Genomic DNA, 247,930 nt, shown 5'->3' with positions numbered 1-247,930 from the left:
AATTGTGAAAAGACGTGGACATCAGCACTTTTTCGGCACATTGAGACAGACGTGCAGAGGAATTCCGCGCGTCGTGGTGGTGCCGCATGGCGCACAGCAACGCCGTGATGAAGCCTCACGGGACATGTTCTGGCATGTCCAGGCACATCCACAATTTCTTGGATAATCACTCGATGGAAAAACCACTGACAGCTGTCTGAACGCCATCTCAAAGCCATCCTGTGAGACCAAAACGGAGGTGGTTTTGTCTCGCTCCAGTAGCGAATCCATCGTGATGCGCGAAGCCTCCGCTCGGCTTTCCATGACAAAATCTCTTGTTAAAAATGAAATCTGCCGGAAAATGGTTGATGTCCAGCTCTTGTGATAACCAGAGAAATGGCACACGATGGTCACGGATCCAGACAGCCATCCGTTTAGAAATGAAATGGTTGTTCAGCCTGTTGATGGCGGCTTCGGAGCGCGGCGCACCCCACAGCCGCTGGGGGCTGTCCTTAAAGCGAGAGTAACACTCCTTATTCTCTACCAAGCCCGTAACATTTTCACAGAAAGCCAGATAAATTTTTCTAATGGTTTCCAGCTGCCAGTCTCTAACAGTTTCTGAAAAAATTCTGATGGAAAAAAAGCCCAAATCATTCCGCCATTTCCTGACAATGAAAATCCGAGGAGGGGGCTGGACCACTCCTCACTCAAAGCCTGCTCACAGGCAAATGATGCAACTGACAGGCGTGGAAAAACTCACGCATGCGCACGAGGGTTCAAGCTTGTCTGACGCAATCACACATGATTCAAATCCATATGCTTTTTGAAAAAACTAATAAGGTCGGATACTTTTCTAATAGACCTCGTATATATATATATATATACTCAACAAAAATATAAACGCAACACTTTTGGTTTTGCTCCCATTTTGTATGAGATGAACTCAAAGATCTAAAACTTTTTCCACATACACAATATCACCATTTCCCTCAAATATTGTTCACAAACCAGTCTAAATCTGTGATAGTGAGCACTTCTCCTTTGCTGAGATAATCCATCCCACCTCACAGGTGTGCCATATCAAGATGCTGATTAGACACCATGATTAGTGCACAGGTGTGCCTTAGACTGCCCACAATAAAAGGCCACTCTGAAAGGTGCAGTTTTATCACACAGCACAATGCCACAGATGTTGCAAGATTTGAGGGATCGTGCATTTGGCATGCTGACAGCAGGAATGTCAACCAGAGCTGTTGCTCGTGTATTGAATGTTCATTTCTCTACCATAAGCCGTCTCCAAAGGCATTTCAGAGAATTTGGCAGTACATCCAACCAGCCTCACAACCGCAGACCACGTGTAACCACACCAGCCCAGGACCTCCACATCCAACATGTTCACCTCCAAGATCATCTGAGACCAGCCACTCGGACAGCTGCTGAAACAATCGGTTTGCATAACCAAAGAATTTCTGCACAAACTGTCAGAAACCGTCTCAGGGAAGCTCATCTGCATGCTCGTCATCCTCATCGGGGTCTCGACCTGACTCCAGTTCGTCGTCGTAACCGACTTGAGTGGGCAAATGCTCACATTCGCTGGTGTTTGGCACGTTGGAGAGGTGTTCTCTTCACGAATGAATCCCGGTTCACACTGTCCAGGGCAGATGGCAGACAGCGTGTGTGGCGTCGTGTGGGTAAGCGGTTTTCTGATGTCAATGTTGTGGATCGAGTGGCCCATGGTGGCAGTGGGGTTATGGTATGGGCAGGCGTCTGTTATGGACGAAGAACACAGGTGCATTTTATTGATGGCATTTTGAATGCACAGAGATACCGTGACGAGATCCTGAGGCCCATTGTTGTGCCATACATCCAAGAACATCACCTCATGTTGCAGCAGGATAATGCACAGCCCCATGTTGCAAGGATCTGTACACAATTCTTGGAAGCTGAAAATGTCCCAGTTCTTGCATGGCCAGCATACTCACCGGACATGTCACCCATTGAGCATGTTTGGGATGCTCTGGACCGGCGTATACGACAGCGTGTACCAGTTCCTGCCAATATCCAGCAACTTTGCACAGCCATTGAAGAGGAGTGGACCAACATTCCACAGGCCACAATTGACAACCTGATCAACTCTATGCGAAGGAGATGTGTTGCACTGCATGAGGCAAATAGTGGTCACACCAGATACTGACTGGTATCCCCCCCCCCCCCCCCCCAATAAAACAAAACTGCACCTTTCAGAGTGGCCTTTTATTGTGGACAGTCTAAGGCACACCTGTGCACTAATCATGGTGTCTAATCAGCATCTTGATATGGCACACCTGTGAGGTGGGATGGATTATCTCAGCAAAGGAGAAGTGCTCACTATCAGCAAAACCAAAAGTGTTGCGTTTATATTTTTGTTGAGTGTATATATACGAGGGCTGTCAATAAAGTAACGGTCTTTTTTATTTTTTTCAAAAACTATATGGATTTCATTCATATGTTTTTACGTCAGACATGCTTGAACCCTCGTGCGCATGCGTGAGTTATTCCACGCCTGTCGGTGACGTCATTCGCCTGTAAGCACTCCTTGTGGGAGGAGTCGTCCAGCCCCTCGTCGGAATTCCTTTGTCTGAGAAGCTGCTGAGAGACTGGCGCTTTGTTTGATCAAAATTTTTTCTAAACCTGTGAGACACATCGAAGTGGACACGGTTCGAAAAATTAAGCTGGTTTTCAGTGAAATTTTTAACGGCTGATGAGAGATTTTGAGGTGATTCTGTCGCTTTAAGGACTTCCCACGGTGCGAGACGTCGCTCAGCGCTCTCAGGCGGCGTCATCAGCCTGTTTCAAGCTGAAAACCTCCACATTTCAGGTTCTATTGATCCAGGACGTCGTGAGAGAACAGAGAAGTTTCAGAAGAAGTCGGTTTCAGCATTTTATCCGGATATTCCACTGTTAAAGGAGATTTTTTTAATGAAAGACGTGCGGACGGCTCTTCTCTCGCCAGACGTCTTCTATCGTCGAGCCTGCCCACACGTCACCTTGTGTATAATTGACGTTCCACCATATTGTTATTGTCTGTACTTCGTTGTGCGATTCACAACATTAAATTGCTGTAAAAGAGAGCTTTAAATCAGAAGTGCCTGACTTCGTGGTATAACTCACAAACTCGTAGCTTAAAGCAGATAACCCGTAAGTTGGAGAGGAAATGGCATCTCACTAATTTAGAAGATCTTCACTTAGCCTGTAAAAAGAGTCTGTTGCTCTATAAAAAAGCCCTCCGTAAAGCTAGGACATCTTTCTACTCATCACTAATTGAAGAAAATAAGAACAACCCCAGGTTTCTTTTCAGCACTGTAGCCAGGCTGACAAAGAGTCAGAGCTCTATTGAGCTGAGTATTCCATTAACTTTAACTAGTAATGACTTCATGACTTTCTTTGCTAACAAAATTTTAACTATTAGAGAAAAAATTACTCATAACCATCCCAAAGACGTATCGTTATCTTTGGCTGCTTTCAGTGATGCCGGTATTTGGTTAGACTCTTTCTCTCCGATTGTTCTGTCTGAGTTATTTTCATTAGTTACTTCATCCAAACCATCAACATGTTTATTAGACCCCATTCCTACCAGGCTGCTCAAGGAAGCCCTACCATTATTTAATGCTTCGATCTTAAATATGATCAATCTATCTTTGTTAGTTGGCTATGTACCACAGGCTTTTAAGGTGGCAGTAATTAAACCATTACTTAAAAAGCCATCACTTGACCCAGCTATCTTAGCTAATTATAGGCCAATCTCCAACCTTCCTTTTCTCTCAAAAATTCTTGAAAGGGTAGTTGTAAAACAGCTAACTGATCATCTGCAGAGGAATGGTCTATTTGAAGAGTTTCAGTCAGGTTTTAGAATTCATCATAGTACAGAAACAGCATTAGTGAAGGTTACAAATGATCTTCTTATGGCCTCGGACAGTGGACTCATCTCTGTGCTTGTTCTGTTAGACCTCAGTGCTGCTTTTGATACTGTTGACCATAAAATTTTATTACAGAGATTAGAGCATGCCATAGGTATTAAAGGCACTGCGCTGCGGTGGTTTGAATCATATTTGTCTAATAGATTACAATTTGTTCATGTAAATGGGGAATCTTCTTCACAGACTAGGGTTAATTATGGAGTTCCACAAGGTTCTGTGCTAGGACCAATTTTATTCACTTTATACATGCTTCCCTTAGGTAGTATTATTAGACGGTATTGCTTAAATTTTCATTGTTACGCAGATGATAACCAGCTTTATCTATCCATGAAGCCAGAGGACACACACCAATTAGCTAAACTGCAGGATTGTCTTACAGACATAAACACATGGATAACCTCTAATTTCCTGCTTTTAAACTCAGATAAAACTGAAGTTATTGTACTTGGCCCCACAAATCTTAGAAACATGGTGTCTAACCAGATCCTTACTCTGGATGGCATTGCCCTGGCCTCTAGTAATACTGTGAGAAATCTTGGAGTCATTTTTGATCAGGATATGTCATTCAAAGCGCATATTAAACAAATATGTAGGACTGCTTTTTTGCATTTACGCAATATCTCTAAAATCAGAAAGGTCTTGTCTCAGAGTGATGCTGAAAAACTAATTCATGCATTTATTTCCTCTAGGCTGGACTATTGTAATTCATTATTATCAGGTTGTCCTAAAAGTTCCCTAAAAAGCCTTCAGTTAATTCAAAATGCTGCAGCTAGAGTACTGACGGGGACTAGAAGGAGAGAGCATATCTCACCCATATTGGCCTCTCTTCATTGGCATCCTGTTAATTCTAGAATAGAATTTAAAATTCTTCTTCTTACTTATAAGGTTTTGAATAATCAGGTCCCATCTTATCTTAGGGACCTCATAGTACCATATCACCCCAATAGAGCGCTTCGCTCTCAGACTGCAGGCTTACTTGTAGTTCCTAGGGTTTGTAAGAGTAGAATGGGAGGCAGAGCCTTCAGCTTTCAGGCTCCTCTCCTGTGGAACCAGCTCCCAATTCAGATCAGGGAGACAGACACCCTCTCTACTTTTAAGATTAGGCTTAAAACTTTCCTTTTTGCTAAAGCTTATAGTTAGGGCTGGATCGGGTGACCCTGAACCATCCCTTAGTTATGCTGCTATAGACGTAGACTGCTGGGGGGTTCCCATGATGCACTGTTTCTTTCTCTTTTTGCTCTGTATGCACCACTCTGCATTTAATCATTAGTGATCGATCTCTGCTCCCCTCCACAGCATGTCTTTTTCCTGGTTCTCTCCCTCAGCCCCAACCAGTCCCAGCAGAAGACTGCCCCTCCCTGAGCCTGGTTCTGCTGGAGGTTTCTTCCTGTTAAAAGGGAGTTTTTCCTTCCCACTGTAGCCAAGTGCTTTCTCACAGGGGGTCGTTTTGACCGTTGGGGTTTTACATAATTATTGTATGGCCTTGCCGTACAATATAAAGTGCCTTGGGGCAACTGTTTGTTGTGATTTGACGCTACAGAAAAAAATTGATTGATTGATTGATTGATTGATTGATTGATTGATTGATTGGCCGTCTGGGGTTGTAACGCAGTGGAGCGAAACATGCCACCGGGAATGTTTAGGATCCTCGGTTCCACCCGGTGTACTAGCCAAGGAGGAGGTTCAAGTCCCCCCCAATCTCGCGGCGGTGCCTGCTGAGTACCATGATCTTGCTGACGTCTTCAGCAAGGATCTGGCACACATGCTGCCCCTGCACCGTCCGTACGATTGTGCCATAGATTTGGTACCGGGCGCTGAGTACCTGTCCAGCAGGTTGTACAACCTCTCATGTCCGGAACACGAATCAATGGAGACCTACATCCGGGACTCTTTGGCTGCCGGGTTGATCCGGAACTCCACATCCCCGATGGGGGCTGGTTTCTTTTTTGTGGGTAAGAAGGAAAGCGGACTCCGTCCATGCATTGATTACAGAGGGCTGAACGAGATCACGGTTCGCAACTGATACCCGTTACCTCTGCTGGATTCGGTGTTCACGCTCCTGCATGGAGCCCAAATTTTCACAAAGTTGGATCTTAGAAATGCGTATCACCTGGTTCGGATCCGGAAGGGAGACGAGTGGAAGACGGCATTTAACACCCCCTTAGGGCACTTTGAGTACCTGGTCATGCCGTTCGGTCTCACCAATGCGCCCGCGACATTCCAAGCCTTGGTTAATGACGTCTTGCGGGACTTCCTGCATCGGTTCGTCTTCGTGTATCTGGACGATATTCTCATCTTCTCCCCGGATCCTGAGACCCATGTTAAGCATGTACGTCAGGTCCTGCAGCGGTTGTTGGAGAACCGGCTGTTTGTGAAGGGCGAGAAGTGTGAGTTCCACTGCGCTTCTTTGTCCTTCCTGGGGTTCATAATCTCCTCCAACTCCGTCGCCCCTGATCCAGCCAAGGTTGCGGCGGTGAGAGATTGGCCCCAACCAACAAGCCGTAGGAAGCTGCAACAGTTCCTCGGTTTTGCAAACTTCTATCAGAGGTTCATTAAGGGCTACAGTCAGGTTGTTAGCCCCCTGACAGCCCTGACCTCCACTAAAATCCCCTTCACCTGGGCGGATCGGTGCGAAGCCGCGTTTAAGGAGTTGAAACGTCGGTTCTCGACTGCACCAGTTGTGGTGCAGCCTGACCCTGATCACCAGTTTATTGTCGAAGTGGATGCCTCTGACTCAGGGATAGGAGCCGTGCTGTCCCAGAGTGGGGAGTCCGATAAGGTACTCCATCCTTGTGCCTACTATTCCCGCAGGTTGACCCCGGCTGAGAGGAACTATGACGTTGGCAATCGGGAACTTCTGGCGGTGAAAGAGGCTCTTGAGGAGTGGAGACACCTTCTGGAGGGAGCCACGGTTCCCTTCATGGTTTCCATGTGTCCCGGATAAAACCGTGTCACTCCTCCAACCTCTGCACTCCCGGACCAGCGCCGCCTCTTGCCTGGATCATCGATGGAGAGCCTGCGTGGACCATCCGCAGGCTTCTGGACGTCCGTCGACGGGGCCGGGGGTTCCAATATCTGGTGGAATGGGAGGGGTACGGACCCGAAGAATGCTCCTGGGTGAAGCGGAGCTTCATTCTGGACCCGGCCCTCCTGGCCGATTTCTACCAACGACATCCCGACAAGCCTGGTTGAGGGGGGGTCCTGTTGTGTGGGTACTCGAAGAGGAGGTACTGCTGGCCAACACCAGAGGGCGCCCTGCCTGTAGACGGGCTTCAGGCACCAGAGGGCGCAGTTCGCCGCCAGGAGCTTCAGGAACTCTGACAGCTGTCACTCATCACCTCATCATGCCATCCATAAAAGCCTGGAGAAGACACCACACCCCTGCCGAGAAATCGTCTGAAGTATTCAGGTAAAACGACTCAAACGTCTTGTGCAGTTTGCACACATTAAGCTTGCAGCTAAGCGTAGTTGTAACGTCCTTTGCATCTAGGCTTGGAGAGTTGTTTAATTATCTATTCTGAGTTTGCAGACGTAACCCATTACACTTGCAGCTGGAGCTGAGGTTGTAGAAGTTAGGAGGAGTTGGCGTTCCCGCTCCTCAGCTGTTAAGTGTAAATTGGGATCTGCACGAACTGTGGATATTGTGAGAGTGGGAGGTGGTGTTTTCTCCCTTTATCATGCTGACTGTTTACAGGGTGTGTGCTCACACACCCACTCTTGACTGTTTCTGCTTCCTGCCAGCAGTACCTGATCTGACAGCTGGAGACGGTGGCCACCTGGTGACTCGGGACTTGGCGGCTCCGGTGTGTTCCAGATCCGTTGGCGGTGGAAATCGTGTGGGTCCCGACTCTTCTCTGGACAGGCATCTCCTATCCTCGAGCCTGCCCACACGACACCAACTTCATAACTGACCGTAGTATTGAATTGTATCTGTATCCGTTGTGCACATTTCACAACATTAAAAGTGTTACTTCTTATTTCCATTGACTGTTCATTTACGCCCCCTGTTGTGGGTCCGTGTCATTACACTTTTCACAACAAGAATAGAATTTAAAATTCTTCTTCTTACTTATAAGGTTTTGAATAATCAGGTCCCATCTTATCTTAGGGACCTAATAGTACCATATCACCCCAATAGAGCACTTCGCTCTCAGACTGCAGGCTTACTTGTAGTTCCTAGGGTTTGTAAGAGTAGAATGGGAGGCAGAGCCTTCTGCTTTCAGGCTCCTCTCCTGTGGAACCAGCTCCCAATTTGGATTAGGGAGACAGACACCCTGTCTACTTTTAAGATTAAGCTTAAAACTTTCCTTTTTGAAAAAGCTTATAGTTAGGGCTGGATCAGGTGACCCTGAACCATCCCTTAGTTATGCTGCTATAGACTTAGACTGCTGGGGGGTTTCCCATGATGCACCCAGTGTTTCTTTTTTTTTCACCTCTTTTTGCTCTGTATGCACCACTCTGCTTTTAATCATTGGTGATTGATCGCTGCTGTCTTCCACAGCATGTCTTTTTCCTGGTTCTCTCCCTCAGCCCCAACCAGTCCCAGCAGAAGACCGCCCCTCCCTGAGCTTGGTTCTGCTGGAGGTTTCTTACTGTTAAAAGGGAGTTTTTCCTTCCCACTGTCGCCAAGTGCTTGCTCATTGGGGGTCGTTTTGACCGTTGGGGTTTTTCTGTAATTATTGTATGGCTTTTGCCTTACAATATAAAGGGCCTTGTGGCGACTGTTTGTTGTGATTTGGCGCTATATAAGTAAAATTGATTTGATTTGATATATATATATATATATATATATATATATATATATATATACATACACACACACACACAATTAGGAAATGAAACTAGTTGAAGGTTCTTTTTTTTTTCTTTTTTTTTTTAATTTTGAAGTTTGGTTTTTTTTTTTGTTTTTTTTACATTTTGAAGTTCGGTGAATCCAAATCACGTCAGTTGATGTAAGAGGCGCACGCGCTGTGTCAACCTGCACAAGTCGTCCATGTGACCTGTTCTGTGATTGGCTGTTCAGCGCAGAGGCGGAGTGTAGCGGTAACGGGGTCTCTGCTGATTGGTCGGCGGGTCAGGCTCCGAGCAGTGATAAAAAGCATGTACGCAGCCGCAGCGCACTGCGGAAAGAAGAGGACAGACGGAGCTGAAGATAAACGTGCACAAGAGAAACGTGAGAGTCGGGTTGCGGGACCGTTTGGAATCTTATGTTGGGTCGTCGAGACGTTTCTTCAGGAAATAATCTGTGAGTTAAAAAAAAAAAAAAACTGCAGCGACGCTGAAGGGGCGTGATCTACACGCCCCTTCAGCCTTTTACGTCGTTGACGTTGTATGGAGTAGAATTTCTGCCAAAAAAAATCCAAACTCCGTTTAAAAAAAATAATAATAATAAATTAAGGTTGTTTTTGAGACATCCAAATGTTTAAGAAAATCTTCTTAAAGTAGAAAGTTAGATTTCTGATGTTTAACCAGTGAAATAACTCAAACTTGCAGAATCAACATTTAAACCTTGCCCTGTTTGACTTGTTTTCTTTTATTTCTCTATGTAGTAAATAGTTTTTTTTATATAATCCATGGCATCACAGAATTGAGTTAAAGTTTGACTGTTCCAATTTGATGGAGAGTCATTAAAAACTATAATTTGCAGTCAGTTTTAAAGTAGACCTGCATTGAAATAAATGTGGTCAGATTTCAGAAAGAAATAGCTGATATGTATTTATAAGACCCTTGTGAATGCAGTAAAGTAAATCTGTAAGCCCAAATTTGTAATTCAGCGGAGAAATCTTTGTTTAAAAATGACAAATTTGCAGCTAAAATTTAGCCCTCGGTGAAAACAGTTTGCACAGCCGTATCATTTCCATGATGTCAGGGACAAGACGACGCGCTCCCGCCTTCAGTCCGATCCGCATTGAAATTGATTTTATCTGTTAGTAATGTTACTTATATACGTCCTGGTTTCAACACCCAAAAGTAAGCTGCAATGAATGTGAGATACAGATCTGTGTGCTCAGATCAGCAAGGACATCGACAGCGGGCGCCGTTCTTCCTCTCCCGCTCTCTGCCTCCGCTACGCTCGCTGTTTTAATGTGAAGCGGCCGGTACACCTGTTGCTGCAAGGACAGACTTCTTGTGGCAAAATCCACAGCACCGCACGTCTCGGCAATCGGAGCCCCAGAGCTCCATGGACGCTGAGAGAGGTTTATATATTTTTAACGACTGGGATTCTTTGCGGGTCTCGCCTCCATATCCCGCGATGGTACCGGAGGCGAAAGACTAGATTTTCATTGCGACACCACTCAATCAAACGGGCGTATGAAAAAGTCCCCCAAAATAATTTTCAAGCACAAATAAAAGAAATGTGTACTCACCAAACGTGCCGCAAGACAATATGAAGTTTTAAAAAAAGTAGATCCTTCCGTATAAGACAAGAAAAAGGTGCAGATGCAAACTGACGTAAATCCACAAATTACAATTGGCGCAATGCATGCTGGGAGAGAGGGTCTTGTCCGTGACGTCTCGGCAGCGTCCATGATGAGAGGGACAATTTGCGGAGGGCTAAATGTTAGCTGTAAATTTGTCATTTTCAAATGAAGATTTCTCCGTTGAATGACAGATCTGGGTTTACAGATTTACTTTACTACATTCAGAAGGATCTCATGTATAAATGTAAGTCATTTTTTTGTTCAAAAAAATCTGACTGCATTTTTTTCAATGCAGGTCTCCTTTAAAAACTCACAACATTGGCAGTTACTGTTCATAATATTAAAATAGGACTTTTTTTTAATGGACATTTATAAGTTCACTGAGTTGGCATGTCATATTGCATGTTATGTTTATTTAAAAATAAACATTAGATTTGTTGTAGGTGTCATTTTTTTAAATATTTTTCACTTTACTAGATGGCATGTACACACACACACATATCTATCTATTATAAAACAATATTTGTTCAAGATACTCTAGTTCACTTTCAGAAAACAGATTTCTTACATTTTAAATTCACTTATTAAGGCCAAATTAGACTGAAAAAAGAATAGTTGAACCAGTTTAAATCAATTGTTTCAGTTGGTAACATCTAAATGAATTAAGTTGTTAAGTTAGTCAGAGTTGATGTAACTGACTAACTTCAAACAACTTAATTCATTTCGATGTTATCAATTGAAACAGTTTTTTTTAAGTTGGTTCTTTTTTTTTCAGTGTAATATATTGCACTGGGGAAAATCTAAGGTGGCAGTCATGGTCAGTTTTTCAAATTTAACTATTTGAAATTCAAATTAAAGGTAACACAAGTTATTTTAAAGGGTCCCTGCCACACTATGACGTTTTTACATATTCTTGAAGAAGAAAAAAAGCTTTTTCCACATGTTGTCTTTGTTTTTTTTAACCATAAAATTACACCGAACAAGGATTTAGATGTTTCGTTACCCATCTGAGAATTTGATTTTTCCGCCTCTGAGTTGACCTACTTTTTTGCTGCGACGGATGTGACGTCATTCGAGTAGCTGTGTCGCAGCGCGGCTCTGTTTACCAACATGGCAGACACGGCCAGGGAAGGCATAGTGCGCGATTATAGCGAAGATTTAAGTGACACATCGATTGTTTCTGATGAAGATATTGACGGTGTAAATTATGAGCGGTTCCAAACCGTGTGTTCCAGCCGAACGCGACAGAAAGAGGATGAAGCTGCAGTTGTCAGCTGACAGCAGCAGCATTGAGGAGGACGATATAAGCTGCTGAATGGTTTGTTCACTCACCACTTTCTTATAAATGATCATTTATTCCTGGCACAGTGTGTTTGTGTATGAAAAAATTATTTGAGCAGCACAGCGTGCTTAAATTCAGGAGTTTCTTCTAAAATCACTGAAAATAAAGTTTCTGTATATATTTAATCATTTATGTCAGTTTCTTGTGATTGCTAATTCTTCACTTTTTATTCAAAGCAAATGATTGCAAATCTTTATCTGAAAAGCTGTAGACCCAAATGGGATGGGGGGGAGAAGATTTCTAAATAAGTAAATTTTACTTCTATATCTGTCAAATTTTATCAGGCATAATATTGTAGAAAAATGTTTATGCTAAATAGAAACTTACCTGTCTAAAATACACATACAGAACATCTGTAATAAATTGTATCACATCTACTTTGAATGAACATAAGTCTGAACAAAAAACAGGCTGTTCAGTTTACATGCTTATGTATATTTAGAGAACATAAAAATGTCAGGGTTTTTTTTTTTTTTTTTTCTTTTCAGGTGTTCATGTGAACACAGTCAGCCGATGCCACTCGTGATCGAGTCTTGCTGTTGCAGGGAAATTTCTGCAGTCTTGGTGGAGATGCAATGTGATGGCGAAAATCCTCAATGTGTCACACAGCTGGCTATTTTCTCGATTGTGTGTTTGGATGCAGATGTCCTCAGTGGCACACTATGCCTACATGATGCTCCACAGTATGAGTAAGCACATGAAATAGTTAGAAAGTTTCATTTACATGGTTTATAGAAAAAAGTAAAAAAAAAAAAATTCAAATACAAAAAGAATGAACTGTTTTGAACATCAATCCATGCTATTTTTTGTTGCAGAAAGTATCATCATATCATATATCGGCAGTTTGTACGGTTGTGCTGGGGGCACTTGGGAAGGCACAGAAGGGTGCCACTACCAGCTTGTGTTGTATCCAAAATAAGGAGTACTTTTCCATCACCATCATTCGACTACACTGGCTTCCAGTTTCCTCCTCTGGAGTGAGGGGTTGGGTCATCGGTGGTACCTGGTCCGCTTGGCAGCATCAGCCTCAGCTTTGTCCGTTCACGTTGGCTGCTCATTGGAGGAGGATCATTGGTGGGGATTTCTGATCAGTTTGGTGTTTTGCAGTTCTGAAGAACCTCTCTTGCTAAGTCGCTCACAGACTGAAAATGTTTTTTTAACAAATTGTAAAACACTTCTCATTTGAATGAAACAATGTGAAACTTATGTGTAATTGTAGTTTTATTCATTTTATCATGCTATATAAAAATATACAAACCTTTTTTTTTTTTCCCCTCCCATTTTCCACATATCACATGTTGGACATGTGGCTAACTTTCTCACTGTGAATCCTCCTCTAAAAGTATATTCTGAGCCGTGGTCTCTCTTGCTTTGTCTGCTTTTGTTGTCTCCCTGCATTTTCATTCAAATGAAGGGTTGCCACCAAAGTCCTAAAACAGAAGTTAAAATGACATTAATAAAAACATTGCTTCTATACACTAAAAAATGCTGTTTGAAAGTTAGGGTATTATTGAGATAACATAGACAACTTACCTGCAAAGCTGACCCTGATATGAGGAGACTCTATCACGAGTGGCATCGGCTGACTGTGTTCACATGAGCAACTGAAAAAAACAGAACATTGACATTTTTGTGTTTTCCAAATATACATATGCATGTAAACTGAACAGCCTGTTTTTTTTGTTCTGACATCTGTTCATTCAAAGTAGATTAGATGTTATACAATTTATGATTACAGATGTTCTGTATGTGTATTTTAGACAGGAAAGTCTCCATTTAGCATTAACATTTTTCTACAGTATTATGCCTGATAAAATTTGACAACAGATATAGAAGTAAAACTTTCTTTTATTTAGAAATCTTTTTCCCCCATCCCATGTGGGTCTACAGCTTTTCAGATAAAGATTTGCAATCATTTGCTTTGAATAAAAAGTGAAGAATTAGCAATCACAAGAAACTGACTTATAAATGATTAAATATATACAGAATGTACTGAAACTTTTTCAGTGATTTTAGAACAAACTCCTGAATTTAAGCATGCTGTGCTGCTCAAATAATTTTTTCATACACAGACACACTGTGCCAGGAATAAATGATCATTTATAATAGTGGTGAGTGAACAAACCATTCAGCAGCTTATATCGTCCTCCTCAATGCTGCTGCTGACAGCTGCAGCTTCATCCTCTTTCTGTCGCGTTCAGCTGGAACATACACGGTTGAGCCGCTCATAATTTACACCGTCAATATCTTCATCAGAAACTTCCTCATCTTCTTCAAAAACAATCTCACTTAAATCTTCGCTATAATTGCGCACTATGCCTTCGCTGTCCATGTCTGCCATATAGGTAAACAGAGCGGCGCTGCGACACAGATACTCGAATGATGTCACAGCGAAAAAGTAGGTCAACTCAGAGGCGGAAAATTCAAATTCTCCGATGGGTAACGAAACGTCTAAATCCTTGTTCAGTGTAATTTTATGGTTAAAAAAAAGACATGTGGAAAAACTTTTTTTTTTTTTATCCTTCAAGAATATGTAAAAACGTCATAGCGTGGCAGGGACACTTTAAGTAGTTATAATTTTGAGTATGATATCGTGTGTGTGTGTGTGTGTGTGTGTGTTTTCACCAGTTGCATTACAATGATGAATTGATGAAATCTACAGTTTCATAAAGTCGATGTTTAGTTTCCATGGAAAATAGTTTTGGAAAAACCCAGATTTTGTTTTCCAGACATCATTGCGGCGGTGAGTTTTGAGGGTGAGAATTCAGTGGGTGGTCCCGAGGCCCCTCTGAATCTGTGTGTCTGTTCTGTTTTTGGCTGTGGACTCTCTTGGAAATGTCACACGAAGACTTTGATTTCTAGGTTTGACTGCGTGTGGCTCCTCAGCTTTCAGGATTTGCAGAAATTCTCTTTAGTGAATCTTTAATATGCTGCTGCATGTGTTCTGTGCTGTTGAAGCAAAAAATTGAAAGACGTCACTGTAGATATTTTACGTCTTTGAAATCGAGACGAGAACTCGCATATTTGTTGCAGAGAAGTGGAAAAAGCAGAATTGTAAGTTTGATTAAATTGGATACTATGAAAAGGAAAATTTACTTTTAATTTTTTGTGCATGTAAAGTGTTGGTGCATTTTGTTTTTGTGTTTTCAGTATAAGTCACACCTGACAAACTGCCGCTTGAAGAGGGGAAAAAAGTAAAAACCATATACAAGTTGTGCTGGAGTATAAGTTGCACCTTTTTCTGTGTTCATTAATTTGCGGTTTTTGTGCATTGTTTTACTCTTTATAGTTGTCATTTATTTATTTTTTTATTATTGAAGTTTTCAACATGCAGATCCACCTCTGATTTGCTGTGATGACCTGAGTACAACAAGGCAGGAACCAAAGGGACTTACTATAATTAATATTAAGAAAAAAAACACGTATTATTTTTACGTTTTACAAGTTGCAAGGCTTCCAAAACTAGTTGGGGGTGGACTTATACTCCAGAAAATGCAGTATGGATGGGGGATGCTACTCTGTTGCTGGTTAGTGACTCGAACCCTGGTCTGTATGCTGGTTGTCTGACTCCAGAACGTTATCCAGGCAGGTTGTGGAGGTTCTACACCCCAAATAGTCGGCCGGGTCCACGGTGGGTGAATTGCATTTGCCGTCTGAAGGCGCGTATAAACACAAGGACTAACTGGCAAATGAAGGCCTTGGGAATCTAACTGGGTTGATCTCTTATGGAAGTTTGCGCTCTATTTGGTGTTGTTCTAAGGTGGCTAATTTAAATTAAATATGGTCACAAACATGATCTGCTGCACTGAGCAGCTTGTTGTCACACAGCTGTTTTCTGCAGGACAAAGAACTCTTATTATTGTTTGAATTTGTTGGTGTCTTGGGGGGGTTACATATTGTCTGATTTCCCCCCCCCCGAACATGAAGCCATGTGTTTTTATGTGCACGTGTGATTGATTTGGTTGACTCCTACATCAGGCACACGTTCAGGCACACGTGTGTACATGCAGCACCAAGAAGTGTTGTGTAATTGTTGTGGTGGGCGTGGCAGAGCGCTAACGGCAGCTTTGTCACCTCCGTTGGGGAGATTGGATTCTGCTTTTTATTCAACGTGCACCAAAAATGAACAAACATTCATATTTATTCAAGAAGCACTTTCAGAGTGCTTGAAACACCCACATGCAAAACGGAATCAGAACTCAGAAGTAGTTGCAGAACAGGTAGATGAGCGGAGAGATATGTAGACTTGGTTTTGATTCCTGGTCGCACCGTGTCATTGGAGGACGTCGTCCTCTCAGTCAATCCTGCTGCACTGTTGTGATGACAGTCTGTTTCTATGTCAGTTTGGACATGGTAACTCAAAAACAGCAGGTTGGATTTCCTTCAAACGTGGCAGGAATGTCACTCAGGTGGATAGCTAGAGGTGATTAGCTTTTGGAGTCATTTGGTCAAAGTTGGGAGAACAGGGTCCAGAAACAACTTAATTGTGCATTGGTCATCTGATGTTTCTGGAAGTGCATGACTTGCTAGTTGGGTTGTACTTGATGTTGCTCTCTCTTGGTTTAGTAGTCTTGTTTAAAAAAAAAAAAACACGTTTAACCGGGTAAACATAAGTGGTCTCCGGTAGAGCTGAGAGACATTTAAAGAATTCAATTTCCTGTTTGCTGTGTTTTTTGTTTTTCCTTTCATTAATGGAATAGTTTTTTCTGTTTGTTGGACATTAGGAGACATTGGCAGGTGTTAATTTGGACCCTGTGTGGGAGAGGAGGGAAACCTAATAACACCAGCATGTTGTGTGTTTGAAACCATGTTTGCCAGGTTGAGTTGTTGAACCTGTAATTCTGCATGTTGGCTGATTTGTCTTTTAAATGTCGGTCAGTGCCACATGTTAATAGTTTTATTTACAAAACGCTGATATCAGATCTCACAATGAAACTCAAATTAAGACTACAAAATAAACAAAACGATGAGAAAATTAAAAGGGCACGGAACAGACGAAACACCAAAACAAACCTTTGTGGGTCAGATCACAGGACGATGTGCTGGCAGAGCGGTTGGTTCACTTGTTCCCGGTTCAAGACCACCTGTTCTGTCTGGCATGTAATGTGGAGTTGTGTCCAGAAGAGCATCCAGTGTAAAACATGTGCCAAATCAACATGGTGACCTCCCTCTCAGATCTGGTCAAAACTTGAACAGCAGCTTTTGATTTTTTTATTATTATTATTTAATGGAGGAGTTGTACTACTTTGAATAACAGGAATATACCACAGGGTGCCATTCTACTATGATCTCCCATGATCTGAAAAACAGGATGAACAGGATGGCTTTCTTATAAAGTGCAGATTTGGCAACCTGCCTGAAAACAAAAGAAAGGGGCTCAAGCTGTTCAGCTTTGAACAAAAACCACAACAAACGCTGCTCCGGCGTCACATTTTTACCACGATGGACAACAATTGAACAAGTATTGAGTCGTCGCGACGAATACCCCGTTTAAAGACATCCAGTTACGACTACGAATACCCGCAAGTTACTGCGTACTGTCATTGATTCCGAGAATCAGGATGAAAATTTGAACCGTTAAAAAAAAAAAAAAAAAAAAAAAAAAAAAAAAAAAAAAAAAATTGGATCCTGGTTTTGAATGTGCTGCCAATGATGGCCGTAACTACGATACATGCTGAGATCATTCAAGTTTTACAGAGGTGCATCAAGAAGTGGCGATGATTTGTCAAATCATGCCTGGATTTGCTGTACAGGTTTAAACGGGAAGAAGCGGCGCTCTGTGGGACAGAACCATAAGCTGGTCCTATCCAGGCTCTGAGGTCCACGGATGCACATGTCCCGGGTACCGTAGCAACAGGACGCCCAGTCTGAGGCAGGCTACCTCCCCAGTCTGGATTCAGACCATGCTGAAGAAGGGGCGTGTCCAAAGACACGGACAGGTGGCATCACCAGGAATCAAACCCTGGTCTGCATATGTGAAGAAGAACCAGAAAATGACTCTGGTCCGGTGTTTTTCTCTGAACTCAGTCCACAGGGTCAAGTCAGTGGTCTAGTTCTATTTCGACGTCAGAAATAAACTCATCAACTCTACATAGCCTGGAGTCCAAGTCTCCGTTAAACCCAAAGCCACCACAGCCTCAGGCTTCAGGTCGGATCAGATTGGATAAAAAAAAGTGTCTCGTCGTCATGACGATGTGTGGATTTTATGTTCCTGCTGTTTGGTTAAGAAAGTAAAATGAAGGAATTTTAGTTTCTTCAGATGTGAGAGCAACATGTTGACCGGACGGTGACCCGCTGAGTCAGCGCCGGCCCACATAGACATGCTCTAACCCCTTTGTCTCATTGCTTCCTGTTCTTCTCCTGCTGCGCTCTTGTTTTACCCGTCCTTCAGTGTAAGCATGACTCAGCAGATTCTTTAAAGTTGCAGTGTCACTCTCGGGTGCGTTTGTGTGAGAGCTCACAGTGGTCTGTGCTGCTAAGACCCGCCCACAACGTTAATCTCAGTGTCACGCTACTCTTGAAACATTTTAGTCACTGATTACCAGTATAGTTTAGGTGCATTAACTCGCTGTTTTCTGCGGAACACTCAGGTGGATTCCAGGTGCAGAAGAAAACGTGGCAACAATGAGTTTTCTGTATAAAGACAAACTTTTATTTAGGGGTCCATAAACTATATTCACTTTAAATTATTACACAGGGTTTTTGTTCTGATTGCTTTTTTATTATAGTCTATAAAGTATAAAGCCATAATTTTGCACATTTTTCAAGTAACTTTTTAAAATCTGAAATATGAGCTGCTGATAATTCAGATTTTGCTTGTTTCTTTTGGTTAACAACTTTTATGTGATTCTGTACGATACAGCAAAATACACAAATGTGAAAGGAAAAATGACAGAAATAGCACAGAAATAAAAACAAACATGCTCATAAGAATAGAATAAAAAATTAACCATAAGGAAACACAACATGATTAAAACAGAAGTAAACACTAATTTTAAATGATAGGGAGTAAAGTTGTTTTTAGTCCCATAATTATTGTAGTTCTGGGATTCAGATTTGTTTCTGTATGTTCTTCTGCTCAAACATTAAATCATAAAAATCTAAATTCTTTATTTTTATTTAATAATCAAACATTTTTGTTGATTTTGGACCAGCGAGTTTAACTTGTGAAGTATGCTTCATTTGTTTAACCTGTTTTACATGACAGTTTTACCGTCTTTAATGAAACTTGCACATATTGACTTTCCCTCACACTGAAACCATTCTCAGATGTCATAAAAGTAATACTAACCCTGTGGTGTGGACTCTGCGGGACTCGTGTTTCTTGGTTTCATTCGGCTGTTGATCTCTAAATTATTCACTGTAACCTGAGCAGGTGTCACTTTAAGTGACTCTGGCCAACGTGCCCAAAATCTCAAAACACACTAAAAGCGTCACGTGCACTTTGATGTGACCAGTTTAGGGCTTCTGGTAAATTTCCTTTTTGAAACTCAAAATTCAGTTTTAAAAAAAGGAATTTATAACTAACAGAAGTTTGTGGGTTTGTTTTTTTTTTTAATATATAATGATAAAGGCCCCATCTTGATTTAATTAATGAGGTTAACCCCAGTCAGTTTACCTGAATTAATGGCTGGAGGATGGTGATAATGATATTTTCTCTCTCAGGCGTGATGGACCGTCCTGAGAAAGAGGTTGTGTGTGCCGATGTTCTCCCAGTGGTCATAATCGGTAAACACTCTTCAAATCTTTTTTTTTTCTTTTTCTTCTTTTTTGCCTCTTTCACTTTGACGCTCACACTCTGAAATTACACCTCCCTGTTTCCAAGGTAACGGCCCATCTGGGATCTGTCTGTCCTACCTCTTGTCCGGTTACACCCCCTACCTGTCAGCTGGGGCATCGCACCCGAACCCAGTGCTACAGAGCAAATTGAGGGAGTGCACTCAGCTGTCGCTGCTGGAGCAGGTAACACACAGTCATCCTGTCTGTGACATCATCAACGGTCATCGCTGTCAGCGGCCCCTGATGACGTCACTCTCCGTCTCTCTTGCCAGGACCTGGAGTACCTGTGTGAGGGCTTGGAAGGACGATCATCCAATCCTGTGGCTGTTCTCTTTGATTCGCTGCTGCTGCCCGACAGTGACTTTGGATTGGACTGCACCTCGCCACTGGAATGGCGATACGAGCCAGCGCGTGCCATCCCGCACCTGGTACTGGGGAAGGGTCCACCTGGGGGAGCCTGGCACGTACGTAACCAGCAGCGCCACTTCTTTAGAGCTGAGTGCACAGAAACGCCATCGTACAGGGCTTTGCTTCCCCTTAAGTTTGACTTTTTGTTGTTTCCAGATGATGGAGGGCTCCATGCTAACGCTCAGCCTGGCTAACTGGATGGAGCTTCCTGGCCTCAAACTGAAGGACTGGATGCGAGACAAATTCAGGTCAGTGCACAACTCCATTTGCAGCTTTAAAGAGGCACTGTGCAACCTTTTTTTTTTTTTTTTTTTTCATTCTTCTCTGCAGCGTGCCCCCTACAGCTCAGTACATGTGTCACAAAATTTAAAAAAAAAAAAAAAAAAAACTCACTGCTGGGCCTTGGCGGTGTCCATGTGCATTTGTTTTCAGTGTCTTATTTTCAATGAGACGCATTGCTTTTTTTGACGCCGCAGAAGCCAAAACCAAGCTAAAGCCACGCCTCTGCCGGGAGCGCACATTGCCGCTTGTTGTCAGGGTGCCGTGGTTAAAGTTAAACGCAATCCAACTTTTGCTGATCTACGCTGTGACGTAGCTTTGCGCTGTCCAATAGAAACAAGGAACAAGAAACAAGACTGCAGTGCAAAAACCACTGTGTATAAAACACTTGTATAGATAGATAGATATGGACGGAGGGAAATCTGTATACAAGTGTTTTATACAGATCAGTGGCATAAACGTGTCACAGAACTGCTCATTTATAGTTTTTTTTTTACCTCAAAATTAATTCGATTACTGTAAAAAAAAACAAAAAAAAACCTTCTTACTTTAGAATAGTTGTAAATAAAATAGTAAAAAAAAGATTCTTTAGAAACCTTTTTTCATCTGTAAATTAAAACCATATCTTACCTATTATTTCTGATTAGATGATTTCTTGTTTAACATAAGGAACCTTGGACATTTATTTTTAGACAAACACAATAACATGGAAATGTGTACATTTTTAAGTCTGGTAGATTATTCATATGTCATTTCAAACCAGAAAAACAGACACCGTAAATAAATACAAATATTTATTCTAAATGCAACAGGTGATTTAACAATGACTGCAGTGTGATTGCAAAGTAGGATTTCTTAATGTGACATATACCTCGTGATGAGATATATGTATGTATATATGTATATGTGTGTGTGTATGAGTCATTTCAACTTGTAATTACAACAGAATATGTGATCGCCTTTAATGTTGTGATCAGGACAAAGTAATTTCTAAAATATGAATTTGACGATTGTGAATGTTGTGTACAATAGGGTGGGGCATCTACTTGTGCAAATGTCTTTTGACTTAACTTTGATTTTGTGGACATTTTTAATGATCCATTCATTTATTGCTAAAATCTAAAATGAAACAGCTTTAAAAAATAAAATAGTTGTTTAAAGAGCTTTTTAGAGCTTTTTAAGTGTAGAAGCAGGTGATGTTTTGCTGGATTCTCGGGACATTTAAACAGATGAAGGTCTCCTCTGCAGCTTTGACCTCTGGAGTTGTTGAAGACACTTTTGTCCCATTTTCAAGAGCAGAGATGTTTTCTTCTGGCTGGACTTCATGGTGTTCAGCTGGAGGTTTTTGAAGTGTCTGAATTTAGGTTGCCTGCACAGCAAATGTTCCAGATTGTAGGAAAAATAAAAAAAATATTTCTTAAAATACAAAAACAGTTACAGTGAGGAAAACAAGTATTTGAACACCCTGCGATTTTGACCCCCTACCAACCAGCAAGAATTGTGGCTCTCACAGACCTGTTAATTTTTCTTTAAGAAGCCCTCTTATTCTGCACTCTTTACCTGTATTAGTTGCACCTGTTTGAAATTCTTGCCTGTATAAAAGACACCTGTTCATACACTCAATCAGTCACACTCCAACCTGTCCACCATAGCCAAGACCAAAGAGCTGTCTAAGGACACCAGGGACAAAACTGTAGACCTGCACAAGGCTGGGATGGACTACAGGACAACAGGGAAGCAGCTTAGTAGAAGACAACAGCTGTTATGATTATTTATTAGAAAGTGGAAGAAACACAAGATGACTGTCAATCTCCCTTGGTCTGGGATTCCATGCAAGATCTCACTTTGTGGGGTATGGATGATTCTGAGAAAGCTCAGAACTACACAGGAGGACCTGGTCAATGACCTGAGAGAGAGCTGGGACCACATTCACAAAGATTACATTAGTAACACATGATGCTGTCATGGTTTAAAATCCTGCAGGGCAGCAAGGTCCCCCTGCTCAAGCCAGCACATGTCTAGGCCCGTTTGAAGTTCACCAGTGACCATCTGGATGATCCAGAGGAGGCATGGGAGAAGGTCGTGGTCAGATGAGACCAGAATAGAGCTTTTTGGAATCAACTCCACTTACCAAGTTTTGAGGATGAGATCAACCCCAAGAAAACCATCCCAACCATGAAGCATGGGGGTGGAGACATCATACTCTGGGGGTGCTCTTCTGCAAAGGGGATAGGACGACTGCACCATATTGAAGGGAGGCTGGATGGGGTCATGTATTGCGAGATTTTGGCAAACAACCTCCTTCCCTCAGTAAGAGCACTGAAGATGCGTCATGGCTGGGTCTTCCAGCATGACAATGACCCCAAACACAGCCAGGGCAAGTAAGGAGGGGCTCCGTAAGAAGCATTTCAAGGTCCTGGAGTGGCCTGGCCAGTCTCCAGACCTGAACTCAATAGAAAATCTTTGGAGGGTGCTGAAACTCCAAACCTGAAAGATCAAGAGATCTGTATGGAGGAGTGGACCAAAATCCCTGCTGCAGCGTGTGCAATCCTAGTGAAAAACTACAGGAAACGTTTGACCTCTGTAATTGCAAACAAAGGCTACTGTACCAAATATTAACATTGATTTTCACAGGTGTTGATATACTTATTTGCAGCAGTAACATACAAATAAATGATTTTAAAAAATCATACATTGTGATTTCCAGATTTTTTTTTTTTTTAAGATTGTCTCTCACAGTGGACATGCACCTAAGATGAAAATTGCAGCCCCCCCCCCCCCCCCCCCCCCCCATGATTTCTAAGTGGGATAACTTGCAAAGTCGCAGGGTGTTCAAATACTTATTTTCCTCACTGTATATTAAAAAAGGAACAAATACCCCCCAAAAATCTTAAGTTATTTAAAGTTGACCTTTTTGTGTTCTCAGGAGGAATGAAAAAAAGCTGTAGCTTTATTTGGTAAAAATAAAAATGGACCCAAGCCAGTTGAGAGATGTAGTCCCTCCAGCATGTTCTGGGTCTTCCCGGGGCCTCCTCCCAATGGTACGTGCCCGGAACACCTCTCCAGCGAGGCGTCCAGGGGGCATCCGGAAAAGATACCCGAGCCACTTCAACTGACTCCTTTCGATGTGGAGGAGCAGCGGCTCGACTCCGAGCTCCTCCCGAGTGACCAAGCTCCTCACCCTAGCTCTAAGGGAGCGCCCAGCCACCCTGCGGAGGAAACTCATCTCGGCCGCTTGTACTCGCGATCTCGTTCTTTCGGTCATGAGCCAAATCTCATGACCATAGGTGAGGATCGGAACGTAGATCGGTAAATCGAGAGCTTTGCCCCCCTACTCAGCTCTCTCTTCACCACGACGGTCCGATACAGCGACGGCATCACTGCAGATGCTGCACCGATCCGTCTATCGATCTCACGCTCTATCCGTCCCTCACTCGTGAACAAGACCCCGAGATACTTAAACTCCTCCACTTGAGGCAAGGACACTACACCGACCTGAAGAGGACAAAGCACCTTTTTCCGATCGAGAACCATGGTCTCGGATTTGGAGGTGCTGATTCTCATCCCGGACGTTTCACACTCGGCTGCAAACCGCCCCAGTGCACGCTGAAGGTCCTTATATGATGAAGCCAACAGGACCACATCGTCCGCAAACAGCAGAGACGAGATTCTGTGGTTCCCAAACCAGACCCCCTCTACACCCTGGCTGCGCCTAGAAATTCTGTCCATAAAAATAATGAACAGAACCGGTGACAAAGGGCAGCCCTGCCGGAGGCCATCGTGCACTGGAAACAGGTTTGACTTACTACTGGCAATGCGAACCAAGCTCCTGCTGTGGTCGTACAGGGACCGGATAGCCCTTAGCAAAGGACCCCGTACTCCCGGCGCACCCCCCACAGGGTGCCCCGAGGGACACGGTCAAACGCCTTCTCCAGATCCACAAAACACATGTGGACTTGGGCAAACTCCCATGAACCCTCGAGCACCCGATGGAGCGTGCAGAGCTGGTCCAGTGTACCGCGACCAGGACGAAAACCACACTGCTCCTTCTGAATCTGAAGTTCGACCATCGGACGAATTCTCCTCTCCAGGACTCTGGATTAGACCTTACTGGGGAGGCTGAGGAGTGTGATCCCCCTATAGTTGGAACACACCCTCCGGTCCCCCTTCTTAAACAGAGGGACCACCACCCCGGTCTGCCAGTCCAGAGGCACTGTCCCCGATCGCCATGCAATGTTGCAGAGGCATGTCAGCCAAGACAGTCCCACAACATCCAGAGACTTAAGGTACTCAGGACGGATTTCATCCACCCCAGGAGCCTTGCCACCGAGGAGCTTTCTAACCACCTTGGTGACTTCGGCCTTGGTAATGGATGAGTCCGCCTCTGAGTCCCCAGTCTCTGCTGCCTCTTTGGAAGACGTGACGATGGGATTGAGGAGATCCTCGAAGTATTCCTTCCACCGCCCGACAGCATCCCCCGTCAACAGCTCCCCACCCGCACCGTAAACGGTGCGGGTGGAGAGCTGCTTCCGCCTCCTGAGGTGCCGGACGGTTTGCCAGAATCTCTTTGACGCCAACCGATAGTCCTCCTCCATGGCCTCCCTGAACTCCTCCCAGACCCGAGTTTTTGCCTCTGCGACCTCACGGGTTGCAGCACGCTTGGCCTGCCGGTACCTGACAGCTGCCTCCGGGGTCCCACCTACCAACAAAGATAAGTAGGACTCCTTCTTCAGCTTGACGGCATCCCTTACTTCCGGCGTCCACCACCGGATTCGGGGATTGCCGCCGCGACAGGCACCAGAGACCTTGTGACCACAGCTACGAGCGGCCGCATCAACAAAGGAGGTGGAGAACATGGCCCACTCAGACTCCATGTCTCCAACCTCCCCCGGGATCTGGGAGAAGCTCTCCCGGAGGTAGGAGTTGAAGACCTCGCTGTCAGAGGGTTCTGCCAGTCACTCCTAGCAGACCCTCACGATAAGTTTGGGCCTGCCAGGTCTGATCAGCTTCCTCCCCTCCCAGCGGATCCAACTCACCACCAGGTGGTGATCGGTCGACAGCTCTGCCCCTCTCTTCACTCGAGTGTCCGAGACACATGGCCGAAGGTCAGATGATACGACTACAAAGTCTATCATCGACCTCCGGCTCAGTGTGTCCTGGTGCTACGTGCACTTATGGACACCCTTGTGCTCAAACATGGTGTTTGTGATGGACAAACTGTGACTAGCACAGAAGTCCAACAACTGAACACCACTCGGGTTCAGATCGGGGAGGCCATGCTTCCCAATCACCCCCCTCCAGGTCTCGCCGCCCACATGGGCGTTGAAATCCCCCAGGAGAACAATGGAGTCCCCAGTCAGAGCACTATCTAGTACCCCTCCCAGGGACTCCAAGAAGGTTGGGTACTCTGCACTGCTGCTCGGCCCGTAGGCTGAGACAACGGTGAGACCTGTTCCCAACCCGAAGGCGTAGGGACGCGACCCTCTCGTTCACTGGAGTAAACTCCAACACATGGCGACTGAGCTGGGGAGCAATAAGCAATGCGACCCCAGCTCTCTGCCTCTCCCCATGGGCAACGCCAGATGAAGCGTCCAGCCCCTCTCCAGGAGTTGGGTACCAGAGCCCAAGCTGTGAGTGGAGGTGAGCCCGACTATCTCTAGTCGGTATCTCTCAACCTCCCGCCCAAGCTCAGGCTCCTTCCCCCCCAGCGAGGTGACATTCCACGTCCCAACAGCCAGGGGCTGTGAGCATGGACCGGGCCACCCGCCCTCGACTGCCACCCAATCCTCTCTGCACCCGACCCCCATGGCCCCCTCTGCAGGTGGTGAACCCACAGGAGGGTGGGCCCACGTTGCTCTTTCGGGCTGAACCCGGCTGGGCCCCATGGGCTAAGGCCCGACCCCCAGGCACTCGCGTGCGAGCCCCAACCCCAGGCCTGGCTCCAGGGTGGGGCCCCGGCTCCGCCATACTGGGCGACGTCTCGGTCCTTGTTTGTTTACTGGTCATGGAGGTTCTGAGCCCTTAGTCTGACCCATCACCTAGGACATGTTTTTCTTGGGAGACCCTACAAGGGGCACAAAGCCCCTGACAACATAGCTCCTAGGATCATCCGGGTACACAGTGTACCCAGTGCGGTAACATCACGTTTTATTTTTAAACTATTCTCACCTCGAGTAAGCTGCAGAACTAAGCTCAGTTAGTGAAACTGGATGTTTGTGTATAGCCAAGTGATGAATTTTGGCTCGAGTCAGTCTGCTCCATCATCCCAGCTGCCTGCCTTGCTCTCCCCTAGAATGAAGCCTGAACTCCGGCTCCTCTGTGCTGTCACGGTTTGATCGATACTCCACCAAGTCGTCAGTCCTCCCTCGGCTCGGCGTCCCTCCAAAAAGTAGCTGGGGAAAAAGCTCCTCCCAGCAGGATGATGGGAGAATCGTCCGACTGCTGGTGTGTGTGTGTGTGTGTGTGTGTGGGATTTTTTTTTTTTTTAAGCTTTTTCGTGGTTCATACGCAAATCCAAGATGGCAATCATTCAGCTTTTTTTGGGTTGTGGTGGAAACAGTCAGTGTGAGGTAGCAGTCCCCCCGTGCTTCTGAAGCGACACATCTTGACGTCAGACATGTTGACACGTCGGCTGCTGCTTCCAATGTGAAAGGCCTTTGAGTTCAGGACCTTCAGTTATCTTTGTGCTTTTACACCAACACTTCAGAGTCAGCCTTTACTGCTCTTTTATTTTCTACTGTAACGATGTATCTGCACCAGCATCTTTACTATGATTAGTAGTTTTACCTTTAAAAAGTGTTTAAACCTCAGTCTGTAAAAGCTTAGTGGGTCAGTAAAAGGTAAATGAACACACACACACACACACATTCGGCACATCGTTGGTTGCTGTCAGAGCGTTTCGTTAGTGGCATGATGAAACTGAACGATGTAGAAATATGAGCGAGCAGGAAATGTTTTTGTTTTGCAAATGACTTCAGAAGAAGTGGCCTAATGTGCCACCGGATTTAAATTCCTTCCTGTAATCCAGTAGGTTCTAACCTGTGGGGTGAGGCCCCCGAGGTGGGCGTGGCGGTGCTGTATAGCATAAATGATGTCCAAGACGCATTCAGTGACTTGGAAATGTTCATTTATCCATCCCGACGTGTCCAAAGAACTGGCTGTAAAAGTGATGATTTGCTGTAAATTCATGTGCCAGTAACTGTTAAACATACATTTATTATTATTTTTTTACCCACTTTATGAAAGCATTTTGTTTGTTCTTTGGACGTATTTTGATTAAACAAATTGGTTTGTTTGCCTTTTATTTCTGACCATATATTAAATTGTGTACATGTAATAAAGGGGTACCAACAATTACTGGACGTGAAATAATCCAGAAGTTTTCTGAAGAACAGTTTAGTTCCAAAGAACAACGTTAAGAGCTGTACTACGTAGTACTACGAAGCGGGGTTACTGGCTTATCAGGGTAACTTCGGGAGTAAGTTGACGTGTGGAGTAACTTCCTGGTTAACCCGTACTACGAAAGGTGGATAGGTTTTGATCGAGGTATGCTGCCATGACAATTTATGCTGTGCCAAACCTGTTGCGAGCAGGTTATGCTCTCGGTTAGCTTGAGGTTTTCGCTTAACCACTTCCTTTATAAGTACCGTCCATCCACCTTCAATCACTTCGAAGACAATGCCGGCCTATCTGGATGATCCGTTTGATATTGGGGCACTAATTGTGAGGGGCTCTGTTCGCAGGGCGAGGGTTTTTAAAGACCGCCAGAATCCGCTGACATACCCGGACGATATTCTCTATGAAAGATATAGATTCTCAGCCGAGGGAATTCGTTATCTTTGTCAGCTGATCGGGCCAGAAGTCTGTAACATCACCCATCGTACACTGTGAAAAAAGACTGTTTTTACAGGAAGACACTGGCAGCTGTGGTTACCATGGAATTCCTGTAAAAAAAATAAAAAAATACAGCAGTTAAATGTACAAAAAAAGACAGCTCTTGTTTGTAGATTTAACAGTTCTTTTGAGTCAGCCGTGGTTCATTCACTGTAAATCCATATACATATTATGTCTGTAATGTTATCTACTGTGCTGCTGTATGTTTTACAGGAATTCCCTTGTAACCACAGCTGCCAGCGTTTTCCTGTAAAAACAAGTCATTTTTTACAGTGTAGCAATGCCCCGACGATCGAGCAGATAATGTGCCTTGTGCCTATTTTGCCAGTGGACAATTTATGTATTCCATCGGTGATGCTGAACGTCTGAGCAAGAACACTGTATGTCATATGATTCGCAAGGTAATACTTGCGCTGTCTAAACTGTTGGATGCATTTGTCGTTTTCCCTGGCCATTTATCCGCAATGCAAATCAAAGAAGGGTTTTATGCAATCGCGGGTAATTACTAATATCAAAATAGGTCTAATGCATGTCCATTAATTAGGCGAAGTGGGGCTTATCAAGCTCTGAATATAAACCTACCGTTCTGAAGGATGTTTTTATATTTCATCTTCACATGCTGCCAGGTGCGTTTGGCACTGCTATTGCATCTGAAATATTGACAGGATTAGGAATAGCAATCATACAGTCAAGGTAGCCTATTTAGGAAACATTAAATTAACCTAACATTTATTAGTAGGCCTATGCCCACTTCTGAATCGTGTTGCATCTGGGCGTAATTAATGAAAGGTCTTTTTTTTTTTTTTTTTTTTTTTACACATATTAGACATTCCACAGGTTAATCATCTGTAACAGATTTGGGGAACAATTGAATTGTACTTACGCGTTTACCCGATCAGCAATATGTTGCCAACAAGCCTGTCTTGCTTTATTGGCAGACGATGTGTTCGATTTCCCCCTTAACATTAATTTAAATTCCTCATAGCTCCGCATAATAATCGTGTATTCTTCTTCGGTAAAGTAAGGTGACCGTGCCATCATTGAAAAATGGTGACGTGTGCTGCAACCTGCCCCTTTTATGTGAACGCACACAAACTCCAATTAGGCTAACACAGGTTCAACAGATCATCTTATTCAGCATTGTAGTACCGATTAACACCGGTTTTGAGAAAACCAGGTTTTGTCAACCCCTGTTTAAGAGGTTGACGCTGGGTTACATCTGAGTAAGTTAACCCCGCTTCGTAGTACAGGCCCCTGATCTGGGCGTTGCCATGTCGGTAGTGCTTATTACTCCTGCGGCCGTCCCTGTTGCTTGTGTGTCTTTTCCAACCACACTTTCCCTTCTAGTCATCTTTCCATGGATACACTTTGATCCAGCCCTCCATGACTAGCTTGTGTGAGGGGGGGGGGGGTTTGTTTATAGTCCTCGTGGAGGATGTCAGCGAGCGTCTTCTGGACAGCTATCAACTTGGCGTTTTTATATTGAACCCCAGTTAGATTTATCCTGTATGTACTGCAGAAGTGGTGACCAAATTAAATATTTTGAGATGCACAATTTTTTTTTTTTTTTTTTAAGCTGTAGGCCATAATTATGTATATACATAAATTTTAAAAAGCTAGGAACATTTTAGCTTGTGTAATGTGTTGACAATATATAAAATTGTAATGTTTTGAAATACCTGACAAAAAATACTGAACTTTCACGATATTCCAACTTTTTGAGACGCACCTGTAGATTCTGTGAAAGACATAAATTGCCTTAACAGTTAATTTAAAAAATGTATGTTGGAAAATCAGCTGATTTAAACATTAATAGTAATACATATAATTTTTCAGGAATTTCAGTTATTACCGTAAATAAAAAAAATTATGCACTGTACAAAACTGTCAGTTTTGTAGGTTAATGTGGTTTTCTGTAACTTCACGCTGTTAGGATTTTTTTTTTTTTAAGATTCTTGAGTGTGAAAGTTTGTGCATAAATCATAATTTGAAAAGAAAAGAGATAAAATATTGTAACTTTAAAATGTGTATCAGTTCAGTATTTGTTTTACTTTAAGCGTTTCTCTCATGCTGCTTCTTAAAATCTAAACGCATGTTTGTGTTCAATTCTTTGTTGCAGAAATGTGCGTAACAACCGTGCGACACCCACAGAGATCGCGTCTTACTACCAACACTATGTTTCCCAGATGTCCTTGGAGCAGAGCTTTACCTGTGGAACCACCGTCACCTCGGTAACCAGGAAGCCCAGCCACCAGGAAGGGTCGCCGCCCTGCTGGAGAGTGACGGGACTGCAGCGAAGAGAGGTGGAGGAGCTAGCAGGTAGAGTTTAAAGCATCTTGTCTGACCGATGAGAGTTGGTCAATTGCTTAAATCAGGGAAAGTTCGCACACTGACATGTTTTCATTGAACAGAGCTGAAATTTAAAAACAACAAAAAAAACCTCTGTACTTCTCCTCATCTTTCTCTTTATCCCAGATGGCTCCTGCATTTCAGAGGAGGTGCCTTTTTCACTGTTGGCGCACCACGTAGTTTTGGCGACTGGCACCCACGACATCCCGGCCAGGCTTGGCGTGGAGGGTGAGTCGCTCCCCTTCGTCTGCCACTCTTTTTGGGAGCTGGAGGGGGCCATCTCACGAGGGGAGCTCAACCAGTCATCAGACCCCGTGCTGATTGTGGGCGCAGGACTTACGGCAGCCGACGCGGTACTTGCGGCGCACCACCTGAACACGCCGGTGTACCACGTCTTCCGGCGCTCTGTCTCAGACCCCGGCCTCATCTTCAACCAGCTGCCCAAACTTCTTTACCCAGAATACCACAAGGTGAGGAGCAGCAACTACCCAGTTAACCTTTTGGTTAGTGATGCCAGGTCTGCCCAATGTGGGGCTCATGGGCTGCCTTTGGCCCGCAATCCGGCAATTAACAAGGCCTCTAGAAATTAACTGTTAAGCCATTAAAAGCCAAAGGTTTTTAAAATTATTCTGAAATATTTAATTTTCTTTTAATTAAAAATTTTATTTTATTGTCTTCTAATTCAGATATTAGCATTTATTTGTGGCCCTCCATTCAAAGGAAAGAATTTGACCTGTTTAAACAATTGGTTTTCGAAATATTTCTAATTCAGGTCATAACTCAACTAAACTCATTTTGCGCATCTTAAAAGCGCACCGTCGATCACTGGTGAAAAATTGATTGAAATATTTTCTGCTGAAGCTTTGAAATTCTGCTGTTCCTGCATTATTGGTAAATGTCCACCAGGTGGTGATACTGCGCCACTTAAAGAATCTTGAACACACCACTGTGCTACACAGCGATGGCCAACCTGTTGCTTATTGTGGTACATAACCACATGTGAAGCCATTTAAAGGCTTCAGGAGAGAAATTTTAAAAATTAAGTGGTTTTAAATGTCTGAAACATAATTGATTTTATACCATATTCTCTTCAACTTATAAATTTAGCCAGTATAATACTTTAAAATCAGAATATGGAGTAGAACCAGTTCAGTAAAGATTCCACCTGGTTTTAATCCAGTTTAATGATCCTTTGTTGACTTAAAACCAGTTTATCTCGTATCAGATGTAAAATGGTGTTTAAAAAAAGCCAGACGATGAAAGGTTTTCTGGGGTAAATGACTTGAGTGATCTTAAATGGTCTTTCTGCTGATTGATTAGTAATTGTTTAATTTCTGACCTCGATCTAGTTGAGTAGTGACTTACTATGTATATGTGTATTATGCATTTCTTTCAGTGATGATGTCATCGTTTGCTATATTTCAGTGAAGTTTATTTTCGTAAGAAAATATTGACTTTATTTCAGAACAGCATCTCTGAAGCTCATCTTGTGTTTTGGTGTCCAGGTTCATCAGATGATGACTCTGCAGCAACACAGACCCAACGTGCCGTCTCAGCACCCGTCCTCCTCTTATCCAGGTTACCTCAGCTTCCCTCGTCACAGGGTCGTGGCATTCCGGCCTGAGGGTAAGTGCGTGTTGGAGTCCGAATCTGGCCAGCAGACGGTCCTCCAGGTCTCCATGGCCCTGGTCCTCATTGGCGCCCACCCGAATCTTTCATTCCTGCCTGACGACGGGCGTCTCTTGGGTATCAACCCCGACGAACCAATCACATGCCGGCGGAACCCAATCGATGTGGATCCGTTCACTCACAAGGTGGTTGCAGCAGAATGCCCGGACATGTACGCCATGGGGCCGCTGGTAGGTGAGAACTTTGTCCGGTTTCTGAAGGGCGGTGCGCTGGCTATTGTTAGTGACCTAGCTAAGCGACAGAGGGAAGGAGGGGCACTGTAGGATCTGTGATGTGGTCTCGCAGACTTCCTCCTGGAATTGGACCGTCCGTTGGTCTTGACCACAAATGGATCGAGGTAAATGGCTTTGGACCCTGGAACGGTCCAGAAGATCCGAAACAAGGAGATGCTTCCCAGAAATCTGAGTCTGCAAACGAAATGTTTCAGGGCACAAAACGGGCAACAAGCAATTTATGGTCACGATCACAGCCTGGACGCCTGCAGCCACGGGGCGAGCAGGAAGAGGGCAACACCCGCGAACCGATGCTTTGACATGATCCGCCGTAACTGAGACCAAACGACAATAAGAACCCTGCTCTACCGCTTGGTCACCCAAACCTTTATCCCAGCGAGTACCTGCACTGAAGCGATGTATTCTGGGTAACCAAAAATTAAACACGAGCATGTTTTAAAAGCAAAAGCACTGATCTGTGGTCATTTACCAGCTGTTAAGTGTTTTTGAAGAGTCTAAAACCCCCAAAAATCTAAATGTCATCATGTTGACATCTCATAAATGGAGTTAAAGTGAAAATGTCTCTTTAAAGAGAAAAATTTTGCATAACAATGACATTAAATGTGTTGGTAGGAAAAGTTTATATATTTAAAGACTTTTGATTAAAATGTCGTTAATTTGAACATAAATGTTTGTTCATCATGACATAAATCTGACAGATTTTGGGTAAATTCTTCTTTTCTCGTGTCCGTGTGGGTCCAATGGACTCGGTTCTCTGTATCCAGTCCTGAAGCTCGTTTGCCTTCTAGTCTTCTGTCTGTCAAATGTCCTTTTAACCGGGTGCACAGGAATGACTCGTCATTGGTCCAAATCATGTATTGGGAACCAATATTTGGAACTCAGTCACATTACAACTTTCCAACTTAACGTCCCAAATGGATGCAGAGAAGAAAAACAAAAAAACAGAGGCATCAAACGGGGACAAGAATGAGACCTCCTGGAAGGGGGGTCTGGAGCCCCTGTAGGAGCTCCTGGGTTTTAGGCAAAATGACACCCTGCAAAGCAGACGCTAGGGGGAAAAAAAAGTCCGGAATACTTCCTCCAGATCTTCCTGAACATTCCTGATCAAAACAAGAAAAAGGAAAAAAAAAAAGTGACGCTCTGTTTCCCAGAGCCAAAACTCTGTGTCCAGGCTCAAATTTAAATATATTTATATATTTTTTAATAAATTATTTGTCAAAACCAGCTACAAATGCAGTCATTTAAAGTAACTGTTTATTTTTAATACTGATGAATATTTCAGTTTCTGCTGTAAGTTTGTTGTCGTCCATTCGGCTGCTCCCATTTTAAGATTATGAAAATATTTTTAAAGTAATAAAATTATTTTGCTCTCGGCACTGGAATTGTTCATTTCATAACGTGAGATTTGTCCTTCACTCTGAATATTTCTGTATTTCTCAAAGTGTTAATACTTTATTATATCAAATAATTTTATTGTTTTCTCATGTTTTGTTTTTGTTTTTTTCTGCCGCTTATCTGGGTCACGGTGGCAGTAGACAGTGGCGCCTCCCACACTTCCCTGTCCTGTAAGTCTCTGGGGGATCCTGAGATGTCCCCAAGCCAGCGATTATGTTATCAACTTAAATTCCTAAATACACTTAAATCTGGATTGTGTCCTGTTTGTGATTTGTTTATTTTTAAGTTCATTATAACGCTTGTTTTGTGGCTGGTCAGCGCTCAGATGTTTTTTTTTTTTTTTTCTTCCCCATGCAGTGAATGCTCAGTTAAACTGGAGACGATGATGCGTGCAGGCGCCTGTTATTCATGTGTCCGTTCACAGTTGTACAATAATGTCAAAGCAACCAGAGAGAATGTTAAATGTTCATTATTGCCAAAAGATGACCGATGATCTGTTCTCCCGGGATCCTGAGACCACCGGGTGGTACCTGTGTCACGATGTGACAGTTTTAAATTTAAACATTTCTGAGTTGTGTTTTTTTTGTTTGTTTTTTTGAGGAACACTAATGCATGTTTTTGTGCACTAATGAACCAGATGTGCTTTGAGACAATTTATTGACAATAGTTCATATGTAATAAAATGCAGTTTTCTTAATTTGCCATCATCTGTATCCACAAATTAGTTTCTCTTATCTTATTTTCCATTAAAAGACTGTTTGATCAAATGTTTTGTGCTTATTATATTAAACTGTGGGTTTGTGCTGAAAGATGGTTTGTGGTTGTTTTAACTTTTACCTGAAGCCAAAATATGTCCATCAGGTGTTGTGAAGACTTTGCCTCAGTCCATCCATCTGTCTGTCTGCTCAGCATAAGTCCAGTTCAAATTCACAGGGAGCATTCTTGGGACACAGACCTTGAGTGCAGAGATGGCTGGGCCTATTTTAAGAGGTCAAAAGGTCACATCCGCTTTCTTAGGGGGCGGTGTCCAGGATCAGTTGGTGTACAAAGGCCCTGTGACTTTACTGCCTGGTCTCTAGGTGCTAATCCAACATGGTGGAATCCACTCCCAAAGCGCTGTGTAACTGAGATGTTCCTCATATATTGTGTAACAGCTAGCAAGTAATAAATACTTACAAAACTGAAGACACTTTTTGTAACCTGATAACACCTCTGGAGTGATTTACAAGACGTCTTGCGGACCTCAACGTGCATGTGCATCACATAGGGTTCCGCCCTTTCCAAAAGCTTGTGTATGCACACATGCACATCCTCCTGCAGCCGTCAAATGGCACATGATCATATCTGTTTATAGTCGCCTTAAAAATCACTGTGCCCCCCCCCCCCCCAAGAAAGGTCTTTCTCACACAATCGTCATTTTGCTTTTAAAAAAAAAAAAGGGACAGCTATCAAACCCGTCACCCAGGGCACACCTTCAAATTCAACGGAATGGGAAAATGTGTCTGAAGATGGATATAAACAAAACCTGAAATGTTTGCTTTGACCCTAAATGTCTGGTTTATTAATGTGGTGAAGTGCAACAGATTAGTGAGGAAGAGAGGACATCGGTGAAACTCGAGTAGGCGTGACTGACTGACCGCCCACTGTGTTCAGCGTGGCACTGCATCAGGCTCGAAGCCCATCAGGTGTTGGGGTCTACGACAGCTCTGAGTGTGTGAATTAAGGCCCACTGACATGAGCATGTCTTTGATTCATGCATTAGCACGCCCGTCGTCCTGATGATCCCACCCACTGTGATCCCAGCTGGATACCGTTCTTTGTTCTACCGGCTGCCATGCACTCTGCGCTGGACACTGTGTATATAAAATAATTTTGTGTTGGATTAATCATTTTCTCTGCAAATTGGCCATTGAAAATAGCCCTAATCGCTTTCTGAATCACAGGACCGCTCCTGCTTCAGCTGTTCGCACACACACCTAATGAGCTGCAGAAAGCAGTTTGAGCCGTCGAAAAAGTCATGTTTACATTGTCATGGCTTGCTAAAACAGTTGTGTGTTCTTTCCTTCTTGTGTGCAGCTATTAAAGTATGTTTATAACAGATTTAACTTCTTGTTATAATCCTTCAGACGAGCTGCGCTGTGATGTGATACGCTGACGTCACCACTCACCATGTTCACTTCTTTACTCCACTTGACGAGCTGCACGTCGTGTTGGCGATTAGATTGCGCCACGTAGCACGACATTTATGGGTGAAAGATTTTTTGAGCATTTCAAAATTCTCTGTGAGCTACTGCACGCACCGGCGCCCCTCTCCTGTCTGCACCAGTTAAAGATGAGTTTACCCTCCAGCACGACAGTTCGTGCTAGTGTGTGAGTCACAGGCATGTTCTTGTCAGTGCACCTAATGGGCCTTTCACATTGAAAGTGTCAGAAGCTTCAGGCAATGCCTACCGATGCTTTAACGCGTCTGACGTTTCTGACGCTTTCAGTGTGAAAGGCCCATTAGACTTCAGCATGACCTCCTCACCTCCTCTGGAGATGTACTGAGACTGTAGTGCCCTCTGTCTGTCGGTAGATGTATAATAGTCTAATTTAGTTTGTAGTTTTAATTTCTTCTGGGATATTCTTCAGCTACAGGCTGAAACATTAAACATCATTCGTTCGTTCATTCATTCATTCATGTCATTGCTGTCTGTTGTTTCTCAGATGCAATCAGCCTCTTCATACAGATAGAAATGCTCTTATTGGATAAATCTGCAGACCTGCAAATCACAAGATACGCTTTTCTTTTTTTTCATTATTACAAACATCATTTGCTCAGCTTTGGATGAAATTCGGCAGCTACATGTCATAAGAAGAAAAACGTCATCACAAATCTCCAGAGGAGATTCAGAAAGTAAAAGTCCAGCCACATATTTGTTCCATCTTCCCAGTAAACCAGCTGATTGTAATTAGTTCAGCTCTTCAGGCAGGTGGATGAGCTAATTATTGAGATCACCTGTTTTAGGTGCACAGGTAGAAGCAACTCATGGGAGGGTTTTGACTTTCTGAAGGCCGATTTGACACCTCTGCAAATCTCAGTATTCACCAATTCCTCCACGATTATAAGATCGTATCTCAGCGTTCCAGCTGTGAGTGTCACATGATCAGCAGCCACGGGGAGGGGGAGGCTGGTTTGGACTGTAATCTGCAGGAAGGTGGTGGCGAGTTTGGAGCTGTTAGCTTAAACGTTCACGTAAACACAGGTGGCGGAACAATGTTATGTCTGTGTGTACCCGGCGGCAGTGACATCAGAATTTACAACCACAGACAGAAGCTGCACTGTGCCAAAGAAACCTACAGCCCCACCTGGGTGTCTTGGTGGCTTCCCTGACTCGTCCTCAAATCTTGTTGTAATGCAAATTACAATGACAATAAAGGCAATTCTGATTCTGTACAGTTACTGCAGACAGTGTCCCAGCTGCAGCTAGCTAATGTGATAACATTGCCATACAATGTTGCTGTTTCAAGTTGTGATTCAGCAACAGTGCAAATGTGCAGGTCAAAGGTCAGCACGTTTAAACTCTAAACTGATTTGTGCTTGTAGCTGTTTGCAGCATTATGCTCTCGCAGCGCTGTGATGGGCCGGGAAGCAGAACTGGATGAACCTGTTCTTTAACCGTGTGCGCTGGGACCACTGCTGAGAAACCAATTTCATAATCATGAGGTAGAAAAAAATCTGCTGTAGTTAATGTTGCCTCAGCAGATTGCTGCCTTTTCTCACAAGCAGCAACGTAACAGCAAGTCCAGCAGCTCAGCTCAGAGCCCAGAGGTCCCGCCTTCACAGCCAAACACGCTTTCTCACCACTGGAGCGCCAACTCTGCTGTGCTTATCTCATCGTGTCTTTGTAATGTCATAGAGTACGGACGGATGACAAAGAGATCAAAGAAATCCAGTCATAAAATGCCAGATGACACCGAGGGTCTGCCCCCCCCCCCCCCGCCAGCTGTGCACGTGTGTTAGTGCACGCTGATGTTGGTGTTTTATCGGACTTGGTGTCGACTTTCGGACCATCACGGGTTTGTTTTTCTGTACATATTTGTGCAGCTGTGTGGCGCCCGCACACTCAGACGTCAGTGTCCATCAGTGACACGGACAGCTCCGTTAATCCAGAGACATGACTTTGGTCCAATCCAACCAGGATTTGGACATTATAGATGTTTATACAAAGAAACAAACCTCAGCGCCGGAAATGTCTGTGTTCTAGAATTGTTCTTTAACTGTTGTGTATCCATCAGCAACATCTTCACGTTACCTACTAGTGGTGTCCTTCAGTCTGTTTTTCACGTCCAGATCTTTGAACCGTTATGTGGATGTGACCAAGACCATCCAAGACAAACTGAAGTTTATGTTCAGTTCACCAGAGACCAAACGTCTGCTTCAGGGTCAACCAGACCACTTAAAACGGATGTCTGTTTGGTCTCAGACCAAACTCATGAATATAGAAGACATTAGGGACCAGCCAAAACCGACCCAAAGACCTATGTGATGATGATTGTAGGATGATGATGATTTTGGACCGTTCTTGTAATAGTTATAGATTTTTTTAAAATTATTATGCCTGATCCTGTTGTTGTTCTTCCATCCATTTTTATTATAATTTTTACTGAAATATCAATTTGTTATCTAGTAGTCTTGTCATGGGTCCCAGAATTAAGTGGAAGATTCATGGACACCTCTTATTTTGGTATTTGGTATTTTGGCACTGTAGGGTGGTCACTTGTTCCTCAAAACAACTCATTAAATTGACACCAATCTATTTTTTTGTTTCTGAATTTTCTTGGTGTTTATCTAAAGTGGTGAGATCACTTGTGACCCAACCGGTGTTCTTCTCTGGACCTGCTCGACCAGCCAACTGCCAGTCTGAAAGTCACCAAGACCACTCAAAAAGAACTTTAGTCCTGGGGTGGTCTTAATTTGGTGAAGGCTTCGGGTGATCTGTGAAAACCCTCATTACCCATCCAGGTTAAAATTCACATTAAATTGTCTGAAGCGTACCGCCATTATCGTCATCATGTGCCAGTGCTGAGATCTTTGGGATTCAACACCAACAGTATCGTAACAGTGGTCAAATATTATGGTATCGAGTCTGACTGAGCTCAGGGTGAACGTTCACTCCATCAGCTGTCTCACTGTGGCATGTTCATTGGTACTATCTTCAACGGGACGGTATTCCCAGGAAACAGTCTCTCTGTGAAGATCTGTGTGAGTGGGCCTCATGTATCAACGTTGTGTACGGCGATATTTGAGCGTATATGGGGTGTACGCCAAAACGGCTACGCTACTTGACATTTATCAATGTGGTCGTTGGTGTACGCTGCACTGAAAATATACACCAGGTCGAGAGGTGGCGTAAATTATACACCAAAATGAACCAGCGCTGGAATCCACATAAAAATGAAGATGATCAACATGATAAACAGTGCCATTATACAAATCAATGCATATGTTACATAAATAACACTTTCCTAATTATACTACATAATAATCAATACAAATCCCGCCTTTGCGGGATTGTTATGGAGCACGATCCGTGGCCACAGTGCTGACTGCAAAGACAGCGCTGCTCGCCTTTTTCTCCAGACTTCGAGCCTGGAGCCAGAGCAGCGCTGAGCTTAACTTCATGTGGTGTGATTGTTTTAGACAATGAAACTGATAACAACAACTGTAGTTTCGTCATTCCCTTAATTCGCCCGTGCTGCAACCAGGTTTTGTCATCTCCATTCGGTTGTCACAATAAAATAAATACAGAAATACATTTAAAAAATAAAGAAATCTGACAGATTAGGCGTGTCTTATTAATTGAGCGAGCAAATATCCACGTCAAGAATTATTGACGTGAAAAGAGAATACAGTGGTCCCTCGCTATAACGCCGTTCACCTGTCGTGGCCTCGGAGTCTCGCGGAGTATTTAGTCCAATTTTGCATGCCTTTTTTACAGTGTTCTGTGTTCTGCATATCTGTTTATAAGAATCTTGTTGCCCAGAAGAGAAAAGAGCGCCAACAACTACTCATAACTGTGTTTGTCACACGGAAACAAACACCTGCAGCCAGGTGTGAGTGGAAAAAGGTGCAGCGTCAGGACGCAGAGGCCCGATCTGTGAAATACTGGTGAGTCACTATTAATAATTTCTTATGTGTCCGACATCGTTCGTTGATCGTTAAAATTAATTCATTAGTTCTAAATGCCATCATAATTATTTATAGGAAAACGTTCTATTTTTATTTCTCAAACAAATGTTTGAGCCTGAAAACAGTTTGGTATTATTTTCCTACTAAGGTTTGAACTTTGAGTGTTTACACACGAGAGAAAAGTGAGAAAATGTTCATGCCTGATTGAGAAAGTGTATAAAGTGTGTAGTGAGGGGTTTTACAGCTTTGAAACGTCTATAATAATTGTAAAAAATAACACTGACTACGTCGCGGTTTCGCGTATTACGGGCTATTTTTTAGAACTTCTTCTTCTTCTTCTTCTTCTTGTGTGTGCGTTCCCAGGTCTGCTGGGGGCTCCCCTACCGTTCTGAGGGAGGAGCAGCACATTTGTCGATCCGTGTAAGAGCTTTTGCAGTTTCTCTTAATGTGGTTGTATCTTCTTCAAAGATATCCTCCGTTGTTACTTTCGGGCATTCTTGCCTATTGACTTGCTGGCATTCCTCTAGTATATGTTTTTGTTTCCTCCTCAGCATTGCAGAACCTACAGGATACATTGGCATATTTATTCCTATAGTTGCATTTTACTGCCAGCATTCTTGTTCTTGCCATCATGATGCTATGTGCTTCCATCCTGTTTAGTTTGTCCAGGTAGGGTTTCCTTTTTCCTACTTCCAACGTTTTTACGTTTTCAATGTAATGTTTTACCTTTGATTTGATCTCTCCTTGTTCTTTGATATCCTTCTTTAGCTGTTCGCCTATTTTCCTTTTTATATCTCCTTTGCTTGTTTGATCCGTTATCTGCAGTTTTTCCTTAATCCTGTTGACTTCCCTTTTCCATGGTTTACTATTGTTGTTGATTATTCTTTTCATTAGGTCTGATCCTACTGTATTTATCCTTTTTTGGAAGTTGATCTTGTTTTTTTGTATTATATGGTCTATATCCCAGAGCCCTGTTCCTGCATACATGATTTCTCTCGGTGTTGTTGTTGGTAGTATTAGGAGCCTTTTTAATATATTGTCCAAGATTTGGTTCCTCATTTTCCCCTCCTTTTTTGTTGTTACCACTGACTCTCCTGCGTACACAATTATTGGGATTATGCATGATTCCACTAGTTGCCAGATAACTTTCATTTCTGTTCCTCTTAGATCCGGGCTTCCTGCTATTTGTAGGATGGTTTGTAAGGCTCCTTCTGCTTTCTTTTTTGCTTCTTCTATTTGGTCGGCTTGGTTGTTGTTATTGTTGATTATTTTCCCTAGGTATTTGTAATTTACACATTTTTCCATTTTTTTTGGGTCCTGTGTAGAAATTTGTATCATCTTTTGGTTTCCCTATCGTCATAACTTTACTTTTTTCTTCCCCAAATTCTATGTGGTACCTATTTGCCAGATCATTTGTTATATTTAGCATTATTTGCATTTCCTTGGCCGTCTCTGCTATGAGAGCTATGTCGTCCATCCATAGTAGGCATCCTATTTTTTTCCCTGTACCTGTCTCTATTCCAAGGTTGCTATTCAGGATCTCTTTGCCTATTTTGTCTATTAGTAGTGCGTACATTATGACTGACAGGACTCCTCCTTGTCTAATGCTGTGTCTTTGATCTGTATTTGTCTTGTAAGTCCATATCTGGTCATTATTGAGGCTTTCAGGTTTTCGTTGAGCTCCTTTATTTTTAGCCATATTTTATCTCTTAGTCCATTTTTGTAGAGCGTGTACATCAGAGCATCTGCCCAGGCTTTATCATATGCTTTGGTCACATCCAGGAACGTTATATATTTTTGTTGTCAATCAGGTGGTTTAATAGTAAGATATGGTCTGCAGTTCCTATGTTTTCCTTACCACCTCCCTGTAGTTCACTAATTTGTATCAGGGGTTTTGTTGTGTGGGCCGCCAGAAGAGGAGGTACTGCTGGCCCACCACCAGAGGGCGCCCTGCCTGAAGTGCGGGCTTCAGGCACGAGAGGGCGCTGCTGCCTCACAGGAACAGCCGAGGTGACAGCTGTCACTCATCAACTATGACAGCTGTCACCGATCATCTGCACTTCACCCCAGATAAAAGCAGGATGACACCTCCACCACGTCGCCGAGATATCGTTCTTCTAAGGAGGTAATATTCTCAGCCATAAACTAAACTGTATCTTAGTCTGACCTCTTTTTGCAGCCGCTTTCCTGTGGAGCCTTGTCCGCTGATTGGTGGTTTGTGAGAGTGCCGACGTCTTCGCCTCTCATTCTTTCCAGATAAGTGCTGAAACAGGAGCTGCACGAGTGTGTGATTTGAGGTGGAGGTGGAATTCCCACCGTTGTTGTTACTGGGTGTACACACACCCACACTTGACTGTCGTTGCTCTTCGCCAGCAGTACCAGATCCGACACGCGGAGACGGTGGCCACCTGGGGATTTGGGACCTGGCGGCTCCAGTATCCTTCGGGTTCGGTGGCGGAGGAAATCGTGTGGTTCCGGTTCTTCTTTAGACGGACGTCTCCTATCGCTGAGCCTGCCCACACGACACCTTTATCCATTGACTTTGTATCATTCTATAATCTGCTGTGTATGGTTGTGGCATTCACAACAGTAAAGTGTTCAAATTTGACTCCTTCTATTGTCCATTCATTTGCGCCCCCTGTTGTGGGTCCGTGTCACTACACTTTCACAACAGGATATCTCGGCCAGCGTCATGGACTCCGAGGGGCGTCACCCAGCGATTGAACGGCCAATGGGAGAGCAGTGTGCACAGGCGTCTGCAGGAGACGTGATTGGTGAGTTGCAGCACATCCTCACCGCCTTTACGGCTCGGTTGGATCAGATGACCGAGCAAAACATCCTCCTGAACCGCAGGGTGGAGGCTTTCTCCGCACAGGTGGCAGCGAGCGCTCAGGGCGCTGCTGCGGCTCCTCCTCCTGCCGACCCTGTGCAAGATATGAATGTTCCAGTGGTCGTTCAACAACCCCTCCCACCATCCCCTGAAGCATACATAAGCCCCCCAGAGCCGTACAGAGGTTGTGTGGAGATGTGCGCTGACTTTCTGATGCAGTGTTCGCTTGTCTTTGCACAACGTCCCGTCATGTATGCGTCTGACGCCAGCAAGGTGGCTTATGTTATTAACTTGCTTCGTGGTGAGCCACGCGCTTGGGCTACAGCGCTTTGGGAGCAAAACTCACAGCTCCTTACCTCTTATACTGGGTTTGTGAGGGAGTTCAGAACAGTGTTTGATCACCCTAACAGAGGAGACACCGCTTCAACAGTGCTGCTGTCAATGCGACGGGGCGCCGGCGCGCAGCCGAATATGCAGTCGACTTCCACATCGCAGCTGCGAGGTCCGGCTGGAATAACGTTGCGCTCCGCGCCGCCTTCATAAACGGACTGTCGTCGGTCCTGAAGGAGCACCTGGTAGCTAAGGAAGAACCGCGGGATTTAGATGGGCTTATTGATCTCGTTATATGGTTAGACAATCGGTTGGAGGAACGCCGTCGGGAGCGAGGTGAAGGACGTGGCCGGGCACGCGCCGTCCCTCTCCCTTCCAAGTTCAAAAAGGTTCCGCCCTCCCCACGCTCCACAGCCGCAGCGCTCCGTGGGGCAACAGCTCCCCCTGCTGACGTTGCTAGGGAAACGCACAGGGCCAAAATGAGAACAGCTGACAGAATGAGGAGGCTGGTCCGCGGGGAGTGTTTTCTCTGCAGCTCAAAAGAGCACATACAGAAAAACTGCCCCAAACGGCCAAAACGACAACACCCGCCCTTACAGACTGGGCTAAGGGGGGGTCATAACATTCACGTGGGACACACACATATTGCCACACGACTCCCAGTTACAATCCTGAGTGGGGATTTAACCCTTCAAGCCCCAGCACTGGTGGACATGGGGTCCGAAGGGAATCTGCTAGACAGCAGATGGGCAAGGGAGGTAAGGCTCCCTCTGGTGGCGCTTCCTTCGCCATTGCAGGTGCGGGCACTAGATGGCACCCTTCTCCCTTTAATCATGCACAAGACACAACCTGTAACTCTGGTGGTGTCTGGGAATCATCGGGAGGAGATCGAGTTTTTTGTGACTCCTTCTACCTCCCGCGTGATTTGGGCTTCCCGTGGATGTTGAAACACAATCCCCGGATTGATTGGCCGTCTGGGGTGGTGGTTCAGTGGAGCGAAACCTGCCATCGGGCGTGTTTAGGATCCTCGGTTCCTCCCGGTTTACATGCTAAGGAGGAGGTCAAAGTCCCTCCCAATCTGACGGCGGTGCCGGTTGAGTACCACGATCTTGCTGATGTCTTCAGCAAGGATCTGGCACTCGCCCTTCCCCTGCACCGTCCGTACGATTGTGCCATTGATCTGATTCCAGGCGTTGAGTTCCCGTCCAGCAGGCTGTACAACCTCTCACGACCTGAGCGCGAATCAATGGAGACCTACATCCAGGACTCATTAGCTGCTGGGCTGATCCGGAATTCCACCTCCCCGATGGGTGCAGGTTTCTTTTTTGTGGGCAAGAAAGATGGCGGACTCCGTCCATGCATTGATTACAGGGGGCTGAATGAAATCACGGTTCGCAACCGATACCCGTTGCCGTTGTTAGATTCCATGTTCACCCCCCTGCATGGAGCCAAAATCTTTACTAAGCTGGATCTTAGGAATGCGTATCACCTGGTTCGGATCCGGAAGGGAGACGAATGGAAGACGGCATTTAACACCCCGTTAGGTCACTGTGAGTACCTGGTCATGCCATTTGGCCTCACCAACGCCCCCGCGACGTTCCAAGCCTTGGTTAACAACGTCTTGCGGGACTTCCTGCACCGATTCGTCTTCGTATATCTGGACGATAATACTCATCTTTTCTCCGGATCCTGAGACCCATGTCCGGCATGTACGTCAGGTCCTGCAGCGGTTGTTGGAGAACCGGCTGTTTGTGAAGGGCGAGAAGTGTGAGTTTCATCACACCTCTTTGTCCTTCCTGGGGTTTATCATCTCCTCCAACTCCGTCGCCCCGGATCCGGCCAAGGTCGCGGCGGTGAGAGACTGGCCCCAACCTACGAGCCGTAGGAAGCTGCAACAGTTCCTCGGCTTCGCCAATTTTTACAGGAGGTTCATTAAAGGGTATAGTCAGGTAGTTAGCCCCCTGACAGCCCTGACCTCTCCAAAAGTCCCCTTCACCTGGTCGGATCGGTGCGAAGCCTCGTTCAGGGAGTTGAAACAGCGCTTCTCGACTGCACCCGTCTTGGTGCAGCCCGATCCAAGTCGCCAGTTTGTGGTTGAAGTGGACGCCTCTGACTCAGGGATAGGAGCCGTGCTATCCCAGAGCGGAGAGACCGATAAGGTTCTTCACCCGTGTGCCTATTTCTCCCGCAGGTTGACCCCAGCAGAACGGAACTATGACATGGGCAATCGAGAACTCCTAGCGGTGAAAGAGGCTCTTGAGTGGAGACACCTGTTGGAGGGAGCGTCCGTGCCATTCACGGTTTTCACTGACCACCGGAACCTGGAGTATATCAGGACCGCCAGGCGGCTGAACCCAGGAAAGCCCGCTGGTCACTGTTCTTCGGCCGTTTTGACTTTCCGAATCACCTACCGCCCGGGACCAAGAACCAGAGGTCGGATGCCTTGTCCCGGGTGCATGAACATGAAGTCAAAACCGAGCTGTCGGATCCACCGGAACCCATCGTACCGGAGTCCACTATCGTGGCCACCCTTACCTGGGACGTGGAGAAGACCGTCCGGGAGGCCCTGGCACGGAGCCCGGATCCTGGAACAGGGCCAAAGAACAGACTATATGTCCCACCAGAAGCAGGGCTGCCGTCCTGGACTTCTGTCACGGGTCCAAGCTCTCCTGCCACCCAGGGGTGCGTAGGACCGTGGCAGTGGTCGGCAGCGCTTCTGGTGGGCGTCCCTGGAGGCTGACGTCCGGGCTTACATCCAGGCCTGTCACCACCTGCGCCAGGGCAAGGCGGACCACCAAAAGGCACAGGGACGCCTTCAGCCGCTTCCTGTGCCTCATCGCCCCTGGTCCCACATTGGTCTGGATTTCGTCACGGGCCTCCCGCCGTCCCGGAGGCACACCACCATCCTCACGATAGTGGACCGGTTCTCCAAGGCGGCCCACTTCGTGGCCCTCCCGAAGCTCCCGTCGGCCCAGGAGACAGCGGATCTCCTGGTCCACCATGTTGTACGTCTGCATGGGATACCAACAGACATCGTCTCAGATCGTGGTCCCCAGTTTTCCTCGCAGGTTTGGAGAAGTTTCTGCCGGGAGCTGGGGGCCACCGTGAGCCTCTCGTCTGGGTATCACCCTCAGACCAACGGACAGGCTGAACGGGCTAACCAAGAGCTGGAGCAGGTCCTGCGATGTACCACATCCGCACACCCGACGGCTTGGAGTGAACACCTGGCCTGGATCGAGTATGCACATAACAGCCAAGTGTCCTCTGCCACCGGCCTCTCCCCGTTCGAGGTGTGTCTGGGGTACCAGCCCCCTTTGTTTCCTGTGGTGGAGGGAGAGGTCGTGTACCCTCGATCCAGGCCCACCTGCAGAGATGCCGTCGGGTGTGGCGCACCGCCCGTTCAGCCTTGTTGAGGGCCCGGACGAGGGCAAAGACCCATGCAGACCGTCGACAGTCCCCGGCCCCCGCATATCGGCCCGGGCAGGAGGTGTGGCTATCCACAAGGGACATTCCCCTCCAGGTGGATTCCCCCAAACTGAAGGACCGGTACATCGGGCCCTTCAAGATCCTCAAGGTCCTCAGTCCCGCCGCAGTGAGGCTCCAACTCCCGGCCTCACTGCGGATTCATCCAGTATTCCACGTTTCAAGGTTGAAACCATGTATCACCTCACCCCTCTGTGCACCCGGTCCGGCGCCGCCTCCTGCCCGTATCATCGATGGGGAGCCAGCTTGGACAGTGCGCCGGCTCCTGGACGTCCGTCGGGGGCCGGGGTTTCCAATATTTGGTGGACTGGGAGGGGTATGGACCCGAAGAATGCTCCTGGGTGAAGAGGAGCTTCATCCTGGACCCGGCCCTCCTGGCCGATTTTTACCGTCGCCACCCGGACAAGCCTGGTCGGGCGCCAGGAGGCGCCCGTTGAGGAGGGGGTCCTGTTGTGTGGGCCGCCAGAAGAGGAGGTACTGCTGGCCCACCACCAGAGGGCGCCCTGCCTGAAGTGCGGGCTTCAGGCACGAGAGGGCGCTGCCGCCTCACAGGAACAGCCGAGGTGACAGCTGTCACTCATCAACTATGACAGCTGTCACCGATCATCTGCACTTCACCCCAGATAAAAGCAGGATGACACCTCCACCACGTCGCCGAGATATCGTTCTTCTAAGGAGGTAATATTCTCATCCATAAACTAAACTGTATCTTAGTCTGACCTCTTTTTGCAGCCGCTTTCCTGTGGAGCCTTGTCCGCTGATTGGTGGTTTCTGAGAGTGCCGACGTCTTCGCCTCTCACTCTTTCCAGATAAGTGCTGAAACAGGAGCTGCACGAGTGTGTGATTTGAGGTGGAATTCCCACCGTTGTTGTTATTGGGTGTACACACACCCACACTTGACTGTCTTTGCTCCTCGCCAGCAGTACCACATCCGACACGCGGAGACGGTGGCCACCTGGGGGATTCGGGACCTGGTGGCTCCAGTATCCTTCGGGTTCGGTGGCGGAGGAAATCGCGTGGTTCCGGTTCTTCTTTAGACGGACGTCTCCTATCGTCGAGCCTGCCCACACGACACCTTTATCCATTGACTTTGTATCATTCTATAATCTGCTGTGTATGGTTGTGGCATTCACAACAGTAAAGTGTTCAAATTTGACTCCTTCTATTGTCCGTTCATTTGCGCCCCCTGTTGTGGGTCCGTGTCACTACACTTTCACAACAGGTTTTATTCTATGATGTAGGATTCTTTCATAAAATTTCCCTATGTTGCTGCTGAGGGTAATTCCCCTTTCAATGGCACATTTGCCTTTTTTTCCTTTACCTTTGTATATACTTACAATGTGGCCGTTCCTCCATTCATCAGGGATTTGTTTGTATGTGCCGTTTGATTAAACATTGTACAATATATTTTCATAGTGCCATTTGTTGCATTTATCAATCAATTTTATTTATATAGCGCCAAATCACAACAAACAGTTGCCCCAAGGCGCTTTATATTGTAAGGCAAGGCCATACAATAATTATGTAAAACCCCAACGGTCAAAACGACCCCCTGTGAGCAAGCACTTGGCAACAGTGGGAAGGAAAAACTCCCTTTAACAGGAAGAAACCTCCAGCAGAACCAGGCTCAGGGAGGGGCATTCTTTTGCTGGGACTGGTTGGGGCTGAGGGAGAGAACCAGGAAAAAGACATGCTGTGGAGGGGAGCAGAGATCAATCACTAATGATTAAATGCAGAGTGGTGCATACAGAGCAAAAAGAGAAAGAAACACTCAGTGCATCATGGGAACCCCCCAGCAGTCTAAGTCTATAGCAGCATAACTAAGGGATGGTTCAGGGTCAACTGATCCAGCCCTAACTATAAGCTTTAGCAAAAAGGAAAGTTTTAAGCCTAATCTTAAAAGTAGAGAGGGTGTCTGTCTCCCTGATCTGAATTGGGAGCTGGTTCCACAGGAGAGGAGCCTGAAAGCTGAAGGCTCTGCCTCCCATTCTACTCTTAAAAACCCTAGGAACTACAAGTAAGCCTGCAGTCTGAGAGCGAAGCGCTCTATTGGGGTGATATGGTACTATGAGGTCCCTAAGATAAGATGGGACCTGATTATTCAAAACCTTATAAGTAAGAAGAAGAATTTTAAATTCTATTCTAGAATTAACAGGAAGCCAATGAAGAGAGGCCGATATGGGTGAGATATGCTCTCTCCTTCTAGTCCCTGTTAGTACTCTAGCTGCAGCATTCAGTTTTATCTGAGTTTAAAAGCAAGAAATTAGAGGTCATCCATGTCTTTATGTCTGTAAGACAATCCTGCAGTTTAGCTAATTGGTGTGTGTCCTCTGGCTTCATGGATAGATAAAGCTGGGTATCATCTGCGTAACAATGAAAATTTAAGCAATGCCGTCTAATAATACTGCCTAAGGGAAACATGTATAAAGTGAATAAAATTGGTCCTAGCACAGAACCTTGTGGAACTCCATAATTAACATTAGTCTGTGAAGAAGATTCCCCATTTACATGAACAAACTGTAATCTATTAGATAAATATGATTCAAACCACCGCAGCGCAGTGCCTTTAATACCTATGGCATGCTCTAATCTCTGTAATAAAATTTTATGGTCAACAGTATCAAAAGCAGCACTAAATTCTAACAGAACAAGCACAGAGATGAGTCCATTGTCTGAGGCCATAAGAAGATCATTTGTAACCTTCACTAATGCTGTTTCTGTACTATGATGAATTCTAAAACCTGACTGAAACTCTTCAAATAGACCATTCCTCTGCAGATGATCAGTTAGCTGTTTTACAACTACCCTTTCAAGAATTTTTGAGAGAAAAGGAAGGTTGGAGATTGGCCTATAATTAGCTAAGATAGCTGGGTCAAGTGATGGCTTTTTAAGTAATGGTTTAATTACTGCCACCTTAAAAGCCTGTGGTACATAGCCAACTAATAAAGATAGATTGATCATATTTAAGATCGAAGCATTAATTAACGGTAGGGCTTCCTTGAGCAGCCTGGTAGGAATGGGGTCTAATAGACATGTTGATGGTTTGGAGGAAGTGACTAATGAAAGTAACTCAGACAGAACAATCGGAGAGAAAGAGTCTAACCAAATACCAGCATTACTGAAAGCAGTCGAACATAAAGATATGTCTTTGGGATGGTTATAATAATTTTTTCTCTAATAGTTAAAATTTTATTTGCAAAGAAAGTCATGAAGTCATTACTTGTTAAACTTAAAGGAATACTCGGCTCAATAGAGCTCTGACTCTTTGTCAGCCTGGCTACAGTGCTGAAAAGAAACCTGGGGTTGTTCTTATTTTCTTCAATTAGTGATGAGTAGTAAGATGTCCTAGCTTTATGGAGGGCTTTTTTATACAGCAACAGACTCTTTTTCCAGGCTAAGTGAAGATCTTCTAAATTAGTGAGACGCCATTTCCTCTCCAACTTACGGGTTATCTGCTTTAAGCTGCCAGTTTGTGAGTTATACCACGGAGTCAGGCACTTCTGATTTAAAGCTCTCTTTTTCAGAGGAGCTACAGCATCCAAAGTTGTCTTCAATGAGGATGTAAACCTATTGACGAGATACTCTATCTCACTTACAGAGTTTAGGTAGCTACTCTGCACTGTGTTGGTAGATGGCATTAGAGAACATAAAGAAGGAATCATATCCTTAAACCTAGTTACAGCGCTTTCTGAAAGACTTCTACTGTAATGAAACTTATTCCCCACTGCTGGGTAGTCCATCAGAGTAAATGTAAATGTTATTAAGAAATGATCAGACAGAAGGGAGTTTTCAGTGGAATACTGTTAAGTCTTCAATTTCCATACCATAAGTCAGAACAAGATCTAAGATATGATTAAAGTGGTGGGTGGACTCATTTACATTTTGAGCAAAGCCAATTGAGTCTAATAATAGATTAAATGCAGTGTTGAGGCTGTCATTCTCAGCATCTGTGTGGATGTTAAAATCGCCCACTATAATTATCTTATCTGAGCTAAGCACTAAGTCAGACAAAAGGTCTGAAAATTCACAGAGAAACTCACAGTAACGACCAGGTGGACGATAGATAATAACAAATAAAACTGGTTTTTGGGACTTCCAATTTGGATGGACAAGACTAAGAGTCAAGCTTTCAAATGAATTAAAGCTCTGTCTGGGTTTTTGATTAATTAATAAGCTGGAATGGAAGATTGCTGCTAATCCTCCGCCTCGGCCCGTGCTGCGAGCGTTCTGGCAGTTAGTGTGACTCGGGGGTGTTGACTCATTTAAACTAACATATTCATCCTGCTGTAACCAGGTTTCTGTAAGGCAGAATAAATCAATATGTTGATCAATTATTATATCATTTACTAACAGGGACTTAGAAGAGAGAGACCTAATGTTTAATAGACCACATTAACTGTTTTAGTCTGTGGTGCAGTGAAGGTGCTATATTATTTTTTCTTTTTGAATTTTTATGCTTAAATAGATTTTACTGGTTATTGGTGGTCTGGGAGCAGGCACCGTCTCTACGGGGATGGGGTAATGAGGGGGATGGCAGGGGGAGAGAAGCTGCAGAGAGGTGTGTAAGACTACAACTCTGCTTCCTGGTCCCAACCCTGGATAGTCACGGTTTGGAGGATTTAAGAAAACTGGCCAGATTTCTAGAAATGAGAGCTGCTCCATCCAAAGTGGGATGGATGCTGTCTCTCTTAACAAGACCAGGTTTTCCCCAGAAGCTTTGCCAATTATCTATGAAGCCCACCTCATTTTTTGGACACCACACAGACAGACAGCAATTCAAGGAGAACATGCGGCTAAACATGTCACTCCTGGTCCGATTGGGGAGGGGCCCAGAGAAAACTACAGAGTCCGACATTGTTTTTGCAAAGTTACACACCGATTCAATGTTAATTTTAGTGACCTCCTATTGGCGTAACCGGGTGTCATTATTGCCGACGTGAATTACAATCTTACCAAATTTACGCTTAGTCTTAGCCAGCAGTTTCAAATTTCCTTCAATGTCACCTGCTCTGGCCCCCGGAAGACAACTGACTATGGTTGCTGGTGTCGCTAACTTCACATTTCTCAAAACAGAGTCGCCAATAACCAGAGTTTGATCCTCGGCGGGTGTGTCGCCGAGTGGGGAAAAACGGTTAGAAATGTGAACGGGTTGGCGGTGTACACGGGGCTTGTGTTTATGGCCTCCTCACATTCACCCAGTCGGCCTGCTTTCCCGGCTGCTCGGGATCTGCTGGAAGGGAACTAACGGCGGCTAAGCTACCTTGGTCCGCACTGACTACAGGGGCCTGGCTAGCTGTAGAATTTTCCACGGTGCAGAGCCGAGTCTCCAATTCGCCCAGCCTGGCCTCCAAAGCTACGAATAAGCTACACTTATTACAAGTACCATTACTGCTAAAGGAGGCCAAGGAATAACTAAACATTTCACACCCAGAGTAGAAAAGTGCGGGAGAGACAGGAGAAGCCGCCATGCTAAATCGGCTAAGAGCTAGTAGCTGCGCTAAGCTAGCGGATTCCTAAAAACACACATAGTGAATAATGTGTAAATAATTTCGAGGTGATTCACCAGAGGGAGTGCTTTAGTTAAGGCAAGTGAAGATTACACTGTGAAACAAATCGTTATCTAGATCAATCTAACTGCGCAGATTAAACAGCTAACAGATACAGCAAAACACCGCTGTGCTCCGGAACAGGAAGTGATACAATACCGCAGTGAGAGCCAACCACCAGTAGAGGCGATGAATGATTTATGAATATTTCGTTTGGTATGTTGTCTGGTCCCGTTGCCTTTTTCCGTTTTAGTTTCCTCTTTACCCGCAGCATCTCTTCGAGGTCTATTTGTGGTATGTTTTGCGGTCTTAGTTGGTTTGTAACTTTCTCAACCTCTGCCGATATTCTATTGGTCCATGCCTCACACTCCGGTTTACCTTCTCTTGCTCGGTATAGGTCCTCGTAGTAGTTTGCTATGTGGGATTTGATTTCTTCCTCATCAGTCATTTCTCTATTGTCCTCTGTGATGTAGTTGTATTCTGCCTGTCCCTTCTTGGCTAACTTTTTCCTCATTTTCCATATCTCATTTCTTGGGTCTCTGCTGGTGATAATTTTGTTCAGGTTCTCTTGAACTTCTTTTTTATATTTTTCATCCGTTGCCTTTCTTAATTTCCTTTGTGCCTCGTAGTAGCTCTCTAGAGCTTCCTTTTTTTCCTCTTTGCCGGCCTTCTGGAACATTTTCCTTTTCTCTCTCACTTTCTCCCACAGGCCTTTTGTTTCTGGGTCTTTTCTGTTGGTTTATGCTTATTGTTCTCTGTCCTATTGTCTCTTTTAGGGCTTCCTTTATTACTGTTTCATATTCTTTGTATTCACTAGGTTTTTTCATTTGTAATTTTTTTGGACAGTACTTTGTTGTATTCCTTCCAACCTTCTTCATTTTCTTTGTATTCACTAGGTTTTTTCATTTGTAATTTTTTTGGACAGTACTTTGTTGTATTCCTTCCAACCTTCTTCATTTTCTAGGTTCCATCTTTTAATTCTTTTTGTTCTTCTGCTGGTCTCTGGTATTTGGTTGCAAGCTGCTATCGTGTTGTGATCTGACTCCCCATGTTTACTTTTGGGTCTGAGGGTTCCTGCTTCATCAACTTCTACTCTTGTTGTTCTTTGTTCCATTTCGTCACATGCTATTATGTAGTCTATTACAGATTTTTCATCGTGTCTGTTCTCTCTTGTCCACAGGCCTGTTTCAGATTTGAGGTTAATTGCCTTGCAGTCTGCTTCTTTTAGTAGGTTTTTTAGGATTCTCCCATTTCTACTTTCTTTTTGTTGGTATTGTCCTGCTCTAATTTCCAGTTTTGCATTGAAGTCTCCTGCTAGTAGTACATTTCCTTCCTGTTTGTAGCATTGGATTTGTGTTCTGATTATGGCGTACTGCCTTTCCACCTCATCCTTATAGCATGTCTCTTGTGGTCCGTAGTAGCATTCTATGAAGTCTGGTTTATGTTTTGGGTTTTCTATTTTTAGCCAGAGTATTTCCATTGTGCTGTGTTCTAGGTTTTCTTGGGCTGTTGTGTGCTTTGCTATTTCATTCGTTATAGAAATTGCTATGCCTCCTCCTGTTCTGTTTAGTCTTTGCTTGGAGTACCATGTGTAGTTGGGTATTATTGGTGGCTCTCCTTTTGTTTCTGTTACTATTACTATATCTGTGTTGTTAGTTCGTATTATCTCAGATAAGCTGTGTATTTTCCCTCTAATGCCGTTGATGTTTGTGTATATGATGTTTACCTTCCCTTGGTTATGCTTTTTTTTCCCCTCTTTTGTGTTTGGTTCTTTTCTCCCTTATTGTTCCTATCCATGGTATCGTATATTTTTGTACTTCATTATTGAATGTTACTTTTCTTTTCGTATTTCTTTCTCCAAGTCTTTTTATTCTTTTTTTCAGGGCTCTGGGTGTTGTCCTATTTAATTTTTTCGATGTTTATCCTGTTGGGTGTCCTTTCATTTTCCTCATATCTTGATATGCCTCATTGTCTGGTCATTTTCCTTGTCCATGTTTGTTCTTCTCTGTTTGGTGTTTGGTCTTGGACGTGTTTGTAGAAACATCTAGTGCCTCTGTTGCATATACCTTTTATGTAGTAGCGGCATACCACATCCTTTGCTTGCTCTCTTGTGTCTCTGTTTCTCTCCGTCGATTCGGTTTTTTCTTCAATTATTGCCCTTAACTCTTTTTCTGCCTTTTCAGTGCTCCTTTGTTCTCCTCGGATTTTGATTGTGGTTGGTTTTTCGTGATCTACTATGATTTTGACTTTGTGTTTCTTTTCCATGTCTTGTATCCTCCATCCATTTTTCCCAATTATTTGCGGTACATCCTCGCTTTGGTTGGCTGTCAGCCTAATTGTACGTTTGCAATCCTCTCTTTTCTGCAGCTTTCTTCCTTGAGCGGCCTCTACACATTTGACTATGTGATTGGCGTATTCAGCTGCAACTTCTTTGGTCAGGTGGAGGTCATCGTCGAGTAGGTCCTCTGTAGGCGTTCTGCTTACCACCGCTGGTGTCCTTATTATATTCATGTCGCTTGGTATGTATCTTGTCAAGTGGGAATTGAACTTCTCTCGTTCAGATTTACCTGTCCTTCTCCCTATCGGGGGAATTTCTACAACATATAATGCAGTTTCTTGGTTTGTCTTTCCTTTTAGTTCTTCCAGTAGGTGTATGTATTCTGTTGCTTCTCTTTTTCCGTCCAGTCCGTCCTTTATGTTGTTTGTTCCCAGGAGGACGACCAGGTTATCAAATTCCTCTATATCTTTTCTCTGTATCCTCCTCAGATCCTCCGTTTTGTAAATGGTGGTTTCAGCATGCCATTCTTTGCAGTCTGTTTCTAGCAGGTGCTGGACTATGTGCCTTCTGTTAGAGTCCGCTATCAAAAGGTTTTTTCCAGTTTCTTTGATGTTGTCTCTTGATCTGATGTTATTGGCGATTTCTTGTTAAATTGTTCTAACAGGTCTTTGTTAACTTCCTCAAGCTCATCGCAGTATTTTTCTAATCTCACTTTTTCCTTTTTATTCTCTTTTAGGTCTTTTTCTACCTGGTGGATGGTCCTCTCATTTTCTCTCAATTTATCTTTGAGGGTGGTGTTTTCTTTTGTTAGTCTGTCAATTTTATGTGTCCTCCTGGTGTTGCATTCTCTTGTTGCGCAGGTCCTCCTTTAATTTCTCTATTTCCGTTTGGTTTGACTGTTGCTTTTTGTTACTTTTTTCCCTTTCCAGCAGTTTTTTCTGCCACTCAGTTATCATTCTTTCTTTCTCCTCTGATTTTACTTCTCTTTCTTCAACTTTTTCTTCCCTTTTTTTTATCCTGTCCTCCTTGTCCTGCATTTTTTTCTGCTTGTCCTGGAGTTTTTTCTCCAAAAGCTCTTCGCATTCTTCTCTCGCTTTTGCGTCTCTCGTCCGGGTCTCTTCTTCTCTCTGTAGCATCATTTCTTCTTGCTGTTTAAGTTGGTGTTCTTTGTCGCTTAAGCTATTTTCCCACTCTATAAGTTTTGTTTCTTTGTGTAGCAGTGTTTCCATATTAGCCTGGGCTAGGTGTTGCTGCTGGTCTGTGTTTTTCCCTATCTTTTTTGCTCCCCTTTTTCTCCCATCTTATGTACTTCTCTCTTCTTTTTTCCTTCACTAAATGCTTTGTAGTCGAGGGTATGGTGTCTCCTTAGTTCTCTCCTGTTGAGGGAGGTTGTTGTTCCTAATTCTTCCTTACTTATTCCCTCAGTGTCTGCATCAGTGGTTTCTGTTGGCCCACTGTCATTGGCTGTCTCGTTCTGGCTAAGCCCAGCCTCGTCATAATCCAAGTCCGTGTCTTCAAGTTCAGGTTCCGTATTTAGTTTGGCTTTTTTGGCTGGTTGTTTGTCACTGTCTATATCCGTGCTGTCCTTGTTTGATTTTTCCTGCATCAGATCTTCATGTTTTTTTTACTTGCTGCCATATTTGTTTGGGGGTCGCCGAGTCGTCTCCGTTCTTTGCCTTGTTTATCTGTTTTCTGTTCGTTGTTGGGAGGCTGTTCGTGGTCAGAATGGTCCAGTGGCTCTTGGTTTGTGTTGTATGATGGGTCTATGGCTGAAAAAGTTAGATTGTCTGCTGTTTTTGGTGTTTTTCCTCCGTTGTCGTGAAGAATGCGTCATGTAACACCCAGGTCATCTCCCAACCCGAGTTAGCACGCTACTGTTTCCTTTAATGCTGGTCAGCTGCAGTATCCGCTGCTAGCTGCAATTTGTAAGCACAGTCACCAAAAGCCAACAAAGAAAGGAAGCTGGCTGCTGGGCTCTTTCGAGCTGACGTAACGTAACGTAACTCCAGTGATTAATGAGGGACCACTGTAACACTTTATTGATTATATACTACAAAACAATTGATACGACGGCCGCTTTTGACGCTCTATTGGCAAGCGTTGTGATTGGTGGAGTTCTTTTTCATTGCCGTCTTCCTGGCTTCCATGTCATAAAATGAGGGTGTGTCTGAAGCGGAGTCTGAATATTTATGGGCGTGTTTATTATTATTACGATCGTTTCCACCCGCCGCATTTATCAAGATCACGTCAGGCGTACGCCAGAAATGGGTAGGTGCGCACTGCTTGATACATGTCACGGTGACTTTGGTGTATTTCAAGTTTACGCCGTAAATTTATGCCACAAGTGTGCATCATTGATACATGAGGCCCAATGTGTGAATGTGTTTGTTGGAATCCGGATCTGAGGAGGACAGTTTCCCTCTGTTCCAGTCCAGATGGACTCTGATCCTCCAAAGCTTATTCTCCAGTGGGAGGACAGTGGAGGGACGTGATGGGCAGAATGCTGTGTGTACACCATCATAGAACCCAACCGCCCAAGATCCAGACTGTAGGTCAACGTGGCCCTTCCTCTGGACGGACTCGGCTAACACACCCAGAAACCACACCGCGTTGTCTCCGACCTCCACATCCCAGCAGTGAGTCCCGAGTTAAAGCCCTCAGAGCCGAGGACAAGGGGGTAGTAATCAAACCTCTCTGGGTTTTCTGGAAGCTTCTGCCTCACAGTGGTCAGAGCTTCAGACAGGATCAGTTCTGGATTAGCAGAATTTGGATCCAGAACCACAGGAGTGTAGGAGACCATCTTCTTCATCTTGTTCCAGATGTTGAAGGTCAGGTTGCCCAGATGTTGGCCACATCTATCAGAGCTCCTGAGTGCAGCTTTGGGTCATCCAGCAGGGGGCACTGCTGGACTCTTTCCACTGCAGTCTTGTAGTTGAGCAGGAATGAGGCATCTTCAGCTCTCAGCACTTCTGTGCTTCTGATGGTGTCTGAAAGAGCTGCTGTCTCTCTGCTCAGAGCTTCAATCCTCTCCTTCATCTTCTGACTCTTCTGCTCCTCTTCCTCCTTCAGAGCAGCCATCCTGACCTCCTCTTCCTCTTTCAGGAACTGATGAAGCTTCTCAAACTGCTCCTTAATATGCCGCTCTGTGAGTCGGGTTTGGACCTGAATGTGTTCTGCTGTTTGAACAAACTTTCCTTTAACTTCTTCAATGAGCTTCAGTTTCTCCTGCAAAGGCTTCAGGGATTCCTGAAGCTCCTCTTTCAGATTATTGATGGATCTGAATTTGTGACTGCAGACAGACTCAGATCTTGATGAAGATCTTGAATCGTTATGCTTGATGAAATCCTCACCGTGCTCCTTTGATCTGAAATTAAGAGGATATTCCATTGAGGATCTTCTTCTGCAAACAGGGCACTCGTGTATTTGTCTGCCTTTCCACCATGTCTTCAGACAGTCCTCACAGAAGCTGTGGCTGCATGACAGAGAAACAGGGTCCCTCAGGACGTCCTGACAGATTGGAGAGCAGGGTTTGGACAGCTCTGCATTTGAAGCCATTTTCTCTGAAAACAAGAGTCCACTGAAAGTGCACCTGGAGTCTCAACAGGTTGGAGCAGCTCGTCCTCTCAGCTTTCCAGTGTTTCTTCTTGTAAAGATCCCCGTTAAAGTTTCTGGTATAAATCTGATGGTGAATGTTGTTGTGAATCCGTCCTCCTGATGGAATGACAGGCCTCCCGTCTCACCTGTTTGGCTCCGCTCCTTTACCTAGCCAAAGGGAAAAATTTTTGGCAGGAGCTTGTTGGTGTGACACGTCATTATCATCAACATGTCGTCATCATCAGTAATAATAAGAAACTCAAAGTGAGACGTAGATAAAATCAGAGTGAGCAAAAAACATGAAAAGTTATGTGACTTCGAGCATAAAAAAGCCAATTAAATGAAATTTTGTTCTGCAAAGTGAGAAGTAAAAGGTTTTTCTTGTTTGTTCTTTGTTAACCCTGAACTTTGCCACAAGATCTCAACGTTGCCCGTGTTTCAGGAATATTTCAGTCTTCACGTAAGGAGATGTGGGAAGTCATTTTTCCCCATAAAGTATCCTGACAGCAGACACATTTTTTCCCACTCAGAGTTCAAAGGTTAAGATGAAACTCTTCCAAAACACCAGCCGTTTAAAAACAAACCACCTCTGACATCACAGAGGGATTATCTGCTGTTTAACGCTGACGAGCAAAAACTGGCTTCAGTGTTGTGTGTTGGGGGGTGTGGCTGGACATTTTGGTGTTCTTTTCTTTTCTTTGCTCTCCAAGTGGCATGAAAACTGATTTGTCTGTGGAGAAGGTGCTGGCTGAAGAGTCCTTCACCCTCATCAACATCATGTGCAGCACCTGTGAATGGTGCTCACGTGCAGCCTTAAAGACTTTCAGCTGAAGCAGATAATTGGATGGCGTTCTGCATTTAAGTCATGTGTGATTCAAGCAGAATTGCCGGGAACTCGACCTTGTGATGTTTGTTTGTGAGACGCTGAGGACCGCGCCTGGGTTTGACACATCGAGCCTGTGAAGCAGGAAGGGTGAGGGACACATGCTGTCAGCACACATCAGAGGTGATTAATTGTTTGACTACTTGTTGATAGTAACTTGGTATTTTGTTACGCAGTATATTTGAATTGTGATGAGAATTGTGCAGCTTGCTTCTCACTGCTGTGGCGTGCGGACAAGTGATCCTCCACCTGTTGTGAGAAGCTGCTCATTTGCATAAAGCTTAAAATACAGACCTGAATGTGTTGCTGATGGTGTGTGTCTTTTGAAGGATATTAGTTGTAACTGCTGACTTACCTCACCTCTTCTATCCTTCGCAGAGAGTCGGTTTGTCGTGTCCACCTGGGGGGTGTTTGGCGGTAATTGTGAGTCCAGAAGCGCCGGGCTTCGATCCTTTTGGGCGCTGGAGAGCGTGCCAGCCTTCACTCCACCAGAATGACGCTATTTTAGTTTTTACACTTTATTATGCACCAGAGGGTGAATAAATAAATTGTTTTTGTTATTGGAACCGCTTTCTGGTTATTTTAGCGCTGGGTTCCGTCAGACGCAGGTCCGCTCCTCAACCCGCGTCGACACATAACAGTAGTTCCCGGCCATTCCATAATGGACCCAGCGGCAGAGGCGGTTCCTTTTGCCGAAAAAGTTCAAGAACACTTGGAGAAAATATGGGAGCAATTACAGCTTCTCGCAAACCAAATTAAACAAACAGACGCCCATGTTACGGAGCTTGCAGCGCAAGCCGTTCCGCTTCCTGCTGCTCCAGCTGCGGCACCATCGATACCGGTGCAGATAACTCCATCACCCAGAGATTCGGCGTCCGAACCGATTATTTGTCATCCGGAGCCTTATGCGGGAGACGTTGAAGCCTGTGCTTCGTTTTTGATGCAATGTTCTCTGGTTTTTGCTCAGCGACCGGCTTCCTTCTCTTCTGATGGGAGCCGTGTTTCATATGTGACAAATTTGCTCCGAGGTGACGCCTTAGCTTGGGTCACAGCGTTGTGGAGTAACAACTCGCCATTGTTAGGATCCTTTAAGGATTTCTCCCGGGAGTTCCGACTGGTTTTTGACCATCCGGTGAAAACGAATACCGTTGCCCAACGGTTGCTGAAGCTCAGGCAGGGGAGGCGGAGTGCGGCAGAGTATTCCGTGGACTTCCGGATTTTTTCTGCTCAGTCAGGTTGGAATGCCGCAGCTTTACGAGGAGTGTTTGTAGATGGGTTAAATGAGTCATTAAAAGATGAGCTGGCAGTCCGTGACAAGCCAAACGATTTAGATGAGCTAATATCGTTGGTGATTCGTCTAGATGATCGGATGAAGGAGCGTGGACGCGAGAGAGGGCGGCCATCAGAGCGGGTTTGGGCCGCCTCTTCTTCGGCCCATTGAGGCTCCTCCGACGGGACCTCTGGCTCCTCTTGCTGACGAGCCCATGCAGCTCGGACGAGCGGAGACCACTGTATTGCCCCAACATATAAGCGTCAAGAAAAATAATGGTGACATATCTCCAGGTGTTCTGGGACAGACAAAATAACACACACAAAAAAAAAAAAAAAAAAAAAAAAAAAAAAAAAAAAAAAAAAAAAAAACCTTGTACGGGTTAATGTTTTGTTTTCTTTGAATAGGGGTTATAATTTGTTTGGGGAGTCAGAGGCGTGTCTGGTGGAGTGAATGTTAGGCGGTTAGAAGCCCGTCTGGGCTCACTTGAGTGTTATTTTTTATGTGTTTTTAGGTATTTTCTGTTTGGGTTGTTGGGTCGTTTTATTTTGTTGTTTTTTATTTCCCTACATCCCTAACCCCAACCTCACTTGCCCCAAGACCGTTCGTCTTGTGGGTTGTGGGGTGGTGCAGGTTGGTCACGCTGAGCGTTCTCAGAAGACCTCTGCACCTAGGGGGGGGGGGGGGGGGGTGTTAGGGGCGTTTTTCTTGGTTTGGTTAGGGCCCGGTTCCACTCCAGCCTCGGTGAGCCTTTGTACCGTTTGTCATTGGTGTTGCCGGGGTGTGGTGCAGCGGAAACATACCTCAGTCGAAGGGGTGGGCCGATCTGTTGCCGTTCGCCATTTCGGTAGTTCCACCCCTCCCGAGAGGCTGGGATATGGTCGAGTTGGGGCACCGGGCGTATTTCCGGTTTTCCGCTGCGCCTTGGGGTTGGGGCTGGGTTAGTTTTTCCTGTTCCCTTCCCCGGCTTAATGTTTTGAGCCGTTCGCCAAAATTGAGCCGCCGAGGGGCTCTGGGAGGGACCTGGGGTCTTTCGGGGTGCCGGGGAAGGTAACAGGGTTTACGGTTGTTTTATTTGCCCCCGGGGTTGTTTCTGGTAGTCCTCCGGGGGTTGGATTTTGATTTTGTTTTGTTTCCTTCCGGGTTCCACCTCCAGGGTTGATGGGACGGTCCTCTGGGGGGGAAATTGACTTGTGGGGCCAACTAGCCAGGTGTGGCCGGGTCTGGGGTTCCGGGGTTGTGGGGAGGGTGCCTCCTGGGGTTTGATGGTACGGTCCTCTGGGGGGCGCCGTTTGCTCCATGTATACCTGGGGACCTTTGTGGGATTCCGGTTCTGGATATTCCTCCTGGAACCGGCGGTAAAGGCCTTCTGGGGGGGTTGGGCTCTGCAGGTCGTTCTGGGGGGTTGTTTGTTATTTTTCTTTTATGCATTTGTGTTTGTATTGTGTTTGTGGGGCTGTGTTGGGTTTTTGCGTTTGGGAGTTTTTCTTTTCTTCCCGGGGTTAGATGGGACGGTCCCCTGGGGAGGTTTTGGGTGGGTTTTATGTTTTTTCTTGTGTGTTGGATTATACTAGGGACTGTTTTGGGGTTTTTGTTGATGCCAGCCTGCCTTCCAGCTGCGGTGCCCTGTCCTGCTGTCTGTGGTGGACCTTGGGAGCGTTGTGCTGTCTGCTTCCTGACGAGGACCCCGGAGGGAGGTGCTGTTCTCGGGCCTGGTCTGTTCGGTCGCCGGGAGGCTTCCCGTTAAAGGGTGTTGGGGGGTGTGGCTGGACATTTTGGTGTTCTTTTCTTTTCTTTGCTCTCCAGGTGGCATGAAAACTGATTTATCTGTGGAGAAGGTGCTGGCTGAAGAGTCCTTCACCCTCATCAACATCATGTGCAGCACCTGTGAATGGTGCTCACGTGCAGCCTTAAAGACTTTCAGCTGAAGCAGATAATTGGATGGCGTTCTGCATTTAAGTCATGTGTGATTCAAGCAGAATTGCCGGGAACTCGACCTTGTGATGTTCGTTTGTGAGATGCTGAGGACCGCGCCTGGGTTTGACACATCGAGCCTGTGAAGCAGGAAGGGTGAGGGACACATGCTGTCAGCACACATCAGAGGTGATTAATTGTTTGACTACTTGTTGATAGTAACTTGGTATTTTGTTACGCAGTATATTTGAATTGTGATGAGAATTGTGCAGCTTGCTTCTCACTGCTGTGGCGTGCGGACAAGTGATCCTCCACCTGTTGTGAGAAGCTGCTCATTTGCATAAAGCTTAAAATACAGACCTGAATGTGTTGCTGATGGTGTGTGTCTTTTGAAGGATATTAGTTGTAACTGCTGACTTACCTCACCTCTTCTATTTGTCGTGTCCACCTGGGGGGTGTTCGGTAATTGTGAGTCCAGAAGCGCCGGGCTTCGATCCTTTTGGGTGCTGGAGAGCATGCCAGCCTTCACTCCACCAGAATGACGCTATTTTAGTTTTTACACTTTATTATGCACCAGAGGGTGAATAAATAAATTGTTTTTGTTATTGGAACCGCTTTCTGGTTATTTTAGCGCTGGGTTCCGTCAGACGCAGGTCCGCTCCTCAACCCGCGTCGACACATAACATTCAGACTTGCACCAGTACTATTCATGTATTTCAATTTCATAAATGCAAACTTAAAAGAAAATCTTTGCAAACATTGCAGATAATATAAACTGAAGATACTTCATGCTTTGTGCAGCAAGCTTCATTTCATTTGCTACTATCCATTCCTGCTTTTCAGGCCTGCAGCACATTCGAAAAGAAATTGGAACGAGAGCCATTTACGGCGAGCAATGAAGTTAAAAACTAGTCAAGTTATATCAAACGTGATTATTATAACTAAGGTGCCCTTAAGCTCGGTGACACAGCTGTCAGTTGATTTTTGGCTGTCAGTCCGTCTTATTTTTGCCAAAAGTTAACTTCTCAAATGAATAAACAGTTATTTAAGCAGCTTTTGTCACCATCAAGTGGCCGATGTGAGCATTTCAGGGCTTCTGTACATTTCTAACTTCAAACCCTTGTGTGTGTGTGGGGGGGGGGGGGGCTCTGTTTGTCAGATTGGCCTCAGCTTTCGGATGTGGCTTGCACATGGCACAATGTTGTGCATCCTTTATTATGAACATTTTTGAGAATAATGTTCAAAACCTTTATTTTGAAGTCATCATCATTATTGGCACAAGGTGGAACGTTCTTACGCACCAGCTTCAGCAAAGATGAGTCACTCTCTGCCTTAAACAGATGCCTATCACTAACGCATTCATGGAGCAGAGACAGAAGAAATAAATCAAAGAAATAAATAATACAAAAACACTGTGAGAGATATGTGAGCCACAGACACACAGACGCTTCTTGCTTTATTATCACTAGGTGGAACGTTCTCGCGCACCAGCTTCGACGAAGATTGTCAACAAAGCTCCCACTTCTCTATAGGAATACATACTTGCTATGGGCACTGCACTAGTTCAGTAAAAAAAAAAAAGGCATTTATAAATATCAGAAATGCACGATTGTTTTGGCAGGCAGAGCTTTGACTTCGCAGGATTAAAGTATAAACATTTTGATTTTGAGAGTTTTACGGTTTTTGAGTTTTAACATGTGGAAGGTTTTGTCAGATGAACAATAGTTTCTCTTGACAAGCACTATAGTATTTAGTCTCTTAAATAATCTTGAGTGTGTTTTGAGGGTAAAATGGATTTATATAATCCAGTGGTTATCAAACCGACGTTCTCCTGATCTACACTGTTTCTGTCAGATGTTGCACGTGGCATGGTTGCTGCAGGAAGCTTCTGCCAGTAAGGATCTTCCTCTCTCTCCTTCCTCTTTGTCTTCTTCTCCTCGAAGACTTCCACTCCTCTGTGGATCATTGCTCGCCCAACCCAGTGTCACAAGTTTTTTTCGTGCTCCTGTCACAAAATGAGTCGCATTTTCAAATTTTTCTGAAATTTGCTGCGGACCTTCGTTGGGGGAACTTTCTGGTCAGGGTAAAAGGACTTTCTGACTGGATCTCTGTGGGCCCCCTGTGGGCCTTTCCACAACAAATGTTCAATTTGCAGAAAATCTGTTAAATAAATTTCTTTTCTTTTCTCTAATTTAACATGAAGATTTGTTCAGAGGGGCAGGCAGGAAAAAAGTTATTGTCCCTGAATCATTCTAAGCCACCCCAAAGTGAAACTAACGTTTTGCACTTCTCAATTTGTTGCTGTAAAAGTGCTTTTCCAATAAATCCACATGTAGATTCATTGAGTCATTGCTGAAAGATTTTCATTTACCTTGAATCATTTTCAACCTCTCCCCCCTAGACCCCTTAATTGAGAGACTGGTGTCAACTCAGAACATGGTGCCATTTTGGTTCCAACTGCGCTGAACTACTGAATGAAACTTTAATGTTTTCAACATTTAAAAAAAAATCATTTAACCACATACAGCAAGACATCCAGTTCCTGGTGCTATCAAAATAAATATAAAAATAGTTAAGCTATCAAATTTACATAAATTGACAATTTATGATCATTTATTTAATTAATTTAAAGCCTGATTTAGGAAGCTGTAGCTCTGTAACGCCGTGTCATGCAATGACGTGCGTGACAGTTTTAAAGTTCTCTGTCTCTGGATTATGCTTTGTTCTGGATTAATTTGACCCACAACAAGCTTTTCTTTCTATAATCATCACCTCAAAATCAAAGGTAAACTTTGCAATTTCTCCTTTTTTCTGACTTTGTGCTGTAAAGTTGCGGACTTTTCTGATACATTTTTAATCAGCGTGGGCACTATAAAAACTATTACTTGTATAATATGATGGCAGATGGAGTGAAACCAGAAAAATGTCAAATCACAGCCGTTTGTGTCTGATTTAACAGGTGCACGTCAGGCTGCGGCTCCAAATCTGAACACGGTTTGAAAAAACAAAATGGTCTGGCTTTTAATCACGGAAATGACTACGGTCCCACTTTCCTCAAATCGGGGAGTGTCAGAGCTGAACTTTAATTTGTACCTCTGTTACTGTGCATGTCCAGACTGCTTGGGGTTTTTAATGAAATAAATTGTGATCGCACGGGACATTTTATCCAACGTGAGCAAAAATCCATTATACAAAATCTATTATATACAGTGTTTATTAGATATAGAGGTGTAAAATACTGACTTCAGAAAGTAAAAGTCCAGCCACATATTTGTTCCATCTTCCAAATAAACCAGCTGATTGTAATTAGTTCAGCTCTTCAGGCAGGTGGATGAGCTAATTGTTGAGATCACCTGTTTTAGGTGCACAGGTAGAAGCAACACCTTAGGAGGGTTTTTACTTTCTGAAGCCAGAGTTTTACACCTCTGATTACATGGAAAACAATACAAAAACTTTGGGACATTTTTGTCCAGTGACTGTGAATATCTGGTTTATACGATGATGGTTAGGTGAGTTTTACTGTACATTGGACTGAACAATAAATTTACCTTGCAAAGCTTTGATGGTGAAGTCACTTCCATCCCACACAGCTGCCTTTAAGATAAGATAAGATAGAACTTTATTGATCTCACAGAGGAGAAATTCACATATTCCGTCAGCTCTTAAAAAACACACAAGATGGGTGCAAGTAGAGGAAAAAGTTCATCAAACAGCATGTGAAAGGATAAGTAATAATAATAATAATACTTGTAACAGTACAATAAAATAAGAAAATGAGGTAGAAATAGAATATATATATATAAAATCTAATATATCCACAGACACACACACACACACACACACATACATGCATATATATATATATATATATATATATATATATATATATATATATATATATATATATATATATATATATATACCAGGTCTATTAGAAATGTATCCGACCTTATTATTTTTTCAAAAACCATATGGATTTGAATCACGTGTGATTACATCAGACATGCTTGAACCCTCGTGGGCAGTTTTTCACGCCTGTCGGTTACGTCATTCGCCTGTGGGCAGTCTTTGAGTGAGGAGTCGTCCACCCGCTAGTCGATTTTTTTCATTGTTTAGGAATGGCTCAGAGACTGCTGCTTTGTTTGATCAAATTTTTTTCAAAACTGTAAGGCACAACTGAGTGGACACCATTCAATAAATTCAGCTGGTTTTCGGTAAAAATTTTAACGGCTGATGAGAGATTTTGGTCTGGTAGTGTCGCTTTAAGGACGGTCCACGGCGCCTGACGGTGATCTGCGCTCTGAGGCGGCAGCGTCTCGCCGTTTCAAGTTGAAAACTTCCACATTTCAGGCTCTGTTGACGCAGTAAGTCGTCAGAGAACAGAGAACTTTCAGAAGAAGTCGGCATGAGGAGTTTATTCGGACATTCCATTGTTAACGGTCATTTTGTAATGAAAGAACGTGCGGGCAGAGTCGCATGTCGGGCCGGACCCGACCGCGGGGGGTCGCGGCAGGAAAAACACCTCCGTTGGAAACCTTAACGGGCAAGTTGGAACATGCCCAAGCTGTTAAACAATTTCTCAGTTACTCACTTGTTGAAAGCCATCAAAAGCCGCCTGAATTTTACAAATGGTCTTCAACACGGAGGTGTTTTTCCTGTCGCGGCGCACACAGATTTGCGTCGTCACGGAAACGACTCGGCGAATTTGCGCGCACGTTCTTTCATTACAAAATGACCTTTAACAGTGGAATGTCCACATAAACTCCTCATGCCGGCCTCTTCTGAATCTTCTCTGTTCTCTCACGACGTCCTGGGTCAACAGAACCTTAAATTAGGATGATTTCAGCTCGAAACAGCCAGACAACGTCGCCTGGGAGCGCTGCGCGACGTCCCGCTCCGTGGGAAGTCCTTACACCGACAGAAACACCGCATAATCTCTCATCAGCCGTTAAACTTTTCACAGAAAACCATCTTAATTTCTCGAATAGTGTCCACTCGGATATTCCTCACAGGTCCAGAAAAAATTCTGATAAAGCAACGCGCGCCGTCTCGAGCAGCGTGTGAAACAAAGGAATTCAGCCGAGAGGGCGGGACCACATCTCACTCAAGGCCTGCCCACAGGGAAATGACGTCACCGACACGCGTGAAAAAAACTCACGCATGCGCACGAGGGTTCAAGCATGATTGGCGTAATCGCATGTCATTCAAATCCATATCTACTCAACAAAAATATAAACGCAACACTTTTGGTTTTGCTCCCATTTTGTATGAGATGAACTCAAAGATCTAAAACTTTTTCCACATACATAATATCACCATTTCCCTCAAATATTGTTCACAAACCAGTCTAAATCTGTGATAGTGAGCACTTCTCCTTTGCTGAGATAATCCATCCCACCTCACAGGTGTGCCATATCAAGATGCTGATTAGACACCATGATTAGTGCACAGGTGTGCCTTAGACTGTCCACAATAAAAGGCCACTCTGAAAGGTGCAGTTTTGTTTTATTGGGGGGGGATACCAGTCAGTATCTGGTGTGACCACCATTTGCCTCATGCAGTGCAACACATCTTCGCATCATCCGTGAAGAGAACACCTCTCCAACGTGACAAACGCCAGTGAATGTGAGCATTTGCCCACTCAAGTCGGTTACGACGACGAACTGGAGTCAGGTCGAGACCCCGATGAGGACGACGAGCATGCAGATGAGCTTCCCTGAGACGGTTTCTGACAGTTTGTGCAGAAATTCTTTGGTTATGCAAACCGATTGTTCCAGCAGCTGTCCGAGTGGCTGGTCTCAGACGATCTTGGAGGTGAACATGCTGGATGTGGAGGTCCTGGGCTGGTGTGGTTACATGTGGTCTGCGGTTGTGAGGCTGGTTGGATGTACTGCCAAATTCTCTGAAACGCCTTTGGAGACGGCTTATGGTAGAGACATGAACATTCAATACACGAGCAACAGCTCTGGTTGACATTCCTGCTGTCAGCATGCCAATTGCACGCTCCCTCAAATCTTGCGACATCTGTGGCAAAGTGCTGTGTGATAAAACTGCACCTTTCAGAGTGGCCTTTTATTGTGGACAGTCTAAGGCACACCTGTGCACTAATCATGGTGTCTAATCAGCATCTTGGTATGGCACACCTGTGAGGTGGGATGGATTATCTCAGCAAAGGAGAAGTGCTCACTATCACAGATTTAAACTGGTTTGTGAACAATATTTGAGGGAAATGGTGATATTGTGTATGTGGAAAAAGTTTTAGATCTTTGAGTTCATCTCATACAAAATGGGAGCAAAACCAAAAGTGTTGCGTTTATATTTTTGTTGAGTGTAGTTAAAAAAAAAATAAAAGGGTCGGTTTATTATCTAAGAGACCTCGTATATATGTGTGTGTGTGTGTGTTTACAAAAAAGAGATAAGAGCATCTTATTTACAATATGTGAAGTGGAATTTAGATGTGATAAGGTGACATTAGTGCAGGGATTTGTAAACGAGTTGTTATTGCACATGATTTGTGCACATATTATTACATGTGGTTATTTCACAGTGTTATTGTACAGCCTGACAGCAGCAGGGAGGAACGACCTGCGGTATCGTTCCTTCTTGCACTGAGGGTGCCTCAGTCTGTCACTGAAGGAGCTGCTCAGCTCCACTACAGTCCGGTGCAGAGGGTGAGAGGAGTTGTTCATGATGGATTTGAACTTGTTTAACACCCTCCTCTCAGCCACCTCCTCCAGAGAGTCCAGAGGACAGCCCAGGACAGAGCTGGACTTCCTGACCAGCTTATTCAGTCTCTTTCTCTCCCGTTCTGTGCTGCCCGGGGCCCAACAGATGACAGCATAGAGGAGAGCTGAGGCTACAACAGAGTTGTAGAAGGTCTTAGGCAGAGGCCTGCTCACTCCAAAGGATCTCAGTTTTCTCAGTAGGTGGAGGCGAGGCACGACAGGGCCTGTAGGCGAACTGCAGTGGGTCCAGGATGTCGCTCACCACGGTGCGGAGGTGAGACAGGACGAGCCGTTCCATGGTCTTCATGAGGTGGGAGGTCAGGGCAACTGGTCTGTAGTGAGCTGGTTCCTTGGCGTGCGGTGTTTTGGGAACCGGGACCACACAGGAGGTCTTCCAGAGGGTGGGGATTATTTTCCCAAATTTTTCTTCTGTTCGGATCTGAAGGGAATCTGTACATCTTGAAGCCCTTGTTGTGTCTATTTGTGCATCCAAATGCACAGCAACCCATCATTTTCAGTGAATAAATAAATAAAAGAGCTGGGATTACATGCAGACAGATTAACAGCCAGTGCTATTTTGAACCCAAGATGGCACCATGAGTCACGTGACTGTTTTTTTTTTTTTTTTTCCAACTAGTCATATCGCCACTCTCTCTATCAAGGGACTCTACCCCCCCCCCCCCCTGCCCAAAAGGGTGAAGAAAACCTAAAAACAAAACAAAAAATAACAAAAACAATAATTTTTGTCCACTGATTTTCCTAAAAAAAAAAAAAACTATTCCATGGCAGAGAGAAAACTGACCCACCTTTCGTCAAAAAGTGACAGCTGCCAATCAAAATCGGCCACGTCACTAAGCCCCGCCCCCTCTATGACGTCATAGCCAATCAGAATTGATGACGTCACTATGTCCCGCCCCTAAGCCCCTCCCCTAGTCCCGCCTCCAAGCCCCGCCCCTTATGACGTCACAGCCAATCATAATCAATGACATCATTATGCCCCGCCCCTAAGCCCCGCCCCTAGTCCCGCTTCCGAGCCCCCGCCCCTTATGACGTCACATCCAATCAGAGTCGATGACGTCAGTATGTCCCGCCCCTAAGCCCCGCCCCCGGCTCCTCCCCTAGTTCCGCCCCTGGCTCCTCCCCTAGCCCCACCCCCAAGCTCCTCCCCTAACCCCGGCCAAGCACCGCCTCCAAGCCATACCTCCCCTCCCACCCAGGGTCTAATATTTTAATGTCATTTTATTTCATGAATTAAAGAACGATTAAAAATACCTAGATCTTTTTAATGTATTAAAGAATTAACTAATTCTGAAATAATTAAACATAAATCACTGTCTATTATTTAATGACCCTTTAATATCTTTAATTCTTAAATTATTACGTTTCCTTTTCTGTTTTTTAATTCGTAAATTAAAGAAGGGGAACAAATACCCGTCTCTCTCGGCTGTAAGTCTTTGCAGCAAGACGGTCAAATACCCACGCATAGAGCCGCTCGCGGAAACATGACCCCACGGCTGTAAAACCTGTTGCAGACGCTGTGTCTGTGTGAGTGCGTGTGTGTGTGCGTGTGTGTGTGTGTGTGTGTGTGTGTGTGTGTGTGTGTGTGTGTGTGTGTGTGTGGCGGGACACCCGCTGAGCGGAGATGCTGCCCCGAGGTGATGAACCCGAAGAACAATAAACAATGCTCCTTATCACTCACGCCAGATGATGTTTTCTTTTAAGATATTAGCCGATCGATCATGGGGCGCGGGACACCCGCTGAGCGGAGATGCTGCCCCGAGCCCGAACAATAAACAATGCTCCTTATCACTTACGCCAAACGGTGTTTTTAGAGCAAAAGGTAAGGAATTACGCCCCGCGGACGAAGAAGGGTTTAAAAATCCCCTTTCGACGATAGAGTGACATACAGCATTCACCATGGCGAGACGAACTCCGATCCTCCGCTACATCTGCGAGACCCCGGTTAACATCACCATGACAACAGAAGGCTCGCTTGCCCCAAAAAAAGCGAGAATGTACGTCAGCCGTCTGAGCCAGCCGATACCGGAGGAAGATCTGACGTACAGCCTGGAGGGGCACGAACGTTTAACTTACACGTTCGACCCGTATTATGCCTAAGTAAGTTTCTTCACTCTGGCCGAGGGTGAGACTGCCACTCGAGGAACCCCACGGGTGGCGCTTACTTCCGCCGATTGGGGTGTCTTCTCCGCGGCGGCGGGCTCGATGATTCGCGACACGGTCAACCCTGAACCTCCAGGAGATCGGACGCCGGAAAAGAAGAAAACACGCTTCCAACTCACCTGGCTCAGCGCCCAGGGGCCTCGCTATAGGGTGATATTCCAGCGTGGACCTCCTGACACTGTCTCTGAGGGTGAAATTAAGTTGGAGCGGGTTAGTGCCAGCGGCCACGTCAGAAGCGTCACAGCTGCGGCTGAGAGCTGGCATGAGATGTTCAACACCTGCAACGACAGGATTACGGGCCTCTTTACAAGGTGCCTGGCCTGGAGGGACGTTATCGAAGTCCGAAAAAACTTGGCCCCTCTTTTTACTTAAAAAAAATAAATAAAAAAATAAAATAAAAAAATAAAAAAAACTCTGACGTAGCTCCTCCCCGCATGCACGGGGATTTCTATAAAAACCAGGGGACCACATCTCATTCAAGCATCGGAGGACGAACCAGCATGAGCTCCTCAACCTCTCCCATTGCAGCGGCCGACGGCATCGCTTGTGACTGCGCGCTCGACTGTGGAAGAGACCAGCCCTCTCTGAGCCAGGCTTCACGGACCCGCGGTGGGTACGAGAGCCCGTGGGGAGTTCAGCTCGAGGCGGTCTGGGGCGAGATCCATCCTTCTCACGCGCTTTCCAGCCCGGGAGGCGTGGGGTCTCTTCCCGCTGTCACGGAGGCCGCGAGTCCGCGGGAGGTACAAGACCTCGAGCCGGCTGAGAAATACGCCACATCTTTCGCATCTGACCGGCCTGACGGGTTCCTGTCAGAGGAATTCCTGAAAACGGTGAAAGTCGGCGTGGCACACTTACTTTTGGCTGTGATCAAAAGTTACAGACAAAAACTCTGTTACGGGTGTGAGATCGATCACCCCAGCCAGCGCCAGCACGAGTGCCTGGACCCGTTAAATGAATATTTCTTTACCGGACATTTTGAGAGATTAATGGTGAGACTCTGGAGACCGACCTTCATCCCGGCTGTGGTAAAGCTCCTAGCCCAGCGCTTCCTCAACCCATCGGCTGCGAGGGTTCAGGGGGTGGTAGAAAACATCCTCACTGAGCTGAAATACACTGATACTTTTGAAGCAAAGATCAACGAACTGTACACATGTTTCGGTGAAGACGCAGATCTCGACCTGGAGGGGATGGTAGCCGTCTATAACCCAGACGACTGAAGAAAAACCTGCTTTTTTTTTTTTTTTTTTTTTTTTTTTTAAATATCATTATATTGTTTTACAGTCATGGGTAATTGTGTGATGATTCTCTTTCAAAGCTTGCGGGAAGTTTATATTATACGTGGACTCTCGTATAAGCTGGAGCGGGTAGTCATTCGCAGGCTGGAGACCCCAGACGCACCGCCTTCATGCGTTATGGAGAGGGTTTTCGACGTTATCAGACGTCGCCCCGGGCCCGGAGTCTGGACAGATCATATCTACAGCGCGGCTCTCCATTCATCTGAAAAATCTCTGTACAACGTATTACTGAAAATCTCTGTTTTGACCACTGACGATTTTACACGGTGTAATACGATGCATCTGCTTACATTATACACTCTGTTTGTGGATGTGATAGCGTGCCGGGTGAAACAGATGGGGGTGTCCAGAGGGGAGATTGTTCCTACACTTTTACAGCTGAATACTGAAATAAACCGTAAATGCGGGGGAGATGTATTACTGAGAGTTTTCCAGTTTTGTACGTGAACGTATACTTTTTTCCTTCACGTATGCTGTGTTTAATAAACATGAACAATTGTTTTTTCTCTGTGTGTGACTTTAATGAATGTAATAAAGCACATATTCTAAACCTTATACAGCCTGTGTTCTTTCCTATAATATTGTTGAAAAAGGGTGAAATGTTTTTCATATTGCAAGACAGAGTCATACAAACGAGGTTTTGGTGGAAAAAAGGTGCTCGTATGAATTAATGAGGGGTTTTAACACGGTCTCATTAAAAGCTCGAGGCTGCTCTGTGAGCGCTCTCCGCGGTGCTGAATCAGAGTTCAATTTAACGTTTCCAAGAGCTCCTATTTAAAACGTATACTTTTTTCCTTCACACATGTTGTGTTTAATAAACATGAACAATTGCTTTTTTCTCTGTGCGTGACTTTAATGAATGTAATAAAGCATATATTCTAAACCTTATACGGCCTGTGTTCTTTCCTATAATATTGTTGAAAAAGGGTGAAATGTTTTACAAATCAAATTTATATAGTGCCAAAACCACAACAAAACAGTTGCCTCAAGGCGCTTCATATTGCAAGACAGAGTCATACAAACGAGGTTTTGGTGGAAAAAAGGTGCTCGTATGAATTAATGAGGGGTTTTAACACGGTCTTATTAAAAGCTCGAGGCTGCTCTGTGAGCGCTCTCCACGGTGCTGAATCAGAGTTCAATTTAAAACAAAAGACTAATATTTATGGTCGCTAAAACATATAAAAATGCAAAAGGACTATCCGGTTCATCATTCTGAAGAGATCCGTCTTAAAAGATGGGTGATGAGGGTTTAATGAAGGATGTATATTATAGTCCGGTAAATCCGGGGAGTTTTGGAGGGCCGGAGCGTTTACGCAGGGCTCTGCATGATCAACACAGCTCTAAAATTCGTATGAAGCATATCAGAGATTTCCTGTCGGGGGAAGATGCATACACATTACACAAACCTGCCAGGACGCATTTTCCAAGAAATAGAGTATTTGTCACAAACCCGCTTAACCAATTTCAGACGGATTTATGCGACATGCAGGGGTTATCAGATTTTAACGACGGGTACAAGTACCTGCTGACCGTTATCGATATCTTCTCAAAAAAAGCGTATGCCAGACCTCTGAAGTCAAAGCAAGGGCGCGAAGTCTCACAGGCCTTTGCCTCACTCTTAAAGCAGAGCGGGGTGCCTCTGAAGATGCAGACTGATGCCGGGAAAGAGTTTTTTAACAAACCGTTCAAGGATTTAATGAAAAAACACCGGATTCTACATTTTGCCACCGCAAGTGATCTGAAAGCCTCGGTTGTCGAGAGGTTTAATCGCACGCTAAAGACGAGAATGTGGAGATATTTTACTGCTAAAAACACGAGAAGATACATCGACGTCCTACCGTCTTTACTCACGGCTTATAACGAGAGTTATCATAAAAGCATTAAGATGAGGCCGAATGAGGTTAATGATCGAAATGTCGATCAAGTGTTTCAAAATTTGTATGGGGCATCCACCCTACGCAGGAGGCCTGTGAAGTGTAAATATAAGGTCGGAGATATAGTCAGGGTCTCCAAGCTCAGGGGAGTTTTTGATAAAAAATATGAACAAAGTTTTACGGATGAAATGTTCACGGTGTCAGAATGTATACAACGTACGCCGCCCGTTTATAAATTGAAAGATTATGACGGTGAGATCATTGAAGGCTCATTCTATGAACCGGAATTGCAGAAGGTTAAAATAGCAAAAGACAGACCGTATCAGGTTCAAGAAATTATTCGTGAACGTTTTACCAAGGGAAAGAAATTTGTATTTGTCAGATGGAAAAATTGGCCCGAGAAATTTAACTCCTGGGTTCCCGCGGACCAGCTGATGGCCGTATAAATATGAGAACTTCCATCTTCAACCGACATATGAGAAATGGATCGGGATCTGAAACACGGATTTTATATGACTCTGCCTTCAAACGCCAGCCTAAAAGTATTCCCGGACAACACAATTTCATGCTACCAGGTGGACTTGGCTCGACACCTGGATCTAGAGGGTGACTGGGATGTGGCGCTGACGGAAATTTGTTATCCGCACACCTGGTTAAATATCCCGGAAAAGCCTTCCTGTACGTTCCAGGTGATGAAAATTACGGGCAAGAACAAACTCGCCGTTCACTCGCGATATTTTGACACGGGATATTATGATAACTTTGAGGTTATTGCAGGGCTGATAAACCCTCGTTTGAAGACTATAGATCCGAATCTGACTTTAAAATATGACGATATCCAGAAAAAGTTTCTGTGGGAAGGAGACGGTACCAGCCAGGTATATTTTGAAGCCCCGACGGCGTACATGCTGGGGATGCACCCTAATCAATGGCTGAGATGCGGACCCGGGGTCACGAGCTGTCCCCGCTACCCCGATATAAAAGCAGGGATGTATCACCTGTTCTGTTATACAGACGTTGTACAGCCTCAGGCGGTGGGTGACGCTTTTGCTCCTCTCCTCCGAGCGTTCGAAATTGGAGGTCGTTTCGGGGAAATAATTACAAAGAAATTCAACCCCGCTTATTACATCCCGGTCTCCAAAAGACATATTGAGACAATACGCATCGAAATCAAAAGCGATCAAGATCAAACGGTGGATTTCAGATACGGTAAAGTGGTTGTGACATTACATTTTAAACCGGCGGGATAAAAAAAAATGGCTGGGGCAGCGCACAAAGCCGACATTTATAGATTTGTGCCTTACTATGAAAATCAAGTCGGGAATGGCCTTCACGGCTTCCACGGCGCTCCTGTTATGTACGGGCGCGGGCTCGGGAACATATTTTCGAAACTGTTCAAATTTGTGTCGCCGCTGATTAAACAAGGATACACGATCGCCAAACCTCACCTGAAAAACGCAGCCCGAAGCATCGCTTCCGACGTAGTGAGCCGCGTTGTTGAGAGGGCCGGACGGAGTCAGGAGCCCGAGCAGCAGCGGGGGTCCGGGATCATGGTGCTCTCAAGAAGGCCCCAGAAACGCCCCCCGGGGAAACGGGTCAAAACAGTTAAAAAGCGAAAGACCCCCGGAAAAAGCAGAACAGTTCGAAGGAAGCATAAGAAGAGGAGGTTGTCCGGGGATATTTTCTCTTAAACAATGTCTCTTTTGCAAAATAATTCCCCCGAATGCACCATGAGCGAATTGGATTTATTCGCCGTCCCCGGGACCCAGCTGTCCATCGAGCAAAGCCAATACGTTGAAGTCAGCCCGTTATCAGCCCTGACGGACATGGGCCCTATCGAGTTTTTTATCCCCGGAGACGGTGAGAGGTATTTAGACCTCAATAATACGCTGCTTTATCTGCGAATGAAAATTGCAAACGCCGACGGGACTGACCTGGCTAATGACGCCCGCGTGGGCGTCATAAATTATCCTCTCAATACGATTTTCTCACAAGTCGACGTGACTCTGGGTGACCGGCTGATTTCCCAGTCCAGCGCGACGCACCCGTACAGGGCAATGATTGAGACGCTGCTGAACTTTTCCCCCGCTTCATTGAAATCGCAGTTCACGGGCAGTTTGTTTTACAAGGACACCCCGGGTCAGCACAATTCGACCGCTGTGGATGACGCGGGCCCGAATAAAGGCCTCGTGAGCAGAGCGCGCTTTAGCGCCGAATCGCGTGAATTTCAAGTTCAGGGTCCGCTGCACGCGGACATATTTTTCTGCGAGAGGCTTCTTCTGAATAACATTGATCTAAGAGTTAAATTAATTCGAGCCAGCGATGCTTTCTGCCTGATGGGGCTGGCGGCCTCCACTTTCAAGCTGAAAATTCTGGGCGCGTCCCTATTCGTTAAGAAAGTCACCGTATCCCCTGCAGTGAGATTGGGCCACTCCGCGGCTCTCATGAAAGGGAACGCCGTGTACCCGTTATCACGAATCAACGTTAAGACTTACGTGATCCCCAGCCATTCCAGGATATGCAACCAGGAGAACCTGTTTTTAGGAACCATGCCCAAATATGTGGTTCTGGGTATGGTGAATCACAATGCATTCAGTGGGAGAAGAGATCTGTCCCCGTTTGAATTTGCACACTATGACCTGGAGTACCTCGCACTCAGTCAAAACGGGAGACAGCTGCCGGCTAAAGCTTTCCAGCCTGAATTTAACAACGAACTCTCTGTCAGGGAGTTTTACAATCTCTACACCGCGACCGGACGACACCTCAAAGACCAGCCTCTCTGTATAGACCGGGAGGATTTTGCGCGCGGCTACGCGCTGTACGTCTTCAATTTAAACCCGGAGGAGGACAGCGGCGCTCTGAGCCCCGTCTCCACAGGCACCCTGCGACTTGAAATGAGATTCAGAGTCGCGACTCCGCATACCACCACGCTGATAGTGTACGCGTGTTATGATTCTCTCCTGGAGATTAATTCCAAGCGACAGGTCCTTGTGGATTTTTACTGATGAACACCCTGGAATTGGACGCAGTTATGAGGGGCTTAATAGGAGACCTGTTTGCCGGTGTTTTTGCGTCTGACGAGTTATTCCGGATCAAGCCGCGCCCTCCCGTATATTTCATTGTAAACACCCACCCTAGACATTTACCGGGAGAACACTGGTTAGCGCTCACCGTTGAAAAAAATGGTCGAGCCACATTTTTTGACTCGTTCGGCCTCAGCCCTGACTTTGATTACTACCCTAAAAGCATCCTGCAATATCTGGAGAATCTCCCAGATGTTAAAAACATTCTGTATCACAACAAGCAGCTTCAGCACGAGTTATCCGACGTATGCGGACAACACTGCGTGTATTATCTGTATAACAGAGCCAGTGGGAAGTCGTACCGGGACGTGGTGTCTTTATACTCCGAAAATACTATCGCGAACGATGATTTGGTTTCTGATTTTGTGAAAAGATATCGTTATTGCCTTAAGAAAAGCTGCAATACCTCCTGTAACCAGCTAGCAGGGCCTCTGCATGAGTTTAAATATTGTCACGGCTTGTGTTAACCGGCGTTCCTATTTTTTTATGTTTTTCCGTGTGAAAATGTAACCCCCGTCTTAGAACGCTCTCCCGATCATACCTTTAAAGTTTTATTGCGTTTGGAAAATTTAAACCCCCGTTTTTTAAACGTAGAAAGAAGCCTTGACCTTTGACCTTTGATTTTTGTATGTGTTTTTTTCGCCTGAAAACGGGGTGGATGTGTGAGAGCGGCCTTCCGATCATACCTTTAAAGTTTTAACGCGTTTGCATAATGTAAACCCCCGTTTTTAAACGTAGAAAGAAGCTTTGACCTTTGACCTTTGATTTTTTTTATGTGTTTTTTTTTCGCCTGAAAACGGGGTGGATGTGTGAGAGTGGCCTTCCGATCATACCTTTAAAGTTTTAACGCGTTTGCATAATGTAAACCTCCGTTTTTAAACGTAGAAAGAAGCTTTGACCTTTGACCTTTGATTTTTTGTATGTGTTTTTTTTCGCCTGAAAACGGGGTGGATGTGTGAGAGCGGCCTTCCGATCATACCTTTAAAGTTTTAACGCGTTTGCATAATGTAAACCTCCGTTTTTAAACGTAGAAAGAAGCTTTGACCTTTGACCTTTGATTTTTTGTATGTGTTTTTTTTTGCCTGAAAACGGGGTGGATGTGTGAGAGCGGCCTTCCGATCATACCTTTAAAGTTTTAACGCGTTTGCATAATGTAAGCCTCCGTTTTTAAACGTAGAAAGAAGCTTTGACCTTTGACCTTTGATTTTTTGTATGTGTTTTTTTTTCGCCTGAAAACGGGGTGGATGTGTGAGAGCGGCCTTCCGAACATACCTTTAAAGTTTTAACGCGTTTGCATAATGTAAACCCCCGTTTTTAAACGTAGAAAGAAGCTTTGACCTTTGACCTTTGATTTTTTGTATGTGTTTTTTTTTCGCCTGAAAACGGGGTGGATGTGTGAGAGCGGCCTTCCGAACATACCTTTAAAGTTTTAACGCGTTTGCATAATGTAAACCCCCGTTTTTAAACGTAGAAAGAAGCTTTGACCTTTGACCTTTGATTTTTTTTATGTGTTTTTTTTTCGCCTGAAAACGGGGTGGATGTGTGAGAGCGGCCTTCCGAACATACCTTTAAAGTTTTATCGCGTTTGCACGCTTTAAAACATTGTTATTAAGTACAGAAAGAAGTGTTAATCTTTGATCCTAAATTTTTTTTATGTTTTTTTTCGCCTGAAAACGGGGTGGATGTGTGAGAGCGGCCTTCCGATCATACCTTTAAAGTTTTATCGCGTTTGCATGATGTAAACCCCCGTTTTTAAACGTAGAAAGAAGCTTTGACCTTTGACCTTTGATTTTTTTTATGTGTTTTTTGTGAAAAATGTTCCGAATGTGTAGAAAATGCACCCCCGATCATACCTTTAATGTTTTTGCATCGTTGTTATTAAGTAGAGAAGTGTTGAAAGTTGTTTTTTAAACCGTATACCGAATAAAAGTGATGAAGGCCGGAGATGAGTTTCAGTCTGTGTTTTATTAGTAACAATATACAAAAACGTGACTGACTGCGATGTATTTTAAAGAATCTTGATCATAATATCCAGTCAGTTTTTAATTCGATACCCTCCTTTTATGGTGAGAAACCTTCCCAGCGTTGGAAGTCTTTTTTTTTTTTCTTAAGTTTCTTCCTGGCCGGCGAATCGGTTAAAAGAAGGGATTCATCCGGCGAGCTGCTCCGGCCTTTTTTAAGCTTCTGAAGCTGCTCGCGGGCTTGCGGGTTTGATACGCACGCCACCGGGATGTTCCGCTCCTGTAAAATATTGAGGAACTTCACCCAGCCTGTAGGAGGGCTCGATTTCTTGAACGAGGATCCGAGATGTTTCATAAGATCTATGGCGTGAGACCCCCTCACGACTTTCCCCTTGTAAATAAATTCCCCCGACGGACTCCAGCGCGTATCACCCTTCGATAATTTCCTCATAATATATTCAGCGTTTCTACGCTCTCTGGAGGGGATATTCTTCAGGACCTCTGTGACAGTCTCATCCTCCTCCTCCTCCTCCTCCACCCCCTCCTCCTCAGGTTGCTTAGCGACGCGAGTCTCTTGCGGGGGTGAAACGCGTGATTCGAGTTCCCCCTGCTTGATCAGGGTTAAATAGCGCTGCAGCAGAGCCTCATACTTTTTAATTTTTTCATAAGGAGAGTGAGTACGTTCTTCCAGTATACCTCGCATTCGCGAGTCTAAATCATTTTCCGCCGTTTGTCTGATGTTATTTCCGCTCGGCGGAACGGAATGACTGAGTTGAAGCATCTGCTGTGGAGTGAGTAAAAACATCTTTTGCGCCGCTTTGAACGCCATTATCCTCTGGGTACTATTAGACTCGTTATAACGGGCAGGGCCGCGGCGAGCAGAGGCAGGAGAAAGCCGCCCGTCTGAATCAGCGCTCCCCGCTTCTTTTTATAACTGGTTTTTCTGTCGGCCAGAAGACGTAAAACTCTTTTTCGTTTTTTCAAGGCCCGGAATTGAGAGTCGCTCAAGGCGATATTCCCCTTTAATATATTCAAAGCGATCTCGGATAAAGTTTTCAGAAGCTCCGGCCTGCAGGTCTTCAGGCTGTAGTGACGCTCCCTCGCCCCGGCTCTGATTAGCGCTTTAAGAGCGGGGGCGTTCCTTTTTAAAAGAGAGCTCATATCTGTTTATCTTTCTGTAAATAAACTGTGGGCCACTCGTGCGGGAGTAATCCCGATCTCAGTCTGAACTGATCTGGACACTCCTGCGTGCAATCCAGTAATAAATACCCGTAAGGTACGCTCGTAGCATCATCAAGTGCCTCCAAAAAAAATTTTTTCTGCCGGGAAACATTTGCTGAGCCAGAATGTTCATCTGTAACTTGTCTCTGGGATTTTTAAACAGCACCATATAATTACAATTCAAACTGATGGTTCGACTGTATTTCCCTTTATGAAACACGTTCTGTGTGATCATGATGACGCTCATATTCCGGTGATGTCTGTACTGGGTGAAAATTCTTACAACTTCAGGATGATCCGTTGCTTGAAAGATGAGATCGTCCAAAATAACCAGATGGCTCTGACCTTCAGGGAAAAGGCTGTCGTCCAGAAATGAGTCAGGGAGTCCTCTTACAAATTTAATATTTTTATTCTTCAGTTCAGAATACAGAGGTTGTTCAGACGTATACAGCCATACAATGTTGTCAGGCACATATCTCATAGCGTGGCTACAATTTTCCAGCAATGTTTTCACAAACACAGTCTTTCCCGAACCACTCGGTCCAACGATGAGACAGGAGAATGGGAGCTGAAGTCTGGGGTCAATCTCCACCGTATTTCCAGAGTGAGACATGTTTCAAAATCCGAACGGTTCGGTTTCCCCGTCCTTTAAAAGACGCCGCTTGTCATACACCACCCTGAAGGATTTTTGAAATGACACGTTTGTCAAACTGAAACTGCTTTTATGACGTTTAATTCCCTGCTGCGGCGTTATGATAGATGCAGCGAGGGCGGGATCTTTTATATAACCCTCGACCAGATCTTTGACGCTGTCAAAGTTTATTTTCTGACAGCTTTCGTGGGTTTGAGTGATCCCCTTCACACGCATGACCGTTTTACCTCGTGCGGTTTTATATGCGTAACTTTTAGGTCCCGCCGCTGCAAACTCTGTGATGACGTCGCCGTTCAACTCGTCGGTGAGCTGCCCCAGATAATTACCGGTAGGCAGCGGGGTTTCACCCCGCCTACAAACGTAAATCAGGCTATCGGTATCATAATACAGAATCCTGTCAGGATTTGCCACAGCCTCCATAAAACCGTACAAGGTCAAACGCGCGTACGCCGTTGTAAACGCCGCGATGAAAATATTGACGGTTTTACCCGGTCGGCTGACGTGCCGCGGGCCGTACCTCCATTGAACCATAGCCGCCTGACTGCTGAGGAATGTTAGATATGTGACCTCGTACTCTTCAGAAAACAGATACCTGAACAGATCGTCAGCATTTTTAACGAGCGCGGTCTGCGTCAGATTTGCCCTCTGGGCGAATTTCCCCCAGAAGGAGTTGAGGCAGATCTTAGCCATCTGTCGTTTTGCCGGATTGTGACTGATTTTTTCTGGGTCTAAACGAATCTTCTGATTCAGCCAGTAGTCCGTGATGTATTTTTCTCTGCTCTCGGAGTCTTTATCAAATTCGGGAGGGAAACCAGAGGCTTCTTGCTTGTGTTTTAAGAAGGTGTTTATGTACCCCTCAAAGATTTTATCACTTTTTTCCTCAAAATGCCAGACTTCAAAAATCTTAGCTACAGCATAGCCTGTATCCAGAGCTTTGTGGAATTCCGGGGTCGTCCAAGTCCCAGACAGAGCTCTCTGCTGCTGACTGTGTGTGCACGCTGCAGCTTGATTATTTTCATCAGCGCAGGTGCGACACAGAGTAAACACCAGTTTACCGTGAGGAGTTCTGTGTGGGAGGACGGGGAATTTTAGCCCCTGGGGCGGGTACACGATGGCTTTGATGAGCCCGAAATAAGTCCTGGGGTCTCTGAAATTTCTCTCGATAATTTCCGGATGCCCCGTGGGATATGTGAAATTTACGTTAACGTAAGGATACAGCGAGGTCACGTCGACGTAATAGACCGTCTCATCTTGCTCAGCCGTGTACCTCAGACGGGACGCGCAAGTCCGACCGCCGTATAAAGCGTCGCGAGGTTCGAGGGGCGGCGGTAACCCCCTGCGGGCGAGGAAACACTGAACGCTCTCATCCCTCAGCCTCATTTCAAGCCATTGATGCTCCCAAATTACGTTGAGGGTGACGCCCGGCATAGCCCGCAGAAAGGCTATTTTTTTCTGACACGCTGCGTGGAGCTCTCCAAATGAGGTGTTTGTGAGAGGGTTTATTTCATGCTGTGTAAAACACCTTGCACACCCGTGGTAAAAACATCCGAGAAACTCCCACACTTTTATCCGGCCGTCAATCTGAGCATACCCATCAACATAATAACCTCCTATTTTTTTCTCGCCCCTGTTTAGAGCATGATCGATGATAATGTTTTGCGTCTCAGCAACCCATTCTAACCATTGCACGGCCACGTCCGAATATTTTTTATGCCTCGTTCTATAATTGTCGGCGGAGGGGATCGCCAGCGTTTTTGGAGCAAGAAAGTTAGTTTGGAAGACTTTCATACACGCTGAGGCGATTGTAACGCAGGTAAAAGGATCCACGAGTGTTTCAGCGATGAATTCAGACATAAATTTGGAGCAGGCTGCAGCCAAGATTTTTGTGTCGTTATCACAATACATAACGGCCTCGGCTTTAAAATCAAAAATTGCGTTTTTTTTCCGCACGTACCATGCGTTAAATTCCTCTCTTTCTCCCTCTGACATATTTGCGACCCCGTAAGCCGCTGAGTCAGGGTACGGACCGACATAGTTCAGATTTTTTTCTGAACTGAACAGGTGCAGAAAGTAACCTTTGCGGATGATTTCGTCTTTCAGCCGGATCCCCAGGGCTTTAGGCATCTGAGATAAGCGCATTGTAAGGAAAGATAACGAATCTATATATTTCTGTTTAAAGGCGGCGTCTGTCATGAGTAATAGTTTACTCCCGGTCATAATCACAGCGGGGGTTACGCCCTGCTGGACTAAATACTTTAGAAGCAAATAGCCGTCAAAACCTTTTGAGTTGTGAGCGATGAACACGTATTCTTTGAATTTTCTCGTTCTAAAATGTTTAAAGAAGCGGGCTACGCAGTCTGTCCCCCATGCGCTCCAAAAATCACCCGTCTTTGTTACAGCGCTGACGTAAAACGGTACGTGTTCCCCGTTATTATCGACATACGTTTCAAAATCATAAAAAACATATTTCTCTGAATGCGTCTCTTCAGCTTTGAGTGGGGTCATATAGCAGAGGTGACCCTCGCTCGGCTCCTGGAGAGCCTCGCTGCATATATGACACCTCTTCTGCTTACACACGTGCGGAGCGCTGTTTTTAGAAAACGCTATGTAATACTCACGTTTACATCGAGAGCATTTTTTTCTGTTATCACACACATTAACGAACTTACCGGCGGAAGGACGATACTTCGGCTGTTTATGCAGGCTGTAACAGGTGGGAGAGCGACACTCCTTGTTACATTCGCTGCAGAATACAGGGTTATTTTTCTCATAACACTGCGTGGATTCACAAATTTTACAATATGACGGACAATTATGGGAGGCGTGGTTATTGTACCCCTCAAAGCAAAACTTACATACATATTTCACTCCCAAAAATCTCTTTAAATCGATGATTCCGTAAAAATGATTATTAAACAGAAAAACGAAAAGAGTTTTCTGCTGCGCCGGTATTCCTGTCTGGAATTTTGTCAGCTTTCTCTCCCCTTCGGCTCTGAAAAACACCACAATTTTACAACCCAGAGCGTTTTCAAATTTTCCCACCTGCTCTAAAGATACCGGCGTAGCTTCCGTTAATCCGACGCTATTTTGTAACGCCAGTCCGCGCTGCTCCGCCTCGTGCGTACTCAGATGAGGATTCAATAACTGAACGAGGTTTATCGCGAAACATAAACTGTTGTCAGGATTATACACGATATTAAGGCATTTGGATTTTTTCCTCAGAACCTCGTGATGGAGGAGGTCATCTATTCTGCGCTTCCCCGCGCCGTTCTGGTTGCGGATGACTTGAACCACTAATTCCAGAGACTTGTCGGCTAAAACGTTGGAATTTGATTGTATCAATCGTTCTAACAGATTTTGGAAGCCCGTCACATCGCCAGCGTCGTTATATGAGCTGATCAAAGCGGCCTCGTTGTAGACTGAGTCCCCACGAATCTCCATTTGGATAAAGTCCCCGGCCCTGGCGTGTGTTAAAGCCTTTTCGACCGAGTTATGAAGAGCCCCTACGACGTTACGGTAAAATTCCGCGTAGTCGGGAATTTCGTCGGCGCGCTGGAAATTGAGAGGCAGCCTGATTTCGATATTGTTAAAAGCAGGTCTCCTGATGACGTTAGCAGCCCCACCACCCGTCATGGGAGAGTGTCGGCTGGGTCCCGGTCGTGCATCATCTCCGTCTTCCATCAAAACAGAGATCGCCGCGTTTATCGGGGTTAAACGAGCTCTGTTTAAAATCTCTTCTCCGCGCGCATTGCGCGGGGAGGGACTTCTTAAAGGTGAAAAAGCGCGAGCGTCGTTAGGCGTTTGATTTAATTCATCCACCGCGGATTGGACGTGAGGATTAACTTCACACGCGAGGAGGTTTACGGCGTTATTTAACGGAGTCAGACGTACCTGGTTCAACGCCGCGGGACCGGACTCGTCTGGAGGTGAGGTGTGCGGGGGGTTAGGGGGCTCTTCAGTATCAGACTGGACCGTCGAATTTATAGCGTTAATCGCAGAAATGATGTAGGGGTTAATTTCTTCCGATTCTCGTTCAGCAGCTAAATTGTTAAGAGCCTCATTTAACGGTGTTAAACGAACACGGCTTAAAAGTCTCTCTCCGGACTCGATGTTATTTTGAGGCGGCGAATTTAACGCCTCGGGGAATGGACCATCTGCTCCAGGAGCGCTCCCCGCTGAGTCGATTATTGAAGCGTTTAAATCCAATACACGTCCGAAGTTATTTTCCCGATGTGAATTCTCTCCTTCCATCTTTTAAAATCTGTAGCAGGAAGAATCTACCTCAAGAAATTCAGTTAATATACCTCTTCAAATGAATTCTCCCGTTCCATCGAAATAAGAGAAAAAATAAAAAAATAAAAACAGACTACACATTTTCAAGAAAGTTGCGTGATGAGGTTAATCCCAGCTCAGAATATCTTCGAGCCTTGCGTCTCTGTGGAAAATAGACGGTCTCCCTCCACCGCGTGCTGAAAAAAGAGAAAATCGTTAGTTATTAAATATTTAAAATAAATAAATACATAAACTCCGACTCCTTACCGTGTACATCCGCGGATCGTTTTACGGGTCTCTCCCACTGACCCGCTTCTCCATGGGCTGTGACAGAAAAAATCGGGTTATTCCAGAGTTTTAACCGTGATTTAATCTCGATCGCTGTACTTACATCTGCGTGGTGAAGTTGGGGCTTCCAGCCTTCGAACTTCTTCAGGGGGCTCTGACTTGATTTCTAGAATTAACATAAATAAATGAATACAAAGCATCACCCTCGCAAGCGGATATTCTGTACTATTTCAAATATATTACCGAGGACGGGTCCGAACGCGCTCTGGACCGTCTGCGTGGTTTTGTCTAAAAAAAAAAAAAAAAAAAAAAAAAGACAGTTTCAGACGGCATGCATCATTTAAAAACACTCATTTCTATCAAAACAGATTACTTAAATCACTTACCCTGAAAGCTGATGCGGTTTTCGCACTCTGCTCGAAGACAAGAAAACTTAATTAAACAACATGGTTTTCCAGGATTTTTTCCGCAAATTTATTCTATTTTATACCCATAGCTGGGGGTCCAGGCATCTTCACTCTTCACCGGTCGTAGTGGAAATGCTCGCTGACTCGTTCCCAGGGACGTAAGTGATAAGGAGCATTGTTTATTGTTCGGGCTCGGGGCAGCATCTCCGCTCAGCGGGTGTCCCGCGCCCCATGATCGATCGGCTAATATCTTAAAAGAAAACATCATCTGGCGTGAGTGATAAGGAGCATTGTTTATTGTTCTTCGGGTTCATCACCTCGGGGCAGCATCTCCGCTCAGCGGGTGTCCCGCCACACACACACACACACACACACACACACACACACACACACACACACACGCACACACACACGCACTCACACAGACACAGCGTCTGCAACAGGTTTTACAGCCGTGGGGTCATGTTTCCGCGAGCGGCTCTATGCGTGGGTATTTGACCGTCTTGCTGCAAAGACTTACAGCCGAGAGAGACGGGTATTTGTTCCCCTTCTTTAATTTACGAATTAAAAAACAGAAAAGGAAACGTAATAATTTAAGAATTAAAGATATTAAAGGGTCATTAAATAATAGACAGTGATTTATGTTTAATTATTTCAGAATTAGTTAATTCTTTAATACATTAAAAAGATCTAGGTATTTTTAATCGTTCTTTAATTCATGAAATAAAATGACATTAAAATATTAGACCCTGGGTGGGAGGGGAGGTATGGCTTGGAGGCGGTGCTTGGCCGGGGTTAGGGGAGGAGCTTGGGGGTGGGGCTAGGGGAGGAGCCAGGGGCGGAACTAGGGGAGGAGCCGGGGGCGGGGCTTAGGGGCGGGACATACTGACGTCATCGACTCTGATTGGATGTGACGTCATAAGGGGCGGGGGCTCGGAAGCGGGACTAGGGGCGGGGCTTAGGGGCGGGGCATAATGACGTCATCGATTATGATTGGCTGTGACGTCATAAGGGGCGGGGCTTGGAGGCGGGACTAGGGGAGGGGCTTAGGGGCGGGACATAGTGACGTCATCAATTCTGATTGGCTATGACGTCATAGAGGGGGCGGGGCTTAGTGACGTGGCCGATTTTGATTGGCAGCTGTCACTTTTTTGACGAAAGGTGGGTCAGTTTTCTCTCTCATGGCATTTTCTGAAATTTGTTACAGATGCTCTTTCGGGGCCTGACCGGGCAGGATAAGTTGGACATTCTGATTGGATCCCTGTGGGCTCCCCAGGACCCCCCAGAAGAGTAAACAACTTCAGGTGAATACATACAAATTAGAGGTGGGTGGATCGATCCTAATATCGACAATATCGATACCAACGCTGGTATTGATTTTGAGCGATCCTTGTGTAAAAGGTTCGATAATCAAGCTTTTTTTCTCTCCCGCACACACTGACTGCTGCGCACGCAGATTCATCAAAGTCTACTCTCTGTCTGTAAGAGCAGCGCTGCATTGCGCTGTGTCACACAACACGGAGCAGCGCACCCTTGTATTGTGGTTTGTCAGCCCTCTACCTCAGGAGATTTTGTTTTAAGTTGTGTTGTGATATTTTTTTAAACAAAAATGTTGATTGTGAGAATAAAGTATTTTGCTGTCACGTACAATGTTTGGTGAAATTCTATCCTAGGTCTTTTGGATCCTTTGGATCTATGAAGCTTAAATATGAAAAAGTATCGGTATGGGTATCGATATTGGCGATACTGGGCCTGTATTGAATTGGTATCGGACCAATACCAAAATTACTGGTATCGCCCACCTCTAATACAAATGACTATAACTTAATGCCACTTTACCTGTATGTGGACAAAATGACTTTCTTTGTTCAAAGGACTTCAGGGTCTTTAGACTCTTTTTTTTTTTTTTTTTTAATCAAATTAATTTATATTTAGTGCTATTCATGTATTTATTTTGTGATTTTGCGCTTCTTGGCGATGGCGGATGGTTCCACGTGGCAGCGTTTGGAACAAAATTACATGTTGATAGACAGACATCGGTACATGATTAACATGAGGAGGTGGGTTTGCATCTGGCACAGCTCAATCCAACCAACATCAACGACAGGAAATGGAAAGTTTATTCTTATTTTTAAAAACAGTGTGGCAGCAGAGCTCTCTGTATGACGTCATACGCTTTGGTTAAAATGGAGATGAGCGTTTCGCGGGCAGCCGCTCCGCAGCCAAACGGATACGATGAGACATGCTGGTTGCTATGGTGACGACAGTGCCATGACTCAGCAGACACACGCACGCGTGCTGAAGCATATGGGTTGCTATGGTAATGGGGCTGGTAGCCATGACACTGGTAAAGTGGTTGATTCAGAATAAAAATTTTAAAAAAGCAATGTCTGGATAATGAAACCAGTGAACTCTGAATAAAGACTGAGCTGTTGAAAGATAATATTAAACTCCGCTCCGCTGGGCTGCCACCTCATTACCTTCCAACAAGCCCCGACCATCCAGGGACACGTATCCAGGTCAAGTTACCCACACTAACACCTGACCGGAAATAATCAGCCTCCAAGTATGTATGTATGTACATATATATATATATATAGAGAGAGAGAGAGAGAGAGAGAGAGAGAGAGAGAGAGAGAGAGAGAGAGAGAGAGAGAGAGAGAGAGAGAGAGAGAGAGAGAGAGAGAGATTTGGGAAAGTGGAGATTGGTTTTGTGGAATTGTATTTTTTTTAAATGCTCAAGAGTTTACAGACATCTAAAGTTAAAAGGATATTATGCAGGTTACAGCATCATCTACTGGTGAATATATGCACATGCACACTTACGAGTATTCTGATATTGCTGAAATAGAGATGTGACTATAGATGTGGCTATAGAAAAAGTAGCAGAAACACATGAAGAACTTGCTAACAGATGATCCGGTCATTACCTGGTAAACTTTTAATCTGTGTGTTTTTTCCAATGCTGTTTACATATTTATGGAGTATGTTCATGTCCGACTTGGTTTCTAATCATGTTTTTTGCTTTCTGGTTTGTAACAAATGTGATAAGTGATCCGGACCGATTGTCATGGTAACAATCTGACATGGGAAAATATCAGACCGGAAATTAGCTAATCAGAGCGTGTGTAGCGTCACACCCACATTATATTATATTATATTGTATTATATTATATTATATAAGAATAACTCAACTCAGGGTGTGTTTTGATCCCCAAAATCAAATATAGATCTGTCTTATTTGTTGTGTGTTGGGGGTTTGGCTGGACATTTTGGTGTTCTTTTCTTTTCTTTGCTCTCCAGGCGGTATGCAAACTGATTTATTGTCTGTGGAGAAGGTGCTGGCAGAAGAGTCCTTCACCCTCATCAACGTGATGTACAGCACCTGTGGATGGTGCTCACGTGCAACCTTAAAGACTTTCAGCTGAAGCAGATAATGAGATGGCGTTCTGCATTTAAGCCATGTGTGATTCAAGCAGAATTGCCGGGAACTCGACCTTGTGATGTTCGTTTGTGAGACGCTGAGGACCGCGCCTGGGTTTGACACATCGTGCCTGTGAAGGAGGACGGGTGAGGGACACATGCTGTCAGCACACATCAGAGGTGATTTGATTGTCTGAATAATTGTTAACAGTAACTTGGTATTTTGTTATGCAGTATATGTGAACATTGATGAGAATTGTGCAGCTCGCTTCTCACTGCCGTGGCGTGCGGACTGATGATCCTCCACCTGTTGTGAGAAGCTGCTCATTTATATAAAGCTTAAATTCAGACCTGAATGTGTTGCTGATAGTGTGTGTGTGGGTGGGTGTGTCTTTGACCAGGTGGAATGTGGGCATGTCTTTAACCAGGTGAAGTGTGGGCGTGTCTTTGTTCAGGTGGAATGTGGGCATGTCTTTGACCAGGTGAAGTGTGGGTGTGTCTTTTTGTCAGATGGAATGTGGACATGTCTTTTACCAGGTGAAGTGTGGGCATGTCTTTGGTCAGATGGAATGTGGACATGTCTTTAACCAGGTAAAGTATGAGTGTGTCTTTGTTCAGGTGGAATGTGGGCATGTCTTTGACCAGGTAAAGTATGAGTGTGTCTTTGTTCAGGTGGAATGTGGGCATGTCTTTGACCAGGTAAAGTATGAGTGTGTCTTTGTTCAGGTGGAATGTGGACATGTCTTTGACCAGGTAAAGTATGAGTGTGTCTTTGTTCAGGTGGAATGTGGGCATGTCTTTGACCAGGTAAAGTATGAGTGTGTCTTTGTTCAGATGGAATGTGGGCATGTCTTTGACCAGGTGAAGTGTGGGCGTGTCTTTGGTCAGATGGAATGTGGACATGTCCTTAACCAGGTGAAGTGTGGGCATGTCTTTGTTAAGGTGGAATGTGGACATGTAGTTAACCAGGTGAAGTGTGGGCGTGCCTTTTAACCAGGTGATGTGTGGGCATACCTTTTGACCAGGTGATGTGTGGGCGTGCCTTTGGTCAGATGGAATGTGGATGTGTCTTCAACCAGGTGAAGTGTGGGCGTGTCTTTGTTAAGGTGGAATGTGGGTGTACCTTTGACCAGGTGAAGTGTGGGTGTGTCCTTGTTATTTTTGTTCTTTGACATTTTTGTGCATGAACGACATGCACATCCCCACATTCATATGAAATAAAATAATTCTGAATATCAGTTTTCTTCTTTTAAAAAAAGAGAACAACAAGATTTTATTAATTTGCCAGAATGTGAATATATTTCATTTGAGTTGAATATACATCCCACACACAATTAGTCTTAAAAATGCTCACAGCTTTGTTGTGTGTACAAGTCCTTTTATAAGTATGCGTCAAGTTCTGTCTTTACTGGAACTATTCGTATCAACACTCATTCATAAATGGTGTGTGCAAGCTAACAAAGAGAACTCACATTCACCAGAAACCATTTACCAAATGAACCTGAAGTCAGAGGCGTGTGCAAATTATCTGCTGTCATCCAAACCAAAGTTGTCAGTGAATAAATCAATATTTTAATGCATTAAAAGCAGTTTTAGACAGAAAAACTGACATAAATTGCACTCATTATCCTGTTTAACCTTACAAATCATTTTAATGACGTTAACCATTTAAAATACAATATTACTTTAATGTCCCCACAACAGGAATATTTGTAATTTGGAAGCCCACGTTGGTGAAGTCAGGTTAAAGCGGCAGACTCAGAAACAAGTCAGTTCTCACTCATCTTCAACTGCTTATTGGAGTTACTGGAGCATTTTGAGGAGAGATTTTTTGACTAAACACTCTGATATCTGTTTGTAAGATACCTGGTGATCAACCTTCTGAAAAGGTGTGTATAATATAACCCCTTTAAATCAAAGTTCAGTATTTTATTTTGAAAGGCCGGAGCGGATGTGGTGTTTGGAGTACGGGCGAATCTGTTCTACACTCTCCTTCGGGACTCCTGTCGGAGTAACTGGGATTCCTCTTATTTCTGTCGTTGTAACTGTTAACTCTCACGTAAACAGCGTGAAGTCTGTGATTCGCTCCTGGAGGTGTGAACGGGAAGACTGAAGTCTGGACAGCGTTATTTTAGTGAAGTAATCGGCCTTTTTTTTAATCTACAGGTTGCTCGCGGATTTGAGGCTAGCTTAGCGGCGTTAGCAGCGCTAGTTGCCGTTTTCTTGGAGTCTGGACTAAAAGTAGGCCGGATTCTGGACTCCGGACTGGACTTGGTGAAGCCGCCAAGTCCAAGTTTCTAACCGTCTCCTGGATGATTCAGACAGGATGTGGTGTTTTTTATCGGGCTGGCCGGCTGGACGTATCGGCTGAGTGGATTTTGGCTGAGAGACCATCACCTCGCCTTCTCTCTTTTTCACGTTGCTGATTTTTGACAATTTTTTTAATCTGCTGTTTTTGGAAGTTCTGTGAGCTGGACCTCCCCATGTCGGTGTGATATCCGTCCCTGCTGTCAATAAAAGGCCTCTTGATTTTTGGCAGCTGTATTCCAGAGATCTGTTTTTTTCTCTTGGGAGCAAAAACTTTGGAATTTTAGTTTTTCCGTGTGGAAGAATGGATTCGGGAATGGAGAAGGAATGCGGCGCTCTGGGAGGCCTGTTCCAGCTCATCATGAGCGACATGAAGGTAAATCCTTCATCACATCCACTTAAAACCACATTAAAACACATCAAATCCCTCAGAAAACATCCAGTCACCTGTTTTTTTTTTTTTTGTTTGTTTTGACAAACGTGTCTCCAAACGCTGTTTTACTTTGACACTTTCTTTGAAACATTCTAACACTTTCTTTATTTTAATATCCACGTTTCAGACACTATGAAAGTCTTTTATTCATTTCAATCCAGTCTGCCTGTGGTGCGGAAATGTCTAAACACAATTTTAAAGCGTGCTTTAAAAAAACTGTAAATTATTTCAAACCCGCGTAGAATCGTTTTAAATCTAATTTAGAGTGGTTTAACTGTCTTTAGGTCTGGACCTTCTGTTTGTCCGGTTCTTGGGGTCATTGTCCGTCAGCACTGACAGGACGTGGGAGTTGGACCTTATCGGAATTCCGATACTGCGCAAGACATCCACAAGTGCTCAAAGCTGTTGCACAATTCTGGGGTTGGCAGCTGGCAAATTCAGAAGCTGCCTGTGTTTATATTTCAAACTGTCCAAATATTAGACCCTTTTTTGTGCATTTCATAGGAATTAAACTCTTAAGTCATTGAAGAGATGGATTTATAAGGTTATAAACATTCTTCCAAAAGTGCTGGCCAGGTTTGGAAGCACATATTGTGTGGAGCAATAATATAGGTTTCAGTGGAGTTTAAGTCTGGTTTGTATGCCTGTGTAAAGCCTCTGGATGTGTGGAAGAACAGCTGGATGTGCTGGAGGTTCAGTTCATAGTGAAGTCACCCCACTGCGAACTCGCCCCAGTTGAAGTCACCCCACTCTAGTAACACAATATTTAAATTCTTATGTTCACGTAATACATTATTTATACACACCGGTGGCATAATACACTGTTCTTACTTAAGTTTTGTTATTGAGATGATGTTTTAAGGTCGGGGAATGTAATTGTCAGGTAAAAAGCCCATTGATGGGAGAAGCAGGGCACATTGCCCAGTTCTATACGTCACACTGGCAAGGTCCCAAATATTAAACTAGTCATTCTTAATTGTTTAAAAAAAAAAAGTATAGATACCTGTAAGACTCAGTGTGAGTCTGAGGGAAACACAGAAGAAAGAGTGGACTTCTGCTGTTTGTCAGTGTAGCCAGGGACAGAGCTGTGACTCGCCTGGTCTGAGAGCCCCTCACACTGGGTAGAGAGAGACAGCAGCCGGCCACCGGGTCCGTGTGTTTTTTAAAAATACACAAACACACTGCTTCGCTTTAAATGTACAGTAAGTCTATTTCAGATGATCAGCGTGGACCATCTTTCTCTTAAAAGACTTTATTTTACTCTATGTGTCACTTTGGAAAGCGGTAGCTATCGTTGCTATTTGATTAGCTGTTATGCTTCAGTCTTCTTCTGTTCTTTTTTCCTGCGGCCGTTGCAGCGCCACACACAGGCCTGGCATATGTACTACAACGTTAAATGAAGCTTCGAGGCACAGAATTTGCCTCAAACATTTTTTGTAATCAAATTATTCGAGTTACTCGATTAATCGTTTCAGCCCTAATCTTGTGGTCTTCTTATAAAATGTTCAGATGGGAGGTGTAGTCATTCCTGCTGACGTGGTACTTGACAGTGTCTTCAGTTGGAAAGAAGCTTCTCTACCTTTGTTTTGTTGTCCTGTTATAAATATCAGTGTAGCTGTATCCCTCGGTTAGATCAGCCTCTTTGTCAACACTTTCCTCAGCTTTAGAGGATGACGTGAGTCCACTTAGACAGCACCCCCCCACCCCCAGGAACAGTACGTTTTGAGAGTAGATGGGGGTGGCCTTGGATGTACAAGCCAAAAACTGCAGACGATGGTCTCATATTTTTTCCTGCTGTGTAGCAGGTTGTTGTATCAGTTTGTATTCAGTATAAATGTCCACAGCTTGTCATTGCTACCAACATGAATTTTATCTCTGTTACAGTGACTGTTTTATCATCCAGCCCTTTTATTTTTCTGAAGATCAAATGTAACACCTGTTTTTCTATCTTTGTTTCCTGGTTGTTTTCATGGATGCCTCTTCCTTTCCTCTCTAAGTGACCTGATCGGCTGGCACTGTACGGCCTCTGACCTCTGTCAGTCCAGAAGCATCACACTTAAGTTCAGGACACTTATCTTATTTTGAATTAGCCTTGAACTCTTCAGGCGATTGTTGTGCATTGTTTGTCTGTCCTAACTGACATGTGGTTGACAGGACTTATCAGACGCTGTGTCGTCACTGTACCATGACATTCTTACTTCAAAACAAAAAGATCTTATACTCGCTGACACAGCCACAAGAGATATACTTCAGACTTTTATTTTTGTCCTAACAGATGGGAGGGGAGGAGGTTATGGGACTGACACTGTTTACTTAGAGCAGCATGTCCAACAGTTTTTTTAAAGGTTAATGTCAGATTTGGGGAAAAAATTCCATCCATCTTCAAGTGTTGTTTATCTTTGAAAGCTCTTGACAGGGCTGGTATGATTTGAATCAGGTGATTTAAATTGCTGTAAAAAAAAAAATCTAAAAATCATCAAATTATTTTTTTTAGAAATCAGTACTTTAAACATCACAGAAATATGGAATCAGCACCATTAATTAATGGTACTTGTACATGTTGTATCTGCACCTTTATGTTTTAAGAGCCAAAATCTGTAACTTTCAAATGGGTGGTGATATATCATGTTTCAGTAGGCCACTGAAGTTTTTTTTAAGGGAAGATATATTGTCCAAACGGACAGAAATTACGCTTTTTATCCAAAAATCCCTTTGGGAGGAAAATTATGGCCCTTTTTAGGGTTGGGGTTAAAGGGGCCAAAACAGTGACATAGTCAAAATGTGGATTTTGACCTTTTGAATATGTTTATGTGCCCTAAGTAATTCTCATTGATCTTATGGTATATGAATGTATGGATGGAGTTCTCCCATTTAGCGTTATATTTTTCAAGGCTAAATGAGGGTGCCGCCTATAGGTGGTGCTTCAAGTCACAACTTTTGGCATTTTGGGCTACATTTATATTTATATAAGCCTTGCTCATTTATGCATATTTGAATACACTGGGACAAGTTCTTTCCAAAGTTGCATAAATGGCAGTGGCTTAGTTAGGGCGCTTTTGCATAGGTGGCGCTCTTTATGTTAAGAAGGCGATATTTGGCGATTTTCATTTGGCCATATTTCGGTGTGCCCCCTATGGATTTCAGTGAAACTTGTTTTATGTTTCTCTATATCTCTGCTATTCGGGATAAAGATATTTGCCTCATTAACCTTCCTTGTCTATTTATTTATTGATTTTTTTTTTTTTTTTTTTTTTTTAAACCAGCCCTGGCTCTTGACAATCAAGCAAATTCGTGGGAATTTTTATTGGAATTCCAATGATTTCCTCAAAGGACAAAATGTTCCAATAGTTCACATCTATTTTCCACGTTGAAACCAATTTAAAAGCTTTTCAAAAAAGACTGAAAGTTGAAAGCTCAAAATAGCTCCCAGATTGTTGTCTTTTTGATGCAGTATGGCAGCATGCAATCTGGCAACATTGTTAATCTCCAGCCATGAGCGATTGGCTAGGGCTGATTGAAGTCATAGCCTTGATCCAATGAAAGCGTGTCTTAGATGAATGTGGTGCTACAGTTATTCATGGTGTGCTCAACAGTTGCGGCACATGCGAGCGAGAAGAAAAATCTTCTTTACCCTAAATTTGTGTGGAATTTGGATGATGAGTGTTAAATGAAGGATGGCATGTAGACCCGTCAGACAAATCGGATGTAAAGCTATCAATGCAAGCTGTCGGGATAAGTGGAACTGGAAATTTAGACTGCACTCTTGTATGTGACCAAGAAAAACAAGGATAAGAAGAAACTGAGACAATCTCATTTCTTTCTCGTAACAGGAAATCCTCACAAAAGTGACTCACGATGTGGACAGCCTAAGGCACACCTGTGCACTAATCATGGTGTCTAATCAGCATCTTGGTATGACTTAGACTTAGACAACTTTATTCATCCCACCAGGGGCAATTAATTTCAGCAGCCTGCATACCGGCACATCACAAAACAAAACAAAACAACAACAAAAAAATGGCACACCTATGAGGTGGGATGGATTATCTCAGCAAAGGAGAAGTGCTCACTATCACAGATTTAGACTGGTTTGTGAACAATATTTGAGGGAAATGGTGATATTGTGTATGTGGAAAAAGTTTTAGATCTTTGTGTTCATCTCATACAAAATGGGAGCAAAACCAAAAGTGTTGCATTTATATTTTTGTTGAGTGTATTTTCTGTTGTGTTATTTATCAGGTTCTTTTTTCTCTTTCTCTAAAATTGTATTGTAGCATTATTAATTATTACTATTACTGTTGTTGCTATTATTATTATTAATATATAAACAAAAATAAATAAAAAAATATTACAATTTGTAATACATTTGACTCTTTTATGACAACAAATGCTGAGCCATTAATTATTATACAGAAAACAAATGCAAACAAACGTGCTGAGATGCGAACAGCTTAATGCAAACTTTAAGACATGCTAACGCGTGAGCATCGGTCCCGTTTTTCAGTTATAAAATGCATCTATCAACTGTTTCAGAACATTTTACACAATGTCCAAACTTCATTGGAATTGGAGTTGTGATCTCTCCACCTAGTCCTGGGTCTTGCAAATCATTGTATTCTGTTTTTCCATCCATCCATCCATTTTCTTCCGCTTTATCCGGAGTCGGGTCGCGGGGGCAGCAGCTCAAGCAAAGCCGCCCAGACCTCCCGATCCACACACACCTCCCCCAGCTCCTCCGGGGGAACCCCAAGGCGTTCCCAAGCCAGCCGAGAGATGTAATCCTTCCAGCTTGTCCTGGGTCTTCCCCGGGGCCTCCTCCCAATGGGACGTGCCCGGAACGTGTTTTTATGACTGCAAATCTCTTCAAAATAAGGTAAATAATAATAAAAACTAGGACTGCAAGCAGTCATATACAGGCCCTCGTTCCGCGCGACCGCCTTCCCAGGCCAGTGGGTGCCCTTGTGACCACATGTGGGCATGTGCATGCAGGATCAACCACTCATCACACAGTTAAAATTTTAAACAAATCATACAATGCATCAAGGAGTTATGACATGTTGATTGTTCATCCACTAGGGGGCACTCAGTGTACAAACAGAGGGGCTGGGTGTGTTCAGGAGCCAACCGTCATCATACATGTGAAGTTTCAAGTCAATCAGACAAAGCATGAAGGAGTTATCATGACTTGATGTTCCATGGCAAAGGGTCAAAATGGCGGCACCATAGCAGCCACACCCTTCAACATAGAGAAAAGCTTTCGATAACTTTTGGTCAGTGTCATCTCTGGATGCTGTCAAAGAAATTTGAAGTGCATTGGACAATATCCCTAGGAGGAGTTCGTGGAAATCATTGCATAATGAGAAGAAAATTCAAAATGGCCGACTTCCTGTTTGGAGTAGAGTGATGGTGCAAGAGACTTTTTTTGTACGTCTATGCAAGTCACACATGTGTACCAATTTTCATCTCCCTACTCCAAAAAACCCCTATGGGGAGGGTTTTTTTGAAATTTTCAAGGGGGCGCTATTGAGGCACTTTGCTCCGCCCATGGGTGAGGCCGCTATGAATTGTAAGAGGTTGTCATGCTTGACCTGTGTATCAATTTTCATGATGATGTGACAAAATTAAAGCCGTCAAAAGGAAGAACGTAATTTCATGGCGAATGGGCAATATTCGGTACGCCACCACACAGAAGCCGTTACTCGTAAGTTCACGGCGATCATCGCCTACCTTCACCAACTTGTTCTGCATGTTTTAGAAGTGGAAGGAAGTTGATGGTGTTAAGTATGTGACATCAGTGCTTGTTTAAGTATAATGTTCCATGGCGAAGGGTCAAAATGGCGGCGCCATAGCGGCCACACCCTTCGACATAAAGAAAAGCTTTCGATAACTTTTGGTCAGTATCGGCTGTGGGTGATGTGGAAGAAATTTGAAGTGCATTGGACAAAATCCCTAGGAGGAGTTCGTTCAAATACAACATGTGGAAATCACGCCAAAATGAGAAGAAAATTCAAAATGGCCGACTTCCTGTTTGGAGTAGACCCATGGTGCAAGAGACTTTTTTGTACATCTATGCAAGTCACACATGTGTACCAATTTTCATCTCCCAACTCCAAAAAAACCCCTATGTGGAGGTGTTTTTGAATGTTTCAAGGGGGCGCTATTGAGGCATTTTGCCCCGCCCATGGGCGACGCACCTATGAATTGTAAGAGGTCGTCGTGCTCGACCTGTGTATCAATTTTCATGATGATGTGACAAAATTAAAGCCGTCAAAAGGAAGAACGTAATTTCATGGCGAATGGGCAATATTCGGTACGCTCGCGATTTTTCTGCGACCATGTGCGACGCCCCCAAAATATCGAATTTCGGATCCGGCCGGACGACTTTGGAAAGTTTGGTGAGTTTTTGAGCATGGGAAAAGGCCGAAATTTCGATTTCAAGAGTGAGAATAATAATAATAATAATGATAATAATAATAATAATAAATAATAATAATAATAAATGGTAAATGGACTGCATTTATATAGCGCTTTTCCATCTGCATCAGACGCTCAAAGCGCTTTACAATTATGCCTCACAGTCACCCCGATGTCACCCCGATAATAATAAACAGCACAATTACAATAGGGTCCTCGTAGGATGTTGCCTACTCGGGCCCTAATAATAAACAGCGCGATTACAATAGGGTCCTCGTAGGACGTTGCCTACTCGGGCCCTAATAATAATAATAATAATAATAATAATAATAAACAGCGCAATTACAATAGGGTCCTCGTAGGACGTTGCCTACTCGGGCCCTAATAATAATAATAATAATAATAAACAGCGCAATTACAATAGGGTCCTCATAGGACGTTGCCTACTTGGGCCCTAATAATAATAATAATATGTGCCCCCTACAGTGGCCTGCATATGACCACATGCAGTAGGGAGAATTAACAAACTGGTCAACCTCTGTATATGTAACTGACAACAAAAGTCCAAATACCTCCCCATGAAGACTGTGGATCAGAATTATTTGACTTGATATGCGTTTCCAGATGGTGTTCTACTGTTGCGGGAGGTTTCACTGAAATCCAACACATGGTTAGGTTGGAGTTGAACATTCTTCGACAGACAAAGTGAATCCAAACTCTCAAATCACCCCAATTTGTGTTCACGGGGGCATCAAAATTAAAAAGTCATCAGAGTTCAGCTAAGTGTGAATAAGAAATAAATACACCACAGCAGCACCACAAAAACAATGCATGACTGGAACTTAACAACTCATGGGTTTTTTTTTTCTTTCGTTTGTTTTTTTTTTTAGGTTCCAACATAATTACAGTTCTGACACACACGCACACAAAAAAACTTATTTTCAGTGGTAGTCTTCCAAATGTGATGTAGACCTTGGAGAAAGTAGGTCATTTAAAATAAATAACAGTTGCAGAGAAAATACATCTGAACATTTTGGGTGTTGTTTGGATCATCTGGAAAACTTATACCCCTGTCACGCATAGCCAGAATCAGGCAGAGTGGCGTCGGACTTATGAATTGGCGCACATCTGAAAGGTGTCGGATTTCAGTTCCAAAACCTTCTGACAGCCATCTGCGGAAGTGGACACAGTTGGTCAAAATTTGACGGAACCTTGAGATAGATCTGGCACGGTATGCCTGCTGTATGACCTGCACGTGCCTGTATAATCATGTCCATCTCCCTCCCCCTTCCCCCAGAGCACAAGTGATCTGTTGAAATGTATGTGTCAGCTTCATCATGGTAATAATTATGAATTATTATCATGTACAGTGAATGTGAACAGCGGCTATCAAACTGAAAGCTCCTGAACAGGCTGTTATATCCACAGTAGACGTTACAGTACAGATATTTGTCCATTCCATCCCATGGGGGACATAAATAATGTGAACTATTATCTCCATCATAAAACAGGCAGCTGCCCCTCACCGTGGTGCGCAGTAACGTGTCATTGCGCATGTCAGGCTCAGAGCTGAATAGGGATGGGTATTGATAAGATTTTATTGATATCGATGCCATTAGCGATTCTGCTTATCGATCTGATTCCTTATCGATTCCCTTATCAATACCTCTTGTGAATTTTCTATGTACTAAAAGTAGGCTTTACAAGTTTTCTATGTCAACAACATTTTATTGAGTCTTAAAGTAAATAAATATGAAATTGGTCACTGTATCCTTGATCTCTGGACATAAATAAAAATAAACAAAATCTGTAGTTTTTGTCAAAGACATTTTGGCATGAATGTCTCTCTGTACCTCTGAGCTGAGCTCAGCCGGCTGATGCACATCAGTGCAGGACGTCTCATTTTGGGAAAAAAAAACAACAACATTTTGATCGTTGCAGTTTGTATGTATTATATCATTTGGAAAGAGGTGTCATTTGACAGCGTTTCCCTTTGAACTCCGACTGGACTCTATCGTTCGAACTTGACTGGGCAGAGAGCCGCGCAGCGAAAGACTGGGAAAGGTGATGAATGCTCAAAGAACACCTGTTTGGAACATTCCACAGGTGACCAGGTTAATTGGAAACAGGCGAGTGTCATGATTAGGTATAAAAGGAGCATCCCCAAAAGGCTGAGCTGTTCACAAGCAAAGATGGGGCAAGGATCACCACTTTGTGAACAGCTGTGTGAAAAAATAGTCCAACAGTTTAAGAACAATGTTTCTCAACGTTCCGTTACAATGAATTTAGGGTTTCCATCATCTACAGTCCATAATATAATCAGAAGATTCAGAGAATCTGGAGAACTTTCTACACATAAGTGGCAAGGCCGCAAAACCAACATTGAATGCCTGTGACCTTCCATCCCTCAGGTGGCACTGTATTAAAAACTGACATTGTGTAAAGGATCTTGCCACGTGGGCTCAGGAACACTTCAGAAAACCATTGTTGGTTAGCAGAGTTCTTCACTACATCTACAAGTGCAAGTTTAAACTCTACCATGCAAAGCGAAAGCCATACATCAACAACATCCAGAAACGCCGTCGCCTTCTCTGGGCCAGAGCTCATTTGAAATGGACAGACGCAAAGTGGAAAAGTGTGCTGTGGTCTGATGAGTCCACATTTCAAATTGTTTTTGAAACTCATGGATGTCGTGTTCTCTGGACAAAAGAGGAAAAAGACCATCCAGATTGTTACCAGCGCAAAGTTCAAAAGCCAGCATCTGTGGGCACTAACACACCCCATACCATCACAGATGTGTAAGTTGCCCATGTCATGGGCAACTTACACATCTGTAATGGCACCGTCAATGCTGAAAGTTACATCCAGGTTTTGGAGCAACACATGCTGCCATCCAAGCAACATCTTTTTCAGGGATGTCCCTTCTTATTTCAGCAAGACAATGCCAAGCCACATTCTGCACGTGTTACAACAGTGTGGCTTCGTAGTAAAAGAGTGCGGGTACAAGACTGGCCTGCCTGCAGTCCAGACCTGTTGCCCATTTAAGATGTGTGGCCCATTATGAAGTGCAAAATACGACAACGGAGACCCCGGACTGTTGAACAACTGAAGTCATACATCAAGCAAGAATGGGAAAGATTTCCACCTACAAAGCTTCAACAGTTAGTGTCCTCAGTTCCCAAACGCTAATTGAGTGTTGTTAGAAGGAAAGGTGATGTAACACAGTGGTAAACATACCACTGTCCCAGCTTTTTTGAAAGGCATCCATTTCAAAATGAGCAAATATTTGCACACAAACAATAAAGTTTATCAGTTTGAACATTAAATATCTTGTCTTTGTGGTGTATTCAATTGAATATAGGTTGAAAAGGATTTGCAAATCATTGTATTCTGTTTTTATTTATGTTTTACACAACATCCCAACTTCATTGGAATTGGGGTTGTACATCCAATAAGTGTAAACTACATTGGACAAACTAAGTAACAGATAATAATAAATCCATACTTTGCAACATGTCAAGGTGCCCGTTGGCTTAGTGGTTCACACTTTCGCTTCAGAGCAAGAAGGTCATAGGATTGTTTCCTGCCTGGTCCTTTCTGTGGGGTCTGGTCCTGTGTCCTTGCATCTGTGTGGATTTCTTTTGGGCACTACGGGTTTCTTCCTTGCCCAAGGGCCCTTCCTTAATCCCCTAGTTGCTCCCGGTATGTAGTGAGCGCCTTGCATGGCAACACCCTGACATCAGTGCGTGAGTGTGTCTGTGTGAATGGGTGAATTTGAGGCATAACTGTAAACTGCTTTGAGATTCTGATGCAGATGGAAAAGTGCTATATAAATGCAGTCCGTTTGCCATTTACCACTATCAGCAACATGCTTATTTAGGGTCTTTTCCTTTCTCTAGCTCTGATCAAGGTAGAGTCTCTACATCTGGAGTTTGTGTCCGGGCGCCGGACCATGGCTGCCCACTTCTCCCAGTGGTTGGATTGTGTCTGCCTGTAGTTAGGATGGTTAAATGCAGAGGACAAATTTTGTTCTATGTATTAACACAACCGCTGATTTTTCTTCACCTAAAGCAGCACACAGCAGTCACTCAGAATATTGTTGTGCTGCTTCAGGTTTCATAGGGCTTCGGAATCTTCAATATTTCAAAGTTCCATGTGATGGTCTTTAAACATTCGATCCCCATCGTCACATTTGTGCCTTTTGATTCTCTGATTTGTCCAGCCACAGACAATAAGGTAGTAAGACATCGCTGACTGCTAGCCGTACTAACTGCTTCACAGTCCACACCCCAGCTGTCCCCTTGATATCGCTAACCTGATGTATTTTCCTTTCCAAGCTTCCACAGTCACATTTTTGCAAATCAAATAAACTTGCGTGTCTTTCTTGTAGGTGTGTGTTTTCCCCTCCTGCGGTAGAGAGAATTCAGGTGTTTCATCACAAGAGAATATTTGTAGTTGTGCTTGAACACAGCAGCACAATGTTTGTGGCAGTAAATTTGAGAAGTGTCCAATTATAAAAGGTCAAAATTCACTTATTTTTCTGTCGGGGACACAAACCTCAGAATGGAAAACTACAAAGGGAAAACCAGGATGTGCTGAGCTGATTGCGAAGTCACGTATAACAGGGATAAGGTTTGCGTCCTTTTGTTCTGATCCAGATGGACCTGCCTTTTTGACTAGAAGGCCGTTCTGCTGACCTTTTTTTGTGTGAAATTAGACACAAAATCACTTTGGATGGGACATGATGGAACATGTAGACGTCTTGTGGTGAGAGCAGTGAGCAGTGCGTGAGTCACTTCTGCTGTGAGATAAGATGTTACGGTGGATTTGTGTCAGAATCGGAGCGTGTGCCATCATATCCTGACACTTTACCAACATGGAAGAAAGCCAGCAGGGACTTATGCCATCTGAAACAGCCACACGGTGGTCATTTCTAATTAATCACAGCTGCTGTTCAGATCGATTTTTCCTCAGTGCTTCATCACACGCTGGGAAAGAGCTCAGTGTTCACTAAATGTGACAGCAGAGTTCTGCTGAATTTTAACTCTGAATATCGAGGTCACTTTCTGTTAAGAAAAACAAATTGCCTGATTGTAGCGCCTTAAGCCTCTGGTGGAATGTGGAAGTGTGCGAAGCGTTTCGTCAAGGATCGACTGACTACATTTAAGTTTATTTGTGTCTGTAATGGGGCTGTTCCATCGAGTGCCGTTCCATCCCGCTTAATCCAAAATAGCAAATCGGGGTGCATTTCAAAGCGTCATAGCAACTTCTTGATCAATCTTAGTCCATCTTGAACAAACTTGTATTCAATTTGTCATCAGTTCATTGATACAATAGATAGATAGACCTTGGTTCCTGCCTGGAATATATTAAAATGCCACAGTTATTCACAAAAGTTCCTACACTGTAGTTACGCTGCTCTTACTCACTGGAAGGATGGCAGTTTTACCACCTACTCATTTATTACAGATGTTATATGTTAAAGTTATGGAATTGCTCGTAGCCAGAAGCAGGCCAGCAACATTGACGAAGTTTCAGTTGAGTCTGTCTCAGTGTTTAGCAAGCATGTGGGAATTCAGCAGATTAAAAAAAAGGAATTCAGCAGATTTGCAGATTTCAAGGGATCGCTTGGATCGCTTGTCCAGAAGGCAGCATAGGAATTTCACATCGGCCATGACGGCCCTACACTGTGAGCATAATGTCCTCAAAAATTACTGTGCGCCTACAACCACTGTGACCTTTGTGTTCCAAGTCCAATTTTCATCTACTTTCATATTATTTTGTTTGTGAACTTTTGTCAACGTTACATTAGTAGCACTGAGCAATCTTTGGAAGTTTTAGAAGTGCTTGCTTTGAAGAACACTCAAAGCTACTCACAGGAGTTCAGAACAAGCTAGCTATGGATTAACTAATCTACCATACAAGAGTATGGATTGATGTTTTAAATGTATATGACCTATCAGAGTTCTCGCCAGGATTTTTTTCACAGCATAGGGGGGAACTTGAGCATTAAAGGCACGAGTATTGCAAGATGGTCTGGGGGCATCCCCATGGCCCCAGAAAATTTGGAAATTTATAACTCACTATTTCCTGCATTTTGAGGACCACTTTGTTTGCTAAAAAACAAAACAAAAAAAAAAACAGAAAAGCCCCCTATGCTGGTTAAATCACAGCATAGGGGCCCCCTATGCTCTACTGTGCTTGCAAGAACCCTGCCTGTAAAATATGAATTTATGACACATGTAGGAAGTTAAATCTTTTCCTCCCAGGCAAAATTCTCTTTTTTTTTTTTTTTTTTTACATATTTTACAAACTTCACGTCTTGACAGTAGCAAGGCTCCCATTTTGACTTAAATGGGAATTGGTCGGTAATTCATGCAGATACAGTTTGTCCACAGTAGGTTCTGTGATGAATGATATGTGCGCAACATAATCATCGGTCTTATCAGACGGTTTTACCCTGCAGCAAAGTACAGAAGAGTTGGGAGGGAGAGGATTTTAAATGACCAGAAAATGTAAGAGAACTTTATTGTCATTACACGTATATACAAAAACGAAACGTGTCCTCTGCATTTAACCCATCCTAATTACAGTTAGACACAATCTAATCACTGGTTGCAGTGGGCAGCCACAGTCTGGTGCCCGGTGACCAACTCCAGATGTAGAGACGCTGCCTTGGTCAGGGGCGGAGAACGGAGCTAAATAAGCATGTTATTTTATTTTATTTTTTTGATTGTGGGAGGAAACCGGAGTGCCCGGAGGAAACCCACACAGACACGGGGAGGCTGGGAAACGATCCCACAACCTTCTCGCTGTGCGTCACCAGTGCTAACCACTAATCCACTGTGCCGCTCCTCCTGGAGGATCCAGGAGTTTCTTGTTTTCCTCTTTTCCCACCTTCTCCACCCGCATCCCTTATTTAGCTTTTAGCATTTAGCATCAAACTCAAAACAGCACGTTGTTGGAGTTCTTTTTAAAGAATGTATCGTCCGTTGCAGTAATGCCGAGCTGTGTACGTACTTCTGTTGACTCCGCTGTTATCTTGTAGATATAAACATTGTCTGCCTTCAGCTCTTTGTCAACCAATTATGCAGCAAATTGTTTGACTAAGTTGTGTTTATTGTGTAATGTCATTAAGTTAATGGGTTTTGTAAATGATGTAATTCTGTAGTTGTGACATTAAATGCGTGTGCTTGATTAAGTCTACATTTTTTAGAAACAACAGCCTGTGGCAGGCGAGGAGCCATTTTCTTTTCAAACTGCAGTTCCTCTGAAAAATGAACGGAATGTCATATGACAGAGATGATCGGGATGCAGGCACAGCCCTCAGCTTTTTCTTTTTTTTTGACACTTAGTTTTGAATTGAATGAATTTTTCACTTAATTATACACACACCACAAAACAATATAACAATAACAATATAACAGTCGGCTACTAAAATCAAATTCAGTCCTATAATAAGCATTAAAAGTAAACAGGTATAAACATGATCATATTCAAAACAATTTTAAGAGCAGCAATGAATTTAATATTCAGAGGGAACTTGAGACCAGCCACACATCAGTTTCCTGTAAATTTAGTCCATTTCCCCCATTTTGTTACATAAAGATCTGGCTGCAGTCTGAGCATAAATGTTAATCTCTCCATTTTGTGAGTTTCTTCAAGTCTTTTCAGCCAGTCCTCCAGCTTTGGAGGGTCTGGCAGAAGCCATTTTTGGGGTAATTGTTTTTTTGGCTGCAGCACCAAAGATTTTAAGTAAGTATCTATCATTTATTGACATTTCCTCAGGGAGATCTCCTAGCAATAATGTCAAAATTGGTTGCTGCAATTCTAAACCCAAAATCCGTTCTATTTCCACTTTAACACCACTCCAAAATCCAGTAATTTTTGGACAGGACCAGAAAATGTGAGTGTGGTTGGCCTCTTTGTCCCCGCAACCTCTCCAACACTTAACAGCACCCAAGTTTCTCCCTTGTTGTTTTGGAGTTATGAAAAATCAGACCAAACTTTTCCAACAAAACTCTCTCCAGTAATTTGAGGAAGACGTTGACATTGCAGATTCACACATATTGTCCCACTGTTCATCTGAAATATCCATATTTAATTCTTTCTCCCATCTTTTTTTAATATAATCTGTTGACTTGCAGTTGCCATTCAACAAGCCTTGATAGAGTTTAGAAATGATCGATTTACATTGATTATGGTAAGCTTGTATAACCAGATGAATTATCCCATTATTTTCTGACACCTTCACTACTTTTGAAAATATATATTGACGTAATTGTAAATACCTAAAAAAAAATCTCTGTTTTCTATATTAAATTTCTGCTGCAGGTTTTGGAAACTCGGCATGGCATTCTTATTTAATAGTTTACAATATGCAGTTATACCTTTATATGACCAGTTTTTAAAAGCTGAATCCATTTGATTAGGTTTGAACTCTGAGTCAAATGCAGCCCATCTTAAAACTCTTATCTGGTCGCTCATATTTAGTTTTTTCAGCACCCCAAACCAAGTCGATAGTGTAAAGTAAACCAGTGGATTTAACTCCTTTTGACATGCCTCTGTTAGTTTCTGATCACCAATCAAAGCTTGTACTGGAATATTTCCACATTTTCTTTCTATTTCCTTCCATCTAGCCTCACAAGCATCATCACACCACTGTATAACTGTTTTAAGTTGAGCCGCAAGATAGTAGTCATATAGACTTGGGAGGGAAAATCCTCCTCTTTCTTTTTTGATCATCAGTGTACTGTATTTAACTCTAGGTTTTTGTTTCTGTGTAGGCTCTCAGTTGTCCAGGTGGTTTCCATAGTAGAGAAGCTTGAATCTTCGACTTCTAGGTTTTTGTCCTTTCCAAACAAATCTGGATATTTATTTGTCCCATTCATGAAACTGCGAGTGAGGAATTTTAACAGGCAATGACATAAATAAGTATAATAACCTAGGCAACACTGACATCTTTATCACCTCAATTCTTGCACTAAAATCAAATATATATGTTGCCCATTGTGTGAACTCTTCTTTAATCCTCCTATTTACGTTGTCAAAGTTTTTCCTATACAAGTCACCTGGGTTGTGGGTGAGCCACACCCCCAAATATCTAATTGCTTTCTTAGACCAGTCAACGGTGATTTTATTTTTAATCTCTTTTGAAGGGGAATAATTAAGTCATAATTTGGGTTTTACCTATATTTAATTTATATCCTGAATAAGTACCAAATATGTCTAGTAAGTCTAGAAGGGCCCGAATGGATTGTTCTGGATTACAGAGGTATAAAAAGAACATCATCAGCGTATAACGCTATTTTGTGTTCTCTTGAATTTATTTCTATGCCTTGAATATTATTATTTCCTCTTATAGCCTGGGCTAGTGGCTCTATGTATAGGGCGAATAAACTAGGGGATAATGGACAGCCCTGATGGGTAGATCTCTCCAGATTTATTCGGTCTGTTAAACGTCCATTTATCTTAATTCTTGCTGTAGGTGCTGAGTATAGTGTCCTAATACTATTAATTGAACTTTATGAAAAAACAAATCGCTTCAAGACTAAGAATAAATATTCCCAGCTAACACAGTCAAATGGCTTTTTCAGCATCTAAACTAACCAGTACTGCTTTCTCCTTTTTTGCCTGAATATTGTGAATTATATGAAGAGAACGTCTTATGTTATCTTGAGTTTGTCGGCCACTGACAAAACCGGTCTGATCCTCCTCAATTAAGTCTGGGACAAATGAGTTCAGTCTGCTGGATATTATAAATGCATATAATTTGTAATCTTGGTTTAGAATTGATATTGGCCTATACGAGCTGCACAGTATTTTATCCTTGCCTTCCTTTGGTATTACTGTTATAATCGCCTCTGTCCATGATGGTGGTGTGGTCATTTTCACTAGCGTCCAATTCAGTGATTTTAATAATACCGGTAATATTTCTTCTTCAAACATTTTATACCACTTGGCTGGCAGGCCGTCTGTACCTGGTGTTTTATTGTTTTTTAGTTTTCTTAACATCATCTTCAGTTCCTTCATATCTATTGGTTTAGTTAAACTTTCATTGAGTTTCTCCAATTGATGGTAAATCTAATGAATTTAAAAATATTTTAACATCTTCTAGATTACTTTGTTCAGGTTGTGTATATAATATCTTATAATATGTTTGAAATGCTTTATCGAGTCCTTCTAAATTGTTTTCTAGTTTCCCTGTTTTGGGGTCAACTATTGCGCATACTGATTGCTGCATTTGTTTTTTACAAATTTTCCTAGCAAGTAATTTTGTTGCCTTTGGTCCTGTTTCGTAATATGTCTGTTTCAAAAATTTATATTTCTTTTCTTCCTCTTCTTTATGAATATCTAAAATTTTTGTCCTTACATGTCGAATTAATTCAAGGGTCTGACTAGATTGATTCCTAATATGTTCACTTTCCAAGCTTTTTAATGTATTTTCCAGATCATTAAGTTGTTTTTCTTTTGCTCTCTTAATAGCTGTACTCAGTGATATAAATTTCCCTCTTATAACAGCTTTCAGAGTGTCCCATAAAATATTAGGATTGACTTGTTCATTGTCATTTAATTGCAAAAAGTTTTCTATTTCTGCTTTAACCTCTTTTATAACATTTTTATTATTTAATAAACTTGTATTTAGTCTTTAGTCTTCTATCCAAATGAAGCGTTAAATAGATTGGTGAATGGTCTGATATATCCCTAGTACCTATATCACAGCTTTCTATTCTATGTCTATCATTCCTGAATACCAGGAAGAGATCTATCCGTGAGTATACTGCGTGAGGGGGGGAAAAGTAGGTAAAATCTTTTTCCGTTGGATGCATCTCCCGCCATACATCCAGTAAATGTAGGTCATCCATGCCCTTCCTTAACAATTTACTTTGTGGTGTGACTATCCTCTTATTATTAGATGTATCATTTTTATTCAATATTGTATTAAAGTCACCTGCGCATATTAATATACCCTGTGACTCTGAAGATATTATTTCTAGAACTTTTTCCAAAAAATGCCGATCATAGTGTGGTGGAAAATAAACGGAGAGAAAAGTAGTCAATTTACCCTCTATTTTCCCCTGAACCAATATATACCTGCCTTCACTGTCCCGTTTTTGTTTAATAAATTCAAAATGTAGGGAATTATGTATTAGCACCGCAACCCCTCTTTTGTGACCTGATTTAAAAGAACTGTAATAAGTATTTCTAAATCCAAATTTTTTTAATTTCTCTTGTTCTGTTTGGGACAAATGAGTCTCCTGAAAAAACATAATTTGAATTTTCTCCCTTTTTATTTTGGACATTCCTCTACTTCTCTTAACAGGGTTGTTCATGCCGTTTATGTTCCATGAAGCTGCTCTAAAATTATTATTAGTCATACCAGTATGCCTGTTTACCTACGCCGACATCACAATAAGAACAAGAACCATTAGAACATAGAACAAATAAAAGTAAAAAAAAAAGACTTCCAACCTTAGGGCTTCGTTCTGCCCTATCCACCCACTACGTCCTTTCCAACCTTGTAGGAGGAACAGTCCTATCCAAGATAGGGACTCCTTCTCCACCTGAAGCAAAGCTCCTTCTCCTTTGAGCATAACAAACAATTGTCCATTAGTCCTAATCACATGAATGAGTTTAATTGATAGGGAGTCAAAAAAATAAACCTCAAATTAATAAAAAAAAAAAAAAAAGGAAAAAAAAAAGGCCTCATTATAAAATAAATTATACTTGCTGTCGTTGAAATTCACGGAGCTTCTCACGGGCGCGTTCGGTGTGCGAGCTGTTCACTTTATTCCAGTGTGCGCCTCGGGAAAGCGGAGGCTCGTCCTCAGCACCAGAGCGCGGCACCTGCACGGAGTATCCCCTCTTCTTCATGTCCTCAGCTGCCTCTGCCGCATCCTTGTACACGCGTGGACCTTCTTCCCAATGGATCCTCATCTTAGCCAGGGTACGGTGTTTGAAAACAAATCTTTTCCTCTTTAAGGATCGTCTTGATGTGTTTGTATTCTTTAAGCTTGTTGTTTACCTCCGTCGGCAAGTCCTGCGCGAATGAGATCGTGTTGCCCTCAAATGTTATCTTTTTTCCCCATGCCGCTTTTAATATCTTCTCTTTCATGTCGTACCTGAGAAAATTAACGAGGATAGATCTTGTTATCGTGTTATCTCGGGGTTTCGGGCCAAGTGACCGGTGTGCTCTCTGTATCTGCAGATCCATGTCTTCCTTAAAAGAAAGTTGCTCTTTTAAAAAAGCTGTAATGAACGCTAGCATAGCGCTCCCTTCGGCCCCTTCTTTAACACCGTAAATACGGATATTATTGCGACAAGATCTCCCTTCTAAATCAGTGACTTTCTCCTGGAGAATTTTTTGTTGTTTTAGACATTAAAGCAGTGTGTCTCTCAGATCCACGTTCACTGTCTCGAGCTCGTCCACTCGCTGTTCAGTCTCAGTGAGCCTTGTACTCTGGTTACGAATATCCGCACTGACTTCCTCCAGCTTCTGGTTCACTTCAGGCTTAAAATTGTTCAAGTCTTGTTTGATATCCCTTTTCATTGCGTTGATGTCGTTTTACATTTCTTTTATACTGCCGCATAAGTTCTGTATGGCTTTAGCGGTAGATAGCTCGCTTCCCTCGTCTGGCTCTGTGGCCTGCATCACGCTACTTTGGTCCTCAGCGTTTGTAGAATTAGTGTTCTCTTGACTGTCGCTTTTTGGACCCCCTTGTCTCTTCTTTGATCTAATTCCACGCATAATATGTCATTTTGGACACATACATAATCAATTTATCGAGTTTTGTGGAGTTTTTTTCACATCTGATCAGGACTACCAAAACATTAGACCGCCATCTTGAAACGCTCACCCGGAAGTCCCAGCCCTCAGCTTTTTCACGTCTGTGGACATGGGGTCAAACCAGGGAACCCCTGTGATCAGTTTTGCTTCCCGTGGGGGAAATCTGTGTGAGGAAAAGCTAACAATAGCCACGCAGTCATGGTGTAAGTCCAGCGCGTTTTTGAGGAAGAAACCTCAAGCAGATCAGAGTTCAGAGTTCTCATGGGGTTTATTTTCCTCTGTTAAAAACACATTACGGATGCTGATTCGTGATGACACCTTCATCATGTATGAACTTAACTTTGAACTTATTTAACTTTGAACTTATTTATTTGGCACACAACTCGTCAGTGACAAAAACTGATATACAAGACAATTCCACAGTGACGTGTGACCAAAAAGGGGGTGAGCAGAAGCAAAGCTTATAGACGCCCACCCCGTATATACATACATACATATATACACCTTACCTACCCCCAGAGCAAGCACACAGGCGACAGTGGTTAGGAAAAACTCCCTCTGATGTATTGAGGAAGAAACCTCAAGCAGACCACACTCTAAGGGGTGACCCTCTGCTTGGGTCATGCTACAAACACATTTAACAACACAAACTCAAATCCCATTATCATAACCATATCAAGTGAACACAGTGTCTTTGTCTACATACATATTTACATACATATACAAAATCAAATCAAATCAATTTTATTTATATAGCACCAAATCACAACAAACAGTTGCCCCAAGGCGCTTTATATTGTAAGGCAAAGCCATACAATAATTACGAAAAAACCCCAACGGTCAAAACGACCCCCTGTGAGCAAGCACTTGGCGACAGTGGGAAGGAAAAACTCCCTTTTAACAGGAAGAGGAACATACACCTACACATAGATACATAATTACACACACACACACACACACGCATATATATACACATATACATACATACATACACAAATGAATGTTACTGAACAAGTTCACAATTACAACTGACAACATAAAACTCATCGTACTTCATTAGATACATATCTTGAAAACATCATTTTTTTATATTGATTTTTAAACTGATTGATATTTGGACATTGTTTGAGTTCATCCGTCAGGTTATTCCATAATCCAGGGCCACACATAGAGACACAGAAACCTTTCCTGGTCGTCCAAGCGCCAGCAATTTTAAAATGATACAAGCCCCGGAAATTATATTTTCCTTCTCTCTCAGTAAAATATTCTTGAATTCTAAATGGCACTTCTTTATTTTTCACTTTGTGCATTAATTGAACAGTCTTGAACGAATCATATCATTAAGTTTTTTAATATTTGAGATTTAATGAACACTGGGTTGGTGTGGTCTCGATAACCTGCATTATAAATTGTCCTTAATGCTGTTTTTTGAAGAATGAATAATGGTTGCAATGTAGTTTTGTAATTGTTGCCCAAAACTTCAGCGCAATAAGTCAAGTAGGGTGCAACCAAAGAACAATAGAAAGTATGTAGTGCTCTGCAATCAAGAACATGCTTTACTTTATTTAATACTGCAATACTTTTTGATACCTTCATTTGAATATGCTGAATATGAGCTTTCCAATTAATTTTTTCATCAGTAATGACACCTAAAAACTCATTCTCTTTGACACGTTCTATGTTTACCCCATGTATATTTAACTGAATTTGTATGTTTTTTTATAATTTCCAAATAACGTCAATTTAGTTTTAGACAAATTTAATGATAATTTGTTAATATCAAACCATTTCTTTAACTTCATCATTTCTGTTCCTAAATCAGATAATAATTGCAGATTTTGCGTGACCCATTGTACATTATCAATCGGGGAAGTAACAAGCATCCAATCTTAAGCCTCTTTCACACCGGGCCTGTGTTGAGTTGCATTATGCTGCATATCTAGTTTGCAGGAATGGCGCTGTAAAGTTCGCACAGGGGGGAAGCTTGGCCCGCCTTTTCTTCTCCTGTGGTTTTGAAGCTTTACTGCCAGCAAAGTTCAGCAGAGTCCAGCCGGATCAATGAAATCTATCAATGCAGGTATGTACTGATTAAAAAAACCTAAAAGGATTTTTTGCCGGACTGGTGTAGGGTTGCGTACAATTGTGGAGGCATGGTGTACAGTAGTGTTGTGTAGATTTACATACAGTAGCGGAGTGTTGTGTAGTCTTACCGAGAGCACTGCATCCGGTGCTCTACACTGAAAGCCCATGTTAAATTTTTTCCATCCATTTCGCAGACCCCTTTGTGTCTCTCAGCGTATTGCCACGTAGGGCTGCATAAACTCAGCATAGTCTGTACACTGCATTACGCAACTCTATGTTGGGCCGGTGTGAAATGGGCTTTAGTCCAAACATAACGTGATCAGGCAGAGGATCACCAGGTGTGTGTTTGTGTGTGAGACAACTATTACTTGACACACATTTACACATACATGGTGCAGAAAGACACCTGAAAACAATTGCGGTGTGATCCTTTACACTTCCTGGTAATTGTAGTAATAGTCGTTTGAGTAGTTTGTTTCAGAGAAGCAGCGCAACTAACAGGAAACCAGTCAGCCCCAGGTGAATGTTGGAGGAACCAACCCTACAGTAGTGCCAAACCCAGGTTACACAGACACGTGTGGAGGTGTCCCGTCTCTCTGTGCTCACACTCAGGTGTTTCTGTATTGTGTCATGTTCTTCTTATGCAGTAGAGAGTAAATCAGTGTTATCCCAGCGGGCCGCACTTCCACACAGAGATACTTGGTATAGTTGGAGAGTCCATAACTTCTAAGCATGTAGTTAACTGTGCCAGTGGACTGTCAGAAAACAGTGTAGTGAGAGGGAAGATGAGGGAACAAGAGACGTTTTATGGTGTGCAGCAGCTTGGAGATAAGTGATTTAAATGTAAATAATATAAAGTCTGCATGCTGTTTATTTCTGGTTGGCATCCTGTGGACACTGTCTCAGCTGTGGGTCCACTACAGAGCACATGGAGGCTGAAGGTCTGCTGTGATTTTATGAACCAAAAGTCACTGCAGTGAGTGCTGGTTTCCAGAGCTGGCAACACCAGAGCCCCCCCCCCCCCCCCCCCCCCCGGACCTTCCAAATGAGGAGTGGTAGGAAGTGTTTGGACACCACTGCTGCAGAGGCTGCTGGGGATCTAGTAAATAGTAGCATTAGTCATAAGGGTTGCTCAACTTTGCACCATTGCACAACTTGAGAATTTTATTTAATGTACTTCTCTGTTTTTTTTTTTCCACACACCCATGTTGTAGTTCTGAGGTAACAATTTCATGCGCTTTGTCACATGGTCACAAAGCTAAACGTTGGCTTCAGCTATACAGTAGCACTCTAGTTGGGACTTTTTCAGTCAGCTGTCCATCTATGCTGCACAGATGACATTGTTTTTAGAAAGTAATATATTCATGGAAATACAACATTTTCTTGCTATTCATTTTGTCCATTTACTAATCTTAGAGCACAACACCACATGGATTTTTTCGGAAACTGGAATGTGTTTTATTGCCTATGGACACTACATATGCCCAGTGGTGGAATATATCAAAAAGAATTTTGGTAATATAATCACATGAACCTGTTCCTAACATCCTTATTTTAAAACCCACTTGTGTGTGTGTGTGTGTGTGTGTGTGTGTGTGTGTGTGTGTGTGTGTGTGTGTGTGTGTGTGTGTGTGTGTGTGTGTGTAATTGTATGCCGCGCTCTGATTGGCTAGCTGTTGCCAGTAAGCTCTAATGCTATTGTTCAGTGGGAACCGATCCAATATAACTTTTGGTCCTAGCCTTCTTGGATCCCTTTGGATCCAACATAACTTTCTGGTGCCAAGCATGCCAAAATACAGGTAAATGATGGACAGAAAGGCTAATCTGTGATTGGCTATTGCAATCTGAGTGGAGAACACACACACACACACACACACATACATACATACATACATACACATATATATATATATATATATATATATATATATATATACGTATATATATATATATACGTATATATATGCACTTCTCTACAGCATTATAACAACTTGCCTGAAAAATTACGTTGCAGTTGGGCCATTACGTTGTTTCTGAGGGTGGGTAGTGGGAATGATCATTTCTCTACATTAATTGTGGATGCACTGGTTCTGATTTAGAAGCAGCACATCCACAGTGTATTCATTAACCCCTCACCAAAACTCTGTTGTTGCGGGCAAGAAAAGAGAATCGTCCGCCGTTTAATTCACACATAGTTTTTTTTTTTTTTCCCTCATCACATGCCATTTCCGTGGAACAGTGCACAAAGGTTCTCTAGTGTGGATTGTGGGAGAACTTTTCCCATAACAGCATGCTGCGCAGCAAGCGCTGCAGGTGCGAGGGGAGACCGGGAACTTTCTCCCCCGGAAAAATTTATAACTCTCTGATATACTATTACCTGCCTTTTGAGGGCAAAATTTTGTGAAGAAGTATTTTATGTTGCATAACTAGACAATCGGGTAACAGCTCAAAAAGATGGTTTTAATAACATTAACCCAAATCGATATCGAATCGAATCAAATCGAAAGAATCGATTCTGAATCTTAAGAATCGGAATCAAATTGATTCTTGAGATTTGAATCGATATCCAGCCCTAATATATATTACAACCCCAATTCCAATGAAGTTGGGACATGGTGTAAAATGTAAATAAAAACAGAATACAATGATTTGCAAATCCTTTTCAACCTATATTCAACTGAATACACCACAAAGACAAGATATTTAATGTTCAAACTGATAGACTTTGTTGTTTTTGTGCAAATATTTGCTCATTTTGAAATGGATGCCTGCAACACATTTCAAAAAAGTTGGGATGGGGCAACAAAAGACTGGGAAAGTTGATGAATGCTCAAAGAACACCTAATTGGAAACAGGTGAGTGTCATGATTAAGTATAAAAGGAGCATCTCCAAAAGGCTCAGCCATGCGCAAGCAAAGATGGGGCGAGGCGCACCACTTTGTGAACAACTGCATGAAACAATAGTCCAACAGTTTACGAACAGTGTTTCTCAACGTTCAATTGCAAGGAATTTAAGGATTCCATCATCTACAGTCCATAATATAATCAGAAGATTCAGAGAATCTGGAGAGGTTTCCACACGTAAGCGGCAAGGTTATGTAAAAACCAACATTGAATACCCGTGATGTTCGGTCCCTCAGGCAGCACTGCATTAAAAACCATCATCATTGTGTAAAGGATCTTACTGCATGGGCTCAGGAACACTTCAGAAAACCATTGTCAGTTAACATAGTTCGTCGCTACATCTGCAAGTGCAAGTTAAAACTACCATGCAAAGTGAAAGCCATACATCAACAACATCCAGAAACATCGCCGCCTTCTCTGGGCCTGAGCTCATTTGAAATGGACAGACATAAAGTGGAAAAGTGTGCTGTGGTCTGATGAGTCCACATTTCAAATTGTTTTTGGAAATCATGGATGTTGTGTCCTCCGCAGAAAAAAGGAAAAAGACCATCCAGATTGTTACCAGCGCAAAGTTCAAAAGCCAGCATCTGTGATGGTATAGGGGTGTGTTAGTGCCCATGGTATGGGCAACTTACACATCTGTGATGGCACCATCAATGCTGAAAGGTACATCCATGTTAGTAGTTGGAGTCTTACTGATTGTGTGGGGTGGACAGGTGTCTTTATGCAGCTAACGACCTCAAATAGGTGCTTCTAATTTGGAATAATAAGTGGAGTGGAGGTGGACTTTTTAGAGGCGGACTAACAGGTCTTTGAGGGCCAGAATTTCTGCTGATTTGCAGGTGTTGAAATACTTATTTGCAGCAGTTACATGCAAATAAATTATTAAAAAGTCATACATTGTGATTTCTGGATTTTTTTTGGATTCTGTCTCTCACAGTGGACATGCACCTAAGATGAAAATTTCAAACCCCTCCATGATTTCTAATTCAAATACTTATTTTCCTCACTATATATATATATATATATATATATATATATATATATATATATATATATATATATATATATATATATATATATATATATATATATATATATATATATATATATATGACATGGGCCGATAACCGGTTTCACAGTATACCGCGGTATGAAAAAGTCACAGTATCAAAACCACTAAAATTTGTCTGTTATACTGTTCCTACAGTATGAGCAGGTTATGAGAATTCTTGACAGGCGGAGCGGAGGCAGCCACTGCCGCCCTTCCCCCTGGCACACACCTTTGTTTCTGTTTACAATCAGGCAGCTAATGTTAGCTAGCTCTGCATCATGGCTGAAGGAGGTGAAGCCCGCACTGAACTTTTCCCTCCATCTAAAAGGACCAAGTCGGCTTTTTCATTTTATTTTCCGCAGAATAGCCCTTCAAGCCAAAAATGGTGGCAACAAAGCACCGTACCTATGACTTGTGTCGGACACGGTGCGATTCAAGATACCCGCAAAGGATTACATGGAAGGAGTAAACTTTATCCCATCTTTGAAACCACTGAGAAGTACAAGTGGTGGATTTGAGTCGTGCTTGTGGTCGACCAAATTTCTCCCACAAACATATCAAGGACAAATACATCTATTCCAAGTACTTTGTTGGTGAAGCTGGGCCAAGTATTGAGCATCCGGAGTTCTGGACCTTATTCCAGCTACGTTTTCTCCCTAAGCAAGTAAGTCATGTTTCTCACGGGGCAGATGCTACATGTCTAAAAGAGTGACTATTATTTTGGTATTTTCTCTAAAGTTATCAGTGGTATAGTGCTTGTAGCGGTAGACATTGCGTCAATTATTGTGCCTGAATCATGCGCGCTTCATATGCAAATAGCCATAATGTTAAAGCACATTTTAAAGCTATACATAATACTGTGAAGCCATGGTATTTTTGCCCACAATTATCATACCGTCCAAATCTCATATCGGCCCATGCTTAAAAAAAAAAAAAAAAAAAAAAAAATATATATATATATATATATATATATATATATATATATATATATATATATATATATATATACACACGAGGTATATATACATTCCACTGTTAAAGGAGATTTTGAGACGCGCGAATCCGTCCGCACGTCTTTCATTACAAAATCTCCTTTAACAGTGGAATGTGCCGATAAAGTGCTGATTCCGACCTCTTATGAAATTTCTCTGCTAGTTATACGACGTCCTGCATCAACAGAGCCTTAAATTTGGAAGTGATCAGCTCGTTTCAGCCTGTCGATCGCGGCTAGGAGCGCGGCGCGCCCTCTGGCGCTGTGGGCTGTCCTTAAAGCGGCAGTAACACTCCTTAATCTCTCTGAAGCCCATAAAATTTTCACCGAAAGCTAACCGAATCTTTGAAATGGTTTCCAGGTGGTTGTCTGGCAGAGTTCCTGAAAAAATTTTAATGCAACAAAACGGCAGCCCTTCAGACATTCTTTTGACAATGAAAAAACGACGAGAGGGGTGGACCAGTGCTCACACAAAGCCTGCTCACAGGCAAATGACGCAACCGACAGGCGTGAAAAAACTCACGCATGCGCATGAAGGTTCAAGCTTGGCTGATGCAATCACACGTGATTCAAATCCATATGGTTTTTGAAAAAAAATAAAAAGGTCCGATACTTTTCTAACAGACCTCGTGTATATATATATATATATATATATATATATATATATATATATATTTTTTTTTTTTTTTTTTCTTTCTTTCTTTCTTTGTTGAAGTTTTTTTAAGAAAACGATGCACTTAATTGGTGTGTTTACTCGATAACAGTGGTTGGACAGAGATATTCTTTATTGGTGAGTGGAGGAAAGGAGATAAGGATTCACAAATGGTATGCAAAGAGCCAGCAAAACACAAATAGTTACAAAGTCACATGGAGATCAGCTGCTGTTTCCTTCCTTTTCTCCATGCCAACCAGAAACCATGGCAACTCTGCCAAGGAGGGAGACACAATCACATATAGACATTTATCTTTTTCCTCATGGTGATTCTGGCTGCATCTCAGAAGTATCACTTTATACCCAGAGAATATCTGTGCTCCTGCATTTGAACACCAAAATGTACACAATATGAGCACTCAGTCAGTCACACCAGATCATCTGTGATTAGATTAAATTATAGTGTAATACTACAGGGTGCTGGAAATGTGTTTAACTTTTACATAAACTATACACTTGTTTTTGTTCAATCAAGGTTTTTTTTGCCCTGCTGATAGAGAGTTCAGCCAGATACTTGTATTTTTGTCAATACCAAACTGCACGCATATAAAGTCAAAAGAAAAAAACTACCTTCAATCCAAGCTGCTTCTCAGAGATGTTCCTGAGCAAAAATGCCAGTGCACCAAAGGCTGACTCATCATAAAACATGGGCCAGCAGTGCGTGTGCAGCCAGTCTCCATGCCTGTTGTAAACAGTGAACGATTACAATTGTGTAGTTTTCTTTGGCGGTATTACAACCCCTGTATATGTGTGTGTATATATGTATGTGTGTATATATTGTTGTTATTATTTGGACCTTCACCCCTCTGGCTCCACACCTGCACAGTCTGTGTGATCATCAGGAACAGACATGAAGAGTGCTGGCTGTTTTTGTTGGTGTTATCAGCTCTGTGCTGTCAAACAGAGAGGTTGACGTGCACTTTTAATAATCAGTGTGAGTAAAGTACACTTATTGTGTATTTAAAGCGAACCAATGTGTTTATGTGCTTTTAAAATGTGCACCGCTCTCTGTCAGTATCAGCACTGACTGACTAAGACGAAGCAAAAAGGAAACGCACATTTTTTAGGTTTAATTTATCCCATATTGACCAATCAAAAAATGACTTATCTAAGCCAATTCTGATTGGGTACAATCAGAATGGGACATTCTGAGTTTGATTTAACCAGTTCTGATCCACGCATCAACAAGGCGCATGGGTGATTTATTGTTGAGTCTTTTGAGGGACTTGATGTGGAAAAGGCACAGGAACATCACTGGTTCTTATTGTTTTTGTTTATTTGTTTGTAAAATAAAGTAAACAAACAGTTTTTTCAATGACTCTTATCAAATTCACTTGGTCCTTGATTGTGCAGTCACTTTAAACGTTTACTTCAGCTCTGGGATTTTTTATTTTTATTTAGTTACCTTCTCTTTCTTGTCCTTGTTTTATTTTTGATAAGTCTCCAAACTAAAACTAAATGATTGATTACAACAGCAATTAGTCACAGACAAATGTCAACACTTAGCATATAAATAGTTTTGGATCCTGTTGGACAAGATTCTCATTGGAATGAAATTTCAAAAGATCAGATACAAAACTTTAATCACACATTCTCAGAACACAATGAAAATCTCTGCTGCTTGTTTTTCTAAATAAGTGTTCAGGGATTTATTTAACAACTGCTCCAAAACACAAATACATATAATCATAAACAAAGCGTTGGCAGAAAACCCTCATTGACTTCACCAACAAATCATTTTCCGAAGGTTGAGCTCTGAAGCCAGTTGACTGTTTTCTTTGATGAAAAGTCCTCTCACCTGTCCAAACTGCTATCTGATTACCTGGAATGCAGCACAGCAGTTAATGTGGCGTGCCAGCTGCAGGCATACCGATGGAACCCAACACGCGTTTTTCAAACTCAAGCACGTGTAGCGCCGCATCAGAAATCCTGAAGCCACACAGAACCTCTTCGAAGGTTTGAATTCTGTGTAATAATGTTGCCATATTTTAAACGATGAAAGAAAACTTGTATAAATACATAGAGAAATGAACACAGTCACAAATAAGAGACTTTTTAAGCAACAGTAAACGCTGGTGCCTTTCAATTTATTAAGTCATTATTAATCACGCAAAATTGCCTCGTCTCATATTGTCATTGTGATTCTGCTGTGTCAGCACTGTGAGGTCCCTCGAACCACCCTGTATGCTGTGGGACGTGTATGAACTCATACCATTTAAGCTGACTGGGGGGGGGCAGTGCTAGGGGCTAGTACCTGCAGTCTGTATCCACAAATGTTGTTAACCAGCACTTTGTGTCAAAACACTTTAGCTGTTAGATTTTTGGAGTAGATGTCGCACAGAGGAAATGATTTTCTGTCTTTGCTGGTTTTGGCCCAGTCCCGGTACTCTTCCTTCATCTTGCACAGTCGTGAAGATCTTGTAGCACTCCACTGTAACAGTTGCATTGTTTTTAGTGGTCCCAGCGTCTGCTTTTAAAAGCTTCTTTCTACTTATTAATCAATGGGAGCAGATAAAATATTGTTCTGCTGTGTACATAGTTAAACTGGACTGTACTGGGGGAATGGGATGTGGTCCCACTCTTAGCTGGTGTGTTTGGTCTTTCATCCTGTCAGTGTTGGTCAGTAGAGCGAGTCGGCATTGTGGTGGTGGGATTAGACACCCGTGCGGTGGAAACTGTACACTTGGCCACGCCGGCTGAATGAGCAGATAGAATAACAGCTCTGTACGTCTTATAAACACGGACAACTGGGCTTTGTGAATAGAGGTCACTGTGTCACTGCCACTGCAGCATGGAGACATTTTTTCCACAATAGAAGTGCATTTTAAAATGTTTTACTTTGCTTTGTTAACACACAAAACCACAAAGTCCAAAATAATAAAAACGGAGCTCTGGAAAGTTGTAATTGTTTGGTTTGTATGAAGGTTAGAGTCCCTCATGGTTCTTCAGTGATTGACTTGTTGTCCTGGTGTCCACACCCATGGAGTCCCTCACACGTTCCATTATTCATTTTCTGACAGTTGAGTTGTGGGAAAAAACTTTTTGTCATCTTCTGAGTGGTTTTCTTTTTTTTCTGTGAGCTGTACAAGTTACTTATTAACGGTATCAAAACAAAACCTTTAGCCTAAAATATGGTTGCCATGGCAATGATGGGATCAGTGACCTCAAGAGAAAACTGTCCATTACAAGATAAAAAAAGACAAAGTTACAGAAAATAGTCATTCAGAGACGCATCAGTGGGTTTATATCTGTCACTGTGGATGTGTAAATGACTGTTAGAGCATGTTTGTTCGTCAGTTTCCATTGTCATGAAGAATTTGTACAGTGTGACTTTATGTATTATTTGATTAAAACAGGCGTGAGTTTTCAAAATGATGTTTTTGTAGGCTACCATGCCCTGAAAGTTAACAGACTTGAATCTTTATTATTATTAGTAGTATTATGGTTATATTAATTGCTGTGGAACACAGTGGGCTAACTGGTTAGCTCAGCCATGCCTTGTTCTCCATGTACATCTGCAGTTGTGTTAGGAAACATATCTGACATAAATGTTAAGCCAAATCAATGTGTATCCACTCTGGTGACTGTGAGCAAAAACATGAGAAGCCAGAATTTGGGTTTGTCTTTTGTCCACTTTGTAACTCAGTGGCTGTCAGATATAAAGATGTGTATTTCATCTCAGAAGCTTCAGGACTAAACGGACCAGAGGACCTTAAAGCCGTGTCTTATTTTAAACTCCGCCTGCTGCTAAACTGCTGCTTGAATATTTTGTCTGCGACTGCCTGTGACATTCCTGCCAGTCACAGCAAATCCAGGGAGAATTTAGGATTCAGACGTGAAGTGCTGAGGGAACAGGGAGGGTTTTCTTCCCAAAGTCTTCCCACAATAACGCACAGTTTGTGTGTTTGCTGCTCTACAGTCATATCCAGAGTGACCTTCTGGGTTTTACAGGGGCCCTATTATGCACCTTTCAACAAGCTAGTATGGACTGCACACATACGGTGCCACAGAATCAGTCACCTGTTCTTTGAGGTTTTTCCCCTAAGTAATTTGCATTACAGCTCACATATTGGACTCCTTTCAATGGGTTTACACAGATCTCAGGGGGACTTAATAAAAATCCACACCCCTCCCTGAAAGTGGCTGTGAGTTGGGTTTTCCAGTATGTGGATGCAGGTAGAACTCGGCATAACGCCGCCATTTGTGGGGCAGACTTAGTGGGTCAGGGTCTTATTCCCACAGGTGACATCATCTAGGGAGCTCTGTTATTAGCCTACGTGAACACACATTTTACTGAAAGGTGAAGCAGGGATTGTTTGAAAGTGTCATTTTGTGTTGTGGTGATTTGTTTTTAAATTGATAACTCTGTAAATTTCAATGTAAATTTCCTACAAAATTAAACAACTGAATGAACATCCTCCGAGGCCGGTGATTCCATAATTTTTGCCAGGGGTTGTAGTTATTTTAAGAAGGGGAAAGGGTGTTGTATTGTTATACATAGGTATCAGCAGATACTGAAGGGGTTCCACTATCGGTATAGTATTAGACATAAAAAGTGATATCTTTCTCTCAGCAGTATAAACTGTAACATAGTTTATATCTAAGTTAGTAGCTTGTGTGTCACTTCAGTTGACTTTATTACCCTCATATAACCAGCAGAGATTTAATGCTTCAATAATGGATCAGTGACATTTTATAAAATAAAAGGTAAAGCGTTGGGGTTAATGTTTTAGCTCATGATCTCCACCCGCTGTATAATCGCTATCGCTGATGTTTGGTTTTTTTTTCTTTCTCCTTCTTCTCCCGACAGGCCAGTTATCCTACATGGGAGGATTTTGTCAGTAAAGGAGCCAAATTACAATCACAGCTCAGGTAGTGCACACGTCCACAAATCTGAAGTCATGTTTTTGAATAGCAGGCATGCAATATCGGGTCAGCATTGCAACCAGTGTCGTCATAAAGGTCAGAGGTTGCTCAGAATCTGTGAGTTTAATGGCTCATTTCTGTGTGTTGTTATATGTGACTCAGGACGACCATCCTGGTGACCGGAGCCTTTTTGGATGCTTTTCAGAAGGTGGCTGATATGGCGACAGGAACCAGAGGTAAACACGGCACACGTACACCCGCACAGAAACGCGCAGTTACCAGACCTATCAAACAGAGAATCATCTGTCCATGAAGCTGTCGTCTCCATTCCAAATGTGCTCTTTGTCGAAGGACAAAGAGAAGAGATTATCTTACCATTGTCATCTTTTTGACCTCGACGTGGATATAAAGCCTTTTCTGATAAAGTAATTGAGTAGCATGTAGCTAATACACAGTGTGTGCACGAGCAGTGCGTTTTTTTTTTTTTGTTTTTTTTTTTGTTATAATTGTACTGTCAGCTACTGCGTGCTTAGAGTGTGATTTACAGAAAAAAAAAATGGAACAACAAAAAATGTTTATTTCAGGTGGTCTGAACGAGAATAGAATAGAAGTCCCTTCGGCTGCTCCCTTGTTTGCACTTGGGGTCGCCACAGCAAATCCAAGGTGGATCTGCTTGTTGAATTGGCACAAGTTTTATGCCGGATGCCCTTCCTGACGCAACTCCACATTACATGGAGAAATGTGGCAGGGGTGGGATTTGAACCCGGAACCTTCTGAACTGAAACCAAGTGCATTAACCACTTGGCCACCACCATATTTTCTACAGTATAAGTTGCACCTGAGTATAAGTCACAGGACCTCCCAAACTAGTAAAAAAAAAAAGAAAAAAGAAAAAAAAAAGCTATTTATACTCCAGAAAATTGGGGCAGCTCTGTGAAAAGTGGGATGTTTTGAAGACTTTTTAAAGTTTTTGAGGTGGTGCATGTTACTGCAAGCAAAGTTCACTAGCACTGATGTCTAAATTGGACCAGTGGTCCAGCTACAAATCCACTTGTGTTTGACGGAACCCACTAAACACTAACTCTGCAGGATGACATATTTTGAACCTTATCAGGAGCTTGCACACTAATAAGTGCTCTTCTGGAGTAAATGTCCCCCATTATTATAATTTATTCATTTATTTTTAGTCAAGATTGCTTAGACTGTTTTTTTTAATCTGTTTAAGATCCAAGTATTAAAAATGGTTGACTGCAGCTGTAGTTTACAATGTTGTTATTTTTAATTTATTTTAACCAAATGTGTAAGATAATTATTAGGGCTGCACCGATACCACTTTTTCCCAGACTGAGTACGAGTACTTACATTTGGGTACTCATCGATACAGAGTACCGATACGAATACTTAATGATACCATTACAGTTATGATGACTTTGAAAACATGTTTTATTCATCAGTTGTTCCTTACTTTTTGACTGTAAGTGCTACCAATATCATTAGCTTTGTTTGTTTATTTACAAACATTTCACTTAAATCATGTAACTTCACTTTTTGTCTACAACAAATTGTCTTTTTACATTAATCATGTGTTTCTTAACAAACCAGGCATTGACATTAAGCTTTTTAGTGTACTTGTCCATAGGACAAGTAAACCTGGCAGTTTACTTGTCCTATAGGAAAAGCTGGTTGTCTGGACAACCCGTGAGTGAGCTTCAAATTAAATATTTATCACGCATACTTTGCTCTGACTTGTCACTTAATTAAAACCTGTCATACTTCTTTTGTTTGTAAATACTTTAACTTTAATATTCCAACATAAGAATTGCAGCTGAAATAGAAAAATCATTAAATTTCAACATTTTCTGGGACTAAGATTCATGGTATTTATCACATCTACTTTCCTTCTTTTAGTTTTTATGCTTTAGTGTTCTGCAGTTTTATTTCAGAAGATGTGTCAACAGAAACAGTTCATCTGTGGTAATACAGGGAGACACTTATTGCCTTAATCCAAATTAAAAAAAAAAACAAAACTTCACATTTTAAGGAATTTTGACCAATTTATTTCATCTCATAATTTCAGTATAACTGTCACAGACACGTGCACACGGTGTGAACAGGACGCACCGTCAGAACAGTCCAGAAAGAAATAAAGGCAGTGCCACAGTTTAGTTTGTGTTGTTTTTCACTCTGTGCTCAGTGCCCCTGCTCCCCCCTCGCAGCCAGCCGACTCGCGCGCGCGCGCGCGCACACACACACACAGACGGCTGCAGCGATTGGACCCAGTCTTAATTTTAGACGGCTTTAAGCAAAGCTGCCCGCTATTTTTTCTGCGTCTTTTTCGAAAATTGACCGCTCAAATGACGGCAGGACGGCTCGCTGCCTAAAACCTTGGTTCCCGCTCCCGTCTGGTCCTGTGAATTTTTAATCGCATACCGTCCCAATCACGTGATAAATAGCAAAGTTGACTACCATCCCTTGGGAATCCCATGGGAATTCCGTGACCCGTGGGATTCTCGAAAAAATGTCAGCCTCTACTACGAACACACACTATACAGTGGTCTCTCACACACATTGACATCATGTTTTCCAATTGTCCGCTGCGTGGAGAGTGGCGGGAAAAACCTAAGACGCTTTCTCGCAAGGTGTGAGACAAGACGTGATGTAAATGAGAAAACAAAAAGGCGGTGGTCAGGTATTTTGGTTCCGAGCGATGCATATAAAGAATTTAAATGTTTTAAACCAAAAAAATGCCACTTGTCTGGTCAGACAACGATTTCGAGCATATTCCTTGTCCGATCACATTTTACACTTGGCCCGGACAATTGGACAAGCATTAATGTCGATGCCTGCAAACATGACACTGCCAGACATCTCACTGAAATGCAACCTGTGGACTTCAGCACTACAAAATATACAACACCAATAACTGAACTGAAACTGTCCATCAATAACTTTACTTATGTGTGTGAGCACCAGTGTTGCCATATTTACTTTGAAAAAGTAATCCAATTACTGATTACTCCTTGAAAGTAACTTATTTAAGTAACTTATTTACTTTACTGATTACTCAATTTTAAAAGTAACTGTTATTTTAGTAGTTACTTTATTAGTTACTTTCAGCAGCTGCTGACAACACCCCCCCCCCCCGCCACCTCAACATGAAAATGATAACCAGTTTTGCCAGTACTCACTTTATAGTCACCCTTTGTTGACTTCAGTGAACATAAATACTTGTTTTATAAAAAATAAAATAGACATCTTTCTTGACCTCATATTTAAATGTTGACAGCACCGTAACAGTAAAACTTACAATTTAAAATCTACATTGTTTATAAATGTAACTGTTAAATTCTTTCTAACATTTAAATTCTTTCTCAACATTTTAATTGTTAAAATTATTATTATTATTATTATTATTAGTAGTAGTAGTGTGAAAAATTGCCTCCAAACGTGGACCTTTAATCTAGGGGTGTGGAAGGGGAATGTTTTCCAACATTTTTTTTACGTCATGTCATCCTCAGAAAGAGACTTTAGGCACATTTGGGTGGAAAAAACAAGTGTTTATTAGTGCATGCAGATCAGCTGTTTTTAGTGAGGACACACACGGAGCGGCACAGAGTTTTAAAGAAAAAAAAAATTAAAAGTGTCTTAGTAAAGTTCAGTGCAGGTGTGCTGCCATCACTGCACTTTGAGACAACAACTGCTTTCAACTCAGAGCTGCAGGTGAAAAGCTCATCAAACGCTTTGTGGGCGAAGTGGGCAGTTCCGTTGAACCGCGGCCTCCGTCTGCCCATGGGCTGCTGCAATCAACCCACAATACAAATATCACGCTGCTGTAAAGGGGTATCGGGTGTCTAGTTTCGGAGCAGTTTTATGATTACAAGTACGAGTAAAGACATGGGATTGAGCCAATACCCGATACTGGTATCGGGATTAGTGCATCCCTAATTATTATTACCATAATTATTACCATAATTCTCCCTACTGCATATAGTCACATCCTGGCCACTGTGGGGGGTGTGTAATTATAATAAATACATACCTGCAACACAACTGCATCCTGCTGATTTTGCGTCTCCTGAAGCGGCACATAGTAATCACAGCGATTATCGTTGTGCTGTTCGGCACTGCTTTCTGGTTCATGGGGTTTTGTAACCTTAAATATCTGAAAGTTCAACTAATTTAATGTGACTGTTATTGAACAACCAATTGCCATTGTCACCTGTGTATGTTTGGTTCTTTTTGTCCAGCCGCAGCCAGTAAGGCAGTAAACATGGACATTGCTAGCAGCTAGCGGTGCTAACCGCTTCAGGTGTGTGCACCACAGACTGTCTTGTTGAGATTCCAAACACAATGTCACTTCCTGCCCAAGTCTTGATGGTCACACACTCGCAAAATCGGATAAACTTGCGGAGCTTACGTAAAAATAAAATGTACATGCCGAGCATTGAAAACAGTGGGACCAGGAATTCATCTGACTGGGGTAAAAGACCTGGATATTGACAAAGCAGTGCATTCTGGGTCGATTTCTTATGCACAGTACAATATTTATACTTTTTTTATTTACTTCCTGCCATTTTCTTTAATTTATTATTATTATTTTTTTTTTTTTGGTGAGCATGTACCTTCAGCCATTGAGGTGGGGTGTGTCTCTAAACCTGAGGTGTGACGCATGCTTTAGTCCAGCTGGTGGCAGTAATGCAGTGACTCCAGCCATGAAGAAGAAGAACACGTGTCCTTTAGTGTGTTTGAATGTTGCAATAATGATGATGATCATAAGAGAGCAAGAGTTGCTGAAGAACAAAAATTCTCTGCTGGTTGCTGCTAAGATTGCTTCTGTTGACTGCAGGGGATTTGTGTGTAAATAAAACATCAGAAGATGTTGCATGTCGGCGTGTGTGTGTTTTTTCTTGCTGGGTGCAGTGCTTGCTGGTCATTGTATGTTTTCTGTCATCATAGTGCATCAGTTTTAATTCTGCTTAATTTACTGACTAAACGTGACTGTGGGTTCAGATGACCCGCTGAGGACTCGCACACAAACACAGCTCAATGTGACTTTTCTTTTTTTTTTTTTTTTTTTTTTTTTTTGAAGTAGCCACTTGCTGTGTGATTCTTCAAAGGAAATCCAGTAATGTCTGGGTGTGTGAGGTGAATCACTGCCACGCCCCTCCGCAGACGTCTGCCACAGCAGACCTGCTCTGTCATGTTTATTTACCACAGCAGCAGCAACGCACACTTAAAACCAAACACAAACCGTTCTGGAGCGCGCTGGCTTTAGATGCCTTTAGGTGAGGAACTCAGAGTACAGGCCTTTCAAAATAAAGTGTGTGAGTGCTGCAAAACACAGGTGGTGTTTCGCAGCACATGTGACCTGTAGCAGAACACCGCACCGAAGTGCCTCATGGGACTGTGCATTCTGTTTTAGCGTTAGTGTGTTAGCAGCACAGCCATGTCACAAACATGTACACACAAGCCCTGTCACACCTGTACAGTCTGTATGTGAATCAGTGTGTTTCAGCACACGGGCACGTTCACGTTAAAGGGGACCCAAAACCTGTCGCAGGGGGTCAAAAATAAAATGTATCCTATTTATAAAATATCTTACTTGTCAAAGAAACAAATCCCGAACAAAAGCAGAAATGTATACGTCAGCAGACTCCAAAAATCCCATCTTAATCTGTCCCGACACTTTGTTGTCTTGGAGAGGACAAAATTTTTAACAGACAAGTCACGTTATGCAACATCAACAACACTATACCTCATTTTAACCCTTTTAAACACAAGTCAGGCATTTTGTAAAGTAACTGTAATTAATCTGTTCTATCTTTTTTTTAAATGTTTTTTGGTGCCTTGTATTGGACTTTTTTTTTAATGAACTTTCCAAGTTTCCAAGGGTGATTTAAAAAGTACATTATCTCCACCAACAATAAATGAATGCATGAATGAAAGAATGATATGTATATGAAATAACTATGCAAGTTGAAATATACACATACTTTTTTCACACACATTTACCCACAGAAGAGGCAGATTTCCAGCCATAACATTTTAAGAAATCGTGGTTGAGCTCAGATTTGTGGTGTGATTATTCGCCATGTGAGCCTGATGTACAAGAAACTAATACTGAGATAAATTGAATCTTGTCACAGTTTCACTGTTAACCCGTTTATGCCCAGAGTTGTTTTTATAAGTGGAAAAAGTTGCATTAGTACCTTTGAGATTTATTTATTGTGAGCAGAAAATGACAGTGACACACTTCGACAATTGTTGCCAGTGGGGCAAAACAGATTAATACCCATTTATCACTAGGTACCCTTTAATGTGAAAGTGTTCATGTTAAACAGGTCTACTAAAGGACTCTTTTGTTTATCTTACTCAGATCTTAGTCCAGGTCTAGTGTATCTGTACCTGCCTGACCTTGGATGCAATTTACCTCTTTTTTCACAGATGCTGGCTTTTGAACTTTGTGCTGGTAACACAATCTGGATGGTCTTTTTCTTCTTTTGTCCTGAGGACACGACGTCTGTGATTTTCAAAAACAATTTGAAATGTGGACTCATCAGACCACAGCACACTTTTCCACTTTGAGTCTATCCATTTCAAATGAGCTCGGGCCCAGAGAAGGCGGAGGTGTTTCTGGATTTTGCTGATGTATGGCTTTCACTTTTCATGGTAGAGTTTTAACTTTCTCTAGCAGATGTAGGGATGAACTGTGTTAACTGACAATGGTTTTCTGAAGTGTTCCTGAGCCCACGTGGTAAGATCCTATACACAATGATGTCACTTTTTAATGCAGTGCCGGGTGAGGGATCGAAGGTCATTCATTGTTGGTTTTCGGCCTTGCCGCTTACATGTAGAAAGTTCTCCAGATTCTCTGAATCTTCTGATTATATTATGGACTGTAGATGATGGAATCCCTAAATTCCTTGCAATTGAACGTTGAGAAACATTGTTCTTAAACTGTTGGACTATTTCTTCATGCAGTTGTTCACAAAGTGGTGATCCTCGCCCCATCTTTGCTTGTGAATGGCTGAGACTTTTGGGGATGCTCCTTTTATACCTAATCACGACGCTCACCTGTTTCCAATTAGGTGTTCTTTGAACATTCATCAACTTTCCCAGTCTTTTGTTGCCCCGTTCCAACTTTTTTGAAATGTGTTGCAGGCATCCATTTCAAAATGAGCAAATATTTGCACAGAAACAAAAAAAAGTCTATCAGTTTGAACATTAAATATCTTGTCTTTGTGGTGTATTCAGTTGAATATAGGTTGAAGAGGATTTGCAAATCATTGTATTCTTATTTACATTTTACACAATATCCAAACTTCACTGGAATTGGGGTTGTGATCTCTCCACCTAGTCCTGGGTTTTCCCCGTGGTCTCTTCCCAGATGGACGTGCCTGGAACACTTGTCTAGGGAGGTGCCCAGGAGGGCCCGAACCACCTCAGCTGGCTCCTTTCAACACGAAGGAGCAGCGGCTCTACTCCAAGCTCCCCACAGATGACTGAGTTTCTCACCGTATCTCTAAGGGAGACTAACAACCACCCTCCTAAGGAAGCCCATTTCGGCTACTTGTACCCGTGATCTAGTTCTTGGTTGCTTAGTCTAAAGGTTGCTTTGACTAAGCAACCTTTACACAAAAGGCTAGTGCTAGGGCGCCAGTGGACCTCAGTCTGCAGTTCATCTCCACCTTAAAGACACTAACCACATGTTTGAGGACAAGGAAGTTAAAATATTAGCCAGAGAGAAGAAATGGTTTGAGAGAGGGGTCAAGGAGGCATTCTTTGTGAAATGTTTGAAACCCAGCCTTAACCGGGGAGGGGGTCTGAGACACGCTTTATCCCCTGTTTACAATGGGGTACTCAGGTCAAAGCAGTTTCAGTCTTTTGTTCATGGTAATGAGTCATTCACATCATCAGCAGAGTCATCAAGGGAGCCATCAGGAGAGGGTCCGTCCCATCATTAGGAGGGACAGCTGCCATGTCATTAGGAGGGTGCTACCTAGAGCACAATAGGTGCTAATTAGAGCTATTGTTTAGTCACTAGCCTATAGCAGTCTGCCTCTCGGTTGGAGGGGTCTGGTTAGGTTTAAAACTCCAGCTTTTGTGACTTCTTGATTATTATTCTCTACAAGAGTCAAGACAGAAGTCAGACCACCAGAGCAAGAATTTTAGCTGAGGAAGCTTCTGCGATTTGAAGCGAAACGTCCTCGCGTCAAGCAACCCAGTCCAGTCGAAGATTCAAGCTTCTGTACTATGGAAACCACCTGGACAACTGAGAGCCTACACAGAAAGATCCAGTGAGTGTTGGAGGTCACAGGCTGATGAAGCCAACAGGACCTCATCATCTGCAAAAAACAGCGATGAGACCCTGAGCCCACCAAACTGAAACCCTCCTCTGCCCGACTGGTGACAAGGCGCAGCCCTGACGGAGGCCAAGCCCCACCGGAAACGAGTCTGACTTACTGCCTAGTACCTGAACACAGCTCTCACTTTGTGAGTACAGAGATTGGATGGCTCTGAGAAGGGACCCCCTCATTCTGTACTTCTGCAGCACCTCCCACAGTGTCTCCTGGGGAAACCGATCATACACCTTCTACAAGTCCACAAAACACATGTGGACTGGATGGGCATACTCCCAGACACCCTCCAGGATCCTTGTGAGAGTGAAGAGCTTATTGGTTACTCCATGACCAGGACGGAACCCGCATTGTTCCTCTTCAATCAGAGGTTCGACTATCGGCCGAACGCTCCTTTCCAGCACCCTGGAGTAGACTTTACCAGGGAGTTGCAATGTTTCTGTGAAGGCTGTCAGTTGTCCAGGTGGCTTCCATAGTAGAGAAGCTTGAATCTTCGACTCTTTTGTAAAGAGTTTGTTCTTCTCTACAAGAGTCAAGACAGAAAGACTACCAGAACAAGAAATTTAGCTGATGAAGCTTCTGCAATTAGAAGCGAAACGTTCTCGCATCAAGCAACCCAGTCCAGTCGAAGATTCAAGCTTCTCTACTATTTACCAGGGAGGCTGAGTTGTGTGAGGCCCATGTAACTTCCACCAGGGAAATTGTTGAAAATCCTCCATCAGCTTCCAGCTGTGCCCCTACTGTAGAGGTCGCTCCGGTCTGATGAAGAAATTCCTTAAACTGTTCCTTCCAGTGCCAGGTTTCATCCTCAGTTGAGGTCAACAGAGTCCCATCCTTACAATAGACAGCTTGGATGGTTCCCTGTTTTCCCCTCCTGATCTGCCTCACGGTCCGCCAGAAGCACCTTGGTGCCGACCAAAAGTCCTTCTCCATGGTTGCTCTGAACTCCTCTCACACCCGCTGCTTTGTCTCCCCCACAGCAGAGGCTGCTGCCCTTCGGGCCTGTTGGTCCCTTGCAACTTCCTGCAGAGTCCTCTGAGATAACATATCCCGGAAGGACTCCTCCTTCAGTTGGATGGCTTCCCTGACCACCTGTGTCCACCACAGTGTTCGAGGGTTGCTGCCCCTTGAGGCACCTAAGACTCTCAGGCCACAGCTCCCGCTGCAGCTTCAGCAGTGGAATCTTTGAACATTACCCATTCTGGTTCAATGCCCCAACCTCCACAGGGATGCTAGAAAAGTTCCGCTGGAGGTGTGAGTTGAAGATCTGTCGGAGAGTGGGCAACTCCAGACGTTCCCAGTTCACCCGCACTATCCGTTTGGGCTTACCAGGTCTGTCCAGAGTCCTCCCCCACCCTCTGATCCAACTCATCACCAGATGGTGATCAGTTGACAGCTCTGCCCCTCTCTTCACCCAAGTGTCCAAAACATATGGCTTCAGATCAAATTATACAATCACAAATTCGATCATTGATCTTTGGCCTACGGTGCTCTGGTACCATGTACACTTATGAGCATCCTTATGTTCGAACATGGTGTTCGTTATGGACAGTCCATGATGAGCACAGAAGTCCAATAACAAACGACCATTCGGGTTTAGATCAGGGAGGCCATTCCTCCCTGTCATTCAGGGACTCCAAGAAGGCTGAATGCTCCAAACTGCTTTTTGGTGCATACACACAAACAACAGTCAAAGTCCCCCCGCCACCCGAAGGCGCAGGAAGGCGACACTCTCATCTACCACTGCAGCGCTCAGCCAGGGACTCATGAGTATCCCCAAACCCGCCCGGTGCCTCACACCCTTGGGCAACACCAAAGAAGAATAAGGTCCAACATCTATCAAGGAGAATGGTTCTGGAACCGAGGCTGTGCATGGAGGTGAGGCCCACCAGATCTAACTGGTATCGCTCCACCTCCTGCACATGCTCTGGCTCCTTCCCCCACAGCGAGGTGATGTTCCACACCCCCAGAGCTATTCCCTGCTACTCAGGTCTGGTCCGCCGAAGCCCTCGACTTTCACTGCCACCCATGGGACAGCGCACCTGACACCAGCAGTTCCCCCTCCGGGTGGTGAGCCCACAGGGTGGAGATGGGAGGTCCACGTTGCCTTTTTGGCTGTGCCTGACTGGCGCCTGGCAAGCCCAGCCACGAGGCGCTCACTGACGAGCCCTACATCCAGGCCTGGCTCCAGTCAGAAGCCCCGGGCTTCCTCCGGTCTGGGTCACATTTCCTCTGTCTTATTCTGGCAACCATGAACAAAAACCCCAAATCAGAGACCTGATAATACAGAAAAAAGGTGTGATTTATACTGGGGGGGGGGGGAATGATAAAATACACACGACAATGTGGTGTGATTCTGCTGTTCCTTTTATTAAGATAAAATATCTCCTGTTGTTGCTTGAGCAGCAAAATAACATCATGGGTCCATTTTTTTACATTAAAATTTGAGTTTACAACAAAAACAGTTGCTTTGTGAACATCAGAATAAATGAACAGATTGTTTTGACTGACGGACATAAATGTATGCATCTATCTGATAATTTTTATTACATTCACAGAAATGATACAGATCACGGTTGGTATCCATTTCAGTTAAAATCCTTCTTGTGAACTCGTGAGAGGTGTGATGAGACGGCGGTGTCTGTGGTTTCTTCTTATGATTTTTGGCTGATTGCAGCAGATAACGGACACGGGTGACTGGCGTAGGATGTGACGGCGGCTGAGGTTTGTTGAGTCAGCGCTTGTGCGTACTGAAATACTCAGAGTAGTGATGTGAGGTTTCGTTGACGGAGCTCAGCCAGAGATAATTCTCTCTGGCAGCTGCCGTTATGTCAGTTCCATTCAATTAAATCACACCTGATTATCTCGTTAAACAGAGATGGCGGCTTTGCACTGTGGCCATTTCCAGCCATCTGTTCCTTTCTTTCCTTGTATCTGGTTTCTTTTTCTTCCCTCTTCATCCCCGTTTACACCAAATGTTTTAATGATTAAACCCTCACATAGGCCTGAATTCTTTTTAAGATAAAGTAGTTTGTTTTTATTTTAACTGAAAAAAATCACAAAGAATGAACACAGAAAATTGCTAGTTTCAGTCAGCTGATTTTTTTCAGTGTTCCTCTTTTTCTCTGTTCTTGTGATTCCTCTTGCCTCGTTACCATGGCACCCAAAGGCATTGTCATCTTTTTGGCATCCTCTGGTTTTTCTTCATGTGCGTCCACACACACACACACACACACACACACACACACACACACACACACACACACACACACACACACACACACACACACACACACACACACACACACACACACACACACACACACACACACACACAAACCCAGATCATGCAATGACCCGAGGAGTGCTGAGTCGCCCTGATAGCGCTTCCCTAAGGTGTCGACACCCGATTGGCTGATATATGTCATCAATAACTTGATCAATACACACACTTAAAAAAGAGGATTACTGTGAAAGGATTCAGGATCGGGCTGTTGCCATGGGGACCGATCATCTAATGATACAGGATGTGATTATTATGTTTGGCAGAAATTCATTATGAAGAAGTATTTTTTTCTTTTACTGTAACTTGTGCAGTTTATTGTAACAAAACACACAAAAAAAAAAACAGGCAAAAGTTAGACGTTTTCAGCCTGTAAATAGTCAAATGCTGTCGTCGTTCAGCTGCTGTGTTTTCTCAGTTCCAGAAGCTGCTAAAATACTGAAAGTGTTAACTGTCCTGAATTTTAAACAGTGGTTTACAATAAATGGGCGACCGGCAACATGAGTCCAGCCGGCAACGAGTCATATGCTACACGAAAACCACTGGTAAAGCTGTCGATTTTCTAGCTTTGGTTCCATTATTCCTTTGGATTTTACAAAGCAACTGAAAATGTAAATTACAAAAAAACAAAACAAACAAACTCTTGCCTTGAGATAATTTGAATGTAAAACAACAACAAATATTCCCACAAAACCTTTTTGAACCCCTATCTTGGTATGCAGAGGTTAAGATCAGATTGGTGCATTCAGATATTTGACCCAAGAATTTTGCCGTTTCAAACGGAAACATTGGGGGCGGTTTGCCCGTTGGTGGGTTCAGGAGGAACGTTTGTTCTGCTAGAGTGACACAAGTACTCAGTCAGCAGAAACTATGACTGGAGTTTGTGGAACAACCTGAGAACCAATGGAATTTTACACACTGGCATCCCTGAAAGGTCCACATTATGAACAGCGAGGAACACGAGCTGGAAAATCTGGGTTGGGGGGGTGAATACTTCTCTGTCTGCTGAGGAGTCTGTGGAAAATGGACGCAACTCAGACACTTTTGTCTCCACTCTTTCCGTAGCTTCATTCAAGACGAACTGTCAGCATCACCATACCGTAAAACATGAATATATATATATATATATATATATATATATATATATATATATATATATATACACTCAACAAAAATATAAATGCAACACTTTTGGTTTTGCTCCCATTTTGTATGAGATGAACTCAAAGATCTAAAACCTTTTCCACATACACAATATCACCGTTTCCCTCAAATATTGTTCACAAACCAGTCTAAATCTGTGATAGTGAGCACTTCTCCTTTGCTGAGATAATCCATCCCACCTCACAGGTGTGCCATATCAAGATGCTGATTAGACACCATGATTAGTGCACAGGTGTGCCTTAGACTGCCCACAATAAAAGGCCACTCTGAAAGGTGCAGTTTTATCACACAGCACAATGCCACAGATGTCGCAAGATTTGAGGGAGCCTGCAGTTGGCATGCTGACAGCAGGAATGTCAACCAGAGCTGTTGCTCGTGTATTGAATGTTCATTTCTCTACCATAAGCCGTCTCCAAAGGTGTTTCAGAGAATTTGGCAGTACATCCAACCAGCCTCACAACCGCAGACCACGTTTAACCACACCAGCCCAGGACCTCCACATCCAGCATGTTCACCTCCAAGATCATCTGAGACCAGCCACTCGGACAACTGCTGGAACAATCGGTTTGCATAACCAAAGAATTTCTGCACAAATTGTCAGAAACCGTCTCAGGGAAGCTCATCTGCATGCTCGTCGTCCTTATCGGGGTCTCGACCTGACTCCAGTTCGTCGTCGTAACCGACTTGAGTGGGCAAATGCTCACATTCACTGGCATTTGGCACGTTGGAGAGGTGTTCTCTTCACAGATGATGCGAAGGAGATGTGTTGCACTGCATGAGGCAAATGGTGGTCACACCAGATACTGACTGGTATCCCCCCCCCAATAAAACAAAACTGCACCTTTCAGAGTAGCCTTTTACTGTGGGCAGTCTAAGGCACACCTGTGCACTAATCATGGTGTCTAATCAGCATCTTGATATGGCACACCTGTGAGGTGGGATGGATTATCTCAGCAAAGGAGAAGTGCTCACTATCACAGATTTAGACTGGTTTGTGAACAATATTTGAGGGAAATGGTGATATTGTGTATGTGGAAAAAGTTTTAGATCTTTGAGTTCATCTCATACAAAATGGGAGCAAAACCAAAAGTGTTGCGTTTATATTTTTGTTGAGTATATATAATATGTCTGTAAATATCCAGATTTACCCCAGAGTGTCATTCTGTCTTTTCCCAAACAAAACCAACATACTTAGCTACTTTTAAGGAAATTTTCATTTTACAATTTTAAGAAGTTACACAATTACACACATTTACCAAAGAGAAGTAAATAACTGTTTGGATTTAGGGGTGGTTCCAGAGTAGCATATATAAGATGCCTAGAAGTAGGTTCAGGTTTGAGACATTCCACGCGCATTGTAGGTAGCAGACACGAAATCTTTGCTAATGCTGGAACAACCACTGGGCCATCCTCAATTTCAACATCATCCAGTGTACTAATGGTTATTAATTTTGCAAAGCATATCCCTCTGTGATTTTTATGATTAAAAGACAGATGGCTGGACCTTGTCTCATAAGATGAAACATGCGAAATAAAAATAGATTTAAGGTAATCAGGTGCCAAATCATGAACGACATTAAATACGTGGTTCAGTTTAAGCTGATCTACCCTCTTTTCAACTGGCAGCATATTAACCCTTACAAACTGGTCAACTCCAATGTGAGTCATTGGAAAGGCATTTAACAAGTATCTAATCATTTTATTCTGAACCACCCGAAGGCGTAATTTATCACATTTGGTGAGACCACTATGGATGACAAGAATGACATTGGATCAGTGAAGATACTAACAGTTTTTTATTTCTGAGGTTAAAGTCCTTTGTATTACAGTACAAAAACTTTAATCCAGTCGAACATAGTGCCACAATTTTCAACACAATTGCATTCCCAGATAAAAACTGATCCAGAGTTATGCCAAGATATGTAACCTGGGCTCAGGATTCAATGGCAGCACCGTTACATTGTACCTGTAGCCTTTGGGCGTTAGTTATTTTATGTTTCGAGCCAAATAATATCTACTCCATTTTACCGAGCTGGATTGACCACTTGTCGACTAGCCAATCACATACAGACTCCAGCTCAACAGTGAGAGTTTGTTCAATACCAGGTACATTTTTACCAGTAGCTAACAGTGCCGAATCATCTGCATATAACAGTAACTTGCAATTTGTGGGTCCTGACATATCATTCACATACAAAAGAAACAACAAAGGACCCAGGATGGACCCCTGAGGAATGCCACATGATATGTGTTGCTGTGCTGACAGAGTACTTTGTATGTCAACCACTTGCTTCCTGTTCGTGTGATAGGATTCAAACCATGCCACTGCATCCACACGGAAACCAATGGCTTTCAGTTTGGTTATCAATATGGCGTGGTCGACGGTGTCAAAGGCCTTTTGCAGGTCTAATAACTCCATGCCAGTTAGATTATCCTGATCCAACTGATGATAAAATCAGTCAAATGGATCAGGCAGGTGTCAGTTGAATATGCAGACCGGAACCACGAATGTAGTTCGTAAATCAAATTATTACAGAAACATACTGGTTAACTTGTTCATACACTATCTTTTCCAAAATTTTGGAAACGACAGATAATCCACCAGTTTTAAAAAGAAAACAGAAATTGTACATAAATAGGCCTCACTTGTCTATAGGATGTGGGTCTCTATGTTGTAACATGAGATATTTAAACAGAAAGATGTTAGACAGAAAGATTTTTTTAACTTTTAATTAAATACGTACCGTAAATGCTTTTTTCCCCTGAAGTGTTACACGTAAATATTGATGCGCACATCATCCAGCGCGCGCATGATGTCGCACTGAGAACTGAGTAATTTTAACTTTTTCTAACTTTCATCGCGTGCAGCCAGGATCAGATGGAGTCTGTGGTAAATGAGACGTTAATGAGGCACTGCGACTTTTTTGACTTGTTGTGCCAAGACAGAGAACTGGTTTGGAAGGGTGGGGGGAGAAGGCTCTACTCCGCTAACTGATCTGACGGTGCAACACTGGCGCAAAGTGCTGGAGAGGGAGTTTTCTTCAATAAAACGAACGGGTAAGACCTTCTAGTTACACTGGGCCTCATGTATCAAAGTTGCGCACTTGTGGCGTAAATTTGAAGTACACCAAAGTTGCCGTGACATGTATCAAGCAGTGCGCACCTGCCCATTTCCAGAGTACGCCTGACGTGACCTTGATAAATGCGGCGGGTGAAAACAATCGTAATTATAATAAACACGCCCATAAATATTCAGACTCCGCTTCAGACACACCCTCATTTATGACATGGAAGCCAGGAAGACGGCAAAGAAAAAGAACTCCACCAATCACGACGCGTGCCAATAGTGCATCAAAAGCGGCCGTCGTATCAGTTGTTTTGTAGTATAATCAAAAAAGTGTTACAGTGGTCCCTCGTTTATCGCGGGAGTTATGTTCTAAAAAATAGCCCGTAATACGCGAAACTGCGACGTAGTCAGCGTTATTTTTTACAATTATTATAGATGTTTCAAAGCTGTAAAACCACTTTATACACTTTCTCAATCAGGCATGAACATTTTCTCACTTTTCTCTCGTGTGTAAACACTCTCAAAGTTCAAACCCTATTAGAAAAATAAGACCAACCTGTTTTCAGGCCCAAACATTTGTTTGAGAAATAAAAATAGAACGTTTTCCTATAAATAATTATGATGGCTTTTAGAACTAACAAATTTAATTTTAACGATCAACGTACGAGGTTGGACACATAAGACGCCGCGCCTTTTTCCACTCACACCTGGCTGCAGGTGTCTGTTTCCGAGTGACAAACACAGTTATGGGTAGTTGTTGGCGCTCTTTTTTCTTCTGGGCGAGAAGATTCTTATAAACAGACACACAGACCACAATGCACTGTAAAAAAAAAAAAAAAAAAAGCATGCAAAATTGGACTAAAGAAATCCGCGAAACGACGAGGCCGCGAAAGGTGAACCGCGTTATAGCGAGGGACCACTGTATTCTCTTTTCACGTCAGTAATTCTTGACGTGGATATTTGCTCGCTCAATTAATAAGACGCCTAATTTTTCAGATTTCTTTATTTTTAAAATGTATTTCTTTATTTTATTGTGACAAAAGAATGGAGACAACAAAACCTGATTGCAGTACGGGCGAAGGGAATGACAACACTACAGTTGTAATTATCAGTTTCATTGTCTAAAACGATCACACCACATAAAGTTAAGCTCAGCGCTGCTCTGGCTCCAGGCTGTGGAGGTAAAGGCGAGCAGTGCTTTCTTTGCAGTCAGCGCTGTGGCCACGGATCGTGCTCGATAGACCAGCAATCCCGCAAAAGCGGGATTTGTATTGATTATTATGTAGTATAATCAGGAAAGTGTTATTTATGTAACATATGCATTGATTTGTATAATGGCACTGTTTATCATGTTGATCATTTACATTTTTATGTGGATTCCAGCGCTGGTTCATTTTGGTGTATAATTTACGCCACCTCTCGACCTGGTGTATATTTTCAGCGCAGCGTACGCCAACAACCACATTGATAAATGCCAAGCAGCGCAGCCGTTTTGGCGTACACCCCATATACGCTCAAATATGGCCATATGCACGTTGATATGAGGCCCACTGTGTGTGAATTTACACTGCATGAGGAGCACAGCTTTCAGGAAATCAACTGACAGCATCAACTGGCGTATTTTGACTTATGAAAAAGCCTGTAAAATTCCATTAATTAGCTGCATCATTGTAAAAGCTGCAGTGTTCAAAGCGTGTGGAAAAAGTAGCCGCTTATAGTCTGTAAATTAGGATACTAGCAGATGTGCCTGGGAATGTAATCTCCTCCCCCCTCCCCATGAGCAGTTTTATAACTTGTTTGCTCTGTTGCATTCAAAAATAAATAATTAAACCTTGGTATTTGAGTAAATCAGGACATTTTGAACTGATTTGTGTTTATGAAAAGTCATTGATTAGTAAAACGGCCTGTCTTGTAAGCTTAAAAAAATAAAATAAATAAAATCTTTAAAATGTTGTGACTCCTGGCCACTCCCTTTTATTCAAATTTACCACCACATTAACAGTTTTCTGGGCATTTGTTTTAGTTTGCTCTGTCACATTAATAAATAAATAAATGATTCCACAAACCTGGGTAACTGCAGGGTTTTTTAAAAAAAATGTCTTTTTTTTTTTTTTTTTTATGAAAAGTGGTGTCAGATTTTAAGTCCGGGATATTATGCACTTTTAGTGTTTAATGCACATTAATTTAGTTTTGAGTCAGTTTTGCTTTTATTTATTCAGAATTTTCTGTTCAGTGGATCAGAAACATTTGTTACTGTTAATAAAACTGTTTTTTGTTGTTTTTTTAACACTGTTGATGTGTGTAACTGAGTGATGGAAGCAGAATGACCTGAGAGATGTACAGGTGGAGTGTTGAATGTAAAATCTGTGTGCCACTGCTCTGCTGTGAGCGCTGCATCACCTGCAGAGCTGTGACGGGGATTGCCACACTGTTGGCGGTGTACGTCCCACCCACATTCCTGCAGCACACCTGCACTGCAGGTGGGGCCTTACTAAAACACAGGACTGAAACGTTCCTCCAGCAGCAGTTGAAGCCTTAAATCCCTCTGAGCCCAGAGTTGGAACTGCAGCCAGGAGACACAGGTCAATAAAACAAACACACCTTGATGCCACACCTTAACGATGAATCCGCACGGCCAATCACTAAAGTAACAAGAGACTTTATGTAGCTGGAATAGAAGACAAGAAGGGAAATGTGGGGGAAGATGTGTCCAAAAAGGAGACAACTGAGATGGAGGTGTAGTAAAACAGTTTTACAGCAGGAGGCGGGGCACCCACATCAGAAACTACAAAGAGATCATGTTTATAAAAAAAAAAGGGGGAAAAAAGCAGATGCTGTCTTTTCAGTCTTTCTTTTTAAAAAAAACAAAAAAAAAACTGATAAGACTTTGAGTTAAAAATAGACATCGCCTACCCTGCTCCTGGAGGTCACCTGACCTGTATGTGTTCCACCTCCACCTGCTCCGCCCACTAGTTGCATCATTCAGGTGTGCTCAGCCAATCAAGAAGAGGAAAGACCACACCAGCTGTGGTTGCAGCAGGTAAACATGGGAAACATGCACCATAGGTGACCTCCAGGGGGCAGCACAGGTGACCTGTGTTTGAAAGTACAATCTGATCTCAGACCTGTGGGGCACTGCAGACCTGATCCAGCCTCCATGTTTGTACTAACTCCTACTTCGACCTATTTGAAATCCCAGTGAAGATCTGGTCCGTCTGTGATGTCTCTTTTTTTTTTTAAAGTGCCAGAGTTAAAGAGAGTAACTCCAGGTAGCCTCTGTTCATGTCTCTCATTAGCTGCTCCTCCCACTGCAGCTTTTTTGGCTTTTTTTTTTTTTTTTTGGTGAATGTACACGGCGTTAAACAGCAGCATGAAGAACATAACGCGTTTATTCGCACGGCAGCTGCAGTACAATATACAGAAGACATGTCTTCAGCAGTATGGGCGCCCCCTGCTGTACACTTACAAGTGCTGAAGCAGCATCGTTAATAGACGCTTCGCCACCCCCCATTTTGCGTCATACATCCCGCTGTGCTGCTGCTGCTACGTTTAGAGTGGACACGAGAACGGGGCTTCTGGCTGAAACTGGATCGCCGACGGTGAGCTCGAACCGCAAGCTTAAGTTTTGATGTGACCTGGCCGTGACTCAGCGCAGCAGCTTGCGTGTGCCGTCACATTTGTCCATCCAAATGGGAGTGAGTCAGTGTGAGCGCGCCACAGTTCACACTATTTGTGTTCTCACTGGGTTTGTTCTTCACCCGACAGAACTGAGTGATCAGATCAGATCTTTGACCAGGCCAAAAAAAAAGTCAATCAAAATTAAAGGCAGTCGTTCACACAAAACTATTTTAATTCCTTAGGCTGTTTTCTGTTTGTATTGATCCTGAGCTGTGGTTTGCTCTGTTTTCCAGACTATATGCTGTACCAGCGTATTAATCACATCCGTACAAAAATGTGTCGTGAAGAGGACGTCACACCGGTCTTTAAGTCGCATTTAATTTTGAAATGTGCCACAACCACTTCATGTCACAGAAAAAAAAAAGAATTTTGTCAGTGTTTAATTTATTGATAACCCAAACACCACATTAGCAAGCAGAAGCTAATTAATGTTATTGTGCAAGGAACAAAACACAGGTAAAATAGTTCTTGTCAATACTGACTAGACTTTCATAAAATGTGCAGTGTAATTAAATGTTTGATAGCGCATTATTTCTTTAAAACACAAACACCATGTCAGCGAGCAGAAGCTAACAAGCTAATTAATGTTACTGGATGAGGCACAAAATACATGTGAACTGCTTCTTATGGTCCCTCAACAGCAACCATGGGTGAGGCAGGGCCACGTATAGACAAACAAACTCATTCACCTTCACCTGTGGTCAATTTAGAGTCACCAATCCACCTAACCTGCATGTCTTAAAGTGGGAGGAAGCTGGAGCACCCAGAGGAAACCCACGTAAACACAGGAAGTGATCCAAGGCTTTCTTGCTGTGAGGCAACAGTGCCAACCACTTAAGCCATTGTGCTGCTCTATGAACTATGTTTCCTGTTTATTCCAGGAGTAGTCCTTTAGTTTGAGAGCCTGATTTCTTAAATCTACTTCTAAGACACTGTTTTACAGTGGTTGGCACACAACTTATTGGTTCCTTACTGCCACCTTTTTCTCGGGGGTGTGTATCACAGTACCATATTCAGCATGTCACACATGTAGACAGTGCCATCCTGTGGCCATTTGTGACACTGTAGTTTATTTTCCAAATACAAGTCGTTTCAGAGAAGTTGTTTAGGACTTCTCAAACTAATAATAATAATAATACTAAAACAAACTTATAGTCCAGAAAATGCAGTACTTTATTTCACCACATTCTAAGTTTGTTATTAAAAGACTTGAACAAACTTACTTTTTTTCATCAACACAACCAACAATACAAATCTTTGGTACTTGTAACTATAGTCGAGTATTAAAGGGTTCAGGGTTACAGTAGGTGTTTTGAGCTGTGTGTGACATCACTCCCTCACAGCTTAATTACATTTTCTCTCCATACCATATGCTCAGTAACTCTCTTTGTGTTGTCAAGTAATAGAAAATTAATAAAACAGTAACAGTCACCACATGGCAACAAATGACATTATTGTTTCCTGTATGACTCGGTGGAGTTCAGGTTCCTGGTGGGTATCGGTCTCCTTGTGTAGGTTCTCAGTCCTGGTGAGGACATCGGTTCTGATCAGACTGAAAGACACTGAGTGCTGCTCTAGTTTTAAACTAAAATTGTGTTCTTTGGTTTTCAAGGAGCCACCAAAGAGATCGGCACAGCGCTGACCAGGATGTGCATGAGACACCGCAGCATCGAGTCCAAACTCAAACTCTTCACCACGTAAGGCTGGCACACATTCACTGTCATCAAGAGTACAGGTGAAGGTGTGAAAAGTGCCTGAGCGTATGGGATGTGTGCGTGCTGCCCTAACCTGTCGTCTAATATTACCGTCACATAATGAATTTTTGCTCTTTGTGCAGTCCTGCTTTTGGAATGATTCTTTTGTAATGTCTCTATCTTGCTGTCAGAACTCTGTCAGAAAGTCTGATCGCACCACTGGAGATGAAGATGGAGGAGTGGAAGAAAGTGGCCTGTCAGCTGGACAAAGACCACACTAAAGGTTTGAAATGTCAAAGTCCAAGTCTGAAAATCCACATTTGGCATCTGAAAACTTTTTAAATGATTGAATGTGCTTCAGAATAAAAATATTTTAAAGTTTAAGCGGTGGTAGATGCACAGCCGAGAGCTATATTTTGAAAAGATGAAAAGTGGTTTTGATTTAAAATAGAATCAAAGGAAGCTCATAAGCTGTACCAGCCCAAAATATAGGTTTCTTTGCATTATTATGAGAGCAATAGATTTTTTTTATTTTTTTTTTGTAATTCTGCCACCCCCAGCTCCCATAAACCAGCTGTTACCATGGTAACCGTGCTGTCAGTTGGTTTGGTTTGTCATCTTGGTCTGACATGTACTGAGACGGCTGAGTGTAGTTTGAAAAACACATGCTGCATAGAGATACAGTTGTATGCAAAGTTTGGGCATCCCTGATAATTTTCATGATTTTCCTTTATAAATCATTGGTTGTCTGGATCAGAAATTTCAGTTAAATATATCATATAGCAGACAAACACAGTGATATTTGAGAAGTGAAATGAAGTTTCTAGTATTTACAGAAAGTGTGCAATAATTATTGAAACAAAATTAGGCAGGTGCGTAAATATGGGCACCCTTTTTATTTTATTGATTTGAATACATTTAGCACTAATTATTGGAACACAAAATTGGTTTGGTAAGCTCATTGACCCTTGACCTCCTTACACAGGTGAATCCAATCATGAGAAAGGGTATTTAAGGTGGCCATTTGCAAATGTTTCCCCTCTTTGCATCTCTTCTAATGAGTGGCAACATGGGAGCCTCTAAACAACTCTAATGACCTGAAAACAAAGACTGTTCAACACCATGGTTTAAGGGAAGGATCCAGAAAGCTTCTCAGAGAATTTAGCTGTCAGTTTCCACTGTGAGGAACATAGTGAGTAAATGGAAGACCGCAGGCACAGTACTAGTTAAGGCCTGAAGTGGCAGGCCAAGAAAAATCTCAGATAAGCTGAAGTGAAGGATGGTGAGAACAGTCATAGTCAACCCACAGACCTGCTCCAAAGATGATCTTGCTGCAGATGGTGTCTCTGTGCATCGTTCAACTACACAGCGCACTTTGCACACAAAGATGCTGTATGATGCTGTAATGCAGAGGAAGCCTTTTCTGTGTACACACCACAGACAGAGTCGCTTGAGGTATGCTAAAGCACATTTGGACAAGCCAGCTTATGAAACTAAAATTGAGTTATTTGGACATAAGGGGCGGTTTGCATAGCTGAAAAAGAACGCAGCAATCCAAGAAAAACGCTTGGTACCTACATTAAAATTTGGAGGTGGTTCCATCATGCTGTGTGGCTGTGTGGCCAGAGCAGGTACTGGGAATCTTGTTAAAGTTGAGGGTCACATGGATTCCAGTCAATATCAGCAAATTCTTGAGAACAATATTCATGAATCAGTGACAAAGTTGAAGTTGGATCTTTCAACAAGACAACGACCCTAAACACTGCTCAAAATCTACTAAGGCATTCATGCAGAGGAACAAGTACAACATTCTAGAATGGCCATCTCAGTCCACAGACCTGAATATTATTGAAAATCTGTGGTGTGATTTTAAGCGGGCTGTCCATGCTCAGAAATCAACAAACCTGAGATGTTTTGTAAAGAAGAATGGTCCAAAATACCTTCAGCTAGAATCCAGACTCTCATTGGAAGCTATAGGAAGCATTTAGAGGCCGTTATTTCTGCAAAAGGAGGATCTACTAAATAGTGATGTATTTTTTTCTGTTGGGGTGCCCAAATTTATGCACCTGCCTAATTTTGTTGAAAGACTTTTACATACAACTGTATAGCTAAACTGTCACTGACCTTTGACCTCTTCTGACTGTGTAGAATACAAGAAGGCCAGAGCGGACATCAAGAAGAAATCCTTGGACACCATCAAACTGCAGAAAAAAGTGAAGAAAGGTGAGACGGCCCTGATGTGATGGCTGTAAAATGATCAGTCACAACGTGTTGTTCCATCAGTCACGTAATCCTCCACAGAGGACATGATGAGACTCGTGCCGAGAAAAGTGTTTTTATATCTGTACTGCATTATGTCACATCCTTATTCCTGCCAATCAACTCGTACCTCGAGGGAATAAAATTGGCACAAAATAGTCCCTCAGAAAAAAATAACATTGCTCAATTCATGTTATCAATGATTAAACCTGATTTTAAATATATTTAAGTGATTTATGTCCCAAAGCAGCACTTCACTGTTCTGAGCTTATTGGGTTTGTAGGGTCACTGTGCACGGTACAGATGGGTTTAATGAAAAAATGAGGTCCTTTACATTTGAGGAATTGATGCTTATGTAAACAAGCTGTCAGTCACAGCGTCAGACAACTTTCTTAGCTGGCTGTCGTTTTACACCCAGTTTTTGCTGCAGTTCTGCTCACCTCTGTCGATATAGTTGTTTCTGTTGAGGAGGAAGTTGTATTTGATGTTGTTGAATCCTCCATGCATCTCTATATAGAGATCTCTAGAGATGTAAAGAGGTCTCTCTATATTTCTAGTGATATATCTTTATATAGAGAAGTAGAAATGTACTGTACGTCCGGAAAGTATTCACAGCGCTTCACTTTTTCCAAATTTTATGTTACAGCCTTATTCCAAAATGGAGTAAAATATTTTTTTCCCTCAAAATTCTACTCACAACATCTCATAATGACAACATGATAAAAGGTTATGTATTTTTTTTTTCAAATTTATAAAAAAAAAAACAAAGAAATCACATGTACGGGAAATGTAAATGAAAACATAATACAGTGATTTGCAAATCCTCTTCAACCTATATTCAATTGAAAACACCACAAAGACAAGATATTTAATGTTCAAACTGTTAGACTTTTTTTGTTTTTGTGCAAATGTTTGCTCATTTTGAAATGGATGCCTGCAACACATTTCAAAAAAGCTGGGACAGGGCAGGAAACATGAACACAGAAAGGAATTCATACCGAGTGTGAGCTACAGATGACTGGACATGACGTGTAGACATGCAGGGATAGTGTATTTGGTACCCTTGCAAATGGAATAAAAATGAAATGGGAAAAATGTTAGTGGGAGTGTATGTGAGGCTGTAAACGCTGTTGGCTCAGAGCAGCACACACAGAAGTTAAAAGAAATTCGGTGCCCAGGCTGACAGTGTGACATTCACAACTTTACACACACGTTTATGGACAAATACTGAACACAGGGAGACAATGGGGCCTGTTAAGAATCTGCAGCTCTAGTTTCACTATCAAGAAAAAGAAAACACATTAATAATAACAACAAAAACATATTTGGCCATATTTGCACATGCCTAAATGTGCCCGTGCTGGTTTTCATTTGGAACAATTATATGAATAAACTATTTACCCAAGCAGTCACCCATCGTGCACCATGCCAGCCTATATCCTGTTCCCAACCCAACCCAATGCATTTGCACATCACATATGATTTGACCATTGATGGAATGAAATGTTTCCTCTTAAAAACAAATTGTCATGTAATGGCGCCTTTATAGCAATATGGGTGCAGTTAATAGCTCCAATTACATCAGGGAAACCGGCTCTTGCTGCAAATTGTGTTTTAATGTTCATTGTTCTCCCTAGAAATTTTTAGTATAGCGGTGCTGCTGGCAATTATCACCCAAGGCGGTACACGTTGCAAGTCATTTTGGCTGGTTTTAGATGCATTGAAAGCAAGAATAATAAACAAAAATGACACTTATGTTATAATATCAAAGTTCTTTTTTTTGCATGTTTCTGTCTAAGTTAATAAAATAAATAACATTGTAAAGTTTAAAAACACATTAATGTTTGATGGACATAACATTTGCTCTCTTCTTCAAAACTTACACACTACCTTTAATCCAGTAAGACAGGCAGAGTTTTTCTGTCATGTTGACAGTTTAGTTTTTTTTTCTTTTTAACATTTTTAAGTGGGATTGCATACTTTTTTAAAACAATGTAACCCCTAATTATCTTGTTTGAACAAGAGCTAAACATGCTTTGATTGTCAAATCAGAATCTAATTTATTGCAAAGTATGTTCTCACATAATGTAATTTGAACAATAATAATTTTGAGGAAAAAAACAACTCCATTTTGGAATAAGGGTGAACATAAAATGTGGAAAAAGTGTGAGTGCTGTCAGTACCTTTTGCATGCACACACACACACACACACACACACACACAGTGTGCTAAAGCCATATTTTTTTTCACTTTATCTCAGTTATCTTCAAAATTCTGCCTACTGTATATAGTCGTATGTCATGGCCACCGTAGGGGGCACATAATTATTATTAGCCTTATTTTGAAGAGTTTTCCAGTCAGATGTTTGTCCTGTTGTGTTCTAACTGTAGCAGCCAACATTAAAATACATCCAGTAAGTATAAACTAGACTGGACAAACTAAGTAACAAATACTAAATACATACCTGCAACACAACCGCATCCTGCTGATTTTACTGAAGCAGCACATGGTAGTCACAGAGAAGATGGTTCTGCTGTCTGACGCCGCTTCCAGCTTCACAGCACAGTGTGGTGGCACGTCACGGCTTCAGACAGGAAAACATGAAAATCATGAAAGCAGCTACTCCAAACATGCATATCTGCCTGTTACACCACAAACTTTAATCTCCCCATGTTTTTTTTTTCTCAACATGTTTGAGAAGAGTGGAGGAGTCTGTAGTCAGACCGTCCACCTGATGGTTTTGTGTTTGTAGGAAAAATGCACACAGGCTGAATGTGGCGCCCTCTGTCTGCAGGCAGAGGTAATGAGCTCTGACTGCTCTTCTAGTTTTTTGTCATGTGGTTTAGGTGTCATCACTCCCTACGTGGTAGATGGCGTTTCATCGTTGGTAAATGAGTAGAGTCCAGATGCTTGTGTGAAATCTTTAATCCTTTTGTAAAAAAAAAAAAGTTACATTCTCTGTTGCTCGGTTTTATTCTGTCATATGTAAATTGATGGTTTCACACATTTTAATCTCGTGATGTTGCATCAAAACACAAACTATGAAGTCAAGACAGAGACGGACTGTCACGCTGTGGTGGTGATGATGATGATGGGCTGACATGGCTCTGTGGTTTGGTGCTGCTTTGCTGACCTCTACTGGTGGGATTGTGCACACCACCATTTCTGACAATAATTTACAGGCTGGACTTTATTTTATTTATTTGTTGTGGATGGATTTAAACCACAAATAGGAATTTTGTAAATTGTTAGAAATAGACATGGACAGAAGTCAGCAATCAATTAATTTTTTTTCTGTTTAAACATTTTAAATTCATTTGGAACTTACATTTTCTAATTACACAGTTTTTTGTCACTTTTTGGATTTTTTTAAATTAAAAGTTTTTTTTTTTAATTTCACATTTGTTCTTTGCCTGTCATGTTGAAATACAATAAACATGGAATACTTGTTTCTCTCTCTCTCTCTCTCACACTCTCTCACTCACACACACAGACACAAGTTGTAACGACACTAGGATTCCTGTTGTCCACGTTGTGTCCCTGTGATGTCCATCGCAGTCCTTCAGCACACTAGGGGAGGTGATGGTCTACTGGTTAAGCGTTGGGCTAGGGACCAGAAGAGCCTCAGTTCAAATCCTAGCTGTACTGGAAAATCACTAAGGGCCCTTGGGCAAGGTCCTTAATGCCTTAGTTGCTCCTGGTGTGTAGTGAGCATCTTGTATGGCAGCACCCTCACATCGGGATGAATGTGAGGCATTATTGTAAAGCGCTTTGAGCGTCTGATGCATACCATTCCATTTACACTTTGCAGAAGCTTTTCTTCTCTCACATGATTCTAAAGTTTAACGTTGTTCGTTCTCAGTGATGAAGGTTGTACTTCCGACCAGCTGTTGAATTTTAGGGCACGACGTCTCTTTCCTGCCTTCCTGCTGCTTAATTGTGTTTTGTCCCACGCTGTGATGTCCAATGACTGTACACTGAGTCCTGTTTGTGTTTTGTGAAGGGAAGGGCGAGGCGCGAGAACAGCTGGACAGCGCGCTGCAGGATGTCAACATGCGTTACGCCGTCCTGGAGGAGACAGAGAAGCGGGCGGTGTGCAGAGCGCTCATAGAGGAACGAGCTCGGTACTGCACCTTTGTCACCATGCTGAAGCCGGTTCTGGTCAGTACCGCCATCAGTGTTGGGATCTGCTAACTGTATTTAACATGCCACCGCCGTCCGCAGCTGCTTGCATATTAAGAAAAATAAAACGTTAACTTTGGGGTGTGTGTGTGTGTGTGTGTCAAGGACCATGAGATCAACATGCTGGGTGAGGTGACCCACCTGCAGACCATCCTGGAAGATCTGACCAGCCTGACAGCTGAACCCACCAAACTGCCACCAGCTAGTGAGCAGGTAACATCCTGTCCGCCACGCTCTGTCTCTGTTTTCCTCATGCCACAGCAGACTGGATATCACTGTGTGCGGGGTGTGAGTCTATCAGTCATGCAACGTTTCACTTGAGCGAAATAACTTCACTTGTACAGGTCTGATTGGCAGCAAACGTAGTATGTGTCTTAGGTATCCTGACCCAAAGAAGCCTATTGATTTTGGGGGTCAAAAGCTCAAGGTCACTGTTGCATACTTAATATAAAATAAAACTTGTGAGCTCACTAACTTCTTTCATAATTGCCTGATTGTCACCAAACACAGTATGTGGGTTAAAGCACAGTGACTCTGAGAAGCCTATTGATTTTTTTTTTTAGGGTCAAAAGGTCAAAATCATTAAACTTTACTTTGTTAAAAAAAACCTGCAGAAAAGCGTCACTTGTCAACAGTAAGCATACATATCAACGTTTGGCCCGTGCACCATGGGTTAGTGCCGACTGTGTGCATCTTTTCCTCTACTGCCAACTTCAGGAAGAATACTGTTTTTTTCCTCTATCAAAGTTTGTACTTTGTAAAATTTTTGTTTCTTTTTAACTGGTTTATTTTTTTGTACTTGCCAGGTGATTTTGGACCTGAAAAGTTCTGATTTCAGCTACACTTACCAGACACCTCCAGCTTCTCCCAGCAGCACCATGTCCAGAAAGAGTAGCATCAACAGGTAACACCAGATGCGGTTTTTGGCATGGGCGAGGCGGGCAGTCGGCCGTGGTGCATTTTTTCATGACACATATAGGGGCGGCACAAGTACTTAAAAAAAATAATTCCGCGTCGCAAAGCAGTTATCATAGCACTGTGTGAGGAAGTGGCAAATTGACGTCCTGCAGCTGCAAGCAGGTCCCTGTGCGTACTGACGTGCACAGAACTTGTGACAAAGGTTTGGCAGTTGTATCCTGCATAAAGACGCGCTTTTCCTCAGCCCGTGTGCTCTGCTCCGCAGCTCCGGGTGGATAATCATGCTCTCCGCTGCTCCGCCTCCACAGCATCTCTGCTCTGGCAGAGCGAAGTCCATTAGGATGCAGCAGAGCAGAACCAGAACTCCAGCGATCGATGCAGGCAGCTAGATTATGAAATACTAGGCATTTGAAAGCGGATAGACAGGGTGGAACAACGGGTTTGAATCTCAGTGGAGAGGACAGGTGCTCCGTTCACATTACTAGCTGAAGTGACTTGAATCTGACCCTTTTTGTGTGCATGCAAGAGTGTGTGTTATCCAATTTTTATATTAATTTTCCAGCAGCTGGAAAATCTCTTTTTATCGTCATGTACATTGACAAAATATAATAATAATAATAATAATAATAATAACAACTTTTAAAATGAGGCTTATCTTCATAATTAATTGGTTTATTTGATGGAGAAAAAGAATCACATTTGATTTTATTGGCATGGGAACATTTCAGTTTAGATTTTCTTTTGACCCTCAAATGAAGACCAAAAATTAGAGAGAAAAAAGGCAAACACTGCATGATCAAATTTTTGTCAAACCTAAAACTATTGCAGATTCATTAATGCAAAATATTTACATATTTTGCCTAATATAAACATGCCAAACATCAAGCTAAAAGTTGAGACAAGTATGCACCTTAATAAAAGAACTAACTGTTCCTCCCTGAAAGACAGATTAATAAAGAATCTAATGACAGACATTTAGCCTGTAAGCACGTCTTTATTCAGAATTGCAGTTCATGGATATTTTGTGCAAGCGTTATATTGTAGCTTGAAGTCTTTTGATGTTAATTTCAATTGCAAATTCACGGGCACTTGTAAAATATATAAATAAAATAATTAAAAAATGGCTGTTGTGAAAAAAAAAATGGAGGATGGAGAGGGTGCTTGGAGAGGGTCTCACCCGGGGAGTAATTCAGTGTGGAACCACCACTGGGTAAGATACACACACACACTCTTTGCTGCTTGGATTGTTGTTATAATTCATATTATGTGTTACATTCTGAATTGTCTGCACATAATCTGACAAAATAAAGTTGTCACTTATCGAGTTTGTCATTTTCATATAGATTGATAGAGGGATGGGGCAGGTACTAAAAGGAACTGGATAGATGTTTGAAATTTTGGTAATACACTCGTTTAGTGGTGCACTGGTTTAGTGGTGCACTCGTTTAGTCATGCGCCTGTTTTGTGATGTACTCGTGTAGTGATGCGCCTGTTTTGTGGTGCACTCGTTTAGTGGTGCACGTGTTTAGTCATGCACCTGTTTAGTCATGCAATAGTTTAGTGATGCATGCATTTAGTGGTGCACTGCTTCAGTGGTGCATTGGTTTAGTGATGTACTGGTTTAGTAATACACATTTTTACTGGTGCACCTGTTTAGTCGTGCACTGGTTTAGCGGTGCACCTGTTTAGTGATGCACGCATTTATTTGTGCACCTGTTTAGTGGTGCACCTGTTTAGTGGTGCACTGGTTCTTTGATGCACCTGTTCAGTAGTTCGCCAGTTTAGTGGTGCACTGGTTTAGTGATGCACTCGTTTAGTGGTGCACCCGTTGAGTGGTGTGCCCGTTTAGTGGTGCACTGCTTTAGTGATGCACTCATTTAGTGGTGCACCCGTTGAGTGGTGTGCACATTTAGTAGCACTGGTTTAGTGGTGCGCCTGTTTCATGGTGCGCCTGTTTCATGGTGCGCCTGTTTCATGGTGCGCCTGTTTCATGGTGCGCCTGTTTCATGGTGCGCCTGTTTCATGGTGCGCCTGTTTCATGGTGCGCCTGTTTCATGGTGCGCCTGTTTCATGGTGCGCCTGTTTCATGGTGCGCCTGTTTCATGGTGCGCCTGTTTCATGGTGCACTCGTTTAGTGGTGCACCTGTTTAGTGGTGCGCTGGTTTAGTGGTGCACATGTTTCGTGATTCACTGGTTTAGTGGTGCACCTGTTTAGTGATGCACCTGTTCAGTGTTGCATTGGCTTAGTGGTGCACTGATTTAGTGGTGCACTGGTTTAGTGGTGCACTGGTTCAGTGATGCACCTGTTCAGTGGTGCGCTGGTTTAGCAGTGCACTGATTTAGTGATGCACCAGTTTAGTGGTGCACTCGTTGCACTTTTGTTGCTCTTCCAGCTGATTTTCTCTGTTTTCTCAGTACCTACCAGTCTGGGTCCGTTAGATCAGTGCCCTCGTTGGACTCCATCACCTGTGCTGTGGACGGAATAAACATCCAGGTAACACACACACACACACACACACACAGAGAACTGGCCGGTTTTCCGGGAGATAATAATGTTAAGACGGTGCAGAGTGACAGACATCAGCCACCATCAGATTTTCAGCTGAGTTTGTGCTGATGTGAAAGGAATATGATCACTTCCTGTTTGCTGATATGAAGCCATCGTTACCTGCAAAATAAAAGCCTTTTTCTTTGATACACATGCACCACTCTAACCCTTTCCTGTTTGTTAGCATTGCACCTCCCCCTATCGCCCGATTGGCTGTGATGAAACTGGGCGGTCACTCAGTGAAGGGAACTCCCCCTCTTGCCGTGGTCATCAGGCTAGCCATGGTCGCTATGGTTACACCACCGGCCCCACCCACCACCTTGTGCTGACCCGCCGCGTTAGCCGCAGGGATAAAACTGTGAGCGAAGACAGAAAAATAATCTACCGGATGACCTTCAGCGTTTGTCTTCCATTGGTCAAAGTGTGACTCATCACATTAATCCCTGTCATTGTCGTTGTTGTAGCGTTTTTATTCTGCGTGTTTTTCATCAGTTTCCATATTTGTGCAGTCACGTGTTTGTGCATCAGTACCATAAAATGACTAACTCAGCTTTGCATAATTTTACTGATAAATTCACTCAATTGTGGCATTTTTATTTTCCTGTTTCTGGTTTGTTTCTCAAATTTTACATTATTTATGCTGATAAACATCATTAAAGTCATAAGTTTTGCTTTAGATTTTATGTTTGTTGCTTTACTGTGATATACTGACAGTATTGGTTTTAAGTTATTAGGCAGGGGTGGTGGCCAAGTGGTTAAAGCGCTTGGTTTCAGTGCAGAAGGTTCTGGGTTCAAATCCCACCCTTGCCACATTTCTCCATGTAATGTGGAGTTGCGTCAGGAAGGGCATCCGGCGTAAAACCTGTGCCAACCCCCCCCCTTCCGCTTCGCTGCGAGTAGTTGCTGTCTTTTAATTTACCAAGACTTTGGATTGCTGTGTTTTGTTTTTTTTTTCATCCTAAGCATCCATGCATGCCAAAACTTATGGGTGGAAACTTGTTGCAGCCCGTCCTCTCTGAGGGGGCATGGCGCGGCGCTTTGAACCACACTTTTTTGTTGATGATGAGCTTGTGGAAAATTGCCTTCATGCTGGATGTTTGGTTTTAATATTTCAGTCACTGGTGTCTATTGTTCACGTGACACTGGAAATGAAGCAGTTCCATACTTTTACAACCCCAATTCCAATGAAGTTGGGATGTTGTGTGAAATGTAAAACAGAATACAATGATTTGCAAATCCTCTTCAACCTATATTAAATTGAATACACCACAAAGACAAGATATTTAATGTTCAAACTGATAAACTTTATTGTTTTTGTGCGAATATTTGCTCATGTTGAAATGGATGCCTGCAACACATTTCATAAAAGCTGGGACAGGGGCAACAACAGACTGGGAAAGTTGATGAATGCTCAAAGAACACCTGTTTGGAACATTCCACAGGTGAACAGGTTAATTGGAAACAGGTGAGTGTCATGATTGGGTATAAAAGGAGCATCCCCAAACGTCTCAGCTGTTCACAAGCAAAGATGGGGCGAGGATCACCACTTTGTGAACAACTGCGTGAAACAATAGTCCAACAGTTTAAGAACAATATTTCTCAACGTTCAGTTGCAACGAATCTTTTCTACTTTTTTTTTACTAATAGCCCAATTTCATAGCCTTAAGAGTGTGCATATCATCAATCAATCAATCAACTTTTTTCTTGTATAGCGCCAAATCACAACAAACAGTTGCCCCAAGGCGCTCCACATTGCAAGGCAAGGCCATACAATAATTATGAAACACAGTCTACGTCTAAAGCAACATAACCAAGGGATGGTCCAGGGTCACCCGATCCAGCCCTAACTATAAGCCTTAGCGAAAAGGAAAGTTTTAAGCCTAATCTTAAAAGTAGAGAGGGTATCTGTCTCCCTGATCTGAATTGGGAGCTGGTTCCACAGGAGAGGAGCCTGAAAGCTGAAGGCTCTGCCTCCCATTCTACTCTTACAAACCCTAGGAACTACAAGTAAGCCCGCAGTCTGAGAGCGAAGCGCTCTAATGGGGTAATATGGTACTACGAGGTCCCTAAGACCATATCATGAATGCTTGGTCTTGTTGGATTTGTGAGAATCTACTGAATCTACTGCTACCTTGTTTCCTATGTAACAATAAGAAATATACTCAAAACCTGGATTAATCTTTTTAGTCACATAGCACTACTATTATTCTGAACACTCTGTACATCCAGGTTTTGGAGCAACACATGCTGCCATCCAAGCAACGTCTTTTTCATTGATGTCTGCTTATTTCAGCAAGACAGTGCCAAGCCACATTCTGTATGTGTTACAACAGTGTGGCTTCATAGTAAAAGAGTGCGGGTACTAGACTGGCCTGCCTGCAGTCCAGACCTGTTGCCCATTGAAAATTTGTGGCACATTATGAAGTGCAAAATACGACAACGGAGACCCCGGACTGTTGAACAACTGAAGTTGTACATCAAGCAAGAATGGGAAAGAATTTCACGTACAAAGCTTATTGAGTGTTGTTAGACGGAAAGGTGATGTAACACAGTGGTAAACATACCACTGTCTCAGCTTTTTTGAAATGTGTTGCAGGCATCCATTTCAAAATGAGCACATATTTGCACAAAAACAAAGTTTATCAATTTGAACATTAAATATCTTGTCTCTGTAGTGTATTCAGTTGAATATAGGTTGAAGAGGATTTGCAAATCATTCTATTCTGTTTTTATTTACATTTTACCCAACGTCCCAACTTAATTGGAATTGGGGTTGTAATTTAAAGTTTAGATTTGGAGGGTCAGGGGCACGTCACACTGTTTTGTTTTGTTTTTTTCCCATTACATCAGATATATTCTGTAAATTATAAAGATTTCCAGACTATAATTGCCACCATTGTATAAAGCAAAAAGTAACAATCAGCACATTATTAATTTATAATGCAAACCCCACATTAACAAGCAGAAGCTAATGAGCTAATTAATGTTCTTGTACTGGGCACAAAGCATGAGTGAACAGCTTCCTTTGGTCACTGAACAGACGATCATATGTGAGACAAATGTGCAGCATAATTAAACATAAAAACCCTGAAATTGACACATTATTTATTTATAATGCAGTGGAAACTATCAAGTTATTGTTAATGAAGTGAAGATCATAGGTGAAGTTAATTGTATGAAAACATTTCTCAAATGTTTGTAAGAGAAAACAGCCTTAGTTTAGCTGATGTACTGTTGCGGTTCTTATTGTCTCACACGGGTATAAAAGTTATATTCCCTGTTTTTATTTCCAAAGCGCAGACTGCAGCATTTTACCATTTTCAATTTCAATTTATTTACAACCCCTGGCAAAAATTATGGAATCACCGGCCTCAGAGGATGTTCATTCAGTTGTTTAATTTTGTAGGAAAAAAGCAGATCACAGACATGACACAAAACTAAAGTCATTTCAAATGGCAACTTTCTGGCTTTAAGAAACACTAGAAGAAATCAAGAAAAAAAGATTGTGGCAGTCAGTAATGGTTACTTTTTTAGACCAAGCAGAGGAAAAAAAAATATGGAATCACTCAATTCTGAGGAAAAAATTATGGAATCACCCTGTAAATTTTCATCCCCCAAATTAACACCTGCATCAAATCAGATCTGCTCATTGACATTGACCCTATGCCATGACATTGACCCTGTGTCTTTTTGCAAGGAATGTTTTTGCAGTTTTTGCTCTATGGCAAGATGCATTATCATCTTGAAAAATGATTTCATCATCCCCAAACATCCTTTCAATTGTCCAAAATATCAACATAAACCTGTGCATTTATTGATGATGTAATGACAGCCATCTCCCCAGTGCCTTTACCTGACATGCAGCCCCATATCATCAATGACTGTGGAAATTTACATGTTCTCTTCAGGCAGTCAACTTTATAAATCTCATTGGAAAGGCACCAAACAAAAGTTCCAGCATCATCACCTTGCCCAATGCAGATTCGAGATTCATCACTGAATATGACTTTCATCCAGTCATCCACAGTCCACAATTGCTTTTCCTAAGCCCATTGTAACCTTGTTTTTTTTTCTGTTTAGGTGTTAATGATGCCTTTCGTTTAGCTTTTCTGTATGTAAATCCCATTTCCTTTAGGCGGTTTCTTACAGTTCGGTCACAGACGTTGACTCCAGTTTCCTCCCATTCGTTCCTCATTTGTTTTGTTGTACATTTTTCGATTTTTGAGACATATGCTTTAAGTTTTCTGTCTTGACGCTTTGATGTCTTCCTTGGTCTACCAGTATGTTTGCCTTTAACAACCTTCCATGTTGTTTGTATTTGGTCCAGAGTTTAGACACAGCTGACTGTGAACAACCAACATCTTTTGCAACATTGCATGATGATTTACTCTCTTTTAAGAGTTTGATAATCCTCTCCTTTGTTTCAATTGACATCTCTCGTGTTGGAGCCATGATTCATGTCAGTCCACTTGGTGCAACAGCTCTCCAAGGTGTGTTCACTCCTTCTTAGATGCAGACTAACGAGCAGATCTGATATGATTTAGGTGTTAGTTTTGGGGGTGAAAATTTACAGGGTGATTCCATAATTTTTTCCTCAGAATTGAGTGATTCCATATTTTTTTCCTCTGCTTGGTCTAAAAAAGTAACCGTTACTGACTGCCACAGTCTTTTTTTCTTGATTTCTTATAGTGTTTCTTAAAGCCAGAAAGTTGCCATTTGAAATGACTTTAGTTTTGTGTCATGTCTGTGATCTGCTTTTTTTTCTACAAAATTAAACAACTGAATGAACATCGTCCGAGGCTGGTGATTCCATAATTTTTGCCAGGGGTTGTACATTTATGTAGCTCCAAATCACAACAAAGTTGCCTCAAGACGCTTCACACAAGTAAGGTCTAACCTTATCAGTGGTGGGCACAGCTAATCAATAACTTCGATAACCACTATTCCGCTAACTGAAAAGTTAACTTTTCTAACACTGAACCGATAAACCGCTAAAAATTTTAGAGGAAGTTACACCTAACTGCTAACTTTTAGTATTGACTCAGTACGCAGTCGGCTAAGCCAGTTTCAAGTTTAAGCACCGCAAGTACTGCTGTTAAATTCAAAGGCAATCACAAACTGAAAACAAAAAGCCAGGGCTTCTGTCTTTGTGTACCTGGCTCGCCGCTACACAAAAAAGAAACATCATTTACTTTCAACATGTATCCACTCAGACAGTGGGCAAGAGACAAAGCATGTTTCACTCATGGCTTCATTTAAAACCATCTAATTCCGGACAGTTTATCGAAATTAATGCCAACTCTGTCATTTTTACAAAGTGAAAATATGATATTACACATATTGTTATTAAAGTAATGCACTAATTCCTGAAGGTTTGAGCGTTAAACAGACATATGCTAAAAGGCATGATCTGCTCTCCCTTGCTCTTACTTCCTCCCTCCCTCCCTCCCCTGTCAAAATGCAGAGAACCCTGTCATCTACTGGATGTGAGTGTGAATAGACCAACTGTATTTTGTGTGTGGTATTGAGGTTTAAAATCCTGCAAAATGTCATAAAATTTTGGAGAGTTCGCATTGAGACTGTCTGATATATAAAATGTTTGAAATCTGGTTTGTGTTTATAAAGTTCCATGCAGGTTAAACATAGCAGACACAGAATATTTGGAATATTTGTTTTAGCAAGTTTTCAAGGTCTCATGTTATGAAAGGCATAAAACTTACATTTTGGCTGTATAATATTCATTTGCAGTTGTCATATGGTTTCTGTTAGGAAAATTGCCTAAAAACACTGACACAGACAACAAATGAAACACCAGGGGAAACAGGTTTAAGTTTCTAAGCTCTTTCTTCATTTAATGCTTTAAGGTAGATGCCATACAGAGAGTAAGTCTGGAAGACAAATATGAGGACATTCAGTTTTCATGCCACTCATATAGAGTCCCAAGGTGTTACAAAGTCCATTCAGTGAAATCATTTGATTGCATAAGACAGTCAGTTTCAAAAGTCTGTTCTTTGGTCGTTCATCATACACTGATGAAACATCGTCTCACCTCATTATATACCATGAGACAATCAAACAAAATCATAATTTCCTTCTTGCTCATCATGCACTGATTGCAAATTGTATTGCAAAGCACACAGCAGGATTTAAGGATTTTAGGTTTTAAAGATGTTTCTGACCATTAAGCTTTCCTCACTGTGCCAGCAAAAAATGTTAGTGGAGTGAAAGTTAGCAGAACTAAATTTAGTGGAAGCTAATTGGTCCGCTGATGGTTTTCAAAGTTAGCTGAAATCTAATTGGCTAACAGAAATGTTAGCTTCGCTAATTAGCGGTTAGCAGATTAGCGGAACTGTTCCTACCACTGAACCTAACCAACATTTTCTCTTCAGAGCTGCTGCTTCTTCTTCTGCGCCCATATGAATTAGCTATACTGTGCCACCGTGTGGCCATAGATGACAATGTGGTAATTTCTCATAAAAGTCGCTTTTGTTATAGGACCTCCCAGTTTCTTAAAAAATTTTAAAAAACCCTCAGACACATTACTCCAGAAAATACAGTACATTAAATTAGTTTTGTTATTGCATTGATAAATAATATTTACGTTGGATGTGGTTCTTTGTGTAGTTGGATTACATGTTTGTGTGCTGAGGTCATTGGTTCAGTCATTTTCTTTAACAGTTTGTATTTGTATTGTTTGGTTGTGATATATTTTATTTATTTATTTTTTGGTAGGATGCAGTTGGCTCCTCCAATCATTTGGCCTCTGGGGGGAGCAGCGGGGCAGAGAATGACCTGTTGGCCGTCCCTCACAATGCTTACACGGACCACACGTCTGGGAAGGTGAGACACCAGCTGTAAAAACGAGAATCAACACCATCATATATCGTTACACGATGAGTGTATGTGATTAGAAAGGCTGGAATCAGATATTTCTGAGCAGCGCTGTCCAGGGTGCTGAATCCCTGATGTGAACTGAGGGACATTTATTAAACAATGTCCCACTGACAGCAATGTGTGTCTTTGAGAAGTTTCATTTGTTAAAATGCAATTTTCTACACTGTCTCTCATCTCTGAGAGGAGACATTTTTTCTCGTGTGTGTGTCTGTGAGACAGTGCAGATAAGGACATAAAATCAAACAAAATGACTTTTTAAGCCATTGCAAAAAAATGTTACTCATATACATATTTAATTTTTGCTCAAGGTCACCTTAGTTGTGACAGTGAGGATGTGATTTGTTGAAGGAATGTGGAAAGGGCCTAAAATCATCTGGTCACAAGGCTGCTGCTTTGCTGACAGACCAGTCTGTCAGTACATTTAAGATGTATACAGCCCCAGTCAGAAGTTTTTGAATGGGAACATGTGAGTGCCCCATTGACTGCACCGGATTGTAGTGGCACTTCAGCCACTAGTGGGCAGTATAACATCAGAGGAGGAGTTCTCCCACCCTTTTTGTTCTAGTTTGTTTCTGTTTGTAAAGTGCAGTATTTTTCTGGACTAATTGTTTTTGGTTTTTGATAGTCTTGCTCTGCCAGGGACCAGCTGGCACTGACTTTGGGGACGATGAACTCAGACGCCCCGAGGAGCAGCAGGGACTCACTTCACTGCTCCAGCGGCTACAGCACCCAGACCACCACACCATCATGCTCCGAGGACACCATCCACACACACAGTGAGTGGAACGTGCAAACGCACACACATGGCAAGCATGCACCGTATATACACACACACACTGAGTGGAGTGTGCACCATACACGAACGTGGACGTTGCATGGTGCACACAGCGAGATTGGCGGCACAGATGTCAACATCCTGTAATGTGTTTCATCTTCATGCCGTCTGCAGTAGTTGAAGTTGTGTCATGTATAAACTCTTTATCGATCATTTACTCAAACTACTGTTAATTTTTTTCATATTGTTTAGTTTCTGGTTCTGGTTTTCATTATTTATCTCACTTGTCTTGTTACTGAACAAAACTCAGAAAACTCTGGGATTTTATTTATTTATCATTCTGTAGAAATGTGTCACCTGAACATGTGGAGTGAAACTTCCTTTTTTGTTTCTGATTTCGTTTTGTTGTTGCCAGTGAAGCAACAGTTAAAAAAATCGAAGATAATCATGAAAAACAATCAAAATAAACCAGGCTCTTTCTTAATTGCACTCTGATAGTTTCTTCTTCTCTTTCATGCTGAACCTGTTGTTTGTTCAACTCACTGTACTGATGTTAATCTGGTTCAAGGGGTCATATTTTTACCACACCGGATCTGACTAGCTCTGACATCCTCAAATTTCCACAATTCAAAGTTTGTGTCTGCAGAAAAACAAATACTTTGAGCAAAAACATAAACTGCATGTTTTTAGGTGTGTGAAAGTGTCCTGAAAGTCTCTAGGTGCTGTGTGTCTTGGAGTCTCAGGCTCCAGTCTTTGAGCAGTGGATAATATGACCCCTTTAAATCCTCTCCACCATGTGGGTTTTGTTGTCCTGTTGTATCTTAACTCTCGCTTGCCTCTTTGTGTTGTTCTTGTGCATCTTGTGGGGCGTTTCTGTTTCTGTGCTCATTTTCTCAGTTAAAAGTCCTTCCTTCTCTTCCAGCTGTGAAGAGCGAGGCTCGTCTCTCTGGTACGTCTGTGCACGCCTGCATGTGGTCACAGCTTTATTCATGTTAGAGAATTTAAAAACCTGCGCATTTCATCCATTTACACCAAGAAAGAGAACAAACTGGACCAGTGCATACAACACATACACTCACTGGCCACTTTATTAGGTACACCTTGCTCGTAGCAGGTTAGACCCCTTTTTGCCTTAATTCTTTGTGGCATTGATTCAACAAGGTGTTAGAAACGTTCCTCAGAGAAATTTGTCTATATTGACACGATGGCATCACACGCTCACCCATTCAATCAGTCTGCCCATCATCCTCTGGTCTCTGACATCAACAAGTCATTTTCGTCCACACAGCTGCCACTCACTGGAAATCTTCTCTTGGTTTCGGATCGTTCTCTGTAAACCCTAGAGATGGCTGTGCATGAAAATCCCAGTAGATCAGCAGTTTCTGAAATACTCAGACCAGCCTAACTGCCAATAACAGCCATGCCATGTTTAATGTCTCTTAAATCTCTCTTCTTCCCCATTCTGATGCTTGGTTTGAACTTCAGCAAGTTGTATTCAGCAAGTCCTCTTCACAATGTTTAAATGCATCGAGTTGCTGCCATGTGATTGACTAATTAGCTATTTGTAACAAGCAGTTGAACAGGTGTACCTAATAAAGTGGCCGGTGGTGTGTGTGTGTGTGTGTGTGTGTGTGTGTGTGTGTGTGTGTGTGTGTGTGTGTGTGTGTGCTGTGTGTGTGTGTGTGTGCGTGTGTGTGGTGTGTGTGTGTGTGTGTGCGCGTGTGTGTGCGTGTGTGTGTGTGTGTGTGTGCGCGTGTGTGTGTGTGTGTGTGTGTGTGCGCGTGTGTGTGTGTGTGCGCGCGTGTGTGTGTGCGCGTGTGTGTGTATGTATGTATGTGTGTAACACTGGTCAACATGATTTTTCATGCATGGAGTTTTCAACAGAATTTGGGGCGCCGAATCTGGTGTTAGTTTTTGCCAATCACATCATGTTTTTGAGATATGAAAACATATTTCTCGTATCAAGCATTGAAGTAAAAGCTGCCGTCTCACACACTTCTTCAGCACCACAAATGATATTACGGCTCTTGTTCATTTTTCACCACTAATCAGGCTTTTGTGTGATTAGTGGTGTCAGACTCATCAATGAATGAGCAACTTTTATGTTATCTATCAATACGGAACATTCAGATTGCAACAAAATGTGATGTGATACAGGAAACCTGAGCTCAGATTCAGCACCCTGAAATTACATGAAATCAGTTCTCAAAGTCCATGCAAGAAATTTTTTTTTTTTTTTACCAGTGTAATACATATTTTAACTGTCCCAGTAGATTTGGGTGCCATTTAACACAACAAACAACTACAGCAACAAACCAAATTCATTGAATAATGGTCTTTATTGACCAAGAGTTAACCTAGATGTCATTTTTGAATCTGCTCCTTCAAAGTTGAAATTTCATTGAAAAATGTTGTGAATCAAAGATTTTTACAGTGTTACGTAACAAAATCAAATCTGTGTCTTTGTTTGATGAAGGATTGTTGAGTCTTAAACAAACCATCAGTGCAAACATTTACTGGTTCACACAACAGAATCACATTTTAACGCATAAATTCATGACAGTTAAATTATGTTTTCATCTGCAGTCAGTCAGTCACATCTATTAAAAAACACATGTATTATGGGAAAAAGTGATTTCTCAGTGTTGGTGACACGGCGTGTTCTATATCCTGGCACGCTCTCACACCAGGACTGACTGACGGCGGTGTAGCGCTCACGGCTAAGATGAATTACTCTCACCTGTACAGCTAACATTTCCAACAAACTTCATAAAATTCATTCATGATTTATTTATTTTTTAATTACAGTCAAGCACTTATTTTCTCTCTCTGTCTGTCTGTCTCTTTTTCTCTGTCTTTCTGTCTGTCTCCGTCTCTCACTAGTTGACTATGAGTCCATCTCGCTCCACGGAGACATCGACTCCTTCTCCCTGCATCACCTTTCTCATGCCAACAATCAGTCCGACTTTGATAAGTCCTCAACCATCCCCAGGAATTCTGACCTTTGTCTCCAGTACAGGAAGTTTGCTCAGTCCAAACGCCCCGCCTCCACCGTCAGCCTAGTGGCTGAGCCAGAATTGATTGGCGGGCCCACCCACCAATTCCTGCCCCACACGGCAACCATCAGGCGCAAGCCACTGACCAAACCAGCATATCGAAGAGGTACAATCAGTGGGGGGGTTCCCATCCCCATCTGCACACCGCAGGTTCCCCTCAAAGCTTTTGGAGGCAGTGGCGGGAGCGAGGAGAATGTTTTCACTCCGCCTTCTGCCGGAGGAGCGCCGCTCACAGGAGGCTTTAGTCACAATAAGCTGTGCACGTCCTCGCAGAGCCTCAGCGCCTTGTCTCAGTCCTCCTCAACATCTCCATACTACCAGCTGGTCCCGGGTCAGATGCCCATCCCAGTGCCCATTCCCACTGTTCCCTCCCTGCCAGCAGAGGGCAGCACCAACACACAACAAATGAGCCAGCAGCAGCAACTCGGCCAAGTGCAGCATACCCAGCAGCTTCAGAATCGCCACCACCAACTGCAACAACATGGTCAAGTGTTGCATCAGCAAAGTCATCAGCAATATAACCAGCAGCAACAGCCCCACATCAACCAGCAACTGCTGCAGCAACAGCCCCACATCAACCAGCAACTGCTGCAGCAACAGCCCCACATCAACCAGCAACTGCTGCAGCAACAGCCCCACATCAACCAGCAACTGCTGACCCAGCAGAAACAGAAGGTGTCCCAGCGGCAGTACCAGGTCCAGCATCCGGTGCAGCCAGAAGCCTCCACGCCAGTCCACGACGCCCGATACCAGCCCCAGCCTCCGCCCTCCACACAGGACACATCCCCAGAACAGACGCCTCAGGACAGAGGAGCAGGAGACATGCTGACCCTCATCAGACGAGTCACGCTAAGAAGGACTGTGACCAATGACCGCTCTGCCCCCATGCTGCCCCCTCCGACCAATCATAAGTGAGGCCGCCAAAGACGGCGCTTAGACAGAGATGAAAGAAACGCACAATTCTTCTCCACGCTTTGGTGAACTGCAGAGTTCAATCTTGACAGACTCTTCTTCTCCTCCATGATTTGAAGTTCTTCTTCCTCAGATGCTGGTTAGATGTTAGTGAGTCATTGGGTGAGGTGACCTTTTGACATTTGTTTTTTGGGGGAAGGTCGTCCTCTTTGGATTTTGATTCTCAATGCTGTTTTTACTTTGACCCAGACAGAATGTGCTGATGGTTAAGTTCTTCTCAATGCTGGATGCGTTTGATTTATGTTCTCCTTTGAACCCCAGGAGGGTAGGGCCATTAGCTCCGCCCACTGGGCCACTGCTTGAATGTGCCATTCACAGCTGGTACTGGAACCAGACCGGACCTCATGAAACTGTTTATGGACTCCACCTGGAGAACTGTCAAAATAATCTAAGAGTGAAGGACGCGCAGGGTGACAGAGGGCGGGGCCTGTGACTGGAATAATTATTTTTTTTAAACAAGGTTCATTTACATAATTCAGGGAAAAGCGCCTGCCGTCGCACAAGGGTGGACTGACGCATCACACCCTCAGACACCCCCAGGTGACCAACTGTCAGTGCGCGAGACTATCGCATGCTGCTCAGTAAAAAAAAAAAAAACAGTCATGTGGGTGGAGCCTAACGTTAACCAAAGATGACGAGAAGAATTCACCATTTGCCCGAATAAAAAGTTCACTTCTCAAAGTGAACGTGCTCACGAATGTGAAGTGAACCAAAATTTCCTCTGAAGTGCCAAAATCCTGCTGTGAGCGCCCACTCAGACCAAAAAAAAAAAGCCAACCCCCCCCCCAAAAAAAACCCCACAGAGCAGCTCAAAATGTACCGTGGAAAAGAAAACACATTTTTATCTGCTGTGGGCCAACATATGGCAGGAATGGCTTCAAAGAGCTGCTGTTTTTTGGTGTTTTTATTTCCTAACTTGGCTCCTTCATGTGGAAGCACCGTAATATATATATATATATAATATATATATATTTTTTTCTGTTTTTTTTGTTTTCTTTTGTTTTGTTTTGGTGAGTTTTGTAAAAATAAGCTTGTGAATCTTCGTAATCACAAATGACAGAAAGTCACTGTCCAGAATAACTGACGCGACGGGCTGCAAACATAAACAAACCTCGTCCGTTATTTACCTCTGCGGCATTTGATGGTGATCTCATTCTGTTTGTTTCACCGCGCCGGTCTTTTCTGTGTGGGTGGATCTTAAAGTGCGGTACATTAGCAGTTTTTGGGCCAGTAAAGCAGTTAATGCTGGAGCGGTACAGTTAGTTTGAACTGTTTTATTTTCTCTGAATTAATGTTTTATATATTTTTTATTATCTGTAAATGGAGATAAAATGCTGAGTTCATGAGTTAGAATTTTTATTTTATAGATGGCACCAGTTTGTGGAAGAACAACATGCGGGTTTACGTACTTTTACAGTGTAAATATTTACCCAGTATTGGGAATCGGCGCAGTGTCTCAAACTTTTAGAGGCAATGTTGATTTAATATTAATTAGCAGGTTGTTGCTGATAAACACAGCAGGCTGTGACCAAGCTCCGAACACACGCCACGCGCTGCCATGTTGTTACGGGAACGTCATCCACAGACGCACTACACTTTTACTGCTTGAACTCTTGGACACAACAGAAAATAAAAATCGTAATTCTTGATTTTGGGGTAACAAATGTAGTTTTTCAAATGAAGAAATCTAAATATTACTTACAAGTTTGTTTCAGTAAAAGTCGGAACCAGAACACGTTCCACTCAGATGGACCCGCGTAACAACTCTGCTGCAGGCGGCCGGAGTCAAGGATTTACTTCTGTTTGTAGTACATGATGCTGTCCGCTGGACGGACACATTTAAACCCAAGTAGCGTGTCCCGGTAGCCGTTACATGTTGTTTGCACGTACGTTTCCCAGGTTTATTCACGTGATGCTTCCCGGCTACAAAAACCTCCATTGTATGCAACAGTTTCCCCTAAATGTGGAAATGTGCAGAGACAGGCTAACTTTAGTAACCTCACGTTAGCTACATGCTAACAACTATGTATACATTTGATGTAGTGGACAAGCTAACTTTAGCAAGCGTATTGTTACGGGACCTCACATTAGCTACATTCTAACAGCTACTTTTACATTTGATGCAATGGACATAAGAAAGTCAATGTGAAAAAACAGTTTCAAAATGCGATTTAAAAAAAATACAAACTTCCACCTTCTATGATTATCTGAACATTATTTTTTTATGAGGCGATGTTCCGCCTGCTCAGTTTTTATTTGAGGGTAAAGGTGCAATAGTACTTCCTGTGCAGGCAGGAAGTTAAAACAGCGTGAGCTCGTCTTTAAAATAGAGTATATTTAGTAATACAGGAGTTTGGTTTCGCTTCCAAAATTAAACCAAAGTGTCAACTTCTAGAGATGAAAACGTAACCAAGCCGTCGCCTTTGATCTGTTCTCAGCTTCCAGGTTCTTTCGGTTTCTGTCGCGCACTGTGTCGCGTGCTTTGAGGCTTTTATTAGGAATATCTGCAGGTTTACATCTGAAACATTAAATTATTTATGAGGACTTTTATTTTTTAAAGGGAAACTTTAAGGTGCAAGCAGTCCACATTCCCCACGTCAACACAAAAAAATGACCCCACGGACTATTTTTATGTGGTCTCCCTTAAAGCAGTTTGAATGGCACAGCAGCAGGACTGTGGACGGGATTCCAGCTATAAAAAATCCACTTGAACCCCAAACCTCCAGGAGGAACAAAAAAAAAAACTGCAGTAGTATTAAAAGGTCAAAGGTCACATTGCCATTGACCTCTCGCTGGTCGTATTTGCATTGCTTTGCCTCTAAAAGTTGTCATTTGAGTGTTGCATCTACACGAGTTGCATGCTGGGAATCGGAGTCTTTGTTAGTGGAACGATGTTTGTGTTCTTCCACAGAGACTTAAGATTCTGATCAGTTTCCGATTGATTGATTGATTGGAACAGATAAGCCTAGAGGATCTATGTGTGTGTGTATATATTAGTGCTTCTGTTTCTGGGGGAGGTGAAAATCTATGAACTGTTACTGTGATTGTATTTTATTGATTATTGATCAGATGACGTGATATGTGCAATTTGTCACTCGTCATATTTTTGTAGAAAAGCTTTAATCTTTGCGAACCTCTGACCTTTTAGGACCTAAAAATATTTTTTTTTTGTCTGTTGAACAAATAAACAGCAGAAGAGAACACAGAACTCTTGTTTTTATCCCGATCACCAATAATCATAATGGATTTTTCCTTTGTGCTTTTTCTGACTTTTCTTTTAGGTTTAAAAACAAAACCTCGCAAACGTATTCACAGAGTAACTAAGAAAAACGTTTTTACCAGAATGTTTTAAATTTCAGCCTGTGAGCTGCCCCGTTACAGTTGAGTCCCATTTGAAAGTAGAGTGTCGTCACCATACGTCATCATCGTCACTCCACTAACCCAGTTTATGCTATTCCGTAGCCACGCAGAGTGCTCTGCATTCTTTCGAAACCTCTCCATAGTGTGACGTGCACCTCCCAGAAACTGGAAGTGACCCCTTGCTGGGTTTTAGGTGACGCCCAGCAGGCGGAGCTCCTGGATTTAGTCCAGACTTCACTTTCTGAAGGCCACATGCCAGAAAGTTTTAAAAGCATCTCCAAGTTAATAAAGCACAGCTCAGTGATGATCCGGACAGTTTGGCTTCAGACTTCATGTTTGCTGGGAATCGAACACGCAGCCCTCAGGGGTGGTCTTGAGGTCAGATTGTGAGTCACAGTGATGATGTCACCACAGTGAGTCAGACATGGCAGCAATGATAAACACTCTCCATTTGATGACGTCACAGTGACTGCACAAATCTTTATTACACTGGTGTTACGCCAGCTGCACTTTCATCTTGATACCACCGGGGGCGCTGCAGCCTAGCAAAACAACGTCACACAAACTTTTCCTGTCGTTCTAATTTCCTCTGCTTGCTTTATTTTTATTTTCCCATTTGTTTTTGTTTTTTTATTTTCTTGTCCGTTCCTTTTATTTCAGTATTTTTCTTTTCATTTTACATTTTGTACATTTTTTCTCTTTTCAACTTCAAATTAAAAAGGGGTGATGGTTATAAAAAAAAAAAAAAAAATGAAAAACCCAATATGCTATATATAAAAAGATATCAGTTTTGAAGATATAATGAAACAAAAATGTGTGAAATTTGAAAACTGACAGCTACATCTAAATGTATTAATCTGAAATGTGAATATTCAAAAATTAATAATGACAGATTTTAATGAAGAAATGGATTTGCAGAGGTGATGCCTTTTATGGGCTTTAAAATGTTAAAATGAATTATAAATGGTTATTTTGAAAAAAAAAATGGGGTAAAAAGCTAAAATAAAACATTAAAAGACGTAACGAGAGCTGAGAACATCAATTTCGTTTTGCCCATAAAAATTGAGAAAGTTTGAAGATTTTTTTAGGTTGAATGTTTATGAAAAATATTTTTGATGAGTCATATTAACAGGTGTGGTCACTGCTATGGCTTGGGAACTGCTGAGTCATCCTTAGTGAAGCTCACATCAACAAATCAGATTCTCTTTGCTGGACTTTATTCACATGGTTTGCTCCACATACGAGGTCTGTCAATAAAGTAGCAGTCCTTTTTATTTTTTTCAAAAACTACATGGATTTCATTCATATGTTTTTACGCCAGCCATGCTTGAACCCTCGTGCGCATGTGTGAGTTTTTCCACGCCTGTCGGTGACGTCATTCGCCTGTGAGCACGCCTTGGGAAGGAGCGGTCCCGCGCGTAAAGACCGATTTGCTTTGGAAGCGAGACAAAGGAACACCTCCGTTTCGGCGTGTCAGAGGACAAGTTTGGACATGTCCAGCTCTCCACAATTTCACTGATACTTACTGGACTGGTAAGCATTGAAAGCCGAGATAGACATGTCCAAACTTGTCCTCTGACACGCCGAAATGGAGATGTTCCTTTGTCTTGCATCCAAAGCGAATCGGTCTTTACACGCAAAGCCTCCGCGCGGCTTTCCATGACAAAATCTCTTGTTAAAAGTGAAATCTGCTGGAAAATGGCTGATGTCCAGCTCTTGTGATAACCAGAGAAAGAGCACACGACGGTCTCGTATCCACAGAGCCATCCGTTTAGAAATGGTCCGGTGGCTTGTGCCGCATCGTCGCAGCTCGGAGCGCGGCGTGCCGAGTGTCCTTAAAGGGGTCCTTAAAGCTGTAGTAACAGACCTTATTCTCTGTGAAGCCTGTAAAATTTTCACCGAAAGCCAGATAAATTTTTCGAATGGTTTCCAGGTGCCAGTCTCTAACAGCTTCTGAAAAAATTCTGATGGAAAAAAGTCCTTTTCATTCCGCCATTTCCAGACAATGAAAATCCGACGAGGGGGCGGGACCACTCCTTGCCACAAGCTTGCCACAACACACAAAGGGGGTAAAATGCTGAACACGCCAGACTCACTGTGTTATAGAATTAATTCCAAATGTAAAACTCCACACGATCTAAGAAACATGCGCAATCGCTGGCTGCAGCTTCGCCTCTCACGATCATAACACATTAAATAATGTCCATTAACTCCTGGAAATAATGTATTCTGACTTCTTCCAATGTAACAAATCCACCTCCATGTCCAGACAGTCTGTTAAGAACAGTATCAGATGTTCCATGTCTACAGCTTCAGTAAACCAGCATCCACACAAAGAGCACGTCCCACACTTTAGGCTCCAAAATCCACCACTCTGAAAGAGTTAAGAGTTTCAGGGTGAAGTGTGTCGTCTCCTGTCTGTAAATCCAAGCATCACTTTCGAACGGCAGCTCAGAAGCTTCATTTTCAGATGGAGCAGGTTCGTTTCCTTCTGTCTGTCAGTCATCAGGATGTTTCTGTTTGCTAATAAGGACATCACACGCTTGGGTGATTCTTTAACTACGGGCACTATTGGCCTTGTAAATGTAATTTCCACCACACCATTGCCTTACAATATAAAGTGTCTTGGGGCAACTGTTTGTTGTGATTTGGCGCTATATACATGTGCTCTGATGTCACTGTTTATCTCCATAGAAACTACCCAAACAATCTTTCATACAAACTGTTTAAAGGGACATTACAGTGTTGTGGTGGAAATTACGGCAATAGTGTGGGACAACTACATTTTATTTAAAAAAAATCACAACAGTTGTATGACATTAAATACCCCAATTATGTTTTGATTATATTACTGATATTTTATTCAGAGATATTTTAAAACATTAGAAAAAACGTTTATCATTCATTTTTATCATTGAAGATCAAAAGTCTGGGTGTGGGACAAGCACAAAACGGCAATATTTGCATATAATGATGCTGAAAAAGTGAAAAAGTCATCATAGAACAAACTTCTTAACACACTTTCATTGTAAAGATAACTATAAAGGTGTGAAATTTCCCCTTTTTTCTGTTTTTCATACAGTATGATCAAAGGACATAATAAGCCCGTAGTTTAAGAATCACCCGCTTATAAATGCAGAGAATTGCTGAGTGAAATGTTTTCCGGAAATGCACCTGTGAACGCTCAGAGTGAGAGTGCAAAGACACTTTGTCATGTGCTGGCTATTAAACAAACCCCTCCTATTTCAGACATCAAATTTTTGTTCCGTCCACAGTTTTTACACTAACTGGTGAACAATTATGCTGCATTCTGTCAGTAGAACACTGAGAACTGTGTGAGCACGCACAGCTGTCTGTATTCCACTGGCAGATTTATTTATTTATTTCAAGTGTGGGATCACGTTCAGTTATTGTGCAGAGTTTATGTGAAATGATGCACAGAGTGCACAGCTGTAAGTCAGTGAATTTCATTCTGTGCTTATGGTCAATGCAGAAAGTGCTCATTTACATACTGCTGTTTATGTCACAATACCACCTGCTGTCAATTGCGCTGTCTAAATAACCTGGAAAACTCTCCAAACATGCAATGGCCTGCACAGTGGAGGACTGAGCTCACTAAATTAGGTCCGAGGTGTTTAGCCCAAGAACACAATCGGGTACCACTGGTAGGATTTGAACCCGGGTCTACACATTGGCAGGGGAGCTCCTTATCCACTGAGGTACCTGCTCTACTTTCAATTCAATTCAATACTTTATTGTCATTGCCATAATAACAACAGTTATAAATGACACGAAATTTCGATGGAGCCTCAAACAACGGCATAGTAGCTTATTCATGACATAATAACTTATTCGTGGGTATGAATATGTTTGTAAACCATTATTAAGTAAGGCACAGAGAGACAGTAAGGCACAGAGAGACAAAGTTCGTGTTTTGATGATATTGCCATGGCGCCCATGTTTGACCTCGCTGTGGCAGATAGGGGACATGTGGTTGGACCAGTTGGCTGCCTCTGTGGTTGGCATCAGGACATGATCAATAATTCCAAGATGCTGAACCGTGCGATCAGTCCAGTGTATCTAAAATGATAACAATAATAATCCAAAGTTAAATGTGCCAGTAATGTGTCAGAGAACACTGATCCAGGATCTGTCATTACCTTCCAATCATGTGTCTCCTGTGGTGCGGTTAGCCTCGTACTGCATGGCGCTCTGCATTCACAACGGTAAGTTTGAAGTTATGGCAGTTTTATCTGACATCTGATTTCTGCACCTTTTTCTACAGTATTTCTGAGGTTTGACAACTTTTGTCATAAAGATGATGTCATAAAGTAAAAACTAAACATGCTGCTGCAAGGTTTAAAGCTGAGCTTAAACAGAAAGGTCACTTTGAAATGATAGAATTAGAGATGCGACATGGTTTCGAGATCAGCTTGTTTTCTGTGCCTCACCCTAGTGATGTCAGCAGGACGGTCCAACCTGATTGGACGGCACAGAGACGACTGTTCCGCTCTGAAAGCATCACTGTGATATTTTAGAGGCTGACGTCTGAAAGAGAAATCAGGCTTATCAGACCTCCGTCATAGAGCTGCTGGGAGGTTGTTGGTTCAAATCCTTAAACCTCCAGTGAAAATCAGAGGTTGGTGGTCTTCAGTGGGTCTGTTTTCCTGAACATGTTTTTAAACAGCTTTTTGGATTTTGCTGTTTAATCTTTGGTTCCTCTGGATGAGCCGGCAGAGGTGGAGTCGGGCTGAGTTCGGAACCAAACGCTCCTGTTACACACCGCAGCAGAACTGCTTTGGGTTCTGAACTGGTGACCTCTTGGTGACTGTCCGGACGTCGCTGTGTGTCGATAAACAATCATTTAATTTTCCTCTAATTTCTTCTTCACATCAGAAAAATTAAACAAAAATTTGAGGATTTTTTTTATACATAAAAACAAACATCTGATCCTAAAAACACTGCAAAACAAAAAATATGAATTAAAATATATCAGGCAGGAACTCAAAGAAAACAACAATAAAAAATATCCACCTCCATGCAGTATGTGTTTAATTTCTGTTCAACATTTATATAACATCAGCTGAGATTACGGAAAAAAAATAAGATTTTAAAGTTGAATGTACATTTTGTGATTTAACTTCTTAACTTTCAGATGGGTGCTTTTGATTTTATGTTAAAATATTTTAATGATCGCAAGCCATCTGAATGCTGCTGAACATTGATAGATATGTATAAAGTGAGGAAAATAAGTGAACACCCTGCGGTTTTGCAAGTTCTCCCACTTAGAAATCATGGAGGCTTCTGAAATTTTCACCTTAGGTGCATGTCTACTGTGAGAGACATAATCTAAAAAAAAAAATCTGGAAATCACAATGTATGATTTTTTTTTTTTAATAATTTAGTTGTATGTTACTGCTGCAAATAAGTATTTGAACACCTAGCAACCAGCAAGAATTCTGGCTCTCACAGACCTGTTAATTTTTCTTTAAGAAGCCCTCTTATTCTGCACTCTTTACCTGTATTAATTGCACCTGTTTGAACTTGTTACCTATATAAAAGACACCTGTTCACACACTCAAACAATCACACTCCAACCTGTCCACCATAGCCAAGACCAAAGAGCTGTCTAAGGACAACAGGGACAAAACTGTAGACCTGCACAAGGGTGGGATGGACAACAGGACAACAGGTCCAACAGCTTGAAGACAACAACTGTTATGATTATTTATTAGAAAGTGGAAGAAACACAAGATGACTGTCAATCTCCCTTGGTCTGGGATTCCATGCAAGATCTCACTTTGTGGGGTAAGGATGATTCTGAGAAAGCTCAGAACTACACAGGAGGACCTGGTCAATGACCTGAGAAGGAGCTGGGACCACAGTCACAAAGATTACATTAGTAACACATAATGCTGTCATGGTTTAAAATCCTGCAGGGCAGCAAGATCCCCCTGTGCAAGCCAGCACATGTCCAGGCCCGTTTGAAGTTCACCAGTGACCATCTGGATAATCCAGAGGAGGCATGGGAGAAAGTCATGTGTCAGATGAGACCAGAATAGAGCTTTTGGAATCAACTCCCCTTCCATGTTTAGAGGATGAGAACAACCCCAAGAAACCATCCCAACTGTGAAGTATGGGGTGGGAAACATCATACTCTGGGGGTGCTCTTCTGCAAAGGGGACAGGACGACTGCACCGTATTGAAGGGAGGATGGATGGGTCATGTATTGCAAGATTTGGCAAACAACCTCCTTCCCTCAGTAAGAACATTGAAGATGGGTCATGGCTGGGTCTTCCAGCATGACAATGACCCCAAACACACAGCCAGGGCAACTAAGGAGGGGCTCCGTAAGAAGCATTTCAAGGTCCTGAAGTGGCCTGGCCAGTCTCCAGACCTGAACTCAATAGAAAATCTTTTGAGGGAGCTGAAAATCCAAACCTGAAAGATTTGGAGAAGATCTGTATGGATGAGTGGACCAAAATCCCTGCTGCAGTGTGTGCAAACCTGGTGAAAAACTACAGGAACCATTTGACCTCTGTAATTGCAAACAAAGGCTACTGTACCAAATATTAACATTGATTTTCACAGGTGTTCAAATACTTATTTGTAGCAGTAACATACAAATAAATTATTTTAAAAAAAATCATACATTGTGATTTCCAGATTTTTTTTTTTTTTAGATGATGTCTCTCATAATGGACATGCACCTAAGATGAAAATTTCAGACCCCTCCATGATTTCTAAGTGGGAGAACTTGCAAAATCGCAGGGTGTTCAAATACTTATTTTCCTCACTATATATATATATATATACGACGCGGCGCGGCGGCACAGGAAAAACACCTCCGTGTTGATAACCATTTGTTAAAATCCAGTTGGCTTTTGATGGCTTTCAGTGGAGTGAGTATATGAGAAATTGTTTATCAGCTGGAGATGTTCCAACTTGTCCTCAAGGCTTCCAACAGAGGTGTTTTTCCTGTGGCGGAGCGTTGCGGCGGCTGTGAGCCGACGCTGCAATCCGCCCGCACGTCTTTCATTAAAAAAATCTCCTTTAACAGTGGAATATCCGGATAAAATGCTGAAACCGACTTCTTCTGAAACTTCTCTGTTCTCTCACGACGTCCTGGATCAATAGAGCCTGAAATGTGGAGGCTTTAAGCTTGAAACAGGCTGATGACGCCGCCTGAGAGCGCTGCACGACGTCTCGCACCGTGAAAAGTCCTTAAAGCGACAGAATCACCTCAAAATCTCTCATCAGCTGTTAAAATTTTCACTGAAGACCAGCTTAATTTTTCGAACCATGTCCACTTCGATGTGTCTCACAGGTTTAGAAAAAATTTTGATCAAACAAAGCGCCAGTCTCTCAGCAACTTCTCAGACAAAGGAATTCCGACGAGGGGCTGGACGACTCCTCCCACAAGGCGTGCTCACAGGCGAATGACGTCACCGACAGGCGTGGAAAAACTCACGCATGCGCACGAGGGTTCAAGCATGTCTGACGTAAAAACATATGAATGAAATCCATATAGTTTTTTGAAAAAAATAAAAGGACCTATACTTTACGGACAGACCTTGTGTATATATATATATATATATATATATATATATAGATATTATATATATATATATATATATAATATATATATAATATATATATAATAGATCCTGTTTTTAAATTCAGATAAAACTGAAGTTATTGTACTTGGCCCCACAAATCTTAGAAACATGGTGTCTAACCAGATCCTTACTCTGGATGGCATTACCCTGATCTCCAGTAATACTGTGAGAAATCTTGGAGTCATTTTTGATCAGGATATGTCCTTCAATGCGCATATTAAGCAAATATGTAGGACTGCTTTTTTGCATTTGCGCAATATCTCTAAAATTAGAAAGGTCTTGCCTCAGAGTGATGCTGAAAAGCTAATTCATGCATTTATTTCTTCTAGGCTGGACTACTGTAATTCATTATTATCAGGTTGTCCTAAAAGTTCCCTGAAAAGCCTTCAGTTAATTCAAAATGCTGCAGCTAGAGTACTGACGGGGACTAGAAGGAGAGAGCATATTTCACCCATATTGGCTTCTCTTCATTGGCTCCCTGTTAATTCCAGAATAGAATTTAAAATTCTTCTTCTTACTTATAAGGTTTTGAATAATCAGGTCCCATCTTATCTTAGGGACCTCATAGTACCATATCACCCCAATAGAGCGCTTTGCTCTCAGACTGCAGGCTTACTTTAGTTCCTAGGGTTTGTAAGAGTAGAATGGGAGGCAGAGCCTTCAGCTTTCAGGCTCCTCTCCTGTGGAACCAGCTCCCAATTCGGATCAGGGAGACAGACACCCTGTCTACTTTTAAGATTAAGCTTAAAACTTTCCTTTTTGTTAAAGCTTATAGTTAGGGCTGGATCAGGTGACCCTGAACCATCCCTTAGTTATGCTGCTATAGACTTAGACTGCTGGGGGGTTTCCCATGATGCACCTAGTGTTTCTTTTTATTCACCTCTTTTTGCTCTGTATGCACCACTCTGCATTTAATCATTAGTGATTGATCTCTGCTCTCTTCCACAGCATGTCTTTTTCCTGGTTCTCTCCCTCAGCCCCAACCAGTCCCAGCAGAAGACTGCCCCTCCCTGAGCCTGGTTCTGCTGGAGGTTTCTTCCTGTTAAAAGGGAGTTTTTCCTTCCCACTGTCGCCAAGTGCTTGCTCATAGGGGGTCGTTTTGACCGTTGGGGTTTTTCTGTAATTATTGTATGGCTTTTGCCTTACAGTATAAAGTGCCTTGGGGCATCTGTTTGTTGTGATTTGGCGCTGTATAAATAAAATTGATTTGATTTGATATAAAAAATCCAACAGTAAAGTTCATAGTTAGTTGTAAAACATGGTACAAATACCTTCGGAACTGATTATGAGTGGTTATTCTTCCTAATTTACCTTTGCAGATGTTTAGTGTACTGTTATTTACACACTGATGCGGTGCATTTCACTAACAACTGCAGCAGTTATCATTAGCATATGCAGTCACAAATTTGTAGTTGATAAATGGTTGACATTATGACTGATGCTAATTAGCATCAAACTCTAATGATGGTTTTGCGAAATTCAGAAATTTTGAATTTTAATTCTGCATCTTGTTTGCTACTTTAGTTCAAAAGCCAACACAAAATCAAGAATTGAACTAAAATTCCATGAGTCATTCTCAGTTCAGTGATGAATTTTGCTCTGCTGCTAACGCATTAGCGTAGAGTAATAACAGGTGTTCCCGTGTTTGCTTTAGCTACAGCCTGTTGGTCTTCAAAAGCACGATGTTAATGTCAGATTGGTATCAATATAGTGGTGAACGTGCATCAGTTAGCTAGCTAAGAAAAAAAATATTTTTTTTTCAATAAAATCTGAGTAGCAACTGCGCTAGCTAGCCTCAGACAGTTAAAGTCTGGATCTGGATGGACTCGTTAGTTTGTTAGAAATATGTTGTTTATGACATATGGATGTGTTGTAAAATGTGCAGATTTGTAACATGAGGTGTTCATTTTTTTCTGTCTGTTTTTATTGGGTTTAGGTTCTGTTTTTGATCATGCGATTGGCGCCTCTTACAGGAGCTGGACGTTCCATGTTTCCATCAGTACTTACTGTAGTACATCAGTGGAACTCGGTCACAGCGTTTCCTGATCAGTTTATGTCTGCGCACTCGTTTCCTGTCAAACGTGTCCTCTGGATGCTGCGACCCAGGAGGACGTCCTGACCTACTCCGTCTCCACTCGAGGAAACCAGTTGTCTTGTTGCCATGGTGACAGGCTGTTCTATTACACACACACACCTCATCCTGAGTCTGTTACACAAACACACACCTACAGATGCTGTGTGCATAAATACATATTTCAGAAAATATAATTTCTTGAAAAAGAATTGACTCCACTTTTTCTTTCAAAAATAGCAACAACCTTCAACATAAACATCAAAAACACTCAGAGAAAAGAAGGAGAATTAAATAAAATCATGAAAAATGATTTCAATCTGATGAAATTGAACCTCATGTCTCCACTAGAGGTCCTTGATGGGACGGTGGCTGCTGAAAGGTGAACCTCGTCTCACCACCAGAGGTCCTCATTTGGATGGTTGCCTCAAAGGTAAACCTCGTCTTGCCACCAGAGGTCCTCGATGGGACAGTTGCTTCTGAAAGGTGAACCTCGTCTCGCCACCAGAGGTCCTCGATGGGACGGTTGCTTCTGAAAGGTGAACCTTGTCTCGCCACTAGTGGTCCTCGATTGGACGGTTGCTTCTGAAAGGTGAACATCGTCTCGCCACTAGAGGTCCTCGATGGGATGGTTGCTTCTGAAAAGGTGTGTGAGTGCAATATTTACTCCAAAACAACTTAGCATAGGTATGTCCTAACTAGCCAAGCTAGCTGAGTTCACATTGTACAGGCTAGGCTAGCTCCCTGGCAAGGGACGTACCTCGTTGTCACACTAGTTGTGATTTTGAAGTGACTCTGCTGCATATCAAAGTGTTTTTGGGAGCAGGATTTGTTTGGATTGTACAACTGCTGGTACTACTACCAGTATGTGTATTGACATGAGGAAACCTGCTGGTGGTGTTTTACTGCCACCTACTGTAAGTAGAGGATAGAGTATCATGATATTCTTTTGGGGGGGGTGGAGCATGGCCAGCAGCAGCTCCTTGTTATTTAAAGTGACAGGACCACTGGTTTACTTTTGGTTTTAAAAACGCCTTTTGACCTCTTGCACCTCATGGAGGTGGACCTTTATTTAATTATGTTACAGAGTTATTAGCTATAACATCTAATTAGCAGACTGCAGTTCCATAACACATAAAGTAGTACCAGTACCCCTATGTCACACAGTACTGTGCAGTAGTACTGCTACTCATTTTGTGGCGGTTCCTTTGATCCAGAACTAGCTGCCGGTTTTGTCGTCTCGGGTTCGAGCCGGCAGCGTGTTTACATGGCAGGTTTTCGGTTCAGAGATATGTCGCCGTGGCAACCACCCTGCTGAACTTTTGTTCCACACTCTCACGAGCGCCACTAGCTTAGCTTATGGCAAGCTAAAAGTGGACGCTCTGTTTGGCCGCACTTCTAGGCAGTTTATGGGTATTCTGTGTTAGTACGCGCCCGCGGCCCACGTGCTTGATGAATTCCTGCGCAAAAAGTAGTTCCCAGATAATTGTGATATATTTCTGTGAGATAATGAGTATATCTCATCTAAATCAATTCTAAAATTTACCAGTAATAAAATGATAAAGATAACTGAAGTTTTAAGAGTGGCTGTAATAAATATTTAGGAAACTTAAACTTTATGAGCAACTTCACCTGTTATTATTCAAACACATTGTAAACAATCATTGACACGATCGAGTTTGATGCGCAAGAGTTCAGAAAGATACGATTGGAATGTTCTGAAGACCATTTACAGTTGGCAAATTAAAGACTTGGGTGTTAACTTCGTTTTAAAGAAATAACAATAAGCTGCACTGAAAGAGATCTATCTGGGACAAAGAGGCACATTCTGTGTGTTGTCGCTCCAGTGAGAGCGGCACTCTGAGCAGGGTGCTTTTGTTCCTGTTTGACAGCAGAGCGGTCACAAGGAGCAGCAAAGCCCGCCAAAACTCAGCGCCCAATCAGGAGGCGGGGCGGGCGGGGCCGCGCGAGCTTCTGGGAAACGAGAGCGTGGGTGGTCGTACGCGCTGATCTGTAATATATAGAGATCAGTGGGTCGTACGCTGCAAAAAGTGACGGAAAGTACAAAACACTTTCCACTGTCGAGACATTTAGATTGTCTGGGATTTCCGCAAAAATAGTCACATCTAAACAGCAGCTGTCGTTATTGTCAACTTCTGCCGCCGCTCAACGATCCCGTGACATCCTGAAGTCTTTAAATAAAAGCGAACCAACACAAAAACACTCAGAACGCCGACCTACCCCCCGCCCCCCCCCCCCAAAAAAGAGTTTGTCTCCAGATGCTTGTGTCAGTAAGGAAGAAAAAAGTTTTTAATTTCCATGTACTTTCATCATTAATTTATTTTGTGCTACATATCCTGGTCCGAGTCCCAGTAGCAGTAGATTGAGCAGCTCAGTCCACACTTCCCTATCCTGAACCAAGTCCTCTAACTCTTCCTGGGGCATTCCCAAGTGAGCTGGGAAATACAATCCCTCTCGTATGTTCTGGGTCTTTTCTGGGGACTCCTCCCAGGTGGACGCGCATATTTGACCTCCCATGGAGACCATCAGGGGGCACCCTCACCAGATGCCTGAGCTTCTCATCCTGTCCCAAAAGGACATATAATATAAGGACTCATAATTCTCTCTCCTGCAGTGGGTGTGATCATTTAAAGTTTCCCATACTGGCGCTGTGATGCGCTCTCAGCGCTCCTCTGGTGTGTTTGATATTAAACACAGCGATCAAACTGATCTGTTGCTGTTGAATCTGCAGGTTTTGAGTTTGAATCTCAGCCCCTAAGTTTATTATTTGTTTCCATGGTTTCTGATTCAGTGGATGTTCAGTGTTTCTTTGTAACGAGTGACACGCACAAAAAAAAACAAAAAAAACAGCTCGCTTCACTTTTGCAGCGTGCGAGCGTTTTCCCGCCACGAGGAGCGCCTGGGGCGTGTCAAAAACACATTCCCGCTGAGAGAGACTCATTCATTCACGACTATGGCCCGATGCCCTCCCGGCACACGCTCCATTCAGAAGGAAAAAAAAAAAAAAAGACAAAGGCTTTTAAAAAAATAGTTTTATTTGTTTTGATCTCAGAGAAACTGCACGAAGCTTCATAACAAAACAGACATTCACTGAGATATATCGAACCGCAGACTTGATGGTTACGTGTCGTATCCTTTCTGACGCTTTTCTGGTTTCACTCCATCTGCCATCATATTTTAAAACTGTCACGCACGTCATTGCATGACACTGAGTTTACAGCTGTGGCGCTGCATAAATCAGGCTTAAACTAATTAAATAAATCATCATAAATTGTATATTTATGTAAATTTGATATCTTAACTATTTTCATATTTATTTTAATAGCACTGTACTTGGATGTGTTGCTGTATGTGGTTAAATGTAAAAAAGAAAAAAAAAAGATGAAATCTAAAGGTTCATTCAGTAGTTCAGCGCAGTTGAACCACAATGGCACCATGTTCTGAGATGACCCAGTCTCTCAATGGGAGATTTTCAAGATCCCACTAGACAGCAACTAGGCACATGCCTGAGGATGTCCAAAGCTTGTCCGGTTAGGGAGACACAGTTTTGTTCAAGAACTGTCAATAAACTTTCTCTGCGCTGTTTGGAGTTGTGTGGGAGGTAGGAAGTAGCCTCTTAAATGCTTGAATAATGCTGTCCAGTCGCACAAAGAAATCAATACTAGTGAAAAGACGTTCATTGTGCCAGCACAGATGGTATTTTGGTCGCTGGAACTTTCCTAGCAACAAAAGCTCCTGTCACACAGCACTACGAGGACACTGAAGCCAAAACGAAACAAGAAATCTGGATTTGTACACACACAAACGGCTGTTCGGATGCCGTCTTTGGCTGGAGAGGCTGTGCGCCACAGAAAGCTGTGCGCATGTTTGCGTGCTGTCTTGGGTAAGAGAGCTGTGCGCCACAGATGGCTGTGCGCACGTTGCGTGCTGTCTTTGGGTAGAGAGGCTGTGCGCCACAGACAGCTGTGCGCATGTTTTGCGTGCTGTCTTTGGGTAGAGAGGCTGTGCGCCACAGATGGCTGTGCGCACGTTTGCGTGCTTGTCTTTGGGGTAGAGAGGCTGTGCGCCAAGACGGCTGTGCGCACGTTTGTGTGCCGTCTTTGGCTGGAGAGGCTGTGGCGCACAGCTGTTTGTGTGTGTGTACAATGTTCGTGTAAGACGTCGGACTTGGCAGGTTGATGAAGTTGGATGACAGTCAAACGGAACGCTGATGGTACGGGAATTACGCAAACTGTAGAATCATCAAGATGGAAAGCAAACGGAATACAGACGACTTGAAGTTGTCATCAGGATTCGTACAGAAACGAAGCTGGATGACGGTTAAACGATGTCTCTGAAAGTCAACATAAATCCAGATTTCTTGTTTAATTTGGCTTCAGTGTCCTTCGTTAGTGCCGCGTGACCAATATTCACACGACGCTGCAGCGCTCCTTCTCATTCCTTGTGGGTTAACAACAATGACAAACAAAAAATACTTTCTGATACGGCGTGGAATTCGCCTCCAGTGACCATTTCACTCCCTGGAAATCTGACAGTTGAGCGGGTGTTTCCTAATGACGCCAAACTATGTGAGGCGAGAGGCTAACTAACGGACATCTTGGTTTCAAGATGGCGGCGCATCTTGCAAATTGTCCATTAAGGCACTCTAGTGTGACACTGATGGCACGGCTGAACCGGTCAGTTCTATCACAGGAAGTAGATTTGTGCCCCCCCTGGTGGTAGAATATCATCTGTGTGGTTTGTGGCGTTGCGGACCGCGGGGCCCTGGCTCAGGTTACGAGTGCATTACACGAACTGGCTGTGACCTGGCACACAGTGGGACATTAGTTCAGGTTACAGCTCCGAGTGGTGCTTTGAGTTTAACTGGTGCAGTCCAGAATCCTGAATCAGAAACCAATTTGTGTGTGCACGTGCTCACATAAACACACAGCCATTAGTGGTTTGTTTCTTTGTTTTTTTCACCACAGGACAGAAAATGTTCTTCTTTTCTGTTTGAACTTTTATTTCTGTACTCACAACACTTTTCCTTTTGTGGTTTCACCTGCAGACTTTTTTTCACAGATGGGACTCAAATAATAATACATTTTAATAACTGCTGCATTTACTTTGATCAGATTATACGTATAGTGAACGGGTGTAGGGGGTCATGAACTGAAAACCTTCTGTTTGGTCAGAAGGTGCACTCAACACGAGGCCACTGGGTCTGCCCCATTAGAGCTAAATAAATGTAATTAATACAGTCGTGTAATTATCGTCTTGTGTTGCAACACAAAACTATATTTAAAAAAAATCATTAATACCCATTAAAAATACCAGGAAAAGGTTTTATTGTTGGAAAATGGTGGCGCTGTCTAATCTCTGGAATCTATCCCAGAACACTTCACATTATTCAGCCTGTTTCATTGCAGCTGTTTTAATTAGCCTTTTGAGTTTTCCAGCTAATAAAACCACAAACAAAATGTGATCTTGAAAATAATTCATCTAAAAATACTATTTCTAAATTCATTCACTCAAATATTTTCAGTTTGTAAGTAAGTCCCTTCGGCTGCTCCCTTGTTTGCACTCGGGGTCGCCACAGCAAATCCAAGGTGGATCTGCATGTTGATTTGGCACAGGTTTACGCCGGATGCCCTTCCTGACGCAACTCCACATTACATGGAGAAATGTGGCAGGGGTGGGATTTGAACCCAGAACCTTCCAAACTGAAACCAAGCGCATTAACCACTTGGCCACCACCTCGACATATTTCAATTTAATTTTTCAGTTTAATTTTCATTTATATAGCGCCAAATCACAACAGAGTTGCCTCAAGGGTTTCACACAAGTAAGGTCTAACCTTACTAACCCCCAGAGCAACAGTGGTAAGGAAAAAACTCCCTCTGAGGAAGAAACCTCAAGCAGACCAGACTCAAAGGGGTGACCCTCTGCTTGGGCCATGCTACAGACACAGATTACAGAACAATTCACAAAACGAATATACAGGAAATGCTGTTGGTGCACAGGACAGGACGGTCTCCAGCCATTTAGACAAGGACAAAGTCCCCGAAAAGCCTTCTAACAAGGAAAATTATCAGAGATGGGAAACCATGTACAAAACATAAGTAATAGAAAGAGTAGTAGAATAATATATTCTAAAAAACAACATACTGCAAATAAATAAATAAATAAACAAAACTTGTAAAGTAGCAACACTACAAGGCACTAGGAATACATATATGGTATAAACTAACTTTGAAATGGCAGCACAAGCAGAATTACTCTATACTACTTTAGAATTTTTATTTTTAAAATGTTGAGGTATATGGGAAACTGTAGAGTTGTGATTCCCAAAGTGTGGACCACCTGGTAGGCCAAGATACTGTAGGTGGTCTGTGAGAGATCGCTAAAAACAGTAAAAGACATAGAAACATACTATGCTGGTATGCTAGCCATATGAAAGAGAAAATAAGTGCGTCTTAAGTCTGGACTTGAAAGTCTCCACAGAATCTGACTGTTTTATTGACGCAGGGAGATCATTCCACAGAACAGGGACACGATAAGAGAAAGCTCTGTGACCTGCGGACTTCTTATTCACCCTAGGGACACTAAGTAGTCCTGCACCCTGAGAACACAAAACCGGGCTGGTACGTAAGGGTAGGGAGGTGCCAGTCCGTGAACAATTTTATAGACTAGTAGCAGAACCTTAAATCTGATCTCACTGGGACAGGAAGTCCATTGAAGAGATGCCAAAATGGGTGTAATGTGGTCAAACTTACTGCTTCGTGTCAACACTCTAGTAGCAGCATTTTGAACCAGTTGGAGAGCCCTAATGCTGGACTGCGGTTAAACCAGAAATAGAACATTGCAGTAGTCCATCTAGAGAGTTACATGGATCAGCATAAGCCATAGACAGGATTGGACCTACGTATTTTCGTTACATCACAGTGAATATTCCAGCTGTTCACATTCTATTAATAAAATATATGAAAAAAACAAACAAAAAAACCAACAAATGTAATCCAAAACATGATCTGGTAAAAAGTCAAAGAATTATTCCCACATTTATTTGATTCCTCACTACCACAAAGGTTGACATGTATCTGATAAATTCCCTTATATCTGATTTTTTTTTTTCCCTTATTGATTCCAAATTTAAAATTATTCAATTTTCAGTGTTTATTTTTTTTTAGAATTTTGATGATCCGAATGTTGCATTGTTGGTCATTTTTTAACTGAATTTGTGGGTTTATATTCAGAATTGATTTTTTTTCCGTTCCAGGCTTTAACTTGGGTTTATTTGATCACCTAAAAACTTTGTAACACAAACACTTTAACATTAAACATCAAAACTGGAACATTTTCTTCTTTGCTCACGTCATTTTTTTCTCCGTCCTCTTAAATCGTCCCGCCAATGAACAAACTGAATCACTGCAGTATTTTGTTTTTATGGCTTTGGAACACCTGCCAGTCTGTGGATCATTTCATTAAAGTGGTTTCAGCAGACAATAATCGAGCTTTTGGACTTTGACTGCGGTGGTTTGTCCAAATACTTCGTTGGACAGTCTGCCAAAAAAACCAAACAAACAAACAAACATGGCTCCGCTCAGGTTCACGAGACCAATGAAACGTTTGAAACTACATTGTTGCGGCTGATTGGAGGCCGATTCAGGTTGGAGTCCGTTTATGGTTTGGCGGCTTGTCAGCAGATTTTGTTGTTTATTTTTATTTTATGTCTAGACTTCAGGGTTTTATTAAAAATTGGATAATTGAGGTTTAGTTTTCCTGCCGAGAGAATCAGCTTCCTGTTGTCGCCGTTTTTTTTTTTTTGTTTGGTTTTTTTGGGGGGGGGGGGGGGGGGGGTTATGCGTTAGTCTAGCCACTAAACACAGCAACGACTGCTGTCAAAAATTTATGTTTTATTTATATTTCTGCCAGTAAGACAGTGAGACTTTGGCCTGTGGAGATTGTGATAACTGAAAGCCCTTGGAGATTGTCCGTTAGCGCCTTCAGATTGTCTGTTAGCTCACCAGAAAGCTAACAGAAAAAAAAAGCTAAAATCAGTGTTTTAATATTATTCTAACACAGACCCTTTCGAGCAGGTTCGAATTATTACAGTGTCAAAAGATTAAAACTTTAATCTCACTATTCTGATATTTTAATAAGTATCTCTGTGTTCTGTTGGACCATATGTTGTCCATATAAATACTTCCTGTTCCTCTTGTGTTTGACGGGAGAAAAGTCAATGATTCACATACACTAATGCTCTCTCTCTCTCATCTCTCTCTGTGTATGTGTGTGTGTGTGTGTGTGTGTGTGTGTGTGTGTGTTTAGTGAAGCAGTCATAAAGACAGTGATTGTTTTATTGTGGTGATATTTGACATCCGATTACTTTGAACTCTTATAAAATCGTAATCCTGAACTTTGACAGAATAATGTTTTTTCATTCTCACAGTCTCACCATGATTCATGTGGTCAGTAACTTTATGACGGTTTTAAAAGATTTTATGATTCACTCATGATAGCGGCTGCAGAAATAGCACCATTTGACTGACTGTGGATTGGAGGCTTGTCAGGGAGGACTCCGCCCCTTCACTGTGATGCATTGTGATTGGCTGCTGAGTCTATGTGTTAATAAACGCAAGTCCACGTGGTATTAAACGCAAGTCTATGTGTTAAATGCAAGTCTATGCATTAATAAAAGCAGGTCTACACATTAATAAATGCAAGTCTGCGTATTAATAAATGCAAGTTTATGTGTTAAATGCAAGTCTGTGTTAATAAAAGCAGGTCTACGTGTTAATAAATGCAAGTCTACGTATTAATAAACGCAAGTTTACGTGTTAAACGTAAGTCTATGTGTTAATAAAAGCAGGTCTATGTGTTAATAAATGCAAGTCTACATGTTAAACGCAAGTCTATGATGCAAATAAAAGCAGGTCTACATGTTAATAATGCAAGTCTGTGTATTAATAAATGCAGTTTACATGTTAACGCAAGTCTATGTTTAATAAAAGCAGGTCTACGTGTTAATAAATGCAAGTTTACGTGTTAAACGCAAGTTCATGTGTTTAATAAAAGCAGGTCTACGAGTTAATAAATGCAAGTTTACGTGTTAAACGCAAGTCTATGTGTTATAAACGGAAGTCTGTGTGTTAATAAATGCAAGTCTATGTATTAATAAATGCAGCTCTACATATATTGTATTATTGGGGTAAACCTTGTTGGAGTAAGCAGGTATAGAAAGTGAACACACACACACACACACACATATATTATATATATATAATATATATATATAGTGTGTGTGTGTGTGTGTGTGTGTGTGTGTGTGTGTGTGTGTGTGTGTGTGTTTATTTAGTATTGTCTTGGTCACATCATCACTTCACAATATTATCAATTTTAATGATAAGTGTGTTTGTCGACAGTTGTTACCATGAATAAACAAATATTTAAGATATGCTCATAAATTTTTGAGTTTTTGATTGAACTGACTGTACAATATTCCAGAAAATACACGTTACAAATACAGATCACATTAATTTTTAAGGCTTTTTATTCAAAAATGTGTTTGTCTTCATCAAAACTGCAATGTTTCATCTAAAGTTTTTAGAAAGGATTCAGTAACTCAAGCACACTTCAGGAATAACGACTTTGGGGTGTTAATAACATTTGTTTACGTACCTTCATTAAATTAAATCTCATCATGTCCATCTTATTAATATCAGTTAATTTTAAGTCAATTTCCCACCTTTGTTTATGGTTTTTATTAAACGGCAGAACACTTTAACACTTTTCAACTTTCACATAAATCATTTTTTTTTTCCAAGTGTTCTCTTAAATATCCCCCCCCCCCCCCCCCCCCAAAAAAAGGAAAACACCGGAACTTCCTGCTGGAAATTTGTTCATGTCGTTCCTCCACCAGAGTCTGAAAACATAAAGTGATTTGATTTCACATGTTTCTTCATATAACACTGTCAAACATTAACCGCGGCGTTCTTTTGTCCGGTGTCTAATCTTTATTTACCAAACACTGTGCCATTTCAGAGCTACACCCCCCATTGATGCACAAATTATACATCTAACCATCCAAATTTAAAATGTTATTGATATTGTTGGATCAATATTGATATTAACAAATGTTTACCTTCCATGTCAGTGGTGATAGCAGGGTATTATTGTTGTTGTTGTTGTTGTTGTTGTTGTGTGTGTGTGTGTGCGTGCGCAAGATAACGCAAAAATGGCCGAATGGATTTTGTTCAAACTTGGTGGGAATCCTACTTGGATGGATATTTAAGGGTAATTAGATTTTGGTCAGAGGTTAAAGGTCAAAGAAAACGTGGTCTGAAAAACACCTTTTTTGTATGTCTTAACAACAAAGAAGCCTAGATGGATGATCTAAAGCATATATTGATCAGCAAAATATTTCTGATTGTTTGATATGAATTAATTTTTTTGTGATGTCATACAGAGTCAAAAACACCATTACAGACAGATGTATGTTTATTTGTACATAAATAGTGCAGCAGACATGTATCAACTCTCTGATGACTTTCATGGAAACTGTCGTTATTTCAAAACTTCCATTTCACGTCTACGGGAGCCTAAAAAGGACATTTTTCAAGCAACCTTCAAAGGCAGAAAAAAAAATCATGTCCTTGGTTTTTAGGTAACGTGATCAAACTGTGAGTGTCAGCTGGTTTTCTTTGCTGACCTCTGGGGGGAATAAAATCCTCCATTTATCACAGCAGACTGAGCAGCTCCCTGTCCTCGGCCACATTTAGTGGCTTTAATGAACTGATTTTGTTCTTATCTGTGTGAAAAAACACACTTTCTGTGTGTAATGTGTGTATTTAATGTACATAGTCTGTTTGTGTACTAGGTTTGCTCTCTCTGTGTGTGTAATGGTTTCACTGTGACTCTATGTTTATGAATGAGTGACTGAGGGTCATCTTGTGAATGACCTGATTATTCAGCAGTTTTAAATTTGCATGTTAAACTTTTTTTTGCAACGTCTTTTTTTTTTTTGCTTTTGTTCTTTTCATTTCTTCACCTTGTGACCTTCCTCCTTCCTTCTCTTTTTCTTTTTTCCTTTCCTTCCTTCCTTTTTTTCAGCACACTCGCCTTGGTGGCAGGTGTCACGCGCACGCCCCGTCTGCCTACTGTGCACAGGAACTACCATATAAGGCAGCAGGAGGATCCATTAGAGTCCGTTTCTCCAGGATCCAGAACTGGTTCCTCGTGTCTCCTGGTCGTCCTTCAGTTGATAAAGTCAACATTCCATTTATTTGCTCTTTGGAAATAAATTAACATCCATCACCGTTGTTTAATGTTGGTTAATAAAACAGTTAAACAGTAACTTTAAGTTAATGAGTAGTTTCAGATTCTGTTCACTTGACATGAATTAACAGATTCTTGAGCAGCTTTGGTGGTGCAGCGTTTAGCATTGCAGCATCGCACTGAGAAGGTTGTGGTTCGGTTCCCCTGGAGTCCATTTAGACTGATTTTGATTGATTCATTTTATTGATTAGTGGTTTGAATCCTGAACATTGATTAATTACTGCTGTTTTTACATGTTGACTAAGAGAGAAAAAGATGAAGTGGTGTGTGTGTGCACTGTTGGGTTGTGAAACTGATTGGTGCTCCTAGAGGATTGTGGGAGATCGTGTTCACACCCACTGGGCCACTAAAACTGACCCACTTTGCAGCCACGACAATGTTTTAGACTGGAATCAAACATGAAAACATGCAGAAATGTCCTGTAGGTGGTCCTGTGATGGACTGGCGTCCCCTGTCTGGGGTAAGCCCCGCCTCTCAGCCAGTGCCCACTGGGATAGGCTGCAGCTCGCTGCTGTAGGAAGTGATTGAATGTTGTGGTTTGATTGTTGCAACACAAAGTGTCACATGTTCCCGGTGTCACTTATTTCGCTCCTATTCTTGGCTTTTATTAAAAACTGAAATGGTGAAACGGGCAGCGTGTGTGAGCGTTCCAACCTGCACCGTTTGTAGCGTTTATGTACGGAGAGAATCCAAATGACCATGTGGATCCCAAACTGAACCACCTGTGGTGACCCCGAGAAAAATGGAAGAAACATTATGAAGAGCAAAATTTAAAAAAAGACATGTCAGAAAAATGGGGCGCTTTTCATGATGGAACACGAAATACAATGCATGAGACTGGGTTGGTTTTCTTACAGAATTATTCTGGCAACCAGAGCTGCTTATTGTAGTTTAACAGAGGAACAGCACTGTAATCGGATATTTGGTCTGGTATTTGGTTTTTCACAGCTGGTTGTTGGTGGCCTCTACTGGTGGTTGGCTCTCACTGCGGTATTGTATCACTTCCTGTTCCAGAGTACAGCGGTGTTTTGCTGTATCTGTTAGCTGTTTAATCTGCGTAGTTAGATTGATCTAGATAACAAGATAACGATTTGTTTCACACTGTAATCTTCACGTGCCTTAACTAAAGCACTCCCTCTGCTGAATCACCTCTAAATTATTTACACATTATTCACTTTGTGTTTTTAGGAATCCGCTAGCTTAGTGCAGCTACTAGCTCTTAGCCGGTTTAGCATGGCGGCTTCTCCTGTCTCTCCCACACTTTTCTGTTCTGGGTGTGAAATGTTTAGTTATTTCTCAGCCTCCTTTAGCAGTAATGGTACTTGTAATAAGTGTAGCTTATTTGTAGCTTTGGAGGCCAGGCTGGGTGAATTGGAGACTCGGCTCCGCACCTTGGAAAATCCTACAGCTAGCCAGGCCCCTGTAGTCGGTGTGGACCAAGGTAGCTTAGCCGCCGTTAGCTGCCCCTCAGCGGATCCCGAGCAGCCGGGAAAGCAGGCTGGCTGGGTGACTGTGAGGAGGAAGCGTAGTCCTAAACACAAGCTCCCTGTACACCACCAACCCGTTCACATTTCTAACCGTTTTTCCCCACTCGGCGACACACCCGCCGAGGAACAAACTCTGGTTATTGGTGACTCTGTTTTGAGAAATGTGAAGTTACCGACACCAGCAATCATAGTCAATTGTCTTCCGGGGGCCAGAGCAGGAGACACTGAAGGAAATTTGAAACTGCTGGCTAAGGCTAAGCGTAAATTCGGTAAGATTGTAATTCACGTCGGCAGTAATGACACCCGGTTATGCCAATCGGAGGTCACTAAAATTAACATTGAATCAGTGTGTAACTTTGCAAAAACAATGTCGGACTCTGTAGTTTTCTCTGGGCCCCTCCCCAATCGGACTGGGAGTGACATGTTTAGCCGCATGTTCTCCTTGAATTGCTGGCTGTCTGAGTGGTGTCCAAAAAATGAGGTGGGCTTCATAGATAATTGGCAAAGATTCTGGGGAAAACCTGGTCTTGTTAGGAGAGACGGCATCCATCCCACTTTGGATGGAGCAGCTCTCATCTGCAGAAATCTGGCCTATTTTATTAAACCCTCCAAATTGTGAATATCCAGGGTTGGGACCAGGAAGCAGAGTTGTAGTCTTACACACCTCTCTGCAGCTTCTCTCCCCCTGCCATCCCCCAATACCCATCCCCGTAGAGACGGTGCCTGCTCCAGACCACCAACAACCAGCAAAAATCTATTTAAGCATAAAAATTAAAAAAGAAAAAATAATATAGCACCTTCAGCTGCACCACAGACTAAAACAGTTAAATGTGGTCTATTAAACATTAGGTCTCTCTCTTCTAAGTCCCTGTTAGTAAATGATATAATAATTGATCAACATAGTGATTTATTCTGCCTTACAGAAACCTAGTTACAGCAGGATGAATATGTTAGTTTAAATGAGTCAACACCCCCGAGTCACACTAACTGTCAGAATGCTCGTAGCACGGGCCGAGGGGGAGGATTATCAGCAATCTTCCACTCCAGCTTATTAATTAATCAAAAACCCAGACAGAGCTTTAATTCATTTGAAAGCTTGACTCTTAGTCTTGTCCATCCAAATTGGAAGTCCCAAAACCCAGTTTTATTTGTTGTTATCTATCGTCCTCCTGGTCGTTACTGTGAGTTTCTCTGTGAATTTTCAGACCTTTTGTCTGACTTAGTGCTTAGTTCAGATAAGATAATTATAGTGGGCGATTTTAACATCCACATAGATGCTGAGAATGACAGCCTCAACACTGCATTTAATCTATTATAGACTCAATTGGCTTGCTCAAATGTAAATGAGTCCCCCACCACTTTAATCATACTTTAGATCTTGTTTTGACTTATGGTATGAAATTGAGACTTACAGTATTCCCTGAAACCCCCTTCTGTCTGATCATTTCTTAATGATCTTAATAACATTTACATTTACTCTGATGGACTACCCAGCAGTGGGGAATAAGGTTCATTACACTAGAAGTCTTTCAGAAAGCGCTGTAACTAGGTTTAAGGATATGATTCCTTCTTTATGTCTCTAATGCCATATACCACACAAGTGCAGAGTAGCTACCTAAACTCTGTGAGTGAGATAGATTATCTCGTCAATAGTTTTACATCCTCACTGAGCACAACCTGGATGCTGTAGCTCCTCTGAAAAAGAGAGCCTTAAATCAAAAGTGCCTGACTCCGTGGTATAACTCACAAACTCGTAGCTTAAAGCAGATAACCCGTAAGTTGGAGAGGAAATGGCGTCTCACTAATTTAGAAGATCTTCACTTAGCCTGGAAAAGAGTCTGTTGCTCTATAAAAAAGCCCTCCGTAAAGCTAGGACATCTTACTACTCATCACTAATTGAAGAAAAGAAGAACAACCCCAGGTTTCTTTCAGCACTGTAGCCAGGCTGACAAAGAGTCAGAGCTCTATTGAGAGGAGTATTCCTTTAACTTTAACTAGTAATGACTTCATGACTTTCTTTGTTAATAAAATGTTAACTATTAGAGAAAAATTACTCATAACCATCCCAAAGACATATCGTTATCTTTGGCTGCTTTCAGTAATGCTGGTATTTGGTTAGACTCTTTCTCTCCGATTGTTCTGTCTGAGTTATTTCATTAGTCACTTCCTCCAAACCATCAACATATCTATTAGACCCCATTCCTACCAGGCTGCTCAAGGAAGCCCTACCATTAATTAATGCTTTGATCTTAAATATGATCAATCTATCTTATTAGTTGGCTATGTACCACAGGCTTTTAAGGTGGCAGTAATTAACCATTACTTAAAAAGCCATCACTTGACCCAGCTATCTTAGCTAATTATAGGCCAATCTCCAACCTTCCTTTTCTCTCAAAAATTCTTTAAAGGGTAGTTGTAAAACTACAGCTAACTGATCATCTGCAGATGAATGGTCTATTTGAAGAGTTTCAGGTCAGGTTTCAGAATTCATCATAGTACAGAAACAGCATTAGTGAAGGTTACAAATGATCTTCTTATGGCCTCAGACAGTGGACTCATCTCTGTGCTTGTCCTGTTAGACCTCAGTGCTGCTTTTGATACTGCTGATCATAAAATTTTATTACAGAGATTAAAGCATGCCATAGTTATTAAAGGCACTGCACTGCGGTGGTTTGAATCATATTTATCTAATAGATTACAATTTGTTCATGTAAATGGGGAATCTTCTTCACAGACTAAGGTTAATTATGGAGTTCCACAAGGTTCTGTGCTAGGACCAATTTTATTCACTTTATACATGCTTCCTTTAGGCAGTATTATTAGAAAGCATTGCTTAAATTTTCATTGTTATGCAGATGATACCCAGCTTTATCTATCCATGAAGCCAGAGGACACACACAATTAGTTAAACTGCAGGAATGTCTTACAGACATAAAGACATGAATGACCTCTAATTTCCTGCTTTTAAATTCAGATAAAACTGAAGTTATTGTACTTGGCCCCACAAATCTTAGAAACATGGTGTCTAACCAGATCCTTACTCTGGATGGCATTACCCTGACCTCGAGTAATACTGTGAGAAATCTTGGTGTCATTTTTGATCAGGATATGTCCTTCAATGTGCATATTAAGCAAATATGTAGGACTGTTTTTTTTGCATTTGGGCAATATCTCTAAAATTAGAAAGGTCTTGTCTCAGAGTGATGCTGAAAAACTAATCATGCATTTAGTTCCTCTAGGCTGGACTATTGTAATTCATTATTATCAGGTTGTCCTAAAAGTTCCCTGAAAAGCCTTCAGTTAATTCAAAATGCTGCAGCTAGAGTACTGACGGGGACTAGAAGGAGATAGCATATTTCACCCATATTGGCCTCTCTTCATTGGCTTCCTGTTAATTCTAGAATAGAATTTAAAATTCTTCTTCTTACTTATAAGGTTTTGAATAATCAGGTCCCATCTTATCTTAGGGACCTCATAGTACCATATCACCCCAATAGAGCACTTCGCTCTCAGACTGCAGGCTTACTTGTAGTTCCTAGGGGTTTTAAGAGTAGAATGGGAGGCAGAGCCTTCAGCTTTCAGGCTCCTCTCCTGTGGAACCAGCTCCCAATTCGGATCAGGGAGACAGACACCCTCTCTTACTTTTAAGATTAGGCTTAAAACTTTCCTTTTTGCTAAAACGTATCGTTAGGGCTGGATCAGGTGACCCTGAACCATCCCTTAGTTATGCTGCTATAGACTTAGACTGCTGGGGGGTTCCCATGATGCACTGAGTGTTTCTTTCTCTTTTTGCTCTGTATGCACCACTCTGCATTTAATCATTAATGATTGATCTCTGCTGTCTTCCACAGCATGTCTTTTTCCTGATTCTCTCCCCTCAGCCCCAACCAGTCCCAGCAGAAGACTGCCCCTCCCTGAGCCTGGTTCTGCTGGAGGTTTCTTCCTGTTAAAAGGGAGTTTTTCCTTCCCACTGTCGCCAAGTGCTTGCTCATAGAGGGTCGTTTTGACCGTTGGGGTTTTTCTGTGATTATTGTATGGCTTTTGCCTTGCAATATAAAGCGCCTTGTGGCAACTGTTGTTGTGATTTGGGGCTATATAAATAAAATTGATTTGATTGGATTTAAACAGTAATAAACTTAAAACACATAAACTATGGGAAGGATACTGTAAATTAAAATGGAAATTTGTTTCAGGGTACCCTCAGTACTTGCATGTAATACAATGCCCTTTTGTAGCAGAACAATCTCAGCTGTTCTTGTAGAACACTGTGGAAACATAGAGCACTAATCTCTGCCAACACTGGTTTCCAAAGACACTAATTTTTACCTTGGTCAAATTGCTGTTAGAAGTGGCTTTTCATAAGCTAAAATATATACAAAATATAGATCAAAAGCGCTTTTCAATTTTAAATCAAATATCCACCAAATCCGCAATAAGGATCACGTGCAGTTCAAACAAGTCTTTCATTGAGAGTGTCAGTTTACACCTCATTGTCACAAATGAGAGTGACTGAGGCACTTTTTATTGAGATATAATGCAAAGTGTACACCAAATGGGTGTTACGTCTAGCCCAATGAATGATAGGACCCAAAATGCAGGGAGCTGAGGTGAAAACAGATTAACAATTTGTGGAATTACAGACAAAATTAATTTTGCAGTAGCTTTGAAAAAAGTAGACAGGATTACAAGAAGATGTGGCATAAGGCAAAAAGAGAAGTGGCAAACACTAAGAAAAAGGCATTTAGTGAGCTGCACAAGAACTTGAATAGTAAGGTTGAGAAAAGGACTTGTACTGACTGGCCAGACAAAGGGACAAAGCTGGAAAGGATGTGCAGCAGGTTAGGATGGTAAAAGATGCAGATGGTAATGTGCTGACAAGCAAGGAGTATATGTTGAGAAGGTGGAGGGAATATGTTGAGGAGCTGATGAATGAAGAAAATGAGAGAGAGAAAAGGCTGGATGATGTGGAGAGAGTAAATCAGGAAGTGCAAGGGATTAGTAAGGATGAGATGAGGGCAGCAATGAAAAGGATGATGGCTGTTGGTCCAGATGACTTTCCAATCAAGGCATGGAAATGTCTAGGAGAGATGGATGTGGAATTTCTAACCAGATTATTTAATAAAATCTTGGAAAGTGAGAGGATGCCTGAGGAGTGGAGACAAAGTGTGCTGGTTCCTATTACTAAGAACATGGGTGATGTGCAGAGCTGCACTAACTACAGAGGCATAAAGCTGATCAGCCACAGCATGACAGCATGGGAAAGAGTAGTCGAAGCTAGGCTTAGAAAACAGGTGAAGATCTGTGAGCAGCAATATGGTTTCATGCTGAGAAAGAGCACTACAGATGCAGTGTTTGCTCTGAGAATATTGATGGAGAAGTATAGAGAAGGCCAGAAAGAGTTACATTGTCTGTTTGTGCATTTAGAGAAAGCTTATGACAGGGTGGCAAGAGAAGAGCTGTGATAGTGTGTAACCGGATTACTTATTTTTGTGGCAGGGATGGCGTTGGGATTCGAATACCGGATTGCTCGCACTTGAGACCAAGACTCTACCAGGTCAGCCAAAGGGGAATTCCCTGCTAGCCAAGCTAGCAGGAGCATCTTATCAATCCGGGCTTCACCTTGCTACAATTATGTTGTGACATCCAGCAGACACAACAGTGTCTTTTCTTTTGACATAAATCCTTACTGTATGAATAAAATCCCTCATTGATTGAATCTCCGACTTCCACGTTGCTAAAATCCTTCCCTGGTGATCCCAGACTGACACACGCTGCACTGTGATGTTGCAGGAGAATGTGGTCACTCCGACTTCCAGGATTTCTGTGAGTGACGGATCGTCTCAAGGTAAGAAGCTGTAGTTTCAGAAAGCGTTCGAACAAAGTCTCTATGATATTTCTTCATCGATTTATTAGTTTAAATATGATCTAAAGTTGATACACACACAGGGAGTATCGGGAAACTGAAGTTTTACTTTTCTGTGCCAGGTATTATTATTACATTAGTAGTACTACTTGGAAGTATTTTTGGTAGGAAGATGTAAGGAAACATTTTCTAATCAGTAGGATGTCTAATAACTTCAAAACCCCCAAATATGTTAAAAATGGGTTGATTGTGCACATAGCAGGTATAATGGTGCAATAACTGTGGCTGTAGTAACTGTAGTAACATGAAGTTATGATGATTGCAGCTGGTACACGATGAACACACTTCACAACTGCAAAAAGTACACTCTTTTTTTCACCTTTGCTGCCAGTACAAAGAACGCTCACACACCTTTTTGTGCAAACGTTAGATAAGTAGAATATGATCGCAGGCCAAATCCAAACACACCCACACAACAATTCCAAGGGATCTGTCCTTGTGTTTGTGTGTGTTCTGAAGAAATCACTGAAACGTTTCAGGTGTCATCACTTTTCACTCCATGAAAAGGACAAAAAAACAAAAAACAGTTGACTCAGTCATAGTTTCGTAATGTACAGCTGCAAGGCCTCATGGGTAATAATTTATCCTCAGTGGGTGTGTCGTTATGTTCTTGTAAGCGAGAGGACGGGCAGCTGAAGGCAGTAAGTCTCACTGAGGACACTGGACATTTACTGATAAAGGATGTTCTTTGTCCAGCTCCACCCTGTTTCACGCGGTCCATCCTGCAGCCTCGCCAATAACGCCGCATGCACACGACGGCCTTCATCCTGGGCGTGAACAGCCTGTCTCACTGAGGACACTGGACATTTACTGATAAAGCATGTTCTTTGTCCAGCTCTGCCCTGTTTCATGCAGAACAGCCCGTCTCACTGAGACCAACAACTTGAGTTCAGGGCCGACATAACACAAATTAAATTTCTGGGGTTTTGGAGCAGTTTTGCGTCCAGCTGATTGGATGTCGTTGTGTGTAAATGAGAACCTTGCTATTGTGATTTGTACATATAGATGATGTGAACGTCGTACATCATGACCCACATGCAACGCACCTTTAGCCATGACCACGAGGCATGCGGCCTCTCCGTCCAAATACTTTTGGTCCTGTCAGTATTTCTTTGTTTTCCTGAAGTACACCTTCACACACGTCCACTTCCTGTGTGACAGGATGTTTCCTTGCAGCATGAAAACATCAAAGAGGGAAGACGCATGTTTGTTTGTTCGCGTATCAAACCACACGACCTCATGAAGCCTCTCTGTTCCACGCCGGCCACAACTTCCTGGAGACACCAAAGTGAAACAGAGACATCGGCAGTGAAATCAGTTTGTGAAATGTTCCACCGCCAATTAAACCACGACGGACTCAGAACTTCCAGAGCCGCTCTGAAGTTTTTCTCCTTATTCCGAGCGTAGTGGTCACATCCTGACAGCTGGAAAATAAACAAAATCATCACATTCAAGACGTCGGCAGGAACACAACTGCAAAAATAAAGAAAGAAAAAAGAGTGATACATAAGTAATTATACAATAAGTTGATTTTGGAGGGCGCTGTGGTTTATTATCGGCCCTCCGTCTCTGGTTAGCACAACCACAACATTAAGGCCCGTAACTAAGTCAAGTTACTGTCATTATTCTCACTTACACAAGCACATACAAACCAAATCTACAATCACTCATCAAATAATGTCCGTTCACTTACGCTACCATCAGAGAAGCTACAAACAAGCAGTTTGTTACTTGATGGGCATGGCCACCTCATGGTTATTATCCATTTATCCGGTTGTTAATCTCTGATGTAACACATCATGTGATAAATCTGTTTCCGGGTCCAAAGACCTGCAAGTTTACAATTAAAGTTACGTCTGTATGATCTTTTTAAGGATCTACAGTTTAAGTTTAGTTTGTGTTTACAGTGTGCGCAAACCTCCGTCCCTCCCTTCTCTGCCTCCGTTAACCGCATTCGTCTGTTTCTAAGGTAAGAACACTTAATAAAACTTTTTTCTTTTGCTTTATACATTTTATTATGTACAGGTAAAATATACATGTCTGTTTGTTAATAAAAATAATTTATTTTTTTCATAATTTAGACTGATTTGGGGATGTTTTTGCAAGGCTGGAACGGATTAAAATTATTTTAGTTATTTTCGATGGGGGAAATTTGTTTGCAATATGAGCAGATTGGCTTACGAGCTTGGTCACGGAACAAATTAAACTTGTAAATCAAGGTTCCACTATACTACTAAAATGTAATTTTTTATGTTTTTCATCACGTTAATAAGAGACCACATCCATGAGACTCTGAAAACTTGCTAAAACAAATATTAGCAATGATTCATCTCTGCTACGTTTAACCTGCATGGAATTTAATAAACGCAAACCGAATTTCAAACTTCTTATATATATTACTCTGGAACAAAGAGGACAAACAATGTTGTAAAGAACAATAAACAGGATGTTAAAGTGCAAACTTCACTTTCCCCTGAACAACATGAAGAGGAAGCGATTGCAGCTCACAGCAACTCCCATTGAAAATAACAGAGAAACGACCTGAGCTTCTGGCATTTTTACATAAAACAAACGCAATAACAACATCTAAAAACCCAGTTAATATATCCAGGAGAGTTTTAGGCACCGTATACAAAGAGTTTTATGTTGCGATGCTAATGCTGTTGTCCGTGTGCAACGGTGTAAGGGCAGCCTGATCAGAGCGTCTCAGTGCAGTTCTCAATGTTAATGACAGTGCATCTTTTTTCGTTTGGACCCGGAAGTTGAAAATCACATGATGCGTTACATCACACTTAACAACTGGGAATGTGCATAAATGTTAATGATACATTATAAAAGACGCAAGTTTTCCCTCCTTGCTTGATGGAACCAAAGTTGATTGATTTGGTTCATTGTGCCATTCCTTCATTGCTAGTTAGCATGCTAACATCCCTGTAAATCACATCAGAGGTGATAGATGGTTACAAAAAAAACAAAAAAAAAAACAAAGAGTTTTTAGATTTAGGAGTGTTTACTTCTCAAACTTTTATGAAATATAGCAGTATGGCAAACATATTTCAACAGAAATACAGCTGCCTCAGAGCGTGTCCTGACATTTTTGATTATTTTGTTTGAGCGAGAAATCAACATACAAAATATTGGGGCAGAATATTACATTGACCTTTGCTGTTTCACCCAATACTCCTGTTTAAATTTGAAATATTAACCAGATTTGCAACCAAATATTAAGGGTCCAAGCACCCCCTATGCCACCACAGATCCAGGCCTGCCCCAAGCAGGGACCACGGAGAAGCCTTGTAAGACTCTAATATAAGAGCTACATGAATTCTAGAGCATGTTAGAGCTCTGAAATATATAAATATATGCATTTCAGTGCCATCTAGTGGCACAGTTCCACCACATTTAACACAGTGGGTCTAACAGAAGCCATTCATACATCTGCCAAATGTCATGCCATTTGATTATCCCATTAATGAGAAAACCAATCTTAAATTATTTCTGCATCAAAAATCCAGAGAGGAGTTTGCACCAGTCTATTTCACAAATTGCAAAAAACCTGTCTTGGCACAAAGAGGTGTGGCCTATACCACTGGAAAGAGCTTAATCCACCGAACGCAACAGTACTCGTATAAAGGTTTCCAATGTGCGACTGATGGATCAGAATTTATTAGTTGTTTTTTTTTTCAAAATGGTTTTATTATTTAGAGCGCCACCTAGCATTTTATTTGCCATTTTTATGTCCAGACAGTTTGTACTCTGCTCTACACACCATAAACAGTATTCTGGTTGAAGCTGGGAAATTTGGCAGCATTTGGTCCGTCCATTATTGAGAGCACATTTTGAGTTGTTTGGCTGTTCTAAAATCAATTTTAAAATATGAAATAAATTTTTAAAATGGTGATTTATCATCATCATCTTTGTTCTGACAGTAAAACAGCACCTTGTAGGACTCTCAGGGAAAATCTACATGAACGTTTGAGCAATTTGTACCTTTGAAATTCAAAGCCAGTGCTTTACACCGCCATCTAGTGGCGCAGTTCCACCAGATTTTGCACTGCAGCTCTAACGGAGATCGAGCATATAGCTGCCAAATTTCATGCTGTTCTGTGATCTCATTAATGAGAAAAATCCTCATAGAGTAAAGTCGATCATACACGGTCAAACTCGGAGCCATGAAAACTGCAAACAGCGACACATTTTAAGGTTTGCGGTCCAGTTATTGAGATTTGCAAACCAGAGAATGTTTTGACATCAATTTCACATATTTCATAATATGGTGAAAAAAAATCCAAGCATGAATGGGCGTGGCCTACGTGGTTAGAACGGGCCCACTCCACTGATCGCAACGGCATAGTTTTCCTATGGTTGACTCCATGGATCAAATGTATTTTTAATCTATTATAGCGCCACCTAGCGTTTTTTTCACCAGCCATTTTCACAGCTTCACAGCATCATTGAAATCCAAGATGGCATCTAATTTCACAATGAGCGCCAAAAGTAACCCCAAAAACTTTTTTTTTTCCTCCAAAAATGTTGTTATTAGACTTGTGTGATCTTGGTGCCAAATTGTTGGTTTTCACGCATTCCGCATTAAAGTTTTCATTTCCAGTAACAACACAACGCTCTCAGTGGTCCACGGCGCCTGCAGATATTAAGAATAACAGCACAATATATTCAACACTTAACACATTTTAAATGGTTGACATGTTGTGGTTTAAAGAGATGATCTCCTTCAAAATGTGCTGGATGGAAACCATTAATAATATATGCAATAAACGTCACTCTAATTTGACACATAAGCAAAATAAAACAATAAATTCCATAAATAGCAAATAAAATAAACTGTAACAAAATGAAATATGACATCAATATAATTTTAATCAATAAAATAGAAGCAATTAGGTGCAAACAATTTTTTTGATAAGTCATTTAGGCGGCCATTGTGAAGGTGTGGCCTTACGTGCATGCGGCGATCGTATCGTGAAAGCGTGGCATCACGTGGCCTCACATGGACTTGGCGAATGTATTGTGAAGGTGTGGCCCCACACGCACGTGGCGACCGTATCATGAAGGCGTGGCTTCACGTGGCCTCACGTGCACTTGGCAATCGTATTGTGAAGGCATGACCTCACCTGCAAGCGGTGATCGTATCGTGAAGGCGTGGCCTTACATTCACACGGCGATCGTATCGTGAAGGTGTGGCTTCACGTGGCCTCATGTGCACTTGCCGATCATATCGTGAAGGCGTGGCTTTACCTGGCCTTACATGCACGCGGTGATCGTATCATGAAGATGTGGCCTTACGTGGCCTCATGTGCACGCTGCGAGCTGATGATGTTCAGAGGTGTCACAATGTGTTAAGAATAACAGAGACAGAGAGGATGTGTGGTTTGGGCTGAACTCTGTGTTCTTCAAAAGCTGGAACATGTACAACAACAGGAAGTCAACAGATGTTTTTTTTTTCTGAGTTTTAATATTTCACACATTTCACAGAAAAATGACATCACGCAGGCTCTTTGTTTTTTTTTTACTTTGTTTATGACGTTTTTGTGTGTGTGCTGGAGTCTTCCACGGACCTTCCAACAAACTCTCCATGTAGGTCCATAAGGATTTGGACAGCAGGATGCGTCTACCTGTAATCCAATGGCACGGAACTCCAAAGAAACACCGAACTCTGAGGGAGTTACTGGCTGCTGCGGCTGGAACCGCTTCATCCGAGCAGAGAAGAAGAAGAAAAGAAGAAATTCTGATCTGCCCCAGCATGGAGCTGTGTAATACACACAGATAAACACACATACACACAGAACAACACACTGAGTGTGAGAGTGTGTCTTCCTGTATTTTATTCTCTCTTTCTCTACACACACTTTAAAATTTCAAATACACTCCACCATTTCAGTTTATTAAGTGTGTAGTGGGATGAAGGTCCTGGGTCCTGAATGAAAAGACGTTCCCGCTAGCTTGGCTAACGGGGGCATTCCCCTTTGGCTGACCTGGTAGAGGAATTTAGTGCGAGCCGTCCGGGTTCGATCACACCGCCGTCCCGGCCACAAAGGTCCTACGGTCACAATCTGGCATCACAAACAGGATGTGGGTAGTCACAGAACATGCATAAATGGGTGATTCTTTAACTACGGGCACTATTGGCCTTGTAAATGTAATTTCCACCACACCATTGCCTTACAATATAAAGCGCCTTGGGGCAACTGTTTGTTGTGATTTGGCGCTATATACATGTGCTCTGATGTCACTGTTTATCTCCATAGAAACTACCCAAACAATCTTTCATACAAACTGTTTAAAGGGACATTATGTGTTGTGGTGGAAATTACGGCAATAGTGTGGTACAATTACATTTTGTTTAAAAAAATCACAACAGTTGTATGACATTGAATACCCCAACTATGTTTTGATTATTTTACTGATATTTTATTCAGAGATATTTTAAAACATTAGAAAAAAACGTTTCTTTACCATTCATTTTTATCATTGAAGATCAAAAGTCTGGGTGTGGGACAAGCACAAAACGGCAATATGTGCATATAATGATGCTGAAAAAAGGTGAAAAAGTCATCATAGACTACTTAGAACAAATTTCTTAACACACTTTCATTGTAAACATAACTATAAAAGTGTGAAATTTCCCCTTTTTTCTGTTTTTCATACAATATGATCAAAGGACATAATAAGTGCCCGTAGTCTAAGAATCACCCAAATGCACCTGTGACTTCGAGACGAAGTCAAAAATGGTGGGGAGGTATGTAGCGGAATGAAGGTCCTGGGTCCTGAATGAAAACACGTTCCCGCTAGCTTGGCTAACGGGGGCATTCCCCTTTGGCTGACCTGGTAGAGCAATTTAGTGCGAGCCGTCCGGGTTCGATCACACCGCCGTCCTGGCCACAAAGGTCCTACGGTCACAATCGTTAACAAAGAAACTCAGTAAGCTCAGTTTTGAGTTAGCTATATGCTAGCTAGCTAAAGTAAGCCATTAGCGCCTGGGCTAGCCTGGTGTAAGTTAATGTATTTCTCCTTCTAACTCTTGGTGTAAGCTGTTTTCCCCCTGATGAACAGATTCTTCAGCTGAGCAGAATTTTAAAATCTTAAATTCTGTGCTAGCTAGCTAGCGTTGCAGCTGGAATTATTTTTTTGTAATGTTGAAGACTGGCAGCTTGTCGGAGTTAATGATGAAATTGATGTTTCGATGAACATTTCAGCTCCTTGATCGTGAAATACCAGATTAAATCAATTAGCACCAATTAAAATAACCCAAAATATCACCATCAAACTTATATCAGTGTCTTCATCCTTGCTAACCTTATTTTTAATAAAACTTCTGCTCCTGTGGCCTCGTTTTCTCCTCCTTCACTTCAGTTGCCTTCTTTCCTGCTTCTACTTCTTTAGCTCTTCTTTTTTTTTTAATGTGTGTATTTTTATCGCCATCAGGTTCTGATTTTCCTTATTCTCTGTGTTGACTTAAATTCCGGCTCCTGCTGGACATCCTGACAGATCCGTGTGACGTTCTTACCGTGGAAACTCAGTTCACACACCCACAAACTCATGCAGCAGCAATTTCTTTCAGTTTCCTTCCATATTTTCCACAGAAATGGTTGAAATTGTTCCAACCTGTCAGAACGCTGCTCCTCCTTCACTGATAAAGTTATAATTTATTGCATCTGTGTCTTGGCAAGTTTTTATGGGCCAACGTGTTTTTTCAAGTGATCTTCCCCCAACGCTTCTCATGTCCTTATCTGCTTTCCTTATGCCCTCATCTCCAAACGCCTCCTTTCTTTTCTTGTCCTCCTGATTTTTATCCTGTTAGATAAATTTATTTCCTTTGTATTCTTTTTTTCTTTTATCAGTTTAATGAACCTGTGACCTGCCGGAGTCAGAGTTATTTATTTTTTTGTGTTGAGGAGAAATTATGTGATCCGAACACTGACTCACACTGGTCAAACTGAAAGAAAAAAAAAAAAAAAAACACTCGGCCGTGTTGACCTTCCCGTAACTAAATCCTGTTTTTGGAGAAGAGGAAGTTGCCGGTTAGTCACTCCTTTATTGAATTACACAGCAGTTTGAATCTGGTCCAATTCAAACAACCCCGGCACCACTTTCAGCCAATCACAGCACCGATCACGCCCACGCAACTGCTCTCAGCCAATGAGGAGCTCCAGCTGGTGATACTAACAGTATTCCATTCATTCCTGAGTGCTGAGCGTTAGATGGGTGGTTTGGTGTTGTACATATTTTTCTCCCTCCGTCATCCCTCCTTCTTTCAGCTCTGTGGGATGTGGAATGTGCAGCGGGATGTGAATAATGTCCTGTTGTTATGCGTGAAGTATGTCCCCAGGAGGGTTTAATCCTTTGTGCCACACACAGTAAGAAGTGGAGAGTTTTACAATCAGACATTCTTTCGGTTTGTCACATTTAGAATCACTATTTCTCAGCACAGTGTCGCTGCACGTATAAATTATTACAACTCGTACCTTCTCCAGAACAACATAAGATCACGCACAAACATTTTCTGATGTCTGAAGTGGAACATCTTCTATTCCCAGTGACAGCACTCCTGGGAGGGCCTTAAATTTTGAAGTCCTTCACTGTAGTTTGATTGTAGCAGAGGATTTGATTCATGGTTCGATGCCTCCATCAGCTTTAGTTTAGCCATGGCAGCAGGCCTGTAGACGACTGGGTCCACAGAGTGACTAACTGCTGTGTAGAATGGAAAAAAAAAGACAAAGCTTGAAGACGTAACATTTTTATGATGCGTCAAAGGCTGTTAATGTGCACTTGTTTGTATAGGGGTGGGGGGTAAAATGGCCACCATGACCTTTTTGAGCATTTCATGACAACAGTGAGCTCCGATACAATCATTTTTTTCTTTAGTTTGCTTGATATCTCCAAATCATCCTACAGTTATCATTTACGCAGGAGCATTTATGCATGTGTGATGGACATGACCCAGCTGGTGGCCCCAATGCAGAGAACATGTGGGAAAAATTCATGGTCTTCTTCCACAGTGCTGGTGATGATCAATAAATGGCAGATGATCACTTCAGAGAAGCACAGACTCTAAGGGTCTCAGTGTGACGGAGGCCAGCAGGAGTCGCTGTGCATGTGGTAGTCAAAAGGCCTCACTCCTTCGACACCCAAAGGATATTCTGGCCACTCAGGCTAGAGCCCGGGTTTTAACCGACCGGTCAGAGTGTCCATCTCCCAAGCTGGACATCATGAATCTGTGTCCCGTGGGGAGCGAGTCAGAGGAGTCAACAAACACACAACGCAGAAGCAGACAGAGTACAAGCTGCTACATTTGTGCCAATATGTTTATTGGGGTGAGTGTGATGGAGACCAGCGGGAGTCACTGTGCAATAGTGGTCGGTAAACTTCACTCCCCAACAGCTAAAAAAGGATTCTCTGGCCACAAGGCCAGAGCCCGGGTTTTAGCCTTCCGGTTAGAGAGGCCACCTCCCATGCCAGAGAGCATGAGTTTGCGGCTTGATGGGAGTGAGTGAGAAGAGTCAAAAACACATCACAATGCAGAATAAGTCGCTACATCAGCAATCAAGTAATCCAAATAAACAGGCATTAGGGCATACAACAAAGGCGGTCCGTGAGGCAAAAGTGTCAGTGTGGGAGTAAACGCAAAACAATGCACAAGATAAAGCAGAGTGTCAAAACACAGTTTGGAAACATACCAGGTAACAGTGTCTGATGACGGCAGGCAAAACTCAGATTAGATTAGATAGAATTTTATTGATCCCTTGGAAGAGTCCCTCGGGAATATTGAGGTTCCAGCAGCATTGTATATATATATATATATATATATATATATATATATATATATATATATATATATATATATATATATATATATACATACACTCAACAAAAATATAAATGCAACACTTTTGGTTTTGCTCCCATTTTGTATGAGATGAACTCAAAGATCTAAAACTTTTTCCACATACACAATATCAACATTTCCCTCAAATATTGTTCACAAACCAGTCTAAATCTGTGATAGTGAGCACTTCTCCTTTGCTGAGATAATCCATCCCACCTCACAGGTGTGCCATATCAAGATGCTGATTAGACACCATGATTAATGCACAGGTGTGCCTTAGACTGTCCACAATAAAAGGCCACTCTGAAAGGTGCAGTTTGTTTTATTGGGGGGGGGATACCAGTCAGTATCTGGTGTGACCACCATTTGCCTCATGCAGTGCAACACATCTCCTTCGCATAGAGTTGATCAGGTTGTCAATTGTGGCCTGTGGAATGTTGGTCCACTCCTCTTCAATGGCTGTGCGAAGTTGCTGGATATTGGCAGGAACTGGTACACGCTGTCATATACGCCGGTCCAGAGCATCCCAAACATGCTCAATGGGTGACATGTCCGGTGAGTATGCCGGCCATGCAAGAACTGGGACATTTTCAGCTTCCAAGAATTGTGTACAGATCCTTGCAACATGGGGCCGTGCATTATCCTGCTGCAACATGAGGTGATGTTCTTGGATGTATGGCACAACAATGGGCCTCAGGATCTCGTCACGGTATCTCTGTGCATTCAAAGTGCCATCAATAAAATGCACCTGTGTTCTTCGTCCATAACAGACGCCTGCCCATACCATAACCCCACCGCCACCATGGGCCACTCGATCCACAACATTGACATCAGAAAACCGCTCACCCACACGACGCCACACACGCTGTCTGCCATCTGCCCTGGACAGTGTGAACCGGGATTCATCCATGAAGAGAACACATCTTCAACGTGCCAAACTCCAGGGAATGTGAGCATTTGCCCACTCAAGTCGGTTACAACGACGAACTGGAGTCAGGTCGAGACCCCGATGAGGACAACGAGCATGCAGATGAGCTTCCCTGAGACAGTTTGTGCAGAAATTCTTTGGTTATGCAAACCGATTGTTTCAGCAGCTGTTCGAGTGGCTGGTCTCAGATGATCTTGGAGGTGAACATGCTGGATGTGGAGGTCCTGGGCTGGTGTGGTTACACGTGGTCTGCGGTTGTGAGGCTGGTTGGATGTACTGCCAAATTCTCTGAAACGCCTTTGGAGACGGCTTATGGTAGAGAAATGAACATTCAATACACGAGCAACAGCTCTGGTTGACATTCCTGCTGTCAGCATGCCAATTGCACGCTCCCTCAAATCTTGCGACATCTGTGGCATTGTGCTGTGTGATAAAACTGCACCTTTCAGAGTGGCCTTTTACTGTGGGCAGTCTAAGGCACACCTGTGCACTAATCATGGTGTCTAATCAGCATCTTGATATGGCACACCTGTGAGGTGGGATGGATTATCTCAGCAAAGGAGAAGTGCTCACTATCACAGATTTAGACTGGTTTGTGAACAATATTTGAGGGAAATGGTGATATTGTGTATGTGGAAAAAGTTTTAGATCTTTGAGTTCATCTCAAACAAAATGGGAGCAAAACCAAAAGTGTTGCGTTTATATTTTTGTTGAGTGTGTGTACATATATATATATATATATATATATATATATATATATATATATATATATATATATATGAACAAACTGGTCACAGCAGGAACTCATACACGGAGCCATAACACGAGAAGACGAGCATGGGTGCAAGGCATTCTAGTACTGGGGCAGGTTTTATATGCACTAAAAAGTAATTATGACAACAAGGAATAGCTGAGGAGAGACACAGGAAGTATGCCACAGAAACTATCACTGAAAGGGAATGCCAAGAAACACAGAGACAAAACAAAGCACCAGAAAGTAAAAGACATGAACTGTCACAGTCCTGGTATGGTTCCAAAATGGGTTTTGACTCTGTGTATAGCCTTATATATATATATATAAGGCTGCACAAATGCACTATATATATATATATATATATATATATATATATATATATATATATATATATATATATATATATATATATATAGTGCATTTGTGTGAATACTTGTGTATTTTTACTCGCACTGTCAAGCCTGAGAATGACAACTCGTTTTTCTTAAATTTTGTGGCAGTTGGTACAAAGTAATTCATTAAATCACATGTTCAAGAGGGAAACAGTAAAGTAACAACTAATATACGAATAACACGAGTTTCTCTGATTGCAGAAATAAGATAACATTTTAAAAACAGAGGTATAAGGACGGTAGTGATTCTCTACAATCTTCTCCTCCGTGTCTGTCTGTCACATTCTGATGGTTTGTGTGACTGTGGACATGACAGCAAACTATAAGTGTAAGTAAAGTCTCAGTTCCGTTGATTGTTGCCTCCAACATCTTCATTGGACCTGAGGTGATGTTTTACTTTGTTCAATCCCGGAGCCTCTGAGTCTAGACTCCTGCTGTGCAGACACACCAGAGTCGCTGACGGGAACGAGGACATTATCAGTCTGAACACGACCGAACTGCTGACATTTTATTTGGTGTCATTCATGTTCTGGTCATTGTGGTTACAGTCCATTCACTGAGGCCCCGCCCAAACCGGAACAGATTTAGGTATCTGAATCAGTTTTCTATCGTTTTGGTGTTTCATCCAGAAGGTAAACAATGTTTTTAGGGGCCCAAAAGGATAGTATTTGAAAACTGGTCCCAGAGTGGGTAAATCTGGAAACGCTGGATTTGCGTCTCTGTGTGCACAAGAAATATGGAATGTTTCTGAAAGGATGACGTCACAGTGTCACCTCTCTAACCACAGCAGCTCATCACTAATCACTTGATGTTGTTAATAGTGTAACTATTTTTCTTTCTTGGTGGATCATTAAATGGATTTTTCACAGCGAGCAGAAAGCTGAGGAGACAACGGCTGAGATGGAAGCAGCTGAGTGACCTGTTAGAATGACAACCTGCATCATCAACTAACAAACTGTCACCAGACAAAACCAGCTAAATATTCAATGAATACTTTTTCCACATTTCTGTGTAGTGCATTCACTTTGGAATCATCACATGCATTTTTTTTAAACTGGCGTGAGCCTGAAGCACTTGCACATAAACACTTCTCACGTGGAACATGTTAATATATTAACAGGTACATTAAAGTTTGTCTGGACTCACCATCAGTTTTGTTTTTTCCATGATTTGTAAAATTCCACGTATTTCCATGTGGTGATTTCCTGGAATACAAAAATTTTCCATGTGCGAATCTTTGTATATAATCCAAAGTTTTCCCAGTGACATTCTAGTCTTTGTATATATGTGGGCTGTCAATAAAGTAACGGTCCTTTTTATTTTTTTCAAAAACTATATGGATTTCATTCATATGTTTTTACATCAGACATGCTTGAACCCTCGTGCGCATGCGTGAGTTTTTCCACGCCTGTCGGTGACGTCATTCGCCTGTGAGCACGCCTTGTGGGAGGAGTCGTTCAGCCCCTCGTCGGAATTCATTTGTCTGAGAAGTTGCTGAGAGACTGGCGCTTTGTTTGATCAAAATTTTTTCTAAACCTGTGAGACACATCGAAGTGGACACGGTTCGAAAAATTAAGCTGGTTTTCAGTGAAAATTTTAACGGCTGATGAGAGATTTTGAGGTGATTCTGTCGCTTTAAGGACTTCCCACGGTGCGAGACGTCGTGCAGCGCTCTTAGCCACTGTCGTCAGCCTGTTCAAGCTGAAAACCTCCACATTTCAGGTTCTATTGATCCAGGACGTCGTGAGAGAACAGAGAAGTTTCAGAAGAAGTCGGTTTCAGCATTTTATCCGGATATTCCACTGTTATTGAGATTTTTTTAATGAAAGACGTGCGGACGGGTCCGCGCGTCGGGACGCAGCCGCCGCGACGCTCCGCCACAGGAAAAACACCTCTGTTGAAAGCCTTAAGGACAAGTTGGAACATGTCCTGCCTGTTAAACAATTTCTCATATACTCACTCCACTGAAAGCCATCAAAAGCCGCCTGGATTTTACAAATGGTTATCAACACGGAGGTGTTTTTCCTGTGCCGCCGCACCGCGTCGGCTGCGTCCTGACGCGCGGACCCGTCCGCACGTCTTTCATTAAAAAAATCTCCTTTAACAGTGGAATATCCGGATAAAATGCTGAAACCGACTTCTTCTGAAACTTCTCTGTTCTCTCACGACGTCCTGGATCAATAGAGCCTGAAATGTGGAGGTTTTCATCTTGAACAGGCTGACGACGGCGGCTGAGAGCGCTGAGCGACGTCTCGCACCGTGGGAAGTCCTTAAAGCGACAGTATCACCTCAAAATCTCTCATCAGCCGTTAAAATGTTCACTGAAAACCAGCTTAATTTTTCGAACCGTGTCCACTTCGATGTGTCTCACAGGTTTAGAAAAAATTTTGATCAAACAACGCGCCAGTCTCTCAGCAACTTCTCAGACAAAGGAATTCCGACGAGGGGCTGGACGACTCCTCCCACAAGGCGTGCTCACAGGCGAATGACGTCACCGACAGGCGTGGAAAAACTCACGCATGCGCACGAGGGTTCAAGCATGTCTGACATAAAAACATATGAATGAAATCCATATAGTTTTTGAAAAAAATAAAAAGGACCGTTACTTTATTGACAGCCCTCGTAGTCCAAAAAAAAAAAAAAAGAAAGAAAGAAAGAAATATATTCTGTATGATATTTTGATCTATGTATATAATCCAAAGTTTTCTGAGTGACATTCTGGTCTTTTATATAATCAAAAAAAAAAAAAAGAAAAAAAGAAATTCCGTATGATATTATGATCTATGTATGTATATAATCCAAAGTTTTCTGAGTGACATTCTGGTCTTTGTATATAATCAAACAAACAGTTTTTTTTCTGTGTGGCAAACTGGTCAGAAAAGGACAAAACTGATTTTTCTTTCTGGATAATAGCCGCGTGACTTTCATATATATGTGTGTATATATATATATATATATATATATATATATATATATATATATATATATATATATATATATATATATATATATATATATATATATATATATATATTTATATAACAACTGTATTTTTCATGGCTGTGTTGTTTTTCAGCCATAAAAAGTCCAATGAAAGCTGCTAATTATCCAATGGTCATTTTTCTGCTGATTCAGTTGATGTCAACTGCTTGAATGATGCCAGATAGAACCAAACTGAAGTGTGGAAAATGAATCACTTAATATTTAGCTTGTTTTAGCGTGTAGCTCCCTCTCTCTCTCTCTCTCTCTCTCTCTCTCTCTCTCTCACACTGTTGTCCAGTGAATGGTGTAAAAATGCACACGTGTGCCACCTATAGGTCTGGAATATGTACTACAGCTTTTTTGGTTAATTTAAGCACTTTAGTGTGGACGCAGATAAATCTTGAAATGTTGCCGTGTTATTGGAACACTGTTTGAAAACCATGATCATTTTGTATCCGTGTGGACACAGCCCGAGACTCTGCTCTTCACCATTTGGATTTGACCCATCAGTCATTGTGGCCACTCGACTCATATGTATTTGGTTTTGTCCTTAGTACAGCCAGAGATGGTCACCCTTCTGAGTCTGGTCTGCTTGAGGTTTCTTCCTATCATCAAAAATGCCCTGGGGTACTTTCCCCTGACCACCATTGGCAGTGTGCTTGCTCAGGGGTCGGGTAACGTTAGGCCTTGCTCATGTGAAGCACCTTGGGGTGACTTATGTTGTCATTTCTTCCTGTGTAAATCAACTGAATTGTAGTTTCAGGCCGATCACGTGATGAAAAGGTCTTGACACTCCGACTGGTTCGCCATCAACCTTACAGATAAGGATTTTCTGTTTTCACACAACAGACCTTTCCACAAATTCCATTTAATGTCCAGTTTATTCAGATGGATACAGGAGAACTCAGTCCCATGTGTGAAATGGGCGCAAAACCCTAACCCGGGCTGAGGTCTCCCGAGGCCTGACTTCTCTCGTTACCATTCTGCTTTTCTTTCTGACATTCGGCTCCTCCTGGTAAAGTCCAGAAAGATAATGAAGGAATTTTGTTATGTTTAATCATCGGGAACAAAAAAGTCTTCCCTGAGTTAACATGCTGCTGACCCACATTATGTTCCCTGTTTTCCTATCATTATGTTTGACTATTGCCAGATTTTAAAGAACCGGTTTGTATTTTGGTCCACGCAGCCTCTTGACATCCACTTTGTGCATATGAAATGTTCCTCTCAACATGTTTGGCAATCAGCTGGTCTGCTGAAGGTGTTTTCTGAAAAGGTCATCAAAGTGAAACCCAGACGGGCCTGAGTGTGAAATGTTCCACCCGAGGACCTTTTCGCCTCCAGGTGTTCTTTCACAAGCTGAGACTCAGTCTGGAATTCTTCATGTAGACAAGATAACCAGATCAGATAAACTCAGATTCCTCACAGAAACATTTGAATAACGTTTGCTTCTCTGTAAAAGTTCCCACAGAGTGAAATCCAAAGTCTGTTTCACAACCTCAACAGTGGCCCGGAGGAGCCTCATGTGAGAACCCAAATGAATCATTTGCACAGGACCTTAAACAGACGTTAACCTGCCCGTGACGTGTGACTACAAACGTAGCCACAAAAATATGTTATGAAAGTTCTGCCAGCGCCTGCAGCTACTGAGTTTTTACTGTGAAACCATTTATCATGTTACAATAAAGTATTCATTCACCAACTTAAGAATGTCACAGGCCACGATGGAACCTGGAAATGTTCTGAAGCTTGCTAAAACTTATATATATATATATATATATATATATATATATATATACACACACACACACAAATAAATTGAAAAACATAATTTTGTACCATCTGTAATCTCACAAAACTAGCTGGCAAACTAGGGAATTACATTTTAACAGGTCAGTTTTGTGCTTTAAATGAGTTCAAAATCTGTTTTGGAATCAGTTTATAGTACAGTAGAACTAGATTTTACAAAGACTGATTATGCAATAAGGCTGTTTTATATGGAGGGGAAGATAAACAGCCAAGAGGTAAGGAACAGTATGTTAAGAGTAAAGCAAGCCTCTACAGTTTGAAGCTGGAACTTAAAGGATTTTTCATAAATGTCATCAGTGCATAAGCCCAATAAGTGGAGGAAAAATAACATTTCTGTATTGTTAGATGAATTTCTTGAGTGTTTATCCAAAAGATGGTAGTGGATTTTGCAAAAAAACACCGGCTGACATATAAAAGTGGAAGGAAGTGCATACTTATGGAAAATGTGAGACTGTCCATAAGTATCTGGATAGTAAAACAGTTATTTTAGTTTTGCCTTTGTACACCATGACAATGAAGAGCAGGTAGCTCACTGGATAAGGAGCTGCCTGCAAAAATGTAGGGTTGGGTTTGAGTCGTGCTCATGCTATCTGTCTGTGTTCTTGGATGAAATCCTCAGGTCCAATACCAATGCCCTTCCCCCTTCATTCACATGAACATGCAAAATGAAGGAATAGGATATGTATGAAGACAGCATGTCTGCAACAGTGTTGCCACTGTTACTTTGAAAAGTTACTTGTTAGTTACTTCATACAATTACTTCATTAGCAGCTTTATGCAGTTACTTTATTAGCAGCTGTCGACAATTTGTAACTAATAAGGTAATTAGTAATCTAACTTGGTTACTCTTAAGATTGAGTACTCACTAATCAGTAACTACAACCCAAATTCCAATGAAGTTGGGACGTTGTCTAAAATGTAAATAAAAACAGAATACAATGATTTGCAAATCCTCTTCAACCTGTATCAATTTAATACACCACAAAGACAAGATATTTAATGTTCAAACTGATAAACTTTACGTATTGTTTTTGTGCAAATATTTTCTCATTATATTTCAAAAAAGCTGGGACAGTGGTATGTTTACCACTGTGTTACATCATCTTTCCTTTTAACAACACTCAATAAACATTTGGGAACTGAGGACACTCATGATTGGGTATAAAAGGAGCATCCCCAAAAGTCTCAGCCGTTCACAAGCAAAGATGGGGCGAAGATCACCACATTGTGAACAACTGCATGAAAAAATAGTCCAGCAGTGTAAGAACAATGTTTCTCAATGTTCAATTGCAAGGAATTTAGGGATTCCATCATCTACAGTCCATAATATAATCAGAAAAGTCAGAGAATCTGGAGAACTTTCTACATGTAAGCGCCAAGGCCAAAAACCAACATTGAATGCCCATGACCTTTGATCCCTCAGGCGACACTGCGTTAAAAACCGACATCATTGTGTAAAGGATCTTACCACGTGGGCTCAGGAACACTTCAGAAAACCATTGTCAGTTAACACAGTTCGTCGCTACATCTACAAGTGCAAGTTAAAACTCTACCATGCAAAGTGAAAGCCATCAACAACATCCAGAAACGCCGCCACCTTCTCTGAGCCCAAGCTCATTTGAAATGGACAGACACAAAGTGGAAAAGTGTGCTGTGGTCTGATGAGTCCACATTTCAAATTGTTTTTGGAAATCATGGATGTCGTGTCCTCTGGACAAAAGAGGAAAGACCATTCAGATTGTTACCAGCGCTAAATTCAAAAGACAGCATCTGTGATGGTATGGGGTGTGTTAGTGCCCATCGCATAGGCAACTTACACATCTGTGATGGCACCATCAGTGCTGAAAGGTACATCCAGGTTGTGGAGCAGCACATGCTGCCATCCAAGCAATATCTTTTTCAGGGATGTCCCTGCTTATTTCAGCAAGACAATGCCAAGCCACATTCTGCACGTGTTACAACAGCGTGACTTCATAGTAAAAGAGTGCAGGTACTAGACTGGCCTGCCTGCAGTCCAGACCTGTCACCCATTGAAAATCTGTGGCGCATTATGAAGTGCAAAATACGACAACAGAGACCCCGGACTGTTGAACAGCTGAAGTCGTACATCAAGCAAGAATGGGAAAGAATTCCACCTACAAAGCTTCAACAATTAGTGTCCTCAGTTCCCAAACGCTTATTGAGTGTTGTTAGAAGGAAAGGTGATGTAACACAGTGGTAAACATACCACTGTCCCAGCTTTTTTGAAACATGTTGCAAGCATCCATTTCAAAATGAACAAATATTTGGACAAAAACAATAAAGTTTATCAGTTTGAACATTAAATATCTTGTCTTTGTGGTGTATTCAATTAAATATAGGTTGAAGAAGATTTGCAAATCATTGTATTCTGTTTTTATTTCCATTTTACACAACGTCCCAACTTCATTGGAATTGGGGTTGTAATCAGCAAAGTAAGTAAGTAAAAAATAAACAAGTTAGATTACGAGTTACTTTATTAGTTACATTCAGCAGCTGCTGACAACTTGTAGGCAGCTGCTAATGAAGTAACTGTATAAGGTAACTAAAATGTAACTGTTTAAAGTAACTAATAAAGTAACTTTTCAAAGTTACTGTGACAACACTGGTCAGCAATAATGTGTGCAGTTGTAATGATGGAAGAGACCAAGGTGGAGATGGGATTACATTAAGGATCCTCTCTGAGCCCTTTTTTGTTTGAAATGGTGATGGACAAGTTGACAGAAAAGCTCTCTCCATGGACTATGAAGTTTAGCAGATGACATTATGTTTTGTAGTGAGAGTGGGTAACAGTATATGCTGGACAGGTGGAGATACGCTGTGGAGAGAAGGGGAATGAAAGTTAGCTGGAGCAAGACTGTGTACACCTGTAAATGAGAGGGAACCCAGTGGAAGGGTGACACAGTGAAGAGTAGGTTAACTCGTTTAAATATTTGTGCTCAACTGTCCATAGTACTGGAGAGTGTGGTAGAGAGGTGAAGAACAGAGGACCTGCAGGGTGAAGGAGGTGGAGAAAGGTGACAAGTGATGTGTGACTGAAAGATATTTGCGCCAGTAAAAGGAAAATTTTATCTACTGGGAGGATGCTGAGAATGAAGCCACCAGGCAGGAGGAGAAGAGGGAGGCCACACAGGAGGTTTATGGATGTGCAGAGGGAGGACGTGAAGGTGGTTGGTGAGACAGAAGAAGATGCAGACAACAGGGTGAGATGGAAACGATTGATCTGCTGTAATGACCTCAGCATCTATTTTAGACTCCGTTTTCTCTGGAGTCTCAATGATCAGTATGGTCAGACTGTGTCTGGACATCTGCAGGAATTTCTGAGTCCAAGGTCCTGCGCACGGAAATTGAGCAAATATTTTCCTCTAGAACATCCAGTGATTGTATTTAACAACAATGACAGTTTGTTATCAGATAGTAATCGTGACCAGTCCCACAGTCGTAGACATTTCAGCCTTTAGGGTGCACTATTTGAACAGTTTCAGCTGTGACTCTCGCCATGATTGTCCATGTGGCTTAAACGTGTACAGACCTGATCCCTGTGAATCCTCAGTTTTCCATCTGACGCTCTTGAGCTTCTCAGAGTGTGAAGACACATTTAGAGATGAATCAAAACTTCAAGGACTTCCTGAGGAGGACGGTATTCAAATTCCCCGTTGCTCGAGGGTCAGTATTTGAATTGTATTTGCATGAGTGAAAATCCACTTGAAGTTTTGCATCAACGTTATGAGGCAACCAGAATATTTGAGAATATTCCTGTCAGGGCTCATCTCCACTGATGATCACAATCAGGTTCCAAATCCCTCCTGCTCTCCTTCGTTCACTGTGCACACGCACAGAAAGCTGTCTGAGGGGCGTGCACAAACGTGTGCACAGTGTCACAGGAAGTTAAATATGGAAGACAGCTAAAAGACAGAAAGAAAAAAAAATCCACAAATTTTATGAGGCTAAAAAGTTTAACTGGTCAACTACGAGGTCTGTCCATAAAGTATCGTACCTTTTTATTTTTTTTTTACTATATGGATTTGATTCATATGTTTTCACGTCAGACATGCTTGAACCCTCGTGCGCATGCGTGAGTTTTTCCACGCCTGTCGGTGACGTCATTCGCCTGTGAGCACGCCTTGTGGAAGGAGTGGTCCCGCCCCGTCGTCGGATTTTCATTGTCTGGAAACAGGCATGGAAAAACTCATGCATTCGCACAAGGGTTCAAGCTTGTCTGACGTGAAAACATATGAATCAAATCCATATAGTTTAAAAAAAATAAAAAGGTACGATACTTTATGGACAGACCTCGTATTTATGCTACAAGGCATCATTTATTTATTTATTTATTTATTATAAAGTAAGACATGAGTTCCAAACTATGAAGTCAAGAGATTTGATGATACATGCTGAGATTAGTTCTTCTTTAGTCTTTGGGATTATGTTCAACATTTCTCACTCTGTAGTTATTTTTAGTGTGTTGGATTATTTCTTCAACGAAACACTGTGATATGCACTTGAATGCTCCCTACTGCCCCTAGTGTTTGGAGTAATCTTTTTCTTTTTGTGATGAGACAACTACATAAATTTAAAAAACAATATCATATAATTAAGGCAAACCCTTGGACCAAACATCAGTGTAGGTTGATGTAAATATATCGTGTTGATTCTATGTGATACACTATAGCTCAAAAACTGCTCGAGTGGATGAAGGTCTTGAGACAAAGGTACTTTAAATAGACTGACATGATTTGTTAACGATAACCTATTGTAGGCTTTAATGGTACATACATGTGGGTTTATTAAAGGTATTCATGAAAATATCATTGCTAAGTAGAATATCAACAGCAGAAACATCTGTATTCTCAAGATCAAGAGATTTATTGAATCATCAATGTAATTTACAGCAACAGTAAATAATATGTTTATGTCACTGGCATCAATGAGTGAAGCTCCTCACCATCTCACCATCTCACCATGTCATTTATTTAGGTCAGGGGTGGCCAAGTTCGGTCCTCGAGAGCTACCTTCCTGACACTCTTTTCATTGGATTCAGGTGTGTTGGAGCAGGGAGACAAAAAGAGTGTCAGGAAGGTAGCTCTCGAGGACCGAACACCCCTGATTTAGGTCCTTCAGACTTTTTTCAGTAAAATGGTTCTGGGTAGCATTAGCATGGTTATAATCCTTCAGCCCCAACCAGGGATCCCCCACCATTTTAAGCATACAAAACACACATACAATAAAGTTAAAATAGCACATAAAAACAAAACATGTCACAGCACCACTGGGTATTAAAAGCCATCTTAATTTTTGTTTTTGCTTAAATTTAAATATTTTCTGCAGTACCCACTACTTACTTTGAAATCCGAGACGCGCTTTTGGTCTATTCACTCGGTCACAGATTCGGACACTCTGTCAGTGAGGTTTTAGCAATGTGCTTAGCATCGCCAGGGACTGATCTGACGCAGAAGCAAACCGGAAGTATCATTCGTGGGCAAATCTTTTTTCTTTTTTTTTTTTTTTTTTGCTGTGACTGAATCAGTTGTTCCCAAATGCTTTGTTAGATCACATCACGTGACCTTCGGTTCTAAGGGTCCTTAAAGTGGATTAAGCAGACACTGATCTTATACAGAAGCAAACTGGAAGTGACATTGTCAAGACTGGGTCCTCATGATGGATGAAATGGATGGCATGGCACATATGACCATTCAAAATGGCGGCACCCATGGTTCTAGGGGTCCTTATGGCAGATGACCCAGTTGGATTTATTTAATTATTTTTTTTGTCATTCAGCCTTCGGCCTCACTCAATGTTCAGTATAAATCACAGTAATTGTTCATTTTAAACTTAACCTTGATTTAAGCAGGTTAGTCCCATTGAGATCAAGACCTCTTTTATAAGGAAGACCTGGACAATTGTAGATTCCAATTCACCTAACCTTCATGTCCTTGGATGTGAGAAGAAACTGGAGCACCCGGAGGGAACCCACGCAGACATGGGGAGAACATGCAAACTCCACACAGAAAGGCCACTGGTGAGAATTGATCCCATGACCTTCTTGCTGGGAGGCAACAGTGCTAACCACTAAGCCACCATGTTGCCCCACTAGTTAATAAATGATATGGGAAGTGTTTTTAAAAATGTAAACATGGTGACATATTTCCACAGATGCAAGAGAAAACACATCAGATCGAACCGTACGACTTTCTGTTGGCTCACTGTTGTATGGAGCCGTCCGCTCGCTAAATCAATCAATCAATCAATCAATCAATCAATTTTTTTATATAGCGCCAAATCACAACAAACAGTTGCCCCAAGGCGCTTTATATTGTAAGGCAAGGCCATACAATAATTATGTAAAACCCCAACGGTCAAAACGACCCCCTGTGAGCAAGCACTTGGCTACAGTGGGAAGTAAAAACTCCCTTTTAACAGGAAGAAACCTCCAGCAGAACCAGGCTCAGGGAGGGGCAGTCTTCTGCTGGGACTGGTTGGGGCTGAGGGAGAGAACCAGGAAAAAGACATGCTGTGGAGGGGAGCAGAGATCGATCACTAATGATTAAATGCAGAGAGGTGCATACAGAGCAAAAAGAGAAAGAAACACTCAGTGCATCATGGGAACCCCCCAGCAGTCTACGTCTATAGCAGCATAACTAAGGGATGGTTCAGGGTCACCTGATCCAGCCCTAACTATAAGCTTTAGCAAAAAGGAAAGTTTTAAGCCTAATCTTAAAAGTAGAGAGGGTGTCTGTCTCCCTGATCTGAATTGGGAGCTGGTTCCAGAGGAGAGGAGCCTGAAAGCTGAAGGCTCTGCCTCCCATTCTACTCTTACAAACCCTAGGAACTACAAGTAAGCCTGCAGTCTGAGAGCGAAGCGCTCTATTGGAGTGATATGGTACTACGAGGTCCCTAAGATAAGATGGGACCTGATTATTCAAAACCTTATAAGTAAGAATAGAATTTTAAATTCTATTCTAGAATTAACAGGAAGCCAATGAAGAGAGGCCAATATGGGTGAGATATGCTCTCTCCTTCTAGTCCCCGTCAGTACTCTAGCTGCAGCATTTTGAATTAACTGAAGGTTTTTTAGGGAACTTTTAGGACAACCTGATAATAATGAATTACAATAGTCCAGCCTAGAGGAAATAAATGCATGAATTAGTTTTTCAGCATCACTCTGAGACAAGACCTTTCTGATTTTAGAGATATTGCGTAAATGCAAAAAAGCAGTCCTACATATTTGTTTAATATGCGCTTTGAATGACATATCCTGATCAAAAATGACTCCAAGATTTCTCACAGTATTACTAGAGGTCAGGGTAATGCCATCCAGAGTAAGGATCTGGTTAGACACCATGTTTCTAAGATTTGTGGTGCCAAGTACAATAAATACATGAAATCAATAAATGAAATCAACCATACAACTTCCTGGTCGCTTGATGTCATTTTTTTTTTTCTTTTTTCCCCTGTCTTCCACAGCAGAGCCGGCAAGGCAGCCCCCCCCACCCCAGAGCCCCAGGCATCCCCAGCCACCCAGGGCCAACCCCACAGGGTTTCCGCTGTCATATGGAGCTGTCCGCTGGCTAACGGAAATGAACCGTATGACTTCCTGTTTGCTTGCTGTCGTATGGAGTCGTCCGCTGGCTAAACAAAACGAACCATACGACTTCCTGTTCACTCGCTGTGATATGGAGCCGTCCGCTGGCTAAACGAAACTAACTGTATGACTTCCTGTTCATTCACTGCCGTATAGAGCCATCTGCTGGCTAAAGAAACAAACCGTATGACTTCCTGTTCGCTCACTGCCGCATCCGTAGTTCTGGTCAACATGGAGAACAATCAACAGAACATTTAATGAACAGGTTGAGCCAAAACAAACAAACAACAACAAAAAGCAGAAAATGATGAACTGTTGTAGAGTTCAAAGTCAGTTATCATGTGGCTTATCGTTCTTATGAATGAATACATGTTGCAGTACTCTGGAGTATTCTCTCACCCAGCAGCAGTATCACTTTCTTTCTTTGACTATGTGAAACCTGTTGTTTTGAGCACTTGGATGGTTTCTGTTTGACTTCATCGCCACTGCTGAAGATAGCGGTTATCAGCGTCGGTTAGAAAAAGTGTTTCCGTTGAATGAGTCACCAAATAGTAAACCACATTATCAGGCAGAAAGTGTTTGCTGGATGATTGTTACAGGCTGTATTTTTTTTTTAGATAAGTTCATGACATGACACAGACAGACACAGAATTTAATATCAGTTAAAATGTTTGTCAGGTGTACCAAGCAAACATGTGCTGGACTTCCATGGGCCTAGGCTGCCATACAATACCCATATAAACACATTTAACACCTACTGTCTTCCATATACCTCTTTGTAAAAAGTTTTTTTTAAACAGATTAATACATTTATTCTGTTTTAGCTCTAATGAGATCTCAGAAAGCCAGAGAAGAGATCAAAGAAAAAAAAGAAAAAAACCTCACAATTGAACAAGATAAAAGTAAAATGGCAACAAAAACAAATGAGTGTAGGACTCCGGCACAAGTCTGTGCCTTCATAGTGCATTTAGTTATTATTATCGTTGTCTATGTGTGTCTATCACTCTTTTCTACCTATCTGAGTCACATGACACCCCCCCCCCCCCCATAAAGTCTGGTTCTGTTTGAGGTTTCTTCCTTCCACGGATCACACGGTCCCCTGTAGTCTCTGGTTCTGGTTCAGGTTTGTTCCTGCCCCGGGTCACATGCCCCCCATAGACTCTGGTTCTAGTTCAGGTTTCTTCCTGCACCGGGTCACATGCCCCCCATAGACTCTGGTTCTAGTTCAGGTTTCTTCCTGCCCCGGGTCACATGCCCTCCGTAGACTCTGGTTCTAGTTCAGGTTTCTTCCTGCCTTCCTGTATCACCAGTTATCCATCTTCATGATGAAGTGGTATAGAGGAGGATTTTCTTAAAAAGATGACCTGAAAGTTTAGCTACAAATTGCCAGAAGGTACATCTGAGATGCAAGCCTGGATTTGATCTGTTTTGGTGAAAGAAAATCCTTCTCTGCTCTACTCCACTATGAAGCTAAGAGTAGTGATGCAAAATGCAAAACATGCACTGTGCATAATTTCTCCAGTCACAGCCACATAAGCCCATAACTTCTCCTGGGTTGTCTGGGTGTCTTGGTGGCTTTCCTCACTCTTCTCCTTCTTTCACAGTCACTCAGTTTTTGAGAACTGTCTACTCCATGCAGGCTGGTTCCAGAGGAGAGGAGCCTGAAAGCTGAAGGCTCTGCCTCCCATTCTACTCTTACAAACCCTAGGAACTACAAGTAAGCCTGCAGTCTGAGAGCGAAGCGCTCTATTGGGGTGATATGGTACTATGAGGTCCCTAAGATAAGATGGAACCTGATTATTCAAAACCTTATAAGTAAGAAGAAGAATTTTAAATTCTATTCTAGAATTAACAGGAAGCCAATGAAGAGAGGCCAAATGGCTCCTAAATGGCTTCACCCAACCACGAACCATGAGTGAAAAAATGTTTTTGTGTTGTCATTCATATTATCTTAAAAATGGAAAAAAATAAATAAATAAATAAATTCCGCCAGGGTATGTAAACTTTTGAGCACAACTGTATACTGTAAACAAAGAGTTTAATGTCATATTTACATGTTATGTTTATGCCAACTGGTTCTGTAAGCTGTAACAAATTGCTAGTAATTTGCATATCATGTTTCTCATTTAAATAACTTGTTTTCTTGAATTGGCTGACATAACTGATGTAAGATTTTATTTCTATACAATGATGAACAAAACTGACAACACAGCAGCATTCACATAAATAGAAGCTGAACTTTTTGCTCCTGAGAGTGGGCGGCGACAAACGGCTGCGGTCAGAACCATAAATGCTCAGAGCAGGTTGAACTCATGGCTCGTTACTCAAGGGGGAAAATCTGATCTCAGAAAAAAAAAACCCAGATGTGAACCTTTGAAAAACATGCAGATGAAGAAGTGGGTGTTTTTCAGAAAGGAGTCTGAGGGGATCCCCTCGAATACCCCTGAGACCTTTACAGCACACATACCTTCTTATTGATGGTGACAGAGGCCCCAGACAGGAACTCAAATAAGAACAAATTTTACAGGTCATATTACTGAGAAAGAAATCATGTTCACAGATTCAAACCAAAACAGTGCCGCAAGATCTCAAGACCTCTGCCAGTAAAACAAAACAAAACACCTCTATGAATACTCAATGGATAGTCCCACAAATATTTGGACATAGACTCTGACTGTGTGTGTGTGTGTGATCTACATACTACTACTTAAAGTGATTTTTTTTTTTCTGGCTGTGTTTTATATATATATACACTCAACAAAAAAATAAACGCAACACTTTTGGTTTTGCTCCCATTTTGTATGAGATGAACTCAAAGATCTAAAACTTTTTCCACATACACAATATCACCATTTCCCTCAAATATTGTTCACAAACCAGTCTAAATCTGTGATAGTGAGCACTTCTCCTTTGCTGAGATAATCCATCCCACCTCACAGGTGTGCCATATCAAGATGCTGATTAGACACCATGATTAGTGCAGAGGTGTGCCTTAGACTGCCCACAATAAAAGGCCACTCTGAAAGGTGCAGTTTTATCACACAGCACAATGCCACAGATGTCGCAAGATTTGAGGGAGCGTGCAATTGGCATGCTGACAGCAGGAATGTCAACCAGAGCTGTTGCTCGTGTATTGAATGTTCATGTTTCTACCATAAGCCATCTCCAAAGGCGTTTCAGAGAATTTGGCAGTACATCCAACCAGCCTCACAACCGCAGACCACATGTAACCACACCAGCCCAGGACCTCCACATCCAGCATGTTCACCTCCAAGATCGTCTGAGACCAGCCACTCGGACAGCTGCTGAAACAATCGGTTTGCATAACCAAAGAATTTCTGCACAAACTGTCAGAAACTGTCTCAGGGAAGCTCATCTGCATGCTCGTCATCCTCATCGGGGTCTTGACCTGACTCCAGTTCGTCGTCGTAACCGACTTGAGTGGGCAAATGCTCACATTTGCTGGCGTTTGGCACGTTGGAGAGGTGTTCTCTTCAGAGATGAATCCCGGTTCACACTGTCCAGGGCAGATGGCAGACAGCGTGTGTGGCGTCGTGTGGGTGAGCGGTTTTCTGATGTCAATGTTGTGGATCGAGTGGCCCATGGTGGCGGTGGGGTTATGGTATGGGCAGGCGTATGGACAAAGAACACAGGTGCATTTTATTGATGGCATTTTGAATGCACAGAGATACCATGACGAGATCCTGAGGCCCATTGTTGTGCCATACATCCAAGAACATCACCTCATGTTGCAGCAGGATAATGCACGGCCCCATGTTGCAAGGATCTGTACACAATTCTTGGAAGCTAAAAATGTCCCAGTTCTTGCATGGCCGGCATACTCACCGGACATGTCACCCATTGAGCATGTTTGGGATGCTCTGGACCGGCGTATACGACAGCGTGTACCAGTTCCTGCCAATATCCAGCAACTTCGCACAGCCATTGAAGAGGAGTGGACCAACATTCCCGGGGCCACAATTGACAACCTGATCAACTCTATGTGAAGATGTGTTGCACTGCATGAGGCAAATGGTGGTCACACCAGATACTGACTGTTATCCCCCCCAATAAAACAAAACTGCACCTTTCAGACTGGCCTTTTATTGTGGACAGTCTAAGGCACACCTGTGCACTAATCATGGTGTCTAATCAGCATCTTGATATGGCACACCTGTGAGGTGGGATGGATTATCTCAGCAAAGGAGAAGTGCTCACTATCACAGATTTATACTGGTTTGTGAACAATATTTGAGGGAAATGGTGATATTGTGTATGTGGAATAAGTTTTAGATCTTTGAGTTCATCTCATACAAAACGGGAGCAAAACCAAAAGTGTTGCGTTTATATTTTTGTTGAGTGTATATATATATATATATATATATATATATATATATATATATATATATATATATATATATATATATATTCCATCCATAGAAGATTAGATGGTCATACTTTGGCATTTGAAAACATGCACTAACATTTTCCTGCATTTAACACTAGTTTGAGATAAGTAGGTATGAACAACATCAAAGGGAGGAATTAAATGAGGAGGAGGAGGAACTACAGATGACTGTATCGTCTGCATAGAGATGGTAAGAAGCATTTAATAAATTGCCACAAAGATTGTTTACATATATCGAAAACAACATTGGCCCCAGAATTGTTCCTTGGACCACTCCCTTTGACACAGGGAGGAAGGTAAAGGAAGATGCAGCAAATTGGACACATTGAGATCTTGGTGGCAAGTAGTTGGAACACCAGCCTATAGCAAGTCTCATTAAATGGTGTGGAAGAGTCCAAAAGTTGATGGAATTACTTTTCACCATTTCTGAATTCAAATTAAGGTTCTATAAAAAGGTAAAATGTAATACATGTGGCATTTAATCACCCGTGTGTGTGAATTTGTCTTACTGCAGATCTGTAAATGCTCTTTAAATGGGTTGTGATGACATTTTGTGACATCTTGTTCAGTTTTATTTATTCTATTAGTTATACAGTTTATACTGTGATCATGTATGTTTGTTTTGCTGTATCTGTTAGCTGTTTAATCTACACAGTTAGGTTGATCTAGTTAACTAGATAACGATTTGTTTCACAGTGTAATCTTCACGTGCCTTAACTAAAGCACTCCCTCTGCTGAATCACCTCTAAATTATTTACACATTATTCACTTTGTGTGTTTTTAGGAATCTGCTAGCTTAGCGCAGCTACTAGCTCTTAGCCGGTTTAGCATGGCGGCTTCTCCTCTCTCTCCCGCACTTTTCTGCTCTGGGTGTGAAATGCTTAGTTATTCCTCGGCCTCCTTTAGCAGTAATGGTACTTGTAATAAGTGTAGCTTATTCGTAGCTTTGGAGGCCAGGCTGGGCGAATTGGAGACTCGGCTCCGCACCGTGGAAAATTCTACAGCTAGCCAGGCCCCTGTAGTCGGTGCGGACCAAGGTAGCTTAGCCGCCGTTAGTTTCCCTCTGGCAGATCCCAAGCAGCCGGGAAAGCAGGCCGACTGGGTGACTGTGCGGAGGAAGCGTAGTCCTAAACAGAAGCCCCGTGTACACCGCCAACCCGTTCACATTTCTAACCATTTTTCCCCACTCGACGACACACCCGCCGAGGATCAAACTCTGGTTATTGGCGACTGTGTTTTGAGAAATGTGAAGTTAGCGACACCAGCAACCATAGTCAATTGTCTTCCGGGGGCCAGAGCAGGCGACATTGAAGGAAATTTGAAACTGCTGGCTAAGGCTAAGCGTAAATTTGGTAAGATTGTAATTCACATCGGCAGTAATGACACCCGGTTACGCCAATCGGAGGTCACTAAAATTAACATTGAATCGGTGTGTAACTTTGCAAAAACAATGTCGGACTCTGTAGTTTTCTCTGGGCCCCATCCCAATCGGACCGGGAGTGACATGTTTAGCCGCATGTTCTCCTTGAATTGCTGGCTGTCTGAGTGGTGTCCAAAAAATGAGGTGGGCTTCATAGATAATTGGCAAAGCTTCTGGGGAAAACCTGGTCTTGTTAGGAGAGACGGCATCCATCCCACTTTGGATGGAGCAGCTCTCATTTCTAGAAATCTGGCCAATTTTCTTAAATCCTCCAAATCCTGACTATCCAGGGTTGGGACCAGGAAGCAGAGTTGTAGTCTTACACACCTCTCTGCAGCTTCTCTCCCCCTGCCATCCCCTCATTACCCCATCCCCGTAGAGACGGTGCCTGCTCCCAGACCACCAATAACCAGCAAAAATCTATTTAAGCATAAAAATTAAAAAAGAAAAAATAATATAGCACCTTCAACTGCACCACAGACTAAAACAGTTAAATGTGGTCTATTAAACATTAGGTCTCTCTCTTCTAAGTCCCTGTTAGTAAATGATATAATAATTGATCAACATATTGATTTATTCTGCGTTACAGAAAACTGGTTACAGCAGGATGAATATGTTAGTTTAAATGAGTCAACACCCCCGAGTCACACTAACTGCCAGAATGCTCGTAGCACGGGCCGAGGGGGAGGATTAGCAGCAATCTTCCATTCCAGCTTATTAATTAATCAAAAACCCAGACAGAGCTTTAATTCATTTGAAAGCTTGACTCTTAGTCTTGTCCATCCAAATTGGAAGTCCCAAAAACCAGTTTTATTTGTTATTATCTATCGTCCACCTGGTCGTTACTGTGAGTTTCTCTGTGAATTTTCAGACCTTTTGTCTGACTTAGTGCTTAGCTCAGATAAGATAATTATAGTGGGCGATTTTAACATCCACACAGATGCTGAGAATGACAGCCTCAACACTGCATTTAATCTATTATTAGACTCTATTGGCTTTGCTCAAAAAGCAAATGAGTCCACCCACCACTTTAATCATATCTTAGATCTTGTTCTGACTTATGGTATGGAAATTGAAGACTTAACAGTATTCCCTGAAAACTCCCTTCTGTCTGATCATTTCTTAATAACATTTACATTTACTCTGATGGACTACCCAGCAGTGGGGAATAAGTTTCATTACACTAGAAGTCTTTCAGAAAGCACTGTAACTAGGTTTAAGGATATGATTCCTTCTTTATGTTCTCTAATGCCATATACCAACACAGTGCAGAGTAGCTACCTAAACTCTGCAAGTGAGATAGAGTATCTCGTCAACAGTTTTACATCCTCATTGAAGACAACTTTGGATGCTGTAGCTCCTCTGATAAAGAGAGCTTTAAATCAGAAGTGCCTGACTCTGTGGTATAATTCACAAACTCGCAGCTTAAAGCAGATAACCCGTAAGTTGGAGAGGAAATGGTGTCTCACTAATTTAGAAGATCTTCACTTAGCCTGGAAAAAGAGTCTGTTGCTCTATAAAAAAAGCCCTCCGTAAAGCTAGGACATCTTTCTACTCATCACTAATTGAAGAAAATAAGAACAACCCCAGGTTTCTTTTCAGCACTGTAGCCAGGCTGACAAAGAGTCAGAGCTCTATTGAGCCGAGTATTCCTTTAACTTTAACTAGTAATGACTTCATGACTTTCTTTGCTAATAAAATTTTAACTATTAGAGAAAAAATTACTCATAACCATCCCAAAGACGTATCGTTATCTTTAGCTGCTTTCAGTGATGCCGGTATTTGGTTAGACTCTTTCTCTCCGATTGTTCTGTCTGAGTTATTTTCATTAGTTACTTCATCCAAACCATCAACATGTCTATTAGACCCCATTCCTACCAGGCTGCTCAAGGAAGCCCTACCATTATTTAATGCTTCAATCTTAAATATGATCAATCTATCTTTATTAGTTGGCTATGTACCACAGGCTTTTAAGGTGGCTGTAATTAAACCATTACTTAAAAAGCCATCACTTGACCCAGCTATCTTAGCTAATTATAGGCCAATCTCCAACCTTCCTTTTCTCTCAAAAATTCTTGAAAGGGTAGTTGTAAAACAGCTAACTGATCATTTGCAGAGGAATGGTCTATATGAAGAGTTTCAGTCAGGTTTTAGAATTCATCATAGTACAGAAACAGCATTAGTGAAGGTTACAAATGATCTTCTTATGGCCTCAGACAGTGGACTCATCTCTGTGCTTGTTCTGTTAGACCTCAGTGCTGCTTTTGATACTGTTGACCATAAAATTTTATTACAGAGATTAGAGCATGCCATAGGTATTAAAGGCACTGCGCTGCGGTGGTTTGATTCATATTTATCTAATAGATTACAATTTGTTCATGTAAATGGGGAATCTTCTTCACAGACTAAGGTTAATTATGGAGTTCCACAAGGTTCTGTGCTAGGACCTTAGGCAGTATTATTAGACGGCATTGCTTAAATTTTCATTGTTACGCAGATGATACCCAGCTTTATCTATCCATGAAGCCAGAGGACACACACCAATTAGCTAAACTGCAGGATTGTCTTACAGACATGAAGACATGGATGACCTCTAATTTGCTGCTTTTAAACGCAGATAAAACTGAAGTTATTGTACTTGGCCCCACAAATCTTGGTGTCTATGATCTATCTAGCTATCTATCTAGATAGATCACCATGTAGATCTATCTACATGGTGTCTAACCAGATCCTTACTCTGGATGGCATTACCCTGACCTCTAGTAATACTGTGAGAAATCTTGGAGTCATTTTTGATCAGGATATGTCATTCAATGCGCATATTAAACAAATATGTAGGACTGCTTTTTTGTATTTACGCAATATCGCTAAAATTAGAAAGGTCTTGTCTCAGAGTGATGCTGAAAAACTAATTCATGCATTTATTTCCTCTAGGCTGGACTATTGTAATTCATTATTATCAGGTTGTCCTAAAAGTTCCCTGAAAAGCCTTCAGTTAATTCAAAATGCTGCAGCTAGAATACTATCAGGGACTAGAAGGAGATAGCATATCTCACCCATATTGGCCTCTCTTCATTGGCTTCCTGTTAATTTTAGAATATAATTTAAAATTCTTCTTCTTACTTATAAGGTTTTGAATTATCAGGTCCCATCTTATCTTAGGGACCTCATAGTACCATATCACCCCAATAGAGCGCTTCGCTCTCAGACTGCAGGCTTACTTGTAGTTCCTAGGGTTTGTAAGAGTAGAATGGGAGGCAGAGCCTTCAGCTTTCAGGCTCCTCTCCTGTGGAACAAGCTCCCAATTCAGATCAGGGAGACAGACACCCTCTCTACTTTTAAGATTAGGCTTAAAACTTTCCTTTTTGCAAAAGCTTATAGTTAGGGCTGGATCAGGTGACCCTGAACCATCCCTTAATTATGCTGCTATAGACTTAGACTGCTGGGGGGTTCCCATGATGCACTGAGTGTTTCTTTCTCTTTTTGCTCTGTATGCACCATTCTGCATTTAATCATTAGTGATTGATCTCTGCTCCCCTCCACAGCATGTCTTTTTCCTGTTTCTCTCCCTCAGCCCCAACCAGTCCCAGCAGAAGACTGCCCCTCCCTGAGCCTGGTTCTGCTGGAGGTTTCTTCCTGTTAAAAGGGAGTTTTTCCTTCCCACTGTCGCCAAGTGCTTGCTCACAGGGGGTCGTTTTGACCGTTGGGGTTTTTACGTAATTATTGTATGGCCTTACCTTACAATATAAAGCGCCTTGGGGCAACTGTTTGTTGTGATTTGGCGCTATATAAATAAAATTGATTGATTGATTGATGTATAATTAATAACAAGAAAGGGCCGTAATGATGAGTTTTTAAGTTTTCATCTGGTCTGCCCCAAGGTTCTGTTCTGGATCCTATTTTGTTCCCCTTCAGGAATTTTAAGATTATGTTTGTGGCTGCCACTGTTCGTGCACCACGTGTGACGTATTCCACATGCACATGCCACTAAACATCTGCTAAAGTAACATGCTTCTTGAATGCTGTTATAAGGACAACCAGTAACTCACTAGCAAAAACAAAACAAAGAAAAAACCACATGTGCACACCCATATAAGATAAATCCAAACTGATAGTGCCCTTGTTTTGAAAAAATAATAAGAACAATGAAGAACAATGTTTCTCAACATTCAATTGCAAGGAATTTAGGGATTCCATCATCTACAGTCCATAATATAATCAGAAGATTCAGAGAATCTGGAGAACTTTCTACATGTAAGCAGCAAGGCTGAAAACCAACATTGCATAAAAAAACCAACATCATTGTGTAAAGGGATCTTACTGTGTGGGCTCAGGAACACTTCAGAAAACCACTGTCAGTTAACACAGTTCGTCACTACATCTACAAGTGAAACTTAAAACTCTACCATGCAAAGTGAAAGCTATACATCAATAACATCCAGAAACACTGCCGCCTTCTCTGGGCCTGAGCTCAATTGAAATGGACAGATGCAAAATGGAAACGTGTGCAGGATTGTTTTTGGAAATCATGGACGTCATGTCCTCTGGACAAAAGTGGAAAAGCACCATCCAGACTGTTACCAGTGCAAAACTCAAAAGCCAGCATCTGTGATGGTATGGGGGTGTGTTAGTGCCCATGGCATGGGCAACTTACACATCTGTGATGGCACCATCAATGCTGAAAGGTACATCCAGGTTTTGGAGCAACACATGCTGCCAAGCAACGTCTTTTTCAGGAACGTCCCTGCTTATTTCAGCAAGACAATGTCAAGCCACATTCTGCACGTGTTACAACAGCGTGGCTCCGTAGTAAAAGGGTGCAGGTACTAGACCGGCCTGCCTGCAGTCCAGACCTGTCGCCCACTGAAAATGTGTGGGACATTATGAAGCGCAAAATACGACAACAAAGACTCCGGACTGTTGAACAACTGAAGTCGTACATCAAGCAAGAATGGGAAAGAATTCCACCTACAAAGCTTCAACAATTAGTGTCCTCAGTTCCCAAACGCTTATTGAGTGTTTTTAGAGGGAAAGTTGATGTAACACAGTGGTAAACATACCGCTGTCCCAGCTTTTTTTAAAAGTGCTGCAGGCATCCATTTCAAATTGAGCAAATATTTGCACAAAAACAGTAAAGTTTATCAGTTTGAACATTAAATATTTTGTCTGTGTGGTGTATTCAATTAAATACAGGTTGAAGAGGATTTGCAAATCATTGTATTCTGTTTTTATTTACATTTTACACAACGTCCCAACTTCATTGGAATTGGGGTTGTACAGAGAGATGGGTTCAGGCATATCTGCATATGTTTTGTATTGCATCTGTGTTTCATCCATGTGAAACTGGCGTTTTCAGAGCTTGAAAATGCTACTTTTTCAAAATGGGTCCCAGAGTGGATAAATCTGAAAACACTGCTTTCGCGTTTTCATGACAAGAAAAAAAGATGGAATAAGGAAAGTTCCATTTCCGTTTGGACAAGGTCTTAAACAGCTGCTATGCAGATGATGTTCTGTTTTACATCTCAAGTAGACCTCAAAGGTTTGCTGTAGGATGACTTTCAATTTTCTACTGCATCACTTTACTTTTAGCTGCAGGTCTGCATAATATGTTCCCATCTCCTGGACTGTATCATTCAGTTCCCGTGTTCAGGTGGTTTGACACAAACATATGGAGGATTTTCTAATCTGTTTCCACACAACTCATTAAAGCTCACTATAGTCCATCCATTAAAGTCATCAGTGTAAACTGGTTAACACTGTGGTGTGAACATGTGCTCTTCAGCTTCCGAAAAGTGTCACATTTCCATCTGCTGAAATCTAAACCGCTGCGTCTGACGCTGACCAGATGGACTATGATGGCAGGTTGTTGGCTTTTATTCCTGTTAAGTGTTCAGGCAGATTATCTCGTTTTGTTTGTTTGTTTTTAATTCTACATTCAGTCAAACACAGATGGTCTTTTTTTTTGTGTGTTTGTTTTCCCGGAGATGGTTTTAGAGGAATTTATTTAAAACACAAAAACAGATAAATCCACTTTGTTCAAATCCTTCTTGTGGCCCTTTTGTTGTTTCTGGAAGTGTTTAAACTGATTTGGATTTCTCTTTTTAAAACTCTCTTATTTGACAGATGGTGCGTTTGCAGTAACGGTAAACTTTAATCTCCTATAAAAGACACACAGACGGTATGTATGGATGCTCAACGGGGACGCTAATATGCTCTTTTTGACCCCACCCCTACACACACACACACTCACACAGATGACTCAACACTTTCATTTTCATCTCAAACACCCCTGTATTGTGGAAATACCTCCTGTAAAAGAAGCAGTGTGGACATTATGTCTCTCAAATGTACAATGACCCCAGATTTACAATTTCAATTTATTTTCATTTATATAGCACCAAATCACAGCAACGTTGCCTCAAGGTACTTCACGAACCTTACCAATCCCCAGAGCAAGCACACAGGTGACAGTGGTAAGAAAAAACTCCCTCTAATGATTTGAGGAAGAAACCTCAAGCAGACCAGACTCAGAGGGGTGACCCTCTGCTTGGGTCATATGCTACCAACACAATTGACAAAAATGAATATAGAGGAAATTTTGGGTGTCAATGCCGGTGCACAGGATGGGAGGGTTGCAGAAAGAGACACCACACCCATCTCTGGATGGAGCCGCACCTCAAACAGAGAGAAAAAACAGAATCTGTTGTGTGTGGGCCGCTGAAGAGGAGGTACTGCTGGCCCATCACCACCAGAGGGCGCCCTGCCTGGAGTGCGGGCTCCAGGCACCAGAGGGCGCCGCCGCCTGATGAGAGCAGCCAGGGCGACAGCTGTCACCCATTACTGGACACAGCTGACTTCACTCAGTACGGAGGTATATCAGCAGGACAGCGTCTCCACCTCAGTGCCGAGAGATCACCTTGAGTTTAAGGTAATCACCTCTGCAACATATATCTGTGTGACGATACTTTATAAACTTTTCAGGACAGCGGAAGGCCAAGTGTTCAGATAAGTACTCACCTTTCCTGCTTCAGTGTGACAAGAGGTGGAGGCGGCTTTGCCCCTCTCATCTACCGGGTGCGGTCGCATCCCAACCTGTGTGTTTGTGTTCTTTCCCGCCAGCAGTACCGGATCCGACGAGCGGAGGCAGTGGCCACCTGGGAATTCAGGACTTGGCGGTTCCAGTACTTCTGGGTTTCGGTGGCAGAGGAGATCTGGGTGGTTCCGGTTCAACTAGGACGGACGTCTCCTACCTTTGGGCCTGCCCACAAGACACCAGCAGATTTCGGCTTACACCTCCAAATTGCTAATTGTTGTATCAGTTGTGCTATTTTCACAACAGTAAAACTTGTTCTTACTTTTCTCCATTGTCCGTTCATTGCGCCCCCTGTTGTGGGTCCGTGTACCTACACTTTCACAACAGGATCTCTCGGCCAGCGTCATGGATCCCGAGGGGCGTCAACCGGCTGTTGAACGGCCACTGGAAGACCAAGACGTGGCGGAGGCTTCGGGAGGGGTAATCGGTGAGTTGCAGCGGATCCTCACCGCTTTCACCTCTCGGATCGATTTAATGACCGAGCAACACGTTCTCCTAAACCGCAGGGTGGAGGCTCTCGCCGCACAAGTGGAGGCACGCCCTTCGGGCGCCGCTGCGGCTCTCCCTCCCGAGGACCCTGCGCGCGAAAGTAACGTTCCACTGGTCGTTCAACGGTCCCTCCCTCCGTCCCCAGAAGCATACATAAGCCCTCCAGAACCGTACGGAGGCTGTGTGGAGACGTGCGCGGACTTTCTTATGCAGTGTTCGCTCGTCTTCGCTCAGCGTCCCGTGATGTACGCGACGGATGCTAGCAAAGTAGCTTATGTGATAAACCTGCTTCGCGGGGAGGCACGCGCTTGGGCTACAGCGCTCTGGGAGCAGAACTCTCGGCTCCTTCATACTTACGATGGGTTTGTACGGGAGCTCAGAACGGTGTTCGATCATCCCAACAGAGGAGAGTCCGCTTCAACCGCACTACTGTCCATGCAACAGGGACGTCGGAGCGCAGCTGCCTATGCAGTCGCCTTTCGCATCGCGGCGGCGAGATCCGGCTGGAATAGCACTGCCCTCCGCGCTGCCTTTGTAAACGGACTGTCTCTGGTCCTAAAAGAGCACCTGGTGGCTAAGGACGAACCGCGAGATTTAGATGGGCTCATTGATCTAGTCATACGACTCGACAACCGGTTAGAAGAACGCCGTCGGGAACGAGGCGAAGGGCGTGGCCAGGCACGCGTCGTCCCTCTCCCTTCCGGGTCCGATCGAGCTCCGCCCTCCCCACGCTCCTCTGTTCCTGCGCTCCGTGCGCTTACGACTCCCCCTGCTGACGAAGCTATGGACACGAGCAGGACAACATTTAGGGCACCTGGAGCACAAAGGAGGCGGGCCCACGGAGCTTGTTATGTTTGTGGCTCGAGTGAGCATATGGCAAACGACTGCCCCGAGCGGTTAAACTCCAACGCCCGCCCTTAGAGACTGGGCCAGGGGTGGGCCAAAACATTCACGTGGGACACACCCACATTGCTACACGACTCCCAGTCACAATCCTGTATGAGGATTCAACCCTGAAGGCCCCAGCACTGGTGGACACGGGCTCTGAGGGGAATCTGCTTGACAGCAGATGGGCCAGGGATATAGGGCTCCCTCTGGTGGCTCTTACCTCGCCTGTGCAGGTTCGAGCACTAGATGGCTCCCTACTCCCACCAATCACGCATAAGACACCTCCAGTAACTCTGGTGGTGTCAGGTAACCACCGGGAGGTGATCGAGTTCTTCGTGACTCAGGCCACCTCCCGTGTGGTTTTAGGGTTTCCATGGATGCTTAAGCACAATCCCCGGATTGATTGGCCGTCCGGGGTAGTGGTGCAGTGGAGCGAAACCTGCCATCGGGAGTGTCTCGGTTCCTCGGTTCCTCCCGGCTCCCAAGCTAAGGAGGAGGTCCGAGTCCCGCCCAATCTGAAGGCGGTGCCAGCGGAGTACCATGACCTCGCTGACGTGTTCAGCAAGGATCTGGCTCTCACGCTTCCTCCCCACCGCCCGTACGATTGTGCCATTGATTTGGTTCCAGGCAGTGAGTTCCCGTCCAGTAGGCTGTACAACCTCTCACGGCCGGAACGCGAATCAATGGAGACCTACATCCGGGACTCATTAGCCGCTGGGTTGATCCGGAATTCCACCTCACCGATGGGCGCAGGTTTCTTTTTTGTGGGTAAAAAAGATGGCGGACTTCGTCCATGCATTGATTACAGGGGGTTGAACGAGATCACGGTCCGCAACCGATACCCGTTGCCCTTGTTGGATTCAGTGTTCACCCCCTTGCATGGAGCCAAGATTTTCACCAAGCTGGATCTTAGGAATGCGTATCATTTGGTTCGGATTCGGAAGGGAGACGAATGGAAGACGGCATTTAACACCCCCTTAGGTCATTTTGAGTACCTGGTCATGCCGTTCGGTCTCACTAATGCTCCCGCGACCTTCCAAGCGTTGGTAAACGATGTCTTGCGGGACTTCCTGCACCGGTTCGTCTTCGTATATCTAGACGATATACTCATCTTTTCCCCGGATCCTGAGACTCATGTCCGGCATGTCCGTCAGGTCCTGCAGCGGTTGTTGGAGAACCGTCTGTTTGTGAAGGGCGAGAAGTGTGAGTTCCACAGCACTTCTTTGTCCTTCCTGGGGTTTATCATCTCCTCTAACTCTGTCGCCCCGGATCCGGCCAAGGTTGCGGCGGTGAGAGATTGGCCCCAACCCACAAGCCGTAGGAAGCTGCAACAGTTCCTCGGCTTTGCTAATTTCTATAGGAGGTTCATTAAGGGCTACAGTCAGATAGTTAGCCCCCTGACAGCCCTGACCTCTCCAAAAGTTCCCTTCACCTGGTCGGACCGGTGCGAGGCCGCGTTCAAGGAGTTGAAACAGCGCTTCTCGTCTGCACCAGTTCTGGTGCAGCCCGATCCTAGCCGCCAGTTAGTGGTTGAAGTGGATGCCTCGGACTCAGGGATAGGAGCGGTGCTCTCCCAGAGCGGGAAGACCGATAAGGTCCTTCACCCATGTGCCTATTTCTCTCGCAGGTTGACCCCCGCTGAACGGAATTATGACGTCGGCAATCGGGAACTCCTTGCTGTGAAAGAGGCCCTCGAAGAGTGGAGACATCTGTTGGAGGGAACAGCCGTGCCATTCACGGTTTTCACTGACCATCGGAACCTGGAGTACATCAGGACCGCTAAGCGTCTGAACCCCAGGCAAGCCCGCTGGTCACTGTTCTTTGGCCGTTTTGACTTCCGGATTACCTACCGCCCCGGGACCAAGAATCAAAGATCGGACGCATTGTCCCGGGTGCACGAGGATGAAGTCAAAACGGAACCATCGGATCCCCCGGATCCCATCATCCTGGAGTCCGCTATCGTGGCCGCCCTCACCTGGGACGTGGAGAAGACCGTCCGGGAGGCCCTGACCCGTGTCCCGGACCCCGGAAACGGACCAAAGGACAAACTATACGTCCCACCAGAGGCTAGGGCTGCAGTCCTGGACTTCTGTCACGGTTCTAAGCTCTCCTGTCACCCAGGGGTGCGAAGGACCGTGACAGTCATCCGGCAACGCTTCTGGTGGGCATCCCTGGAGGCCGACGTCCGGGACTACATCCAGGCCTGTACCACCTGCGCCAGGGGCAAGGCTGACCACAAGAAGACCTCAGGGCAGCTACAGCCACTGCCCGTGCCTCATCGCCCCTGGTCCCATATCGGCCTGGACTTCGTCACGGGTCTCCCGCCGTCCCAGGGAAACACCGTCGTCTTCACGATAGTGGACCGTTTCTCCAAGGCGGCCCACTTCGTGGCCCTCCCGAAGCTTCCAACGGCCCAGGAGACAGCGGACCTCCTGGTCCACCACGTCGTCCGTCTGCATGGCATCCCATCAGACATCGTCTCCGATCGCGGTCCCCAGTTCACCTCACACGTCTGGAGGAGTTTTTGCCGGGAACTGGGGGCCACGGTCAGCCTCTCATCTGGGTATCACCCCCAGACCAACGGGCAAGCAGAGCGGGCGAATCAGGAATTGGAGCAGACACTACGCTGTGTGACAGCCGCGCACCCGACGGCCTGGAGTACCCACCTGGCCTGGATCGAGTACGCTCACAACAGCCAAGTGTCATCTGCCACCGGCCTCTCCCCGTTTGAGGTGTGCTTGGGGTATCAGCCCTCCTTGTTTCCGGTGGTCGAGGGAGAGGTCGGTGTGCCCTCGGTCCAGGCCCACCTACGGAGGTGCCATCGGGTGTGGCGTGCCGCCCGCTCTGCCTTGTTGAAGGCCCGGACGAGGGCGAAAACACATACAGACCGGCGGCGGGCCCCGGCTCCCACGTATCGTCCTGGGCAGGAAGTGTGGTTGTCCACCAAGGACATTCCCCTTCAAGTGGACTCCCCCAAGCTCCAAGAACGATACATCGGTCCCTTCAAAATCCGCAAAATCATCAATCCCACCGCAGTGAGGCTTCAGCTGCCGGCCTCGCTGCGGATTCACCCAGTGTTCCATGTCTCCCGGATAAAGCCCCATCACACCTCACCCCTCTGCACCCCGGGTCCGGCACCACCTCCTGCCCGGATCATCGACGGGGAACCGGCTTGGACCGTGCGTCGGCTCCTCGATGTCCGTCGAATGGGCCGGGGTCTTCAGTACCTGGTGGACTGGGAGGGGTACGGCCCCGAGGAACGCTCCTGGGTGAAGAGGAGCTTCATCCTGGACCCGGCCCTCCTGGCCGACTTTTACCGTCGCCATCCGGAGAAGCCCGGTCGTGCGCCAGGAGGCGCCCGTTGAGGGGGGGGTCCTGTTGTGTGTGGGCCGCTGAAGAGGAGGTACTGCTGGCCCATCACCACCAGAGGGCGCCCTGCCTGGAGTGCGGGCTCCAGGCACCAGAGGGCGCCGCCGCCTGATGAGAGCAGCCAGGGCGACAGCTGTCACCCATTACTGGACACAGCTGACTTCACTCAGTACGGAGGTATATCAGCAGGACAGCGTCTCCACCTCAGTGCCGAGAGATCACCTTGAGTTTAAGGTAATCACCTCTGCAACATATATCTGTGTGACGATACTTTATAAACTTTTCAGGACAGCGGAAGGCCAAGTGTTCAGATAAGTACTCACCTTTCCTGCTTCAGTGTGACAAGAGGTGGAGGCGGCTTTGCCCCTCTCATCTACCGGGTGCGGTCGCATCCCAACCTGTGTGTTTGTGTTCTTTCCCGCCAGCAGTACCGGATCCGACGAGCGGAGGCAGTGGCCACCTGGGAATTCGGGACTTGGCGGTTCCAGTACTTCTGGGTTTCGGTGGCAGAGGAGATCTGGGTGGTTCCGGTTCAACTAGGACGGACGTCTCCTACCTTCGGGCCTGCCCACAAGACACCAGCAGATTTCGGCTTACACCTCCAAATTGCTAATTGTTGTATCAGTTGTGCTATTTTCACAACAGTAAAACTTGTTCTTACTTTTCTCCATTGTCCGTTCATTGCGCCCCCTGTTGTGGGTCCGTGTACCTACACTTTCACAACAGAATCAGGCATCAGAAAGACAACAAATACAGTGTAATTTGTCAGCATTAAGCAACAAGAAAAACAGAAGAAATACTAAGGTGATCGCCGGCCACGAGCCCTAAGCGTCACTAAAAGACCCAGACTTTAGCTAAATTTGAGGCCACGGCACGCTCCATTTCCTAATAAAATTAATTTTAAAAAGTAAAAAACATAGTAACATACTATGCCAGTATGCTAGCCATACGAAAGAGGAAAATAAGTGCGTCTTAAGGCTGGATTTGAAAGTCTCTACAGAATCTGACTGTTTTATTGATGCAGGGAGATCATTCCACAGAACAGGGGCACCATGAGAGAAAGCTCTGTGACCCACAGACTTTTTGTTCACCCTCGGGGCACAAAGTAGCCCTGCACCCTGAGAACACAAAGCCCGGGCCGGTACGTAGGGTTTAATTAGGTCAGCTTAGTAGGGAGGTGCCAGTCCATGAACAATTTTATAGGTTAGCCGCAGAACCTTAAAATCTGATCTCACTGGGACAGGAAGCCAGTGAAGGGATGCCAAAATAGGTGTAATGTGGTCAAAATTTCTGCTTCCTGTCAAAAGTCTGGCAGCAGCATTTTGAACCAATTGGAGAGCCCTAATACTGGACTGGGGTAAACCAGAAAATAGAACATTGCAGTAATCCAATCTAGAAGAGACAAATGCATGGATCAGGGTCTCAGCATCAGCCATAGACAGGATGGGACGAATCTTTCCTATAATTCACAGGTGGAAGAAAGCAGTTCTCGTAATATCTCTAATGTGGAGGTAAAGGACAACGTAGGATAAAAAATTACCCCAAGGTTCCTCACTTTGTCAGTATGATCTATGACAAATAAGCCTAGGCTAAGCGTTAGCTGGTCAAATTGATGCCGATGTCTCACTGGACCAAGAACCATCATTTCAGTCTTGTCAGAGTTTAAAAGTAGGAAACTGCTAGACATCTAGCTTTTCACTGATGCAAGGCAATCTTCTAAGGATTTTATGTGAATGACATTACCAGCAGTTATCGCCATGTATAACTGAGTATGATCAGCATAGCAATGAAAGGCAATCCCAAAACATTGCAATATGTGCCCAAGGGGTACTCTATAAAGGGAGAAAAACAGGGGGACTAAGATGGACCCCTGTGGAACCCCAAATTTCATGTCACTAAGGTTAGAGGTAGTGATATTTGTCACGTACAATGTCAACCCTGCAAAGACATTCCCAGCAATCCCAAAATAATTTTCCAGCCTATCAAGTACAATATGATGATCTGCGGTATCAAACACAGCACTAATATCTAACAGCACCTTAACCGTAGCCATAACCAAAAAGATTATTCTCAGTAAGGTTGCTCATGAGCTCCTGTGAAACCACCTTTTCCAGAATTTTGGAGCAAAATGATAGATTTGATATCGGCCTTTAGTTTTTCAATACACTTATAATGTGCATAAAAACAAAGAATGACATACTTGAGGTTGAGAACCTGAGCGAGGGGAGCACCTTAAAACAACAACTCACCATGAATTTAATCCTTCACATCTTGAAAACTTGCACGTGTCACATGAATGTAAATGTTAGCATGTACTTTATACGTTGTATATACAGTACCTCCATTTGTTGCACTACTACAGTACATATTTCATATTTAAACAATTTTTTGTGGTGCATTAGAGGCCTCGTTTCTTTTGTGGTATACGGTAGATCTGCGGGAGCATCCCAATTTCATTGTAACTCCCCCCTTCCCGTACAGTTATAATAAAGATGATTCTATTGGGCAGCGCAATCTTGTTTGACGGTGGGTGCTAAATTATAATAATAATTATGTCATATGCGTCATATGCTCTAATTATGTCATATGCGTCATATTTTACCCCAAATATGATGCATATGACATAATTTCTCTCCTTCCAGAGACAGAAACACGATACTTTGTCTGGGTTTTGGGGCAAATTATGCGCAAACAAATTGAAAATGTAAAGAAAAAGTGACGATGCAGTGGAAAGTGGATGTGTTGCCGGGTGTTTCTGATCCGGAGATCAAATGTGTCGAGACAATTTTACATGCGCAAGAACACAGTTACTCTGGTTAGCTGTGTAGGCTAACTAACACTTACCGTCACAACCTCTCTCATTTGCCTCGTCTTCCCTTCTCCACCGGGAACTGAAGAAACTGCACTTCGTGACTGCTTTGGTGATTGCAGCCGAAAACAAAACAGTACAGCATTTTTTTGTTGTGAAGTTATGCTGTGTATACTGTATATAGTGCAATGGGAGCGGCTGTCCCCATAAATGGTCAAATCCCGCAATATCACACAGGGTTCAAACGAAACTGAAATGCCCTGTTCTACTCTATTCCATGATGTCTCACTAGTGTCACATAATACTATACTAATGGGCATCACATAAGGCAATGCTAATGGTCTAACAATAGTATGAAAACTTGCTAGCATCGCATAATGTGATGCTAATGGTCTAACATGAGCATGAAAACTTGCTAGCCTCACATAAATCAATGGTAATAGTCTAACATTAGCATGAAAACTTGTTAGCATCACATAACACAATGCTAATTATCTAACATTAGCATCAAAACTTGCTAGCCTCACATAAATCAATGCTAATCATCAGCCATTAGCATCAAAACTTCCTAGCATGCTAAGACCAGCATGCTAGCTTGAAAACTGGCTGGCATCACATAACGTGATGCTAATGGTCTAACATGAGCATGAAAACTTGGTCTCACATAAATCAATGCTAATGGTCTAACATTAGCATGAAAACTTGTTAGCCTCACATAACATGATGCTAATGGTCTAACATTAGCATGAAAAGTTGCTAGTGTCATAATGCGATGCTTATGGTCTAACATTAGCATGAAAACTTGCTAGCATGCTAATGATCTAACATTAGCATGAAAACTTGCTAGCATCACATAACGCAATGCTAATAGCTTAACATTAGCATGAAAATTTGCTAGAGTCACATAACGTGATGCTAATGGTCTAACAATAGCATGAAAAGTTGCTAGCCTCACATAATCCGATGCTAATGGCCTAACATTAGCATGAAAACTTGCTAGCATCACATAAAGTGATGTTAATTTCTGACAATAGCATGAAAACCTGCTAGCAGATCATCCTCCATGATGACATAACCCCAATGTTATGACCAACAACAGCAACACAAAGCTGCCGCCCTCCTGTCAGCAAGCTCTTGGACTTTCCCAAGAAGAGCTCAGGTTTCATCCACAAAACATTTCTGTCAGGTTTTGAAAATTTATCGTGCTTTTCCCATCATGCATTGCTCGTCACGAGGTCGTCACAGCGCCACAAAGCTCCCACAAGTGTCATAGCTCCTGTTATATTTATTGCACTTAATTAGCGATTTCTTGAAGATTTGTAATTAATCCATCATTAATCTAAGATCTAGTAGGTGGCAGACACGTCTATGCGATATTATATATGCAAAAACAAAGTTGCTTTGTTGATTAATTCAGTGCATTAACGTTCAGCATGCGTTAAAGAGTTTGTCCTTGTTATATGTTTTATGTTCTTTTAATCTGGCGGGTTAACAGACGATAGTTAAAGTTTTTGAACTGTTGCGTTAAACTGCCACGTGCCGACTCCTTCTCTCATTCATCTGTTCGTTAGAGCCGACAGACTGAAGCTCTGTCAAAGCCCAGGAAGAAAAACAAGCAAACAAATAAATAAAAATAGATTTTTGTCAGTGATTAATTATAAAACTAATTACAACATTTCTCATGACTGGACTGTTTCTGTGTTTGTAGCTGCTTTACTTCTGCTCTTCTCTGAGGGGTCAGAGGTCATCACTGTCCACTTTGACTGCCCCCCCATGACTCTTTGGTGGGCTCAGTAATGCAGAAATCACACCAACAACCTGTTGAGATGCAGTTTGAAACTCACTTTAAAGGTGCTCTCACAGTTTGTTGCCATGGAAACTTCAGTCCTCCCAGGCGGCGCTGACGTGTTGCCGGGGTTCCACTGTGCGCGCACGTGTGACTGCAGACGGGTTTTCCAGCTGTCAGTGAGTCACAGCACTCAAACCCAAAAAAGTCTGGGGTTTTCACTTGCAGCCTCACTGCTCAGAAGTGCTCCTGAGCAAGGCAGCAAGGCACCGCTCACGGTTACAGTGGTTATACTGGTTATACTCCCGACTAGCTGGTTACATCCAACAGCTGAGTTCACACTTCAGCTTCTGTCCTGTTGGGTTTTGTTCACAGGGTTAGGGTTTGAGTCACATGACTCAAACCCTACCGAACGTGACCCCCCCACCTTTGACAGATCAATTAAAGAGATGAAAAAATAAGAAATATGTTCATGTTTTTTTCTTACGTAAACACTTTCTCCTGTTTTTCGGTATTATGACAGCTGTATTTTTTTACACAAACAATTTTTCTTATTTTCATCTTTTTTACTTAAAAAGAAAGAAAGAATGAAAGAAAGAAAAAGACGCCTTCATTCTGTCGTTCTCTGTTTGTTTGATGTTGAAGCTTCACCGCTGGACGCAAACATGCCGTCTGTTTGATCGTCTGAACAAACTGCAGTTTATCAGTTGGAACATTTTCAAGCTCCGCCCTCAGAGCGGGTGGCTGCGCCGGGTTAGAAAGGCCGTCGACCCCGTCCGTACCCATAAACACACTTACTGCTGCAATGTGCTGTGTTCTGGAGCGCCACAGGTTCAAAGAAAAGGAGAAACACAACAACGCGCCACTTGCATTTTCTGTCAGTAATGGGCCGCGGTGGCCTCGTTGGCCACCACTAACCTAAACCTGGTGGCCAGCACAGCCTTTGTTGGCTACCAGATGTAGGATTTGGTAGCTAACAGGGCTCCACTTTGATGACCATCATGTGCTCGGTGGCTAGAAGACCTAAGTTTTGGTTGTCAGTAGATTTTGGCCTTGATGGTGAGCAGATCTCACCTTTGGTGTCTAGCAGACCCAGACTTCCTCGGCAAAGACGGATTCCACGATAGCACCAAGAAGCCATGAACCTGAGTGGAGAGTCCAAACTTGCTCAGAGTGCGTACGACAGTTTGAAAATGCAAAAAAAAAGTCCCATTTGACCTCATCATTTATTATGGAAGCGTATTCCATTCACTGGATAAAAAATAAATAAATTAGACCACTGATCTCTTAAATAGTCTCATAATTATGAGATCAGCAGTCTAATTTATTTATTTATTTATCCAGTGAATGCAATACGCTTCCATAATTTATTGTTAAAGAAATCATAACTGAATCAATGTGCAGATTTCAAATATTAAAGTGTCTTTCTAGTTTTCTGCAAATCAGACCAGAACTTTGTGATAAAAAAAGATCTGACCTGATTTGTGCAGAAAATAACATGATGACGAATCTGAAGAAAAAAAAATCACTCAGGTGGAAGACTTCTTGTGCCCCCCCCACCTAAAAAAAAAAAAAAAACTTTCACTTTTGAGCTTCAAATTCAAATGTGAGAGAAACTCGTGGGAGGAGAAAAAACAAGAAGCTAATTTGGAGGAAGAAAGTTTCAGTTTGAATCTTAACTGACATTGCTGGAATCTTCACGACTCAGAAAAATTTAGATGTTAAACACTTGTTTCTTTTTTAATCAAATGTGACAAAAAAAAAAAAAAAAACCTCCAACACAAGGTCCCTGAATGCACCATAACCAAACTGACTGACTGAATCTATGACTTCTATGAACCTTTTTCTGACCCGTGTAGATAATTCTGCTGAAGCTCAAGGATCAGAGAATGGGTGGGATCTCCACACAAGGTTTTTGGGTCAGAGGTCAGCGCTCTTTAACTGAATGTTGCATGTTGAAGGAAGAAAATGACTCTATTGTGTCCTGGAAGTGGATCCTGAAAAGACCTTTGGCCCCTCGAAGATTTAAGATCATTAGCCCGTGACCTCTGCCCTCCAGCCAGAGTGTTGAGCTGCACCAAAACCACCATGTTCTTAGTTCACATCATGAGTGCAAGGTATCAAACTGATGAAATTAGTGCCAAAAGGTAAACACACCGGATTCCTATACACCACGCACACACACACTCGTCAGCGTGCTGCTCCTCTGCACACCAGGAACAACTTCAGGATGGAGTTTTCCTGAGGCCTCAGAGGGATTTTACAGCCTGACAGGCACAAGGATCCTCCCGCTGCCCTTTAACCTCGAGACCGTCGGGCCCCCATTGTTGTCCAATTACTTATGGTCCCACTGTAATTACTGTGGGGTTAAATTGGTCATAAAAATCACTAACTGCACAACATATATGGACAGATTATATGTTTGAAGCCAAATTATATAACCTCTTTGTTTGAAGCCTGTTTTTTTTAAATCACTGGCAGCTGGAAACTCTCCGCTGTAGGTGATGGGAAGCAAACTGCATGTGATGCTACCACAGCTTGGGTTTTCTACTCAAGACCCTGGAGAAGGTGTTTCAAATCAAAATTCCACATTTTACCTCACTCACCAAACCATACTGTTTAACTTTGAACAGAAAATCTTATTCCAAAACAGCAGTTTTGCGAAAAAGTTTTGTTTAAATCTTCCATATTTGTAATTTAATAAAACCATTTGATAGTGTACTTTCTGCACATGTCAAGAAGACTCTGCATTGCTTAATTAC

At 42.7% G+C, this 247,930-nt stretch overlaps 3 protein-coding genes across 6 annotated transcripts; 2 read left to right on the top strand and 1 right to left on the bottom strand.

The window, feature by feature from the left end:
* Positions 1 to 9,064: 9,064 nt before the first annotated feature.
* Positions 9,065 to 34,533, top strand: osgn1 (oxidative stress induced growth inhibitor 1). Of its 2 annotated transcripts, none has more exons than XM_034165996.1 (8): positions 9,065 to 9,180; positions 19,365 to 19,427; positions 19,525 to 19,661; positions 19,751 to 19,942; positions 20,043 to 20,129; positions 30,173 to 30,377; positions 30,534 to 30,877; positions 31,913 to 34,533. In XM_034165996.1, the coding sequence occupies exons 2-8, from the start codon at positions 19,370 to 19,372 to the stop codon at positions 32,357 to 32,359; spliced, it is 1,470 nt and encodes a 489-aa protein (XP_034021887.1). In that variant the 5' UTR covers positions 9,065 to 9,180; positions 19,365 to 19,369; the 3' UTR covers positions 32,360 to 34,533. The 2 variants fall into 2 exon arrangements, with proteins under 2 accessions (XP_034021887.1, XP_034021886.1); XM_034165995.1 differs by having other exon boundaries at positions 20,043 to 20,134; positions 30,178 to 30,377.
* Positions 34,534 to 54,050: 19,517 nt separating this feature from the next.
* LOC117507735 (tripartite motif-containing protein 35-like) lies at positions 54,051 to 57,918 on the bottom strand. Its single transcript, XM_034167548.1, is given in 4 exon segments — positions 54,051 to 54,943; positions 56,732 to 57,010; positions 57,013 to 57,210; positions 57,213 to 57,918. Coding segments are annotated over 4 exon segments (2,076 nt in total).
* A 20,026-nt stretch (positions 57,919 to 77,944) lies between these two features.
* On the top strand, positions 77,945 to 170,001 carry mtss1 (MTSS I-BAR domain containing 1). 3 transcript variants are annotated; one of them, XM_034165992.1, is made up of 16 exons: positions 77,945 to 77,957; positions 91,547 to 92,089; positions 123,901 to 123,962; positions 124,119 to 124,192; positions 145,118 to 145,202; positions 145,391 to 145,482; positions 147,348 to 147,422; positions 151,462 to 151,619; positions 151,746 to 151,853; positions 152,447 to 152,544; positions 154,974 to 155,052; positions 155,291 to 155,464; positions 161,839 to 161,946; positions 162,626 to 162,776; positions 163,698 to 163,724; positions 165,659 to 170,001. In XM_034165992.1, exons 2-16 carry the CDS (start codon positions 92,018 to 92,020, stop codon positions 166,744 to 166,746), a joined length of 2,451 nt encoding a protein of 816 aa, XP_034021883.1. In that variant the 5' UTR covers positions 77,945 to 77,957; positions 91,547 to 92,017; the 3' UTR covers positions 166,747 to 170,001. The 3 variants fall into 3 exon arrangements, with proteins under 3 accessions (XP_034021883.1, XP_034021884.1, XP_034021885.1); XM_034165993.1 differs by lacking the exons at positions 77,945 to 77,957; positions 163,698 to 163,724 and having other exon boundaries at positions 92,018 to 92,089; XM_034165994.1 differs by lacking the exons at positions 77,945 to 77,957; positions 155,291 to 155,464 and having other exon boundaries at positions 92,018 to 92,089; positions 165,659 to 166,746.
* Positions 170,002 to 247,930: the final 77,929 nt, after the last annotated feature.

Source organism: Thalassophryne amazonica, chromosome 3 (genome assembly GCF_902500255.1).
Source record: "Thalassophryne amazonica chromosome 3, fThaAma1.1, whole genome shotgun sequence".
NCBI classification, from domain to species: Eukaryota; Metazoa; Chordata; class Actinopteri; order Batrachoidiformes; family Batrachoididae; genus Thalassophryne; species Thalassophryne amazonica.
This window is presented reverse-complemented; position numbering and strand designations above follow the sequence as displayed.

Bases quoted from the DNA above. Each gene is read 5' to 3' on its own strand.
- mtss1 (XM_034165992.1), top strand. From the start codon at position 92,018: ATGGATTCGGGAATGGAGAAGGAATGCGGCGCTCTGGGAGGCCTGTTC. The intron at 123,963-124,118 runs GTAGTGCACACG...TATGTGACTCAG, and splicing joins AAATTACAATCACAGCTCAG to GACGACCATCCTGGTGACCG. The intron at 147,423-151,461 runs GTGAGACGGCCC...TGTTTTGTGAAG, and splicing joins GCAGAAAAAAGTGAAGAAAG to GGAAGGGCGAGGCGCGAGAA.
- osgn1 (XM_034165996.1), top strand. From the start codon at position 19,370: ATGGACCGTCCTGAGAAAGAGGTTGTGTGTGCCGATGTTCTCCCAGTG. The intron at 19,943-20,042 runs GTACGTAACCAG...TGTTGTTTCCAG, and splicing joins CACCTGGGGGAGCCTGGCAC to ATGATGGAGGGCTCCATGCT. The intron at 30,878-31,912 runs GTGAGGAGCAGC...TTTGGTGTCCAG, and splicing joins TTTACCCAGAATACCACAAG to GTTCATCAGATGATGACTCT.